This window comes from Callospermophilus lateralis, chromosome 11 (assembly GCF_048772815.1).
Source record: "Callospermophilus lateralis isolate mCalLat2 chromosome 11, mCalLat2.hap1, whole genome shotgun sequence".
NCBI classification, from domain to species: Eukaryota; Metazoa; Chordata; class Mammalia; order Rodentia; family Sciuridae; genus Callospermophilus; species Callospermophilus lateralis.
This window is the reverse complement of record NC_135315.1, coordinates 96834603-97122960: the sequence shown is the minus strand read 5'-3', so window position 1 is coordinate 97122960 and position 288358 is coordinate 96834603. Positions and strand designations below refer to the sequence as shown.

The following is a 288358-nucleotide window of genomic DNA, read 5'->3' as shown; positions in this document are numbered from 1 at the left end:
TCTACTTTTAGAATAAAAAAAAAGCAAGAGTCAGCATCTGAGAGTGTTGTGCTCATATGTCAATGTGCTGTGCAGTGAGATCACCAAAACCAGGCCTTCCCTTCTGAGGAGGGGCACCAGCGTGATCGCAAAACTTGACACTGTCTTTGTGGAATATAGAGCTGCCCCCATTTTAGAGGTGGTCTTTAAGATGGCACAGACCTGTCCTCTTCCACCTTTTCATCTCTGGGTGATATATCACTAACTGTAAAAAAATCTGTTTGCGCAGGTCTCATTTTAGGAGATTCTCTTTACCTCGTTTAATGGACACCACAACTCTTTTGTGGACCTGGTTGTTCTGCTAGTTCCCAACTCACACCTATTGCAACACACTTTCCACTTTACACTCATATTGACTTCTCTCTTTATCTCCATTTTTGTTTCCTATAAGAATATCTAGAATCAGAAAGAATGTAGAAAGTTGTCCAAAGGCAGCTTTTGTCCCAGTTGAGCCTGACTCCCAAACACAGGCTCCCCATCCTAGCACTTGGAGAGTTGCTACATTTAGGAGATTAAACATTTGTCTGTCCAGTCCCCCCTCTGGACTTGGGCCTTGCCACTACCCCCCTGACCTCACTAGTCATTCTGACCTTCCACAGTCTGGGACTCCTGCAGGCCTTTGTCTGAAAGGCACCTTTCCATGGTATTTTTGTAGTCTCTCTGTCCTCCTTTTTGGTTCTCAAATCAAATGGCACTCCCTACAAGTGAGCTGTTAATTTTCTCACATGACCTTCCCCATGTATCCTCTACCACATTACCCTGATGATTTTTTTTAAGGCAATGATTATTGGTTATATTAATGACTAATTTGGTTAGTGATTGACTTATTAAATGTCTGTCCCTCTCATCTACCTCCACTGGAATATGAACTCCATAAGAGCAGAAATCCTGTATAACTTGTTCACCCCTGTCCTCACCAGTGTCCTGATCATACTAGGCCCCAATATCTGTCCTATAAATGAACGAATCCCAGATTGAATAAATGTCCCTGGAAAAACAGAATAGCTAGCAAATAATTCTAATGCTACAAAATGTTTATTAAATGTTCCAACAAAACTTTGAGCATAATGTGTGGCTATGCAGAAAATAATGGGTGAAGAAGGCTGAGCAGACTGCAGGGGGATTAGAGTATCACTGGAGGAATGCAGAGATGAGCTGAGCGGAGGACTTCCCATAGAGACACAGAGCATTCCTGGAGGTGTGATCAGAAATAAACATGGCAGGAGAAACACAGACAGAACCATAAAAAGACCAGAGTCCAGGTCCTGACTTTCCCTTTACATAGCTGTGGATTTGGGACCATGTATTTTATAAACATTATTTTTAAGATGCTTTCTAAATTCCAGGCACATTACCATCATCATTTCTCCCTCTCAGGTTCCTTGGCTGCTGAGTATATTAATCCATGGTTCAGAGGTTTATGAGAAATAATATATGTCAAGGAACCTGAGTTTTAGCAGATACTTTCATTCATAGTGATTATAGCTGAGTTTAGGTGACCTGCTAAATTTGGAAATGGGTTATTTAAAGTCAAGGAGCAGATCCATTACAATACCATAATTAGAATGGATAATCACATTTGCAGAAAATGGACTATACAATGAGTAAATGTAGTTTATTCATAAAGTGTTGGACCTTTGGACAGGGGAGATAAGTTCTAGTCTTCATATAACCTTGGGTTTGGGTACACACTCAAAAGAGAAAAAAAATTATTCCACTTATCTATGTCTCAGGATTCTTGTCCTTAAAATTATTATTATTATAAAGATACCTGAATGCTAACGTAAGCTCTTTGTTAGGTTTCCATAAGGAAAGTAAAGATCTCCTCTATCTAGAACATTATGCTTAAGCAGAAAGGTGCTTTGTGAAGTATTATAATGGAAGTAATATGAAAAGAAGAGCCAGCCACTCAATCATTTCACAAGGCAAAGGTGCTACCGCAAGTCATAATTCTAATACAAAGATCTCTGAGAATTAACTAATGATGCTGGGGTCAGCCAGAACTCCTAATGTCCTATGGCTTGTCACTGTGAATTGTGGTGTCACTTAGCAAATGCCTGCTTAAAGAGAAGAATGAGAGGGGAGGGGGCATTTGAACAGTGAGCCACTAGAAAATGGTGAAGAAAGTCTAGAGGGGAGAACAAAGGGGAAGAGAGAACAAGGAGAAAGAAAGTGCAGAAACAGATCTGCATGGCAAGAAGAAATGGGGGGTGGCTACAAAAGGGAACCCTGGCTTCTCGTTTGTCTAATAATATATTCCACTCCTCTTCCTGGTGGTGTGGCTGCCTCTTTGAAATGAAAACAGTCATGTTGGGGGCCTGTCAATCTTCCTTATATGGACACAGTTCCCTGAATATTGCCTCCTATCTCAAGAAATACTACCTGCAAAATTGAAGGGCTTGGATGATGGTCTTTCTCCATTAAGGGATAAACAGTATATGAACTTGTTCCAGATTCAGGCAGAGGCATCTCGTGGGGGGCAAAAGAACTGAAATTCTAATCTGCTACTACCCACAGCAACACTGGATGTAGCTTTAAACACATGGCCCTTCTATCATGTCCATTTTAGAGATGAAAAACTGAGGCTAAAACTAGCTGTGTTTTTTTTTTACCTGGGGTCACATGACTTGTGAATGATGGAACTGGATTTAAATTTCATGCTTATTTCTTATTTCATACTCCTCATGGCAGATTACTCTGGTCTGGGTGGGGGCATTTTCCAAAGCATTTTTCTTTTATATCATGTAGCGTATATACATAATAAGTAGGATGGGAATATGTAGTATTAAGAAATACAAGATTATCTTAGAGAAAACTTTCCTTCCTTTCAGTTCTTTTTTTTAAGAGAGAGAGAGAGAGAGAGAGAGAGAGAGAATTTTAATATTTATTTTTTAGTTATCGGTGGACACAACATCTTTGTTTGTATGTGGTGCTGAGGATCGAACCCGGGCCGCACCCATGTCAGGCGAGCGCGCTACTGCTTGAGCCACATCCCCCGCCCCCTTTCAATTCTTAATGTTGGCTTGAGGATTTAAGTGAAATAAACCAGTCACAGAAAGATAAATAGCTGTATGACTGATAGAACTTTCTCCGAAGCTCAGAGGTTGTAGTCAAACTCAATTCGGGGTATGATGGCAAGGTGCAAACTAAAAATTTTTAAGAGAATAATTCCTACCTATTTCTTAGTTTTCTTATCAAGTGTGATCAGCTATAAAGAAAAGCTACAAGGCTGTCTACCTCTTTGACATATCTTAAAGTACTCTGTGTTATAAAAAAGTAAGTGCCTTCATCTCAGTAGATAGTAAGTATTCAGTTGACTACTGTATTTCTAGATCTATGTAGGGGAACCCTCAGACACTCTTTAAGGTATGATTTTTGTCCTAAAGGAAATTATGTTTCACTTTGGATACATAAGATTAATAGCTATGAAAAAATTAAAATCCAGGAGTTTAGAGTGACTGATGTGAAGGTCATAAAAGTGCTGAAAATGAAAAGTAAGGATTTGAAGCCATCACTAATGTGATTTTAGACGTAAAAGAAAATGATATAAAATTTGTTCTACTTATTAAAGATAACAACAGGTTGTTATTTTTCTAGGACTATTTATAAATTTTATCCTATAATTTTAGATTCCTAAGAGAATAACATTTGATTTAGATTATTTTGTTGAAGGGTGTTGTAAGAAAAGAATGCTTTATGAAAATGAGATCCATCTCAAAAATGTTTTAATTTTAATTAAACTGAAATGGTTTACTTTTAAAATACAGGTTTTTATTTCTTTTTTTTCCTGGGGATGTATCTTACAGGCAGGGTGCTTCCATAGCATTGTGAAAGCCATGGGTTCAATCCCCAGCATCAGCAAAACCAAAACACTGTGTTTGTGTGTGTATTCTTTACTTTTCTGTGTGTGTGTGTGTGTGTGTGTGTGTGTGTGTGTGTATTCTTTACTTTTCTACCTTTGTGGTATTGTTTAATGTTTGTCCCCTTCAAAATTCATGTTGAAATTTAATTTCCATTTTAACAAGATTAATATGAGACTTTTAAGAGATAATTTAGCCACAGAAGGGATTAATGTCATTATAAATGGGTAAGTTTGGCCTCTTTTGGCCCATTGCCTTCTGTTTTCTGGTACATGAGGATCCAGACAACAGTCTGTAAAATGCTATCTTGGAAGAATTGAATGGTTTCACTAGTCACCAAACCTGTGTCATCTTGACCTCATACTTCCCAGCCTCCAGAACTGTGAGTTAATAAATTAATAGTTTTAGAAGTGACCTAGTGTACAGTATTCTGTTAGAGCAGCACAGGATAGAATGAGACACTTTTTTATGCTGGTATGCTGTTCTTAATATCTTTTTTTGATACCTTGGATTGAGCATTCCCTCAGTTTTCACATATTGCGCTCATTACTGTGGCAGTCAGATAAGTTGCCACCTCATCTGTGAACCACTTTCAGTTATTTTCTGTAAGATTTGTTAACTCTGCCAGTCATGTTTGATTATTTACTCATCTGGCTTTCCTCTTACATTTATGTTTATATTGTTTATATATTTATTTGGAATATCTGGCATAATGCTAAGCACATAGTAGATAGATTGTAGATAAATAAGTTACTTAAATTCCCATACTAAGGAGTAGAGTTTTTTTTTTCACATTTGTGGAAAATTAGGTCTTTCATTTTCAAAGATTAGATCTTAGGCTATAAATCCTTAACTTTCTGTATTTTCAGTAATAAATTCAGCACCGATGGTGACTTAGAACATGAATTTATAAAAGTTGCTTGTTAAAACAGTTTATTGAAATAAGGGAGACTTAACAGAAAAATTATGTTTCAGTAGTCCATTTTATGCTGCTATAACAGAATTACCTGAGTCTTGAAAATTATAAAGAACAGAAATTTATTCTCCCAACTGTTGTTTGCTGGTTCCAAGATGTTGCCTTGCTGAGACAAGGAGGAATGGTTATAACCTCATGTGACATAAGAATAAGAGTGAACCTATCCACTCTAAGCCCTTTTCATAGCAACTTCAATTCATTCATGAAGGTAGGCCTCACCTCCTAACACTGTTGTATTGGGAATTAAGTTTCAAGATGAGTTTTGGAGGGGGGAAAAACATTCAAATCATAGCACTTTATATATTTTTACTGATTCTAAATTTAGATGTGATTTATTAATAAATTCATTTAATAAGTATTTATTGAATATCTGCTAAACTCCAGGGACTGGGGTGGACTTTGGTGGTATATTGGTGAGCAAGATATCTAACAAGGTCTTAAAAAAGGCAACAAATGAATACGCTGAGTTTCAGGTCTATTCAGTTGATATAATTGAATTAATTTTAGACAATCCTATTTTATATCTAATTAATATAGTTTAATAATGTTAAAAACAAGTTTTAGAATCCATGTGCTCTTCTTTTGGGGGGGGATACTGGGGATGAACCCAGGGGTGCTTAATCCTTGAGCCACATCCCAGCCTTTTTTTTTTTTCAAAGTTTCGAGACAAGGTCTCACTAAGGTGTTTAGGGCCTCACTGAATTGCTAAGTTCGACTTAGACTTGGTATCCTCCTGGGCTGGGGCTGGGGCTCAGTGGTACCGCACTTGCCTGGCATGTGTGAATCACTGGGTTTGATTCTCAGCACCATGTATAAATAAAGGTCTATCAACAACTATAAAAAAAATTAAAAAAAGAAAAAAACTTGCTATCCTCCTGTGTCAACCTTCTGAGCAGATGGAATTACAGGCATCTACCACCGTGCTTAGTTTACTTTTTAAAAGTAATAAATTCAAAATTCTCTTGGTTTTGATGGTATTACATGTAATACTGAAGTTTTTCATAAAATCCAATTAGCCTGGGGCTGGGATTGTGGCTCAGCAGTAGAGCACTCGCCTAGCATGGGCGGGACCCGGTTCCATTCTCAGCACCACATAAAAAAAAATAATAAAGGCATTGTGTTGTGTCCATCTACAAAAAAAAAGATATTCTCTCTCTCTCCCCCCCTCTCTCCTTTAAAAAAAATCTAATTAGCTTATTGGATTGGAGCTGATTCACCATGCAATGACTTAATAATTATCTGTTTCATTTACCATTGTAAATTCAATAGCTAGGTTATTCAATTGTCAGACAAATTTGCAAAATTAACTTCAGTAAGTATTAACTATAGTACTGATTTAAAGTTTTAATATATATGGAGAGAGAGAGAGAGAGAGAGAGAGAGAGAGAGAGAGAGAGATTTCATTTCTGTCAAAATCTGTTAGTGATTTTTTCTGTTAGCTTTTTTTGGGTTTTAGGTGGACACAATATCTTTATTTTTATTTTTATGTGGTGCTGAGAATTGAACCCAGTGTGTCACACATAACAGGTGAGTGTGCTACCACTTGAGCCACATCCCCAGCCCCTAAAGTTATATATTTTTTTAAAGAAAAGAGCTATATCTGCAGGTGATTGTATAGAGCATGCTTTATAATGTTTTAAAGAAGATTGTATTCTCTGTAGAAGATAGATTAAATGGAATCTTCTTGACTAGTGATGATTTAAATTGGTTTAATTCAAAACAAATTTTATATCTTCAGTGAAAATAGTTGCTCATCGAATTTAAAAAATAAATGCTAATTGAAAAGTAGATATGTATGTGAATTACTTTTGAGGTAGCTGTTGAAATAGTTGTATGTGGTATGTGTTAGTGTGGGCTTAAAAAGTGCAACAATTCTGCAAATGGTAGGGTGTAGAAAAGTCACATGACTATATGGTAGCTTGGAAGAAATAAAACATTGTTATATAAATGTTGTTATTAGAAAATAGTAGTAGTCTTTATAATACAAGGAATTCTTAAGATTAAAGATTCCTGGCTTGAATCTTTTCTGTGAATCTTGCTATGCTTTAGCCATGTCCTGTTGTCTCTCTTATAGTCAAATAAAGAAATAAAGAATATCATCCAGGTTAAGTCTTTCTTGGCAAAAGAGATTAATAAACATTAAAGAGAGGAATTAAGACATATGGATCTTATTCTGACTACTTTGTCTTTGAGATTAGAACTGATAGAAGGTTACAATGAAGGAAAGTTGTAGAGGGAAAGAAATTACATATACATTAAGAAAATGAAAACAATGAAGATATTACTCCATAGTTCCTTGATTCAAAACCTTGATAATGTATTTGTTTTAGAATTCACAATTTTCTTTTAATTTTAAAAACCTGAATTAATATTATGTACTACATATTATGTAACATTCCCTAGATAACTCTATAGCAGGATCCTATAACCAAATACATCAATATTTCTGAATTGAAACACCAAAATATACACAGAGCAGAATAAAATAGGAGTATGATCACTCTTACTTCCATTCAAGTGAGGTTTTACCACCAAATAACTTATTTAAAACTTTGTTTTTTAAGAACTTTTTGAATTTTAGTTAAGGAGTTATGGACCTCTTTCTGTTTTACTCTTGAGTGTCTGTACAGGCTACTCTTGTGAAGGAAAGAAGATACACTGCTCTGTTTTGATTTTTATGAAATACATGTTTCTGGTGAAGTAATGTGTATGTATATGAACACAGTTTTACATTATGCATCTATACAGACAGATGTATATATATCTATATACAAATTTAGGAAAACTTTGTGCATGTTTTATTTGTGAGTGGGAGAGAGATAGTGAGATAGTCAGGAGTAAATGGATTGTAGGGAGAGAAGTGGTGAACTGGGTCATTAACACTGTTTCCTCCTTGTGCTAGTAGGTCAGGTTTGGTTACTAATGTGTGAAATAAAACCTTGATTTTAGTTTCACAGCTGTGTTAGCACTTAAGCTGATCACTAACAGATTTTCTTGACAGAAATAAAACCTAGACATTCCAGGACTATGTAAAATCACCAGTAAGCAGAATATTTCATATGCCACACAAAACAATGGTAAAAAAAAATTGAAACAGTCACAACAGAATGATTTGAAATACTGCTTTATTAATCTTAAGGAATTGGAAGTGTTTAGTGCAGTACGTAGGTACCCAAAAGCTATTTCAATTTGCCTCTTTAATAGCTAGTACAAGCCTTGAGCTTTAAGACAAAGAAATAAAGAATAAGTGAACCAGTTGAATAGATAGTAGGATTTAGGTAAGCAGAATCTAATGATTCAAATTGGAAAAAGGCCTGGGCACAGGGGATTAACACCCCAACCATTATGAAAAGTCACACAGGATCCTCAAGAGGGTTGCACTTTTGTTTATTCAGAACTTTTGTAAGATTGTGCTAAGATACTATGAAGAATACTTGGACTCTAGTATTAACTATTTAAGTGCCAATACATGTCAATAGAAATTACCATTATTTTTACTCAATTATAGCAACTAAAGGTCAGGCCCTGGATCAAATGAAATGAGTTCATGGGTTGGAATGCATGTATGTATTTCTTTTTAAATATTAAATATTTTTACAATTTAATTTAATGTTCCAGATCCATATAAACATTAAAGTAGGATTATGATCACCCTTATTTCAATTCAAGTGAGGTTTTACCACCAAATGCACAAGAAATGTTTTCATTCCCTTACATTGCTTTTACAATGCTTTTTCTCCAGCCTTCTGTTCTTTGCTGACAACAGCAAGTGTACGTACTTTGTTAGATCAGTTAATGCTGATTCCTGCAAGAAGAAAACTCAGGAAGTGAGCTTAGACATTGTGAAGAGGAAGCACAAAGAATGAGGCAATTGAATGAGGAATATTGGAAGGATTATTTAAAAGTGTGAGTCATGAGCTGTATTAATATTAATTTCCCAGGTTACCAGTCTTCATATATATATCATGGTTTATTTTACTTGGTTCATTTATCCACATATATAGATGGTAGCAAGTGAGTACAAAATGGTGAATACAAAGAAAATTATCAAATTTTCTTTCAGACCAAAAAGCTTAATAAGTATGCCTGTAACCACAGTTCTTGTCCCATAACCATGTACTAATAAACTTGAGCCATGCAATATAAGATTATAAAACAGAAGACATTTAGTGAAGCTAAAGCAGCTTTTACATAAATCTTTATTTACCACATGATGCATACTTGATGAAATATATTTTTAAAGATTCCCTTTAGGACACTAACACTTATTCTGTTATGTTATAATAACCTGTTTAATTCTGAATAATTGTTTTTTTTTCTATTTAAATGAAGAGCTCAATGATGGAAAAAAACATTTCCTGCAGTTTTTATTCCATGCTAGAATTTGGAAATTACATGTGGTAAAGCCAACAGGAACAGCTGTGAGACTGACGGAATTTCAATTATGAGGTTTTTATTTTATTAATTTAAACTGTGTTTTGGGGAGTGGACAGAAAGGGAAGAGGAAGATTTTTAAATCATGCCCAATAGTTTTTGGTTTTCTGTCTTTTCTTTATTAATGGTATAGATGGCTATAACTTCAAATTTATAATATGGGAGATTTGTGTATTATTAGATAATTCACATCTTGTTGGATTTTCTAAATATCTTCAATCCTTTTTAGAAACAGGTTAAAAAATATATAACATGAAAATAAGATCATATTTATTCTGCAGGATTGTAAAACCAGCAGTCTGTATTCCAAAGATGAAAATATGGTTTTGTTCAGCACTATAAATAAATAGACTCTATATTGCTGCTTACATTTCTGTTTTCTTTTGATAAATTATCAATATTAACTAAAATGAACTGAGTGTGTTGACAGACCAGGAAAAAAATTAAAAAGCTTGTGTTGCTTAAAAAAAAGCAGCTTTTAAAAATAAAACTTTACTCCTATAGACTGTTATATATGATCTGTGTTTCCACAAGGAAATGTTGATTAAGTAGTTTCCATTTTGGTATTACAGTATGTCCTGTTGTAAGTTGCTGACTGTATGAAAATCTTTTAAGTCAAAAAAGCAGCTCGGCTTAAACCCCTACTATTCATTATGGCAGAAACCAGAAATAGAAATCCACCAGTTTTATAATCTTTTGAGTTCCTGCATATCTTTTAGAGTAAATTAGTTTTTTATAAAGTTTTAAGAAAGGCTATTAGCTATAGAACTAAGTCACATTATGTGTTCTTATACAAAAGGTCTTTTAAAATGTGATTTACTAAATGCATATCTAGTGGTGGTGGTGGTGTTATTTTAAAGGAAACCTTAGCCTAGAATTAGTGCCCAAATTGTCTGTTAGTGGAACTGTAAAATATATTGTTAAACTATAAAATAGGATAATTAAGCATAACTGACAAAACTTGTTTATATGTAATACTTGTCAGGGTAGACTTATTTTGGATGTAATAAAAAGTCCAGATATCTTTTCTGTTAAATAAGTAACTCATCCCTGGATATATTGAGGATATTTGACTAAGTTTTTGCCAGTAAGGTCAATACTGAATTGTGAATATGTCTGCTTGCAAAAGTGTAGTAGTAATTCAGTATAAAGTGAGATTAAGTTTTTGTCTTTAAATGTTACAAGTTCTGAGGAGTGTGACTTGTGTTTTCTGAATAAATGATTCAGTTTCTATCAGTACCTGGAAGAGGAAGGGAAGGAAACATCCTTATATCTGCTATTTTATAAAAAATTTAAGACTAGTCAGTGTTAAGTTGCTAAGTTATTACTTTGCAGTAGTTTTGATACATGCCATGATCAGTAATTTTTACTTCAAAATTATTTTTATGTTTAATGAGATTTAATTGTTTACAGGTTAATATTATACTATAAAGGAGACAGAAACTTGAGTGGCACTTGGAAAGAAAAACTGTCATTTGTAGTCTGATGTGGCGTTCAAATTTAAATTAGTGATTTGGGAGAATTAAATTAAGATTTTAATATCATTTAGAAGTAAAACTTTTATGCCATTTCAAGATAAACTAAGGAAATAAACCATAAAGCAAAGACTTTCTTTTTTTTGTTCAGATACAGTAAAGATGGGACTTTAAAAATGCTTTCTAATGTTTATAATACACCTTTCATTTGTCAAGTTAGAGTTCAATTTGTCATATAGTATTTTATATATCATTTATATTAGTATGTTGTCTTATACTTTGAAATTTAATGTTCTCAAAATAATAGCTAAATTTTATAGTTAAAGATTATTAAATAAGAAAAATTACTATTCATGAGAACAATCAAAATTGTTTAATTGTACTTTAGTTTATTGGAATGCATTTTAAAAAATAAGTTATTATTATTATTTTTAAAGAGAAAGAGAGAGAGAATTTTTTAATATTTATTTTTTAGTTCTCAGCAGACACAACATCTTTGTTTGTATGTGGTACTGAGGATCGAACCCGGACCGCACGCATGCCAGGTGAGCCTGCTACCACTTGAGCCACTTCCCCAGCCCCAGTTATTATTATTTTTGAGATGTGTCTTGCTATGTTGTCCAGGCTGGCCTCAAACAGTTGAGTTCAAGTGATCTTCCTGCCTTGTCCTCCTGTGTAGCAGGAACTGGACTACAGGCTCAACCCAGTTATGCTGGGCTAAAATAGTAATCTTTTCTATCTGTAAAGATGTTTTTGTTTGAGTTGTTTAGTGACTGTCAACAAGAAATTTTTTGTTCAGTATAACTTTAAATGTTAATTGGTATAGTAGTTATAAAGAGTACATGAAATATACATAGGATGTATTTATTATTTTGTTCATAGCGTATTTTGAAAGAAACATTGAAGCTAATGTGAATATAGTAAACAATATTGGAAATGAACTTCAAATTGTATTAAGTATCTTAAGATATGTCTAAACTGTTAATTTCAAGGAGGTAACCCTGAAAAGTTAGATCAACAACTCTGAGTAAAGGTTTTCAAAATAGAGGGCCTTCTCTTTTTTATGAATGGCAAATGATGTACAAAACAGTTTCATTTTGAGGTAATGGTGAATACAAAATGTAACTGAAGCTATGTAAAGTAACCATGGAACTAAATTCAAGACATTGGTATTTTTGATCTATATAAGTACCCTATAGTTTGTTTACTGATTTTAACAGTGGTTGCTCACTTTAAGATTTGGAAAGTACAGAAAAAATAAAAAGTGATAATAGCATTTGCTAAGAGGTATAAGTACTTAGGAACATTTTGGTGTTGATTTCCTTCCCTTTTTTTCTCTCTGTATATTCTACATATTACACATGCATGTTTATACCAGTGTTTAAATTGGGATCATCCTGTTGCTGTAATAGCATTAGATTTTAACATAAAAAATTGATTGTTTATATGATCACATTCAGATGTTACAATTTGTAGGAACATAGTTTTTGCTTTTGAGAAGAATTCAACAAATTGTTTGAAAAGGCCAGACAGTAAAATATTTGAGCCTTTGCAGTCCAAGAGTCAAAATGAAGATATAATATAGGGTTTTATAACCACTTAAAATGTGAAAAACATTATCAGCTTATGCGCCCCCCCCTCCAAAAAAAAAAAAAAAAAGCAGCTGGTTGGGTATGACCCATGGCTTTAGTTTACTAACCTCTGCTTTGGAAGATTATTTGTTTATATCTTATTTGTATTTCACTCTGTGTGTATGTGTGCATGCACATCTGTCTGACTATCCATCTAAATCTTTTAACACTTCTTGATAGGACTCAAAGGCACTAAGCTAGGCTGTGTGTTTTTAAAAACTAGGGAGTTTGGGCTGTGGCTCAGTGATAGAGTGCTTGCCTAGCATGTGCAAAGTGCTGGGTTCAATCCTCATAAAATAAAAATAAATAAAATACAGCTATTGTGTCCAACTACAACTAAAAAGTAAGTGTTTAAAAACAAAAACAAAAACCAAGAAAACCGAAGAGCTTGTTCGCAATCCCAGTCTTATCGTTGCCAGAATCAGTTTGCTGGCTCCTGGAGAGAGGGGGCTGATCGTGACTTAGTGAATTCTGCTGCTTATAGTCTCCCAAGTAGGTGTACTTGCTGAACTTAGAAGTGAACTTGATTTAGCCTTTATGGGAAACAGGAAACAGATATACTTGGGTCTAATGCTAGGAAATGAGGATACTGTATAGAAGATATTAGACCTAGCTGAATTTGGCCTTGAAATATCATGGGCTTCTTTCCCAAATCTAGTTTTTCTTGACCTCTTGTTATTTTAGTGTCTTTTTTTTACTTTAGAGATGATCTTAAACTATTAATAAATAATTTTATATGTTAATGTAAAAGAGTAAAGCCTAAAATGAGAGCAATAAGTTAGCTTTAAAAAAAGTGTCTTTTTCTTGGGATATGAAGTGTGTCCTACAGTGTATTCAATTGGGAACAACTGCTGTAATTTTGGTATTGCCATGGTACTGTTTTTAAATATGTTTTTTTAGTTGTACATGGACATAATACCTTAATTTTATTTATTTATTTTTATGTGGTGCTGTGGATTGAACCCAATGCCTCATATGTGCAAGGCAAGTGCTCTGCCATGGAGCCACAGTCCCAGCCCGGCTACTGTTTATTTTTAAAAATAGTTTTTATTTTCTTTTTTTGAGAGGTCTATATGTAAATACTATAACTCTCATTTTTAACTTATGTGTGCAAAGCTTTTCTAATTAACCTTTAACCCAATGAGTCTCAAGTTTTCAATTCTGCAAGTACTTCAGTAAAATTACCAGGTACATTAAAGTAGGTTGGAAATTTTAATCTGGAGCTTATATATATTACCATAATTAATATTATAATCTATTATTATAAATTATATATTGTGTACTATATTTATGTTTTTATAGGTGTTCCACGTCTGGAATTATGGAACAAAATGAATTAAACAAAATGTATTTGGAACAATATTAGTAAATAAAATTACATGATGTTACTTTAAGCTGTTATCTTAATAATATGTACAAAAATTACATGGTTTAACTCCCTTTTGGGGGACAATTTACAAGCTTACAGATTTGTAGTTATAGCACAAATTTATACTGAATCTTTGTTCCAAAAAAGTTCTATTTTAAGATGGCTTTCCTTCTTGGCATGTTTATTTCATAGGAACATGAAGAGGAACACAGTCGTTTGTATTATTCTTTGCCCTTCTAGTGAGCAGTTAAAAAAACTAGTAAGCAGTTAAAAAATAGGTGTGAATGGTAAACTAGGATTGCATTTTATAGCTTGGTGTTGCCTTTAGTACCAGAAATACTTATTTAGATAAGGAGTGACAATAAGTTTCTAACTTGAACAGATTTGCTGTTAACACTACTCTGCATGTCTGTTGGCCTGTAGGTTCTTTCCTGCAGAACTTGGAACAGAGGATAATATGTGTTTTAATGGCTAATGTTTTGTTCTTATGGTTTGGTTCTGACATGTTGCTGAACTTTTAAAAACTTCTTAATAATTTTGACCATAACATCTAACTCAAAATTTCCTTTTAATAAAGCTCTTCAGTTTGTTAACTTTTTTTTTTTTTTTTTAGTTTTCGGCGGACACAACATCTTTGTTTGTATGTGGTGTTGAGGATCGAACCCGGGCCACGCTCATGCCGGGCGAGCGCGCTTCCGCTTGAGCCACATCCCCAGCCCTTCAGTTTGTTAACTTATTCTCAGTTGTTTGCTTTAATTTCACAATTCCCTTATATAGGACTATGTTTTAGATTGAAAGATGATTTTCCTGACTTACTACTTCACTTACTGTGTTGTTTTCCACTGATGGTGAAGGATTTGCACTGTTGTATGTTTACATTCTTTGCTGATTTTATTCGCATTTTTTTCTGTCACCAACCCTCATTTTCCATCCAATGCCAGTGTGCCACATTTAACAAGAAAAAATGGTCAACCAAATCTACAGGCATAGAAGAAAGGTTTGAACTTGTGATGTTTTATTATTATATTATGTTATAATGTCTTAATTGATTTATTCAATTCAGACATTTAACTGGTTAACAAGTATGGACTTATTAAATAAAAATTTGGAGGAAATAAGATCTCATCAGTATTCACTACAGAAAATGCGGGTTGTTTTTTTCATTGTGTGGTTGTACAGATATGCCCACTGCCTGAATGAAGATGGTCTAAAGATTTAAAAGGTTTTTAGAGTTAATACTTTTTTATGGCAAAGCATTTAAAATTTTTTGAAGAAATGACAATCAGGGCTTAGGATGTAGCTCAGTAGTTGGCGCTTGCCTAGCATGCATGATTCCCTGGGTTCCATGCCCAGTACAACAACAACAACAACAACAACAACAACAACAACAACAAAAGAAATGAAAACCAGTTACTCATTTTTGAGTATTTGTTGCTTTTTTGTTGGAACTACAAGATTAAATCTCCAATAAACAACTACAGTATAGTACTTTTTTTTTTAACTTAGGGAAACATTTGTCTTTGACCAGTTGTACAATGTATTGCAAACTGTCTTTTAGTAATCAGAATGTAGAAAAAGTATTGATTAAACCACATTAGTAATGTTTTTAGTTTGTAGAGACAAATGCTTCTGTATGTTTTCCTAAATTTCCTTAAAAACTGACCCAAAATTTAAAGGTTTGCCCAAAATCAAGTTTTCTTATTCCAAGATATTTGTTGCCATACTCTTTCTGTTTTTTTGTTTGTTTGTTTAATCTAAATTTTGAAAACTTATTATTTCCCAGATAGGAGCTAGAGGTTTTTTTTTTTTTTTTTTTTTTTTTTTTTTTTTTTTTTTAGTGAGAGAGAGAGAGAATTTTAATATTTATTTTTTAGTTTTTGGCGGACACAACATCTTTGTTTGTATGTGGTGCTGAGGATGGAACCCGGGCCGCATGCATGCCAGGTGAGCATGCTACCGCTTGAGCCACATCCCCAGCCCGGGAGCTAGAGTTTGAAAGAGATTAGGGATCACTCTTTGGAAACAAAAGATGTTCTTAATGATTTTAATTTGGGTCCACAACTGAAAATCATTTTAGTATTGTGTTGAATAAGAATTCTTACCTAGTTACCTATAAAAGGATCATCCACATAGATTCCCATTGCTGTGCCATCATTATGTCATTGCAATTTTCATAGAGTCTAAGGAGTGAGGAAGCATAATTTTTTCTGATAGTGCACTATACAATTCTGAGAACCTTGCTGTTGCAACCTGAAATCATAAAAACTCTTTACTTAAAACATGATTGGATTTTTCTGGCAGTGTGATGGCTGTCTTTCCATGACTTAGTTTTTGTGCAAACTAGGACTCTTGGTGAATGGAAGAACTCATTAGACTTTTCTTATTTGAGATTATTAATATCTTTTGATAAGAATTTTGAGTAGTTAGTGAGAGTTGACTGAGAAGTTAGAAGCTAGTTCCATATCTGTGTATAATGTATTAAAAAACACATACACCTAGTCTCTTCCTCTGAAAATGCATCTATAAAACCAGGCTAAAATGGATGGAAGAGCTATTTGAGGACTCTGCAGAATAAATAATACCAGGTGGATTGAAAAAGAAGAGTAGAATTCAGAGTATCATCAAAATGGCTGTTACTTTACAGTTTTTTTCTTCCAGTGACCCTAGGACCTGAATTCAACTGTCTGAAACCTAGATAGTGGAGAGAGAGAGAGAGAGAGAGAAAGAGAGAGGGGTAAAGATGGAGATAATCTGCAAAAGAAGCCTGATAGCTGTGACTCAGGATTAAAATCCTTTCCCCTTTTCCCCTTCTCCTTTCTCTCTGTAACTCTGTGATAATGTCATCAGAAGCTGTAGTGGAAGCCTGCAGCTGCAACTCTGAGGGATAGGAAAGTTACTGTCCAATTGACAAATCCTATTGCTTCCACCTTCTTTTCTCTGACTTTCTACAGCTTGGTCTCAAAGCAGATACAGTATCAGAAGTGTGTGACTAAGCAGGATGCTGAAAACTCTAGCTTCTGGTAGGAGAAATGAGAAAGGGTGCCCCTTGAGATTGGAAAGTGGTAATTGTGAATGCTCTAGAAATGAAGAGAAAAGTCTTGGCAGACAGAAGATAAAAAGAAGACATGTAAATGTTAGAACTAAAAAATACAGTAGGTGGAAAAAACTCCACTGGATGGCTGACTAGTAGAGTGTGATGACACAGGGAAAATATCAATGTATTTGAAGATAAAGTAGAAAAAAATTTATCTGAACGACAGTTTTAAGATTGAATAGAATCTCAGTGAAGTGTGAAAAAAAAAAAAAAACCATTAGGCATTTTGAGAAAGAATCGGTGCTAAGGAAATACAGAAATAAGTGACTTGAAAACCTCACAGATTTTGTGAAAGCCTAAACACAAATTCAAAAAATCTAACATGGAATAAACCCAAAGAAGCCGATCCACAGAAATGTCATAATGAATCAGGAAAGTAAAAAGAAAGAAAAACGGTCAAAAGCAAGCAGAGAAAAACCATATGTTATTTTTGATAACTGAATTCCTCATCAGAAATTATGTAAATGAGAAGAAAAAGGCAAAATATTTCATAAAATACTGAAAGATAAGCATTGTTTATAAACAGCAAAAATACCCTTTACAAACAAAGGTGACATAAGGGTATTTCCAGGGGAAGGAAAACCTGACAGCATTTGTTTCCAGCAGGCCTGAACTGAAAGAATTCCAAAGGCGGTTCTTAAGACAGAGGGAAATGGTACCAGAATGGAATATGGATATTAGGAATGAAAGATGATAAATGGAAATGCTAGCTATCATAGAAACTGTTCTCTCCATGTCAGTCCTAAAAAAATAAATGGGCTATTGAAAACATAATGTCAATTTATTCAGCAATTTTGTAGTTGAAAGCAAAAATTATGACATGAACTGATGTGGTTTTTTAATGGAGGTAGTAATATATATAAAATCTACAATCGATTTGAAATAGTAATATGCTGATTTTACGTGGATTCTGAAAAGTTAAACATGTTTTATAATGCCTAGAGCTTGTACTTATAAAATAGATGTTAGAATCACAATGGATAAATTAAGATGGAATGTTAAAAAAGTGCTCCAGTAACCTAAAAAAGGGAAGGAAAGGGGAAACAGGAAACAAGCATAAAACAAGTAATAGAATCATAGATGTAGTTCTTACACATCAATAATTACATAAAAATTTTAAATGCTATAAACACAGTAATTAAGACTTTGTCAGAGTACAGTAAAAAATGACCCCACTTTATGTTGTCTCACATCAAATGCAGTAGTGTAAGTAAATTGAAAAGGAAAAGATGAAAATAGATATAACCTGCAAACAGTAATGAAAGGAAAAATATTTGCTATATTAATGACAAAATAAACTTAAAATACCCAGCATTCAGAGTATAAAAGAATTGATAAAAGGATTAGTTTACTAATCATAAGTGTGTGATTACATAACAATAAAATCAAAAGTACACGAAGCAAAACTTTACAGATCCTTAGGGAGAAATAGAGAATGCAGTGTTTATAGTTGAAGATTTTAACATTCTTTCCTTAGGAATAGATAGAACTAGTAGACAGAAATTACCAAGAATATAGAATATTTGGATGACACTGCCAACCAACCAGCTAGATGTAATTGACATTTGTAGGATATTTTATCCAACAAGAACAGAATATTCATTTTTTTACAAGTATACCTGGAATAGTCACCAAAATACACCACATATTACTCTTAATACAAATCTTAACAAATTTAAGACAATTGAATGCATACAAAATATTTTTCTCAGATTATAATGGAAATCTACAAGAAATAAGGAACAGGAAAATTTCCGAGTATTTAAATAATTGATAGGGGATGTCTAAGTAATGTTTTAGTTGGGTAAAAGAGGAAGGGGTCATGGAAAATTAAAAATCATTTTCAACTGACAGTAAATGAAAATATAATGTCAATTTATTCAGCCTAAGCAGTTCTTAGAAAAACAAAAGCAGTTCTAGAAAAACAAAAAGACCTCAGATCAATAATCCGTGGTTCCGTCTCAACACTAGAAGATAAAAATGAAACCAAAATGAGAAATTAACAAATTCAAAAGAAAAGAGTAACAACCAAAGTCAGTGAAATTAAAAGCTGGGTTTCCGGCGGCCGGGGGCGGCAGGCAACGGCTGAGGCGACGGCGGCGTGGGTTGGGTTCCTGCGGGCGGTGGCACTTCAGACTCCCCTGAGCGGGAGCCCACACGGGCGGGCGCCTGAAACAAAGGGGAGCGGGAGTCGGGGCGCCACGGGTGGGCGGTCATTCGGTCAGCGCGGAGCCGGCCAGCGGGTGCCCGCGCTTCCTCGTAGCCCGGCCGGCCGGCAAGGCCTCAGGGCGGGAAGATGCCGCGCGTGGTGCCCGACCAGAGAAGCAAGTTCGAGAATGAAGAATTCTTCAGAAAGCTGAGCCGCGAGTGTGAGATTAAGTACACCGGCTTCAGGGACCGGCCCCACGAGGAGCGCCAGGCGCGCTTCCAGAACGCCTGCCGCGACGGGCGCTCGGAGATCGCTTTTGTGGCCACAGGAACCAATCTGTCTCTCCAGTTTTTTCTGGCCAGCTGGCAGGGAGAACAGCGACAAACACCTAGCCGGGAGTATGTCGACTTAGAAAGAGAAGCAGGCAAGGTGTATTTGAAGGCTCCCATGATTCTGAATGGAGTCTGTGTTATCTGGAAAGGCTGGATTGATCTTCAGAGACTGGATGGTATGGGGTGCCTGGAGTTTGATGAGGAGCGAGCCCAGCATTAGCACAACAGGCCTTTGAAGAGGCTCGGACAAGGACACGTGAATTTGAAGATAGAGACAGGTCACATCGGGAGGAAATGGAGGCAAGAAGACAACAAGACCCTAGTCCTGGTTCCAATTTAGGTGGTGGTGATGATCTCAAACTTCGTTAATAGTAGCACAGCAAATGTGCTGCCCATCTTTACATACACATTGCTTCTAGTTGGCAGAAATAATTCATTATAAGACCAGAAACTGTGATAACTGGAGGTACTACGGTCTATTTCTCAAACCTAAGGCAGTAAAAAACATCACAAACTGCCATGGTTTTGCACTATGATTATAATACCTACATTTCTAATTTTTAAAGCATATAGCCAGTAATATTTTGAAATTTTTTTCTATGCAAGCTTACCTTGTTGGCATTATTTCAGTTGAAACTATCAATTTGTAAAGCTCTTTTTTCCTCCATTCTAATTTAAAGTTCATGTCATTTTAAAACAAATTTAAGTTTTTAATCCAAAGGGCTTTCTTTGATCAGTTGCTTTTTTTTTTTTATACTTTTAGATGTGTTGGTTACAGTTTCTTTTTAAATAGGCAGTCTTGATTTTTTTCCTTCATTTCCTTTTGTTTTTATTGTCTATTGCATTTAAAAACTGTTGATACGTTTGCATTATTTACAAGCTAAAAACCTAGTAGCATAGAACTGTCTGCCACAGCCTTCTGCCACAAAGTTTACAGTTGTTAAAGTTGCAGTATCCTTTTAAATGCTAATAATGAGCACCCTTTCTTTCCTTTTTAAACATAAAAAATTTAAATTTTATTAACTCTGTAATCTGCCCCAGGTGTGTTTTAGATTCTGCTTTGTAATCATGAGTTTGGGTGGAGATATTCTCCTTAGATGATAACATTCTACTGAAATGCCTAAAGAAGTCACAGGCTGGCTTCTGTTTTATTCAGGGATTTTTTTTTAATCAATCAAAAGGGATACTGGAGCTTCTTTATGTATGTAACAACATATTAAACTGGAGACAGTGATGAATCAGCTACAAAGGTAATATTGTATTAAAATCATGTTTAAGATAGCTGCTTTTATGTGTTTTATAGTGCATGCTTTTGTATAAACAATACTGGGTAATGAAAGATTAGTCTTAGAAAATGTTCATCTGTGCAGAGGATACATTTTCTTTATTCTGGGGGAAAACATTCACAATTATATATGGTATTTTGCAAAAGGACTATTATTAGCACCTTTTGAGATGAATAGTTAAGAATATTTTTTAAATAGGCTTACTGTCAAATTGGGTGCAACTTTTTTTTTTTTTTTAAATACAAGACTGAAGAAAGTGCTGAGTCATTTGGCACAAACTTACGAATACTTTTCATGGTCATGTTCATTAAATGTTAATACATTTCTGAATTTTTGCAAAAATGTATTTTATCATAACAAAATGGCATTATTTTGAAGAGTAGAAAAACTGACACACAATTCAGAAAATGAAATCTGAATAATGTCATTGCATTTAAAAAGCATATAAATATACTTGATTGATGAAGGAGGTGTGATTTTCGATGTATGTAGGTCTTTTAATTCATAAAAAGATATCCTGTATCAGAATAAAAAATATTTGTTATATATTTGAAGTCATGCATGGTAAGGAGTGTGTTTAAATTGTTATAAATAATAATACATCATAAAAAACCATGCTGATCTTGTGTAACTAAGTACTATGAATGAATTTGGTTGGTATTTGGTGTTGTGCAGCTCACATGTTTACACACTCAGTGCCCTAATTTCCCCTGAGGGAATCGCCTTTTAAGTGATCCTTACAGTGGTGTTTTAAGGTTACTTTATCACAGAGCTCCTTGGTTTTTGACTTCTGCACTTCGTATTTTTTTAATAACATGATGATGGTACATTTTTCTCTATTGCTTCCAGCTAAGGGCTTTTAGTCCACCAGTATAAGATCAAATATTAATAAATAAATGTTCCTGTTGCCATTCTTCTGTAAATACTGGATTTCCCCGTGTCGTTTAGTACTGTGTTGCTTCTGTCTGTCTTAATGCTGGCATTAAGATTATAAGCCCTTTTTCTCCAGTAGTTCAGGCCTTGAAAACTACTTTTTTTAAGTTATTGATGCAATTTGATATGTTTTCATAATCCATATTTAAGCAAAATTACATCATTGTATCAGCTTTTCTAAATTCATCTCCATCAAAACTTGCCTTAAGCTACCAGATTGCTTATGCCACCATTAGCCATATTGTGTGTTACATGTTTTACTTTCACAATAAACTTATGTGTAGTGAAAAAAAAAAGCTGGGTTTCTTTTTCATAGATCAGTAGAAATTGATTATCTTTAACATTATGATAGAAAAGATAAGACAGGAAGAACCAGTGTTATCAGTGAAAGAAGGAATGTAGTTAGTCTACTGGAATCCAGAGGACAATGAGGAAATGTAGAAAGCCTCTCTGGACATAAATTTAACATTTTAGGTGAAACGGACCAGTTCCTTCCAGCAAACTTCCAAACTTTACCTAAGATGAAACAAATAAGCTTAATTAATTCCTTATTAAAGAAGTTGAATTCAGCTGGCCTTGGTGGTGCATACTTGTAATCCCAGCCACCCAGGAGGCTGAGGCAGGAGGATCTCAAGTTTGAGGCCAGCCTCAACAACATAATGGGACCCCAAGAAACTTAGAGAGGTCCTGTCTCAAAATAAAAAGGATTGAAGATGTGGCTCAGAGGTTAAGTACCCCTGGGTTCAATCCCTGATTTAAAGAAAAAATAGTTGAATTAATAGTTAAAACCTTCCAAAAATATTCAAACCCTGAATAGTTAAAATGGTCAAGCCTATGAAATATTTAATGAAAAAATAATATTGTTTCACTGACGATGTTTTCCAGAACATGAGAAGTGGAAACACTTCCCAACTTTATATGAAGCAGAATTAACTGATACCAAAACCAGACAAAGACAGTAAACAACAAAGGAAGAAGGAGGAAAGAAGGAAAAAAAAATTGTGGACTAGAATACCTCATAAGTATAGTTGTGAAAATTAAAAAAAAAAGGAAAGTGGATCCTACTATTCAAAAACAGAATAATATACCATTACCCACAAAATCTATAGTTAATGCCATAGTTAACGATGAAAGCATGAAGATTATTTTCCTCCATGAATGAGAATAAGACAAGGATTTTATTAAATATTTTTCTAGACATCCTGATCAGTGTTAATATGGTAACAGAAGACATAAAGGCATACAGATAAGAGGCAATGTAGAGAATCCCTCAAAAAACCTGAAGTTTAACAAGGTTCCAGAATGCATTGCATTTACCCTTCCCTGCAGTTTTTTTTTTAACTTTTTTTAATATTTATTTTTTGGTTGTAACTGGACACAATATCTTTATTTTATTTATTTATTTTTATGTGGTGCTGAGTATCTAACCCAGGGCCTTCCATGTGCTAGGCGAGCGCTGTACTACTCAGCCACAAACCCAGCACCCCCTGCAGTTCTATTTCTATGTACTGTTGCCCCTCTGTGTTTGAAGGTTCTGCCTCTACAGGTTTAACCATCTGTGGATGGAAAGTATTTGAAAAAAAAATTGTGTCTGCACTAAACACATAGAGTCTTTTTTCTTGTTACTGTTCTCTAAACAATATAGTATAACAACTGATTATGTAGCATTTATATTGTATTAGGTATTATGAGTAATTCAGTGATGATTTAAAGTATATGGGGGCTGGGGATGTGGCTCAAGCGGTAGCACGCTCGCCTGGCATGCGTGCGGCCCGGGTTCGATCTTCAGCATCACATACAAAGCAAAGATGTTGTGCCCGCCGATAACTAAAAAATAAATATTAAAATTCTCTCTCTCTCTTTCCCTCTCTCACTCTCTCTTTATTTTATTTTATTTTTTTTAAAGTATATGGGAGGTTGTATATCGGTTATATATAAACACTATGCCATTTTGTATGAGGGACTAGGGCAACTATGGATTTGTTATCTGTGGGTGGTTCTGGAACCAAATTGCTCTGAATTGTGAGATAGCTTACTAGCAATGTACAATTAAAAAAAGTAACAAACCCAGTTCACAGTAGATCCAAGGGAATAATATACTTTATACATATAATATACTAAACAATGATGAAGCAAATTAAGAAAGACCTAAATAAATGTAGAAGCACACTGTGTCTAGGGATTGGAAGATTAAAAAAAATTTTAAACTGTCAGTATTTCCCAATTTGATTTACAGATTTTTGAAGAATTCCATTTGCAACTCTAGCAGTATATTTTGTAGACACAGGGAATTAGACATCAGAATTTATGTGGAAAGGTAAAGAAATAAACTATTGAACCTTCAATATAAAACATAGACAACCTTCCTGATCTGGGGTTAGGTAGAGTCCATGACATAAAACAGCATGATTCATTAAAGAAAAAGTTAATAAACCAGAATTCATTAAAACTAAAAATTTTGTAGTATAAAATCCAAAGTTAAGAGAATGAAAAGGTATGTCATGGAGCTAACTATGAAATCAATATAATATTTGGAAATCAACAAAGAACTTGTCTCAAGAATACATAAGTAACTAGGGCTGGGGCTGTAGCTTAGTGGCAGAGCACTTGCCTATCATGTGTGAGGCACTGGGTTCGGCCCTTAGCACCACATAAATGTAAATAAATAATTTGAAAAATATATATGTAACTCAAAAAGCAATAGGGAGAAAAGGAGAAAAGTAATAGCTCAATTATAGTTCACCAAAGAGGATTTAAGGATCTTGAGTAAACATCTGAAGAAAATATTCAACTTCATTAACCTCTGGGAATTTGCAAATTAAAATGATAATGAAACATATACATTGTAACAGCTAAAATTAAAAACAAAAAATTGTACAGTACTGAGCTCATGAGATATGGATCAATGGAACTGTCATACGGTGATGATGGGAATGCAAAATGATAAAACCACTTTGGAAAATAATTTGACAGTTTCTTATAGAGTCAATCAACAATTCACTGTTTGATATTTATGACAGAGAAATTAAAATATATGGCTACACAAAAACCTGGCAACAAGTATTTTAAATGTTGTATTCATAATTGAAAAAAAAACTGGAAACAGCTGTTGACAGGTGAATACAATATAATGCATTAACACAATGAAATAACATTAGTAACTTAAAAGACAAAATATTCATGTATGTAGCAAATTAGTTGAATCTTGAATGCATTATACAGAATCAAGGAAGCCACTTTTAAAGATTCAGTGATCAATGTGATTCTGTTTACTTAGCATAAATTAATATGAAAAGATGAAACTGGTTATAGAGAACATACTAGTCTTTGCCAGATGTTAGCTTTGAAGGGAGTATATGATTTTAAAGGCAAAAGGGAGGATTGTTGTTGATGTCGTGTAACTAGTTTGCTTCCTTATTGGTACCGGCTCAAGAATCTATACTTGTGTTATAATTTATAGACTGGAATACCAAAAAAAAAAAACAACAATTTTATTGTATGATAATTTACCAAGTTTTTATTTTTTAATCTCATGCTAACATGTCTCATTTCCTTTTGTTTAAAGCAAGCAATGAGTTCTGTAGTAAAATTTGAAAGACAAAATGTATTCCTTATATATAAAATGTCTGGCCAATATTCTTTCTGACATTTTATAAATTATTTTAGTTCTTAAAATTTTTTTTTAAAACGTACAAAGTAAGGAATGATAGCATATTTCTAAAAAATAATGGCTTAAAGAGGAAGTTGCAAGAGAAATTAAGATGTTTGGACAAAATAAAAATAAAAGCAGCTCATCATAATTTGTAGAATGCAGTGAAAACAGGGCTGAGGGGAAATTTGTAGCATTAAATGTATTTATAAGAAAAGAAGAAAAATCCAGGGTTCGGGCAGCGGCGGCGGCGGAAGGAGCGGGCGGCGTGAGCGCTTCCGCGGCACCCCTCGCAGCTCCCCTCTGGCGGGCGAGAGGAGCTGGCCCTCGGAGCGGTTGGTGGGGACCTGCGGCCGCTCTCCTCTGCCGCGGCTTCTCGGGACCCTGTATCTACGAGCTGGCCCGCTCTTCTCCGGCTCGGGTGTGAGCAACCAGCTCGTCTGCCCCTCGCCTCTCACGCTCCTCGCCGCCCTTGCCTCCCCCTTCAGGAGGAGTCCGGGCTGGAGCGTGTCTGGAGGAATCCGCCGCCACGGGCCCCCTTGTCCGGTTCCGCTGGTGCCTGAGGGCCGACCCCAGCGCCGCCGGTGGCTGAGCGGGCAGCCGACAGCCAGGCGGGAGATGGTGGGGTGGGCTCCGGCAGGACCGCGCCGCCGCTGCCGCCCGGAGCCTGGGCTTGGCACCCCCCCCCCGCCGGCCCCCACCGAGCGGAGCTCTGCTTCCTCCTCGCCACATCCCTGAGGGAAGCGCCGCCTCTGCTCCCGGCTTCTCCGCCCGCCCGCTTCTTCCTGGCCTGACCGACCCCGCGGCGCTCCACCCTAGTGGCTGGAGGAGCAGCTCTCCAGCCAGCCTTTGCAGCCCCTCTTCCATTTTCCCTTTTCCACCCGGCCTCTCAGGATCTCCCTGGCCGGGCACTGAGGCGAGGGAAGAGGCTGGGGTCGCCACAGCAAAGATTCCTGCTGCCACCCCCCCCTGCGGGGGTGGCCGGGGTTCCCGGCTGGGGGGGCACCATTCTGGGTGAGGCATCCACCATGGTAAGGCCCCTGAGCCGCTGCCCCCCTGCCCCCCCACCCCCCCCCCCCCCCCCCGCCGCTGTCTGCTGCCCCTCGGTGCTGCTGCTACTACCCCGCCTGCTGTTGCTCCTCCATCTCCGGATTGGATCACGGTGAGGGAAAGATGAGCGAGGAGAAGGCGACTTCTGACAACCATAATAGTTATGCATGAGTGCGAGCTGTGGTGATGACCTGAGATGACTCAAGTGGTGGATGGTTACTCCTTGGAGGGAGTGGACTAAGCAGCGTCACTGTCTTCAAAGTCCCTCATCAGGAAGAGAATGGCTGTGCTGACTTTTTTATCCATGGAGAGCGACTCAGGGACAAAATGGTGGTTTTGGAATGTATGCTTAAAAAAGACCTTATTTATAATAAGGTCACTCCAACATTTCACCACTGGAAGATTGATGACAAGAAATTTGGCCTTACCTTTCAAAGTCCTGCTGTTGCTAGGGCTTTTGATAGAGGCATTTGAAGAGCCATCGAGGATATTTCTCAAGGATGCCCAGCATTGAAAAATGAAGCTGAAGGAGCTGATGACTTACAAATAACATTTGGACAGCCAGGCCTAGACATTCAGAACAGAAGTGTGGAATATGTACAGCGGCAAATATCCAAGGAATGTGGAAGCTTAAAGTCCCAAAACAGGGTCCCTTTGAAATCAATCAGACATGTCAGCTTTCAAGATGAGGATGAGATTGTCAGAATAAACCCTCGAGATATCTTAATACGTGGGTATGCAGACTACAGACATCCTGACATGTGGAAAAATGACTTGGAGAGAGATGATACTGACTCCAATATTCACTTTCCTAAACCAGACAGTAAAAAGTCAGACTATCTCTACTCTTGTGGGGATGAGACTAAGTTAAGTTCACTCAAAGACTCTGTGGTATTTAAGACACAGCCTTCTTCCTCATTAAAAATTAAGAAGTGAAAACGAAGAAAAGAGGATGGTGAACGTTCTCGCTGCGTATACTGCCAGGAAAGGTTTAATCATGAAGAAAATGGCAGGGGAAAATGTCAGGATGCTCCAGATCCTATTAAAAGATGCATATATCAAGTTAGTTGTATGCTCTGTGCACAGAGCATGTTGTATCATTGTATGTCAGACTCAGAGGGAGATTTTTCTGATCCCTGTTCATGTGACACTAGTGATGACAAGTTCTGCTTACGATGGTTAGCCCTGGTAGCTTTGTCTTTTATTGTACCATGTATGTGCTGCTATGTCCCTTTGTGAATGTGCCATCGCTGTGGTGAGGCGTGTGGGTGCTGTGGTGGGAAACATAAAGCTGCTGGATGAAATGATCCAGTGCCAAAAGGAGCTTAAAATCTTTGTTTCCAGGAATTAGCTAACTTGGTTTTGTGGAAGCTTTTGGCAAACAATATGGAATCTTGCCTGGTATCACTGGGGCCACACGTGGAAGAAGCAGAACTCATCAGTTCTTGGCATTTCACAGATGCTAGCCATGCATTTTTTTTTCCTTGAGTGCATGGCATGTTTCATTACAGGTTGTAGAGTATTTGCAGAAGAAAATCATTTTTGGCTATTGACTATAAAAAGTCAGCATAAATATGATCCAACAAAAAGGGATTAATTTTTGGCATTTTTGTATATTTATGCATTAGGTGATGGGAATTTAAAGGTTTGAATTCATGAACTAAAAATAAAAATGCACTAGGGGACAGTTGATTTCAATCTAAGAAAAGTTAACACTTGGGAATTATAAGAAGTAAAATAAGTGCAACTAAATCATTTATTAGTTGTTTTTCTGAAAGCAGTTTTATGTATAAATAACAAAATGTTTATATTTAACTAAATGTAAGGTACGAATTATTACATATTAAACCTTTCTTGCCCTTCCTAATTCTGAAGTAGATACACATTTATCTACTGTCACATTCCATATATTTTAAATATTTAACTCATCTAGTTAATAACATTTTTATTCCATGTGAATGATTTGATATTTTCATCCTTGTTTATCTTTGGCTACAATTTATATTGAGTTATATCTGTACATTCTGGTAATCTAAAAACCTTTAAGATATTCTAATAGCCTTGTGTGACCAACATTTTTTAAAGCACAGATGTAATTGTCTAATGTTCTGATGGGAACTTAACCCTTATTTTTATATAAAAAGAGACTGAGTAAACAGAAAATTTAAGGGTTTTGGTTGTTTTGTTTTGTTTTTTGTGGTATTCAACCAGCAAGTTGTTTTCTTTCAGAGTTTCCTCCTTCAAAAAAATAATATTGCAAAAACAAACGTTTTACAAGGCAAAAAGTGTAAATGCATAGTTGGTGTAAAACAGTTTCCTCTTGAATTCTCCATTTATTGTTCTGCTACACCGAAATACGTTCAGCTGCATTACTAATGTTTTAGCTTATTCCTCAGTACTTACTATTCATATAACACTGATCTTTCTCAGCTATATTTTTTTTTATTTAAACTGGCCGAAAACAAAATTATTTTGTTAAAATGTATTCTAATGTACCCCAGGAAAGTATTTAATCCAACATCATTGTGAATGAAATATCTTGTAGATATAAATTTTATTTCTTTTGCAGAACATTGTATTATTGCTGTTTAATTTACAAAGTAGTAGGATATGTGTTCCAACATACCATTTTAAAATACCATGGGGTCATTTTTTTTAAACATCAAAACTAACCAAATGAGGAATTCTTTAAGAACATTCCCTTACAGGAATAAAGTTGACGTGTGACTTTTTTTTTTTTTTTAAATTAATGGCTCGAAGTACTAGAGGTGATAGAAATTAAAATCACACTACCATTTGAAACTCATTTTCTATGCAGGTTTTAAATGTCATTTATATCTCATTTGTTTTACATATCAAACTTAAGCTTGTGTTAGCATTCTTCTTTTGCCCCCTATCAAACTGAACAATGTATATAACACTATCTTGTCTGTAAAATACTTTTTTTAATAAAAAGAAAGCATTTATATTTATATGACAGCTTGAACTGACAACATTGTGTACATAGATCATCTTGAAGTATTATTTCACATTGAAAAGAAGAAAATTATATTGTTAACTGTAGATGTTATGAAGAAGAGGTTATTTCTAGTTTTGTACTAAAAATCAATTGGATGAACTAAATCCAAAACATGACATTGTAGCAGCAGTTTTAAGTCTTATTTTTACTGTTTATATATTTGAATGCTGCTACACCTGGTGATCTTCATCCCTGAAGTTTTCAGCTAAACTTGGTTTCCTAGAATAGACTGTTAACTTTCAAAATTCCTTTTTATGGATGAAATGGAAATAATGGTTCTCTTTTTGAATGAATTTTCATATTTGTAAGTACTGAGTTTTTAATTCAGGTTTGAGCGAGGTGTGAATGACTGAAGAAAATAACTTGCTGGCTATATAGGAAAATGCTGTGGAAATGAACTGTGTATATACTTCTGGGAAGAACAAATTTAATCATTTCTTCTGTTAAGCACTAATCAGTACAGTGCAACTCCTGGTTCTGTACTGTATTTTATATGCAACATATATGCTTTAATATTTTAATGTTTGTGCATTAATATTTCAATTTGTTTAACCACTTTGCTGCTAAGATTTTGCCGTCCCATCCCCGTTTTTTCCTTTACAGTTTTAAACAAGTTCCTTCATTAAAAACTATGGTGATGAAAAAAAAAAAAGAAGAAAAATCCAAAATCATTATTGTAAGCTGCTACTTTAGATTAGAAAAAGAAATGCAACTTAAATCTAAAATAAGCAAAAGAGAAAACACAAAGAGCAGAAATGAATGAAATTAAAAATAAGAAATCAATAAGGAAAATCTGTGAAACCAAAAGTGGGATCTTTTGAAAGATAAGAGAAGATGCTTTTCAAATGTCATTTTCAGAGTCTAGTTTTGTTTTTATTATCTGTGTCTATTAACGAACAAAGTTCTGTATGCCATGCCCTGTTATTCTCCCCTGAGCTATTGTCTAATCATACCTAACATGACTAGGGCTTGGCTTTTATTTCTCCATTATAGTCTTTTACCACTAAATTCTACCTCAGTGCTTTAGTTTGTTATGTCTCTACAGCCATATATTTTCTTTTAGCCACAAATTTTACTTTATTTTTCTACTGCTTTTATTTATATTTTATTGTTCAGAATTAGCATATCTTCTATTGGGTTTTATTGGTTTTATAGTTTAGAGTATCAATGTGCAATATTTCAGTAAGCATTTCCACCAAAAAGAATTTTCCCACTGAAACTCATCTTCCAGTGTCAAGGAAAAGTAACATTATTTGTTTACATTTTTTGAATTGTCCTCCAAATCTTCAATGGATTAAGAAATATCTATTGCATTTTTAGTTTTTTAAAATTTGAAATAGTTACCTTTACAATTGACATTTTAACTAAAGCAGAGCACCTGTCTACTACAACTGTCTCACATTTTGAATTTGAAGTGTCATTTATTTCAGTGTCTCTGATATGCTAAATTATTATTATTTTTTGGTTGGTAAAACTTTGTAATTGATGCTTGTATCTGGAGGGACATGCTATTGAAGGACTGGTTCTTATTTTAACCTTTGGCTCCTGAAGGTTTTTTTTTTTTTTTTTTTTTTTTTTTGGTGAGAGTTCAAGGTAGAGGAACAGTAGAAGAATTGCCCACTGTCCCTAGAAAGACTTAGGAGTAAAAGAGTGAGTCCAGGTTTGGTAGTTTTAACAACCCTAGCAAAACTGTTTGGATTGAAGGAGATACTAAACTTTTTAGGAAGACAAAACCTGTGTCTCCATTTGGGATTATGGGTATTTTGAAGTTGTGCATTTTTCTTTCCTTAGTTCTTCTGTGCAGAGTTTTTATTGTCCATGTTTAGAAGTCATTCCAGGAGCACAGATGATCTGCACTTAATTGCTCTAGAGAGAGATTTGGAGCTGGCTCTGCAGGCAAAGAGCAGTGATCAAAGTTTTCCAAGGCTAACCTGGGCAGCAGCCTAGGCTCAAGCATGGGCTACAGGAACAGTTGTTTTTGTTTTATTTATTTATTTATTTATTTTAAAAAACAAACTTTTGTTGTTGCTATTGTGCTAGGGATAGAACCCAGGGCCTGCTCTAAAACTGAGCTACATCCCTAGTTCTTTTTGTTCTATTTTCTAAAGAGTGAAAGGAGAAGTATGGTCTGGGGTTGTGGCTCTTCAAAGAAATAACATCATTATCTTTTTTTTCTCCCCTCGATAACCGCCTTTAAATCATATTCAGTTACAGTTGAAGTTTGGATTATTTAACTTGTGATATCCCTTAAGACAGAAGCATGATCCCCTAACATTCTCATATTCATAAACCAAAAACCCGAGATTTCTTCCTGTGTAGAGACCTCTATACATGTTGATTGATTATAGTTAAATGACTTTTTCATGTATTTTTGGGTAGAGTACTCCATCAGCAGAAGATAATTGCCAGTTAAGCATGACATTTCTAGAGAGTCATACATAGATATACCCAACCCACAAAGAAAACTGATTTTAAAAAAGTTGCTAAAAGTGTTCCTTTTGATTTACAACCTGTTTCCATTATATCTGTGTAAAGCTTGAAGTTTAAATGGGTAAAATAAAGCAGAAATGGTCTGTGGTGCTTCTCATATTATACTACTTTTGTATAATATTGTAGCACTTTGTGAGTAATAATTAGTTCAAGTTAATCCTTTGCCATATTCATACCTAGAAAACCAGCAGATTACATGAATTCTGCATCTAAGAAAAGTTAAAAAAGCAATGAATTCAATTTGTGGGTGAGATGAGAGAGTTCACCATTAGAATTGTGTTTCCAGAGTGCTTTGCTACTTCATTAATAGCAAATGTAGAATAAGTCGTTCTTCTACATGAGGAATGTAATTATTTCCTAAAGCCTCTTATCAGAGAACTATTGACTAACCTTTATTCATTTCTGAAAACTTTTTCAGCAAATCCCTGTTTTCTGTGGGTTGAAGGAACCCGTAGGCGATGTTGTATAGGGCACTGGTTAACTAAAATGGATCTCTTTCTCACTAGTTATGTTCAATAAAGTCATCATGAACTTAATTGGCACATACTGAACTACTGCTCTGAAGGGAAATACAAGATTAAATCCCTTCCTGCAGCCATTCAATATACAACCTTGCTTTATGTATATTTATGTATGGTTTTGTTTAAAGATACCTTATTTAATAAATCTTATTGATTCATTAATAATAAAAAGTCCACAGCCAGCAACACAATATCTGATGCCTGAATAAAGCTTATCTAACATGTTTTGTCTATAATGCATTTTATTTTTTCGAGCTCAGGAACACTAGACAGTGTTTAAGATGGCTTGGGGGCCATTTTTAAACAGCAGAATTACTAAACAAAAACACAAAAAATTAAATAGTGTGGCACTAAATACACTGCAAAAGAGGACACTTGTTTATAATACCAGCACTGAAACAAGAAGGCCTTGTTCCATCTTGGCTGAGAACATGCCTGGTTGGTGACTCAAATTTTTGCTGTATTGCACATGTCGACAAATGACTGAAAGCCCAGTGACTGTGCAAATAAATTTTAGTACATAAAAATTTTCAAAGACAGATTTGCAAGTGTGGAATCAATGAATAATGAGAACCCATTAATTCCTTGGGTACCTGTACAGACTGAGGACAGAATTTATATAGTCCTTTTATTTCTCTTTTGTGCTTTTCACTTCTTCCTCTCTTTTCTACTTGGTAGGTCCAACGGGCATACTTGGAACCAGATGGAGCATTTTGTTGAAGCTCTATTTGGTAAAGATTTATTGGCTCAAGCTTCTCAGGGTAATGCCTCAGTCTCCCTTCATTTTGAAGTATAGATGGATTATTTTGATTTTTCCTAAGTGATGCAATTCATGACTTTTACTTCAAGTAGTAATAAGTTAAACTTCTTACATTTTTCCTATGAACAGTTAATATAGCTAGATAATTTTCTCTCTTCCTGTCAGAATATTGGTAATTAAGAATCCAACTAATCTAAATAGAGGACTTAACATTTTTTCTTTCTTTTTACTTCATTTCATGAGTTTACCCTAAGTTCTCTAACTTAGGAAAATTTAGAAATTCATTGTGATCCTTAAAGTGATATCTATACTATTAATTTTACAATCAGTAATTTGTACCTAGGAATGAAATCTCAACTAAATCATCTACTGTTGTATGTATTTTTGGGAAGTCTTTCTTTCTTTCTTTTTTTTTTTAAAGAGAGAGTGAGTGAGAGAGAGAGAGTGAGAGAGAATTTTTTTTAATATTTATTTTTTTTTTAGTTTTCCGCGGACACAACGTCTTTGTTTGTATGTGGTGCTGAGTATCAAACCCAGGCTGCACGCATGCCAGGCGAGCACGCTACCACTTGAGCCACATCCCCAGCCCGAAGTCTTTTTTCTGAGATGTATGTTCAGTGCATCATCATTAGAAAAACATTATTGATACTTCACAGTATTTCTAGCTATTTTTGAGTATTAATTAAATAAACAAAGTAGTATAGCAACCATAAAAACTAGTGGTGAAATATTTGGAGAACACCTGATTAAACAAAGTTTAAAGAGGTTTCCTTAGTATAGGACCTTAATGTCATGTACCTTTTTTAATCTTCCAGAGAAATTCTAGTGTCAGATATACTAAATAAGCACTGTTTGTTTCTTGGATTTATATGAATGTGGAATTCTTTGAAGCACTTGAGGAATTACATGCTCTATGGAATAAACCTGGGGAGATGCTGGTTTTTAGTAGCCTCTCTGCAGTTCCTTCCTTTAGATCTCATTTCTACTGCTGAAATAAATGAGTATTTTTCTTCTCTACAGTAGTTCACTGAGTATTTTACTAAATTGGCACTAAGTTTTTCTTCCCAGATAGACTGCCCTTTGTTGGATTACCAAATGCATTTTATTGGACATATGTAGATAGCACCCTTATTAGGCTGTCAGGCCAATTATGGCAAAAGATGTCTTTATATTTTCTGCCTGTTGTGTCTGTCATAGAGCAGTGTAGCACTGTATGCTTAGATAATATTTAGTAAATAAACACAAAACCTTTACTTTTCATTTCAATTCTATTATTTCCTCAAAAAGTACAAGGAACCAGTGATATGTTAGATGTTTGGAATTTTATAATGAAATCATATAAGGTCTTTTTTTGAAAAAGAGAGAGGGGGGGAGGGAGAGAATTTTAATATTTATTTTTTAGTTTTCGGCAGACACAACATATTTGTTTGTATGTGGTGCTGAGGATCGAACCCAGACCACACGCATGCCAGGCGAGTGCGCTACCGCTTGAGCCACATCCCCAGCCCCATATAAGGTTTTTATTGTCACAGAATGTACTCATTTTGTGCCAGAAATTATGACTTTGTCAATGCTAGAATTGTTTTAAGATTGCTGTTAGTTTAAAATGTCTTTCCTTTTAAAAAGAAGAAACAAAAAGAGATATGGAAATTCACAAGTTAGTTAAAGCATATGTGGCATTGTGGTCATTAAAATTTTTTCAGGTAAAAAAATTTAGTAATTAATGCATAGTGGTTGTATTCTTATAAGGTTAATGAAGTGTTTAAAAGATTTTATTTTTTTTAGCCTCTCTATTTTCTACAAGGTATCAGTAGTTATATAAGTATATAACATCACCATCTGAATTTCTAAAGAAAATTTAGTATCCTAATGTATAATTAATTTTTTTTTTCTTGCAAAAACAATACAACCTGTAGGTTAATGGGCTATTTTATAATCTGCTCAGAAAGCTAAGCATAGGTTAATATTTTCTTTCTCCACCAGTATGTTTAGGAAGCCATTCCTAGCAAACCTAATCTGTGTTGTCTCAAGAAAAAGGTGTATGTTTCAATTGATGTGAGTTACTGGTTTCCTGTCATCTTCTGTTCATATGAAGGAAATAATCAGTGTGAAAGATGAAATGAGGGATTTGTTTGCTAGAATTTTCTAAAGTGCATTCAACAGTCTTCACTTTGTTATAAAAGAATGCTTTCTTTATTAAGATCCCTTGGTCTGCCATTAACGATTAATATCAAACACGTCACTTTAACTTTCTGGGCCTAAGTTTTTTCCTTGAAAGATGAGGAAGCAGTATTAGATCATTCCTAAGTTCTTTTCTAGCTTTAAAATAGTTTGGCTGTGTGTGTGTGTGTGTGTGTGTGTGTGTGTGTTGCTGGGGATTGAATCCAAGGTTTCATATATGATAGACAAGTGTGGTACCACTGAGATATATCTTCGATACTAAATCTTGTAGTTTAATGTGTAATGCTAACTTCCTAACATAATATATCCAAGCTACTGAGAAACTGAGAAATATTTTCTGAAAAGTTAGAGAAAATGATATAGTTGAAATATTCTTTTTGATATATTTTATTATGTTTTATTTTTTTTAAACTTTATGGTATATGTGATAACTCTCACATGAACTATTTTTTTCTCAACAATTTTTTCTTCAACCAGTGTTGATTAATAAAAGTTCATTTAAAAAATTTCTGAAGTCCCTTAGAATCCCTTAAATCAGTTTTGTATCAAAATCCTTACTATATAAATATTCATAATCATAAGACTCCACAGAGAGATTGCACAGGGGAGCAAGAGTTAGGTGAATCTACTCAGTGTTGGATCAAAATCTTTATTGATTGCTCTCTGGAGACAGTATAGTATAAACTGAAGTAAAGTAAAATAGAAAATGCAAAACTTGAGTTATTTCATGATGTTCACGAATGAGTCATGAGAAAACAGTTCTAGTCACAGGCAAAACCATGGATAGGAGAGAGACTGACAGAATAGTTAAATTGCTGAGGCTGGCCTGGAACTTGTGATGTGCCACCATGCCCGGCTTCTTTAACTTAAAGTCCATTTTATTTTTTATTGGTTGTTTTTGGTGTTATATCTCAGATTTCTAAATGGAGCTAAGGAAAGAGAGAAATAGTTTCTATGTTGTTTCCTTTTGTGTAGAAGAATTTTTTGAGGTTTTCCTTATAGTGTGTCATAGGTTTAGGTCAGTTGCACATAACTAGCATTTTGGAATTATGTGGTTAGTTCAAATAAGGGGAGAGATCAGTTTTTCCCTGGACAAAGAAGTTAAAAACAACAACGACAACAACAAACTGATCATTTTCTTAAATTAATGGTTGCAAGGTGATAAAATGTAAAGTAATAAACCCAGAGTAATTTGGGAGATGATTTCCTGTACAGATTTAAAAAGGAGTATACGCTGCCTAACTGTAGCATGATGTGGGAGGTAATGGGAAAATTGAGACCCAGTGCAAATGTGTAGAGGCAGAGATAGATAGGCAAGTCCAGGCTGTCATTTCCTTACGGTCATTTTGGATCTTGTTAACAATTTTGGTAGCCTTGGAAAATTGTTCCATTTCTTATGTACATATGCTCCATTTTTATTCTATGATGCTGTAAAAAGTTGCCCTTGTCTTTCAATGGGCAAATTAGTTGAAAGGTAGTATCCATTTTATTACTGAAATTTGTTTTCTTGCTCTATTCTTATGAATATATAGTTGACATTCTTATGAATATGTAGTTGATCTCTCCCTCTCTCCCACCTCCTTCCCCCCCCACCCCATACACACACTTGATTTAGACATAGTAGAAACCAGTATTCTCTTTTTAAAATATTTATTTAATTTAGTTGTAGATGGACACAATGTCTTTATTTTTATGTGGTGCTAAGGATCCAACCAGTGCCTCACATGTGTGAGGGGGCGCTCACCACTGAACTATAGCCCCAACCCGAATAACCAGTATTTTTTATCAAAGAAGAATTTTATCTCTCGTGCTAAATGTGTGTATTGAACTAAATCATGTGGTCTATTGAGAGTCATCACTATAATGTGAAATAAATAATGTTTAAAACCGCTTGATGGGTTTCTAGAAGAAAGGAGTTTTAAGTACAAAATGAAATAGTCTTTAAAATAAACTGATATATTAAGAATTTAAGGAAAAACTAAAGTGAAAATTGTTCTGTTGTAACTTTATTTAGAAAGGGTTCATAACTACAGACTCACAACATCTGATTAAGAAGCTGGTGCAATGGAAGTCATCATCAATAAAAGAAATAATTTGGGTACTTTTTTTTATTGTCACAGATTGAGTTTTTAGGATCTTCTGCTTCAGATTTTTAGAGATGAATCACCTTAAAGTCTGCTATATTCATCTGAACATTCTTGCCAAAGCATGTCCTACATTTAATTCAGAGAGGACAATGAAATATAACTGGTATACAAAAAAGGAAAAAGATACAAAGAAGCCATAGACTTTACATAAATTATTTTGTTGTTCTTTCAGAAATATTTTAGTTATCTTTACTGGTAAACTTCTACTTTGTGAACAGAGACAAGGAAGGTTAAGGAGATCTGTATTTTTCTTTAGCTCTTTTTTACTGTAAAGAAATAAAGGTAGAGATAAAGGTAAAACAGAGTTGTGTTAAAGTATAGTGGTTTCCAAGGTATTTGCAAGTATGTTCATGTCATGTGTATTATAGTTGGCTAATAGCAATTAAGCCTTTCTAGTGTGTTTTTCCTTGAGTGAAAGAGGGAAAGGGAAAAGGTACTTGAGATGCTTTGATTTTTATAGTGGGGTGCCTTGCCTAACTCTTAATTTTCAAATGATCCCCTCTCTTAGTATCCTACATTTCTGACACACAGACCCAGCTTCAGTGTTGGGGCAGTTCTTCCTGACATGCTCTTATCTTCATTCTGTACCATTCGTTCACAAAAGTATACTTAAAAATTTTCTTGTACTTGCGTATTTTTTTGTTTTAATTTGTTAAAGGTATATTGAAGACTCTTCTTGTAGAGCATTAGGTTTGAACAAACACATCCATATTCACATCTCTTTGTATAATTGATTATTTAATCATGGCTCATTATTTGCTGATATCTTGTAAACTGAGCTTGGATAACTTTTTTGTTTTATATTTGACCATATTGAAACTCATTTGATACTTTACCCCATCTCCAAGGCCCTGTGAAATATTCCAACAGTATTTTAAGCATTCTGTTAGCCAGTTACTTCATTGTCATTTGTATACCCAGCTACTTAACTTGGTTTTCTGATATTTTCTGATTAGTTGCGGATATGTTTGCATTTCATTTACTTCAGTAATATTTTCCTGTCCTCATCATACCTTTACCCATGACTAAAATGGTCCTTAATTCCATCATAACTTAGCTTTTCTATTTGTTGTTGCTTTGAATAGTCCATATTGTAGAATATTTTTTATGTCTTTAAAAAGAAAATAAATTATGCCTTTGGGTTACTCTTTGACATTATCTTTACATACCCTCTCATGGAATTCTAATGGAGACCAGTTTTTGCTCTCCTTTCATGACTTTCTCTTTCAAATTGACTACATTCTCAGAGGTTATGCTTGCTTACTGAATCAGTGGAACTTTCTCCTTGTTCCAGGCCAGATTTTCGGGTATCATGAGACAAGTGGATCTGTAAGTTTAGGGTTTCCTCTGTACCTTCTCAAGGACAAATAGTTACTGATCTTTTTGCCCTCTGACACAGTAACTACTAATCACTCAGGTGCCAGGGATCTTTGAGATTTTTCAGAAGTCATAGTTGGCTAGCTTTCTGACCTGGTTCTATCAATAATACTTTATTACTTTTTGATCTAATATTTTAAACATATGCTTCAAAATTTATTTCAAACCACTCTTGATTAGTTTTTCCAGTAAATGCTGAAGCTCAGAATCCACATTATGTCTTTTATCTTTCTTCTCTCAATGAGAACATTTATTATTATTTAAGTTACTTGGAAAACGATTTCAAATGCCTTTTTCAGGATTCTTATTTCTTCTAAGGAAAACTGTCTTCTGTCTGTGAAAGTGACTGTGGATTCTTATTTATCTTCTATCATAGAATGAATTTCTAATGCTACCTCTTAGAAAGGAATTCTGAACCAGTAATTTTTTATTCAGTCTGGATTACTGATTTTTTGTTTATAATGTAGGCTGTAGATTTGATTGTGCAACCTATTTTGACATAATGCATGATGTCTTTTTATACTTTAATGATGTTTGGTTTAAAAAAAAAAGTAAATTGATTTTATTCCATTTGTCTTCACCAGTGGATTCAGAATCCAGTGAAAGCTCTTTGGCAAGTGCATACCTGACTAAAATGTCAGAGAACAGATGGAAAGGAGTTCCCTAAGAATTGGCTGAACAGGAGTTTGACTTTCCAAAAATAGCTCTACTGCCTTTTCTCTTCCCTGAAAGTGATCTGAGGAAGAGCTTAGCCTTCAAATGAAGAAATAGCTGTTTTTAGGCTGATATTCAATAGAGGATAAAAGCTCTTTCAAGTAAGATCTTAACCCTATGATTTCTTTCTTTTTGAAGAGCCATGAGTCTCAGAACATTAAGAATATCTCATGATCAGATATCAATATAAAAAATAGTTCTTAGCCAATATGAACAGTTCTTTTGAATTTTCTTGATGATATTGCTGCCTTGATTGGGCTAAAAATGAATTTAGGGTAATTAACTTATAGTATGAATATTAAAGCAGCTGTGTCTATTCCTGATTATAACTTGGTGTTGGGAAGGTTCTTACAGTCAACATCTCTGTTTATGCTATTCATATACATTTTAACATTTCACTATAGAATGCTAAAGATCCAATTTATTATATAAATCTCTTTGTCATTATTGATACAACTATATGATCTATTTATGTGAATCTGTAATGAGTCTCTGACATTAACTTTTGTAAATTTATCATTTTCACAATTATATGAAGAACTTGAGCCAGGACAGCGGCGTATCTGAAATCATGTACTACTATATTAGATTAAAACCAAAATAACACTGGAAAACAGATACAGTACATTGGAAGATGAAATAGAAAAGTACAATACAGAATAAAAGAAGGATGGGCACTTTGGCAGCCAAACACATTTAACTTTGCTGAAGTCTCGGTTTTCTACTCAGTTTTTAATGCAATAAAATCAGATATAATCTTCATGATGAATCTTTTGTATATATAAAAAATCAAATAGTTTTTTTCCCCCCTTACTTGTTTTTTATGTCATCTTCAGGTGAAAAAATTAGATGATGGTATTTCTCTTTATTTTTCCTTTTGGATCCACCTAAGCATATTTATAAGCTGTTGCCATAGTGGAAATTAATTGTGGTGATGAAAGCTAAAAGTGTTGTTTCATGCTAATTTTATAATGTGTATATACTGCAGAAGTTAGACAAAGGAACTAAGTTAAACAAAGATCTAGAGCTATTGCCAAACCTAAAAACAACAATGGCACCAAGAAGAGAACAGAATGCAGGGTCCAAAGCCAGCAAAATCCAAATGTAAATTTGCTAGTTGACAGGCATCACATGTAAATGGGCTTATTTTGGCAACTCTGAGAGTTAAAAATACTAAAGAAATCACTTATACAAAAGCAAAAGTAATTGAAGGTTGTTTTTTTGGGGGGAGTGGGTGGGTGGTGGGTGGTTGGGATGATGATGGTGGTTTTAAAAAAATGGTCTTTGGAAATTTATGGTAGTCATTTAGTTTGTATGAAGAATGCTGCCTTTTACTTTTGCTAAAACCCATTTATTGTTTACTTAATCCCATTACTAGTGTACTGTCTTTCTTCATATTCATAAAAGTTATTTTGGGTGACATAGAAGAAGACATGACCATTATGCCAAAAGCTTACTGAACACATTTTTTCCCCCAACCTTTGGATTGGGGCCCATAGTTAGAATCTTTTCTTGGTATGTTTGCAGCTTATTTTATATTGTGAATATAAATTGCTATTTTCCAGTTCTTGCTTGTGTGGCCATTTACTTGATATAATTAGAAAAATAATCTTTTGCTTTATTTTAAGGGAAATAATAAGATAAAGTAACTCCTTAGGTACTTCTGGGTCTGGCTTATTTGTGGCTCATCAGGTGACTGTAGGTGAAAGGAAACAAAAATAGACATACTCCTTGGAAAAAAGGGAATTAAAACAGCACTAGTGCAAAAAAAAAAGATAAAATAGGATTCTTAACTATATGTGTGGTATTATATAGCAGAACTCTAAAAGTCTGTCATCTTGTTCCCCATTTTATTCTCCCCCATTTGCCCTGGCAAATGCCATTATATTTTCTGCCTGTGTGAAAAAATAGAGTCATGCAGTATTTGTCCTTCAGTGATTGGCTTATTTCAGTTAGTATTTTGTCTGTCAGGTTCATCCATGTTCTTGTAGATGACAGGATTTCCTTTCTTTTTTCCCCCTAAATAATATTTCATTATATGTATATATCACATTTTCTTTGTCTATTTCCACAAAAATATTGTGAGGATGCTGCAGTGAACAAGGGAGTGCAGACACATCTGTGATATCCTGACTTCAGCTGTTTTGGGCAGATGTCCAGAAGTGAGATTGTGGAATTATATGGTAGTTCTATTTTTAATTGTTCAAGAAACTTCTGTGCTGTTTTCCATAAAGGCTGTACCATTTTTACTTCCGGTTTCTTTACAATTTGCTAACATGTGCTGTTTTCTGGTGTTTTGATACTAGCCTTCCCAACAGGTCAAGATTATACTTCATTGTGGTTTTGATTTTCATTTCACTGGTTATTATTGATGTTTGACATCTTTTCATAAGCTTGTTGGCCATTTGTATGCTTTCTTTGGAGAAATTAGATGTTCTTAGTTCATTTAAAGTAGTAATCTAAATCAGTGAAATAGTAGTGCAGAAAAAGACTGAATTTCTTGAAAATTTTCTGATGCATTTGAATCATACATAAATATTTAGGCGATATAGTGTATGAAGTCTTAAGCTAGCATTAATCCTACATTTGTCCAATAATAGCTTTTTTTATAAGTAATTTTTTTTGGTGGTGGGGGGTGGCAGGGTCTCATGTGTTGCCCAGGGTAGTCTCATACTTCTGGGCTTAAGTGTTCTTCCCACCTCAGTCTCCCAAGGTGACTCTAGATGTGTACCATTGTGTCCAGTTGTTGATTTAAAAGGAAGAAAAATCCAGCTTTTAAGAAATTATAGCAAGTAATATAAATTTATTTCAGGAATTATGAAAAAGATAAAGATAGAACTTTGCATTAAAACTAAAACTAGTTTTTGTAGTTCTCATAACTGTTTTGCCTCATACATTTAAAAAAAACAGTTTTCATTCTAAGCATCTATTTAATATCTTGCTGTTTTATTTAACAATATGATGGAAGGAAAGTTTTTATTTAAAGAAGCTTTATAGATAAAAGAGGAGAAAAGGTAGAAAGAGTTTCTATATTCAGATCGAATACTTTTTAATTGGAAACAAAGAGAAAAGCATTTGGAATTTAATTGAAAATGAAAAAAAAACAGGGATGATGGATGCTATGCATAGTTGATTTATATGATCTTGGAAACATGGAAATGAATTAGTACAACTTAAATCTATATCACAATATGCACATGATTCTACTATCCACTCTACTGTTGTTCTATTGTTTAAGAATTTACTTGTGGATTTTTTAAATGAAATTTAAAATTCTACACTATTGTTTAGTTATTATTAAAATGCAGTTTTTGTTCATTAGAACATCTTCCAGGGCATTAACTGTATTGTTGGATGAGTCATCATGCTCTGAGAGTGTTTCACATTTGTGACTGATTCATCTTAATATTTTTTCTTTGCTAGTAATTATTGTATTTTTTCAGTCTTTTATACATTTTTTTCTGATTTAAATTCTTTGCATTTGTCCTTTGAACTGAAACTTCTGACTTCTAGTCAGTGTGATTTTTAGGTTAGTTTATTAGAGGACTATTTTAGGATGACATCATCATCTTGGAAACAATTCAGTATTTTCAAAAAGTTTTTGAAATTGATATGTTTGGGAACTGGAGTGTTTGATATAATGGATTTTTTTTTTAAATTGTGGAATATCTGCACAGACTGAACTGGTTGAGCATCCCTCACCTGAATATCTAAAATATGCTCATATTCTTAAAGTGTCAGATTTTGTATGTTCAAATTAGGAATGCTTAACCTGTATATATCTTGAGGTTGGACAAAATATGGAAGTGGGAATATTGGGATAAAACTTGGTTTGTTTTATTGACTTTAACTTGCTTAACCATTTGTGCTGCTGATGAATACTATACAAAAGAGATTTACAAAAGAGAAATTTGGTGGAGGAGTAAATGACAAATTATTTTGTCTCAATAGGTGTTTGCTAGATACTTATTGAATAGAAATTGTTAAATTATAGAAAACAGATTTAATTAGATCATTGTGCAAAACAGTGACATAATATTATTTTCTATCATGTGTTACCTTAATCTTTTAAAATGACTCAGTGAAATAGTGCAGTGAAATAGTTTTGCCAGGATAGATGATCGTAAGTATTTAGAAACTACTACTTGCAAGATGCTTTCCAGTCACATTATATGTTGTTATCTGGTTCTCTCAGATGAGGAAACTGAGGCACAAAAGATGTGACATTCAAGACACACAACTTGAACTATGGATTGCTACCTCAGCTTTTTTTATTTCTCATGTTATGAATACCATTTCTTTTTCATATTCTAGCTTTTTATTCTCATAAAAGCAGGGGTGGTGGGAAGGTTGGTTTGGGAAAAATATGTGTGTCTTTGTAGATTATGGGTTCCTTTGAAGAACATGGGTCCAGGATTGTGTCAGTGTTAAGCTCTATGGTCAGACATCGAGGTACGTCATTTTATGTAGCATTTGTTACAAATAAATAAACAAGTTATCATTATTGGGGAATTTGAAACACAGAGGGTACCAATCAATGAAAACAGCAGGCTACTAATAAATATAGTTAGAGAAGAACAATAATTTGAAGAGTCAGTACCACAAATCGAAAATCCAGCTTACACTTGGCCACTTCATTAAGCAACAGATGGCCACCTCCCACAAATTTCTTCAGTGGCACAATTTTCCGAAAAGTTCTGTAACCATGGGATTGAAAAGGCCTTCCATACAGTTTCAGGTAGTTTACACTTACTGGCACGTACTAAGTGCCTTACAAATTCAATTCTCAACTCACTCTGTAAATTGTGTACTATTATGAAACCCCATTTTGTAGACAAAGAAATACACTTAGGATAGTCATCACATAGCTAGTAAATGTCAACACCAGGCATAAATGGACTGTAAAACTTATTTTCCTGAGCCCTCCTTCCAAATGTTGGTAATTATAGAGTTTATTATATTTTGCTTGCTGTGTTGACAAGGAAGAAATCAGAAACTTTGGTGTGAAAGTCAGATTCTTGGTATGGAAGAAAATCATTCAGATCCATTTTTCTGGTAGTCTTTATTGTACTAAATATATTGAACGTCAGAATGTGTCAAATTTTCTTCAAATATCAACAGATAAGTATCTTTCTCTAACTACAAGTACACCAAAGGAGATATGGAGAGGATTTTCTGGGACACCAAGAAATCTGAAAGTCTATCTGATGAAAGAGAGGAATGCTATTTTGAAGAAAGTCTGGAAGAAAATGTAGACCAGGGGTTCACATATAGAGGGCAGGTGGAAAGGGATCCAAATGACTAAGGTATTTGTTACTGCCTGCACGTATAGAATTGGATAAACTAATGACTGAAGCCATTCCATATTGATTCTAACAAGGAGTGGGAGGTGGGAAGCAGTACCTCTTTAAATGGAGATGTACACTTAGAATACAAGTGTGTATTCACTTGCTGAGTTGGTGAAAGATGCATACTTTTCTGTTACTATGGCATAAAGGAACATCATCGAGTTTCCCTTCTTCCTCCCAAAGGAACTCTGAACGGCTTGTTAACTTTATGTATCACTATCTTTTTCCTAGTCTTAGGATTGACATAAATTTGAGGAAATCTGTAAGCCACATCAAGATCCTTGATCTTAAGCAGAAATGCTTGTAAACCATGTCTTTAATCTATACAAGTTCTTTGGGTTGAAGATTTTATGGAGAGGATCATGGCCAGCTCAGCCAAAGGCTATGGAACAAACTTAAAATGAATGGGTTCTACTTGTGATAATATGTTAGCTAAACGTAAATTGCCAGCATTTTGTCATAACCATTTCTTTTTCCAAAGGATTTTTAAAAACTTGAAAAGTATTCTGTGTGATACTTAGAAAAATTTAAAATGATACTCAGAAATACAAACAGGTCATTTTATCATTGTGTTTAGAGAATAAAATTGTGAGATTCTAGCCCTTTTCATGTATTTGAGGGTTAACAAAGAAGTAGGTCTATAAACAGTTCTAGTAAGTAGACTTTCTTCTGTTTTGTCTTGGTTACTATCTTCATTTCAGAGAGAGTACAAGATAATGATTTTATGTACTTAAATCTACTCATGTAATTTAAGTAATTTAATAAAGATTCTTATATAAGAGACTATAATGCAGGTAAATGAGCAAGAAATTGGTTGACTGAAGATCTCAATCTTGAGCAGTAGTTAAAGGCCAACTTGTAGATATTAGACAGTAGAGTGGTATTGCAATATCTCAAAAATATCAGAAAGTAATTCTTGGATTGTGAGGAAAACAGGTATTTCTGAAGATTTTATTAACAAAATAGTAGCTTCAGCTGAAAAAAAACCTTTTTTCCCTCTTGAATAGTGAGTGTAAATCACAATGTTTCAACATGAATTTTATACTTTTTACTTGCATTATGGTTTCAAAAATAACATTGCATTTATCTCTTTTTAAATTCAGTTAATCTTCTAGTTATAATTGGATGGACTTAGTAACCTTAAGCCAGTGCTTATGTTTCTCCACTGCAGTTTTTTAACCATAGTGGAAGACTGAGTTGTCTTTTCTATCTTGAAAAAAAAGCATATATTGTCCACTATTTAGTTTTTTTTTCAAAATATATCAGTTTACATTGGTAGTAAGAATGACTTGTTGCTATTGGCTTAAATGTGCATTTCTTCTTCTCTGAGAACTTAATGTGGATGAAACAGAATATGAAGTAAAATTTACATACAGTGAGATAGATGAATCTTTAGTGTATAATTCATTAAACTTCATACAGGTATGCACCCATAACCAATACTACAATCAAGATATAAAGTTGATGGGCTAGGATTGTGGCTCAGTGCTTGCCTATTATGTGTTAGGCACTGGGTTTGATTTTCAGCACCACCTTAAACAAACAAACAAAAAAAAAAGATATAAAGCTGTTCACTCATGACATGTGGTGGCTTCAGTGCAATGCTTCTCCAGCCTTGAGCACTTATTTCTCAAGCTGCTGGGAGTGTGGTAGATAACTCCCCCCAGTGTTGTTCTTCAAGAATTATCTTCTGCTGAAGAGAGTCATCTCGATCATGGTCTTGTCTACATTCTGGGGGTAACGTATAATCTTTGGGGTATATGTGTGTATTTCTAAGATGAGAGATTCAAAGTTCTTGGTCTGCTTGCTGCAATTTATGGTAATTTCCAAAGGCTCTCAGCCCCAAAACTCCCCTGTTAGGAAGCTGAGGCATTTGTTGATATTGTATCACAATTCAACTTTTCTCTCTATCTCTTTGTACTTCCTTTAGCTCATCAGAGGTATTCAATAACAGCATTTTCCAATGGAATTCTTTCTCATTGGTATCCACCTCAAAATCTACTTCACAGGAGATCCAAATTGCAGCACTCTAGAAAAATCTTTTGGGCTGGGTTTGCAGCTCAGTAGTAGAGCCCTTGCCTAGCATGTATGAGGCCCTCGGTTTGATTCTGAGCATCACATATAAATAAATATAGGTCTATCAACAACTGAAAAATATTAAAAAAGAAAAATCTTTCATGTCCCTTTCCAGCCAGTTCCTACCCATCCCAAGCAACCACTGATTTGATGTTTTTGCTATCTAAATCATATTTAGATTGGTTTTGCCACTTCTACAATGTTATAAAAGTAGAATGATACAGGATATCTTTTGTGTCTGGTTTCTTTTATTGAAAAGACCCACTAAGTTGTGTTTGTTAGTAGTTTTTTCTTTTTGTAGCTAAATGGTAGTATTGCATTGTGCTGATAAACCATTTATTTATCCATTTAGGTGTGTCTAGGCATTAAGATTATTTTATGGATTTGACTATTTTGAATAAAGCTCTATAAATAGTTCTGTGTAATTCTGTTTGTGTTCATTTCTTCTGGGTAAATACTGTGAGTAGAATTTCTAGGTCATATTGTAGAAGTATGTTTAAATTCCTGAAAAAGTGCCAAAGAATTTTCCAAATATATGAGAGTTCTAGTTGCTCTACAGTCTAACATTTTGTACTCATTGGTGTGTTATATTTAGTTCCATCATAGTAATATTTTGGTACCTCTGTTCTTTTTGATTAATCAAATAGTTTTTGTATTCAGTTCTAATCCTTCTAATGGATTTTTAGCTATACTTTCTTTATTTTCAGGGATTTTGATAGGGATTATAATATATACTCTTATCACAGTGTACTCGGTGTTTATATTATGTCATTATTATAAAATTAAGAATCTAAACAGATATTGTTCCATTAACTCTTTTACGTTCTTTGTCCTAAAAATACCATAAAGGTTTCAAAAGGATTTTATGATTTTCAATTTAAACAATCACATGCATTTTAAAGATGAAAGGAAATAGTCTTTTATCCTTACTCACATATTTGCTGTTTGTATTTTTCTTTTCTTTGTGTGAATCCAAATTTCATCTCATATCATTTTCCTTCAGTCTAAAATCTTCAGTTGGTATATTTTGCAGTTTACATTTATGGTCTGTGATTCTGAGATGACTTTTGTTTTTCCTCCTCTCCCTTTAAGGGTGTCTGTCATTCTATTACCTTCTAGCCTTTGTTATTTCTGATGATAAGTAGTGTTTCTTGGTATCATTTTCTCCTTACTGTAAATTGTCTTTTTTCTTTCTGATGAAATTTAGGATTTCTTTCTTTACACAAGTAGTTTAGCATTTTGACAATTGTGCAAATTGGTGAGATTTGCTTTATGGTTCCGCTTAGAGATTGCTCAGCAAATTAGATCTGCAAGTTGATGTTTTTCACTGATTTTGGAGAAAGTTTTGCCAGTTTATTCACTCCCATCTACTTCTGATACTCCATGTTTTGGACCTTTTAGCTGATGGTCTATTCATGTTTTACAGTGTTTTCTACTTTCCTACTGAAAACTTTTTATTGATCTGTGTTCAGTTTCACTTATCATACTTTCTGTTCTAGTCCATTGTTAAGCTTACTCAGTGAAATTTTCAAGTATTGTATTTTTTTATTCTAGAATCCCATTTTTAAATAGTTTGCTGTTAAGTGAGTTTCTGTTCATTTATTTTTTAACCATATTTTGCTTATAGTGTTTGAATATTTATAACTCTTTTAAAATTCTTTTCTTCTTATGTCAACATTGGTGTCATCTCTGTATGTTTGCTCTGTATGTTTGTATGGCATGCTTTATTCCTAATAGTTATATTTTTTTTTCTCCATGTATCTAGTAATTTTTAATTTCATGTTGTAAATGTAGAAAATCTGTTGTAAAGTTTTGCTTTCTGTTAATTTCTGTGGAGTTTACCAAACTATTAATCAAAGCAGAAACTAAATTTATTATTGAGGCTTTATTTACATAGATAATGGCCAAATTTTCCAACTAATTTTAACTTATTCTAAAATAAAATGAATTTTGGGATAGTTTATTGATAAATTATAGACTTCTAAACTGTGAACATTCTTAAAATACTTTACTTTTTTTTAAGGTTTAGACTAAGTTCAAAATTTAGAAATCTGTTCACAGCAGCAATTTTTGCTTAAAAGTTACAGTAATACATATGCTTGAGTGCTTTAATTTATTCCATAGAACACTGTGATAATGTCAGGGGTTCAGCTGAGTGCCTTTTGGTTTCTTTACTTTTGTTCTGATTCTTGGTCATCAGTTGTTTCCTTTAAAAAGGCTGCCTTGCAAAATCATGCTGTTTATCAGGACTGGAATGAATGTAAGTAGGTTAAGTAAAAGTTTAAATCTGCTACTAGGAAACAAGTTTTTATATTGAGTAGCAGTGTCATTGTGTACATCAAAACTTTTTTATTGATGCTTTTATGCATTCAGTATTATAGGTGATAACAGTTTAAGAGCTGAAAGTGTGGTCTTTATTCTTAATTTGAGGCGACATATTATTTGGTGTTGATTTAAGAAACAATGTAAATTCCATTCCGTATGACACAGATTTATAAATACGATACTAGTATTAAGGTGAAGTTAGTAAGGTTAGGGAAGCTGAGCAAGTTGTACAAAAAATATGGAATTGAAGGTGAGCATTGTATTAGTGAGATTTGATTAAATGGACAAAAGATAGAAACACTAAAGAACCATAAAATATTTATGACTGAAACCATGTAGGAGTATTAATCTGCCTTGTGATTACAGTTGGATGTAACCAAGAGTGTTTGAATGGTAAGGCACCAGAGTTCACTCCTTGAATGCAAGGTCTGCGATTCTTGTGCATCTCTGACCCTAGTGCCTATAATCCTTGCTAGATGATGACACTAACATGTGCCATTGTAAGAAAATTAATATATTTTTTTAGGGTTAGAAACACTGTTTACAATAAACACTTGTGGAACAGATTAGAATAAACATTCCTTTTCAGATTGAAGAATTTGAGAGTCTGTTGACAGTGAAGTACTGAAAATGCTCATTTGCCTCTTAAATCTGGGAGTAATGGGTTTTTGGAGAAGTATTTTAGGAAGATTACATTATAAGCAGGTGATGTATTATGAAATTGTGTTTTAGGATGATTAAGAGTGACTCTTGCTCAGGAGTTAAATAGATATGTCACAAAAGCCCAATGTAAAAAGTAACTCGGGAGATATAAGAAAAAAAAATAATTATAAGGATGGTGGAGAAAGAAGTAATGGGGAATCAAAGATGCTGCTAGTTTACAAATCTGGTTGACTTGGATGATTATAGTACTACTTGTGGTGTTAGAAATATTAATAAGGATTGATATTGTCCATAGGCATAGGAGGAATAAATGAAAGTTATTTGATGAATTTGGCTTTAGATATTGTGGATTTTAAGTGATGGCAAATTACTAAAAATGAATGCTTTCAGTAGAAATTTGGAGGCTCAGGATCCAAAATGCAGAACTGAATTTAAAACCGGGAATGTGCATTTTGGAAATTTATTATCCATAGAGGACAAAATCACAAAACTAAATGAGCCATTCAGGGGTTACAACATAAAATCAGAGCACATAATAAAAGGCAGGTGCTTTCAGTTTTTAGGGTTTTTTTGGAAACAGAAGTGAAAGTATATAAAAGAGACCCAAAGTTTAAATCTGAGTGAGGCCAAGTGATTCATAAGGTTTGATGCCTTAGTGCAGGGATGGGGGAAATATAGCCCATGGTTCATTGCCTATTTTCATAAATAAAACTTATTGAACACTGCCACTCCTACTTGTTTACATATTGTCTATGGCTGCTTTTGTGGTATAGTAGTAGAATTGAGGAGTTGATATGGAGAGCAATTGGATTCTGAATGCCTAAAATATTTGCTGTCTGGTCCTTTACAGCAAAAGTTTGCTGACCTCTGCTATAGAAACGTAAGAAATGAAGAACAAGAGTATAGCCTTTATATATATATATATATATATATATATATATATATATATATATATATATATATATATATATATATATATAATGCTTTTGGTAACCGGAAATATTTCAGTTTTATCCTATGGACAAATATCCACTGAGAACCTGCTTTGTGTCTGACACTGGGTTTTGCTGGTATAATCTAGGAAGAGGCTGGGTAGCAGGAAATTAATTAACCAGTATGTAAATGGTCAAAAATGGAAATGGTGAATGTAGAACTTTATTTTATGAATCCAGAAATAAATGATTAGTAATTCAAAGTGTATATAAGGAAGAAATTTTTTAAATACAGGAAAAATATGAAAGGAATATTTTTAAAGAGTTCCTCTGGAGAGGCAGAGTGTGTTGCCATTATAGGAATTAATGGTCTAAGACTGGAACACAGGGAGTACATGGGCCTCATTACAGGAAATGAATAGAATTGTTTGTGGAATTAAGTTAAGAATACTAATTGCTCACACAGCTGTTTTTAAATAGCAAATTGCGTTAGGTAATCAGCAAAAATTCACTAAAATGTACTTGATAGTTATACAGAAACTGCTTTATTGGTACTGACTTATGGTCGTAATGGGTATTATAAAAACAAACAAACAAATAAAAACCCTTTGTATGCAGTTTTCACACTGGTATAGCATTGTATCTTTTTTTGTTTAATGTGTAAGTGCAATTGTAATATTTTCACCTTTTTTTCTAACCACCAAACCCAAATATAATTGCCTTGTTCAAGAAGAGCAGCAGCAAGAACTTTATGAGCTCACAGAGCAATGAGGTGTACTCTTACTGAAAGGAGGAATATGTTTGATTGCTTTTCTGTCTTCCTTCTAGATAAAAATGGAATATTTTATTTGTGTGACTGGATTTAGGTCTTTCTAATTTATTTGTTTTTTGTTTGTTTCATGTAAGTGTATTTTGTTTGACTACATTTCCATCCTTTTTCTGACATTTGGATTTTCTTTGGACTCCATTTTAGGTTTTTTACTGACTTTCTAACAATGCCTCTGTCTTTTGTTTTGGTTAGCTTCTCTAGATTTTAAAATACATCATTAACTTTTCATAGACTATTGAGAGTTAATATTGTACAACTTCACATAAAATGCAGAAATCTTTTGACCTATGTGTCTGTTTACCTTATGGGTCCAGTTGTTCATCTCTATGCTGTTATTGCCTTGTGTATTATATTTAAAAGCATTGTGACTCTTATGAGATAATGTTATTTTCCATTTAAACAGCTGTGTTTTAAAGACATTAAAAGGAGAAAGTCTTTTTACTTATAATATTGATGCTTTTTTTTTTCCTTACTCAAGATCCAGGTTTCCCTCCAATAACATTTTCTTCAGCCTGAAGAACTTCTTTTAGTGTTTTTTGTACTGAAGTTAGTTGGGAATGAATTCTTAAATATTCTTTTACTTGAAATTGTCATTATTTCACCTTTATTCCTGAAGGATACTTTTGCTCTCCCTGTTCTTCTGTCCATGCCCAACTCGATCTCCAAGCACTTTAAGGATGGTTTTGCCACATCTGTTAGTATCCACAGTTTCTGAAGACAAGTCTACAGTAATTTGAATTGTTCCTCTCTATGAAATATATCCCTTCCTAGTAATTTTTGAGGTTTTCTCTTTAATTTTGGTTGTCAGCAATTCTGTGGAACTAGCACAAATCTCAAACTCTCCAAGTCTTGGTTTCCTCATCTATGATATAAAGGGACTGAGTATAAACAGATAACTAACATCCTTTCATCTTTGAAAACTCTATAATACTGTTCTTTTCATTCATTACCTTCATGTGTCCTTTCCTCATTGAGCACATTTATAGTATCTGTTTTTATGTCCTTGTTTAAAAATCTTAACCTATCATTTTGAACTTACCCTCTGTTGACCATCTTTTCCCTTGAGATTGAATCACATTTTTTACCAAGGAATTTTAAATATTATCAATGTTATTTGTGGAAATTTTGGTGTCTTTCAAAGGTTTTTTTCAAGTTTTTTTTTATTTCTTTGTTTTAGTGAGCCTTTAATTTTGTTAAACACAAATTCTAACTTGGCTGAGGATAGCAGCTGCTCAGATCTCTGTTTGTTTGTCTGTCCTCAGCTGCAAACTGGCTTGGGCCTGTCCTTTAATGTGGGCTTAAAGACTGGGGAAAATATATACCAGAAATTTGGCTTTTTTTTGGTGGGGGGTGTCTTTTTCCTTTTGGAATTCTGTCCTGATTTTTTGGTGATTGTGGCTGTCCTGGCTGGGTCCTCTTTTTCTTCAGGCCAGGAAGATAATGGGCTTTCTGTTGTAATAGCTTGAGGTTATGGATGCAGGACAAAGTTTTTGGAATGGGAAACTCACCTGTTCTGGTCTCTAAGACCTATTAAAAAGAGCAACTCACTCATCCTGGTACCCCATATATACTGAGGATTAACTGTGTTCCTCCCTCCCTCCCTCCTTCCCTCCTTCCCTCCCTCTCCCCCCTCCCTGCCCTCCAGCTATTTGTAGGAGCTTTCTGTACCATATTGAAAGCAGAGTTCTTCTCGTCACTTTTAGGATTTCCCCTACATCTTTGTAGTCTGCCCTTAAAGATAATACTCCTTTTAAAAATAATAATTATTATTCCACTCATTCTTAAAAATTTACTTAGATTGCTTGACATCATTGTTTTATTTTAGATTTTTGGGGGGGTGGGTAACAGGGATTGAATTTAGGGGCACCACTGAGCCACATCCCCTGACCGATTTTGTATTTTATTTAAAGACAGGGTCTCACTAAGTTGCTTAGCGCCTTTCTGTTGCTGAGGCTGGCTTTGAACTCCCAATCCTTTTGTCTTCGCTGCCCCAGCCTTTGGGATTACAGGTGTGCGCCACTGTGCCTGGCTGATTTCTTTTTTTTAAGCTTCCTTTTTTGTTTCTATATTTTTATGACAGATTGTCATGTGAATGCACTAATTTTACATTTTCTTTATTATGCAGTAGTCATCTGAATGCAGAGTAGCATATTTCTACTAGGTACCAGAAGAATGTAGAGATGAATAAGTATGTTACATGCTATAAAGTTTTGTTGATGTGATATACATGAAAAGAGTCATTTGTGTTTAAGACAAAATAAATGCAAATTAATTTCTGATTTAGAATTAATTAATATAGAACGCTTTAGGGGAAGGGTATTTAATTTTAGCTTGAATTACAGAAATTCAATAGGTAGGAGAAAGATTAGGGTGGATTTTCTAGTGCAAGGAATTAGTGGAGAATATAAATATATGATCAGTCTTCACATGTTTAGGGAATATTCGGTTAATGTCTTGAGGATGGAGCATTGAGTTTGTGAAGGGGTATAATAAGTACTAAAGCTGAAAAGGTATATTGAGACCATGCTCTGGAGTGTGGATATCATTCCTGGAGTAGCAAAGGATCACAAATGAGGAATGAATGGATTTGACCCAGTGTTCTACTTGCTTCTCAGGTGCAGTGGGAAAGCCCTTTGTTTTTACCAGAAACTCGACTGCTATTTCAAGAAGAGATTCAGAGATAGTTCAGTAATTCTATGTCTCTTTGGATGGAGCAAATCTCTACCAGATCACTAGATGGTTTTCATTAAAAAATCCCCAAATTGGGGGATGGGGTTGTGACTCAGTGGTAGAGTGCTCCCCAAAGCATGAAGCACTGGGTTTGATCCTCAACACCACATCGATGTAAAAATAAACATATTGTGTCCATCTAAAAACAACTAAAAAATAAATATTAAAAAAATCCTCAAGTTGTCTTCTAGGAACTTGTTAATTTCAATTGTTGTCCATCAGATGGTTTCTATTTTTTTCTTAGAGACTCAACATTTCCTTACTGCCCTGCATCTTACCTCTTTTTTTTATTATTAATTAAATCACTAGATTTTCATGTTTAGTTAAATCTTTATGTGGCCTTTATGTCAGAATAATGTGGTTATTAACAATAGCATATCTTTGGAGATTATTTTCAAATTTGGCCATGATGTTGATGAGACATTTGGTATGATATTCCACTGTATATTGTTACTAAAGACTTTACGATGAATCTGTATTTGTAAATCTTTTTTTTTAATTAATTTTTATTGTTGGTTGTTCAAAACATTACAGAGTTCTTGATATATCATATTTCACACTTTGATTCAAGTGGGATATGAATTCCCATTTTTACCCCATATACAGATTGCAGAATCACTTCAGTTGCACAACCATTGATTTACATATTGCCATTCTGGAGTCTGTTGTATTCTGTGCCTTTCCTATCCTCCACTATCCCCCCTCCCCCCTCCCCTCCCCTCTTCTCTCTCTACCCCCTCTACTGTAATTCATTTCTCCCCCTTATATTTTCCCTCCTTTCCCCTCACTTCCTCTTTTATGTAATTTTGTATACCCCTGAGGGTCTCCTTCCATTTACATGCAATTTCCCTTCTCTCTCCCTTTCCCTCCCACCTCTCATCCCTGTTTAATGTTAATCTTCTTCTCATGCTCTTCTTCCCTACTCTGTTCTTAGTTACTCTCCTTATATCAAAGAAGACATTTGGCATTTGTTTTTAAGGGATTGGCTAGCTTCACTTAGCATAATCTGCTCTAATGCCATCCATTTCCCTCCAAATTCTATGATTTTGTCATTTCTTAATGCAGAGTAATACTCCATTGTGTATAAATGCCACATTTTTTTTATCCATTCGTCTATTGAAGGGCATCTAGGTTGGTTCCACAGTCTTGCTATTGTGAATTGTGCTGCTATGAACATGGATGTAGCAGTGTCCCTATAGTGTGCTCTTTTTAGGTCTTTAGGGAATAGACCGAGTAGTGGAATAGCTGGATCAAATGGTGGTTCCATTCCGAGCTTTCCAAGAAATCTCCATACTGCTTTCCAAATTGGCCGCACCAATTTGCAGTCCCACCAGCAATGTACAAGAGTACCCTTTTCCCCACATCCTCGCCAGCACTTGTTGCTGTTTGACTTCCTAATGGCTGCCAATCTTACTGGAGTGAGATGGTATCTTAGGGTGGTTTTGATTTGCATTTCTCTGACTGCTAGAGATGGTGAGCATTTTTTCATATAGTTGTTGATTGATTGTATGTCCTCCTCTGAGAAATTTCTGTTCAGGTCCTTGGCCCATTTGTTGATTGGGTTATTCGTTATCTCATTGTCTAATTTTTTTAGTTCTTTGTATATTCTGGATATTAGGGCTCTGTCTGAAGTGTGAGGAGTAAAGATTTGTTCCCAGGACGTAGGCTCCCTATTTACCTCTCTTATTGTTTCTTTTGCTGAGAAAAAACTTTTTAGTTTGAGTAAGTCCCATTTGTTGATTCTAGTTATTAACTGTTGTGCTATGGGTGTCCTATTGAGGAATTTGGAGCCCGACCCCACAGTATGTAGATCATAGCCAACTTTTTCTTCTATCAGACGCCATGTCTCTGATTTGATATCAAGTTCCTTGATCCACTTTGAGTTAACTTTTGTGCATGGCGAGAGAAAGGGATTCAGTTTCATTTTGTTGCATATGGATTCCCAGTTTTCCCAACACCATTTGTTGAAGATGCTATCCTTCTTCCATTGCATGCTTTTAGCCCCTTTATCGAATATAAGATAGTTGTAGTTTTGTGGATTGGTTTCTGTGTCCTCTATTCTGTACCATTGGTCCACCTTCCTGTTTTGGTACCAGTACCATGCTGTTTTTGTTACTATTGCTCTGTAGTATAGTTTGAAGTCTGGTATAGCTATACCGCCTGATTCACATTTCCTGCTTAGAATTGTTTTTGCTATTCTGGGTCTTTTATTTTTCCATATGAATTTCATGATTGCTTTCTCTATTTCTACAAGAAATGCCGTTGGGATTTTGATTGGCATTGCATTAAACCTATAGAGAACTTTTGGTAATATCGCCATTTTGATGATGTTACTTCTACCTATCCATGAACAGGGTATATTTTTCCATCTTCTAAGATCTTCTTCTATTTCTCTCTTTAGGGTTCTGTAGTTTTCATTGTATAAGTCTTTCACCTCTTTTGTTAGGTTGATTCCCAAGTATTTTATTTTCTTTGAGGATATTGTGAATGGGGTGGTTGTCCTCATTTCCATTTCAGAGGATTTGTTGCTGATATACAGGAATGCCTTTGATTTATGCGTGTTGATTTTATAGCCTGCCACTTTGCTGAATTCATTTATTAGCTCTAATAGTTTCTTTGTAGACCCTTTTGGGTCTGCTAGGTATAGAATCATGTCATCTGCAAATAGTGATAATTTGAGTTCTTCTTTTCCTATTTTTATGCCTTTAATTTCTTTCTTCTGTCTAATTGCTCTGGCCAGTGATTCGAGAACTATGTTGAACAGAAGTGGTGAGAGAGGGCATCCCTGTCTTGTTCCAGATTTTAGAGGGAATGCCTTCAGTTTTTCTCCATTCAGAATGATGCTAGCCTGAGGCTTAGCATAGATTGCTTTTACAATGTTGAGGTATGTTCCTGTTATCCCTAGTTTTTCTAGAGTTTTGAACATAAAGGGATGCTGTACTTTGTCGAATGCTTTTTCCGCATCTATCAAGATGATCATATGGTTCTTATTTTTAAGCCTGTTGATGTGGTGAATAACATTTATTGATTTCCGTATATTGAACCAACCTTGCATCCCAGGGATAAATCCTACCTGATCATGGTGCACAATTTTTTTGATATGTTTTTGTATCCGGTTCGCCAGAAGTTTATTGAGGATTTTTGCATCTAGGTTCATTAGAGATATTGGTCTGTAGTTTTCTTTCTTTGAAGTGTCTTTGTCTGGTTTAGGAATCAGGGTGATGTTGGCCTCATAGAATGAATTTGGAGGTTCTCCCTCTTTTTCTATTTCCTGAAATAGCTTGAAAAGTATTGGTGTTAATTCCTCTTTAAAGGTTTTGAAAAACTCTGCTGTATACCCATCCGGTCCTGGGCTTTTCTTAGTTGGTAGTCTTTTGATGGTATCTTCTATTTCCTCAATTGATATTGGTCTGTTTAGGTTGTCAATATCCTCCTGACTCAATCTGGGCAAATCATATGACTTAAGAAATTTATTGATGCCTTCACTATCTTCTATTTTATTGGAGTATAAGGATTCAAAATAATTTCTGATAATCTTCTGTATTTCTGAAGTGTCTGTTGTGATATTGCCTTTTTCATCCCGTATGCTGGTAATTTGAGTTCTCTCTCTTCTTCTCTTTGTTAGCGTGGCTAAGGGTCTGTCGATTTTATTTATTTTTTCAAAGAACCAACTTTTAGTTTTGTCAATTTTTTCAATTGTTTCTTTCGTTTCGATTTCATTAATTTCAGCTCTGATTTTAATTATTTCTTGTCTTCTACTTCTTTTGCTGTTGTTTTGCTCTTCTTTTTCTAGGATTTTGAGTTGAAGTATTAGATCATTTATTTGTTGATTTTTTCTTTTTTTAAGGAATGAACTCCAAGCAATAAATTTTCCTCTTAGAACTGCTTTCAATGTGTCCCATAGATTCCGATATGTTGTGTCTGTGTTTTCATTTATCTCTAAGAATTTTTTAATTTCCTCCTTGATGTCTTCTATAACCCATTGATCATTCAGTAACCTATTGTTCATTCTTCAAGTGATGCATGATTTTTCCTTACTTCTTTTATCGTTGATTTTCAATTTCATTCCATTATGATCAGATAATATGCATGGTATTATCTCTACTCCTTTATATTGTCTAAGAGTTGCCCTGTGACATAATATATGATCTATTTTTGAGAAGGATCCATGTGCTGCTGAGAAAAAAGTGTAACTGCTTGATGTTGGGTGGTATATTCTATATATGTCAATTAAGTCTAGGTTATTAATTGTGTTATTGAGCTCTATAGTTTCCTTATTCAACTTTTGTTTGGAAGATCTGTCCAGTGGTGAGAGAGGTGTGTTGAAGTCTCCCATGATTATTGTATGGTGGTCTATTAGACTCTTGAACTTGAGAAGAGTTTGTTTGATGAACATAGCTGCACCATTGTTTGGGGCATATATATTTATGATTGTTATGTCTTGTTGGTGTATGGTTCCCTTGAGAAGTATGTAGTGTCCCTCTTCATCCCTTTTGATTAACTTTGGCTTGAAATCTATTTTATTTGAAATGAGTATGGACACTCCTGCTTGTTTCCGAAGTCCATATGAGTGATATGATTTTTCCCAACCTTTCACCTTCAGTCTATGTATGTCTTTTCCTATCAAATGCGTCTCCTGAAGGCAGCATATTGTTGGGTCTTGTTTAGTGATCCATTCTGCTAGCCTGTGTCTCTTAATTGGTGAGTTTAAGCCATTAACATTTAGAGTTATTATTGAGATATGGGTTGTTCTTCCAGCCATATTTGTTTATTTATGTTACTAAACATGGTTTGTTTTCCTCTTTGATTATTCCCCCCCACCTTTACTGTACTACCTCCCGCTGTTGGTTTTCATTGATATTTTCCATTTCCTCTTCCTGTAATATTTTGCCGAGGATGTTTTGAAGAGATGGTTTTCTAGCTGCAAATTCTTTTAACTTTTGTTTATCATGGAAGGTTTTAGTTTCATCTTCCATCCTGAAGCTTAATTTCGCGGGATACACAATTCTTGGTTGGAACCCCTTTTCTTTCAGTGTTTGAAATATGTTATTCCAGGATCTTCTAGCTTTCAGAGTCTGTGTTGAAAGATCAGCTGTTATCCTGATTGGTTTACCCCTAAATGTAATCTGCTTCCTTTCTCTTGTAGCTTTTAAAATTCTCTCCTTATTCTGTATGTTGGGCATCTTCATTATAATGTGTCTAGGTGTGGATCTCTTATGATTTTGCACATTCGGCGTCCTGTAGGCTTCTAGGATTTGGGATTCTGTCTCATTCTTCAAGTCTGGGAAGTTTTCTCATATTATTTCGTTGAATAGATTGCTCATTCCTTTGGTTTGGACCTCAATACCTTCCTGTATCCCCATGACCCTTAAGTTGGGTCTCTTTATGTTATCCCATATTTCTTGAATGTTCTGCTCATGGTTTCTTAACAGCTTTGCTGAGCTGTCTATGTTCTTCTCCAGTTGAAATACTTTGTCTTCATTGTCTGATGTTTTATCTTCTAAGTGTTCTACTCTGCTGGTAGTATTCTCAATTGAGTTTTTAAGTTGGTTTATTGTTTCCTGCATTTGCAGGATTTCTGTTTGTTTGTTTTTTATAACCTCTATCTCCCTGTATAATTGATCTTTTGCTTCTTGGATTTGTTTATGTAATTTATTGTCGAAGTGGTCGAAGTGGTCTTTCATTGTCTGATTTTGCTGTCTAATGTCTTCCTTGAGACTCCAGATCATCTGAAGCATGTATATCCTGAATTCTTTATCTGACATTCCATCTGCTGCAGATATTACCTCTTCTAAAGTTGAGTTGACCTGCATTGCTTGTGGTCCTTTCTTTCCTTGTCTTTTCATACTGATCGCGTTTCTTTCTGCTTGGTGAAACTGTTGTGTTATTGATTTTTCCCCCTATATATTTATATTGCTCTTGTATAGCTGCAAAGTCTCCCTCGCAGGCTTTGGCGGTGGCTCTGCCCCTCCTCCAATTGAGGCAATGTGCCTTCCATGCCAGGAGGCCGCTGTACCTGTACTTTCGATGGGCCTGTTCTTTCGGTGGTCACAGGTCCGCCTACCTTGCAGGCGTGAGCAGCGGCTTTGCCCCTCCGCTGGCCACTAGGCCTGTTCTGTCTGTCGGTTGCAGATCTGTCTACCTAAAAGGCGCTGGTGGCGGCTCTGCCCCTCCCCCGACCGGGGCGATGTATCTGGCGGGCCACTGGGCCTGTTTTGTCGGTGGTCACGGTTCCGCCTACCTTGCACACGCGTGGAGCAGCTGTTTCATTAGTGCCTGGGCACACTCTCCTTGTTTGCCTCCCTCAGGCCCTAAGTTTGTAGAGCTTGGGGCTGAGAACCCCCAGCAAATTTGCTTACCTTCTGGTAGCCATGCCCCCGTATCTGGTGCAAGAGAACTCAGTTGTCAGCACTGGTGGGAGCTGTAGCTGGGAGACCCGCGCCGCGCGGCTCCCGCCGGCTCCTGCGTCAGCGCCGCCTCAGCTCCCGCCGGTTCCCGTGCCGCTGCCGCGGTTCCTGCCAGCTCCGGCCGGCTCCCTCGCCTCTCCTGCTAATTTAGAATCCACTGGGAAGGAATCTCTTTGGCCGATCTTTGGTGACTTCCCCTCTCTGCTATGGCGGGCCCCTGGCTCCTTGCAGGAGTGACCGAAGGGAGAGGTGGAACTGGCTTGTCTCTGGTCTGACAGAATCTCTGGTTTTAGATCCCAGTTCGCTAATTCATAGAGGCTTGGTTAGATTTCCTTCCCATCCTCTCAAGGGGGGGAGCCCTTTCCCAGGTGGGCAGGGCCGTTAGCAGAGCCGGAAGGGCACGTGCCTTCTGTCGGGCCAGGCGGGGACCCTTCTGGCTGCGCTGGGCCGCCGGGGGCGCCCACAGAGCCAGGCAGATGGCACCCGCGTGGCTAAGAGCCGGGCGGGGTGACCCTTCGCAGAGCGGGCGGGCCGCCAGGAGTGCCGGGATGGTGGGAGCTGTCTGCCGACCGGGCAGGGACCCTTCTCGACGAGCAGGGCCGCTGGGGGCGCTTGTAAAGCCGGGCGGCTGCAGCCTCGTGGCTAAGAACCAGGCGGGTGGGGTGGCTGTTTGCAGAGCAAGAGCGGAATGGCGGGAGCTGTCTGCCGGCCGGGCAGGGACCCTTCTCGACGAGCAGGGCCGCCGGGGGCGCTTGTAAAGCCGGGTGGCTGCAGCCGCGTGGCTAAGACCCAGGCGGGTGGGGTGGCTGTTTGCAGGGCAAGAGCGGGACCGCCAGGGTAGCCGGGATGGCGGAAACTGTCTGTTGGCCAGGCAGGGACCCTTCTCACTGAGCAGGGCCGCCGGGGGCGCTTGTAAAGCCGGGCGGCTGCAGCCTCGTGGCTAAGAACCAGGCGGGCGGGGTGGCTGTTTGCGGAGCAAGAGCGGAATGGCGGGAGCTGTCTGCCGGCAGGGCGGGGACCCTTCTCGCCGAGCAGGGCCGCCGGGGGCGCTTGTAAAGCCGGGCGGCTGCAGCCTTGTGGCTAAGAACCAGGCAGGCGGGGTGGCTGTTTGCAGAGCAAGAGCGGGATGGCTGGAGCTGTCTGCCGGCCTGGCGGGAACCCTTCTCGCCGAGCAGGGCTGCCGGGGGGGCTTGTAAAGCCGGGTGGCTGCAGCCTCGTGGCTAAGACCCAGGCGGGTGGGGTGGCTATTTGCAGGGCAAGAGCGGGACCGCCAGGGTAGCCGGGATGGCGGAAGCTGTCTGTCGGCCGGGCAGGGACCCTTCTGGCCGAGCAGGGTCGCCGGGGGCGCTTGTAAAGCCGGGCGGCTGCAGCCTCGTGGATAAGAACCAGGCAGGCGGGGTGGCTGTTTGCAGAACCTGTATTTGTAAATCTTTGTTTTCAACAATGCCAAACAAAAAATGTGCTTGAATTTTAAAAGGTGACCTGAAAGGATGATTCCTTCTAATCTTTTTACAGACTTAATTTCTCATATGTGTTTTGTTTTTAAATTAGATTGTTTTATTTGACAGGCTATTGCACATAATCTCTTGTAAATAAAAACAAAAACTTTATAACCCATTTTATACCTTAGATGAGGCAGCATATCTTTAAATTCCTCTATGACATTAATATTTCCCTAGCCTTTTCCCCTTTTGTTTTTTTTTAATAATTGTAGCATAATAACAAAGAACCTGCTATTCTAATTTATCCTGTGTTTCAGTGAAATTCAGGAAGAACAAATTGATAGATTATTTCAAGTGTATTTAAAATCTGAAAACTACAATGAAAAATGTTGGTGGTAAGTTTTTAAATGCATATTACATAAGTTGATTGCAACCTTTAAATCTTATGTAAAGGAATATCTTACTAAGTGAACAATTGAATAAAGAATCTGTCAAAGACAGACACTTTCATAGCTTTGGTTATCAGATAGTTATCTCCAATCAGTTTTCTTTCATCAAAACATTTATTGAATCTCCCTATAGCAGGTGATAATCCTGCAACGTATATTACTTTTCACTTATTTCTGACAGTGCTGGAGTTTGCAATTTTTCAAATATGTTTTACTTGTTAGAGTAAAAAAACTCAATTTTATTGCTGGAAAAGACAGTGTTTGAGGGGATTGAGTTGTATAGGCACCCCTATGCTCTTCCTTCCAACTCCATATGTATCTCTTCCACGGGGCTGGAGTCTAATGCATGGTGCCTAAGCATTGTGGCCATATTGGCTTGCTATTCTCACTGCCTTTGCTGTAGGGATGTACCACTTTCCTTTCTTTTTTTTTTTATCTCCCTCTTTCTTCCTTTCATTGTTCATCAGCTTGGTAAACTCTCCCAATTCCAGTCTTCCTTCTCTGTTTACCCTAGTGTTTGGTTTTCTAGGGAAAAGTAGTAGAAGAAAATGGGTTGTTGTGTCAACAGCTTTGCACCTTTTTGCAAACCTTTTTACCTCTAGGTGGGTCTTGTCTGAACCTGTTTGCATTTTGAGTGATGTCTCCCTGAAGTGCTTTAAATTCTGTAGTGTTGATAATCTTTGTTTGTAGGGCCTCTGGGGAAAAAGCAGTTGTTTAGGGCATACAAAAATCATTTCCCTTAAAAGGAATCTGTTTCCAGTTTTTGGTGATGGATGTAAACCTAGAAAAGCCTTTAGGAAGGACTCTGTTTTAGCACCATGAGGGGGAAAAATGGTTTTGAAGCTGAGAGATGATTTTATGATTGACTGTAGATAGAGTCCTCATTCAAAAACAAATGGTGGTAGTGGTGGTGGTGGCAGTGAAAGAGAAGCAGGTAGACTGTATCTGAGTTTTTTTAATTGAAAAGAGAGTAATTTAATGCTACATAAAGACTATCTGGTCCTCAAAGAATATTACTTTCTGATATCTTTTTAATATTTTTAGTTATAGGTGGGCAAATACCTTTATTTGTTTATTTATTTATATGTGGTGCTGAAGATTGAATCCAGTGCCTCACACATGATAGGCTAGCACTCTACTGTTGAGCTAGAGTTCTAGCCGACTTTCTGACATCTAGAAAATGCAGTTTCAACTTTTTGTTCCTTCTCCCAACCTCTGAGAGAAATATTGGTATGTTTATAGTTTCTGGATTGCTTTTAATTACTAAAGGAGGCAGATTGCTTTCATTAAATTCAGAAATCATTGTTTTAAAAAATGAAGCCTCAAATCCCATGTTTGTTCTTTATGGAAAATACAAAATAAAAGTAAGCATGGTTTTTTAAAAATGAAGCATGTGAAATAAAACATATTAGATTTTGTTTAAATTGGTTTTATTCAGAAAGGCAGGTACTCAGAGATTCTGTATATAAAAGATTTTAAAAGGAAAGGAATATTTAAATTTGTATATTAATTCTTGATTATCCTTTAGAAAAGAAACAGGACAGATTAACTTACCAGAAAGTTCTAACAATACTCTAATTATGTCTATCACTCAGTTATTTCTAAGCCTTAGCCTTCTCTTAAATCTGTTATTTAAGTCTGTAAAGGAGCTAACTTCTCCAAAATTATTTAATTTACATGTCTGTACTAGACATGACAATGAAATAAAATACATGGGAATGATATATTTTCAGATATATCTTAACAGAAATGTTGCCCCTCCTCATCACTCTTTTGTAATTGTGGTGTATTTACTTGTTTATTGGATTTTGACTGATTTGTATAATATCTGTGCTAAGAAGTTCATTTTCTATGTTCAGTTTCTTTCTTCTACTTACCTTGGTCTTAGGCTAAAGCTTTCAATGCTTTATTATTCCTGTCATATTTCTGTTTTTATAAATCTATTGTCTTCAGTAAAAAAAGAGTCATTGATACAAAAAGATGACTCGCGTCTTTGTCAGTGCCAGCCATGACCATTTACTTGGAGTCTGAATGTTAACAATAAAAGTACAGAGTTCTGACTTTAAAACCTAGCCACATCTTTGTTATTTTATAGCATCCTTTAAGCCCTTTGCCACATCCAAGAGCAGTGCTTTGTAGTGTTCTTTAGCTGTTGGCTCAATTACCTAATTAATAACTATTTTATTTAATTAATGTTTATGTTTCTCTGTGGAAGGAATTAGCGCCACTTAATAAACAGAGTATATGCTTTCAGAGAATTTCATATCTTTTAAATTTGCCTGAGATTTATCTGTCGCTAGCACCCATCTTTTCTGTATTTTCTTTTACAAAATGTATTTAACATAATGTGGAAGTCTCATATATTAATCATGCTATGAGAAAATTCAGTCATACAAAGAATCAGTTTTGTCTGATTGTTTTCATTAGAATGGGACTAATCAAAATAAGTTTTCATTATACAATCAATGAAAGTGTGGTATTTTTGCATATAAATTTTATAAAATTAGTTGCAGTTTCATGTACCATTATAATGTAGGTGAATAGTTTTGTAGGTAAACAGAAGCTTTTGTTTTTTGATTGGATCTTATAGGAATTCTGTCTGCCACTCTGTAGTGTTGTTTGCACAGAAAATGTTTGGTACATAGTTCATAGGTAATCGGTGATACTGGAAAGATGATCACAAAGTGTTTTTTACAGGACACTTTCCAAGTTAGTAGATGCTTTCTTAAAATTTGAAACTTTAATAAGAAAGTTTCTCCCAGAATGAACAGAACATTCTAAATTTTTATACATAATTTCTGTTTTCAACTATACTGGTTCTCTTGAAATTGTACCAGGAATATTATCTATACACAAATCACCTTTATCTACAGAGGATACATTATTCCAAGGCCAAATTCTGTACACACTTATTTTCCATATACATAAAACCTGTGAGAGGGTTGAATTTTTAAGTTGAGCACAGTGAGAGATTACAGTAACCAATAATAAAATAGAGCAATTATAATAGATGTACTTGTAATAAAAGTTATTAAAAGTTAATTAATTGTTTATTGTAGAATTTTCCATTTACTATTTTGAAATTGTAGTTTGCCAGGGTAAGTGAAACCTTGGACATAGAGAACTACTGTATGCAACACTATGTTTTCTCTTTAACTCTTTAACATGTTTTAACAGTTCTTGTTTTTTTTTTAATCACTTGCTACAAGAAGTATAGACATAAAAAAATAGAATTCTAAGAACTGAATTCTTATTAATTAGGATGCTCTTCTTTGGAAACTCTCACTCCCTTTCCCTGTTATTTTTATTTTATTTCATTTTTTAATGTTGTAGTTGGATGCAATATCTTTATTTCTATTCATTCATTTATTCATTTATTTATTTTTATGTGGTACTGAGGATTGAACCCAGCGCCTCACATGTGTTAGGCGCGCGCTCTACCACAGAGCCACAACTTTGTTACCCATCCCTTCATTTGATAATTCTGTCCTATAAAAGAACTTTGGGAACCATGGCAAGTTACCAGAGAGATTGTGGCATTTTATTTACCATACACCACAATTTCACCTAAATTGCAGAGACTTTCCAGGAATGTTCTGAAAGAGAAAGAGGGCCTAAATAAATTTACTAGAGTATTGTCATTGTAACACCTTGATTTTCACATGCACAAATGAAGCAAAGCCAGTGTTTTATATTTATCTTAGTAAAAAGCTCAATTTGGGATTAGGGAATATACCCTCCTAGAAATCAAAGATATGAAAGACTGGATATGAAAGACTAGAATTATCAAAAAAGAAAAGGCAGAAGTGTCAAGTTAGGAGATCTTCAATTCCTCCAACTTCATCTGGGGACTGATGGGGAGGTAAAATAATGGAACCCAAGCTTCAGAAGGTGCATTTAGAAACAAAGAATTGTTTTTTTAGTGATGGTCACTGATCCTTTCTCACAAAGTGGTTCTGCTTATTTGGAATTAGATTGTGTGTAATTTTAGAGAACATTAAAGTGTTACCAACAAAATTACTAGGGTAAGTTGTCATGTTTTGATTAGTTTTGATATAACTAATGTTGATTTGATATGGTTTGATATAGTTTGCCTTAATTTGATATCTCTAGTAAGGAATATCTGATCACTGATCTGATAGAAATCAATTTTATAAAATTGATATTTGTTTGACTTGCTTCGTTCATATTTTGTGGTTTAGGAGATAAAGTTTCATATTTTCATGTAGGCAGTACTAAGCTAGGAGAAGTTTAGAATCTACTCATAGGAGTATGAGTGGATGGGAACAGAAATGGAGAAGTCTAGAATGTTAAAATATCCAAAGAAATATTTTAGTTCTGAAATTCCATAATTACATAGGGTGTTGCTTAGAGAATACTGGAATAGTGATGAAGGAACTCTGAAGTAGCATCTTCTTCAGATTCCTAGGGCAAGAATTGATATTCAGCTAGTTCCATAAAAATGCAAGTATACTTACTGAATGTGAATTATTCTCTGCTATACCATACAAAAAACATCCACCAAAATTTTTTTTTTATTTATATATTTTACTTTTTTCTTTCCTTAGGTATGGATGAACGTGGAGGTACAACATCTTGGGGAACAGGTGGTCAACCAAGCCCCTCCTATGACTCATCTAGAGTAAGTTTTCTTATTGACTCTTTTTTGGGGGCATTACTGGGGTTTGAACACCCAGAGGCTTGTAGGTGCTTAGGCAAGCACTAGTTCACTGAACTGTATCCCTAGTTTTTTTGTTTGTTTGTTTGTTTGTTTTTTGTTTTTTTTAATTTTGAGACGTGGTTTCAGTAAATTGCTGAGGATGACCTTGATCTTGTGGTTCTCCTGCCTCAGCCTCCTTATTATCTGTGATTACAGGCATGCACTACCAGGCTGGCTCTTATTAATTCTTGAATAGAAGGGTAAATATAATTTGAATAAGTAATTTCTTTGCTATGTGAACTCTTAGATAAATGAAGATAATTTATTTTCATGAATATAGACTACTCAGTCACTTCACTATAGACTTAATTCTTATTAAAAACTGTCATATTTTGTGGATTTATTGTATTTTGTGTTATTTCTGTATTTGAACTTGCCTGCAGTACTCCTCATGAAATCTAGAGGAGCTCAGAGTGCCTCATTATATTTATATAGTCATGTTTCTTTGTGCTAATTTGATTTGAGAAATGACATTAGCTTTCAGAGCACAGGCTTTCAGCCTCTCCTCTTTTAGTCTTATTCTACTTGCCACCAGCTATTTCTGTGAGGAACTATACAGCCCCATTTCTTAGAAAGATATCAAAACAGAGACAACATTTTTTGGTTGACAATTAAGAGAAAATAAGACCAAGCTAATACTGTTCTACATACAGAAAGTTCAAAGATTAGAACCTTTTTTACAGAAACAAACAGAAATCTCAAAAAAAAGGAAAATGAAAAATTAGATCAAAGAATTGCAATGAAATTATGCACTATGTTCCCAGACTCACTTGTAAACTGGTGAGTTTAAGAGATAATTTCCCAAAAGGCCATATTTAAATGAATAATGAACTATTTCTTATTTCTCTCAGAATTAACCAAGAGAAGATAAACAGGCATAAAATTTATCAGTTCTTAGCCCTTGAAGTGAATTGGTTAAATAGAAGTAAAACTGAATGTGTGATTTTAGTTCATAGTCTCAGAATGGATTATAGCCTTTTGCATTGAAAATGCTCTGTTAAAGTACTTCTTAAAATAATGAGGTTTTGCTGTTGTATTTGGTCATAGTATGTTTATTTAAATACTTTGTGAAGAACTGGATTAGTTATGTGGAATCTTAGAGACTGCAAAACATAGGATTTTAAGTTTTTCCTTTGGGAATCAGTGGCTGAGAAATCTACACTGCAGTGTAAAGAGTCCTGTGCTGCCTATCTGAAGACTTGGATTTTACTGTTGACATCACTATTAACTAACCAAAATTTAATCTTGGACACATTATTATTATTGGGGATTGTTAACCAGATAGATATACACATTTCTTTCCACCTTTAAAAGTTTATGATACTTTGAATAATATTGTGAATAATATTATTATATTTAGATTTTGGAAATAACAGCTTTATTTGGTGGGGAATTGACAATATGCTATTTATTAATATTAGAATAGTTTTTTTTAAAGGCTTGAGTTACTATGTAATAATAGGTTATTTCTTAGAGTGCTTTAAATGGTGCATTTGTATTTGATATTCATTTCCTTCTCAAAGTTTTTTGTTTTCCTACTGAGCACTATATAGGATTTTTAAAGAACATAATAATGTATCTAAACATTTATGTAACTTGTGATCCTGGAATTAAGTTTGGCTTCAGAGATGGGATCCAGAGAAAACTCTGCCTTTCTTATTGCTATTTGATTTATAGGTTAGATGTGTAATGCTGTCTTATATTCCTACTTTATTTTTTTGAGTATAGGTTATTTGCAGTGCAATGTTAGAATTGATTATATAGTGAAGTAGTTTTCTATAAAAAAAAAAGATTAGTCTCTAGGTATTCCCAGCCTACTGTACAACCTTATTTGTATTTCACCTTGTTTATTTGAGTGATCAAATAGGATGATGACCCAGTGCTATCCTTCTTTATTTTTGTTCCTACTGAAATCCACTTTTCCACCAATTTCCCTCCTTTTATTGTGGTCATAGTCTGACCCTAAAATGATCTAGTGAGCTAAAGAAAAAGCCACGTTGTTTGTTTGCTTGTTTTATTTCTCTCAGAATTAACCAAGAGAAGATAAACAGGCATAAAATTTATCAGTTCTTAGCCCTTGAAGTGAATTGGTTTAAATAGAAGTAAAACTGAATGTGTGATTTAGTGAGCTAATGAAAAAGCCACGTTGTTTGTTTGCTTGTTTTTGTTTTCTGAATCCAATTTTAAACTTTCTTCCCCCTTTAACTCTTCTCCCTCAGAGAGATACTCATGGTTACTTTTGAAGCTTCCCTCAGGACTAATTTTTATAGGAAGATTATCAACTTTTAGTGTTTCATCATTAGATACTGTTTACTGTCTTCACCATGTTTTTCATAATTTTAAGAATAAATGGTTATAATCGTCTTAATAAAACTCTAATTTGTACAAAGTGATTCATTCTTCTGCCTATTTTATCATGTTGAGGTTTTTAAATTCCTGTTTTATATTTTAGTACATTGGGGTTTTTAAATTCAGAAATAAATATTAGATGTTGGCTAAAAACAAATTTTGATATGCTACTAGTAAAATAGTTAACTCAATGTAAACTTTAACAAAATTACAAATACTTTTGTAAAAATCATGTGAAAAAATTAATTTAGATTTCATAATATTGTATTGACTGTACATTCCATTACAGAAAGTTCAAAATTGATTCGATTTTCATTAACATCACTAAATAGAAAATTTTGTTATTTTAGTTTTCATAAAATTTGAAGGGCCTGGTATACAAAAATAATACTGAAAAAACTACAGAGTACTTGGATGGAGTTATGAAACACACGCTTTTGATTTACATGGGTTAAACTATATAAGCTGCTGTTTTCCCCCCTTTTTGGCCCAATTCAATGCTATAAGAGAAAAAGAATGATTTTTTTTTTGCAGTAATGTAAAACTGTATTTGGCACCTGAGCCCTATTAATACTGTATGTCATATACATAGTTGTATAGAAGGGGCTATACAAAATCATGTAGGTTGAATTTAATATTTATTTAACAACTTTTCAAAGGAAATCTTTGTGTGCACCATACATGGGTCCTAAATTTACCATATAGATACTAAATTTAAGTCTGATTCTAAGGTATTTTTCTAGAATAGTAGACTTGTGCACATGAGCTCCAGAAAAGTCAAGTAGTGAAGAGGCACAGATTTTTATTTAGTATATTAGTCTTACATCCCTTCTCTGAGCATGGAAAAGTCACTTAAGCAGCTCTCCAGTTAGCTGTGGCTATCCCTCTTTTTACCAAATGCACCAGAAATAGCCTCACAGTGTAGATGTAGAGGTAGTTAAATTTCTGGCCATTAGAAATATCCACACAGAACCATTTAGTGAAGAGATTTTATGAGGTAGACAAGAAATATAAAGTGTTTTTAGAAGAAATAATAGACATATTCAGCTTTCTTGGGAAATATGGATTTGAAACAGGACATGTTTGAGGCAGTCAGAGGAAAAGAGCACTGCATTTTACCCTTAGATCTTTCTACCCTTGAGTCTTGGTTTCTGTACTTTTAAATGCCTGCTTACTTGTGCAGAATAAAAATACACACATAAAAAGAAGAAAAAAGCATCATAATGTGAAAGATACTTTCAATTTTTAGAAATTTTATAAAAGTCATGATCAAGGTACACTTGATCTTAGCCAAAAGGCCGAGAAGCAATCATGATCAAGGTAAAGCATCAGAGAAAATAAAGGATTTAAGTCTAAGGTAGTATAGACAGGGCAAAAAGAAGTTTATTTGATGAGTTTGTTCCCTCCCTTTCTTTTCCTTTAGTGCAAAGAAATGCTTTCTATATTTGCTATTGTACCAGGTATAAAAGCCAAATATAGCATAATTTTTCTTTCTTTCTTTCTTTCTTTCTTTTTTTTTTACTACAAAGAAATGATGATTTATTCTAGATTTAGATTTTTCTCCCTCTTGATACCAGGGTGATTGTGACAAGTTATTTAAGTCCACTGTACCTTAGTATATTTATCTGTGAAATGACATAATGATACCTACTTCATAGGGTTGTTTTGAGTATTAAATGAAACAATATACATAAAGTGCTTAGATCAGTGTCTGGTACATAGTGCTATGTGAGTGTTGGTTTTAAAACTGTTTCTCAAAATTTGTTAGATCTATATGTAACAATTACATAAATGTAAATGAAATGAGTACATTTGCAGATATACTATATTTTAAGTGTAATGACTGAGAATTATTTGCTCAATTAGTCTTACTTAATATACTTTAATTTCTTTAGATCTATAAAGGACATAAATAAAATCAATTTTTCTTCCCATACAATTGCTCACTTCTTTTTTGGGGGGAAGCAAAAACTTCTTGCTATTCAACTTTGATATAAAAGTTTTTGTATCTGCCTGATATGATGTTTTATACATAATGTGAGCTGTATATGTGTTTGCTGAATATAATCAAATTGGGGAATAATGATTATATTTACTAGGGTAATTGGATTTGGAGATTAAGGAAGGAAAACTTTAAAATTGACTTAAGATGATGAAGTTTGATGTAGATGATAGTAATATTGATGGTAGTAAGACATTTGTCCGAGTTTATGCATTGTTGTCCCTATGGTGATTCTACTTAGAAAAGAATTTCATTTAAGATCAAAGGTAATGAATACTTTTATGTGATCTTAGAGAAGTTACTTTACCTCTCTGGGTTTCAATTTTTTATCTCTAAAATTATGATAATTTTACACATATCTTGTACAGTTTTAGTGAAGGTGAAATATAATAATAGCTATTAAATATTTCACTTATTGATACTAAATGGAAGCTGCTTATTATTAATATTACCACTGTTATCAACAAATATCTAATAATTTAATGTACATTTTTATGGCTATATTTCCTGATATGTTTGATCTTTTAAGTCAATGGACATTTCAAGGGACTGTGTTGCCTTAGTTTCTCTGCCCTCTTAGCAATGTTACCATTAATCTAGATCAAGCTCTAAAGAAAGAGGAGTTTTCTGTTGTTATTCTTTTCTAAAATATCAAGTTTTTCATTCCTTCATTTAAAAGGTAACCTTCAGTTTGCTGGTAGTAAAGTACTCAGGGATTATATTTATAGGTGCCATCAGGGATCAGGAATTGGCATTCATTTTCTTTTTGTGATAAGGTTTGCAGATTAAAAGTCATTTATATTTTTGCTCTTTCTTCCCTGTGCATTTTGCAGTATTATAGAGTTTTCAAAGATGAAAGGATGTTAGTTATCTGTTTATACTCAGTCCCTTTATATCATAGATGAGGAAACCAAGACTTGGAGAGTTTGAGATTTGTGCTAGTTCCACAGAATACATGAGATCTGGATAGCTGTATGACTATTTAATGACATCCTCTGACTTAGAAGTCAGACACTGAATATTATGCTAGTGTATTTTAATCTTTTTACCTTAGTAGCTCCCAAGTCAAAGAACTGGCCTAAATATTCTGCCATATTCTGAAGGAGTGGGAGAGGAGAAAGGTGAAAAAAAGAAGAGGATCTGCTGCTGGTGAAAGAGGATATGGGGAATGATATGATAGAAAAATTTTCCTAACAAGTATAGTGTATTGTGGGGTAAAATAAAATTTAAAGACTAAGCGTTAAAATTGACCCAGCTGATTGATGGAGAATCAATGTCTATTTCTGGTATTCCTAATTCTTCCCTTTTTGGCTCTGACCAAGTTATTTCTGTTTAGCCAAATGCCCCACCCCCACCCCATGCCTATCCATTGATAGAAATGTCATGGATACTAATTATTTCACTACAATTCTGGACTTATGCCTGTTAGCGAAGAAGGAGAAACTGCCAGTGACATGGTAATGAATTGGCTTTAAAATACTTCATTTAGCTGATGTATATGACTCAGCACAAAAGGATTTTAAATAAGTAGATATATTTTGAGGCCTTTCATTTTAATACTTGCTGTGACTTCTGCTACCTTCAGAAATGAAAGGATGCCAGGGTTCAGCTTATTTAGACAGCACCAGCCACGTTCGCTTCACAGAACATTTATCAGGAACACACATGGACGGCAACCTGATAGACCAGATCAGGTAGAAAATGAAAATGTGAGGTTAGAAAGACTTTGGAGTTGATCCAGTATTCTAAATTTTGTATATAAAGCCATGCATTGGGAACTTGGGATGAAGAAAACTATATTCTTACTTTAGTTTTTATTTTTTGTTTTCAGATTCTGTGGAAACTAAAATTAAGTGTGTAAGGTTATCTGGATGAGATGAATGTTGTTTGTCTTGCAGTTCCTGGACATTTCTGCCACATGTGGCTAAAGGGAACTTTAATTTTGCTTAGTGCTCCTTCCTTTCTTAGCAGTTATTCAATATCTTTTCATCATGTGCAAGAGCTTTGCCAAGAGCCACTCCATAGTTTGTAGATAGAGAGCTAGATATGGGATAATAGAGCCTTGGCTTCCTTCATATGCTATCTATAAAACATACAGAGGTCATTCTGACCTCAGAAGGATTATACTGGCTGGAATTTTGGATTGACCAGTTGAGTAGTTCATTTACATTTGACAGCAGAGGCCATCGGAATTTCTAGGGCAGAAGGAATATGTTTTCATCTCCCATTGGAGCACAGTAGTATGAGAATCTCCCTTACAAATAAGGATATTAATAAGTGTCTGCTTTAAAGAAATTTTTGCTTCCCCAATTTTAAGATTCTGAGATTATTAAATGTATTCAGTTTTTGAAATATTAAAGGTAAAGAAATACATACATATTTTGGAATTCAGGAAATATGCTTAGAAAAAAAGTCATATTTACCTAAGGAGTTACACTTTAAAGCTTAAATTCTTCTAAGACAGCAATGGAAGAGCTATTATATGTAGCGAATAATGAATTACCAAAATAATGTCATTGGTATTTGAGGCGGGGGAGAGAGTACTTTGAGTTGTCAGAAAAGAGTTACTAGATAAGACAGTGGACATTTGGGTGAATAGAGGGGAAAGAAAGACAACTTTCTGAAAAGGTACAATAAGAGGGACTCAAAGACAAAGGCCTCCAGTGACTAACCTCAGTATAGAGTAAGTCAACTCATTCTGTCCATCAATGTTATGAGATTGGTAGCCTTTCTCTAAAAGAAATTGGCCTATCCTTCAGGGAGTAGGTAGCTAATTAAAAATAGACTTTTATTCAGGGAATGAATGAATGAAGCATGGATGCAAAATAAAAGAATGACAAATTATAGGACAATGCAGAAAGGTTAATTACATAAATCCATTTGTGTTGAACTAAACTTAGATTAGGATGATGGGAGCCAGATTATAAAGGAATAGAAAGCAGAAAAATTTCACAAAGTAGGAAAATGAAAGTTGCCCCCCACACACACACATACTAGGTGACTGGGAAAGATATAAAATCATTTAGATTCACTACTCCCACAGAAAGAGGATACCTGAATTAAACTTCCATTTTTTTTAAGACTGTGGCAAGTTAGTTATGGTAATTTAAACAAATATCAGATTATTTGATTTTGATAAATAAAATTTATTTACAAGTGGGAAAATCTAATCATATGAATAAAAATTGCTTTTATTGTCCCTTATTTGTCAGTATTCACAGGTAATTAAGCTTAGGATACCTTTAATATACCATAGGTATTTTCTCCAGATTGTTTATTTGCTAATGTTTTATTTTTGAAGGGGAATAAGGTATAGTTTTTGTAGCTACTAGGAGTTCAAATGGAATAAATAGAAAGGACACACAAATTTTGAAATAGTATTTTATGCCTCTTGATCTCAGGTACAAAACACGAGATGAAGCAGTTAAATAGCAAAGCAAGACAGAAGGGACAGAGACTTAAAGTAAGTGTTTTCTATGTTCCCATTAATCTCTGTTTTGTTACGTAACTGCTCCTTCAGAATGTTCTGAATGTGAAGAAAACTATGGGTAATAAAAGGGTGTATTTTAAAGTTAGGTTTAAATAAACCCATGAGAGTACGTATTTGTTACTCTTGGTGGTATTCAAAACAGCACCTACCTGTAAACTGTAATCTCTGTAATCTGTATGTTAGCATTTCCATCTCCTTGAATATTACCATATCTATGTGTTGAGAACCTTCAAACTTTTCTCCTCTAGTTATCTTGAGATATGTTAATTGACTATACTTGTCTTATTATTCTACAGACCATTATTTTGGTACCAGTTGCCACAATCTCATGTTTAACACAGTTCTCTTTTGAGGCCAGGGCCTTCTATATGTCATTTTCTTCTCAACCTCTTTCCAACAAAGTATTAAGACTTGTAGTTTCAACTAGTTTAAAATATGAGAGAATTATAAAATTCTGAGGTATCTTTCAGTATGTAGAAACCAAATAAAAAATGTTTTAAAAATTCTTGTCATTGGCAAGTACATGCATAGGGCTTTACCCCTCAAATTAAGCAAATTATACAAGTTTTGGGCAAATTTAATTAATTATACAGATCAATGTGCCAAGCAAAGCGGTTAAAGGAAAATGGATAAATGACTGAATACATCTTATTCAAATGACTAAAAATTAAAGATAAAAGGATAGTTTAAAGACTGCCAGTTGTAAAAACACATGTTATATACAACAATAAAAATTAGACTATTCGTCAGAAATTATCCAAGCTAGAAACAATAGAATGAAATATTTAAAGTGCTGAAAGAAAAAAAAAACTTTGTCAGACCAGAATTTTATATTTCATGGAACTATATGAAGAAGAAATAAAGGCTTTCAGACGAAATTAAACAAAGATAATTCATTATCTCCAGATCTGACATTTCTTCAAAAAGAAGGAACCAGTGTCAAAAATCTGGATCCACACAAAGAAATGAAACATAAAAGAAATTTTCCCCTTATTTTAATTCTTCTAAAAGATCATTGGTTGTTTAAAACAAAAATAGGTGTTGTGTTTTGGGTTTACAATACATGTAATGGTGAAATATATAAAAAATAGAACAACAGATTGGAGGGAAGAATTGGGAGGATACAGTTATAAAGTTCTAATATTGCATCTACTGGGAAGGCTAAGGCAGGAGCCTAAAAGTTTAAGGCCTGTGTGGGCAACACAGTGAGATTCTTTCTAAAAAACAAACAAAAAACCCCTTGGCTGTTGTGATACAGGTATGCAATGCATACATAATTTAAAGGAAAGGGGAAAAACTGAAGGAAAAATCATTTAAGTTATTTCAAATTAAATAAACAGTTAGTGGAAAAACTTTTATTCATCATTAGATGTGAGGCTGGTATATGCATATATCACTCATTAAGATAAGAAAATTTCTCTGTAATTCTGTTGAACTAAAATGGTTTGCTTTCTACTTAAAAATGCTAGTGTCACCACAGGTGGTGGTAAGTGCCTTTAATCCCAGGAACTCTGCAGGCTGAGGCAAGAAGATCAAGTTTGAGGCCAGCCTGGGCAACTTAGCAAGTCACACCTCAAGTTTTTAAAAAATAAAAATAAAAAGGGCTGTTGTTTACTGGTACAGTACCCCTGGATTTTCCCCAGTGCTGTAAAAATAAAACAAAACTAATATTATATAACATAAAAATACGAGTGTCCAATTGCATCAAATATTTTTTTGCTCTCCTTAAGATAATTATACTTTCTTTAATTTGAATATAATGATTTACATTTATATATGCTGAATTTCAAATCAGCCTTGGATACCTGAGATAAATCCTACTTGTATTTTAAGAATGTATTCTGAGAAGTCAAAAGTCTAATGTTTTCTCTAATATGCAGAAGTTATGGCAAAACAAGAGAATTTAGAAAAGGGGGGACACCAGAAAATGGAAGGGATATCATTGTAATAGAGAAGAGACGTTTAGGGGAAGTGTAGAGAGATGGGAAAGGGGAAGAACAGAAGAATGAGGTTGACCAAATTATGCTGAATGCATGTTTATTTTTCTGCTTAATGGACTCAAGAGCAATTTCATTTGGAATTGAATATATTTAGATATTATTTGATGGTACCTTTTGCTCTTCTGTGAATTCAGAATTGTTGTGTTGAGCTTGGGCCTCTTTTTTTAGATGTCTTGCTAATCTGTAAGAAGAAAACTTTTTTTTTAGAACTGAAAGCAAACTATCTCAACTGCAACAAAGTAAAACAAATTAAGTCTCTTAAAAACAATAAAGTGCATAATACTTTGCTATGTTTTTGAAATAATTCCACATTTTCAAGGCGAATCTACATTACCCTGAGAATCAAACTTTTTACAAAAAAAAAGTTTGTACAAAATAATGATGAAATAAGATACTTTTTATACCATTTCACTGGGACAAATTTCAGAATCTTAGAGCTGCAAAGAATCTCAAAAAGCACATAATTCAACTTTCTTTACTATGCACTAATTTCTTCTATAAACAACCAACAAATAGTTGTCCAGATTCTACTTTAACACTTCCAGTGAGCACCAATAATAGTATCAACCATAGATACATTATCATTCTATCATTATTAACTTCCCAATAAGATTTGCCCAAATCCAAATTACAGCCATGACAATAACTCCATCAAAATATGCTTTTGAAACATTTTTTAATGGAAAATAAAGAAAAGCCGTCTACCAATCAAAAACAGAAAATACTGCTTGCCCAGTTATCATCAAATCTAAAAATGGCAGGTAGGCCTTGAGTGAGTTTTCCAGGATGAATTTATGATGCTAGTCCAAGCTCAATGGTGAAGATCCAAAGCTATTTCTGAGACAGCAAAAGGCAAAGACTTACTCTTATGAAGAAAGAGAGGGAAAAAAGACCAATTTTAGACACAGTATTTGATTAGACATGTTTCTAAACAAGTTATAAAAATGGTCAATAAACACATGAAAAGATATTTAGTATCATTAGACATCAGGGAAATGCATATCAGAATCATAAAATAATTACTTAGCACCCATGCAGATGGATATAATTTAAAGAGATGAAGAAAATAATAGGCGTAGGGAGAGTACGAAAAAAAACTGGAACCCCCAAGCATTGCTGATAGGAATGTAAATTGGTGCCAGCCGTTGTGGAAAAGTTTAATATAGTTAAATACAGAGGAACTGTATGCTCCATCAAACTCCTAGATGGATATATCCAAAAGAACTAAAAATAAATGTTCACACAAAGCACATGTACACAAATGTTTACAGCAGCATTATTTGTAATAATCAATAAGTCATAAAACCAAAATGTCCATCAACAAAACGTGGTACATATATTCAGTAGAATATTATTCAGTCATAAATAGGAATGAAACTCAGATAATATGCTAGCTACAGTTATGAATGAACTTCAAAAGATTATGCTATATAAAAAGAAGTCAGATGTAAATGGTCATGTTATATGATTCCATTTACATGAAATGTCCAGGAAAGGTAAATTCATAGAGAAAGAAAGCAGATGAGTGGTTTCCAGGATATGGAGAAATTTAGAATGACTGATAACAGGTATGAAGTTTCTTCTTGGAGTGGGAGAAATTTTTAGGAATTACAATAGTGATGGTTATAACACGTTGTGAATACATTAAAGACCACTTCACTGTACACGTTAAAATAGTGAGTTTTATGGTATGTGCTAAAAAAATGCAAAAAAAAAAAAAGCTAGCAAAAGATTTTGAAAATAAGATTGCTATTCTGGTTGAGGTCTGGGAGTAGGAATGACAGCAAGTGCTAGGTAGAAAAGGCAATTAAAGAAGAAGTTCATCACAGTTCCAAAAAAAACAAGTACTAGATAGGAGTTCTATTCTATGCAATCATATCCTTAAAGATCAAGTAGTATTCTCAATGGCCTCTATCCTCTTTATGAAAAGTCTGCATCCTTTATCATTAAGCAAGAAATTCTTACAAGAAATCTTAACATTTGCTAAGATAGCTCCACCATGTTACTCAGTCAAATTTTCATCCATTTACTTACTTGCTTCCAAAGCTGGAAACCACACAATATATTTTCCTAAAATGTCATTCATTGACTCATAGTCTCACATTTTATGAATTCTTATGCAGGAGAAGGTACAAATAAATATGGCCCATTGTCCTTTTTCTGTATTTGCTTTCTTTTTTTTAACTCTTGCTGACCTATGTGGACTCTTACAGGAATTCATGGTCTATACACCCTTAGCAATGTCAACTATATATCCCTGAGTTCAGGGAAGTTATAGTGTAATAGTTTCTTTATTTGAATATTTCTACATATAATTTGCTAAGAGTGGCTATCAACCTAAGCAGGATTCTTTTTTTTTTCTTTAAATAGTTTTTGTTTTGTTATTTTTTTAGTTATAGTTGGAACCAATACCTTTTGTTTTATGTATTTATTTTATGTGGTGCTGAGGATGGAACCCAGTGCCTTGCATGTGCTAGGCAAGCACTCTACCAATAAGCCCAAGCTCCAGCCCCAGCCCCTAAGCAGGATTCTTGTCAGGAAAAAAAAGTATAGCTTTCAACTCCGGTTTAAATACTAATAATCAGGGCTGGAGTTGTGGCTCAGTGGTAGAGTGCTCGCCTAGCATGCACAAGGCACTGGGTTCGATCCTCAGCACCACATAAATGTAAAATAAAGATATTGTGTTCATCTAAAACTTAAGAATAAATATTTTAAAATAAATAAATAAATACTAATAATCAGAATAAAGGAGACTAAATTAAAATAATCCTGTTTTCAAAAATTAGGCAACAGATTGGGAGGAAATATTGTAAAAATAAAGAACTTTTATCTGTAGTACATAAAGAACACCTACAACTCAATAGGTAAGAGATGATTCAATTTAAAAATAGGTAAAAGATTTGAACAGACATTTCACAAACAAGATTTACAAAGGGAAAAATAAGCATATGAAAAGACATTCAACATTATTAGTCATTAGAAAAATGTAAATTAAACCTATAGTTAAGTATACTGATAATGGCTACAATCAAAAAGACAATAATAAATGCTGCTATACAGAGAAACAGAAAACTCCTTCATACTGCTGGTAGAGATATAAAATGGTACACCCAATTTGGAAAATTTGACAGCTACTGTAAAAAGTTACCTACTTAACATATGACTCAGCAATTCTACTTATAGGTATCTATTCAAGAGAAATGAAGAATATGTCCACATAAAATATCACACATGATTGTTCAGTGCAGTTTTATTAATAATAGCCAAAATTCAAATATCAACCAACTAATGAGTGAATAGGCACATAAAACATGAGACAGCCATACAATGTAATACTGTAAATTCACCAATAAAAAGGAATAAAATCATAATACATGCTATGACATGGAAATATGCTAACTGAAAGAAACTATATGCACAAGATCACTTATTAGATGCTTCAAATCATATGAAATGTCTAGAAAAAACAAATCTATAGAGAGAAAATATAGATAGTGGGAGTGGTTGCAAATGGGCACAAGGAATATTTTGAATGTGATGAAAATGTTCTAAAATTTGATTGTGGTGATGACTGCATGACTTTTACTTTTAAAAATCAACAAATTATACATGTAAAACTAATGAACTTCATGGTATATAAAGCATACCTGAGTTGTTTAAAGAAAAAACTTTTTAAAGCCTCAGCAAAACGCCCCCCAACCTTCAAAATCTAAATCCACAAAAGATTGTATCATTTTAAGACAAAGTGAGACCTGATTTTGTCTACTGTGAGAAAATCTACATGTTCTGGATTTTAGATGAGCAAATATAAGAGTCAACATTCTACTGGTAAAGGTGGGAAACTTATCAAACATTCTTCTCTAGAGACTCCTCTCACAAGTAAAAGAGTATTATTCTCAAGGGGGAGTTTTAAATATACTTTAAATACATAAACCAGTGACTGATGGAAATTTCACATGATTCCAGACACAGAAATTAGAGCTTTTCAACCTACAGCAAAGGATAGTTTTTCCTCTCAATTTGTCCCAAGCTAATATTTTTGTAAAACACAAAAATATGGTCAAGATGTCAAGTTGCTTTAAAGTTCCTAAATGTTTACTCTTTATTTCTTTCTTTATTTTGATGCAGACCAGCAGGTTTGTGGTCCGGCCCCAATGCATGGACCACACTGTAAGCAGCAGAGACAAAGCTTTCTAAAGATGATGAAATCCAGGTATTAAATTCTAATTTTAGATGACTAAAACCAGGTATTAAACCAGGTCTTTAAATTCATCTACTCATTTAACAGATATTTATTGAGCATCCATGTGTTAGAAAAATATCTCAGGAGTAATTCTGTGGAACCTCTTATTCTGGACAAGCTTCTATTCCACTACACACAAGTTAAGAGTCATGTATGCCCAGGTAGCTGAAAGAGGTAGCCTGCTGAATGGAGATATTGTTTTTAACTGGCCATGTGTATTCTGAATAACAATTTTAATTTGACATTATTTCTTTAAATCTTCTAATAGTATTTTGGCATCAGCTCATTAATGCTACAGTGTACTCCTGAATCCATACATTCAATAGAATGTGATAATTATATAATATATAAATTAAAAATTATGTCTTAGTAGTACTCTGGAACACTAAGTTTACAGAAGAGAACAAAACAGATACTGCCCCCAACCCTCAAAGAATTTATAGTCCCTTGGGTAAACAATAAGCAAAACAAATACATAAAATATATTTTAGATGAAGTTTAGATTGTAATAAGTCCTGTAGGAAAAAATTAAGCAGGAGGGAGGGAGGAATGGTAGGAAAGCGAAGGGTCAGTGGAAAGAAACAGACTAAATCAGAAGAAAGGGGGAAAAAAAGCAGGAGTGGGGAGAGGTGCCAGAGGGGATGTACCAGAGGATGGAGTGGGGATGGACAGGAGGCTTTGCACTTTTAGAAAGTGTGGCCAGAAAGGACCTTGCTGAAAGAACAATATTTGAACATAGATCTGAAGAGGAAAAGCCCTAAGGCAGAAGTGTTCTTCAGGAAACAGGAAAAGTATGGGAACATTCACTTTTGTTTTTCACTGACTGAAGTACCTTATTGGTCTAAAATGTTCCTGTAAACTCAGTGCTTTGGGGTCAGATACCAAATTTTATTCATCTTTCTCCTCCCAATCCTCACTGTTCAATGATGAAATTGTTTAAGTTATAGTATCCTCACATTATGGCAGTAAAAACATTCTCTTCCCACCCCTAAATCATGTTGACTATAAAGACATTACTGCCTACTTAATTAGGAGTCACATTTATCCTAGACTTTTCCTCCTTCACTCTAGATATCCAGTGACTAAATCCTGTCAATGATCATTCACATCATCATTGCAGTCCTCATTTGTCTCTTTTGCTGTAGCCTTTCTATCCAAATAGTTCTTTCAAATGCAAAATATAATTTGCCTTTATTTCTGAATATATTCGAAAATTTAAACAAACACATTTTACACGTGGCCTGTATGTCTACAAAACTGAAGTCAATCATGACATATTTCTATTGAAATTTTCACTGCAGATTTTATAAATGGAAGACTACTCCAAATCCTGGAGTTCAAAGGACAGGGCTGAGATCCAACAATAGCTTTGTATGTGCCTATTACCTTCATTCAGAAGTTTCTAGAAATTCCAACTAAACAGCTTGCATATTCGATTTTCCTTTGTAATTTCAATTAGACATGGTATTCTTCACTTTCCATTGGGAGGTCTGCTGCTCAGTGCCCACAGCTGCTAAGTCCCACAGTATCACAAGTAAGAGGCAGCTTTACATTTCAGGCTATGCAATTTTTCATTATCATATAGGATAAGTATACATAGATGCTAACTGGTTAGCATATGGAAGGGTATGTTCACCAATGAAAGAAATCCTGAAATTTGTCCAATTCACTTACAGAATAACTCTATCAATGCTTTATCAAACAAGCACCTTAAGCATTTATATATTAAAGAATACCAGATTTGGAGTGAAAAAAAACTTCCAGACTTCAGTGATATCATTTTGTGATTGTGAGTAATCTGTTAGCTTGAATTTCAGTTTCATTATTTTGTAAAATGAAAAATAATTATATTCACTGGACAGTTGTAAAAGCAAATGAAATAAAGTGGAAGTGAAAAATAAATTCCAAAAGTTGTTAGGCACAACCAGATAGCCCAGAGCATAGTTGTTTCCAGGTACTTTTTGAAACTACAGGCAATTCAAAGTCAGAAAAATGGGGTAGAAAACATATACACATCTAAATTATGTGGTGGTCAGATAAAAACAACTATTGTTCAGGAGAACAGAAGTTTGGATTTTCCAAGTACCAATTTTGTATTCTTTCCAAAAGGTGTGTGTGGGGCAGGTGGTGGTGGTGAATTTTACTCGTGCATGATTTCATATTCCATGAAACCTCAAACAGTAATTTGTTTTAAACCAATAAGCAAGTAATGGCAAGTTTGGAAACAATAGCATTTTAGTAGGCAGTTCTTAAGTTCAGTAATATGTTCAAGAAATTAAACAAGGTTTTTATACATACATAAATCTTGTCTTTTCATTTTAAAACCATCTTTATGTCAGGGCGCGCGCTACCACTTGAGCCACATCCCCAGCCCAAGGTTTTATTTATTAATACCTGGGATTAAATACAAGGACTTTTTATCCATGGGGCCTTTTTTTTTGTATTTTCTTTAGAGAGAAGACCTCACTGAAATGCTTAGGGCCTTGTTAAGTTCTTGAAGCTGTCTTTCTACTTATAATCCTTCTGCAAGTCACTGTGATTATTAGCTCCACTTACGTATTCAGAAATGAAATATCACTGAAAGCCAAATACACTGATATTTTAATGTGACTACTGTGAGATGTTTTCAGCAGACAGACCTAAAAATATATCTTTTCATCTTATTTTATTCATATATAACCCTTGAAATCTTTATTATTTTATGCCAGGATTGACCCATTTTGGATCCATGTTAGTGGGCTAAAATCAGTTTTTTATGATTGGTAGCCTCCAAAATGCAAGTCTTTTGCTTTGGAAAACAATAGCTACATATAAAAAAAGTTTTCCTTCAGAGGGGGATTGTTTACATTGTCTGAGAATGGAAGAAGTAATTTTCTTTTTCTTTGAGAACATTCTTTCTAACTCGGGCAATAGAGGTATTTTCAGACTTGAGATGGAACACCAAGATTACCAGTCTACTGAGAGATAAGCAAAAGCTGTCTCTCTCATATAAACTCATTTTGGAAGCCCCAGCTCCGGATCTGAGTTAAAGTGGAGACAGAGGAGTTTCTTCATAGGCCCTAAGAAGAACTTTGAAATCTGACCTTACTCCCTCATAACCAGCAAATAGGTATGCTTTGAATTGTTATTTATCTGAATTTTTAAAATATTTATTTTGTTGCAGTTGGACACAATATTTATTTTTGTGTGGTGCTGAGGATTAAACCGAGCTCTTTGCACATGCTAGGCAAGCACTGCCACTTAGCAACAAATTTTATAGAATTACTTTTGAAATTTTATAGAATTACTTTTATCTTATATTATTAGTATAATTTATAATATTAAAATTAGTATTGTAAATGGAAAAAAAATTTCAATATAAATATGCACAAGGAATAAGAATTTATGCACAAGAAAAAAGAATTAAATACTGACAATTCTAGCTTTAAACTACTTTGTAGTACTTAACATATTTTCTCTCTTCTTACAGCAGTTCATAAACTCAGGGACACACATACTAAAAATCCTAGCTAACATATTATCAGCAGTAGTAGTCATCTCAAATAAAATGTGTAGTTTGTGTTTACAAAAATTAATAAAACTTTGTTCATTGAAATGTTTACACTTTTATTACATGTAATGACTAAATTATGCTTTTCACTACGACATAGATAATATACTAAATTTGAACAATCTCAATGCCTTTTGAAACTATCATTACAAAAGGAGAGGAAAATCAATCAAAACTGAGAAAAAGACCAGAAGAGTAGATGAAATGTATTGAAGGGAAAGGAGAGACAGGAAAAGAGAATAACACTTGAATGAATCTGCCCAAATTTTGTATATGTTAATATACCACAATGAATCAAAACATCAAGTGCATTCACCATGCAATAAATTTCAAATAAAATTACTCCATATATATTGGGACAGTGCATGAAATACTGCATACATGGAATATATTAAGAGCATCTGAATGGCAGGCCACTCCCCTCATGCAGGGTGTGTGAGTGGCAGATGTTTTACTCCATAGGCACATCCCTGGGCGTGAGGCCATGTGTTTCAGACACTACAGTTTCTTTATTGTCTACTTCTTAATTAGTCACAGCAAGGACAATTAGCCAGAAATTGTATTGGTGGCTGCCTATAATCTGCTTGGCTACTGCCCGATTACATATACATCATATCTGTGCAGTAAAATCAGACCTACTTCTAGATTGGTCTCTGGAGTACTTGATTATTGACTCTGCAGCCACACTCTGTTCCATGGACCACCTCACTGGAGAAGATAGCCCACGCAGCTGGCACATGAGTAGGGAACTGGTAAGCTTATAAGACAGGGTGTGGTCCCTCAGAGATTGGTGAGGAAGGGGAAATGGGAAACCTACCAAGTTCCACCAAAGACTCACAGCTACAAGTGTTTATACTCTCATAGATACCAGAGGTATGTTCCTGAATAATAGAGAAATCCAAAAGTTCTGGGATTTAATAACCCGTGCATGAATGCTGCTGATATTTTTGATCCTATGTTATAGGACAAAATATTGGTGAATGCAAGCTGTAGTGAGACAGGGGTATACTTTACCAATGTATATTTTTTGTATTGTGACCTTAGAGTTTTAGATAGTACTACCTATAGCCATAGACTATTGACAAAAAACAGTAGATTAAAGAAATGGGAAGATGGAGGGAGGAGGAAAGTGCTGGGGAATAATATTTGTCAAATTATATTGTTGTACTGTGGGCATATAAGAATATATAACAACAAATTCCACCATTATATACAACTATATGCACCAAACAACAACAGCAAAAATAGGAAAAAAAGGACTCTATTGCAATAAAGAGTTATTGTCTGGTTTGATCAGTTTTATAGTTGAGGAATACAAACACAAGAGGGGGGAAGTGGATATCTGGGAACTTATTTACAGTTCAAAATAAATTTTTAAAAACTGCATTTTTACAGGGATATTAACAAAACGTTATATGAGGAAGGCATGGTGGTTCCTGCCTGTAATCTAGCTGTTTGAGAGGTTTAGACAGGAGGATGGTGAGTTCAAAGCCAGTCACAGCAAAAGTGAAGTGCTAAGCAACTCAGTGAGACCCTCTGTCTAAACAAAATACAAAGCAGGGATGCAGATGTGGCTCAGTCGTTGAGTGCTCCTGAGTTCAATCTCCTGTACCAACTTATAGAACCTATAAGTTCTAGGTTCTCCTATGATGAGGCAGTATCTTCAATGTGGACTTGGAACTCATGTTGTGAACCATGCAGCTTATGTGACATGATTTTAGATTTTCTGGATATTTCTCCTATTAAGCAGGGACATACACATCTCTGAGTCCTACTATTGTATGCAGTGATATGTAGTGATTAGCTGGCATATGACAAAGGTATCAATGCATTGTTTACTATCACTTGTTCATTACCATAGTAGAGCAGAGTATAGTAATTAGGACACTTGTACTAGAAATGGATTATCATGGATCTGATTCTATTTCTGTCATTTAGTAGCTGTAAAACCTTGAGTGAATTATATTACCTGCCTGGATCTCAAATGTTTTGTTCATAAAATTATGATCATAATTCTACCACTTAATAAGGATAAATGGAGAAAATGAGAATTAAATTAGTTACCAAAAAATGTCTGGCATATAAACAGTTAATAAGTATTAGCTGCTATAATAAACATCACTACAAGCAATACAAAAGGAAAAGGAAAAAAGAAGGAAGGCGTATATACAGACAACAAGTAAACACAGGAATAGATGCTTTACATTATATGTCATAGAATGTGAAGCTGCACAGTTCAAACCATGAGGACCAAGGCCACATTGAAGATCCTACTACATCATGGGGAACCTAGGACTCAGATAATGCTTTTTCTTTGTTCAGGAGATTGAACTCAGGAGCCCTTCATCACAAGGCCATATCCTCATCTGTGTTTTGTATTTTGTTTAGAGACATGGTCTCACTGAGTTGCTTAGCACCTCACTTTTGCTGGGACTGGCTTTGAACTTGCTATCCTCTTGTCTCACCATCTTGAGCAGCTGGATTACTAGATCTAGAAATTACATCTATAAGCATGGATAAATCCAAAAATCTGACAATATCAACTGCTTTTTGTAAGTGGAGGTTTAACAGAAACTTTCATTCATTGCTAGTAGGATAACAAAATTGTACAGCCACTTTGGAGGAGTTGGACTTTTTCTTACAAAACTAAATCAAGTCTTAACCACAATTGTAGAAAACCACATTTATGTTAACTATCTAATGGAGTTGAGATCTAATGCCTACATGAAAACCTGCATGCACATTTATATAAGGTCTTAAATTGTGGATACAACTAGGTGGTACTGCACTTGCCTGGTGTGCATGAGTTCCTGAGTTCCATTCAATGATTACACAAAAATAAAAGTATTCATACTTTATTTATTCATAGCTTCCCAGAACAGGAAGCAAACAAGATATCCTTCAGTAAGCACCCATCACAACTCTGTCTTTATTTCCCTGTATTTCCATGTGAGGTTTTGGTTATCTTTGTGTGAAAAATAGAAAGTCTACTGATCCATTTTCAAAATACAGTAGTTTAGTTTTAATTGTGAACTCAATGAAGATACACAAATATCAGAAAAGAGGAAACAGAACAAAGGGTCACCAGCAGGTAACACCTGAGTGGAAGTGAGTGGAAATGGTCTTGCCTGACCAACACTGATCACCAGTGAAGACTTTCCATCCACAGCACAATAAGGGAGGGAGGACAACTAAGAAGACATTTATTTAAACAATTCAATAGAGACAGTTAAAGTTAGGCAATGTTCAGAAAGACTGTACATCCCACATACTCACTAATGAGGAAAAAGGGGAATGACCTTGTGAACTAGAGAATGAAATTCTGATTGTTTCTGCTCAGGGTGTGCCTGTTTACCTACACACTGGATCTTACAATATTATCAGTAAAAGCCTCATTTAATGGTATACATTTTGTCTCTTATGAGTACTTGAGCTTGTTTCTCACACTCTCCTACCAAAAACACTGTCAAAAATTTCAATCTCTTTATAGAGAATGGAAAACAAAAGACCTTATAGGGGAAACCAGTATCTTTCCTACTCAAAAAAAAAAAATTATTCAACTTTAACTCAAACATGAGTGACAAGTTATCTTCCTGTATAATAGCCAGTACTTCCTTAAAGACTTAGAACTTTTGTTCCAATGTAATTTTACTACATTCATACTGAACAGAAAATGATCTGAAATTGCTTTTTTAGAAAGTCCATACCAAAGCCAGGCACAGTGAAGCATGTCTGTAATTCTGGTGTCTTGAGAGGCTGAGACTGGAGAATCATGATATTAAAGCCAGTTAGCAAATTAGTCAAACATTCTGTCTATATTAAAACTGGATGACGATGTTACTTAGTGGTTAATACCTCTGGGTCCAATTGCTGAAACCCCCCTAAAATTCCACCATGTAGCTTATAAAATGATAATGCTGGGCTAGGGTTGTAGCTCAGTGGTAGAGTGTCACATCTTATGAATAAACACTCAAAATCACTCCAAAAAAAACTGGACTGCATGAAATAACCACACAGAGACAGATAAATACCTTCTTCGGGGGGGGGGGTCCTATGTTGACTCTTCAGACCTAAGGTTGTCTGTGGAAATAAAGAAAGGAGCATGTAGTGAACCCTTTTATTGGGCAGAAATCTTTCTAATGAGGAAAGGGTAGGATTACCAAGGAACAGGTAAGTGTAACTCAAACTGTTATGTCTACACATGTAGACCTTCCTTGCTATCTGAGCTGGGAGAACTCCCAAGTTACCAAGAGATGTAGTGACTTGTCAGAGCCTTGTGGTTCAGAAATGGAAAGTGTGGTCATTCAGAGCGGCTTCTCACTTACTCCCCCTTTCTTAATATAAATTCAAAAGTCAACTAACCAATTATATATTTCAGTCACTGGATTCTTGATCCAAGGTCATCATGATCTACTATTGAAACAGAAAATGAATTAGTAGCAAACATATAATTTCAAGACCACAATCAACTTGGAAGATCCAGGTTATTATTATCACTCTGCCAAACATATATCAGAAGATTTTAAATATTTTTCCCAATTTTATTGTGAAGGATGGTATTTGACTATAGTAAAAGGGACATTTTTATTTAGCATGCAATTTAATGCTTTCCACAAGCCATGAAGCACAGAGCTCATTCACATTATTTATCACAGTGGCTTCAAGAGCATTAACTTAATTTCAATGCTTCCATCAGCACTATCTGACTATGAAGAATCTTGGAAGTAATTTGAATCAAATATTAAGAAAATTCGCTTTTTCTAATTTTTAAAACATAGCCACAAAAGCTGTATTGTAGTGGCAAGGAATAGTACTTACAAATGGTCACTTCAAGGATTATGAGATCATATTCAGAGTTTGCCTACATCTTGTTTATTGGCATGCACCTCTTTCAAAGCCTGAACATTAATTTCAGCACATTATAGCTCTGAAATATTGGCTGGCAATAACTGGTAGTAAAATAAGAAAAGTTGTATTCTTACATGCTACAGGATATCCATTCTCCTTTCTCTTAATTCTCACAGGAATTTATTCGGTCTGTCAGTAATGTAAATGTTCTGATGGTAAAAGTCAAACAATAAAACATCTTTTTGGTGTCTTCTTGCTGAGGGTTAGGGTATTACCAATAAACCTCTGGCATCATGGCATCCTTGTACAGTCATCTTTTTCAATTCTACGAGACCAGTGTAAAATATACTCAGTATTTCTAGATACCTTATGTCAAACTGGCAAGACATTTGCAAAATCTGTTCACTTAGGAATGGTGACAATTTCTATTGTAGAATGATTCACACAACAATACATTGATGGATAATTTATGAAAATAATTGGTCTGTATAAGAAAGTTCTATTTCAATAATCTTTCTATTTGACAATTTTTTTTTCAGATTCTTAGTCTTAATTTCTAAGAACCAGCATAATTGGCTATCTCAGATTTCTTATATGTTGTCTTTATCTCAAAAGATACTCCTAGATATCCTGTTTACCATAGGATCAATATATAAAAATAACTGATCATTATAGTCAGTACAATTAATCTAGTTATGTGAGTGAGCTTTTGAGTCAACTCTGCAATGCACATTAAAGGTGAACCTTAGAAATAAGTCCTTAGAACTTGTTCATAATTTTTACATTCCTGACCAGCCCATGAAGCTGCATATCTATAAACTCTGTATTTGGGAGACTCAATTTTCTGTGTCAGGTTTTTCAATAATTTTCATAATTACTGGGTAAAACTGTACCTTTTGAAATCTGATTAATTTACTGATTCATGTTCAGTACAGTAAGACTCTCCATATCACAATTAAGAATTTTTTTTTAATATTTGTAAAGTTTAGTATGTACCTATGGGGTTCTGTTTTCTCCCTTTTGCTCACTTAATAAAATTAAGTAAAGGCCTAGTGTCAGCACAGTATCATTAGTTTAAGTTATAGATAATAGTACACATATTTGAATAATAAGAAATAAATTACTATCTGTAATTATCCTGGATTTTGTCAAAAGTTATTTAAAGGGACCATGACAAATAGATATTTAGGTTTCACTAAATGTATAACTTGATTTTGACTTTAACAGAATTATCAAAAGTAAAGAATACAATAAATTGTATATAAAGTGTGTATTTTGAAGTTAGCTCTAGATTAACTTAAATAATTATCTTAAAATGGAATGTTGATTGTAACACAGTTTTTAACTTAGAAGCAGTGGTCTTTATTAGGGGCATGAGGAATTATATAAACATCTATCCAAAATAGGAAGTACATATGTTAAATAATACTAGAGAAGATATGTGTGTGTGTGTGTGTGTGTGTGTGTGTGTGTGTATGATATGTACATGTATATAAGGTATATATATATATATATATTTACTATTATATATAAATAATATATATTATTATAATAAATTAATACAATAATTTTAAAAATTATTTAGAAAAATGAATAATCTTTTGTCTAATAGTCCATAAAAACTGTCATTATTATTATGAAACATAGTAAATAGGGGGGTGTTAGTATCTCAAATATCAATGGGTAAAAATAAGGCAATAGTATTGTTTTAGACAGTAATTTAATTAGAATTTAATGGCATTAAATATAGCAATTACCTTGAGGGATCCTTGTTAAAGCAATTTTGGTTATAAATAAACAGTTATATAAGCATGTTATATAAGTATACTTAATATAGCAAAATTAGCTTCAATTATTGTGTATAATTTGTGGCCTTATCAATTTTAAAAATATCAAGCATTCAGCATATTATATCATACTATTAAGATTGAGAAAATATTCACCATATTAGATTTCTTATTGAGATAAGCTATTGGCTGTTAAGCTCGTTTATTATTGTCTGTCTCTTTAATATTTTAGAGTATCCATTTTTAGACTTTTTTTTTTTCAGTAAAAAACTTTTGGCAAGGTTTTGAAATAAGGCTCTGTTTTAATGTTCAGAGGTCTCTAAAAAGTTTTTTCTACCTTAGAAGAGGAGTAAAATTTTTAACTAGGAAATCTGTTTTCTTTGCATAAGACTAGCATTTTAATTCTTTTGTCTTTAAGTTTGCCTTGCTTTTTCTTTGTTTAGACTTCATTTAATTATAGTTTAATATTGAAATTTGACTAGAATTGTGTTAACCTGTGTAAATGTCTTGAAGTATCTAGGGCTAACTGGGTGGTAAATTCATTTTTTTGAAAATGGGTGGCCACTTGTAAGTTAAAGGTGCTGTATTGTCTCTTTAGTTCTCTCTGTGAAAACAGTAAAATTTTTCTAAAGGGTTAATAAATTATTTTTCTAAGGCATTTTCTTTTTCTATTTAATACCAATATTTCCCAGGGAACTGTCTGTTCACCAGACCATCTGACTTGTCCCTATTGTGTGTTACTGGAACATAGTTAAGATAAATGTTTTTTTTAACTGTTTTTTTTTTGAGATAACCATATATTTTAATGTTTAGCTAAGTAATATTTTAATGTTTAGCTAATGTTAGACGTCTGACATAAATTTTGAAAGATCCAATATAAGAGTTTGCATTTTTGAAAGTCTCTTTTAATTTCTTTTGGTTTATGTTAAGTTTGAGAGGTTTCCTTCAATTTTAATTTCAAGTAGGCAATTTTCTAAGGCCACCTCTGTTAATAGTAATTGAGGCTAGTTATGAAAATGAGACATCTTTTATTAATCTATAATTTTTAGTATATAAAATAGTTAATTTATTTTGATATTATTTGTAATTTGACAATTTTAAACAAACCCTCAATCTCTTTTTGAGAGAAGGTTTCAAAATATCTTTATCTCTTAGAATATTATCCTTTGAAAAGGTGTCTCTTGTCTCCTAGAAAATATGATTACAGTTACTCTCCAGTGTAGGAAGTAGTATATACATATTACCATACTTTTATGGATAATAGGTCTTGTTAGAGAACTTATATAATATTAATATATTTCCAACAAAGTTTGTAATTTTTATTGATTAAAACTAACATAGGACTTTAATTTGGAGAGCATCAGTCCTAATAAAATGTTCTCCCATATCTTACAATATCCAACAAACAGAGGTAATTTGCAAGAAACAGCAGTGACTTTGAATTAATCGAATTTATTCTTCAAGGAGAATTGTCAAAGTTGGATTTAAGTCAGTCATTTTCTATATTTAGTGTTTAATCAAGAACACGAAATTATTTATTAAAATTAACCCCAGTTATAGAAAGTAAAAGTCATTAGGCAATAAAGACCTTTCTTAAATAAAATAAACTTAACATTTTAATTGGTCTTTGTCATATCAAAATATGGAAAAAATCTTAGCTAATACCATCATAATAAAATCAGGGAAATAACCTGAAATATCCTTGAATTAATCAGTTTATATTTTTATAATCAGTCCAGTTACATGCAAATCTATTTCTCAATTGTTTTAATTTTCCATATAATCTGCAGAAATAATGATATAGATTTTTCTAATTAGGAAAGTAATTTTATTATTAAAATTTAGAATATGAAGATCTTGTTTTCATCAAAGATGATATCTTTCTTCTTCTTAAGACCTCCAATGTTTTTCTCATCTCTGTGGAAGTATCTTATTTTTCTTTTAGAATTCTTACTGGTTATACTCTGGAATGATTTCTCAAAATCTTAGAATCTAAACAAATTATAGTACACTGATTAAAACAAATAAAATATAGTTAAATTTTAATTAAAATATAGTTAAAGCCCTTAGACATTTTTGTAGGCATAAATATATTTTTTTCATCTTATAAAGTTTGTACAATAATTTGAGAATTAAAAATCACTTGATTATCTCTTGAAAGTAAGTTTATAGTAAAATATGTTTATCTTAAATATTTCTAGTTATAGAAAGACAACATTATATATATATATATATATATATATATATATAATGTCAGATATATACATAGTATATATACATATCTGTATATATATATATGTCTATATATGCATATATAAATATATTTATATATTTATATGTTCTCTATTGAGAAAAAATGATTAGATACATATATATTAACTGAATAATTAGGCATGTATGCAAATTATTTTGTGGATTAGCAACTATGGGTTTTCCAAATACCTAGAAAAATTTGCATTGAGAATAAGGGCATAATTTATAATTGTATTAACTTTTCTTAACCATGCATTTCTTGAGACATTTGAGTCCATTTTAATTTTACTTGGATTAGTTGTGCACTTTTTATATTTGTGAGGTCACATAATAAGATCTTTGTGTATACATTTATGTATTTCTTGTAATTATATAGTCAGTGATGAGAACAGAATTTTTTGCTCATCACAGGGCCATTGCTGTCTTTGTTTCTTGTGGTGAACAAATGCATTCTTTTAACCTCAAAAATTGAAAGTAAAATACAAAGAAGCAAATGTTTGATACCTTTCATCAATATAAAATTATTAAGTAATACAAACATGGAGATGAAAAATATCCTAAAAGAAGCTTTTGAGGAATAATAAAAAATCAAGTTATTTAGTCTTGAGTGCATGTCAGGCTTAGGGCTGCAATGTAGAAACCTGTGGAATTAGATTTTTGCCTAAAAAATCTTTTGTTCCTATTTACAGGTGGGAATTCATAAAAATGTAGGCTCTATGTAGTTTCAGTAGCAGGTCTGTGTAAATCTGAATGTACAGGTTAGTGACTGTAGGCAAGGTCAGATGTCCTCATTGAGTGACAAGGGAAGGACCAATGGGAAGCCCCCAAAAATATGGAAGGAGGGATCAGGAAGATTAATTGGCTAGCCATGCTTCCTGCTGTTGCCCTGGGGATGGAAACAGCTTGGAGCTGGTTGTCTGTTGTCTGGGAAAAAGGCTCCATGTGCTGGTTTCATTCCATTTGATTTGTTTGTATTTATCTGCCAAGTGTGCAGTGGCTTGCTTTGTCTTTACTACCTGTGCTTGAAGTGTGTGTTCTCTTGATCTTTGTATTTTTGCTTGCAGCACATGGGTACTTTAAAAGTGAGTTTTAATGGCAGATGCCAGGGTTACTATCAGATTTAGGGCAGTTTTCATTTGGAATCTACACCAGGTTTTTTAATGGTTAAAAGCACTGCTGGTGTTGGGTCTAGTTACAGACCCCATAAGAAAAGCAGCTAAAGTCTTGTACACAGAGGCTGAGTTATAGCCATTCTTATAGGGTAGGACAAGAATGTGGCAAAAAAGTTTTAATATAAATTGTTAGAGCACGTTTATAAAATAGCAAAAAATAACTAAAAAAACAAAAATTTCCTCTCTAGAAGTAGAAAATATTTCTTATCAAGTCTCACCATAAATAATAATGACAATAATAAAAATATAATTTTTATATTTTTGTTTTACATTCTCCAAGCATAAATTTCTAGCATATACACCCCACAAAAACTTTACCTATTTTTTAAGTATATATATTCACAAAAACAATCAAAAAAATTCCATAAAAGTGATTTTCTAATGGGAGAGGACTGAACTTAAAAACATATCCCATTAATAATCTTAAGAATTCTTTAAATTTATTTAGAGTCTCTAAAATTGCAATTTTTTATCTTTCAAAAGATAAAATATTCCCAGATATTTGAAAAAGTTTAACATTACAGATTTTTCATCTAATTCACTTACTTTCTTACAATTCTGTCCAAAATACTTTGAAATCTTAAGTGCACTTAACTTCTGAAGAGATTCCAAATTCATTAAATTTCTAAAATTTACCCTGAAGACCCAGTATGAGCCAACAATTGTCAGATCTAAGGATTAAACACTCAAGGTGACTCCAAGAGAACTGGGCTGCATGAAATAACCACACAGAGCCAGAGAAATACATTTTTCTTTGTGTCCTGTTTTAGCTCCTCTGACCTATGTGGGTCCAAAGATAGAGAGAGAGGAGTATGTGCTGAATCCTTTTATTGGGAAGAGCCATTCAAATGAGGGAAGGGGTAGGTTACAAAGGAATAGGTGATGCCCTTGGTTATGACTACACCTGAATACCAGTCTTGCTATCAGAGCTAGGAGAATGCCCAAGTCAACAAGAAATGTACTGACAAGTCAGCCTTTTGCTTCAGTAATGAAAGGCATGGTCATTCAGAGAACTTTCTCACAGTAGAATGCTTGTGTCACCTGTGTGGGAAACTGGGTTTGATCCTCAGCACCACAAAAACATAAATAAACAAAATATAAGTATTGTGCATTTACAGATAAAAAATATTTACTTTTTTCTTCTAGATACCTGATAAGGCTTGATGGGTATTCAGCAGGATAATTCATGCAAGTAAGAATGCTGGAACACATTCAGTACAGCTGTGTCTGAAAATATAAACAGAGCTTTTAATGAAAAGAATAATTGATATTTGGCATTGGGGCATCCCGACATATTTTTCTCCATTTTTTAAATAACATAACCCTTCCACCTGCGGGTGATCAATTTCTGGACTTTAGTACTAACTGACACTATCAAAAAGAAGCATGGACCAGGGCCAGTGAATCAATTCTGGCCAGCTCAGTTCCACTGTATTCTCCCTAAGGTGGACACAACCACAACTAGTTATGAGCTTCCCCTACATTAGTTAGCCAAAGTTAACATAAAGATGTTTCCTTTAACAGAGACTAAAGTGAGAAGGAGAGAGCACTCTTGGACTGAAATCCAAGGTTCTCACATTACCTGCTCTTGGCTAAGCTACAATCTATAGAAGCTGCAGAACAGAAATTACCTCCAAGAAAATCAATGACATATGTAGATTTTGTGATGGATTTGTGTACAATAAAGAGGACAAATCTGAAAATTCAAGCCTTACTTGAATGACAGAAGTGAAGAAATGGACTAAAATGGGAGAGTAACTGAGGACACACAGTTATTGACGAAGGTTACAATCACCTCAATGCAGAGAAACCTGGCTCCCTCACACGCAGGAAGCCTCTTTACCCTGTCTTCATGCCCAAGTATCAGAATCCCATTGGTCATAAATTTCTTCCTTTCTTCTTAGGTTTTTTTTTCCTCTGTCTTGTCTCCTATCTATTAACTCCCTTCATTTCATTCTAGAAGTAGTTGTCCCAATTCAGTCTCCATGTTTTTTTTTTTTTTTTTTTTTTTTGCACAACCAAAACATTTAGAATTTAAACCTCACTGTGAGGTATATAATGGGTGTCTTACACTAAGTTGTTTTCAGGAGATACATGAGATGTCATCAATTAGTTTGTTATAATTAGTACCCACATAAAAACCTGGGGTCACTTACCTTGGAAAAAGAGAAGTACAATCAAAATTTTTATCCAGATGGTGCTTGTTTATAATTGAGAATGAAAAAAAGGAGTTTTCTTTTTTCCATTGGGGACTCCCTCTCTGTCTACAGTAAGACAGGTACTCTTAAACTTCAACTGTAACACCAAGATTACCAGTTTACAGAAATGAGCTAAAGCTATTGGTCCCATATAACCTCATCCTGGAAGCCTCAGCTCCAAATCTGGGCAGAGAGAAAGCAGAGAAGGCTCCTGGGTAGGTGTTGGAGGAAGGCATTTTCAAGTTTATTGCTACATCATATCCAGGACACAGGTATTTATTCTCAACATGCAACAAAATGTATTTGAATTAAAGCTTATTCAAAGTTTTATAATATTACTTTTGCTATTATATGATTTATAATATGAACATATTATCTTACACAATTAAATTATTTTACAGAATTGTTTCATCCTAACGACTCACAAGCAATAGTAATTCAAATGGTCAGTATATCTAGACTTACATAATTGTCTAGAACTTGAGAAGTTCAGGGCTGTGGTTGTAGCTCAGTGGCAGAGTGCTTGCCTAGCAACTGTGAGCCACAGGGTTTTATCCTCAGCACCACATAAAAAAATAAACAAAATAAAGGTATGCTGTCCATCAAAAAATGTTCAAAGTACTTATTCATATTGAAATAATAAATTCAATAAGAAAACGTATAAGGGCAAATTTATAAAATATTTTTATTTTAAAAACTGAATTGCACAGAAATGCTTTGTAGAAAAATAGTGTGGTCCATATGAAGTGTGTTGTGTATAGAAAAGAAAATTACATACATCCACTAAAGATTCAGTGAACTAGCAGCACATTGTACCATCAAATCAAGACAAAATCCAGTATGTACTATGTTTTAGCAAATAAAATACTTCTGTTATTTTGTTTTGCAGTGCTGATATTTGACCTCAGGCTTTATATATGCTGGGCAAGTATTCTACCAATAGGTTACACTCCTTTCCCCTGAAAAATATAGTTTTATTGGAATACCATCATAAATTAAGTTAGTATATATTGCAGATTTTAGGCTGTGACCACAGCAAAATTCTGGTCCACAAAGCTGAAAGTCTTCATGATGTGGTCCTCTGAAGAAATACTTTGGAAAATCCATTGATATAATTTTAATACCACCAAATACATTGACAGGTTTTTGGAACATGGATTCCTATGTGCAATCTCCCAGCAGTATTCTGGTTAATTTGAGGATCAAATATTTGAGCATTTATCTACTGGAAATAAAAATAAAAATCTAATTATGAGTAAAATTGAGGTAACCAGGTAGAATGTGAGTGTGGCAGGCAGCTTCTTTCTGTATCTTGGCAAGGTTTTAGAAGTATTAGAACAAAATAAACTTAAGATGTGTTATCACACTAAGTGTTTTAAATATGCTTTATATTTGAAATAGTACATACTCTATAAATTTCTCTTCATTTAAAAATTGATTGCATACTACATTATTTTACAGATATAAAAACAGAATTCTTAAAGAGTATTTGGATTATTTTTAATTCACAAGAAAATTCTATAATATGTATATGTAAAATATCAGTATAAATATGTATATGTAATATATCAGTATAAATAATTTTATATATGAATATATACATGCAAAATATGATGTATACAAAAGATTCTTCATGCATGTTTTCTATATAAAATATGCACATTTGGGACTGGGGTTGTGGCTCAGTGGAAGAGTACTTACCTAGCATGTGTGAAGCACTGGGTTTGAATCTCAGTACTATACATCAATAAAGAAAAAAAAGGGCCATTGGCAACTAAAAAGTATTAAAAAGAAAAAAAATATACACATTTTTGTTATATATATGATAATTTTTCTTACGATGTAAACCTCAAATGCAATAATGACAACCATCACAAATACTGGACAGACATTTCTCCTGTAACAGAGAACAGAGCTTCTAGGATACATGGCTAATTAAAGGTCTGGAACAAGAAAGTAAATGATGTGCTTGAAACATCTTGTTTTGTGAGAAAGTAAAAAGTATTCCAGGATGAATCAGAACATATCAAAAAGATGTGTAATTGGCTTTAAATGGCAGCTGCTGTTTACATTGGGGCATGTGAGTAATAAAATGATAAACTTCATCTTTTTGCCCACTTATGGTTGGTTTTGCTATATTTGTTTTTGTAGAATCAATAAAAAAGTCATCATTTCGCCAGAACATAGTAATAATTTGACACAAGGAGAAATCATCTATAATATATTAATTCCAGTGAGTGAAAATTTAAGGACCAACTAGATATTTATAAAGTCACAAAGTATCACCACCCCAAATATTTATGAAATCCAAAGGTAAATAAGTACAAGGATTATCATGGACCAAGCTGGCAGACACTTCTTAACCAAATAATTATCCAACACTAACCTGTGATGGAACAAAGTGACACTACATACTGCCAGTTTCTTGTGCTTTTGTTATTCAGGCTCCAGATATTTGCTTACTCATAAGTAGAGGCTAAATCTAGATTCTAGAAATTGTCCACCATCACCAGAGGATGACCATAGTGTGTGACCATGTTTGTCAGTGCTGCCAGAATATGCTCTAGTGTAATAACTAGGCATCATATGCATGATGGTCTTTCTCTAATGGCATAACCTAAATCCACTCATGAGAACACATCATGTGATTCTAAACTGAAAGAAAATTTACAAAACCATTACTGATATACACCATTCAAAGTCATAGATATCATAAATAGCCCAGAAAAACTCAGGAATTGTCCCAGATTAAAAGGGAGACAAAAAAAAACAAGACCACTGGACACAGTGAATAATTGATATTAAAATTTCCCAAAATTGGATTTATTTTGGTTCAAAAACAATTGTTGAAATAACGGGCAAATTTTGAATAAGGTTTGTAGAATAGATATTCATAATTTAATTTTTTTTATTATGTGACTTTTTTTTTGAAATGGAGAAAAAGAGATAAAACAAGTTAACAAAATAATAACATTTGAGAAATATATCCTAAGGATTCTTTGCACTACTATTGAAAAATCTTCTATAAATCTGAAACTGTCAAAAGAGAATATTTCTGAAAGAAAAATATTTCTTAAAAATATTAACAAGTAACAGCATACTCAATTAAATAAACCATGGATCTGTATAGGTATAATTAAATAAAAAATTCAGAGGTGGATGACTACAAAGATATTTACAGTCTCAAACTTTCTCCCTACAAAAAAATTAATCGCAAAGTAAAATACTGTGAATACCACCTTAATAGTCAATATTAACATCAGCAGTAATGAGGATATTATAAGTCACATAATGTGACTCAAAGAGAAAATCAGGGAATTGATTCTGTGATACTCTTGCCAAAAAACATGTAATCTAGTTCCAATCATAAAGAAACCAGAAAATCCATCTTAAGCACATTCTACATGCTTTCTCCCTGAAAAGATTCAAGGTCATGAAGGTAAAGAAGAGACTGAGGAATATTTGAATCTGAAAGCATCAATAAAATACAACGATTTATTTAATTTCATGGATCTGAATGAAATATTTTCCTATAAAGAAAAATATGAGGCTACTAGCAAAAAATGAGAATAATTTGAGCATTAAGTGGTTGAAGGCACTATGATACAATGTATTAGTATTGATTTGAGATAAAGCAATTGCTTAAAGTTTTTCTTGCCTTTTCTCTTCATACAATCTTGAAAAATAATAGTAAAGTTTCAGGTTCTAATATAAAGTACTTTTGTATACTGAAGCATTTTAAAGTGAATTGCTGACATATGCCATCATTCATGATACATTTAGTTTTTACTATAAGTCAGAACATATATAAGAATATAGCCTTTAAAATAAAACTGATATGATTAACAAATATTCTGTTACTTTTTCAAATATTTTGATATTTGAAAAACTCATTCATGATGAATGAAGGTTGTATTTTAGTTATGTAGCCAGTTCTGACCTGTAGAAAATACTAAAACTATCATGAATGACAGTGTATGTCAGCAATTCACTTTAAAAATTTTCAGTGAAATAAAGTACCTTATATTGGAACTTGAAACTTCACTTTTATTTTCCAAGCTTATATAAACAAAGAGAAAAGGCAAAAATAAAACCCAAAAAACAAAACAAACAAACAAAAAAACAACCTATTAAGCAAATTCTGTTTTCTATTAGAAAGAAGTCTTAAGGCAATGCTTCAAATTAAAATTATAAAAATTTAAATGTTGTATGTTTGATGGAAGTATAAAAATTAAAATACATTAACCCATTAGTCAATATAATAACTTGCATACAAAAAAATGTTGCCTAAATCTCTGGGTCCATATTCAGGGATACATTTTTATAATACAAATAATTCATCATTAATGTGATATTTAGATTCACCAAATTAGTGTTGACCATTTGCTTGTTGAATGAAGTTTAAATGTTAGCATTATATGGTTTAAAAACATCTCAATAAGAACTGGTTTGCACTTGCACTTCAAATTTTCTTAAAGATGTAAATGAATCTTTATATTTTGAGATTTTCATCATATATATGATACACACTTCCATTTCAATAAAGTTTTTATATCATACATTTCAGCAAACAATACAAATATTATAACAATAGTCTGAAAAAAACACAATATTATTTTTTATATGATTTTTCTTAATATCTCTGTATATCTTTAAGGTTTTTTCAAAAGTTGATCTTGTCTTGGCTTATTAGTAATTGTTCAGGCAGAAGCTCACATAGTCATGATTCAAATTCTGTAGCAAGTGGAGAGAAAAAAATATAGTTTGTTTCAAAGATTTTGTAAGCATGAATGAGTAAAAAAAGTTGAGAACTTTTCATTGCTCATAAGAATGCAAAATAGATATAAATGTCTACAATTCAAAATTACTATAAAATGCAATGTGCCTATATTTTCATACACAGTTATCATTATGACTGTTTCAGAGCTTTTGATATTCCACCCCTTATGCTTAAATTTGACAACCATAAACTAGGGTATTCTGGCAAGCACTGGAATGACAACATGAAGATGATAATGGACACCCATCAACAGCCATATTTCAGAGCTTGAAATGCAGGCAAGCAGACAATTTCAATACAGATTCATTGGCATTATGACAGGGATAAAAGAGGATACTACTGGAAAACTTCTAAGGCACATCTTTCGCAAATTTCTTTCAGTGTTTGAGGTCCTCCATGAAGAAGATATGTAGAAATTGTGATGGAGAAAGAAGAGGTGCATGAAGACAGTGAGATAAGAAAAACACTTGTGGAATCACCTTGGGTTCAATGTCACTAGAATCTAGAGCAAAGTGAAAGTGAAGCAAGTGAGGGGAGAGAAAGGTGAATAACCTTAAAACAACCCAGCTGATTTGGTGTTTCAACTTTTTCCTAAAAAAAATTATACTTTTCTTGAGGGCAAAATGTAAACTAATGACAGAGTCATTTAAATGCTTGACTGTTACTAGGTCAGTCTAGGCTTTTGGCCATAAACCACAGAAAATGGGTGATGCTGTTTTTTTTTTTTTTTTTCCACAGAAGACTTCCAGCATACAGGCTGAGAGTTTTATAGTGGGGCAGAAGCCATAAAAGAGGCAGTTTCAAACTTAAGATTTTTTATAAGTAGACTTGGAAGAAATTTATAGCTCTTTAATTGTAATTGATTTCTTCTCAGTAGTTATGATGAAAATTTTTGAAGCATTGGGCTCATTATTGTTGTGAACTTGATGAGAAATGTGTGAAAATACAACTAACTTTTTGTACATGGTCATCCAATTTCACGACTCTCAACACTTCAAATCTGATTCTCTCATTTTTTTCTGAAAGATATTTATGTAAGCTAAGAACCTGAAATACATATATGTATGTATGTTATTAAATTACATTGTAATTTATGTATTAAAACCTATTTCTTTGTGTCAAAATTATTTAACTGCACCATTGTTTTTAAATCTTAGATTTGTTCCCCTGTGATATTTTTAGGTCAAAATTCCAAATAAAAGATTAAGTTTGAGGCAAATTTAAATTAAACATGCACAGCTTTACTGTTTTTTAAGAAGATCATTAAAAGTTCATGGAAGCAGGGCGTGCTGTTGCACACCTGAAATCCTAGTGGCACAAGAGGCTGATACAGGAGGATCTGGAGTTCAAGTCAGCATTAGGAGCTGTGAGGCTCTAAGTAACTCAGAGAGACTCTGTCTCTAAATAAAATACAAAATAAGTCTGGGCATGTGGCTTAGAAGTTGAGTGTCCCGTAATTCCTGGTTAAAAAAAAAAAAAAAACATGGAAACTGTAAACCAAATGCCATAAAATGGGTATTCTAACAATAATAACACACAATGAAAGCAAGAGGCTATATATTATCGTTTTCATTTTCAAACAGATATTTCATTGTTGTAATATTTGTCCTGATTAAAAAAAATGATTAGATAATATAGAAGTATCTTCAAATGGGTTCAACATAATTGAATGTTGTTTTTTTGGCATTTCTTAAAAAATATAGCCTATCATTGTTGGAATAAGATTTGAAATTCCCAAATGAAGTCGTAATATGGAGTAAATCACATAGATATACTGAAACTGCAACCCTAACCCTAACCTTTACCCCCAACCAACCCAGGGAGTTAGGGAAAGCACTCAATGTGGAATAGTGAAATGAATCTGATCAAATTTTTATCTGTATGCATATAAACGTACAACACTGAATTTCATCTTCATGTATACTCATAATCCACTAAAAAAATACAAATAACTATAAGATCAGAAGAAGAAAGAGATAGATAAAGAAGAAGAAAGATAAAACAAAGAGAAAGCAGGGGAGATAATGTGGAAGAACTGGTAACTAAATTAGAACACTTTTTATTTCATTCTTTTTCAATTATGTTGAAGTTAACCTCAACATTATGTATATCTAAGTGCACTATATTTTTTATCAAATAAAAAAATAATTTACAAGTTGCCATAATAGTTAGTGGAGGGATTGTGGTGAAGTGGTAGTGTACTTGCCTACACATGTGAGGAACTGGATTCAATTCTAGCACCACATAAAATAAGTGATGATTCTAGGATCTGGTGGTGATTCTAAGATCTGATAAGATAAATTTAAAAATAAGCCTTAACATATGAAGGAGGAAGAGAATGAAGCATAGAAGGAGACTCACCCAAGGTGTCCCACATGTGGATTCTTGACAAATGACATAAGAACTAAAGTAAAAGATCCTGAAAGAGTGAAAGCTGAGCAATAAAAAAAAACCTTTACAGTAAATTATAAGTGTAAGCAATAAATGAATATATATTTACTGATAAAACATAAATTACTTCATTGATAAAAAGTGATGGGAACAGACACATCTTTCATATAGAAGAGTTCAAAACAATGAAGGAGAATAGCATCCCCTCTTGCATGTGGAGGTTAGTATCCTTGTCATTTTATGGGTGGGCAGATTCAGTGACTTGATTGCAATAAATAGTGAATGAATAAGGCAAAAGTATTACATTACCAAAGGATGAACCTGATACAAACTACCTTGAAAATAAATGGACTGTAGTACTTTAAATATTTCAGTGACCATCAGATAACCTCATCATGCTCTGACAACAAGGCATTTGAAATCCATACTATTCCTTCCAAGATTATTTAATCAGTTCTTTTTATAGGTGACTAACAATGACCATTTTCACAAACAGGAAACAAACCATAAGGATACTCTTTCCCTCAGTGTTGAGTGAATACCTTTCAGTGATCAAATAGAATATTAGTTTCAATTTGTTTTTAATTAACACAGTGATCATATCTAATCATCTGTCTTCTATTTTCATCCCTTGCCCTGCCCCAGCACCCTTCCTACTCTCCATAAATTACTATTGTGCTCCTTTATTACTTCTAAAAAATTAACTCTAGTGTGTACGTGGCAAATATAGTAATAGAAAAGAAGATTTCTGCAGCCACAGAAAAACATTTGCAGAAATGAACTCTCCCCACATCTCAGAGATCATAAATGTTAACACCTGGCTGTCTCCCTTTATCTCATTGTACACAATCATAAAAAACAATCTCCAGCTATTGCCTTCACTATGCTGACCTTAATTTTTCCATAAATCTTCCATTTGGCTTCTGTTCCCACCATCTGAGGACAGGGGTTCCACTGAGATCATCAGAAAGCACTATGGCACCAAATATCAAGGTCTCTCATTTGCCACCCTGTAGTTGACTTTTTGTGGTTTTTAGAACACAAAGTTCTGCCTTTTTAAAAAAAAATCATCTCTTCCAGAAATCCATGTCATTACATTTCCTTGGTTTTCTATCTCCTTAACTGGGTGCCCTCATTCTCTGTCTCCTTCATATAATTTCCTTCTCCATTGCTATATATAGGTGTGTCTCCATCTCAGAAAAATGCTCCCTGCACTTCTATATCTTCAACCACACCCAGTATCATTCTGTGTCTCATTGCAATATTTTCCACATTACCTGCCTTTCAAATATTAATTATCTTCCCAGTTCTCTCCACTCACCTTCAGACATGTTCATGTGGATATCAAGGAGAAATCACAAACATCAACACAGAAGTGTTCTTCAAGACTAGCACCCTTTTCCCTGCCTCATGTGTTTTTTCTGCTCCATACAGGATTGGGTATCAACAACTATCCTAGTGTTCTCAAGTGAAAAATTCAGCAATTTTCCTTGATCTTTTCACCATTACACTCACACCAATCCATTCCCAAACCTGCTTATCCTAAAGACAATATTATAAACATATATGTGTGAAAGAGAGACACAGAGAGATACACGTATTCAAAATTATTGTTTTATAAGTATATAATTATATGTACATTAAATGTTTATAAAATATATGATTTTAAATAAATAAATCAGGTTAAAGCACTTTTATTTCTGTTACCAAGTCATGCCATCATGTTATATAATACATATTCTATTGATAATCATATCATGGGGACAAGTTCTGCTAAATAGCCACAAATCTTCCTCATATTGAGGGACTTAAAAGATGCTTTTGCCAAAAAGCACTGAATTTTTACTTAGGCCTACAGATGCCCCATGGACAACGACAAGTGAGATAACACTTGGCATCTCTGAGATATATTTATTCTATTTAATGGCTTATAATTATTACAGCATAGAAAAGAGAAAGAAATACCTGCAATATTCGTAAGGACTCCTGAAGCATCCCAGGAACAACAGATGTAGAAAGAGGCCATGACTGAATTGAAACCCTTATCTCACTTCTGAATAAATTTAGGAAAAAAAAAAAAAAAAAAAATATATATATATATATATATATATATATATATATATATATATATATATATATACACACACACACACAAACACACACACACACACACACACACACACATACACTGGATAGTTAGTGTAATACACCCTTTCATAGATGTAGCATTAATTTCATACATACAATTAATGAATATTTCTATGAAAAAAAAATTTAAAAGCTGCTTGTAAAACAAATACTGAAGGGCTTTCTAAAATGTTTCTTAACCATGCTAGCCAATACGTAGGCAGATATTCTGGTGGACTCTAGAAAAAAGTCAAAAGTACAGTTCTGGCGCCATCTAGTGTCTAATTAGGAGTTAGCACTTCTAACAATGGGAAAGTACCCACATTAAGCTGAGCAGTAAGTACAAGTAGGGATGAGACAAGAATTCTTGAAACCTCAGAGAGAGGTGGGGAGATGCAACTGGAGAAGCCAGAAAAGGAGGGATTCTTAAAAAAGGCCTTTATCTCACAGGTAGCAAAGGATTAGGGCAGCTAAGTGACATGGTGAGGGGTGTGTTTTAGAATAATTGAGAAGGTAAAACATTGCCATGGATGGTAACATTAGATAAGATGCCTAAAGGGGGTCAGTACTCCATGTACCTTTAGTGCCTGAATTCTTGCTCCAGACCAGGGGAATGGTAGCCCCCACGAGAATGAGAGCAGAGATTCCTTGCTGTTTTGTACATGTCTCTGTCCTCTTTGCCTAGAACAGAGCCTGGCACTATAGTTTTATTATAAAATTCAAGGGGTTATGTTTCCATATATAAAACTAAATGAAGGCTGTGGTTTTTCATAGATGTAGAGTGTTCCCCTATTACCCATGAGACATTGGGTTCAAGACTCACCATCACATAAAAATAAAATAAATGTATTGTGTCCACCTACAACTAAAAATAAATGTTTAAAAGAAAAAAAACCTAAATGATAATACTGTCAGAATAGATCCCCTGCCCCATGCATGCCAAACTGCCTTTCAGGGAATTATGAAGCTGGATCATCCTTAGAGGCAGGCATCACATTATGTTCTACTTTACAGATTTAGAAAGTTTCCCTTTCCTGAAAAGGGGTAAGGACTCCTCCCCATCTATGTCTTTTTCACTGCCTAGGTGCTAGAAAACACTTCCTAGCATGAGTGAGTGAGTGAAGTGGGCCGTGCTATCCAAACTAGACTGCAGTAAATTATGGCTGCATCACAGGGTTACCCTCTCTGGACCTCCAAGTCTCAGTATGTACACAGCAGGCACCAAGAGAAGTCTCTCTGAACATGCCAGAAAAATTTTGTTCCCTAAAAACAAAGTGTCTCACGTGATATCCCCAGGACCTCTTCCAGAAACCCCATGGAACCCAATCAACCTGAAAATATGGAAAGAGCACAGCATCCCATGGGAGGGAGAAACAAGAATGGCTGTGCTGTGACATCTTCAGCCTCCTTCCATTGCCTCAGTGTGTAAGAGGGGAAAGTGAGATCCCCAATGGAGCAGACCCTGAGGTCACATTTCTATCTCAGAGCCCAAAGATCCTATTTTCCCACTGGGTCCACAGTGTCTCCTGACAGAATTTTCAGATGCCTCACTTGACTCCATTTGCCTCCTGTTGACATGCCCATCATGCCCTCTACTCCTGCACCACTCCACCTCCTGGTTCCTAGGCTGTGCTTACCTAATGATTCCTGGATGGGGTGCTGCCTCCCACATGCTTCCCCTGTCTCCTCCCCACCCACTGATCTTATGTCTTGGGCTCCACTCACTCAGCCTGACTCTGCCTCACCAGCTCTGCCCAACATTCAAGCCCCATTAGGTCCTCTCCACTTTCATTCAATGGGTTCCATCCAATAGCTTCCCTTTTACCTTCTCTCTTATGCAGAGCCATGTCCACTTCATCCACTTGATCCTCTGCATTCTGTCCACATGGCTCATCCTCCACTGACATATTTAACACTCTGGGATTGCAGGTCTTTCCCTCTAGCTCTGGAACATTTGCAGTCTGGCTTGGCCCAATTCCACCAACATCCACTAACATACCAAATGGCTCTGCTCTTCTTCATTAGCCATGCTTTCCCATCAAGTTCACTCCTACGCCAGCCTCCCTGTGTCACCTAGCTGCTCCACTGCTCCTTGAAAACTTTACCTGAAAAGAAAAAAAGGCATCTCTCAGAGATGCCCATGGTTGTTACATCACTGAGTCAAAGGGACAATTACCTTTGGGCTCTGGTCACGGTTGCACCCCACATCTTTAATGTTAGACCTTGAACAACTCTGCTAACTTAAGTCAGAGTATCTCCATTTACAAAATTCGGCTGATGATAATACTTTATTTGCATAAAGGTGAGCATGTTCTCAGCACTATGTGTGTATTATGGATGCAGAAGAGGTACTGGCAAGCAACTATCAAGGTCCATGCCCTATATGTAAAAGAGCCCAGCCAGAATTTAAAAAGCATGTTTGCAAAGAATATGGCCTTCTGCTTTTTTTTTAAATCTATGTGGCCTTCAGCACCTTCTTTTACCCTTTCAGCAAAGGATGGGCACAGCTACTTGGCAAAAAAGAGTCATTGTGATCTCTTCTCCAGCCAGCCTGGGGCATCGCAGAATGAGGGAGTATATGTGCCTGATCATGGCCATCTTTCTCAAGGTTCAGTCTCAGAAGAAAAGCCTCTTTATAATGACTTATGTATAACTATAGTTTATTCTGACAGCCTGACTCAATGCTGTAGAGATAAAGCAGCAGTTGGGGACTTGGGTTACAAGCTGCAGAAACTGAACTGGGTGCTTTTGAAAAAATTCTCTAGATTACACTGGAGAGGTCAAGGGAACCTGATGGCAAAATTCAATAAAACCAGTGCCGCAGTCTGGCTGGGCACAAAATAACCGAGCCACCACAAAAACCTTGTAGATTCAAAGAAATATTCCCGAACTCTCACTGACACTCTACACACACTACCTGGGAAATACTGCCTCTACCTGGCTCTGCACACCAATTCTCTCATAACCCCATGAGAACTCAATGGGAACTCCAAAGGAGTGGGGCCCTGAGGCAACAGGATACACCCTAATCCCAGCAGGATCCGCCCTAATCTTGGAGCCGCCCTATTCCCAGCAGGATCCACCCTAAGCCTGGAGCCGCCCTATTCCAAGCAGGATCCACCCTAAACCTGGAGCCACCCTAATCCCTGAGCAGGGTCACCTTTCAACCCAAAATGCCATGTGTCATTCCTACTTGGCTATGACTCTCAGCATCTCCCCCCTTCTGATTAATTAAACAACAAGCAATGTGGCTTAGGGACTGTGCCTGTTAGGATGTCCAATTCAACATATGGTTCTTACCCATCATCGGATGAGCTGACCTCTAGGCGTCAGCCTCCTGTCTTAGGTTGGTACCACTGCAATTGTAGTTAATGCTATAGTATCTCTTGAAGATGCTGGTAGAATTTCCCCCTTCTTCTACTGTTTTTTCTTTGTTTTCCACTATACAAAGTCTAATCTGGGACAGAAAAGATCCATTCTTTATAGGACATATAGGGTACATACAGGATTGCCTGGAGCCCTTAGTTTGGGCAATGATTTAGCAGATAAAACTACACATGACATACATATTTTCTCTACACTAGAAGAAGCTACGAATTTTCATACAAGATTCCATGTTAATGCTAATACTTTACAAAAGCATTTAAAAATAACTAAGGAACAAGCCAGACATATCATAAAACAATGTCAAAATTGTGTGACCTTTTTACCACAAGTTAATCTTGGAGTCAATCCTAGAGGACTGATACCTAACCATATTTGGCAGATGGACATCACACACTTGCCAGAATTTGGAAAATTAAAATATTTACATGTTACAGTTGATACCTCTTCCAGATTTTGATGGGCTCCCTTCATGCCGGAGAAAAAACTAAAGATGTTATAGCTCATTGCTTACAAAATTTTGCCACTGTGGGCGTTCCTAAACAGTTAAAAACCGACAATGGTCCTGGTTATACTTCTACCTCTTATAAACAATTTTGCTCATCATTTGGTATTACTCATATAACAGGAATCCCATACAATCCACAGAGACAAGGCATAGTTGAAAGAGCTCATGAAACTATGAAAACGTACTTATTAAAGCAAAAAGAGGGAATTGGAAGGGGGTATATATCCCCCAAAAATAAACTTTAAAAAATGCTTTTTACTCTAAACTTATTAAATTTGGATTCATCAGGACTTAGTGTTGCGGAAAGGCATATGTATCCAAAAAATGTTCATAAGCCTAAAGTACTTTGGAAAGATATTCTAACAGGACAATGGAAAGGTCCTGACCCAGTGATTGTCTGGAGTCGGGGCTCTGTTTGTGTGTTTCCACAGGGAGAACAGCAACCAATTTGGATTTCAGAGAGATTAACTAAAACAATTTCTACAGATCGAAAAGAAGATGATTTGACTCAAATCTATAACAGCTGATATCCAGAACTCCAGCTTGGCCATTCTTACATCTGCGACAGTGATTAACCAGGATGCTTTTTTCAATATCTATTTTATTATTGCATTTTTCCACATCATAAGGTTCTATTTTTATTTTTGAGCTCATACAAACCTAGGTTAATGTTTTTCTGATCAGTTTTATTTTTTGAGTGTGGAGTTTTTAAACATTGCAATGGAGATTTCACCTAGGTAAAGCTACAAGGCCTTTATTATTGTCTTATGTGTTGTACTCTTGTGTTTTGTGTTGTATGTCTGTGTGTGCGTATGTCCATATTTCATATATGAGGAGCGCTCATGAAAAAATGGATCCGGATTATTTAATTTTTATTCACGTGATTTAAATGGCTTAATTTAAATTAGGTAAACAGCTGTTAAGGATTGTTTTTAAAGGTGGTTAACAGATCTGTTTGTTTACTAATTTAAATCAGGTAAACAGCTGTTAAGGATTGTTTTTAAAGGAAGTTAACAGATCTGTTTGTTTACTTTCACCTTTCCTTTTCATTATATTTAATAATTCTTTTCAGGATAATGAATTTTTAACAACATTGCCAGAATTTCTGTCTTTATCCCAGTGCCAGTGAAGACAAAGATAAAACCAAACTACAGCTTCTATGATAGCTATCACAGTAAACTGTATAAACTGATGCATCAATGAATATAACTCAACAAGTAATGCTCAATCAAGGAGTCAACTTACTTTGGGAGGAAACGGACTTTGGGAGGAGACGGACATATTGATAGATTCCTCCACTTTGAACTGCTTGCAGAACTTGCCTGGGCTATGTAACTATCGTTTGGTGCAGCGAATTGTGGTAACGCTGGCATATCTTTGCTGATGGTGTCACCAGTGATGCAATTTTTATTTCCTTGTCAGCACACCCCATGTTAATTGTGGTATTGCTGGCATATCTTTGCTGATGGTGTCACCAGTGATGCAATTTTTCCAAAGGAGCCGTCAATTGGCTTGGTGTCGTGGCATTTCTGTATCCTCCTCCCTTCTGCTAGTAATGGTCTAAAATTTGGGGGCCAATGGCTATATGGTGGACTGGTAGTCAGTGACGGGTATGATCCAATTGCAGTTGTATCAACCTAAGACAGGAGGCCGATGCCTAAAGTTCAGTTTTCCAATGACGGGTAAGAACCATATGTTGAATTGGACAACCTACCAGGCATGGTCCTTAAGCCACATTAACCTCACTCCCCCACTGGCACCAAGGTCAAATTTGGGGGCCAACAGAGGTGAGGCAAAGAACCTCACCCCCCTACTGGTGCATAGACCTATCCACAAGTATGGCTGTATGCTGGACCGGTAGTCAGTGACAGGTATGGTCCAGTTGCAGTGGTATCAACCTAAGACAGGAGGCTGACGCCTAAAGGTCAGTTTTCCAATGACGGGTAAGAACTATATGTTGAACTGGACAACCTACCAGGCATGGTCCTTAAGCCACATTACTTGTTGTTTAATTAATCAGAAGGGGGGAGATGCTGGGAGCCATTAGCCAAGTAGGTATGACAATTTCCTTGCCAGCGTACCCCATGTTGCTTAGTGGAAGGACTCCTGTAAGGTGACCTTGCTCAAGGACCAGGGCGGATCCGTGTTTAGGGCGTTCCCGGTTTAGGACAACCTGGGTTTAGGGCATTCCCGGTTTAGGAAGGTTATTCCTGCTGGGAATAGGGTGTATCCTGCTGCCTGAGTTCCCCTTGAGTTCTCAAGGGATTCAGACAGTATTTTTGGGAGACAGTGGATTTGGGCAGAGAATGTGGATTTCCCCAGAATGTGTTTGTAGATGGCTGGTGTGATATCGGGAATAAATAATTGCTGTTTGAATCTACAAAGCTGTGAGTGGCTCGTGATTTGTGCCCAGCCAGACTGCGGCAAACCAGGAGCTGGGTTTTGCCAAGTGATCCCAGTGCCCAAAACCCCTTTATAGTCTTTCCTGGCTGGAAGCCTTTCTGCTCTTGCTTTGTTGCTGTTCAGAGAAAGGGTCTGATTGGCTGGGTATAGGTATTGGCTGTGAGTACTAATTCTTCACATTAAACTAGGTATTGAAGGATGAATTGAAGTATGCTAAAGGACATAGGGAAGAACATTACAGGTAAGAAAACCATTTGTGACCTAACAATGAAATTTGTGTCTTCTCAGAATCACACAACCACACTATGCCAGGTGCTTTTCTAATCATGTCATTCAATGTCCACAAAACTTTCAAAAATAGTGGCATATTTTGGGCAACTGTTTGCATTGTTCTACAAAAATGCTAAAGGCTCCTATAAAGAATTCAAAATAAGAATTCAAACTATAGTATACCACAGAATACTGCAAAATGGGCGAAAGGGTGGGAATCTTGCCAAAACCCAGTGCCCCAAACACCAGAATTAACATTAGGTAGTATCATTTCTCAGGCCTTTTTAGTCACATAGATTGGAGGGTGAATTAAAAAGCAAGGGTGGGTAGAAAAAATGAAAAAAAATTGATTAAAATGGGGTTAAATGTGGGCTGGGTTTGTGGCTCACTGGGAGAGTGCTTGCCCAGTGCACACGAGGTGCTGGGTTATATCATCAACACCACATAAAAATAAATCATAAAATAATGGCGAAAGTTATAAAAAAGTTATTAAATATAAAAATAAACCATTTTCACTTTAATTTAAGGAAAAAAAAGAAAATCAGTAAAAGAGAAGTAATTGATACCATGACATATTTACTTTGTGACCAAAGTGCTTGTTAGATATAAGAATACGCTAATATTGTGATTAACAATGTGTCTCAAAAGTTAAAAAATAACATTAAATAAATCTCAGAAGGAGGCTCAGTGCTATGTGCCCCTAAGTTCAAATCCTTGTACAAAAACAAAGAAAGAAAAAGAAAAAATGTGGTTCCTTTTTCTTATGTTACATATTGCAATTTTAGCATTCATTTTTACCTATTGTGGAGGCTGTGAAAAGTCAGTCTCTCACACATATGTTCATGCCCACACCTGACATTTTGCTGTCAGGCTATTGTTTTATGTCAAGGTCTATACTTTACCTGCCACCTCACTTTAATTGGATTTTTTTTTTAAATCCTAGGTTTCTCTGGAGGCAGTGTTCATCTTCAGTCCTTGGACCCTGGCTTCTTCCTTCTATGTTCATTTAGATTCAAGGCTTTTTTGGAGAAGACCCACTTCAAAATTGAGAACAGTAAGGCGTGCTTAAAATCACTTTCCCAATGGTCCATCAGTGCAGGAACTGATATTGGGACCAGTGTTAGCCTGTTGTGGAACAGTTTTCAGGAGAGTCATGAGAGCCCTAAGATTTTGGACTTGAGTGTTAGCATCAAAAGAAAAGATACTAACTCTCTGAGAACATTCTGTCCCAAGTGAGAGATCCTGGAGATGACTCAGGCCTAACTCTGCCCCAAGGGCTCAGATTTGGTAAAGTCGAGGTTTTGTGTTGTACTTTCTTTTCATCCCAGAGACCTGAATAATAATTGGTGACAAAGATGGCTGGTTCTCTTATCTTACATTATTCCTGTACCTGAGGACAATGAACAGAAAGTAAAATAAGGGAGAAAAATCAATGCATCTGTCTTTTGACTACTAGAAAAATATACCCATCAAATACTGAAAAAGATTTCCTTTTACTTGAAAATCAAAAAAGCCCAGTGGTTGGTATTTTGGGTTGCTATGGTTATCCAGCTATGCCATCATGCCCCAGAACACTTTCTGGTTTTCATTCTGCCATCCATTCAATACAGCAATCAGGGGAAAGGGAAGAAGAAAAAACAAAGATCTAAGAGGCCCAGTGGCTTCCACTGATATCTCACTGGCCATGGCCAGCACAGAATCATAGAGACCGCTACCTGCAAAGAATATTGGGGGATACATTTGTTTTTCACTTTTAGTTTGGGTTTGGTTCTGTTTTTGTTTGTGGGGACTGAATCTAAGATTCCTTAAACACTCAACAACCATCCCCAACCCTTTTTGTAGTTTAGAGAGAGTGTCTCTAAGATTTTTAGGGCCTCACTACATTGCTGAAGCTGTCCTTAGACTTGTGAGCCTCCTGCCTCAGCCTCTATAGTCACTGGGATTATAGGCATGTGCCACCAGGCCTGCCTGGCTTTTTTTTTTTACATGCTGAAGTTGGATCCTGTGGGAGGCCATCCTTACATGTGATTTGAGTTACCTCCCTGGCTGGGTGAAAGGCACTTAAAAACAGCCTGTGTTCAAAACCCTTCCCTATGCTTTCCCAGGTCCGAGGGCTTGTCCCTGTAGAGGTATGCCTGGCCACTGACCTGAGGACCCAATTCCCGGCCATGACCTTGGGATGCCACCCACCCTTATCCTTTATTGGATGAAAATTTTCCCTTGAATTTTTTGTTCCCCAATAAAAGCTCACTCCCTGGCATGCTTTCCCTCTCTTGCTAGTCTCTTTTATAAACCTCGCCACCACATTAGGTGGCTGAAGGTGAGAGCTAGAAGAAGCTATCTTGGAGCTGTGTTAAAGTAATGAGAGCCTGTTTCTTTAATTTAAAACTCACTAGCAATTTCTTATGCACCAAATCTTCTTTCATGACGCTTGCGCTGGTCGCGTGGCAGAGGAACCCAGAGCCAGGCACATGTGAAACACTCGTTTTACTACTGAACTGTACTTTCAGCACTAAACCTGTCATTTTGAATTATTAGAAATCCATTTTATAAAATATAAGGTCCCAGTAGAATGAATTAGAGATACCTGCACCTGGACCTTAACAGCCAGTTGTGCTTGGGTGACTTAGTGAAGGCCCAGTGCATAGTCACACGGTGGCATGAAAGGACTGGCATCAAGTGAGGAATGGGTCCTCATGGGCTGTTAAAGGAGAAGTGCTGGATAGTTGGTCAGGCTGAGATATTGTTTTTTCATATGTGTTAGGATGGGTATCCCAGGTGCAGAAGGTACACAGCGTGAGTGCATTTGGGTGGTTACCCACTGAGATACATCACCCGTTTTTTACATATTTTTTTCTTTGTTGATAGACCTTTATTTTGTTTATTTATATGTGGTTTTGAGAATCAAACACAGTGCCTCACACATGCCATACAATTCAATTGTGCTACCACTGAACCACAGGCCCAGCCTCATCCACAGCTCCTCTTATTTATTTATTTATTTGATTTGGCCCTTCTGGGATTGAATTCTTGGATATTCCACCACTGAGCAACAGCACCAGCCTCATTTTGTATTTTATTTAGAGTCTCACTAATTTTATTAGTTCATCACCATTGTTGAGGCTGAGTATGAAATCATGATCCTTCTGCCTCAGTCTCCTGAGCCACTGGGATTACAGGTGTGTGCCACTGTGTCTGGATCCCTTTTTCTTTCTTGTTTCTTTTTTTTTGTTGTTGTTGTTATTTTGATACAGGGTTAAATTGTTTCTCAGGACCTCAACAAGTTAATGAGGCTGGCTTTGAACTCTTAATAATCCTGAGAATGATAGGACTGTACCACTGAGCCAACTCTAATACAATTTTTAAAGTTATTTATTCCATGGTAATAAGGATCTATTTAAACTTACAATACAAAAACATACATAAAATATATTCACTTCTTATAAATAAATTTAGAAGAATTAGCATATGCCATTTTTATAAAAATAGATGTCCCAAAACTTACTCCCATTGACCAATTGTGACCCATAAAATCTTGAAAACATATAGATATTTGATTTATATATTTTATTCTTTTTCCAGGTTTATTATTGTAGACAAGTTCAAAACACTGAATGAGTGAATGCAGAGAATTATGCCAATTTCCCAAATTATTAATTGAGGATAATATTTTATTTTTCCTAGTAATGACATTTATTTTCCCACAAATATTGCATGTGGCATCTATGTGTTGAAGCTAAAAAGTTGATGATACAGAAACTGAAAACAGAAATGCTTCCCAGATTTATGATAAGAATGAGAAAGAGACTGATTGTGTGTAAGGAGTGCCAAAAACAGTTAAGACCAGAAAGCAACTCTTAGGTTTTAAAACACAATAAGGCGATTGCATTCTATAATATGTTCTTAAATCAAAATAGCCAGAGATATGCAGGTTTCAAAGAATAATAATTTTAATGAGATGAAAATTACCCTGATCTAATAATTACACACTATATACACATGTTCATTTACAATAATGGCTCTCATATCCAAGTACAAATAATAGATTCCAGTTAAAAATTAAAATAAACAGAAATCAACTCTTTGATATTTTAACCAATATCTACATCACCTCAGATTTTAAAATGGTATCCTATGTTCATAAATGTTTCACTATTTTGGGTTCTCTTACTGTCATGTCTTTTATATCTAAAAGGTCTAAAGAGTCATGGAACGATTTAGCCTCATCCACATGGTTTTCTGATAACTGCTATTTTTTTCAAACCTTGTTTACACTTTCTTATATTATTTTATTTTTTATGTGGTGTTGAGTATTGAACACAGTTTCTCACATGTGCTAGGCAAGCACTCTACCACTGAGCCACAATCTTAGCCCTGATGACTGGTATTTTTTAATATGTGGCTTGAAACAATTTAAAATACATACCTACTATATCAGACACTTGACTTAAAACACAACATGCCTTGTATAGAAAATATTTCATCAGATTAACATCAAATTTTCTGTATCAATTTTATGTGTGGTTTCTTTACTGAAGAAATACAGTGCTTCCTTCAAGCAGATGAATATTGGGATTTTATGGAATTTCATCATTTAGGCTTGGGTCAAATTCCTGTTGTTTAATCAAAATCCTTACAATGGAATGACTTTGAGTTTATCTGAACTGTAACTTTAATTACCACCTTTATTCCAGATGACTTAGGAGAAGAAAATAATGATATATTTCTACTGATATTCAATAGCTGGACTTTGGTCACTTAAGATATTTTTTTCTGGTCATGATAATAACATATATGCAAGGTTGATAGCTACATTGGGGATTCAAAGACAGGCCTAAAATACAGCCAAAGAGCTTTCTACACATATTGCTAGAATATTTTAACATTATGAAAACAATTTGAAGGAACAGCATATGTAGCCATGATTAAAAGAAAAGATTTAAATCTATTAAATCACATATATGAGGAACTGCATATTTAAAATATAATGGCCATTATTAACCCACTTGAATCTAATGTATGAAATATGATATGTCAAGAGCTTTGTAATTTTTGAACAACCAATTAAAAAATAAAAAATATAACGGCCAGCATTTCTACTGAGGACTTTTTATATCAGAAATCCATTCATATTTGATACTTGTTCTTCTTTCATTCACAATAGCTCTATAATATATGTAATATGACTCCTTATATGTCATAAAAGATGATCAGATTTAGCATCAAGGTAACATTTTAACTCAATAATAAGATCATAAATATAAATTTAAAAAAAATCATCTTAGAGGGCATGCTTTTCAGTGTCATATTAGATGATATATTAAAGGCATTAGGTATGGTAATAAATGTTAAAAGACAGCACTAAAAAATACATCTATGTGCACACCTACTACATTAAGATGCACTTTTGAGAAGGTTGCAATTCTTTACTTTTGTGCAACACTTCCATTTCCATTCACTGAAAATTGTAGAGTTTTCAATATATTCCTACTGCTTAATCAAGAAGAGAAAGATGAAATCAAAGTAACACACTACCCCAGAAAACTTCAAGATGAGATTATGCCAAGAACTATTTTGATAACATATGGTAATTCTGAATCTATGTAAAGTGGGAGCACTGCTACCATTACATGATCCAGACATAATTTGGTAATAATATTGGAATTGCACCTGGAGGATATTAGAGGGACTTGATAACTGAAGTGAGAAAAATGTGCGTTGGGTGAATCCACATATATTCCTGGTAATAGGATAGGAAGATGACACTATTTGAAACAAAGGCTTCTGCTTCATTTTCTCCTAAGATATATACTATTAATATGGAATATGAAAAAAAATATTAAAAAGATCAACAAACTATATTATTTTATTAGTTAAGAAAACATTTTCCTCTGAAGTTTATCTTGAGATTTCAGCTAACACCATAATTTTCTTCTGCAACTTCACATTCCTTTTCTAGCACAAGATCTAGCCCAAGAACTTTACCATTGGTATCTTGGCCCTAAAACCTCTAGGGAAGCTGATAATTATAAGGTTCATAGTTATAGATGTTTTTGTCTCAGAATTTTGGAGATGACATCAAGTAAAAATTAATAATCTACTTTGACAGGTTTTTGGGGGGTGCTTCTCCATTTATACCACCTGCAAACTGAGTGTTCTCTATGATATCACCTTCAGCCCCAGAAGCTCCTGCTTGGCAAAGTTCAACCATCAATTCTCACATCAGAGCCTGTAATTCCTTGTTCCCTGTGGGTTTTCTACATGTTCTTGAATGCTTGATTCTCATTCTCTTCTACTGCCATCATCAATGTGACCTAACATGATCTTATATATATTACTGTATGCTGAAAAATTGTATGAATGTATTACATTCTAAGGCATTTATTTTCAATATTGGGGGTGTTCCTGGAAGTCTTTTTTTCTAAATCTCATGTCTTCAGGTCTTTCTAAAAGTTAATAAATAGATAAAACTCTAACTAAAAAATAAATGATTCTATCACTATTAATACATGAACATTAAAATAAATAAACAATATTTAAAACTCTCATCCCATAGGTATAAGGACTTAGATTACATAGATCAATTTGTTGGAAGACACAAACCACCAAAATGTATTGTATCCTTGGTGATTTTTTACTGGGATGAAATTATTGGTTTTAGCATTGGACTCTTACCAAGCCATGGGTTCATTTAGGGTAGGACACTGCTGTTTTCTTCTGTAACCATGACATGGTATCAATCATATGTAAAAAGAAAAAATATCAGAAATAGGAAATGGTTCTCTCAGGGAAAAAAAAAGAAATTACAAGCACATTGTGATAGTGCAGAGAATATCCAAAATGTGGCCTCTGTATACAGGGCATCTACAGAAAGCATGAACTTGTATACCTGCTGGGAGAAAGAAAAATGTTGCAACCCTCCAGCGAATTGGGCTTTATAATTTGAAAGTATAAAAAAAATAGCAATTGATAAAGCACTATTTCTTGCAGGACTGAACATTGAATGTACATTTGCAATAATGTAAAATAGATTCCCAGAGCTATTCAATACAGAAATATTGTTAAGAAATGCCATTCAGAAATAGCCCTAATTCATTTGTTTAGTTCCAATTTTGGTCTATCTATACCATGGAAAGTTAAGATTTTTGCATATGTGGAGTGTTTTTCAGGTTACTTCATTGAGTGAAAAATAAGGGGCAGACAGGATATACAGGAGCACTCCCTTTTGGGTAAGAAAGAAATTTACATAATAACATATCATTGTTATTGCATCCTACCAGAACAAGAAACAGTAAGAATATATACTAGAAACAATTAAATCAGTTGTTCATGAAAGGTAATGGTTAAAGTTTAGTGGGCACAGAATATAGGTGAGTCTTCAGTGTATTTTAACATGGGTTTATATTTGAACCACATAAACAAAAAAACATGTTCAAAACATAGAATTAAATCAAAAGACAAAAATCAAGCCCAACAGACAAAGAGTTTTGTAAGAACTGGCATGGGGGCTGCCAAGCCCCCAGGAGGAAGAGGAGGAGGCGTAGAAGCAGGGCAGGGTGGGGGGACACTTGGACCCTCCTCACACCTCAGACACTCACCGGGGACTCTCCCAGCACTCGGGGCCCATCACCCACATGCAGGGCACCCTTACGGCCGTTTCTCTCCACCAAGACCCTAATCCAAGAGCCCAGGGCTATGGATTCCTTGCTCCTGTGAGGAAGAGGCTGAGTGAGCAGGCTGTGGGCTCTGCCTACCCATTGAGTGACAATGTCAGGAGCCCCAATCTTTCCCCTGTCCAGTCCCAGGCTTCCAGGCCCTCCCTGTGGGCAGCCCAGGACAGAGCCCCCAGCCCTCATGCTTGCCCACCTGATGACTGCTGCCCCTTTGCCCAGGTCATAGCGGAATTCCAGGTGCTGGTCATGCAGGGCCAGTGACACGAAGTCCCCTTTGCCATCTGTCTTTTGCCCATTGTACAGGAGCAAACCACTGGGTCCTCGGGCCAAGAACACCACCTCGAGGGCCATCTTCTCCCTGGGTCACGTGGGTCAGGGTGTCTCACTGCCCCTTCCCTACAGGCTGCCTCCCCTCCTCTGCCTCACCTACCCTACTGACCCCAGATCTCTTTCAAAGGTGTGCAAGCCTCTCAGCTCCAGGTAGGAAAAGCCATGGAAGTCCGCCAGGAAGGGCTGGGCACTACCATCCATCTCAGACACTGCAGAGGGAGGACAGGGCTCACTCAGGCCGTGTACCCCACTGTTCTGCCTAACTCGACAGAAACCCACAGGACCCAAATCCCAACTCTTCCTGGACCCGAAGACTGGGCCACAATTCAAACTGAACATTTGACCCTGACTTCTTGTCCCCTCCCGACAGCCTGGTGCCCCTACCTGTCTGGCAGAGCGTGCCTCTACGTCCTGCGGGGCACTCGCACTTGGCCCTGCCCTTGGGTAGCACGTGGCAGGGGGCTGCACCGTGGCAGGGGTTCGGCTGGCAGGGGCTCTTCTCTTCTGTACAGGTTGGGCCTGGAGGGAGATGGAGATGAGTTCCAAGAAGGCAGGCCCCCTGACACCTGGTTCCTAGCCCTCACCCAGATCCCAACCTGCCCTCACCAAAGCGGCCAGGTGGACACTGGCAGTGAAACATGTCGTCTCCCAGGGCCTGGCATGGTGCCCCACCATGGCAGGGGCTGGGCATGCAGGGGTGCTCTCCACACTCTCCCACACTGGAGCTGCGGGACACAACCCCTTGCCAGGGGCCCAGCTCCAGGCGCTGATTGTTGACATCCAGCAGGCGGATGCAGCCCTTCAGGCCCATGCCAATGAAGGTCCACTCATGGGCCCTGCCACAGGAAGGGGTCAGAGTAAGCTCAGGCAGAGGCCTCCTTCTCACGGCCAGAGTCACAGGGGTACAGTTAGGGTCAGAAGTCAGAGCTGCTCCATCCCATCACCCTTTAGACAAAGCGGCCAGTCCCACAAAGAGGACCAACCAGAGGGTGGGGCCGAGGTTAAGGGTTAGGACTGGAGGTAAGGGTCAGCCCAGGCCCGCCTCACTCTGGCACCAAAGGAAAGCCACCCAGATGAGATAGGGAAGGACCAGGAGCCCCAGCTGAGCTCAGGGTCCTAGCCACACTCACACCATTCTTCTGATCCTATTTGCTATCCAATGGAGGTTGCTCTGGTGGAGTCCCAGGCAAGATCAAGGTCAGAGACCCAGTTTGATGCACGCTCCACCCTCTTGCTTACACATCAGCCTGGTCCTCTGGGACTCCGCCCACAAAGAGGTCGGTATCTAGGTTGAGGCCATCTGTGCCACTGGGGCTCTCGCCCAGAACTGGGGTCTCGCCATCCACAGACAGTGTGCCTTGGCGCCAATGCCGTGATAGTTCTAGGCGGTGCCACCGGCCTGGTTCCACAGGTACTGATCTGGTCAGTATTGCTGGTCCAGAACCTGTGTCAAACCTGGAGACCCAAGCAGGTGCTTACAGCACTGGCCTGGCTCCATCCACAGTCTGGTCAGGAACCACCCACAAATTCCTCCCTGGAAGGTCCTGGCCCCACCCACTGAGCATTAGCCCTGCCCACCCACCAGACAGGCAGGAGGCCCCGCCCTCTCTGCACCTGAGCTGCACGCGCCCACCGAGCAGCAGCGCCAGTGCCAGAAAGTCCTTGCCACGTGCGTTGCCATTGTATAGCAGCAGTCCCTGAGGCTACAGGGATCAGAATTCCAGCGCCAGGCGCAGCGTGTGATATGCACAGAGGGTGGGGAAGGCCAGAAAGGAGGTACCCCCAAAGGCAGGAAAAGAGACAGAGGGGCGTAGCACTGCAGGGGATAGGGAGGGTGAGCTGGAAGAGTACCCAGGACCCTGCCCCTACCACCTCCTCCTGGTGGCTTATCTCTGCCCTCCCTCCTTGCCCCCATCAGCCTCCCTGTCCTTCCAGAGAGGTGGACAGAAGCGCCTACCGTCCTCACAGAAGGTGCCTCCCCTGCCTGCCGGGCAGCTGCAGGTGAAGCCCCTGCCAGAGTCCTGGTCCTGGCAGGTATCCCCATGCAGGCAGGGTTGAGAATCACAGGACCTTGGGTGCTGCTTGGGACTGGGGAGCAAAGGCCGGTGTCCAGCCACATGGCTGGGAGCTGTGGTGGGGGGCCGGTGTGTGTGTTTGGGGGCCGTGGTCCTTCCAATGGGCCTGCTGGTGTGACTGGGGTGGACCTGAGGGGTCACGGAGGAAGGTGGTTGGCCCACAGTGGTAGCTCTGGCTGTGGCCACTGCAATGGTGGCTCCTATGGTGGCTCCCATGAAGAATGCAGGAAACCAGTCTGTGGGGCAGGGAGTGGTTAGGGTCTGCAAGGAGCAGGGGGCGGGGCAGTGGAGGATGGGAACAGACAAGGAGGCCCGGCCTGGTGCTCACCAAAGTCCATGAACCGCACGTGCTCTTGCAGAGGCCTCCTCACCACCAGGGCCTGGCGCCTGGAGGCCTGGATCTGCCGAAGCAGGGCCCGGCCCATGTCAGGTGCCCTGAAGGCTGTGGCTGGGGAAGAGGGGGTACTGAGCATGGCCTGGCGCTGTGCGGCCCCTACCCATCACCTCCTGGGAGAGACTTAGCGCGGGGATCTCACTGGGGTCAAAGTGCACATCCACAGTGGCACGGACTGATCTGCCAGGCCCCAGGTCCCGCAGGTGGACACCCCGGAAGTCCTTTTTGACGTCTGAGTTCCGGAAAAGGTTGTCCAGCTGTGGGCAGGGAGTGAGTGAGGATACTGGGCACCGCTCAACGCACTGAAATCAGTCCCCTTACACTGTGGGGTTCCTGCCCTGGCCCCCTCTGGGTCTGACCTGGGGGGACGCCCCCACTTACAGTGCTCTCGATGCTCCTGGCTGTCTCCCCAAACAGCTCTGACTTGGGGTCGGCCATTTTGGGTGTGTAGAACAGCTCTTGCCCCTCAACCCCCTCCAGCTCCAGCACGCCCTGGTACGCCTTGGTGGCTGTGGGAGAAGGGGCGGTGAGGCCCTGCCTGGTACCGGCCTGGTGCAGGCCCCTGGAGCAAGCCACATAGGGTACAGGGGCAGGTGGATGTTAGTCAGATGGTCATGAGGTTAGTGACCAGGGCTGGCGTCAGTTACCAGGCAGACTCCTCAGAGCAGTTGCCCCAGGCTTGCTTGCAAGGAGAGAGACGGGTTAGGTACACGGTCCTGGGCACGCACAAGTGTTAGGGCTGAGACCACACGTGTGCACATGGGTGCTGGATCCCCAAGATCTCATACACATTTGAGACCAAAGACCATAAAACCTGGACCCACCTGCTGCCAGCGGGTAGGAGCAGCACCCATGGCTGCCCAGGCTGCTCCTCAAGCTCCACCTGCCCTGCCACCCACTCACCAGGACAGTTGGAGCCCTCTGCGTCCAGTGAAGGTGTCTTGCCATCCGAATAGCAGCCCAAAGGTGAGTTGTAGCAGGAGGCTCTCTCAATGGGTGGTCCAGGTGTCACCACGCTGCTGTCCATGGAGAGTTCCAGTCCTAGGGATGCGCAGTCTGAGTCCAGCCACAGGTGGGAGCCTCTCTGGGCCCTGCCCCAACAAGCCCCTGCTCACTCCCCAGGCCTGTCCCATGTCCCAGAGCACCTGCTCACTCCCCAGGCCTGTCCCATGTCCCTGAGCTCCTGCTCACCTTCCAGGCCTGCCCCACACCCCAGAGCCCTGCTCACCCCAGGCCCACCCACATCCCCGAGCCCCTGCTCACCCCAGGCCCACCCACGTCCCCGAGCCCCTGCTCACCCCCAGAGCCCCCCCACTGGCCTCCTGGTCCCCACTTAGTTCCTCATCGCCACTCCCATCAGTGCTGCCAGATTCTCCAAAGGCAGACGCGGAGAGACTGGTTGCAGTGGAGGTTTCTATGAGGGGCATGGTCAGCGCGGGCCGACCTTTGGTCTTGGGGAGGCTGGCTGTGGTCCGAGGTCGTAAGGTGGGTGGAGGGGTGGGCCGGCTCTGGGGGTACTGCTGAGAGCCAGGGGGAGGGCACTGGGTGGAGGCAGCAGAGGCTCACTTGGCAAGTGCCCCAGGGCTGTCATGGCCCTGGGGGTTGGGTGAGCGCCAGGAACAGCAGCCTCTGTAAGGAGAGGGAAGCTGGGCTGGAGTCGGGGAGGGCAAGGCCCTCCTGTCAGTGCTGGGTGGTGGCTCCCAGACCCTACCCTGGCACGGGCCGAGGCTCTGGGTGAAGATGTCCAAGCCCTGGCAGCAGGTGATGGTCTTCAGTTGGCACTCGCTGCCGTAGGTGATGCCATCTGATCCACAGACCTGAGGCGCAAGCCAAGGGCACTCAGGCGGTTCCCCCACCCACTGCCTTTCACACTCTCCACCCTCACCTTGCTCACCTTGGTGGCACTGGCCTCTGGGCAGGAGAGGGCTTGGCAGATGCAGTGGGCAGAACCTGCCTCTTCCACACAGGAAGCGCCAAACTCACAGTGCATCTCCGCACAGGTCACCAGTGCTGAGGGATCTGGGGTGGACAAAGAATCTCCACCAGCTCAGGCTGTCCCTCTGCACAGCAAACCCCAGGCCAGCCCAGATCTTGTCCTCACCTGCCTCACAGCCGGTGGGGCCCAGGGTGTGGCCATCAGGACACTGCCCACACTTGGGACCAGCAACGCCTGGCTTACAGGAGCACAGCCCAATCATCTGCTCACAGTCATCCCGCACAGCGCCCCGGGGGTCACAGCTGCAGGCTGCGGGGAGGGGAGCCTGAGTCTGTACCTAGACAGTCTTCTCCACCTGCTGCAGAGCCTGCCAGGTGCAGTGCAGGCCAGGGCCTGAGCACAGGGATGGGGGTGGACAGGCAGGAGGACTTGACTGACAGCCAGCCCTGGGGCCCTGTCACTCACGAGTACAGCCGCTCCGGCTGTCAGTGACAATGCCACGGAAGTTCCAGAAACCAAGCTCACATCGGTCGCACTTGAGGCCGCCCACGCCTGGCCGGCAAGAGCACTGGCCTGTGGCTGGGTCACAGGAGCCGTGCGGGTTGCACTGGCAAGTTCCTGCAAGGGAAGGGGAGGGACAGGGTCAGCACAGTCACACAGCTGTGCCAGGCCAGGGGTGAGGGTACTCAGATACTCACTGGGGCAACCGGCCAGGCCCACACCCCGGGCAGCAGTGACATTATCCTGGCAGCATCCGTAGGGGGTCTGGGCACAGTGAGCAGGGGCTGCAGGCAGCAGTGGGGCCAAGGTGAGGCCTGCAGAGAGGGGTGTGGGGTCAGACTTGAGGCAGTGCTTATGCCCACCCCTCTGCCTCAACCTCCTCCACACCACCACTCAGCCTGACACCATGCCCCTCAGGTCTGGAATCTGAGGCTAAGGCCCTGGGTGAGGCCACCACAATCATACAAGGACATGCAAGTGCCACATGTAGGACCCAGCACACAGGAAACATACAGGGCCACATACACACAGAATACCCAAAGTCACGGACACAGCCTGTGTGTACACAGAGCTATGGACACACAGATAAGTGTAAAGGCAGCACACACACATGAAGACGGACATGCACTCACATTCCTCCAAACCATGCACATTTATATACAACTGTACAGACACATCTGTGAACGTGCATGAGCATACCGTGAGCACTCGTGTGTGACATGTGGCATTTACAGACCACTGTCAGTTCCTGCCCAGAAGAGCAAAAGGGCCCAGAAGGTGCCCTGTGGTTTCCTGCTGCCTCCTGCATAGAAGCCTGGCCTGACCTGCAGTAGGTAGTTGGCATACACTTGCTTTTATGAGGCAGGATCTCACTGCATGGCTCAGGCTGGGCTCAAACTCACAATCCTCCTGCCCACCCTCCTGAGTGTGGTGCATACTTTGACAGACGGGCTTGTGTCCACAGTGCACGTATCAGTGCTTTATACTCAGAAGAACACACAAGACCACAAGCCTACCACAGCACACATGGATGCCCATGTGCCCACACCAGTGCAGGCATACACCTTTGAATATGCACACACAGAAGTGCAGAGGCTGCTGCACAAGCCTACAAGAATGTGCCCCGGCCCACTCACCACGGCAGGGTCCCTGAGCTGCGACGTACAACTCTCCTTGAGACTCGCACCTGGCCCTCTTCAGGTCACACTCACTGCCATAGGTGACCCCATCTGAGCCGCACACCTGGAGGGTGGGGTCAGCATGGGCAGCCTTGGCCCCTTCCTCACTGCCCCCCTACAGCTGGGGGAGGTGGGGGCTCACGGGTCTCCTGAGAACACCCTGGCAGCTGAAATCGCAGGCGCATGGTCCATCCTCTGAGTCCTCATCCCACACCCCGCCACGCTACCAGCAGAGTTCCTGCTCACACTCGCTGTCCTCCCCAGAGCCGGAGCCTCCTGAGCCACATTCAGCTGTGGGGAAGAAGGGCAGTTCACCCACAGGTTCTCCCCTGAGGCTGGTGCCCCACAGCTCAGGCAGCTGCCCAAGCCTACCCTGCTCACAGGGCCCTGCCCGGGCTTCCTCAAGCTGTATCTGCTACTGGCAGGCAGCCTCCCGTAGCTCACATGCACTGCGGTAGGTGACACCATCGCTGCCACACACGGGGCCAGGCGGGGGGCACTCACAACGAGGACACACACACACTGCCCAGCTGAGCACACAGCCCCAAAGGCACACACTGTGTCTCCACAGGTCTCTGAAACATATGGAGCCAGCAGGGGTCAGCAGACCCAGCCGGAGAGTGGTGGGACCCTAGCCCGCTGGCCCCCATGGCCCCACTCACGACAGTGTCCAGCTGATGCCACATGCAGGCTTATCTGGTGCGTGCAGGTGTGGACATGCAGCTCACACTCGCTGGCATACGTGTACCCATCAGAACCGCACACGGGTTGGGCTGAGGCCACACACACAGAGGGGCACACACAGCGCCCGGTCTCGGCCTCACACAGGGCTCCAAAACGGCACTGCCCGCATCGGTCTGGGAAGGGGGCTCTGTCACCACTGTGTCAGGAAGGCCATACCCCCGAGGCCTGCTTGTCCACTACTGACCACAGGGTCCTCTGCGGGCCACCCAGATATCCCGCCCAAGGGCACAGGCCATGGCCTCCAGCTCGCAGGTGCTGCCATAGGTGACGCCGTCACTGCCGCACACGGGGTCGTAGGCGCCTGCACACGCCTGCTGGCACTCGCACGCAGCCTCCCCGTTCTTCACCGCGCACGTCGCCTCGAATGCACACTGCACCCCACGGCACGGGGACGGAGCCTGGTCTGGGAAGGACAGGGCACTCAGCCCACCTGCTACCCCCCATACTGGGCAGAGCCCCCAGCCCCACGCAGCAGGCCCTCTCCCAGGGTGGGGTGGTCAAGGAAGAGCTAGATGTGCAGGACATAGCAAAGAAAGGGACAGACACACGACAGAGGCAGATGGGGACACAGGAGCCTCCTGACTGCCCACAACAGGCCACTGACCCCGACCACCAGCAGCCCTGGGACACCCATGCATGTCGGGGCTCTCTCCAGGCTAAGAGGAGTCTGCACCCCAGAGTCACACCCAGGGCTGCACAGGGAGGAGGTGTCTGTCCACTTGCTCTGAGAACCACAAGGCCAGGCAGTAGCGAGCCACGCCCCCCAGCCGCACAAGGGGCAGACCTCGGGCTGTGGGCTCCTGGTGGGCAGGCGCGGCACCTCATCCTGCCAGCAGGTCAGGCTGGAAGACACAAGAGGAGGAGCCGAGAGGGAAGGACTGAGGAGAAGACAGACGCAGAAAGACAGACCAGAGAGATGGACAGAGGATTGACCCAGATGGTCACAGGGTCACTGCAGCCCTGGTCCCCATGGGACATGCTGGCCACTTCCCAGCTGCCTCCACCCTCCAATGGCTCCTTGAAATCAGCTGAGATCCTGCCTCTGAAGGGGCTGGTGACAGTCATGTCCCAAGAGTGAGGGACCCCGCCGCTGTATCCACTTCCTGCCCACCAAAGCTATCTGTACCCTCAGGCAGAACAGAGACGGGTGGGCAGACAGACTAGAGGACCTGCAGCCTGGACTTGCACAGCCAAGTGCAGGCCCATCTCTGACCGCCTCCCCACATATCCAGGCACCCTCTCGCAGCCTCTACCGTCCACACCCTGCACCCTCCCAGGGGACCCACCCTGGCCCAAGACCCTGGGAGGTGGGTGCCAAGGAATGAAGATGGCATGTGATGGTGGGCAAGGACTGATGGCGGGGACCACAGGGTGCTCACCACACAAGCCCTGGTGCCTGGGAGGGATGGCTCACTGCTGCCGGCACTCAGCCTGCTGGCGCCAATAGTCGTTGTCATACGTGTGCCCATCCTGGGCACACACCGGTCTGTAGGCCCCATCACAGGTGACACGGTCATAGGAACAGCGGGGTCGGCCACAGCGGGACAGGCAAATGGCACTGAACTGGCAGGTCCCGGAGCACTGGTCTGGGGGTGGGCAAGGAGATCAGAGAGGCCAGAACCACACCAGCACCTCCACAGCAGGGACCCGACGGACATGAAGGCAGGGGACACACTGTGTGCAGGGGAAGCAGCCCACCTCCAGGCTGGCACTGGCCAGAGCGCACTTTCTGGAGGAGCAGACCGCAGATAGCCCCTGAGTGGCCCATGACGCAGTCGTTTGCATAGGTGACCCCATCATCCCCACACACAGGCAAATGCCAGGGAGGGCAGGTCTCTGGGCGCAGGAGCATCTCTGGACGGCGAGTGCGTGGGTTCACATGGCAGACGCGGTTCGTGTCAGCATGGGCTCCCTGGCAGGGGTCTGGGGGTGGACAGGCAAGAGTCAGGGTTATTGCCTGCACGCCCAAAGAGAGGAGCCCCACATGGGGTGGACACTCACCACAGGGACCGTCGAACTTCCTAAAGATGTTCTCCTGGCATGCACATGCCTGGCACAGCAGCTGGCATTCACCGGGGTAGTCCATACCATCACTGCCACACACGGTGCCCTCCGGGGCCCTGCGGCAGGTCGTGGGACACAGGCAGGAGGCGGTCTGCCCATTGGCGGAGGGTACACAGGTACTGCCAAAGCTGCAGGTCACATTGGAGCAGGGGTCCCGGGAACCTGTGGATAGCAGGGTGGGGTCACCCTGGCTGTCTGTCCACCTCCAACACCTGGCCCACCCCCCCGCCCACGCTGGGCACACTCCCTTACCACAGGGTCCGCGGCGGAGCAGGCGGATTCGCCACTGCAGGCGGCACTGTGCACGCTGCAGCTCGCACTCGTTGCTATAGGTGGAGGCATCTGAGCCGCACACTGGCGCCACGACAGCAGGACAGGCGCTCTTCTTGCACACGCAGGAGGCCTGGCCTGGATCCTCTGCACTGGGCTCACAGACCGCGCCAAAGCCACACAGCATTCCCCTGCAAACTGAGGTCGGGCACAGGAAGGGGTTGTTGAAGCCAGGTCCCAGGGCTGGGCACTGCTGCAACCCTCACAGGCACATCCACACCCGGGTGTGCAAGCATGTTCAAGCCCACGCATGGCCACAAGTGTCACGGACACTCTATTGTGCATGTTCACCGGGCCTGGCCCCCTGGATGGCTCCCCTGCCAACCCAGGGACCTTTCCTCATTGGAGAACACTCTCTATACCCTCTACCAGGGGAGAGGGGCCTCCTGTCCCCATAACAGGACAAGCCACCCACTCCCATCCCACCTCAGCAGATTCCCCAACACACAACAGGAGAGGACCCCAGGCCAAGTCCGAAGCAAGCAGTTGAGGGCCCACTCTGCCCAAAGCCCTCTCCCACATCAGCCCCAGAGTCCATCTGGTTACCCCCATGCAGGCCAGGCTCATCCCAACTCAGGCCGTAAGTTTCTGGGGCCTCATCTGGGAATGCCTGGGTGTTCCCCATGCCTGACCCGGCCTCTTGGCAGCTCCTAGCCTTCTCCCACAGCCCCTCCCAGGGCAGCTGCTCTGCAGAGCCTCACACAGCTGTTGGCACAGCTGGGCCTGTCATCGGAGTCTGCCACTTCAGCCCTTAGTTCTGCAGACAGCAGGGTGCAGCACACGCCCCATCACCATTAGGCCTCCACTGCGTCCCACTGTGTGGGCACAGGGAAAGGCTGGCCCTCTGTCACAGTGTACAAACGAAGAGAGCACGGGGAAACTGAAACCCAGAGTCATTAGGGATAGCCCCAAGTAGCCACCCTGAGCCCAGCACTGGGACTGGGGATAGGTTGGCTCCTTAGGTCAGTGTACCCATGGGGGAGGTGGGTCCATTAGGGATTGCAGCTGCCTGGATCTAATAAATGTTTAATCTGGCTCAATTATCATTAATAAGTCATGGTGTCAGGGCTCCCATCAACTCCCGCAGGTGGTGGAAATGTAGCAGAAGACCCCTCCCCATCTCCTAGGAGAGGTGCATAGCCCAGGAGCTAGAGCCAGCTGTTGCCATTCCAACAGCCCACCCCAGGCTTCCACCTGCCTGACCCAACCCTGGAAAGCTGAAAAAACAGAGGCCACAGCCTGCCTCCCCTGCCCCCACCCATGTTCCCATTTCCCCCACCTCACTATGCCTCAGTGTCCCTTTCTGTGAATGGGACAGTAGGACCTGCTTCCAAATGACTGCAAAGCTCAAGAGGCACCGGGCACAAGCACCAAGTGGAGGATGAGCTACACCTACAATAATGGATGGTCACCACTGGCCTCCTCTCTGTCCTGGCTCAATCTGGCTCAATCTATGTCTGCCAGTGTCCCCTCTTCATGCCAGGATGTAAGCTCCCTCCATTTCCCCTTCTCTCTCCTAGTGACACATCCCTCTTTCTTGCCCAGGTTCCTTGTGACTCCCAAGCCAAGTCCAATAGGCCCATGCTAATGCCCAGCGGTGCTCTTAGGCTTCAGCTGGACCTGCTGATCAAGGTCTCCAGGGTTGAACCCCAGGGTCAAGGGCCCAGTCACCTCCCTGCCCCTGGGCTCCTTAGCTTCTGCTATCTGTGCCCTGGGCTTTCCCTCTCTCTGCACAGGGTCACCTGAGCCACCAGCTCTCTCCCAAGGTCCTGACCCCACAGCAGGGAAGAGCTGTTCTTGGGGAGCAGCACACTCCTCCCCACCACAACCTGGTTCTCACTCCACAGTCCATCAATGTTTCCACTATAAAGCCACAGTTAAGAGCACACCATGCTGGTCCCTACTTCTGTCCCCTGCCAGGACAAAGTAACTTCTCTTTTTCCTTGGTTTAAGGTACTGGGGATGGAACCCAGAGATACTTAGGCATTTTCACATTTCTTATTTTTGAGACAGTCTTGGTGAGCTGCCCAGGCTAGCCTTGAACTTGTGACCCTACCAAACTCCCCATAGCAGCTGGATCACATGTGTGACCAGCAGCTGGTCAGAGCAAAGTAACTTCTCAAGTTAATTCAGGAATCCCCACTTTCAGGATGGGCCCCACTTTGTCCCATGCTTAGGCTGGGAGAGGGGCTACTCCCTGGTTCCCTGTTGGTACCTATAGCATGACTGCCCCTTTATGTGTCTCCCTGGCCCATGGGACCAGGAGATCGGGAGGGCTGAAGATAAGTTTCTTGATTAAACTTTCTTGAATCATAAACACAAAGACGACCCACCCCCCCCCACAGGGCCACCAGCAAGCACACACACAGGCACACCTGCGCACAGGTGCAGGCAGGGCCTGCCACAGCAGCCAGGCCCTCCTAGATGACCCACCGCCACACAGGCCCACCAGCAAGCACACACACAGCAGCCAGGCCCTCCTAGACGACCCACCCCTCCACAGGCTCACCAGCAAGCACACACACAGACACACCTGCGCACAGGTGCAGGCAGGGCCTGCCACAGCAGCCAGGCCCTCCTAGATGACCAACCCCCCCACAGGCACACCAGCAAGCACACACACAGGCACACATGCGCACAGGTGCAGACAAGGCCTGCCACAGCAGCCAGGCCCTCCTAGATGACCCACCCCTCCACAGGCTCACCAGCAAGCACACACACAGCAGCCAGGCCCTCCTAGACGACCCACCCTCCACAGGCTCACCAGCAAGCACACACACAGGCACACCTGCGCACAGGTGCAGGCAGGGCCTGCCACAGCAGCCAGGCCCTCCTAGATGACCCACCCCTCCACAGGCTCACCAGCAAGCACACACACAGCAGCCAGGCCCCTTTAGACGACCCACCCTCCACAGGCTCACCAGCAAGCACACACACAGGCACACCTGCTCACAGGTGCAGGCAGGGCCTGCCACAGCAGCCAGGCCCTCCTAGACGACCCACCCCCCCACAGGCCCACCAGCAAGCACACACACAGGCACACCTGCGCACAGGTGCAGGCAGGGCCTGCCACAGCAGCCAGGCCCTCCTAGGCATACTCCTTCACACACATAATGCCCCTCCTCAAGCCCACTCAGCAGAAGAGGAAACTGAGGGCAGAGGTCTCCTGAAAGTCACTACTAAGGAATGGAAGAGCTGGACTCAAGACACACCTGCTGCCCGTGACCCCTCATAAATTCAGGTGACATGGTTCCCTAGTGGGTCACCTCTGGGGACCCCACCATGCATGCCCTGCTCAGTCCCCAGTGGAAGCCTCTCCCTGGCCACTGAGCGTCCCACCGGAGCCCCCTCTCGCTGCAGTGCGGAGGTGGAAGGACTTTTTATAGCCACAGATGCCACTGATATATTTAAATCTCCTCCTGGTCTAGGGTGGGCTGGGGGATGGAACCACTGCCCAGAGCCCTGCTTGTGGCCACATGTGTGTCCTGATGGCTAGGGTGTGCACAGGGACTCAAGTGGGCAGCTTCGGGGAGGGTGGGTTAAATCGAGGGACTCAGGAGAGAGGCTGTAGACACTCAGGGCTCAGCCCCAGCCCAGTGCAGATTGGCTTCCTCCTTAGTCACCCCACTGGAGGACATGGAACCTTCCTGGAAGATGTGGGACCTGTCTGGGTCACAGCCTCCTGCCCCAGGCCAGAAGGGGGACAGTGGTCTGAGACAAATGGGATGTACCCACATCCACTTACCCCCTCAGCCACTGGTCCCCTCATTACATGCAAATACCAAGGGTCACATACCATGAAGGGGTGCTGCATTGCTCTGACCCCAAGGCTCCTGTGTCTCAGGAGAAGGACTGCAATCCCCCAGAAAGAGATACCTCAGAGGCCACAGACTCCCCTCCCACAGCCCAGGTGGGGCTCGGACCTCTGAGGGGCCTTCAGGTCTGGTGGGAGCAGTGTGAGGAGGGGCATTGCTGTCAGAGACATGGGTTGCCCAGCAGAGCCCAGGATGTGTGTCCCCACAGCCACTATCACCCATTCCTACTGCCCCACCCTAAATGCTGTCCAGCCCTGGGACTCTGGTACATTTAAAAATACGCCTGTGATACCAGCTACTTGGGAGGCTGAGGCAGGAGGATTACAAGTTCAAAGCCAGTCTCAGAAATTTAGTGAGACCCTGTCTCAAAATAAAAAGTAAAAAGAGGGTGGAGCAAGGGCTGGGACTCAGTGGTAGGGCCTTGGGTTTGATCCCCAGCATCACAAGGGAAAAAAAAAAGAAAGCAGTCAATAACCCTGCAGCTTCCAGGAATAAAGAACAGCGGGTCACAGGTCACTCTGTTTTCTCTCTTTTTATTGAGAGAAACCCGCGGGCCGGGGTTCACGGGGCCGGGAGAGGGGGTGCTGTGCCGAGGTCGCGGTGTGGAGTCGGGGGAAGCGGGGAGAAGCCCCGCGTCCAGGGCCTGGCCACGGGTCGTGGTCCGGGGAGGGGGCACGGGCGCGTGCAGGCTCCGCGGAGGTCTTCTTTGGGGCCGCGCTGCTCCATCCCGGCGCGGACCCCGGCGGGCGCGAGGCCCCGGCCCAGCTCGCAGGCCTGCGCTCACAGGTGCGTGTCCTCCTCGAACACGTCCGAGTCCTCGGGGTCCCGCTTGCCCCCCATAAGCGCGCTGCAGCTCCCCGGGCCTTCAGGCTCGGCTGCTTCTGCATCTCCGACTGGCTGTCGCTGGCCACGTCCAGCGTGGGGTTGTCGTGGCAGCCGTTCTCTATGAAGCCCAGCTCCTCGCCGTGCGACTGCAGCGGTGGGAGAGGGCGCTGGGCGAGGGCGCTGGGCGCGGGCTTCGCTCCCCGGCCCGCCCAACTGCCCCGGGGCTTAGTAAGACCCAACGGGGCACCCCCAGGGGACCCCCTGAAGCTGGCATGCTCCCACTTTTCTGGTCCCACCCTGAGCTCCTGAATGACCCTTCGCACTAGGACACCCTGTCGCCCCCTGGGCTCGTGCGATCCCTTCCAACAGCCTTTGCAAGTCAAAGTCAAAACGCGCGCTTCGGTGGGCTTGGAGCCGGGCCTTGCTCTTGGGAAACCTCCGCTTGGCGCCTGCGCAGGGCCGGCCCAGGGCCTGGCTCTGCCACGGACCCTGCAGAGGCCCAGGTGGGACCCCGAGGATGAGGACACATCCCCTTCCCGCAGTGCCCGTGCGGTCCTCGGCACAGCCCTGTGCACCTGGGACACCACCACACCATGCCTAAGGCGCGGGCACTGCGTCTGGTCCTTCTCCACCGGCTCCGGGGCCCAGCCCCGTCCCGTCCCTGTCCCCGGGGCTCACCACGTGCTTGAGCTTGGGCAGCCGGCGCTGCCAGCAGTTGTAGAGCAGGCCGAGCACGATGATGACGAAGCAGATGACCCCGATGATCACCAGCACCACAAAGAGCGTCCCGTAGTCACTGCGCACCTGGGTGGCCCGGGCCTGGCAGCTACTTGTCGTGGAGTAGTTCTGAATGCCAATCTAGGGGGGGAGGGGCCGGGTCCGTGGCTCAGGACCTGGGGGGGCTGCTGGAGCTTGGGACTGGGCTGGGGGCAGGCACCTGGGCTCGGTGGGGACTGGGGGCTACAGGCTCCCACCTTGCAGCGGGCGCGGGGGATTCTGGTATGTTCTGGTCATTATGGGCCAGCTTCACTTCCCTGGGACAGTGCTGGGTGCTCTGGGTAGTTCCTGCTGCTGGAGTGTCACTGATGACACGGTGACAAGCACGCAGCTGGTGGTTTGTCCCGGGCCTGTCCTGTCTGCCAAGAGGCTGCTGTGCCCTGGGGCTGAGCCCCGAGGGCAGTGACGCCAGGTGGCTGTGTGGCAGGCCTGGGTGCACCACCGGGTCTTTAGTTCTTTGCTGGGAGCCATCAGCCAAGTAGGTATGACAAATTCCTTGCCAGCTTACTCCCATGCTGTCTAGTGGAAGGACTTCTGAAAGGTAACCTTGCTCAAGGACCAGGGCAGGATCCGTGTTTAGGGTGTTCCCCCTTTAGAATAGGGCAGTTTAGCATAATAGAAGAGTAGGGTGTTTCCCCTTTAGAATAGGGCAGTTTAGCATAATAGGAGAGTAGGGTGTTTCCCCTTTAGAATAGGGCGGTTTAGTATAATAGGAGATTAGGGTGTTCCTCTTTTGGAATAGGGCGTATCCTGCTGCTGAGTTCCTCTTGAGTGCTTAGGGTCAGACAGTATATTTTGGGAGACAGAAGCCCATGCGGAGTGGATTTGGGAGAGAGTGGATCAGGGCAGAGTGTGGATTTGGGAAGAGAACGTGGATTCCCCCAGAACGTGTTTGTAGACGGCCGGTGTGAGTTCGGGAATAAAGAATTGCTGTTTGAATCTACAAGCTGTGTGGAGACTCGTGATTTGTGCCCAGCCGAGAGACTGCGGCATCTGGTGGCTCGTACGCGGAACGCCTGAAGCTTGGGGGTAAGTGAAATTGCTCGCCCCTGAAGGAGAGCAAAAGAATGGGTGACCATTTCAAAAAACAATGTGTTCTTCTTCTGATTTATTTTGTTTTTCTTTCAAGCTGCCTATCCCTAGAAATTTCTCAGGCAAACTGGAAAAAATGGTTGACTAAAGGTTTGAAGTTTGTCGGCCCTGAGGAAGAGAAAATTGATACAACGATTTTTTATTCCGTTTTTGCTTCATTCAATTTCAGTTTTGTTTTGTGTTACCTTATTGGGTTGTGTTATCTTTATAGTAGATTAAAACAAACTGAAAAGATGTTAAGTAAATTGTTAGAGGTTCAGAACATGGAGAAAGACGTTTTAGATCAAGCAAAAGAGAAGGTCTCTCGAGCTAGTCAGACAGAGGAAGAAAATTTAAAGGAAAAGGGGTTGTTAGGAAAAAGGCCACAACAGGAGGCTGTTACTAACTCCGTTTTATCACAAGAGGGTTTAATTCAACCAACAGCCCCACCGATAGAGACAGCTGAGTGGCCCTCAAACCCCGTAGTTGATAAATGGGATCCTGAGACAGGACCTCAAAGATTAGCATGCCCTGTACTTGAACAGGTAGGAGGGCAGCGAATTCACTGTGCTTTAGATTTTAAAACAGTGAAGCAGTTAAAGGAGGCTGTAACAACCTATGGTCCCCAAGCTCCCTTCACGGTGAGCATGGTCGAGTCCATTACTAACTTGGACATGACGCCAGCAGATTGGGCTAGCATGTGTAAATCTGTGCTAAATGGAGGACAATATTTGTTATGGAAGGTTGCCAATGAGGAATTTTGTGCAGAGACAGCTAGGAGAAATGCAGCAGCCGGTTACCCTCAAAGAAATCTAGAAATGTTGCTAGGAAAAGGACCTTATGAGGGTCAGCGGCAACAAATTGAATATGATCCTGCTATATATGCACATTTGCTGCAGACGCAGTTAGGGCATGGAAGACTTTACAAGGACATGGAGATTTACAAGGTCAGCTATCTAAGGTAATACAGAGAGCTAATGAACCTTACGCTGACTTTGTAGATAGGCTAATTCAAACGGCTGCCAAAATTTTTGGGGATACGGAACAAGCAATGCCATTAATAAAACAACTGGCTTATGACCAAGCTAATCGTTGCTGCAGATTCAGGACTGGCTCCTATCTTATCTAATAGGATTTTGATCTTGAGATCTATTCCTTGAAGCAGTTTTGCCACTTGACAAAAATCTCAAGGGCTGGAAGGACCAATTCTGTTCCTAGAACTTCCTTAGGATTCATTCAACACTGGGAAAAAGTTAATTAAAAAAGCATTTCCTTTCTAATTGCACTAAGATCTGCAGAATTGATTGTAGCTCTACTACAAGGTCTGACCTAAAGAGAACTTGTAAATGGTGTAGAGTGATGGGTGTGGCTCATGGTGTAGAGTGATGGGTGTGGCTCAGTATCAGAGTGTATAGGAAAGGAAGCTTTGACATCATCCGGTCAGCTAGGCCCACAAACTGTGTTTAAAAGGTGTTCAGTCTCTCCTGTACCTAGCACTATAAACTGAGGACTCATGAACATCTGAGCAGTTCTGTGCTTGGAGCCACCATTTGACAAAAATGGCTCCATTTTTCCATTCCGTGGTTTTCTTAAAATAGTTTAGTGTTTTATAGTCTCTTAATAGTAAAGTAGTGTTGCTTTCTAAGCTATAACAGCTGACTTTATTCTTCTACTCTGAACAATCTTGCCTTGTTTGAGTGTATATAATATATATAAAGGGAGCCTTAATGGATTTGTTTTCATAATTTAATATTTTTTGTATTTGCTCTTGTATAATTGTTTTTAATGGAAAGTATTACAGAATTGAGGGTGGAAATCATAGAACCAAAGTTATTCTTAATAAAAATCACCACGTGCTTGGACCATGCAGCTGTGTTTGTCTGATCTGTTTAAGGTGAATGTCCAGAACGGGATGCGGCTATATTCAATTCAGAGATCAGAAGGTAGTTCCAGGGTCTCCCTTGGTGACCATGGTCTTTGACAGCCTTCCCTGCAAATGTCCTGTCATCTGCATTTATACAGGCTGGGAATTTGTATGTCAAATAAGTTCATGCTAAGTCCTGCAAGGAAAGATTGAGCATTTTAGGTAGCTTGACAGGACCAATGGAGAAGCATTTTGAGAAGGGCCAGTTTTTAGTGCTTGTGAGCTAGTATAATTGTGATTCTGAAAATTTTTTTTTCTTACACAGATTAATGTTTTCATCAAAGAAGTTATTTTGGAAAACTATTTCATGATTGCATTATCCTCTTGTTTAAAATAGTTTGGAGGCTCAGGTCCCTTTATTTGATAATTGTGCTTTTATGATTTTATTTTTCAACCATAAATTAATTATTCAAGTGTTCAGTTACCCAACTTCTAGTGTCTCTGGACTAATTTTTCATTCGTTTGTTTGGTTTCTTTGTTTTTTCAAAGCCTACTTAGCAGAGTAGATCTGCTATCTCTAAGGTATATCATGAGCCCTAAAACCCATGCAGAATATGGATTCCAGAAATGATTTGAACAGTAGCTTCAAGGTTTTACATGGTGACAGTTTTGAAACCGTTTTGCTGGACTAATGTATGTGTGTTTTACAATAGTAATATATTTGAAAGAAGACGGGCCAATAAAGTGTTAAGTGAGTTTTAACATACTACATGCTGTAGTATATCTAAAAGAAGCATTAAAACATTAGTCTTACATTTACTTTAAGAAATGAACTTATTTTATTTCTAGGGTCTTGAGAGTAAATAAAAGCTTTATGTGCTATCCTTTTAAATCATAATTTCTATTTTCTTTTTTCCACCTGAGCAAATTAGTCTGATTATCAACTGGAAGTGTTTTGAGGGTCTCCCTATTTTGCCCCTTGATTTTCTGGAATGATAGTAATTCCCAGTGAAAGTAGTAAAAAGGGCTGTTAGATTTTTATTGAAGATATGTTCATTGCTCCTGGGGTTTGTGCACCCAGGTTCCCAATGTATATATGCATTAATATTTATTTTTATCTGTACTTATTGAATCATGAGCAATATCCTTAATGCCAACCCAGTTCTTCTCCCTCTCCTTCTTTCCATATTTATAGCTCTTTTCTCCAGCAGTGAAAACCTGGTTGCCAGCCTCCTCCTCATAGCTAATGATTTTTCCTCAGTCCCCTGTGTGTGACTTTTCCTCAGACACCTTGCTCACTCTGGCCTTGCCTAGTGGTTTTTCAACTGAATTAAGGAAAAAGAATGGAAACAACAATTTTTCTTGAGCTTTTAAACATGTGTTATAAATTTAATTAACTGAGTTGCCTCAAACAACCTCAACTACAACTACAGGTTTAGTATGGCTGATTGGGACCTTTCAAACTCCTTAAACAGTATACAACCCATGCTTAAATACAATTAGCACATTTTAAACTTACGTAAATTTGTTTCTAAAGCCAAGTCTATGTCAATTATTTTTGCATATTAAAAAATGACTTTTATACTACTATGGCCATTTTACTTTCATGTCTTCCTAGGAACATAGTTAAACACAACTTCCTGGACTTGTACAAATCTTATCAAGCCTAAAGGGAAAGGGATGCCTGCTTAGACCACATGAAGGAGCAAGATCTGGGTTGTTGACTGATTCTTACTTAGACCTGGATCCTGGCTGGACAGTCCAAGTTCATTGAACCATAAGTTAAGGCCTTGGACCAAGTCTTTTATATAATTAGCTCTTATTTGCTTTGTCATGGGAATTTTACTACCTCCCCATTTATTTTACTTTAAATTTTCAAAACTTGGTGTTCTTCCCAGAAATGGTGTGTGTTTTCACTTAACATGACCAATATTACCTACTCATCGTCAGCCTTTATGATATATAGGCCTTTTTTGTTACCATTATTGAAAACTTATGTATGGCCTTATTGATGTTCCATATAATTAGTAGGATCACTTTGAGATTTTGTGTATGAAAATATGTGTGGAGAATTATTTTCTTCAAGATATTTGGCTGTTTATTACCTTGGACATGCTGTTGGATTTTCTTCATCATTGTATATGATCTACTGGATTCCTTTTCTACTTAGTTATTATGTGTCTCCACTCTTGGTAATCAGTCGTCTTCTTGTACTATATATTTCTGGTTTCTTTATCTTGACTGTAAACTTTCCATATTCATAAATAGAAACAAACACATTCTTCCACTTTTAAAGAAAAGATATATTTTTCATAGAATGAACAAAATACATATACCTGTGAATATTCCCTTAAATTCCCTTTAATCGTCCTCGTTTTGTATTATTACCACCTTTTCTCCTGTGAGTATTAGTACAAATCTGTGACTCTTTGTAGGCTGGCTCAACTTCTTACTTTAATTTCCCTCTCCTTTTGTAGATTTTCAGAATATTTCAATTTAGCCAGAGAAAGTGCTTGAAGCTTATTATGTCTTTGTTTTCTGTTTATTTATAAAACATTGCTTTTAACATTTCTAGCAACATCCTTGCTTTTTGTTATATAGGATGTTTTGAACCATCCTCATTTTTCTTTTCTCTGACATGTTACATAGGACCTGTGCCCATCAAAGAGTCCTGGTTCCTTTCAGTGGAGAACAGAAATACACCTCAAAGTCTGTCATGAGGGGTGCACAAAAGAATTTATAGTGGACAAGTATCCCTGCAATTTTAATAGTGACAGAATGAGAGAACATGAAATTACCCTGGCTTTTCCCATTTTAAACCTTTGTTTTTCTTTGTTATTTTTCTTTACATGAACCAGAAGATTTTTCTTTACATTAATGAAGATTAGCCAAGATGTTCTCTTTGAAAATAAGAATCAGGAAAGGGGACCTGCTTGCCCAGATACCCAAATGCACTTTCCAAGCAATAGTGACTTAACTGGCCCTAGACTGACCCAGGTTGGTCAATGGAGCAGAGTTTATAGTCCCCCCCCCAAAACATTGATTTGCCCATTGAAATTACTATGATTGAGGTAAAATTTTACTTCAAATTAGGAAAGAATAAATTTAATGAAAAGTTTGGGGGCAATTGGAACCATATATTCTTCTACTTAACACCATATTGAAGAATAATTCTCAAATTTATTAGTGTTCAACACAAAAATAACACTATAGACATATTCAAAGAAATATAAAAATACTTTTATAATCTTGGGAGTGGGAGAAACTTACTAAGCAAGACATCTAACCCCAAATTTATAATGAAGAAAACTATGAAAATTTAAATTTATAAAAATAGAAAATGGACCAGGTATAATGGTGCACAAGTGTGATCCCACCTATCAGCAAACTAAGGCAAGAGGATCACAAGTTCAAAGCCAGTCTCCACAACTTAGTGAGACTGCCTCAAAATAAAAAAGGGCTGAGGATGCAGCTCAGTGGTAAAGCACTCCTGGGTTCAATCCCCAGAACCTGAAAAAAATTACATAACAGACTAAGATATATTTCATATATGTTAGCAAGTGAATTACAAATGGATTACACACAGATTATCTATTAATGTCAATAAATGAACAGAATTTATGCACAGGAAGTTTACAAATGAATAAAATGGTCCAGTGGCATTTGAAGAGATGCTCAGTGTCACCAGCATTAGTGAATGCAAATTAAAATAACAGTGAGTAATTTTGTACAAATACTCACAAGGCAAAAAATAAACACACAGTTGTGTAGGGTTTTTGTTTAGTGTGCTACTAAAGATTGAACACAGGGGTGTTCTACCACTGAGCTACACAGACAAGGTCTGCCCAGGCTGGTCTCAAATTTGTGATCCTCCTGCCTTAGCCTCCCAAATAACTGGGATTACAGGTATACATCACCGCTCCCAGAAATACATAGTTTGATAATAGCTATTAGTGATGTTATGGAGATATGGGTATTATTTTTCATATATATTATAAATATATATTTATATCTTCAGCAAGAGTACAAATTAGTAAAGCCAATTTGAAAGTGCAAATGTCTTAGTATCCCTTAAGATGGACATAATAAAAAAGACAGTCAAAAACAGGTATTGATGAGAGTGTGAAGAAATTCAAGCATTGTTGCATTACTGGTGACAATGTAAAAGGGGCAGCTACTCTGGAAAAGTTTAGCCGTTTTTTTAAAAGTTAAATATAGATTTACCACAAAACCCAGCACTTCTAAGTATATACTCAAGAGAAATGAAAACACACAGATTTGTGCATACAAATGGTCATAATAGGAATATTCATAATAGCTAAGATGTGGAAACAACCCAAATGTCTATCAATTGATAAATGGAAAAGCAAACTATGGTATATCCATATAGTAGAATATTACTCAGTTACAAAAAGGAATGGAATGCTGATAGATTCTAAAATAAGGGTAAATCTCCAAATCTGCAAGTAAGAGGAGGCAAACAAAGGACCACATGATATATAGTTACATTTTCTTTGTAACATCTGGAATGTGAAGACAAACCATTTGATGGCCTAGTTGGCTGTAATGGATGATTGCAAGGTTTCTTTTTCAGGGTGATGGAAATGATTTAAAATTGTGATGGTTGTAAGACTCTTTAAACATATGAGTAATCTGCCTGGGCATAGTGCCACACACCTGTTATCCCAGTGGCTTAGGAGACTGAGGCAGGAGGATTGCAAGCTTAAAGACAGCCTCAGAAACTTGGCAAGGTCCTAAGCAACTTAGCAAGACCTATCTCAAAATAAATATAAATAAGTAAAAATAAAGTGCTGAGAATGTAGCTTAGTGGTTAAGTGGCACTGGCTTCAATCTGTGGTACAAAAGCAAAAACAATCATATGAACAATAGTATTAATATGAACAATATTAATATCTACTTAATGGGTAATTTTATTGTGAGTTATACCTCAGTAAAACATTTAAACGTATGGATATATTTGACACAATTACAGTTCTAGCAATTTGTCCTTCAGAATGATGTATGTTTATATACCTTGTTGTTCAAAGATATTTGTAGCAGCTCTCATAATTTCTGTTATGAGACAATCCCCATCCAGTAGTATTTTACTAAATTAAATATAATACCTATCCCCTTTAACAAACTATAATACATGTCTTTCAATATATTATTCTTTATATAGAAATTTGGATTTGAAGTTCTACTGTTCTATAAAAAAGGCTATAGAACAATACATGTAGTATAATCCCATTTACATGAAAAAGTCTGAAAGTATATTTGGCCACACATCTATTAAAAGTGTTTAGAAATCGGCCTGAAACCTTACCTATCCAGTTAGTAGTAGTTACTTTCTGGGAAAGGAAACTGTTTGGGCTCAGAAACAAAGGAGGCTTCCATGTTTAATCTGCTATTTTTATATTTTGAGGCTTTGTGCAATGAGAATGAGCCACTAGTGTTCAAAAAGACAGACACAAAGAAGAACCTAACTGTAAGTATGCTTAATACAAAAGTATCTCTTAAAATTTAAATGTATTCATTTTATAGTATTTGCTCACAAAGTGCATATGTAAGTTCACTATGGAGATAGAATTTTACTACAATAGAATGCTTCAGTGTTCAGAAACCCCAGACACCATAACTGATGAAGTCAAAGGGGGAAAGGGACCCAGTGAAAGAATAAAGAGAAGTTCAGTCTTCAGAATGGCAGTAAGGAAGGTTTTGACCCTTCGTCACCCCCAGTTGACGGTTACCTTGATTGTGAATTGACTGGATCAAGACACTTAGAAAGTTGGTAAAGACACTTCTGCATGCATCTGTGAGTGTTTCCAGACACGATTGCATGTGCATCGCTGGACTGAGGGAGACCCATGCTGAATGTGGACAGCACCGTCCATTTGGCTGGAGACTCAGAAGGAAGAAAAAGCAGAAGCGGGAAGCAGGCTCACGCAGGCCCAGTAGGCTCTCCGTTTCTTCATTGCTGTTATTGCCTGTGGATATCAGACTCTGGCTCCTTCAACCGTTAAATGTGGACTCTCACCAGCGACCCTTCAGCCTCAGACTGGGCTGCACCATTGGTCCCTCTTGTTCTGCAGCTCCAGCTATTTGGGACTAAACAGCTACTGGTTTCCTGGGATCTCCGGCTTGCAGACAGCCATTGTGGGACTATCCAGCCTCTGATCGCATGAGCCAAGACAATAAATTCCTTTTTATAATTACGTACAAGTTGTGTTGGTTCTGTTCCATAGATCCCTAAGACTCCCTTCAGAGTGGAGCAGAGAGTGAGTGAGCCAAGGTTTCTTGAGAGAGATCCAAGGGACATAGGTTTTGCTTGAAGACAGCTTTGTCCTTTACATTTTTCTACTGCTACTGGAATTTCAGGTAATGTGCTTACAGTCCTCTGGGTCTTCTGCTGCTGTTTTTATTGGCTGGAGTCAAGGTGATTGAGAATGTGAGGAAACTGGTACTTGGTGTACAGGGCTTTCGGGGAGCTCCTGATTGGCCAATCAAGGTCTTGCTGGAAGATGTGCTTCCTGGTAGGTGGTTAAATTTCTGTTTGCCTTTTTCCTTGATTCCAGGTGGAGTCTTCGTTATATTACTGAGTACATTTCTTCTGCCCTGTCTGGCTGCATACTTGAGACTTAAGCTTGGAAAAGGAGCTAGCCAAGAATTTGGAAACTGCTGACTCTAGGCCCTTTCTGAAGCCTAGAAGAAGCTATCCCTCAATAGAATTAGCAGCAATGAATCTTAAGTAGCCACCTCCCCTATTCTGACTCCTATGTGGAAGCTTGACATATGTTCCCACTCATGTCTCTTAGGTCACTTGTTCATAGTTATTTTTTGTTCAAGAGGTTTCAGGGAGTCATTGCACCTGTACCGGATAGGTGTCAACAAAAAAGAAAGCAGCAGGATTAAAACCATCTACAGCCAGGCGCAGTGGTGCATGCCTGTGATCCCAGTGGCTGGGGGTGGGTACTAAGGCAGGAGGATGGCAAGTTCAAAGACAGCCTCAGCAAATTAGCAAGACTCTAAACAACCCAGCGAGACCCTGTTTATAAAAAAATATGTAAAAGGAATGGGGGTGTGGTCAGCAATTAAGTACCCCTGGGTTCAATCCCCAGTACCAAAACAAAACAAAACAAAACCTACAACCTTGCAGGAGGGGACTGTCTTACTTAATGAACCATGAAGCAGAATTGGGGTTCAGAGCTAGTTCCTGGAGAGCCAACAGACAACCCAGGATGTGAACCAGAAAAACATTCACTGTGTAACCTCAAATGAGCCAAGAGGATTCTCTGGCAATGGCAAGTTGCCTTGAATTTGCTCAGGTGGTACTCTGCTATCTGGAAGGAGGGTCTGTATATTTTCTCAATTTTTTTCTCAAAGATAAGCAGCCCAGTCAATTAATTACAAGTACTTGCTACATATGTTAACAAGATATCTTGCGAGGAGCTGGTTCTAGTCCTTGTGGTATTCATAATCTTGTTCAGAGGTAAGGTGTTGCATGTGGTGTAATAAAAATAATAAGCGTTAAATAAAATGCCATATGAACACTTAGAAGATAGTACCTATAGGAGCAAATTAAGAAAAGAAAACGCACACAGTAAATCAAATGGTTTTATTGCTGAATAGATGCTCTCATAAATGCTCTATGAGAGAAGTGTAGAAATTAATGGTTCAAATATTTTAGGTTAAATGTGAATTTTATTTCACCTTGATCTATCTAACTCTTCTCTCTCTCTCTCTCTCTCTCTCTCTCTCTCTCTCTCTCTCTCTCTCTGATTTCCCTGGTTTTCAAAAGTTAAGACTAGACACTTTCAAAACCCAGGATCTTATGAGTACCAAGAAGAGGAGACTGGGTAGTGGAGAGAGGGGAGATGGCAGAGAAGCCTTACAAGGCAGCTTGAAGTGTTGCTAGGTAACATCTGTCATTTATTTTCAAAGAACCTTCCTGAAGTGCTTGAGGCTTTGGGCAAGTTTAGATTTGTTTCCTAGCAGTGAAATCTGCAGAACTGTGTGGTTTGCTCTGGTGCAGTCAGTGATAACCAAATGGCAGGCTGTCTTTAGACACCTGTCAAAGGGTACATGTCACAAGAAAGAATGAGGCTCAGGGGAAGCAGGTATCTCATGTCCAAGCTGTTTGTCCTCTTTTGTCACAATGCTTTGTGTTGAGACTCCAGTGCTGAGCAAAATCATATGCAGTTTCTGTCTTTTGGGAGCTTCAAGTCAAGAGAGGAGACAAACATCGTTCAAAGAATCACACTGATGGTTAGGCACAGTGGTGCATGCCTGTAATCCCAGCAGTTCAGGAAGCTGAGGCAGGAGGATGACAAGTACAAAACCTGCTTCAGCACCTTAGTGAGGTCCTGAGCAACTCAGCAAGACCCTCTCTCAAAAATAAAAAATAAAAAGGGCTGGGGACGTGGCTCAGTGATTGAGACCTGTGGGTTCAATTCTCGGTACCAAAAAAAAAAAGAAAAGAAAGAATTATAAAATGAGAAAATGAGAGTGGTACAAAATGTGAAGGGCAAGATGGTATGAGGACAGGGGCCTGTGTCTCCCACTCAGATGATTGATAATGATGATCAGAGAAACAACCACCCCCCTTGCACAAGCTCCATGTGCCAGGCCCTGGGCTCAGTGTTCACTCAGGATCTAATTCACCTCTCCGCCCTCCTCAGGGACTACTTACATTTCTGGGGGAGAAGATCTTGGCTTGAATAATTTACGTTGGTGGGCTACAATTCCCTCTTCTACAGGAGAATCATGCCCTCATCCACCCAGAGGGTCTTCATCCACCCATACAGTCTTTCTATAAGTTGGAAAGATGGGAATCACTGTTGACCCAGCCTCCCCCATATCAGCTAATCACCCTGCTCTGTGCGCTTTACCTCCTAAATATCTACTGAATTTCTGTGCCCCCTGCCTGATCCAATTACCATCTCAAGAGTGAGACTCTTCATGGCCTCCTGCTCCCTTTTGTCTCCATCAGATCTGTATTCTTCAGAGAAGCCAAAGTGATCTTTGGCAAAGGATTTGACCATGTCTCTTCCTTCTTTGAAGACTTCACATTGATTTAAGGGTAAAAACCAAACTCCTAGGCCCTGCACTCTTGGGCCCCTGCCTCTGTCTCCCAACTCCTCTCATACCTCTGCTCCTTGCTTTCCTTGTTCTAGACCCACTGGCCTCCTTTGTGCCTCAGGGCCTTTGCACCTACCCATTGCCTTTCCTGAAAAGCTCTTATTCTCCCTTCTATGCTTAACTCATATTGGGCCCTTAGGGCCTAACTTCTCCTTTCATAATTGTGAAAAACAGATCAAATTACTCTCATGACAGTTTCATTTCTTTCCAACATTAGGTAAATTGATCCATTTCATAATTAATCTATCACATACATGCTGTATGTCTGTCTTGTTTGCTGCATGATTCTCAATTCAGGATTTGGCACATAGTAGGCACTCAAAAAGTCTTTGTTGAATTAAGAGAAATTTTCAGAGCTCACATTGTGAACATCTGGCAGAACTAATGTGAACCCATTTTGACTATTATCAAAGCTTATGCTTAATCTCTGCACCCTACTATTGTGACCCATGCCACCACCATGTTAATGTCTTAACATGTCAGAGCTGAAGCATGCTTCAGAGTGAATGTGTACAGATGGAGCTTCCTCCTTCTCTTTCACAGAACATTGTGCAGCAGCCATGTCTCCATGTAACTTGGTTACTTGCTCCCTGTCCTCACGTGTGCTACTTCTGAACTGAGTTGAAAAAAGCTCTAGTGTTAAAAATCAAAAGATATTCAAGAAAATTATTTTTAGAAAAAAAGATTAAAAAGAATGGAATATAGAGGCTGGCTGAGTTTTCATTTATTTGACATGGAAAGAACAGAAAGCAATTTGTGAAACAGTTTCAGCAAATCATTCAGCCAGAACATGACATCCATCATCAAGTATGAGATAGGACTGGAAGGAAAATACAAAAGATGATTTACTGTGGTGTCAAGTTAGGTGAGGAAAGCACACAATGCTAAGTTCATGAGGTTAGGGAGGTTTGTCTTTGCTCACAGCCATGTCCCCAGTCCTGGAACATTGCTAGTCATTTAACAGATGCGCAGAAAAGACATGACAAATAAATGGATGAAAATGTGATTTCAAAAGTCTATAAACTAGTGAGGATGTGCCAGGTTGTGCTACAGTAACAAATAAGTCCAGAATAAAAGTGGATTAACACAACTTATGTTCATGTCCTGCTCTGCAAGTCCACCAAGGGCTGAGGAAACTTCCTAGACAGCTGCCCTCTGCATGCACTCTGACACCACCACAATGTAACAGGTGTAGAGAGGGCTGGGGAGTCAACCACTGGAAGTGATCCCCATCACTGGGTAAAGTAAGTCATAGGGCCATGCCTACTTCCAAGGGCCAGGGAAGTAAAACATTCTCACTCTCTCAGCAAGGAATAAACCTGACATTAGTGAACACAGTAATACTCACCACAACAGATATACAGATATTGGAGTGCATTGGGCTATTTGCTTCTCCAAAACCGCATCTTTTCGCCATTATTTTAACGACCTCACTTGTGACTTTGAGATTTTTCTTAAACATGTGGACTTCTATATTTTTCTGTGCAGAAGATTGTTTTTAACTCAAAGTCCAGCAATTCATTTCTTACATATCAAAATTTTTCTCTAAGACAATTTTAGTGATGTAAATTTTAGAAGGATATTTACAGAGATTTCTCTGAATGAGCATTCACTGTACAACTGTCTCTCCATATCTGCAGTTCTGTGTCCTTGGACTCAGCCCACCATAGATGGCAAATATTTGAGGAAAAAATTGTATCTGTACTGAACATGTACAGACTTTTCCCTCATTCCCTTAATAACACAGCAGAACAACTCAGCATTTGTATTATATTAGGCATTATGGTTAATCCAGACATGCTTTAAAGCATACAGGAGGCTGTGTGTAGGTTAAGTGCAAATGCTGCACCATTTTACCTAAGGAATTTGGGCTTCTACAGATTTTTCTGGGAACCAATCCTCTATGGATACCAAGGGACAACTCTATACCCTCCCTTTCTACCCCGGTATCTCTTTTGTTGCCTTCCCCTCCCCCAGGCCCCCTTTTATTCTTTTTTTTCAACTGAAGCCTGAGAAACTAGTGGCTGGCTGGGCTGGATGGGCAGCACTCCAGGTAATCTGGGGTTTGGGATTGACACTTGGTCTTCCAGTGGCAGCATCATCATCTTCTCTTAGAGGATCATCTAGGGCAGTTTTTTGCCAAGTGGCTTCAATAAAAGTATAGGATGTGATCAACAAATGTATTTCCCACCAAAAAAGCAGGAAGAGGAACTTATTAAAGGTAGTTTATTGTTGATCATCTACAGTCCACCCTGCTTTCCTTTAGATTGTGTGGCTTACAAAAATCAATTTTTACAAAAGCTATATATTTTTCAAAGCACACTGCAGGATCTTTAATATTGGGAAATCAGAGTCAAGAGGAAAGACAATTCTGTATTGAACCTGATGTTTTACCTTCACATACTCTCCAAAAATTGTTTTTACTGTGAACAAATTTTTAAAATGTAGTTTTCTCCATCTTGGTTAGACTGCAGCTGGCTGAGTTCACTGGATCATGATTTGCCATGATCAATGAATTGACTTAAAGTATTGAGGAGGTGAATTTGTAGTATTGAGTTCTAGCTGGAAAAAAAATCTTTTTTTTCCTTTGTTGTGCTATATTGTTCCCTCAAAGAAAGTGAATCTCAGTCCTGGGAATTGACTTCTTTTGAAAAGGATGGGGTGGGGTGAGGGCGGGGGCTTCTTTCTGCAGTGCAAAATATCTATAGTCTTTAATTGTCTCAGCAAAGCCAAAGCAATTCAGGGGGACACATCAGGTATTAAGGGCACACATAATCCTTAAAAGTAAATTGTGGAGGCCCTGGCAATACCCATTTTTGCATTGTGAAATTACCCCAAAGCTTGCCACCTACTTACTGTGTTTTGGGAGACACCAGCCTGAGATCTCAGAACTCTCCCCAAGTTCTCTGTGGGTGCCATGGGCTGGGCTGTGCTCACTGCCCCTCACTCTTCTTCCCTTAGGACCATGAGGCCCCTGAGTACCCTCAAAGAAGCCAAAACCCAGGCAGCAAGGGTGGACCCAAAGGCAAGTCAGGCCAACAAACCCAGCCAACTAGAAGCGACTGGACAGAAAGCTCATGGGCAGGACTGAATAGCACAAAACCAAGTGCACATGGTTTCCCTTTCTAGTCCACAATTTCCTTCTTAGGCACAGAGTTTAATTCACAGTAAAGCCCAGGAGTCTCTCAATTCAGGCTCTTTATTCTCTCTCAGCTGTAAGTCCCAGGGTGAGTCCCCTCTCCCCTCATTCTCAGCACGATTCATGAATTTTCCTCCCTCTCTTCCTCACTCTTCCTGTCTCTCCTTCTTACATAGTGGGGACAAAAGACATGTATGTGTCCTAAGGGCTGATCTGACATTGGCACTCACCAGGCAAGCTCTGTTTTTGGCATACAGCAGAGAGAGACTGAGCAGACACAGAGACCCCGGCGAAGCCCACAAGGAGCAGTGAAGAGCCGTGGGTACAGGGATCAATAGGTGACCCACCCCTTCCCCTCCCTAGGGTGGGCTCCCATTTTATTTTACATGAACCAACATTTATTGAGCATCCGCTGTGTGCTGGGCAGCATGAGGACGAAAACTGTGGGACAGAAGCCCCATCCTCGGAGGCCCACAGGTGAACAAGGTCCTTGGTGGCTAAGAGCTTCCTTGTATTTTGACCTTGACAAAAATGGGTATGAAAAAGTGTTGTGGGGTCCACGCAAGTGTGGCTGATATTTTTATAAGAGAATATGAAGGGAATTCATATTCTCCAATTGTGAGAAATTACCATAATGCTGTCGGTCACAGCTCCATATGGACAAATCTGGACACTGCTCTTGGGATTACATGCACACACACACACACACGCACACACAGAAACACACAGTGAATTATTTTGTTCAAGAGCAAAACACAGTAAGGCAAAGGCAACACTCAACTCCAGGTTGTCTGTGGCTTCCTTTCTCTGGTCACTGCCTTGGGAGGTATTTGTTGCTGCTCTCCTTCAACAATGAATGACTGTGTGTGTGTGTGTGTGTGTGTGTGTGTGTGTGTGTGTGTGAGAGAGAGAGAGAGAGAGAGAGAGAGAGAGAGAGAAGGGGCTACTTTCTATAACAAAGGTCAATGGACTTCACATTGGATTTTAGTGGAAAATTGAGTGGACGGTGGAGTGAGTTCAGGAGCTCAGGCTCTAGAATCAGAGAACTTGGATTCAATCTTATACCACCAGGGTCTGCCTTTATGATCATGGAAAAGTGAATTCTTTGACCTCAGTTTCTTCATCTGCAAAATGGCTATAATGGTACATCTGCCCCACTGTGTGGTAAGAGTTAAAGGAGTTAATCCACGTAAAACACTTAATGAACAGTCGTGGTTATTGTTGTTTTTTATACTCGTCTGTATGTTGTTTCTGTCGTGCTCAAGCCAGTCAAGGCTCCAGTCACTGGAACTTTGTGTGGGCAGAACGGCCACAGAGCTATGCTGCTCAGGGGAGCCACACACAGAGTGAGGGAGATTCTGGGCATGGACACTGCCACTTGGTGTGATCTGAAGCCATAACGTCTGCCTATCCCCAAGTTCCTCTTCTGAAAGCCTCTAACATTCATTTTTTAAATCCCAACCACCATTTCTCTATGTTAAAGTTCCATGATGCCATTGCCTGGGGAGAGAAGACACATGTCCCTGTCACCACGTGACAGAGACACCTTGATGCATTCCTGAGCCGTGGGTGCAGCCGGAAAAAGCCCTTTTGGTGTGAGAAGGGAGGAGACCAGGCTGGGAAGTCAATATGGAGACACGAGGAGCCTGGCACAGGAGCGTGGACACTGGCGGGTAGTTTGGAAGTGAAGCATGTGGGTGCTGGAGGTTGGTGTTTGGAGCAGGACACCTGGTACATACTGGGTCCCCAATAAGCATTAGCTATTCAGTGAGGTCCTGGAAAGAGGGAGCCTGGGAGCATGTGTGGCCTGCCACCAGTGTGCCTAGGACAGGGAGTCAGAGGGCCAGGAAGGAGGGCCTAGTGGATGTGCTAGTAGATGTACCCATCACAGAGGCCCAGAGGAAGCCAGTGTCTCTGCCACACCTTAATTGGGAAGAACCAAGCCCTGGCTCAGAGGCTTCTAGAAATCCAGGCTTCCCCAGAGGGACTTCTTCAGTGACACAGAGAGGCAGCCAAAGCCAGCCTCTGAGAGGACAAGGGAGCACATTTCCCTTTCCTGTTTCCCAGCCTGCTGTGACAGGAGGAAAGTTGGTGACACAAGGACCCTGCAATTTGGGATTTGATCCTTCTCTCGGATGTTTAAATCCTACATGATTTAAGTATTAAATAATTTTGATGCTTAAGTAATGCAATCCAGCCCTGTTGTGGCCTAGACAGAATCTCAGTGAAGGGCTGTGACAGCTGCTCCCAGCAGAGTCCCTAAAAATGATGCTCAGTGCTGCCATCTAGTGTGCATCATGGACCTTTAAACTTTTAAATTAGAATTGTATCCATTTATTAATTTATTGTTGTTTATGCTGTTTTTATTATTGGCTCTATTAGTCTTAGACTTTCCCTCCATGACCTCAGTCTTCTGTTGTTAATTTGAGTCGTTAATAGTAAATACTATGTTTAAACCTGTCAGTTTGGCATGACAGGTTTCTGCACCCAGAGTAGAAAGTCCCCTTTTCCAGTCCCAGTGCTGCTTCTCATTGTGGGGCAGTGGGGAAGTCACTGAGTCTCCTGGTGTCCAGTTTCCCTCATCTGTAAAATAGCCTACTATCTTCTTCCTGTCCACATCCGGGTACTGTTGTGAGAATTCCAGGGCCTCCATCCATCCATCCATCCATGCATGCATCCATCCATCCAGCAAATGAGCAGGCCCTGAGTTCCAGCAAGTGAGGAGGTCAAGGCTTCTGGCATCAGAGGCATTCTGTAGAGGAAATCAATCTCTCTCTCTCTCTCTCTCTCTCTCTCTCTCTCTCTCTCTCTCTCTCTTTCACACACACACACACACACACACACACACACACACACACACACACACAGCGCAGGGCAAAGCATTGACTAATGAATGGAAGGCTCCTTTCCTGTCTTTCTCCTTTCATCAGATGACAGTTCTTTCCTGAATCACAGATCTGAGCATATCACCATCTTGCTCAGAAACCTCCCACATCCCTATAATAAAACCCAACTATCCTATCATGGAAGCTGTGGTCCCAGACTGGCCAGCTTCCTCCAGCTGCTGAGGGTCTTCTGCAGAAGCAGCTGGTAAGCTTTGCCATGCACCCAGTATTATACTAAGTGCTTACCTGTTAATTTTCACAACCACCTTACGAACTGTTCCTGTTATTACTCTATGGGGAAACCAAGGCAGAGAGAAGTAAAGGAACATATCACCAAAGGCCACATGGCTAGTAAATGGTGGCCCTAGACCTCAGACTGAGGCCCACTGTCCATGGCACCCACCCCTCCCCAGAGCCCAGCGCCATGCTGCTCCACCCCTGGGCTCCACAGCTGTCCTGATGGGATCTCGCCAATTGCCCATGGCCAGCTCAAACATCCTCCACACTGCTGTCACCTGTCACCACGTGACAGAGACAATATGCTGCTCTCCTGTTCCCCACCCTAGAAGACCCCCTCACGTGTGCCATCCCTGTCTCATACGTGTGCTCCCGTTGACACACAGCGAGGGTCTCGCAAACCTCCGCAGCAGTCGCACTAGATAAGGGTCTGCTGAATGGAGTGAATCAACAGCGTTGGAGGAAATGCTCCGAAACCTCGAGGCATCAGAGAATCAGAAGCCAGCAGAAGCTTTGAAAGGTTCTTTTAAAATGAAGACAGATTTAGAACATGAAGCACTCATTGTGACCAAGCAATTTCTTCTTGTTGATTTTAGGCCACTTTCCACATGAACTCACTACGTGAGGAAATATACATTTCTGCCTTTTAACCGGGGGTTATTACACGGGGAAAAGTTCCCATTATCTTCCTGAGAAAGAGATTTAAAACTGTCTTTGCACAATCTTTGCACAAAGGCAAGTTTGTCACATTGTAAAGAGTTTTGGAAAGCATCAATCAAGTGACTGCAGCCTGGGACAATCTTTCCAGGTAATGGAACCTGGCTTAGGAGTCAGGACCTTGGTTTGGGCTGGGACTCTGGCCCTTGCCAGCTGTGTGACCTTCTCAGCATACAAAAGGATTTCTGAAGTCCCTTCTAATCCCAGAGTCCTTAAATTCAGATCTTGGCTCTGCAGCCTCATTTTTTAGAGGTATTTAATCGATATAATAAATCCATGCCTATAAATTGGAACTAGTCTGAATTTTCAGAAAATTATGGCCATCACAGAGAAATATTAACATCAGTTGCTCAGGCAATTTAAAATCTAATAAATGCAGAGAAGAACAAAGGAGGCTAGTGTTGCCCAGTTAAACAAGATGGTTCCCTAGCATAGTGGTGGCCAGTGCTCTTTTTAGAAGATGAGTTCTGTAAGTGAGGTCTGAAACCGTCTTCTTCTTGGGATGGTAAACTGAGACTTATGCAGTCTACAACCTTAGAAACTGCATTTCTTGTTCTCTAAGGAAGGCTGCTTCCGTTTCTCTGGTGCTCACTTGCTCTTATTTCTGGGCAGATCTATCTCACCAGCCCTGTGACCTTCCAGAACAAGAGGTCCAGACTCCACAATTAATAAAAAATTGCTTCATATGAAATCATTTGTAGTCAGGAAGGAAGTATAACATAAAAACCAACATTTTCTTAAATAACATTACATACTTCAAATAAATGGAACAGTGGTCAAAATAACTTAAATGTTCAGAAATAGTTTCAATGGTAAGTTCTACCATTGGTCAAGAGAAAACAATTCCAGTTTCACACAAATGATTCTTAAGAATAGCAAGAAAGGGAATGTTCTCCAAACTCAAGTTACAAAGCTTTCAACATCGTGATTCCAGAACCTACTAAAGATAGTAAGAGACAAGAAAATTTTGGCCAATAGTTCTATAGTTATGGATATAAAAAATCTGTACAATATATGGGCAGGCCAAATCCAGCAGCATAGCCAAGGGACAGTACATCAGAATCAAGTTTATTTCTTCCATTAATGCAAAGCTGACTTAAGCACTAATTAATGTAAATTTTAAACATTAACTAATGTAATTTTCTTAATTATAAGATTAAGGGGAAATATGTGATTACTTTAATGAATACAGAAAATGGTAAAATTGAATATCATTTATAATTTTAAAAATTCTTCTAAAGCTAGAATTCCTTAACATGGTAAAGTAAAACAAAACAAAAATCCTGCCATGGACATTCTCAATGGTGAAAAAGTGAAAATGTTTCTTTTGCAATGAATAATAATGTAAGGGCTATCTCAATTTTTATTCATCATTGAACTAAAGGTTCTAATACAGTAAAGCAAGAAAAATAAAAGAATTTTAAAATTATATATTATTACTTTAAATCATATATTGTTAACAAATATTATTGGTTAATTTACTTTTATTTTTATTGTGATATAATATTTGTTCATCTTTATGGGGCACATTGATACATGTGTATAATGTGGGATAAACAAGTTAGGGTAATAAGCACTTTCATCTCTTCAAACATTATCATTTTTACATGTTGGGAATTTTAAATGTAGAAACAAGATTGCTATTATTTGCAGATGCCATGATTGAATATATGAGAAATCCAAAAGAATCTGTAGAAAACTTATTAGATTGAATGAAAAATTTATCAAGATTATGTATGTAATATCAACATATAAAAACTTTTTGTGGCTGGGGATGTGGCTCAAGCGGTAGCGCGCTCGCCTAGCATGCACAGGGAGCTGGGTTCGATCCTCAGCACCACATAAAAATAAAATAAAGATGTTGTGTCCACCGAAAACTGAAAAATAAATATTAAAAAATTCTCTCTCTCTCTCTAAAACAAAACCTTTTGTCTTTTTTATATACTTTATGAAGATTTAGAAAATGAAATTGAGATGGCTTTTTGTTGTGAACCTAAAACTGCTGTAAAAATAAAGTTCATAAACTTTTTAAAACATGCCATTTAGAATAGCATAAACTAAATGTTGAATAATGTTAATAATGTTGAATAAATGGAAACAGAGTTGAGCAATGTTTTCCAGAAGTGGTGAGGAGGAGTAAATGGGAGAAGTAGGTCAAGGTATACAGATTATAGGTAGGTAGCATCAAGAATAGACACCTCATGTACAGAGTGAAGACTGGAATTAATAATAGTGTGTTATGTACCAAATATTTGCTAAGAGAGTAGAATTTAGATGTTCTTATTATAACCACAGGAAAGGGGATAGGCATGTAAATTTGTTTGTAGTAATCATTTCTCTATGCATGATATATATCAAAACCTCATTCTGTACACCTTGAATACATACAGTTCAAATAAATAAAACATATGGAATGAGTAACAATGTTAAATGAAGTAGCCTCATAAAGACATTATAAAGGTTGTATAAATGCTAAGATTCTGCATTCTGTAATTGCTTCTCCCTGCATTTCAAAGCATTTGATTAAGTTCATGTGCAAAATTTTCCAGGCAATAAAGCATAATGAAAAGTTAAAAAGGAGCATAACACAAACATTCTAAAAGTTCTATTATTCTCTATCCTTATTGAAAATAGGGGAAAAAATCCTAAATAAATGGAGAAATATATTATGCTCATGGGGTAGAAAATATTCTTCAAATTGACTAATTTATTCAAAGGAATCCCAAGAGGGTGTGTGTGTGTGTGTGTGTGTGTGTGTGTGTGTGTGTGTGTATGACTTGATAAGCAGAGTTTAATTTATATGTAAGGACAAAGGGCTAAGTACAATCAAGAAGATGCCTAGGAAGGCTAGCTCCACCAGATATTAAGATGTGGCATAAAATTATAGCTAATATGTATGTATATCAAAATATACTCTATCATATATACAAATTTTCCTGAGAAAGTTTTCATATATATGTATATATCTTTTATGTATACACACATATATCTTTTTATGTGTGTGTATATATATATGAAAAAAGTTCATAAAATTTTTAAAAGATACCATTTAGAATAGCATAAAAATTCTTAAAAGTATTATTAATGTTGAATAAATGGAAACAGAGTTGAGCAATTGCAAATAATAGTAATCTTGTTTCTCCCTTTAAATTTTCCAACATGTAAAAATGATAATGTTTGAAGAGATGGAAGTGCTTATTAACCTAATTTGTTTAACCCACATTACATACATGTGTTAAATTATCATAATGTGCCCCATAAAGATGAACAAATATTATATCACAATAAAAAATAAAAGTAAATTAACCAATATATATTGGTTAATAATATATTATTTAAATTATATATATATATATATATATATATATATATATATATATATATATATATATATATATGAAAAAATCTGTCTCAGGAGAAAATATTATAATAAAGATTATAATAAAGATGACATTTTAATAAATGATGCTAAAATGATCCTTATCCAGATAGGAAAAATAAAGCAGGATCCTACCTCAAATCATATATAGAAATCAATTCCAGGAGGATTAAAGAAACTAAATAGCAAAGCAAAAGTATAAAGCATCTTGAAAGCATATTTTTTGTGACTTTGGAATAAGGAAGCCTGCTTAAGACATTTCCTGTGACCCTTACAAAGGGGAAAGAGTGACTCCTACTGGGCTCAGGATGCAGTCACTGTCCTGGGGTTAGGAAGGAGGGGCCTCAGGGAGAGGGACACAAGAGATTTGTGAGTCACTCTAATGCTCTCTCTACCTGGGTGGTGGTTGCCTAAGTGTTTGCTTTAGTATCATTTACGGTGTTGACAGATGTTGTAAACACTCTTCAGTAGTCTGAATTATTTCACATTACTATTTTTTTAAAATGGACAACTTCCAGTGCAACCCTATGATTTGTGTTTGGAGTAGCAAGAAAAACCTTGGTCATCTGGGAAGTAGACAGTGACATGTACTGCGAGGAGAGGAAGCCAGGCTGGGTCAAAGAAGCCAACCATGAGTGTTCTTGGAGGAAGGACATCTGCTGTTACTGAGGACAGTGCTCTCTCCTATGGCTCTGCTGGAAGATCCTGCCTGTAGGCCTGTGCTCTCAAGGGGGACCAACAACTGCACCAAGGGACAAGGGTGAGACAATTAGTGTTCATTAATATCACAGAAATAGGTTTAGATTAGATTTTCCTTACCTATTTATTATTAAAATCTCTAGCATTGGCTGTAGTTAATCAGCAGGATGGAGAATGCCTTTTACCATGTTTAGCATGATAAATCCAAGCCCCCTCATCTTTTTTCACTGGTCCCATAGCATGAGGCCAAAAGAGTATAATCAACTCCTTCTGGAAAACTTCATTTGCAATTGCCTTAGAAATCAGATTTTTGTAAAAGCTACACAAGTGGAGAAAAGAGAGAGGAGAGCTTTAGGCAGTCACAATTTCTTTTGGCTCTCTCTCTCTCTCTCTCTCTCTCTCTCTCTCTCTCTCTCTCTCTCGTACTGGGGATTGAAACCAGCGTGCTTTACCACTGAGCCACATACCCACCTATTTTTTATTTTTTATTTGAGACAGGGTGTCACTAAGTTGCTTAAGACCTCCTTAAATTACTGAGGTTGACCTTGAACTTGCCTTACTCCTGCCTCAGCCTTCAGAACCACCGGGATCACAGGCATTTACCACCATTCCCAGCCCTAAACTCTCATGTCTGATTGCCACAGTCTGGCTGGGCACAATTCAGGAGCCACTTGTCAAAAGAAACGAACTTTATTTTTAGAACCACACACCAAACCACGCAGCTCCTCAGGAAAAACCTTCAGAGCCCAACTGCCACCACCGGCTTCCCATAAGCCTCTCCACCTCCCACATTCCTCCTCCTCTTGAGGCTGATTGGCTGGGTCGTGTGGGTGGAGCCAAAAAAGTCCCCCAATGAGAAGCTCTGTGGTCTGAAAGGGCGGGAAAACAGCCCAATGAGCATCACCGCAGAGGAGCCAATCAATTGGCAGCTAGAAGTTTGCTGGGGCTGCTGTGAGCCAATCATCAGCTGGCAGCTGGAAGTTTGCTGGCAGCTGGAAGTTTGCTGGCAGCTGGAAGTTTGCTGGGGCCCCTTCGCCTGTGGCTCTCAACATCTGATTAACATGTTTAAAACATTTTTCTGCCTTTGAGTGCAATGAGGCACTGGAAGGTACAGTCTGGCAGTTGAAAGCTTCTTTGCTCTTTGAGGAAGGACTTTGGGATGCACCTGCTAGAAATGTGGAAGCAAAGCCTTCACTGACCATTGCATAAGAGGAAAACCCATCTCGGGGGATCCTAGATCTCCGTCAATCAAGAGTTGAGGTTCAATCACACTCTCCATAAGTGATTATACCATTCTTTTAATAGAAAGAATGGGTTTCTTTGAAAAGAGTATCAAGTGAGACAGATAATAAATGTTAAATAAAAATTAAATTCATTCCAATAACAGAGTCTATAATTTAAGTTCCCCCAGACACTGCTCATGCCTCCTGAATTTTACAGCCCTAGGACCTGGCACAGTGCCCAGCAGCAGCTCCTAGCAGGGGCCCACTTCATCATGTTAAATGAGATGAATGCTAGGCTGGGTGTCTGGGTTTTGATTACTGGTATGCCCCAAGCACACTTTCAGGATCTCTGAAAGATACTTTTCTTTAGCTTGCTATTCTGTGAATTTTGAATGGGAAAGACTAACCACTGTACAAAGCACTGAAGTGATCAATGAACTTTGGTTGGGTGTGTGATATTAAGATCCTAAAGTGTGAAGATCCTGTTGATACGTGAAATGAAAAGTTGAGTTGTGCTAATTAAGGTAAAAGAGCACAACAGATATTTTTTCCCCACAGGATTTATTTAAAGGAAATGTACGTATAACGGATGAGTTTGGATGGGCCATCAAGGTAACTAAATAGAGATCCTGTAACATGAGGCTCCAAAAGCTTGCACTGGATCTGCAGGGGTAAGAGAAACACCCGCCTGAGGGTTGTAAGAATAAATTCCTATGGCAGGAGCATAAAGGAAAACCAGCATCTCTCCATAGAGACAGCATTTCTCAACTACTAACATCCATTATATTAAACCACAGAAATTGGAATTTAAGACAACACACAGCCAGTAAGAAATGGTTTGTAAGGTAAATGATTCTGGAGCTTTCTGCCCACATTCCAATCTACTGGGTGAAGCCGTCAGGCACAGATACCTGCTCAGAGGTACATGAAGTTAAGGGCCAGGGTCCTTTCCTGCTGAAGTTGTAGCTCTTCCTGGGTTGCCTGGGAACTTCCTTGGCTTCTGAAATGTCCAAGTGCCCCGAAGTGACATCTTTGCTGCCCCACAATACCCATCAGAGCAAGATCCAAGTACATCAGTGAGTGAAGTTCTCCTGTATAAGAAGTGAGCTTACTTCCTTCCTTTCTTCTGCTCTTGTTTTGATTTATAAATTATGTTTGACAGAATCTTCTGGGACATTCATGCTTGAATCTACAAGCATTTGATAAAAAACCCTAGCAACCTAGAAAATCATCAGTCATCTTTCGGATGACATGTGCCAATCAGCTCTTCCCCTTTTACTAGAAATCAGTCTTCCAGCCAGAGAAAGTGTCAGGGAGCAAACCAGAGGGAGCATGACCATGGGATTACTTTCCAAGCTTGAGTGAAGTGCTGCAGAGAGTGGAGGCTGTGGGAGATAATGACTTTTCCAAGCAAGCAGATGGGGAGTCAAGTTCTAGGTCACTCATGCCATCATTTAAGGCACACTTGAGTGCACATTATGGGCCAGATTCTTTTATAGGCATTGGTGATCTACCCATAGAAAGACAAACTTCAATGTCTTCTTTGAACTTGCAAATAGAGAGACATAGTCATGGACAAAGTGAATGAATCACCATATTTTGTTGATTCTGGGAAGCACAGTATTTTACTTTAGCAACTCTGGGATTGGGATGCTTTCTCTAATCAGGGCCTTCTATCTTTAGGTAGTTATTGTTTTGACTTAGCAGATGTGATAAAAGTTGTTCACTTCAATCCAGTTATATTTACTGTTGGTTATATATTATAGGATTTAATCTGCTATTTAAAATGTCTTCAAAAAGATTCCCTAATGATCCAGCATTTAAAAACATGTTATTGTGGACACAGCAAGGCATGGAAATGAAGTAGATATTCATTACTGGGACATTATTGACCACAATTTCATATTTTCCTGTAAACCAGCAATGTTTAGGCACCATAATAAAGGAAGACACCCCAAGTGGATGAATCTGTGTCATGTCTTATGACTGAGCAAAGTTTGCACAAGTATTGCTTATCATACCAAGGATTTCCACAGAAAGCAGGAAAAGTCTCTGGAAATCTCCCCTGTTAGTAAAAGAAACATTTAAGGTGTGACTCAACATTAAGGCCATGACTCAGATTGGCAGCATTTCTCTTTGCAACAGTGTGCCCTAAAACACACTTCTGGCACAAAATGTGGCATATTAAATGTTGGAAGAATTGTGGAGGAAATGAAACAGGGGGGGCTGTAGGGAGCAGGGTGAAATATTCAATGGTGTGGTCCTGGAGAGGCTCCCCCAGCAGGTGACATATGAGCAAATACCAGGAAGAAGTCAAACTTCCTTCCAGGGGGATTGTTCCAGGAAGAGTGACTTTTAAAGAATTACTTAAAGGTGTACTCCAACCAAACCAAACAATTTAGAGCTTTCACGTAGATGTAAATTCCATGAGGACAAAGGTGACAAAGCTTGTTATTGTAGATCTCCACATGGGCACATCCTAGCACTCAGTCAATATTGGGGTAATAAATGAATGAACTTAAAAAGGGAAAGAAATACTGTGTTTTGTAGTAAGCCATGAAACTACCAACACTGAATGTTAAGCTTAATGAAATTTGTGATGTTTAATACATGTTTGAAGGATTTTAAAAAATAAGCATCATACGTCATTAAGGAATTACAAATTGCAACAATGACATACCACTATGCACCTATTAGAATCACCCAAATCAAAACATTGATGACATTAAATGTTGGTACGGGTGAGAAGCAATGGGAACTCTGGTTTGCTGCTGGAGGGAATAGAAAATGGTTTAGTCACTTTGAAGCATGGCTTGATAGTTTCCCTCAAAACTAAGCAAACTCTTACCATGTGACTCAGCATTCATGCTTATTATGGTTTAGATCTAAAATGTCTCCCAAAGGCCATGTGCTAAAGACAGTCCCCACTGGTGGTGCTATTGGCAGGCGGTGGAAGCTTTGGGGAGGGGGGGTTACTTGAAGGAAGCAGGTCCCTGGGAGCATGCTCATGAAGGGTATTGGGACTCTGGTCCCTTTACCAATCCCTTTTGCCTGCCTCTCTTAGATTCCTGGATGCTGAGAGGTAAGCAGCTTTGCTTCACCATGTGCTCCACACCATGTTGTTTAGCCTTACCACTGGCCCAGAGACACCAGAGCCAAGTGATCCTGGATTGAGACTATGAACCAAAATAAACATTCCCTCCTTTAAAGTCATTTTTCTCAACTATTTTGTAACAGCATCAGAAAGCCAATTAACACAACACAGTACTCTTTGGCATTTACTCAAATGAATTAAAAACTTAAGCTCACTCAAAAACCTGCACATTGATGTTTATAGATGCTTTATTTATAATTGCTACAACTTGAAAGCAATTCAGATGTCATTCAGTAGGTGAGTGAAAGACATATACTATATAAATAAACGGTGGCACATCCTGATGATGGAATAAAAAGAAATAGCAGGGGAGTGAAGTGGGGGGGTATGGGAGCAGGAAGGATAGAAGAATGAATCAGACATGATTACCCTGTGTACATATATGATTACATGACTGGTGTGATTCTACATCGTGTAAAACCAGAAGAATGAAAAGTTATACTCCCTTTATGTATGATGTATCAAAAGGCATTCTACTGTCATATATCACTAATTAGAACAAATTTTTTTAAAAAAGAAATGAGATATTAGGTCCTAAGAAGACATGGAGGAATAGAGTTACTTTGGATTAGGTAGAGGGGAGTAAAGGGATGGGGCATGGGGGTAGGAAGGATAATAGAATGAAGTGGACATTTTTACCCTATGTATGTATAAGACTACATGACTGGTGTGATCCTACATCATGTGCAACCAGAAGAATGAGAGATTACACTCCATTTATGTATGATGTGTCAAAGTGCATTCTACTGTCATGTATGACTAATTAGAAAAACAAATAAAGACATGGAGGAACCTTAAATGCCTGTTGCTAAGTAAAAGAAGCCAGTCTAGAAAGGCTACATACTGCATGATTCCAACCATATGACATTTTGCAAAAGACAAAGTTATGGAGATGGCAAAATACCAGCGGCTGTCAGGATTTAGAGAGGGGGAGGGATGAATATGTGGAATTTAGAGGATTTTAGGGTGGTGGAGCTATTCTAAAAGATACTATAATGGCACAAGTTAAGACACACAGAATATACTACTCTAAGAGTGAACTCTAGGGTGAACTTTGAGTGATAGTAACATGTAAGCGCAGGTTTGTGGATTATAATAAATGTATTGCTTTGGTGGGGGATGTTGGCAGGGAAGGCTGTGCATGTGGGGACCTGGGGTGGAGAGGAAATCTTGGTACTTTCTGCTTTGTTTGCTATGAACCTACACTGCTGTAACATGTAAAGCCTATTAAGAAAATGAAAACTATACACTGGAAAAAGCCCCACAATAATAATTATAATCTTGAAACTAAATTTACCATTAATTTAACAAAGCTTTCAGAGTAGAGCGACTATTAACAGGAGGGGGTATAAAAGTATCTCATCCTGCTTGACTTGGGGAAGAGGGAGGTTAGAAGTGCTATTCAATTATTGATGTTGCAAAAAATATGGTGTTTAATTAAACTTCGTTAAAATTTTAAGTAAAATTCTGGTAGAATAGGAGTAGGATATATAATTCCAAAAAGAGTATAAAAAAGAAGAAAGAAAATTTAATGAACCCCATATATGTTTGGAAAGGAAAGGGAAAACACTGAGAAAATCTACATAGAAAATAAAGAGGTATTGGAAACATGGAAAGTACCAGGGCAAACGTGGATTTCCCTATGAAGGGACAGGGTGGCTCTGGGTGAGGTGAGGAAGCAGGAGAGGGCTGAAGGGAGCTCCCCTTGGGGCTCTGTGGTCTGGGACAGGCTGGCAGGAAAGTCTCCTTGAGTGAGGAGGGAGCTTACAGATAGGGTCTTTTGGTGACCTGAGCCCTCCTCACAAGGGCAGCCCCATGGGCAACCAGCTGCTCAGGAAGTGACAAAATTTGCTTCGTTCACATCCCACTCACTTTTCTGCTTGTGTGACCTTCCGGATGCGGTTTAGAGATAGGATGTGACTAGTATCAGTTACTGTTCTCCTTTCTATTTGATGTGGCACATGCAGGGCACCTGGAGTACCTATACCCTCTAGGCCCTCTGGACCACATGAGGGACTCTGAAGGTAAATGTCCCCTTTGCTGGCCAGCATGCACCCTGCATGGAGCTGAGAGGAGGACCAGGCCCCGGGGCATTTATGGAAGTTTTCCGAGTATCCCTTGCTAATTGCATCTTTGACTCATTCTTGCTTCCAATTGTTCTCCTTCCCAAGGAGGCTCTCTTGCTCAGGATGAATCATCAGCCAATCAGCCCTAATCAAATTTTCCATCACTAATCCCATTTATTTCAGACCAACCAGAAATTTCTCAAAGTTTCAGAATTTTGCTATTTCTTAGCACCATTTTCTTTGCTTACTCTTATGTTCTTGAGTAATTTTGGTGGAAGATTGCGAGGAAGGGCATGTATGTGGCAATCTGAAGGTGATTCTAGAAGGAAAATTCCAAAATAGTAGCCTTATCATAATAAGTTCATTCTGATCACTTTGAGAATGGAAACACTTCTCTTGGTATATCGAGTCTATTTTGATGCATTTGCTAAGAAATGAAGCCCGTCCTTTAAGCATAACAAACTTCCTTTCCCAGGACCTTCGAATGACTCTGGTCACACTCTGATAGAGTGTGATCTACTATGCTGAATAACAATAACAGAAGATGATTCTGAGGCCAAACTGGAACTAAAACTTGAATGGTGGTATTTCCACCCCCTTTTCCAATGATGACATCCATCATAATCGTATATGATAATAATTCATCAGGTGTTCCCCAGAACACGCAAACCCCTCTCTCATCTTCCCTCCCGGGTGCATCTCTACTCCACCGTTGCAGGGCTGGAAGAACACAATAATCACACAGCTCACACCTGCTATTCCCTCAGGTCTCTGCGCAGATGTTCCTTCCTCGGAGGACCATTCCTGAGCCCTGTCTGCCCACTCGTTTCTCTCTTCCTCTTTCCTGGTTTTGTCTGCATTTCTCAGTGCTTACCACTCCCTGATATTGTATTAGGTATTTGTTAGTCTTTCCCCTCAAAAGGGATAAACTCCAAAAGGGCAGGGCCTTGGATCACTAATTTCTCTCACCATAGCCCCTAGAGCAGCGTCTGGTGACACTCTGTGAGTGTGCAGACCTGGTTCACTTACAATTCTCTGTGAGAGCACAGAACAGGGACCAGTCAAGCTGGGTTCGCTTAGCCACTTCCACACCACTTCTTGTGGTGCCAGGCTCACAAAGCAACGTCCTTATAAATCCTAGTAGTTTTTCATTACTGAATCCATTGCATAGTGATAAATCAACATTCTGGTTAACAAATCGGCCCTCTATGATATTGAATTACAAAACCTGGAGATGTCCCCATGTTAGAAGTCTAATCCTGCCATCAGTCTTCTCCGTGTCTGGGGTATCTCTCTGCGTATAACCCTTTGTTTGTGAGCACAGAGCCCTGATCTACCAGCTGGACAATCATTCAGAGGTAATAAGGCAATACAGCAGTTCCCAGTGGCTGTGTTTGCTGGGCTCTGTGCTCAGCTGACATGTTTTATTAATCACAGCAATCCTTCTCTGCCGTTCTGTTATTTTCCAGTGTGATTAATGGTAAGCGTATGGATGAAGGGAGCTTTACAATAGTAAATGATCACTTAAGTTATGCTTTGACTACCTCCAGCTGCCTATCCAAGCAGAAACGAACTGCTCAAGGTGGAAAGTAATTGCTGCATGTAGAATTTAAGTCCAAGAACTGTCAAAGGCTTTGAGGAGGCGTGAGGACCCCTGACCTGCAGACCTTCCACAGAGTCTGGGAGTGGTCAGGGCCAGAGATCTCATCAGCCTTTTTGGTGACCAGCGTGTAGGTGCTGCTGTCATGGAAAGTCGTCCAGGGAAGGTGTGTGGGCCAAAGAAAATAAAAGGTGAGAATGAAAAAGGAGAGAAGAGAAAAGGCAGAGAGGAGAAAAAGAAATGAAGTTAAATTCGTTGGGAAGGAAAGGAACATCCCAATCATAGATTTTTTGCCCTCTGACTGCCAGCCAAGGCCTTCTACCTGGAACACTTAGTAATGAAGGTGAGAGTCTATTCTTACTCTGTCTCACTTCTGGAGACAACCCTATAGAGACCAATAGAGGATAGCCAGTAAGTGGTTTGATGCTGGCCAAATTGCCCAGAGGAACAGGAATTCACTGTGTTGATACCAGTCTTTTTGAGGCTTCTGAGTGTACAGCAAAGGTGGTACCAACAGGCAGATGGAATAAAACACTGGTTGCTGCTCCCACATCTCTTGTTTTTCAAGAGAAATTCAGAGTTCTGACGTTGTTGAGAAGCCAGAGTCTTCCCTGGCTTCCAGAATGACTACTGGGGTATTTTACAGACCTCATAATGCCAGCTGCCACATTGGCATAGAACATGAGTATAGATTAACACTAGTTCAAAGCCAACGTTTTGATAAAAACTATATTAAAAGAAAAATCCCTTCTCTCTTTGGAGCATTTCATGATTCCCTCTTGGATTTGTGTTTCCTGTTGGCACCCCAACTGCATGCAATGATAACTGATGGGGTATTATCATATATGATCATGATGGATGTCGTCATCAGAGAAGAGGGTGGGAATACCACAATTCAAGTTTTAGCTCCAGTTTGGCCTTAGAATTGTCTGCCGTCGTTGTGTTATTCAGCATATTAGATCATACTCTACCATCAGCAGCGAAAGCTTTGCAAGCTTCATTTTATATGTTGGCATCAAAGATAACATTTGCATGCTCCCCTGGCCCCTTAGCCAACAGTAATGACTCAGACAAATAACAATGAGATCAGATTTAAAAAGAGGACAACAAGGGGACCTGATTAGAGGCAAGAAAAGAGGAGATTGTATAGAGGAAAAAATGTGAGCTTAGGGATCCAAAAGCCAAGATCCCTACTCGGTAGCTATATGAACTTGGGCTAGTTACCTACCTTCTAGAAACCTCAATTTTTTAAGTCAAGAGCCTCTCTCATAGGTGTACTCATGAAATCTCTTAAAATCTCAGAATCTGACCTTGCATATTCTAAATGCACAATAACTAATTGTAATTTGGTGGCTATTACTATTTCCCCTAGTTCAGGGATTAATGGGAAAAAAATTGTAACTCAAACAAAATTGACTCCATATCTACTCTGGTTGGTAGGATTCTCACAAAATGTAGCTTATTCCTTCTAGAGCCTGTGACTGTAATCAGTGCAGTGGCCCTCCCTGCCCCTCAATGCATCTTGCTTGCCGTCACTTGTTAGTATTTGAAAATGATCATCTCCCCCATGTTACTTCCTGTCCCCTCTTCCTAACAAAGGTCTCTAAATCTGTGTTACTGAGCTCTTCATTGATGTGACCAAAATACCTGCCATGAACAACTTAAAGAAGAAAGGCTTTCTCTTGGCTCCCAGTTTCAGAGGTTCCAGTCCATGGTCAGCTGGCTCCATTGCTTTAGGACAGAACATCCTCTACCAGAGGTGGTAGAGGACAGCTGTTTATCTCATGACAGTGAGAGAGAGAGAGAGAGAGAGAGAGAGAGAGAGAGAGAGAGAGAGAGAGAAATTTTGAGATTGAAAGGGGGAAAGGCTCAGAACAAGGTGAAGTCGCACACCCAGTGACTTACTTCCTCCAATCATGCCCCACTGCCTACACCCAGGGTGGTCCATTCAGCTATCAACGGATTAATCAGAGCCCTCATGACCAATCACTTCCCCAAAGCCCCACTTCTGAACCTTACTGCACTGGCGATCATGACACAGCACGTGAGTTTTGGGGGGAACATTCCAAACCATTATAAGATCTTCTCATCAGGGCCCCTGAAGTCACCTGTTTTGGTTCCCTGTAATTTCATAGTTCTCAGCTTCAGGAGAGACTCCAGTCAGATGGAGTCGCGTTCAGTAGGGCTCATAGAGCCTTTCACCCCCATTGCACTACTAGTCTTGCTCTTGCTCTCTCGACTCAGGCACTACTATTTATTTTTGAATGCTCAACCCTGCAGCTGTTCTGTGAATCCTTGGATCAGATACAGCTGCTCAGCCCTTCCACGGTGGTCAAATCCTGGGCATAGCTCTCTGGTTGCACATATTTTGTGGTCCCCTGGGTGGCTGTTTATATATCTCTGTGTCTGACTAGATGGTGAGGTTTCTGAGGGGTTTAGACCACATCTTTCTCATCTTGGTGGCTGCTGTAATTTAAACCCCAAGTGTCTCCTAAAGGACTAGGTAGCAAGGGCTTGGTCCCCAGCAGGGTGCCATTGGGAGGTGGTAAAACCTTAAGAGATAGGGTCTAGGGAAAGGTCTACAGGTTATTGGAGGTGTGCCCTTGAAGGGGTCAGTAGGACCCCAGCCCCTTTCCCTTTCTCCCTGCTTGGCTACGAGGTGAATACTTTGGCTCTACTAGATGCTCCTGCCATCAGGTGCTGCCTTGCTACAGGCCCCAAAGCAACGGGGCCAACAAATCATGGACTGAAACCTCCAAAACTGTGAGCTAAAATTAACCATTTCTCTTTATAATTTGATTATCTCAGACCAGGCCTGGAGGCACACTCCTGTAATCCCAGTGACTTGAGAGGCTGAAGAGGGAGAGTCATATGTTTAAGGCCAGCCTCATCTCCTTAGGGAGACCCTGTCTCAAAATGAAAAAAAAAAAAAAGAAAAAATGAAAAAGGCTGGGTGTGTAACTCAGTGGTAAAGCGTCTCTGAGTTCAACCCCACTACCCACCTCCAAAGAAGTGGATTATCTCAGTTATTTGTTATGGTCAGGGAAGATGATTAATGCTGTGGCCTCTGTGCCAGGACCAAGGATCCAATAACAGAAGGTACTTGACAAATTAGCTGAATGAATCAAGAAATGATAATCAACATCACAGAGCAGAAATTGCTGCAGCTTTATGTGCTAACCTCTGTCCCATCTATGCCCTATAGGAAACATGACTTCAGCAAGGCTGAGCAGGACCAGTGCTTTCTGGGCCCCTTCTTGCTCAGAGTTTTCCCCTCCCTTTCGCCTGTCTATATCCTTCTTCTCTGTAGTTTGGAGCCTAGTCAAGTGCCTGTAATATGAGATTTTTCTCCATCAATGTTTGTGGGATCCTACAAATGAAAGATAGATATGAAATCTCCTCATTACTCATCAGGGATCTAATTACTACTGGTATTTACTTATCTTTTCCTATCTTTGACTTCCTGGAATTAATTTTAGTACCTATTCAAGGGCCAAACATTTCATAGGTGTCTAATAAATATTTTTGGGGCTGCATAAGATTTTCCTTCAGTCTTCTTTAATTTTGTGTGTTATGGTCTATATTTTGCCATTCTCAAAAATATTCAAACTTATCCCAGAAGTAAAAAATACAATGAAATAAAATAAACTGCTCACTTTACAATGTAAATAGAGTTTTTCTCACAGAAACAGTGTTCTAATAATCATAGGCAAATGATAAACGTGTAAGAAAAGAGTGGTGGTGGATGGCAGAAGAAGTAGCTCAACACTAGAGGACCCTCTCTCCATGTGATCAGGTGGCCCTGCCAGGGATCCTTGCCAGTTTCCGTGGCTTCTGACTTGGAACAAAAAGTGAGGAGCAAAGGAAATTTGAACCAGCACATTCTTTGTGGCAGTGCAAATTAGATCTTATATATCAGGCCTGTGTCGCTGAGGCCCTGGCTCAGCCCCAAATGGAATACTATTTTCTCTCTCAAATCCTAGTCCTAGTTTCATTTTGTTCTATTTCTATCTGGCTTTTGAATAAACCATGTGACTGCATTCAAATCCTTTTATCTCATCCCCATCTGGGTGGCAATCTGGGTTGGTACCGAAATATCTCTGTGGGATAAGAGCAAGCAATGGAGTCCCCACTACCCCTCAGAGGGACACGAGAGATTCGGAAATAACTCAAGGATCACAAGGTTCTGCAGCTCAGCCTGAGCTTTCCTCAAAGGTCAGGGCTCCCTGCAGCCACAGAACACTTCTCATTATTCACACGTGGCCAGCAGGTGCCAAAGAGGGACCTAGGTAGGCTCCATCCCTTTCCCACCAAGACTCAAAGACTTGAAGGCAAAGAAGTTTGTAGAGGGACCCCTGAAAGGGACAAAGTTTGTTTTTAAAATGAGAAAATTTCTCTTATGGAAGGAAACAAAGAATAATAGAAAGATGAAACAGGAAGGCAAAATTCCCTTCTGTCTTGGTGGTGATGGAGGAGGGAAGAAGGAGACAGAGGGCGACAGGTTCTTCAATGGCCTCCCTGTTCCTGATGGCTTAATCCTCTGTGAGCCCCTGGAAGTAGCACTGCACCTGACTCCCTCTCTATTTATGCCATGGGGACTTCCATCCCCTTACCCTGAAGGCACCTATCCTTTGGCACCCTTTGTGACCCAGATGGCGCTTGTAGGCAACGCGGGCCACTCAGCAGGGTTCAGAGTGCAAGAGGCTGGTGGTGGCCTTGGAAGGAGGCCCAGGTGATTTAAGAATTCAGGGGTCTAGAAGCAGGGGCATGAGCTACGGGGGTTGGGGTTCCCCTCTGACATTGGGTGCTTCTCTCTCCATGATGAAATCAGCTGGAGAAGGACCAGCTCAGAGCCCAGGGCAGGGGCTGGTGGCCTAGGTGGAAGTGAGGTGATAAGCGTTCCCAAGGAGTCCACTCCCATTTCCTTTGTCTTCTGATTCCATGTCCGTTGCTCCTTGGGTTACAGCCTTTCTAGCTCAGGCCAAGAATCTCCTGTGGCAACCTAACCAAAGTTGCTTTATCTCACATCCAGTGGCTGTGTTCTTAAGGATTTTTGCCAAATCCAATTGCACTGGACTTGACACAAACTATTTAGCAAAGATTTGAACTGGAGAATTCTTGGTCAATCAGAGTCAACTTCTGATGGAGAATCTGGACTAGTTTGGAAGTGGCAGAAAACTATCCCCAAATTATCAGTGCAGTCTGACATTTATCACTTGGGCCTTGACAAGTGGTTTACCCCCACAGCTGAGGTCACACACATTTGGGGGTCCTGACAGAAGCCTTTGCATGGGGTTGTACAATCAAAAGTCATATGACAACTTGGCCCTTTGGCTGGGAGAGCGGAGAGTCCCAGGAACAGAGGGGTGGGGGTACTGGGACATTTCCTTGTGTTGGGAACAGCATTCTAGAAATTTCTGACACATTCGTGTCAGAAGCTATAGGTCAGAATATGGATGATGTTCATTTGCCACTCTAGAATTTGGCTAAAAGTTTTGGCAGATTTTTAGCTGGCCACAAATTGGGAGGAGGTAAATGCATTTATCATGTTATTGGAAAACCTGGGCCCACCCAGAGAAGTGAAAGAAGTTGGTGAAATTCCTTAGCTGACTCTTACTGCCTTTATTTTCTCTACAGGGACACATCTCAGAGGCCGGCATGATCTCCAGATCAGTGAGCAGGAACACCTGTTAGTTGCTAGTGGCTTGAAACTTTGGGGAGTAAAAGCTCAAAACCTGACAAGATCATTCTTGTAAATTTAGGGATAGGCAATGTGCCCCCTCAGACCCTGAGTGTCATTTGACTTGTTTTGTTATGAAAACCCACAACCTCCTATGAGGGGCACAGAGTTTGAAGTGGAATCCAATTAACCTTTAGCAGTGTTTCAGCTGGGAAATGGAAAGCACATTTGTCCACCTAATTCTGCCATTGTCACTATACTAATAGATGATAGCACATTGAGGGACCTAGTAGTCGTTGCATTTTTATAGGTTGGCAATTAACTTCATTTTTATAGCAGACAGGAAGGCTGGGATGTAGAAGGAGGTTCTCCATCACAGCTTCTCTTCCTTCTGAGTTGGAGTGTGTTTGTTCTGCAGGTACCTGCAAAGCCCCCCTTGTTCTCTGTTGGAGTGAATACAGCAAAACAGCAATCAGACTCAAGGGACAATGTAGGTTTCACAAAGCTGCAATCACTTTTCTATAGGAAATGCATTTCCATGGGGAAGGTGTAAACCCTCTCTTGTGCCAGTAATTTAGAAACACAGATTTCGTGGGGCTGGAGATGTGGCTCAAGCGGTAGCGTGCTCGCCTGGCATGCGTGCGGCCCGGGTTCGATCCTCAGCACCACATACAGACAAAGATGTTGTGTCCGCCAAATACTAAAGGATGAATATTGAAATTCTCTCTCCCTCTCTCTCCTTTCTCTCACTCTTTCTTTAAAAAAAACAACCCACAGATTTCTTGAAGGTTAGGATGTTCTGATTATAAATTGCTCTATAGAAAATTAACCCTAAACTTTGGTAGCTTAAAATAATAATAATCATTTATGGTCATTGTATAATTTGCAAGGGCTATCATAATAAGCTACCATAGCCTGAGTGGCTTAAATAAGAGAGATTATTTTCCCTCACAGTTCCAAAAGTTGGAAGTCTGAGATCATGGTGTCAAGAGAGTTGATTTCTCCTGCAGACATTCCTCTAAACAAATGGTCATCTTCTCCTGTGTCTTTAATCTCCCTCCTTTTCTGATGAGGACATGGGTCATTGGGGGTAAGGGCTTTTTTTGGTACTTGGGATTGAACTCAGTGTCATTCAACCACTGAGCCACATCCCCAGTCCTATTTTGTGTTTTATTTAGAGACAGAGTCTCACTGAGTTGCTTATCACCTTGGTTTTGCTAAAGCTGGCTTTGTACAAGAGATCCTCCTGCCTCAGCTTCCTGAGCCACTGGGATTACAGGCGTATGCCACGACGCCCTGCTAAGGGCTTTGATATATGAATTTTCAGGGGGACACAATCCTTAATAATTAGGACTCTACAGTTTGGATGGAGGTCAGCAGGGAAGGCTCATTTGTGCTCCACAATATTTGGGAGCTCGGCTGAGGTATAGAGCAGGGAGGCTAGAGGAGCTGAGAGTCTCCAGTATCTCTCTCTGTGTGTCTAGCTCTGGCTCCAAAGTGCTCCTGGTCTTTCCTGGTGCTGTCTCCAGCATTGACTGCTCCAAGGTAGCAGGACTTCTACCATGCTGGGTCAGAGACTCAAGAAACTTAGGTAGAAGCTGCCAGGCCCTTTGAGATCCAGCCTCAGAAGCCATCATTGCCAATCCCCCATTTCTCTATGGGCACACAGGGCCAGCCATAGTCAGCAGAGTGCAGCTCTAGCAAGGGTGTGAACACAGGGGGTCTGGATAACCGGGGTCCATCTTGCAGGCTGACTACCACAGGGGAGAACGTGGGCCTGACTCCCAGGGCTGACGGGACACATCTGTGCATGGTGCTGATTCCAAGCCATTCTGTGATAATGCTGTGGCTTCCTCACCTCACTTTTCACCTCAGGCCATCTCTCCACCTCCAAAGATGACCTTGTTACTATCAGATGTCCTTGGTTCTGAAAGGCAATATGCTTAAAGTGAGACCTACACCAAAGTGACTGGGACCCAGGAACAGAGAATTCAGAGCCATGGCACGCATGCGGGACTCTGCAACCATTCCGTGCTAGTCCAGGGTGAGAGGAGTACAGAAGCTGAGACTAGGAGTTAAGAAATGTCCATTGCAATTGGACAACCATTTAAGGCTGTCAAATGTGACATTTAAATATGTGTTTTTTGTATGCATTTGTTATTTTGTTTTGCTCAGTGATTCATTTTTATTGTCTTTCACAGAAGCGTCTATCTATAATTGATAGCAAATAGAAACTGTGGGTCTATCACAATAGACAGCTTGGGAAGCCCTAATTTAGGGGGCTCAATGGCCAGGGGCACAACAATATGATTGTATTTACTGTCATTGACTATGCATTCAAAACAGGTAAGAGGATAAATTTTATGTTACATATAGTTTACCATTCTCAAAAAAAAAAAAAAAAAAAAAAGACACCTGCAAAAAAGTCACGGAATCTGTGCTTCCTCCTTTTTGTCTTTCTCACTGCCCCAGCAGCCTCCCTCGTATTCTCTTGCTTGGTTTACTGAGTCGTTTCTGCTCCAGCCTCCACCCCTGCCTTCTCCACTGGCTTCTGGCCTTTGCCGTCTTATCTGGGCTCTTTCTGCTACACACCTCAAGTCTCACTTGCTGTGAGTGGCTCAGACACATGCTGCTCTCCAGCTACTGTAACTGTTTCAGTCAGTTTGGCCAAAATTTCTAGAACAACCATGGCATGCTGGGCACAGTGCTAGTCCAGGGTTGCAGAGACGGTTTCTTCTGTCTTGAGGCTCTGGGTCTACAACATAGACCTGTAAATGGAGAATTTCAACATGATTAGTGAAGAACTGAGGAGGGGAGGAGGAGAATCAAGACAGAGTTCTAAGATGGGACCTTCACAGCCTCGTGGAGTTAGCCAGGCAAGCAACTAGGGAAGAACCTGCTGGCACGGGGCTGGTGCTGAGTGAAGGCAAGGTGTGGCCACACGGTGCTGATAGGCTGTTTGGATGCTGGAGTGAAAGGGTTGGTCCACCTTGGTTGGTGGACCAACAGGTTGATCCGGAGCAGCTAGGGCTGTTTGAGGACAAGTAGCCCATGAAGGGTTTCTGGAAGGGATAGGAATCAGTTTTGCTTTTCTACCTATTGCTCTGGGGTTGAGTGCAGGGGCAGGTGGTCTTGGAGGGAGGCCCAGGAGCAGGGGAATCTGTTGAGAGATTCTGCAAGGGCCCAGGGATTCTAAAGGGCTGAATTAGGGCAGTGGTCACAGCAACAGGGAAAAGGGGAGGATCCGAGGAGTGGTTCAGAGTTGAAGTCGGCAGGGCTTGTCTGCTGGTTGCAGGGGAAGTGTAGTTGGTATGTGTGTGGGGGACGCGGGGCCAGTTCTAATTGGGTGCCATTTTACCCATGTCCAGCCCAGTGGTCCTCTGTTGGTTTGTCCCACCATACTGCTGTCTTCTCAAGCCCCATCCTTTTCCTGGCAGGGTCCCTTTGGTCCAGGCTGCTTCATTCTGTCTTAGTCTGCCCTTTCTGCCCCTCCGCCAGCACCTCCCCTCTGCATGACACATGTCCTAATGCAACAGCAAAGTGAGGCTAATAAAAATCTCCCATAACATACACTCTTCACCCAAGGTCCCAGTAATTTACCCATCTGGAGATTTTTAATGTATAATTATGTGTGCCTGTACATGTAAATAAGATTTTTTTTTTTTGAGAGGAAAATTCATTCAAGTTTTTTGGTTTGGGTTCGGGTCACATTGTGAGTGGGGGAGTTCATTGATCCTTTTTAAAGTCATCATTTTATTCTGTAATAACTTTAGATTTACAGCAAAGTTGCAAAGCTAGTGCAGAGAGTTCCTGTATATCCATGACCCATTTCAGTTTCCTCTAATGCTATTTATGTTACTGTGGGACACTTTTCCAAACCACAGAATCAATCTTGGTGCATCACTGTTAACCAAACTCCAGGCTTTCCTTTTACTTTTACTGTCCTTTTCTGGTCCAGGAACTAATCCAGGGTCCCACAGTGTGCTCTGTCACTATGATTGGTTCTTAGTTTCCTCTTGTCTGTGACTGGTCCCTATTCTTCTGATTTCTCATGACCTTGACAGTTTTAAAGACTAGGACTTCTGCGCCTAGCTTGATGACAGTTGTCACTTAAGCAGTCACCTGTGAAAGTCTTAGGTACCAAGAGAATTGAGGACAATTATAGCATCGGTTGAACTCAAGATCATGACGAAGCTCGGGTACGCGTGGCTGTGTTCCCCGTGGTCACATGACCACACAGAGTGTGAGGCATTCAGTCAGACTGGCTTCCAGCTCCGGCTTCTCCATGAGCCACTCTGTAATTTAGAACAATTTAAAAAATCTTTCGGGTCCATTTTCTTCTCTCTAAAATAGGACTGGTATAACCTTTGAGTGCCTGTGAACTGGGGGAATCACTATCTGAATTGGGAGAACGTTTTTCATTCTCCATCCCTGCAGTATGGGAAGGATCTCTAGGGCAGAGATTTCCTTAATATTCCTTCCTATTGCTGCCCAGATATTTGCCTTTTCTTATCTTTAAAACAGATGCCCCTCATGTAATCTATATAACACAGTCTCTCTGAGTATTTTGCCTTCACATCCCCACTAAGTGACATAAAGAATCTCCGTGGTTTTTAGTATCTTCAGATGACTTGGGATGTAAAGGAGAATCCCAAGAACCAAGTGTCTATTGGACTGTGACAAGATGACAGGATCTCTCAAGAGGAAATCAAAAGTATCCCCCAGGACCAATATTTCTGAATAGAGTGAAGGTTCTGGAGGAAAGCTAATGTACCTTGAATCTTCCCCGATCATTTTCTCCCAGTCTTGCTATACCCAGGATAGGGGCTGCAGTGGTGGACCTGAGATGAATGCATGAGGAGAAATGCATGTTCTTGGGGACGTCTTGGTCAGAAGTCCATAAGGATATGGACATCCAAGGCACAGTTTCCACCATGTCCAGCTGACACCCATCCACAAAGTCTCCTTGGAAGACTGGAACCAGATCAGTTTCAATCTGTAAATCACCTCAGGATTCCAGAGGTCTCCAGATCTGGGGGCATCCTGGCATGGAAACCCCACTTGGCAGGGTTTTCAGGAGGTTTTAAATGAGCCTTGCTATGTTTATAGAAAGACCTGGAACCTCATAAGTAATAAACCAAAGTTCTTTCCTCTCCCTTTATGCTTTTTTGTTTGTGGTTTTAAAATCATTCCTTTAAAAAGTAGAGATTTTTTAAAATAGTCTTTTCCCTGCCCTAGCTATTTCAGAGAGTTTATTTTAGGTTTAGGCACAGTTTACAGCTCTATATAATAGAAGAACCAATGAACTACAGTTTAAAGGAGGTTAAGGCAACAATGTTCACCCCAGAGGTACCTGAAAATCCACATGTGAAAGTCCTTTCCCTGGTTACAGCAGCTGCTTTCTTTTAGTTGCATGAAAACAAGTCACAAGCAGGTGAGTAAAGCGGTTCCTGGAGAAACGATAAAGTCCACAAGGAAAGATGTCACCGGGTCATTCTTCTGACTGCCAACCCAAAAGAATAAACCCTGCAGTGTGCCCCGAATTCAAAGCCTGGCTTTGGGGAAATAAAGATTTATGATCTGGGTATAAATGGTGATGAATCGCTTGGAAGTACGCGTTTTCTGGCACAGCCTGTCAAAAGTAACGAGCCATCGTCCGTTCCAGAGTTCATCTGGTTGTAAGTGTTCTCTATAAAAATGGAATACAGTGGAACACAATTTGTCTGAGTATTTGTACAACTCTCCTCCAATTACTGTGCTTCTGTCCCTGTCACCACTGGAAAATAAATGGGCTGATAATTACAGCCTCGGATACACTCTTGTGGCCTGCATTTCCCTGAGCTTCACCAGCTTGTGTGTCTAATGGGGTCACATTATGAGTCATGACTCAATTTTATTGTCTCTTACCAATGCTCCCTGGCCCCTCTGCTCCCCTCGGTGACCTCCATTTCAGTGCAGAGTTCTCCCTGTGAATCTAAGGGTCTCCCTGGGGGAGGCCTTAGGTGCCCTTGAGTATGTCAGCTCCTTGGAGTACTGTCCCTGCTGTGGGTATGCAGGGTCTCCCTGGCCATATTGGATGTCCCGCCATTTTTGCTGGGCCTTCTTGTCTTCAATTGATATCACATCTTTCTCTGGGCACGGAGCCTAATTCACTGAGGTCCTCCTGGTGACTAAGTCACATGGTGGTCTGTGGCAAGATGAGGGGAAACCAGCCCCTCTCACTGTGTCCCTCTGTGTTGTGTGTGCATGCAGTGTGTGTTTGTGTGTGTGGTCGGGGACACTTGCACCATGAAGTTCTGTGCATATTTCACAGAGCGACCTTCTTGTTTTTACTCATAACTTTCTTTCTCTCTTGGGCACAAGTAGGAGTTTGTGTGCCTTCCCAACCTCTCCTGTTTGCCAGGCACGGCTCCTCCTTCCCTAGTGGACTCTCTCCCAGGAAATGATTCAGTTCCCAGTGCACATCGTGTCTGTCCCACCCACGCATCAGACAACTTCAACAAACATAAATCCCAGATGAGCTCCAGCTGGGACTTGCATTACGTGTTCCTCTTAATAAAATATCTGCAGACCTTTTGCAGAGGTTTTCACAATTACCCATGAATCCCTTCTTGGAAGGTGGAGGAATGAGTTGTGTGGAAACTGGGGCATTGTGGCACTTCTCCTGGGCTCATTTTTGGGCATGCTTAACTATTCACACCAGCCCATTACCCCGACTGTATTTTCAGTCTGTACACTAGACAGCTGACCCTCATCTGTCTTTTTATTTTTATTATTGTTCTAATTAGATATATATAAGAATGGAATGCACTTTGAGACTTCATACATACATGGACTATAACTTCTCATTCTTCTGGTTGTACATGATGTAGAGTTATACAGGTCATGTGATCATATACACACATAGGGTAATAATGTCCAATTCATTCTACTATCATTCCTACCCCATGGTTCCCTCCCCCCCTTTCACTCCCCTCTGTCTAATCCAAAGCATCTCTTTTCTTCCCTAGCCCATCCCCACTTATTGTTAATTAACAATCCTCATATCAGAGAAAACATTTGGCCTTTGGTTCTATATACTAAGTATAATATTCTCCAGTTCCATCCATTTACTGGAAAATGCCATAATTTCATTCTTCTTTAAGGTTGAGTAATATTTCATTGTGTGTGTGTGTGTGTGTGTGTGTGTGTGTGTGTGTAATTGTGAGATACTCTTTATCCATTCATTTGAATTTCTTTATTCATTCATCTGTTGAAGGGCACCAAAGTTAGTTCCATAATTTAGCTATTGTCAATTGTGCTGCTATAAATATTGATGTGGCTTTGTCACTGTAGTAGGCTGATTTTAAGTCCTTTGGATATACACTGAGGAGTGGGATAGCTGGGTCAAATGGTGGTTCCATTCCAAGTTTTCTGAGGAATCTCCATACTGCCTTCCATAATGGTTGCACCAATTTGCAGTCCTATTAGGCATGTGTGAGTGCCCCATTTGTTTTTAAATTCAAGTGGCTCTATTAGGAGTGGTATCTCTTAAGGAAGCCACTATGAGTTGTCACAGATGTCATGTTCTAGAGGGAGTTCTGAGAAAATGTAAGAATGGAATACCTATTTGACATCCTCTGATTTACATTGTTTTTTTTCAACTTTATTATTTATGTAACTTCAAAAGAAGGCCTTGTTTTTTTTTTAAAAAAAAATGATGGATTAGGGAAGTTGAGTGGGGGAAATTCATGAAGTTTAAACACTGAAACCAGAATATCTTTCTTGTAATCTTCAGTAGCCTTTCCTGGAAATAAACTTGAAGCAGACTAAAGATGGAGAAGGCATTAGCACGAGTAGAAACTGATACCTGTTTCCTTCTAGAGTTTGGGCACCATTCCAGGGTTTTGATTCTCACTGTCTGTCTTCCTCCATGATGACTTCATATCACACCACTGGTTTTCACGAGCCATGAAGGACACAAGTCCAGGTCACAGATGGCTGGTTACAGTGAGTAATGCTTCCAAGTTCCAAGATCTCATTCTGGGAGTATGATTGATAGATGGGTAGGGAAGACTGCATTTAACCTTTCCAGTGGTTACTGTGGAACCAGATAACCCAAGCCAAGACTGAAAAAAAAAAAAGGGCGGCGAGTGAAGCATGTTGTACTAATAGCAACGAGGATTTGGGGGAAAAAATCCCAATATCCCATGAAATTTTTCCAGCGTTCTCTTAAAGCATATAAAACAAAAAAAAAAGTAGAAAGAAAAGGAGCATGAGACTTTGAGTGAATAAATATTATAAATTGACTAGCTAAACAACATTTAAATAGAGGTACTTGGGTAAGAAGCTATTGTTAATGTTGGATGTCCCTAATTTATTCATAGGCATTTAAAAAACCAACATGAGAAAAATCTATGTTTTCACATACTTTGAGTTTCTTTTGTTGAATAGGAAGAGGTATCTTCACTCTTTTTTAAAAAAGGAATCTGTTTATTGCTTTTTAAAGACTTTTTTTTCTAATTTTAAGATAATATACACTTATGACAGAAAATAGAAGAAAATAAACATTGCTTGTAATTTTATCACCACCTCACAATTACGTTTTGTTTTTTTATAGTGTCTTTTCTCTTCATGTATAGTTTAAAGGTTATATTCCACTGTCAATGCAGTGGTAGAGCACTCAGGTTCAATCCCCAGTGAGATACACACACACACACACACACACACACACACACACACACACCACAGAGAGATTATAAGTTGTCTTTTTTCTTTGAATTCTTTTTACTATCATTTCAATGATTAAATTTTTAACTTACTCTCTGACTTCTCAAAGTCTAATTTGAAGGGGTACTGCTATGATTCAAATGTGTCCTTGAAAAGTTCATATGTTAGAAACTTAATCCCAAATGTATATATGAATGGTTTTTGGAGGTAGGACCTATGGGAGGTAATTAGGATTAGAGGAAGTCATGAGGGTGGCTCCCAGATGGCTTAGTGGCTTTGTAAGAAGAGGAAGAAAACCTGAGCAAGCATGTGCTTGCTCTGTCTCACCATGGTTGTCCTCTGCCATGTAATGATACTGCAATAAGTTTCTCCCAAGATGGTAGGCAGACACTGGCCCCATGGTCTTGGACCTCCCATCCTCCAGAACCACGAGCCAGATAAGCTATTTTTTATAAATTGTCTGGTCTCAGGTATTTTGCTATAGCAGAAAATGGACTAAGATGGGTACTTTCAAGTCTTTTGGAATAATACAAGGTCATTACAATATTTTTTTCTGAATTTGACTCCTTTTCCAAATCCCATACGATCATTGCTGAGTATTTTAATTCTCTCTATATTTTATATCTCATTTTTTTAAATAGCCAGAAGTTATTCATATTCACTCACATAATTACCCTTTTCAAATGCTTCCTTCTTCCCACAATTGTGAAATCTAACTGGGAAAAAGAAGAATTCTTAATATTTCTTATAGTCCCAATCAGTTAATGATAAATTCTCTGCTCTCATTTGCTTGAAATATTTTTATCTTCCCTTAATTCTTAATGGCTACTTTCACTGGATATAGTTCGAAGTTATTGTGTTTTCTTGATTTCAAATTCTCTGTTAAAATCTTGATCTTGTGGGCTGGGGATGTGGCTCAAGCGGTAGCGCGCTCGCCTGGCATGCGTGCAGCCCGGGTTCGATCCTCAGCACCACATACAAACAAAGATGTTGTGTCTGCCAATAACTAAAAAATAAATATTAAAAAATTCTCTCTCTCTCTAAAAAAAAAAAAAATCTTGATCTTGTGTTCATCTCCTTGAACATTCTTACCATAAAGTCTGTGTCTGATAATGACAATATCTAGAATCCTGTAGGTAGATTCTCTGTTATTTCTGCTTTTTTCCCCATTTATGTTGCCTTATATATTCACATACTAGGTTATTTTTGTTTGTGAATTTGTAAAATCGTTTTTAGAATATGAGGCCTAGGATTTTGATCTTCCTCTGCTAGTGCCTGGGTGGCACTAACCATGTGAAGTTTTCTTGATACCGTTTCAGGGATGGAGATAATTCAGTTGGGCTGCCGTCCCTAGAAGGTTACTATACCTACCAGTTACTTTACTTCTCAGATGAAGCACTTTAAACTCTTAATCCACAGAAAGAGACATGAGCCCGATGTCTCAGCCAAGAGCAGCATCCATCATCTGGCTATGACTTTAGAAAATGGCAAACACTTGTAAAGGGAATCAGTCCTCAGTATCAGTTGGTTTCCTTGGACCTCTGTCCTCCCCCACATCCTGGTCCTTGTCCCCAGCATCTTGTTATCTCTTAGAAGCCTCCATGCAAATGTTTCATATTTTATTAAAATTTCTAGGTGTCCTTAGTGAGAAAGGTGCTATTGGATTTCTTAGTCTGCCGTGACTCTACATATTAGCAACGTTTCGAGGTGGGTGTCCTTACCTGTCTTCATCCATCTTTCCCTGCCTCTGCTAAGACCTTTCTCTGTTCATCTTTCCCCCTCATACACCTTTACAACTTCTTCTTACACTAGTGCTACTTCTGTTCTCACCTTATGCGTTTTTTCTTTGAGCTAGACACAAACCAATTATAGTACATGAGTTATTTAAATTAAATCATGCCTCATAATAACCCTGAGAGGTAGTTACTCTCACTACCATTCCCATTTTAAGGTGATAAAACAGATCAACATAGTTGCAGTTGTAGCCCTGCAAGGGGCTACATAGAAAGTAATTTATCAGAGCAGAGATTCAAGCCTGTCTCACTCAAACCCCACAGATCCCAGCTATGATGTTGTTCTTTACTGCTTTGGTATTTCTTCTATTACTTTTTTCTTCTTATCTGTTTGTAAACACATTCTATATTTACCCTGCCTTTGAATCTTTAAAAATTATTTCCTTTAGATAAACTCTGTTTTTAAAAAGTTTCCTGTCAATGACAAAATTTTAAAATGACTAATATTTGCTTCCTTTTATTTGTCATTGATTTTCAGCAGTTGGCCTGTAATGTGCCTTAGTATGTATTGCTCAGCTAGTAAGAACTCAACCTGCGTCAAACGTTACTTCCTTTAGACTTCATATCTGTAGAAATTCAGAATTTGGTCAACAACGCCTTTCATTAGTTTTGGAAATTTCCAAACCATTATCTCTTCAGATGTTCATTAGGTCCTAATGTGAGTCATACAGATCTTAGACTTTTGATGTTGTTCCTTCTATCTCTCACAGTCCTCTCTCTTTTTCTTTTTTGTCTTCTGTGTTTCAGTTTGGATAAGCTCTGTGGACTTGTTTTTGGGTTTATTATCCTTTCTTCTGTTATTCCTAACCTATTGAACCCACTCGGTAATTGAGCTGGGCCAGGGCGGGGTTGGTTTCTGATGGCAGTATATCTTGTGTTATAAGATATCCTTCTTCCATCAGGATCTGAGCCCAGGCCCTGGGAAGTTGTGGCCATCTCTGTCACTTTTTCTAGCCTAGTCCCCAGCCTGATACACAGTTGTGGCAGCTGCTGTTGCTATGTGCACACACACTCACACTCACCATGAGAAAAAATAGTGAGAGGAGACAATTAGCTTTGCCCTTGGGAATCCTACAGATTGCCTCTATCATGCCAGTTCCTGCAATTCTTCATAGGCTGATGGTTTCTCCATATGCCAAAGTGTCTCACTGTGGCCAGCCAGATTCTCTACCTGCCCATTCCAAGCCTTAGCAGCTGTCCCAAGGAGGAAAGTGGCTACAGGCCTCTGCTCAACTATTAAGAACTCAACCTGCTTCAAACGTTACCTCCTTCCGACTTCATATCTGTAGAAATTTAAAAAAAAATAAGTGATTTTAATTTATCCATGTTTCCTTTTAGCCTCTCTAGTAGTCATATAAGTTTAATGGGACCTTTCACATCCTATCTAGAGGCAAGAAACCTATGCGTACTCTTCTCGATTCCCAAATACCCAATTCCCCCTACACTGCACTCGGCAACTATTTCTACCATAGATATAGTTTCCTTGAAGCTATACAGTTTCACCACCGATATGTTCCCTTGAAACTGTGGTTACCACTGGTCTAACTGTCCAGAGGGTTGTTCCAGGTGGGCATCTTATATATTTGACATCCTTAGCTACTCCCTTCTATAATCTCTTTTCTAATTTGCTTTAAGGAGAAAAAACTCTGTGCTGATTGGTCTGGCTGCTTCGCTAGTCACTCACAGGCTTTAATATTTTGTTTGTTTTACCATTGCCCTGTCTTTGACCATCTCAATTTCTTGCTTAAATCTGTGTTTAAAAATCCTTTCTGTTTGGGTGGTGGGGGGATAGTCATAGAGTCTAATGAAGGTTATGGATCCTCTTCCTGGAGACACACAGACACACACAGACACACAGACACACACACACACACACACACACACACACACACACACAGTTTTGTACATTGTTTAAAAGGGCTCAGTGCTGTCTTGAATTCCTCACTGCTAAAGTTTGAGTATGGTTCGTCCACCTGAACTCCTGCAGGAGTTTAATCCCCAGAGTTTTATGTTAACAGTATTGAGAGGGCAGAAACTCAACTACAGTGTTTAGAAATTGGCATTAGAAAATGTGTAGGTTTGATTAGGCCATTAAGGTGGCATGCTGGTGACTTTGTAAGAATAGGGACAGAGACTAGACACACAGATAGGCCTGCTGTCCTGCCATGATGTGAGGTAGCCAAGGCTGCTCCCCCAGAGCCTGCACCATGCTTTTTTGATCCAGCCTCCAAAACTAAGCCCATTTTATTGCTTTACTCCAAATAATTTATCATCTTATATCTTGGATTTCAAGTTTTTCTCTTGCCTTAAAATCAATCCTAGTGAAATCCTGTGCTTTCTTTGAGGAGAGGGTACTGGAGATGGAACCCAGGAATACTCTACCACTGAACTATATCCCCAGCCCTTTTTATTTTGAGACAGTGCCTCGCTAAGTTGCTGAGCCTGGCTGTGACCTTGCAGTCCTCCTGCCTTCACCTCCTGAGTCACTGGCATCACTGGGGTCACTGGGATTACAGGTGTGGACCACCATGCTAGGCTGAAATAACTGTTCATGATGGCTTATGTCTTGGTCAGGTCTGCTCCAAGTGGTGGGGGAAATTTCTGGCAGGGCTGGCATGTTGCAGTCTCTGGTTTATTTAGGAGAAAACATCAAGCAACAACACAGATTAACCAAAGCAGAAAAATGTGGGACCAAAGCCACAGCTGCATTATCAAAGCCAGTGCTGGCTGGTTTCAGTTCCTGTGCGCTCCAGATCCTTAACATCCCTCTGCCTTGCTTTCCTGCGCCCACAGCCACATTTGACCTTCAGTCTGATGGGAAAGGATCCTGACCTCTGGAAGGAGGCATGTCAGCTCAAGTCTGCATTGCTTTCTATCCTCGGGGGCAGCACGGGACATTTCTTAGAAAACCACACTGGTGGTATCTGAGCCATGATTTCAGAAACTTCACAAATGTTAGGGCCCTTGAGTTCAGAACAGCCCTTGAATTTAATGTAGGCCAGCCTGACTTCGACCTGGTGGAATAGCAGGTGGACAAAATGCCAACAGAAATGGAGAGATAAAAGTTAAAGGGACTGGGTCTTTTCTCCTGCTCACTTTTATTTAACCACAGGTGTCTAGCTGCAAATGACCAAACAGAAGCTGAGGCTTAGGAGGGTGGACAGAGAAGCCCAGCCATGCCTGGAAAGTCCAGTGGGACAATGTTCCTATGTTCAGTGGTCATGCCAGCCATACTTTGCTGTCCATGGGGACTGAGGTGTGTTCCTGGCCTCTGGCAAGTGCTTACTTGCCTGCAGCAAGATTGGAGGTTGTTGGGGCATGCTGTGCAGGTGGGGCCTATGCAGTTCTGCCCTGTGAGTCTGTCCCTCCTGTCCAGGACAGGCACCTTGGAATCTTCTCTATGTCCTGCTTTCTGACTTGTTCTCCACTAGTCCCTTACTAATTGTTAGCTGACTTGTTTAATCTGTGTTAGGGACAGGTCTACAGACAATGTCATCATTTGTCTAGTTCTCAACTTCTGCTCTTGTCCCATAGCCAAGCACAGAATTCTACCAGGCCTGAGGATTGATTCCCCCTGCTTCCTCCTTCCCTACCCGCTCCCTTCTTTCCTCCTCAAAATCCATGGAACTCCTAAGACATATCAGGCACAGTGCTCCATGCTAGGGAAGAAGTAAGCGAATACTTCTTACTACTTGGAATTTACATTCTAAGGGGAGAGGCTGGTCACAAAATGGGGGGAAATGGAGGCATCGGTGTAGGGTGGTCAGGAGAGGGCCCTTTAATAAGGCCCCAGGAGTGAGCTAAGGGGTGGGGCAGTGAGGGAGACAGCTGGGGTTCATCCTCAGGGAGAATGCTCTAGATGGAGGCCTGAGGCAGAGCATTCTGGGAGGAGTGAGGCCCTGCAAAACAGCTGTGGATCAAGAGGAGGGGGCAGTGGGAGAAGCTCAGGAGGTCAGAGGAGCAGCATTGGAGCCCCTGAAGAAGTTTGAATTGTACTGCTCCAGGAAGAAACACACTGGAGAAGATGCAGACAAGACCGAGACAGGACCCAGTTGTGTTTAATGGCTCTTCATGGCTGCTGGATGGAGAAGAACCAGCCCGGCAAGGACTGCAGCAGGGAGGTCAGCTTCTCAGTCTGGCAGCTCCCATCACTCTGGAGATCGGCGTCCAGGGCCCCTGGCTCATCCTCATGATTATAAGTGTTTTCATCCAAACCCTGATTCTCCTTTATTCTCCAGGTCGTGGGGACTGTCCCAGCCCCACTGCCTTGAGACCTGTGCCTGTACACCCTAGTTTGCCAAACTGCCTAAAGCCCCAGTGCTTCCTTTTCCTGCCCAGGGAGGGACTGTGTGATCTCAGGTGCCAGCGTCCTCCCTGCTTTCCAGATAAACTCTGTGCAGGGAGCTGGGAATCAGAGCTGGATAGGACAGACACAGTTCCTGTCCTTGGGGAGCTGGCAATCTGGTAGGGACAGACAGAACATCAAAACAGCAAGGAGACTAACGTGCACACAGCAGAAACCAATAAATGCTTCAATGACATACTATGTACGTTCTGGGAAGGACCAAAGTATACAGCATTATATATATATATATATATATATATATATATATATATATATATATATGTGTGTGTGTGTGTGTGTGTGTGTGTGTTTGTGTATATATATATATATATATATATATATATATATATATATATATATATATAGAGAGAGAGAGAGAGAGAGAGAGAGAGAGAGAGAATTTAGAATCCCATTTGTGGGAGCTGGCAAGTCCGAGATTTGCAGGGCATACCAGAAGGCTGAAGTGTCAGGCAGGATTTGATGCTGCAGTCTTGAGGGGGAATTCCTTTTTCAGAAAACCTCAGTCTTTGCATTTAAGCACTCGAAATGGTTGAATGAGGCTCACCCACATTATGGAGGTCATCTAGCTGCTTTACTCAAAGTCAACTGATTATAAATGCAAATCACATCTAAAAAGTATCTTCACAGAAACATCTAGACTGTTTGACTAAAAACTGAATACTAACCTGCTGGGAGCCATCAGCCAAGTAGGTATGACAAATTCCTTGCCAGCTTACTCCCATGCTGTCTAGTGGAAGGACTTCTGAAAGGTGACCTTGCTCAAGGACCAGGGCAGGATCCGTGTTTAGGGTGTTCCCCCTTTAGAATAGGGCAGTTTAGCATAATAGGAGAGTAGGGTGTTTCCCCTTTAGAATAGGGTGGTTTAGTATAATAGGAGATTAGGGTGTTCCTCTTTTGGAATAGGGCGTATCCTGCTGCTGAGTTCCTCTTGAGTGCTTAGGGTCAGACAGTATATTTTGGGAGACAGAAGCCCATGCGGAGTGGATTTGGGAGAGAGTGGATTAGGGCAGAGTGTGGATTTGGGAAGAGAACGTGGATTCCCCCAGAACGTGTTTGTAGACGGCCGGTGTGAGTTCGGGAATAAAGAATTGCTGTTTGAATCTACAAGCTGTGTGGAGACTCGTGATTTGTGCCCAGCCAGAGACTGCGGCATTTGGTGGCTCGTACGCGGAACGTCTGAAACTTGGGGGTAAGTGAAATTGCTCGCCCCTGAGGGAAGGCGAGAGAATGGGTGACCATTTCAAAAAACAATGTGTTCTCCTTTTGATTTATTTTGTTTTTCTTTCAAGCTGCCTATCCCTAGAAATTTCTCAGGCAAACTGGAAAAAATGGTTGACTAAAGGTTTGAAGTTTGTCGGCCCTGAGGAAGAGAAAATTGATACAACGATTTTTTATTCTGTTTTTGCTTCATTCAGTTTCGGTTTTGTTTTGTGTTATCTTATTGGGTTGCGTTATCTTTATAGTAGATTAAAACAAACTGAAAAGATGTTAAGTAAATTGTTAGAGGTTCAGAACATGGTGAAAGACATTTTAGATCAAGCAAAAGAGAAGGTCTCTCCAGCTAGTCAGAGAGAAGGAAGAAAATTTAAAGGAAAAGGGGTTGTTAGGAAAAAGGCCACACCAAGAGGCTGCTACTAACTCCGTTTTATCACAAGAGGGTTTAATTCAACCAACAGCCCCACCGATAGAGACAGCTGAGTGGCCCTCAAACCCTGTAGTTGATAAATGGGATCCTGAGACAGGACCTCAAAGATTAGCATGCCCTGTACTTGAACAGGCAGGAGGGCAGCGAATTCACCGTGCTTTAGATTTTAAAACAGTGAAGCAGTTAAAGGAGGCTGTAACAACCTATGGTCCCCAAGCTCCCTTCACGGTGAGCATGGTCGAGTCCATTACTAACTTGGACATGACGCCAGCAGATTGGGCTAGCATGTGTAAATCTGTGCTAAATGGAGGACAATATTTGTTATGGAAGGTTGCCAATGAGGAATTTTGTGCAGAGACAGCTAGGCGAAATGCAGCAGCCGGTTACCCTCAAAGAAATCTAGAAATGCTGCTAGGGAAAGGACCTTATGAGGGTCAGCGGCAACAAATTGAATATGATCCTGCTATATATGCACAAATTGCTGCAGACGCAGTTAGGGCATGGAAGACTTTACAAGGACATGGAGATTTACAAGGTCAGCTATCTAAGGTAATACAGAGAGCTAATGAACCTTACGCTGACTTTGTAGATAGGCTAATTCAAACGGCTGCCAAAATATTTGGGGATACGGAACAAGCAATGCCATTAATAAAACAACTGGCTTATGACCAAGCAAATCGTTGCTGCAGAGAGGTCCTTAGACCATGGAGACATGAAGATTTAAACACATATATTAAATTATGTAGAGATATTAATGAACAAGGGCAAGTCTTGGCAGCTGCAGTACAACAGGTTTTAGATGCCAGGCCAAAAACATGCTATGATTGTGAACAAACAGGACATTTTAAAAGGAGTTGCCCCATAGGAGGAGGGTTTAACAAAACTAGGTATCAAAGAAATAGAATACCGGGTATTTGCCCACGATGCCGTAGAGGGAGACATTGGGCTAATGAATGCCGTTCTCAAACTACCATAGAGGGTACTCCCTTATCAAAAAACGGACAAGGACCAGGTATTTACCCACGATATCATGGAGAAAGGCATCAGGCTCCATTGCCAAAAAACGGACAGCCGGGCCCAATGCTCCGGGGCCCACAACCACAAATATACGGGGCAGTGGAGGAACCCAGCAACACCCTCAGAGTAGTGCCCAGGACACATTGTCCATTAAATCCCTCATCAGACAAACCCGAGGGAGCGCAGGGTTGGACATCTGCGCCTCTGCCAGAGCAGTACTAACTCCAGAGATGGGAGTTCAAATCATTCCCACAGGAATAAAAGGACCTCTTCCCCAAGGGACAGTAGGCTTATTATTGGGACGTAGTTCATCTACATTAAAAGGACTTATGATAAGTCCTGGGGTAATTGATCCCGATTATGTAGGTGAAATAAAAATTATAGCTAGTTCTCCAAGAGGTATATCAGTAATTTCACCTGGAGACAGAATAGCACAGTTGTTAATAATACCCAGCCTACATAATAAATTTCCTAGTCATAGTGTAAAAAGAGGTTCCAGGGGATTAGGCTCCACAGGTGTAGATTGGGCTATGTTGTCTTTAAATTTAGATTCTCGCCCAATGTTAAAACTAAATATTCAAGGACACGACTTTAATGGGCTACTGGACACAGGTGCAGACCTTAGCATCATATCTAGTAAGGAATGGCCAAAACATTGGCCATTACAACATGCCACTCAAATGCTTCGAGGCCTAGGAGTGGCGACTAATCCCCATAGAAGTGCAATGATATTAGATTGGAAGGATCCTGAAGGTTGTGAGGGAACTATACAGCCCTATGTATTGGATCATCTTCCTATAAATTTATGGGGACGAGATGTCCTAGATCAATTAGGTTTGACGTTAACAAATAACATCAATCCTAATGCGCCCACTACTAGGGCTAGACAAGGTTTTAGGAAAGAAAAAAGATTAGGAAAACAAGGACAAGGTATAGTAGCACCAATTCAAATAGATCAAGGAACAGACAGACATGGGTCGGATTTTCAGAAAGGGCCACTGAGACAATCAAAATTACTTGGAAATCAGAAAGACCAGTGTGGGTTCCTCAGTGGCCCCTGACTAAAGAAAAGATACAAGTAGCCCATGATCTGGTCAAACAACAATTAGCGGAAGGACATATACAACCTTCCATATCTCCCCATAATACTCCCATCTTTGTCATTAAAAAGAAATCTGGTAAATGGAGATTATTGCAGGATTTAAGAGCCATTAATAATGAGATGGTTATTATGGGACCTGCTCAATCAGGGATTCCTCAATTGTCTGCTTTGCCAAAAACCTGGCATGTTTTAGCCATAGATATTAAAGATTGTTTTTTTTCAATTCCAATTCATCCCGAGGATAGTCCACATTTTGCATTTACTATCCCTGCATTAAATCATGAAGGTCCTGATCAGAGATATGAATGGAAAGTACTCCCTCAAGGGATGGCTAACAGTCCAACTATGTGTCAAATATATGTTAATAAAGCAATCCAGCCACTTAGAAATCAAAATCCTGAACTACAAATATTTCACTATATGAATGATGTATTATTGGCACATAAAGATAAAAACATATTGCTGGAATGTTATGCCACACTTACAAACTTATTAAAAAATTATAATCTAGAGATAGCAATAGATAAAGTACAATTAAATTTTCCAATTAATTATTTAGGAGTTCTATTATCCTCAACCATGGTCCGTCCACCAAAAGTTCAAATACGAGTAGATCAACTCAAGTCACTTAACGACTTTCAAAAGTTATTGGGAGACATAAATTGGATAAGGCCTTATCTAGGCATACCAACAGGAGAGTTGGGACGTTTATTTGATATTCTAAAAGGTCCATCAGATCCAAACTCACCCCGCATGTTAACGCCTGAAGCAAGAAAGGCATTGAAAATTATTGAAACATATATGGAAAATATACATTTGGATAGAATTGATATAAGTTTGCCTTTATTATTTATTGTACTACCAACAAAAAATATTCCTACAGGAGTATTTTGGCAAGAAGGTCCATTATTGTGGATACATTTATCTTATTCTCCTAACACTATTCTTACTAGATATCCTGAGGCTGTAGGACAATTAATACTCAAAGGAATAAAAGCAGCGAAGGGAGTGTTTGGAATTTCTCCCAATAAAATTATTACTCCATACACTATGGATCAAATTGATGAGTTAGCTAATGAGTTAAATACTTGGGCAATAATCATGTGTAAATCTAATGTTTTATTTGATAATCACTTACCATCTAATCCTTTGTTGTCTTTTTGGTCTAAGCATCCTGTAGTTTTTCCAAAAATGACAAGAAAAACCCCTATCATGAATGCTCCAAATATATTCACTGATGGGTCAAATAATGGTACAGCAGCAGTAGTTACCCCTGATCAAACTTTTACATTTTTAGTACCCAAACAATCAGCTCAAAAGGTAGAGCTTAATGCAGTATTACAAGCCTTTTTAATGTTTAAAGATTCTGTATTTAATTTATTTTCTGATAGTCAGTATGTAGTTAATGCTATAGTATCTCTTGAAGATGCTGGTAGGATTTCCCCTTCTTCTACTGTTTTCTCTTTGGTTTCCACTATACAAAGTCTAATCTGGGACAGAAAAGATCCATTCTTTATAGGACATATTAGAGCACATACAGGATTGCCTGGAGCCCTTAGTTTGGGCAATGATTTAGCAGATAAAACTACACATGACATACATATTTTCTCTACACTAGAAGAAGCTACGAATTTTCATAAAAAATTCCATGTTAATGCTAATACTTTACAAAAGCGTTTTAAAATAACTAAGGAACAAGCCAGACATATAATAAAACAATGTCAAAATTGTGTGACCTTTTTACCACAAGTTAATCTTGGAGTCAATCCTAGAGGACTGATACCTAACCATATTTGGCAGATGGACGTCACACACTTCTCTGGGTGTGAGGTCACTTGCCTATCGAGTGTGTGTCACCCAGAGGGTGCCCTGTTTAATCCTGACAGCCTGGGGGTGGGGAGCACCAAGGACTAAGTGACAGCACCCAGGTCTGGCCCCGAGTGAGCACTGTGTTTACCGAGATAAAACACCAGCACAGAAACAGGGTCCCCTTGCATGTGACAGATAAGGATGTGGCCCAGGGTCACGCGTTCATATCTACTGTCACACATTGCAGAGCTCAAGAATGAAGGGGACTGACAACACGTCATTGGGTTCCACGAGAGCGGGGTGAGGAATGCAGGGTGCTGCCCTTCGGGGAAGTAGGTAAGGAGACCAGGGACCTCGGCTTCCCGGGGCTGGTCCAGCAACTGCGGAGAGGCTGCCGTCTGTCCTTCCACCCAGGTCTCCCCAGGAGGCCCCAGGCATTCGGCACCCAAGATGGCAGTCCATGTCTGGCACCCCAGGTCCCCAGCAGGAGGAGCAATGGCGGCTGGCCATTTGGAGGTACTGGGCTGGTGGCTCCTGAGGCATACCCAGGTTTCCAGAACATTCTTGAGGTTTCTAGAACCTGTCATGCTCCCTCCTCCAGGTGCTACGGGGGTCCTGCTGTTTCCTGTTTGACCCCCACCTCCTCTTCTCCAGGCCCTCCCCTGACTCCCCCTCTCTCCAGGACCCCAGGCCCCTTGCCAAGGGCCTGGTTGGGAAGGGCCCACAGGCTCACCCCGCCCAGAGCCCCATCTGTTTGGGCTTCCTTGACCCACGGGCTGTGGGGCCCCCCAGGGAAGTCTGCATGTCCCCAGAGCTTGAGGGACAGATGGGAGCGAGCTCAGGAGCAGCTCGGGGATCCAAGTCCCTGTACCCTTACCTCCTCCAGGCTCCTGCGGATGTCACCCAGCATGGAGAGGACATCTTGAGTGGGCACCACCCTGGGAGGAGAAAGGCCCCCATCAGCATGGCCATGACCCCTGCGGCCCCTCCGGGGGTCGCGAGACCTACACCCCCTCTGGGACCACTGGCCTGAGCCCCTTCAGCCCCACTTTTGGGCTCTAATGACACCCAGATCCTCGGGGCGCACAGGCGCAAGCACGCACCACCAGCTCCTGCAGAAAGGGGCGCCCCCTGTCTGCGTCCTGGGCTCCCTGTCGGCCCAGCTGACCCAGTGGGTGACCAGGTAACAGGTGTGGCCGGACGTCACCTCTGCAGCCCCTCCTTCCCCTCCCTCCCGCCACACCTGGGAGTCCCCACCTGGGCTGGAACGGGTGTCCTTGCGCCCTGCCCCTGCGCCCTCCACCTTTGCCCCCAAACCCAAGCTTATGGGGTGGCCTGGAGCCTGCGACCAGGAGGGGTGCTGTCCTGGGGACCCAGGGCCCAGGCCGCCCGCCCGCCATCCTCACCCTGCTCTCCCACCAGCGCCATGAGCAGGTGCTGCTGCTTGTCGCTGGGCTTGCTCAGGGAGATGTGCCAGTCCCCGTGACGGCCGCTGCGGTGGCGAAGCAGCACCTCCTCCACCAGGGCCACCAGCTGGAGCCCTCGGTGGCGCCGAAACACCTCCTGCAAGGTCAGAGGCTCGCTCAGGGAGGGACAGACCCATGTCACCCTGCGCTCCGTGGCCAAAGGCTGAGAAAGACACTCGGGCTCCTCTGGGGACCACCTGTGAGCCAGAGCCGGGCTGCGGGGTGGGACAGGAGGACGCTGTCCCTTCTGCTCTGGCCGCTCTAGGTGAGGAAGGGGTGGGGCCGCCTCTCTAGCCCCCAGTGGAGCTGGGAGAACAGGGGACAGGTGGCTACTCCTCGGGCCTGGGGTCAAAGCATAATGGGGTCTGGCATGGGGTACAGAGAGGGTTGGGGACCGTAAGGACGCACATCAGTACAGCCACTGGAGGAGCGGTGACAGGGCTCGTCTCCTGCCCACCACAGCAGCAATGCGGCCCCCAGGATCTGGGGAGAGGTGGCCTGTCTCCCCTCTGCCACCAGAGATCTGGCCCGCGGTGGTAATGAAAAGAGCCACCACATGCTCTTATGCTGGTGTCTTCAAGAGAGAGGGCCCAGTGGCCCCTGGAACTGGGGACAGGGCGGAGATGCTGGAGGTTGGAGTTCTGCCCACTGGGCGCTCTGCACAGCTGTCCCTGTCCTTGACCAGGCCCAGGCACGGTCACGCCATGTGAAATGAAAACTAGGGTCTGGTCCTAAAGAGGAACCCGGTGGCAGGGGCCCAGGCTGGGGCTGGAGGCCTCTTGGCACACAGATCACCAAGTCACATCGGGGAAGAGACCCTTCTTTGGTCCCAGGGCCACTAGGCCCTCCAGCTCCTCTTCTTTCTGGATGTGCAAAGTAGCTACATCCACGTTCCCAACCTCTAAAGTCGGCCGCCCCCCTCGGGTCGCTCAGCTCGCCCTTGGGTGCCCTGCCACGGACAGGTCAGCCAGGGCTGCTGGCGAGGCAGAGCCACTCCCCCGGCCACCCAAAGGGAGCCCCGGTCAGCCCTCGACTCTAAGCCACCAAAGGTGACAGAAGTGCTGCCTTTCAAGAGTGGGACAACTCCCTTCTCAATATGGGTGCCCAGAGCCAATGGTAAGGAAGCCTTTGGGTGCAGTAGCTGTCATTCCAGCGACTCAGGAGGCTGAGGCAGGAGGATCGCAAGTTGGAGGCCAGCCTCTACAAATTAGCAAGGCCCTGAGCAACTCAGCGAGACCCTGTCTCTAAATAAGATATAAAAAGGGGCTGGGGACAGGGCTCAGGGGTCGAGGGCCCCTAAATTCAATCCCTGATATGTTTAAAAAAGGGAGAAAATGAAAGACCCCTTAGAAACCTTAAAATGCAAAAAGCATTCTGTCTCCCTCCCTCCCAGTCTGTTTTGTCCTTGTTTGTGGGTTTGTAGCATTGACGGGGCTGATGGTCCTGGGGTCAGGCTGGCCCTGGGACCCCGGCCTGCTCTGTGCATGCGCTGGCCGGCCACTCACACAGTCCACGTTCTCGGTCATGTTCAGGATGATGTAGTTCTTCCCCGCCAGGTTGCTCCAGTCCTTGCAGATGACCTGGACCAGGAGACGGAAAGAGGGTGGCCGCAGTAAGAAGGTGTCCTGGGGGACAGAGACCTGACACCCTGTGGGAAGCCGGAAGACACCGGCTGCTGCGGGTCTGCGGAGCCAAGTGGAACGGGCGACCTCTACAAGGTGACAGGCCACTGGTTCTGCCCAGGAGCCACAAACCCAGGTGGCTTCAGAGACCCACTGAGGGCACCTCAGAGAAAAGGGGAACTGTCCCTGGGGCCAGGCTGCGGGGCCCTGTTCAGAGACTGGGGGCAGGTAGCTGGGTCTGTGGGTCACAGGCAGACCCTATCCTGGTGTGGCTGTGACATGTCCCCAGAGCCCCCTTGGGACGATGTAGGAAGGTCCAGAGGAGGAGTGAGGGGTGTGAGGCCTGAACCCCAGCACTGAATGGCTCCCTGGGGGTCCCCTGGTGGCCCCTGGTGGGGTGTGGGGAGGAGGTGGCCCTGGGGCCGTGGCTTGGGGTCTCTATTTGTCCCTGGAGCGTAGAGTCCCTGCTCCCTGGTCCCCATGGGAGCTGCTCCCTCCCCACACTCCTCCTCCATGATGTCCTGCCTCCCCTCGGCCCAGGAGTGGGGCCGCCATCTGTGGACTAGGACCTGGGACATCCTGGGCCCCACGTCCACTGTCCTGCTCTGCAGTTGTGCTGGAGGGATCTTAAGTCACAGCAGCAAAAAAGCTGCCTACAACAGACCCATGCTGGGCACGCCTGTCATCCCAGTGACTCAGGAGGCTGAGGCAGGAGGATCACAGTTAGAGGCCAGCCTCAGCCAAAGTGGGGCTCTAAGCAACTCAGGTAACCCTGTCTCTAAATAAAATGCAAAACAGGGTTGGAGAGGGGCTCAGGGGTCCTGGCCCTGGGTTCAATCCCTGGTCCCCCCACCACAAACCTGGCCCCTTCCTTCCCTTCTGGAAACTGTGGGTGTGTGTTGGAGGCCGGGGGTGGAGGGGCGCAGGCCAGCCACCTGCTGCGCTTCTCCTAGGAGCAACACCAGAGGCCACGGCGCAGCAGTAGCCTCCTGAACAGTGGAAACCAGGAGGGGCCACCAAGCCTCTCCCAAGGTCTTTGCGCTCGAGTGTGGCACACGCCCCAGGTTGGGCCGTGAGGAGTGGCGATGTCCCAGGCTTCCCTGGGGCTCTGGGGACAGCCCCACCTGACAGGCTCTGCCCCACTGCACCAGCCGGGGTGACGGGGAGGCCCACAGGGTGCGGCCGAGGCCCATGCGCCCCTCACCTGTGTGGAGTCCCAGGGGGTCCTGGAGGGCGCTGCGGCCACCGGGCCCTCCTGTGGCTGCTGGCTGGGAGTGTCTGGCCCCAGGGTGGCAGGGGAAGGGGTCGGCTCCGAGTCTTGGGGGGCTGGTGGGAAAGAGGCTGAGGTCCTAGGGTCGTGGTGACCCTCGCCTGGGGCTCTGGTTGCAGGGGACGGAGCCAGGGGCGGCAGGTCCCCGGGCCGGCCAGCCAAGTCGGGGGCCCCCACAGTGGCGTCTTCACAGGGTCCTGGAGGGACCTCGAACTCTACTCCGAGTCCCGCCACTGGCAGCATGGTGGCTGTGTCCTCCTGGCTGGGCAAGTCCTGGTCCCCCAGGGTCACCGTGCGTGGGGTGACAGAGGGTGGCGACAGGCTGGGCTCCGCACTGCTCTCCGCGTCCACGCCCGATGACGCCTGGTCCCCAGAGTCCTCCTGCCGGGGTCTGGTGGCCCCCGGAGCCTGGCTGCTGCTGCCCCTGGGAGGAGAGTCTGGCGCCTGCGTGGTGGCCTCCGCCTGGGGTCCGCTCACAGGAAGCAGCTGTTCTTCCTCCTCCTTCTCCTCCTCCTCCTTCTCCCTCTCCTCCTCCTCTTCCTCCTCTTCCTCCTCCTCCTCCTCCTCCTCCTTCTCTTCCTCCTCCAGGGGCATGTGCCAGGAAGGCTCCACCAGGTTCATCTTGGGCAAGGACGAGGGGAGTCCCAGAAGGTCCTGGGGCTGGTCAGCGTCCTCCAGGGAACCCGACTTCCCCGTTAAGTCCGGGAAGACGTAGTCTAGAGACAGGAAAAGTGCGTTGGCTTCTTCAAACCCGGACTTACTGGGATCCACTGGGCAGGGCTGAGCGACAGGAAAGAGCTATCACCTGCCTACAGGGACAGGGACGCATCAGTCTTGGTCATGTGGGGCGAGAGTGGGAAATGAGGCTGGGGAGGAGGGCAGGGTGAACACAGAACACAGGGGTCTGGCTCTTGGTTTTTTTAGTCCCAGGGATTGAATCCAGGGGCCCTCGACCCCTGAGCCATGTCCCCAGCCATTTTTACATTTTATTGAGAGACAGGGTCTCCCTGAGTTGCTCGGGGTCTTGCTAAGCTGCTGAGGCTGGCCTCCACCTTGTGATCCTCCTGCCCCAGCCTCCCAAGCAGCTAAGTGATATCCTGACTCTTAATAAAACATAAAAAAGGTATGGAGACGTGGCTCAGTGGTTAAGTACCCCTGAGTTCAATCTCTGGTACCAAAAAAAAAAAAAAAGAAAAAAAAGGAAAACATCTTAATATTTTCAGATTCAATATGAAATTATACCCATAAAACAAATACATAAAAGGATAAAAATTCTTTACTTCAATATAAGTAAGAACTTTATAATAGATCGATTCAAAAATAAAATTCAGTGCATAGCTGGGTGCTGTGGTGCACACCTGTGACTTGGGAGGCTGAGGCAGGAGGATCACAAGGTGGAGGCCAGCCTCAGCCACTTAGCAAGGCCCTGAGCAACTCAGTGAGACCCTGTCTCTAAGTAAAATATAACAAGGGCTGGGGACAGGGCTCAGGGGTAGGGTGGTGGCCAGGCATGTGGAAGGCCCTAGGATCCATCCTTAGCACTGGGGGAGAGACAGACAGCCAGCCAGCCAGCCACACAGACTGACATGAAGGGAGGGATGAAGGGAGGGAGGAGGAAGGAAGGGTCCGTTACACTGTGAGATCTCATGTCTGAAGGTCCCTGGGACAGCAATGTAGGTGACAGCAATCGCGATGACCAGAAAAACCTCAGGAGAGGCCCCTGCGGGAGAATCGGGGCCCCTGTTGGGGGCTGGTGACAGAAGCAGCCAGCCCTGGCTCATGGGGGGCACGTGGGCACTGACAGAGTTGGGGACCTTCCAGAAGAGCCCGGCTCAGTCGACAGACTGGACCAGGCGTGTGGAGGGTGCGCTCCCCGCTGACCCCACGAAGCTGGGGAGATCCTGGAGGCCAGCACCCCCCACAGCTCAGTTGGAGGCCGAGTTTTCCGAAGCTGGACGCCCCCACCCCCGGCCACCTTCCAGTGTCTGGCTCCTCCTCTAACCTCGTTGGTGGCACTGGTCATGCTATTGACATCAGTACCTGGCCATGGGGGGACTCAGCCACTAACTGACCTGTCCACACTTCTGTAAGCCCCTTAACCCCTCTGGCTTGGGGTTTGGGGCAAATCACATGGGAATGTCGCGATCCATGATTCCTAAGGTCCTAACGCCTGTATCTTAAGTGTTGGAGGGTCCTGGTAAGTGTGTTCTCTCCATTGGTGACACTAAACCCCTAGCTCTGCAGCTGGGAGGCTGAGGCAGGAGGATCGCAAGTTGGAGGCCAGCCTCAGCCATTTAGCAAGACCCTGTCTCAAAACACAAAATGAAAGAGCTAAGGACGTGGGCTGGTGGCAAAGTGCCCCTTGGTTCAGTTCACGTCACCATAAGAAGAAAAGGCCAGAATTGTCCTGGATGTGGAACAGAGAGTCCCACTACTATGATGCACTGATAAAGAAGACAAATATACACCCCAAAGGTGCTGCCTCCAGGAACCCACTTCCTCCAGCCACAGCCCGCCTCCAGCTGCTGAGGCTGGCCTCCAACCTACGATCCTCCTGCCTCAGCCCCCAGATTGCTGGGATGAGAGGCGTGCCCTGTGCTGGCGAGGCGGGATGCAGAGCGGGCTCCCGGCCTCCAGGATGGCCACCCTCTCACAGATGACCTTTGGCACCAGCTGAAGGCCTATTTTATAGACACGTTTGCCACAAGGGACAGAAACCCTCAGAGAGACGCCAACATGCAGCATTCATGACTCTGCGAGATGGGATTATGGGTAAATTTATTTTCTTCTTTTATTTGCACTTAATTTTTGGGGGGGCACCAGGGATTGAACCCAGGGGTGCTTAACCCCTGAGGCCCGTCCCCAGCCCTTTTTATATTCTATTTGGAGACAGGGTCTCACTGAGTTGCTTAGGGCCTCGCTAAGTGGCTGAGGCTGGCCTCCACCTTGCGATCCTCCTGCCTCAGCCTCCCGAGCTACTGGGATCACAGGGGTGCACCACCCCATGCCTGGCTGCATTTAATTTTTTTTAATCTGCTCTGTATTACCAGCATAAAATAAAAATTGTAGGGCTTGCTTTTTCTCCAGTGTAGGGTAAAAGGGATTCCTTGGATGCTCCTGTCACTTGGCTCTACAGGTATCTGCCCATCGCTCCTGGTGATCGTCCCCAGTAAGTGTGCGATGGCCCAGAGCTGGGGACCATCCCTCACAGACACAGTCCAAAGAGGGTCTGCTGTGCCCAGAGCATCTCCAGGTCTGGCAGACGGCCGTCCTGATGATCTGGTGCCTCCAGACTTCACTACAGAGGGGGAGGACTGAAGCCCTCTGAAGCCAATGACTTCACACAGAAGAAAGGGCAGCCGACCTTGAAGCGGAAACCTCAGGCTTGGGACTTCGCTCTGCCTCTGTGTGATTCAGTGTCACTTTAAAATCTCTGTAACCCAGTGTCCTTAGCTACAACCAAGATATTAATCACGCCTGCTTTTACAGCTTTTGTAGATCTGCTCTGACATTTAAAAAAAGAAAAATTCACTCCCAAATGATGTGCCAAGCAGGGCGCAGGGGCACATGCCTGTTTATCCCGGCAGCTCAGGAGGCTGAGGCAGGAGGATCGCTAGGTGGAGGCCAGCCTCAGCAACTCAGTGAGGCTGTAAGCAACTGAGCGAGACCCTGTCTCTAAATAAAATCCAAAATAGGGCTGGGGATGGGGGTCAGGGGTTCAGCACCCCTGGAACCAAAAAAATAATTTAAAAAAGGGGGGCTCTGTCAGTTTTTCTGCAGGGTCGCATGGGGCTGGCGTGGAGGAGTGTGCAGACCTGAGATGAGGAACAGACCAGCCACGGGGAGGCCTCCAGATGGCGACATGGCTCAGATTCAAGGAATGACAGTGACTCTCCTCAGGAGACCTGGGGCAGCCCACGGAGATCAGCAGACCCAGGGAGGTAGCGGGGCTCCCGAGCGCCCCCCTGCGGCCTCATGAGGAAGGACGAGGCGCAGCGGCCTCTCCCACCGGGACTCCCAGACCCGGGAGGGAAACTGCTTAATAGTCCTTCCACACGGGTCCACGTGGTGACAGGTCTCAGTGGGAGAGGGCAATGAGATCCCACCTTACACCATGCGCCATAATCAATTACGGTAGATTAGAGGAAGAAGGAAGGGAGTAGTGCATATTTCAGTGATGCAAAGACTCGTCATAAAGCAAAGAAAAACAGGCAAAAATGTTTAGAAACATCTAGAAAGAAAGACACTGTCAAGCTTAAAAGATGAGTGTGTCAAATATTACCCATAATGCAAATGAAAGTAGTTGGCCGGCGCAGTGGTGCACGCCTGTCATCCCAGCAGCCCGGGAGGATGAGGCAGGAGGATCGCCAGGTGGAGGGCAGCCTCAGCAACTTAGCAAGGCCCTGAGCAACTCAGTGAGACCCTCTCTCTAAATAAAATCCAAAATAGGCCTGGGGATGGGGGTCAGGGGTTAAGCACCCCTGGGTTCAATCCCTGGTACCAGAAAAAAAAAAGTAGGGAACACAATATAGGGCCTCACTAAATAAAGAGTGGTTAGTATTAAAGAAGCACAGACTCCTGCGGACTTGGCTTTGGTGTCCCGCGGACGGCACTGTGGTGAACCTCGGTGGGGGTCACAGGGGGTGCTGGCAGGGGCCCGTGGAAGTGCTACCTGCGGTGGGCCCCAGGTCGAGGCTGGAGGCGTTGAGCTCCTCCTCCTCCCAGAAGTACTGAGGCGGCTGCAGGATCCGGGACTCCTCGCTCTCGTAGCTGGGGAAGCCCGAGCCGGGGGCCCCCAGGCCGGCTCCCAGGCCCATGGACTCACTGGGCTCCTCCCCGTCCAGCGGCTCCAGGCCGGTGGGCAGCAGCAGGTCCAGCAGAGAGGTGGACGTGAGGCCCTCGGGGCCAGGCTCATCGGTCCCGGCTGCATGGGAACCCAGGGACACTCCTGTGCGGACACAAAGGCCGGACGTTAGGAGAGGCCAAGGGCGGCCCTGGGGCGCTTGACCCCTCAGCCACCGCGCAGCCCTTTTTGTTTTTTATTTAAAGTCAGGGTCTCGCTGAGTTGCTCGGGGCCTCGCTAAGCTGCTGAGGCTGGCCTCCACTCGCGATCCTCCTGCCTCAGCCTCCCAGGCCACTGGGATTAGATTTTTGTCTCTAACCATCACCTGTCACAAAGAAGATGCCAGAGGCCGGGGATTTCGATGACATCTCTGAATACCCAAGGGCTGCCCGAGGATTCTAAGATGCCATCTTCATTTCAAAAAAGGACCAATTGCTCAGACCTCCATGTGACAGTGGCTAAGGGGGGATAGAGGGAAATGGTAGGGGACAGAGGACTCAGTTGACTTGGCCCCCTCTGGGCTGGGCACGGTGGCACACGCCTGTATACCCAGCTGATCTGGAGGCTGAGGCAGGAGGATTGCAAGTTGGAGGCCAGCCTCAGCCAGTCAGCAAGACCCTGTCTCAAAATAATAATTAAAATGGTCGGGGATGTGGCTTAGTGGTAAAGTGCCTCTGGGTTCAATCCTCAGTACAAGAAAAAAAAATCTAATATTATTGGGATCATGTGCTAAATGCTTTGCAAACAGTGTCTGAATTTTGACCTCCACCGCCACCTTATGGGGTGGTAGATCCTGAGACCGCGACTGGCCCCGAAAGAAACAGGACCATTCAGACTGTTCTACCAGAAACTAGGGATCCCGGGGGTTGAGGGGTCTCTGCACCCTGCAGACCCATCACAGCACCAAGAAGGACCCCCCCCCAAGGGCAGCGCCTGGCCCCGCGGTGGGAGAGATGCCAGGGGAGGAGTCAGGAGCAGAGTTTCCAAGACAGAAAACGACAGGTTGACTGAGTAAAGAAGGTCACTGAGAGCCCACGTGGCTTCAGAGCAAGCGCCGGGGTGACAGGTAGAAACGTGGGACAGAGGCCACATGCAGTGGTGCACACCTGTCATCCTGGTGGCTCAGGAGGCTGAGGCAGGAGGATCCCAAGGTGGAGGCCAGCCTCAGCAACTAAGTGAGGCCCTAAGCACCTCAGTGAGACCCTGTCTTTAAGTGAATAATAAAAAGGGCTGGGGACGGGGCTCAGGGGTTAAAGGCCCCTGGGTTCCATCCCTGGGACCAAATCATCATCATCGTCATCGTCATCCACGGGCCTTGAGCTCCAGGAGGCCAAGTCACAGCTGCAGGGAGGCCCTGGGTCGAGGCTGGGAGTTGGGGAGGCAGTGACCTTGCTCCCCCAGTGCCTGCTCTGTGGCCGTTCCCTGCCCAGAAGGCTTCCGGTGCTCGGGGACACCACGGTCAAGGTCTACGGTGCCACTTCCAGGTGGGCTTGGCTCCGAGCACCGGACCCCGCGTCCACACCAGGGACTCAGATGCAGAGCCAGGCGCCTGGGTGGGGTGGTTCTCAGAGCCGAGGTCCTCAGAGCCCCAGAGCTACAGCCACCGATGTGGGTCCACCTTCCTTGGACAGTCCTCTGTCCCTAGGTATGGGTGGCACTGTGGCTGAGACCGGAGGTGCCCCCAGGGGTCCATGTGTGAGATGGTGCAGGAAGGCTGAGAGGTGACTGGGTTCCGTGGCCAGAGGTGGGGACGAGTCAGTGGGTTCATCTGGGGATGAGCCAGGAACAGCTGCAGGCTGGGGGGAAGCTGGGGAAGGAGGCCAGGCCGGGGCGAGGCTGGGGAAGGAGGCCCCCAGGAACGTGCGTCTGAGGTCTGTTTTCTCCCTGGGGAGCAGGGCTCTCTCTGCCTCCTGGTGGCCATGTCCTGAGCTGCTGTCCTCCTCCACCCCCTTCTGCCATGATGTCCTGCGTCACCTGAGGCCCAGGGCTGTGGAGTCCGCCGACCACAAACTGAACCTCTAAAACCAGACTCCAAGTAAGCTCTCCTCCCCGCAGTGGGTCTGGCCAGGGCTTTTGGTGACGTGAGGATGGAGCAGCCTGACGCACGTGGACTTCGGTCCTCCGATCCTTTCTACCCAGGCCTCTCAGGACCTTCCCTTCCGACCCCCTCTGCCATCGCTGGGGGGCCTGGCTGCTGTCGTGGGGCTCCCCAGCCCTGGAAAGACCACAACAGGCAGACGGGAGAGGGACAGGGTGTCACCTGCCGCCACAAAACCTGCCTCATTAGAGTCCCCCCATTCCTGTGGTAGACACAGTGCCCAGCCCTGGACCCCCGATGACCTCTGGGGACACGGCTCCCCAGCACGACCTGAAGCCCCCCTTGAACTTGACCTGCGGCCTCTCTGAGCCCCTGGCCGAGGGGAGGGAGGTGGCCTTTCCAAGGGCAGACTCAGAGGGTTCTGTGACACTCCATGGTCCCAGGGCTTTGGGCCGGGCTAGCGGGGCTGGCCCTGCAGAGTGACCTCCCACGGAAAACACGGCCACTGGTCCCAGCGTCCCAGCTAAGGCAAGGACGAGCCACTGCCCAACTCAAACTGGAAGGAGTCCCCCAAATCCCAAGAACCCCTGGCTGAGGGCCACCTGCACTGCCCTCCTGCAGATGCAAGGGTGGACACAGGTGTTGTCCTGCGCCGGGGCCTTTGGAACCACAGGGCACGGGGGCACCTGGGGGGCTTGTTAAACAGAAGGGCGAGACCCCACCCTGGAGCCGGAGTCCAGGGGTCACACCTAGGAACAGCTGCGCTGAGCCACTAAATTTGGGGGTGATTTGTTACGCAGAACTAGCTGACGGATACAGCCAGAGAATCATAACGGAGTTCTCCTTGCAGATCCGAGTGAGGCCTGAGTGGTGACTGCCTTCTGTCATCCACCCACCCACCTATCTGTCCCCCACCCATCCATGCACCCACTCGTCCATTGACAGAGACCTCACAGCAACAGGGTCGCAGCAGGTGCTGACGTGCCCTGGACACTAGGGATGGAGCAAAGTTCAAAGGCACCTAGTGGATGTTTGATGATGGTCTCTTGAGCTCAGACAGGCATCCTCTGGCTTTGCCCCACCTGAACGCAAAAGCCAAGCCGTCCAGAGGACCACGGCAGCAGGGCATAGTGGCACATGCTGTCATCCCAGCAGCTTGGGAGGCTGAGGCAGGAGGATCGCAAAGTGGAGGCCAGCCTCAACCAAACCGAGGCCCTGAGCAACTCAGTGAGACCCTCTGTCTAAATAAAATAGAAAACAGGGCTGAGGACAGGGCTCCGGGGTCAAGGGCCCCTGGTAGGAAAAGAGGAAGAAGGAAGAGGAGGAGTAGGAGAGGCTTTGGACACATTTCCGGCCTCCTGGCCTCTACAGGAGTTCTTTTAGCACCTCCCCAAAAAACTCACGGCTCCTCCAACCCCCCTCGGCTTTGGTGGTGTGTATGAATCACCTGCCACTCTGGGCTTGGGCTCTGGGCTGTGGATGGGGTCTGCAGGCCTCGCCTGTCCCTAGACCGCACTTTGAGTAACAAAGCTCAGAGAAATCTGAAATGCAAATGAGGCTCCAAGACCACGACAACGCAGGCCAGACTCTTTAAAGTGGCAGGGACTCCTCACCCTGGGTCTCCCTCCCTCTCTCTGCTCTCCGCAGCCCCTCTCTGAGCTGCAGATGAGCCGAGCTTCTAGCAATTTCCTGGACCCCACAGTCTGGGAGCCTCCTGGATCTTGATACACGCTGCCCGCCACCTTTCTCCTGGCGAATCCGGCCTTCTGCCTGCAGCCTCAGCGCCTGACAGCCTTCGCTGGAGGCTCCCCTGGGTGGGTGGCCCGCCTCTGTCCACACACCACCCTGAACAAGGTCCTGTCCTCCAGGTGTCCCTTGGCACTTGGAATTCCAGGGCCTGCCACAGTTCCTGGCACAGGATAGGGCTGGGTCCAGAGATAAGGACCAGACCCAACCTCTGGGTTCACAGTCGAAACCACTAAGGCCTCCTGGGGTCCAGGTCAAATGGCAAGTGAACAGGAGACCTGTTATTAGCACGTTTTCCCCACAAAAATGTCTTACAGGAGCTGGGCCTGGTGGCACTTGCCTGTAATCTTGGAGGCTCAGGAGGCTGAGGCCAGAGGATCACAAGTTGGGGAGGCTGAGGCTGGAGGATCGCAAGTTGGGGAGGCTGAGGCCGGAGGATCGCAAGTTGGGGAGGCTGAGGCCGGAGGATCACAAGTTGGAGGCCAGCCAATTTGTATTAGACGGTCAGCTACACAGAGCCACCTGTCATTCTGAGCTTCTATGATTCCGGGCCAAGCAGCGTGCGAGGCCCTCTCAGGAGACAAAAGATGACAACGATCTCTGTCCTCAGTTAAATTACCAGATTTTTTTGTTTTTGGTATCGGGGATTGAATCCAGGGGCCCTCGACCCCTGAGCCCCGTCCCCAGCCCTATTTTGTATTTTATTTAGAGACAGGGTCTCCCTGAGTGGCTTGAGCCTCGCTTTTGCTGAGACTGGCCTCTAACTCACGATCCTCCTGCCTCAGCCTCCGGAGCTGCTGGGATGACAGGGTGGGTCACAAGTCACCAGCTGTGATAATAACCCTCTTTTGCAGGGGATACATCTCCACGGTTGAGTAACATGGATGGCAAGGAACGAAACTATAAGAGACAGATCAGGAAAATCTCATTAGTGCATTTGGGGAACAACAAAAAAAGTCATTTAATGAGAAATGTTGGTGATGATTAAACAATGCACATTTTGCATGTTCCCGGTGGCCCTGAGCGACCAAAGGTGGAGAGGCTGCAGTTCATCTTTAGCTACGCACTCCAGCATGTCGGAAAAGCTCACTTCAGCCTTGTTTAAATAAAAGGTAACTTCTTCTTTTTTAAATGTTTTTTTTTTTTTCAAATATTGTTTAGTTGTGGTTGGACACAATACCTTTATTTATCTTCATGTGATGCTGAGGATCAAACCCAGGGCCTCCCACATGCTAGGCAAACGCTCTACCCCTGAGCCCCCGCCCCAACCCCAACTTATTCTTCTCAAGCATCCTGGAATTCACCCGCTAAAACAACCTCTGAGTTCAGGTTCAGTGGCACACACCTGTCATCCCCAGCAACGAGGGAGACCAAGGCAGGAGGATCACAATTGGAGGCCAGCCTCAGCCACTTAGCGAGGCCCTGAGCAATTCAGGGAGACCCTGTCTCTAAATAAAATGCAAAATAGGGCTGGGGATGGGGCTCAGGGGTCGAGGATCCCCCAGATCAATCCCCAGTACCCCCCAATTATTAATTTAAAATATTAAAAAACCACGGAAGGTTGGGATATGAGTTGCCTCCTGAAATCTCCAAGTGTCTCTGTCACATCTCAATGAAGTGTGGTGGAGAGGATGCTGATCCCATTTAGGCTGTGGTCCGGCTGCGCAGAAGCACCTACAACTCCCCCAAACTCCTCCTGTCCTGAGCAGAGGAACCCTGTTTACCACCTCTCAGGTGACAGCCTCCATTCTCTGACCCTCTTTCAGCCAGTCAAGCCCCAAGTTCCTCTCCTGATGGTCTGATAGGAATTATTATTATTTAGTTTTTTGCAGTATTATCAATTGAACCCAGGTGTCCTCGACCACTGAGCTTCATCCCCAGCCCTATTTTTTTTTTTAAATTTTGAGACAGGGTCTTGCTAAGTGGCTGAGGCTGGCCTCCAATTTGCGATCCTCCTGCCTCAGCCTCCCGAGTCACTGGGATTGCAGATATGTGACACCACACCCAGGTGGCACTGTGAAATCCTGTTGAAAAAAGGAACCTGGTATTCTCCTGGTCTTTCATCCCTTTTTCAGTAAACAGTTCCATTTTCTTTTTTTTATTATTATTATTTTTTAGTTGTAGTTGGACACAATACCTTTATTTTATATATTTATTTTTGTGTGATGCTGAGGATCAAACCCAGGGCCTTGCACATGCCAGGCGAGCGCTCTACAGCTGAGCCACAACCCCAGCCCAGTTTCATTTTCTTGAACTTATTTTTCCTTACAATGACTGTTTCATCTTTATATAGACCTTGATATTTTCAAAAGCTTTGGCAATCCGTAATTATTTAGGTAATTACTAGAGGCTCCTCCTTTTTCAAACTCGCCTACCATGAGATGACACCAAAATAGGGGCAGAGAACACCATTCTGCTGTTCATTTTGTGCCTAATAATTAATCTGCCTTGTTGGGTACACGGGCACACATCTGTAATCCCCGCAACTTAGTTGGGAGGCTGAGGCAGGAGGATTGCAAATTGGAGGCCAGCCTCAGCTACTTAGCAAGACCCTAAGCAGCTCAGTGAGACCCTGTCTCTAAACAAAACATAAAAAAGGCTGAGGACGGGGCTCAGGGGTTAAGGACGCCCTGGGTTCAATCCCTGGTACTAAAATAATAATAATAATAACAATAGTCATAATAATATAATACCTGCTTTAGTTGAGATCGCACCTGACTTAAAATTGCAGAATCACACTCTTTGCGTGACTGATTAGTATTTCCCTCTAGCACCTGCGATGTGTCACTTCATCATTCCGGGGACAGAAGGTGAGAGAAGAAGGAAGACAGGGGTGGAGAATGGGGGTATTAACCCAAACTCAGAAACAAAAAAAAAGGCCCATAAGAGAGGCTGAGGAATTAGAGGCTGAAAACACAAAGACACCCACACCCCAGGGCCCAGGCTGCACAGTGGGGTCTCCCCTGTCCACCTCGGTGCCTGCAACCTTGCAGCCGGGCCCTGTGGGACTTCCACCGTCAGGGACACGCCCACCTCCCCGTGATTGGCAGCTTTGAAATCCAGATCCTCCCCAAGGCCTGGGCTCGCGCCAGCCTGGAAGGTGGCCAGCGGCATCTGTCACGCAGCCCTCACAGCCTGGCGTCAGCCACAACAGAGACGGTCGGGTACTATCACCCAGCCTCACTCACACACCTCCACGACTGCCTGCAGGACCCACCACGGTGCCTGTCGGGCCCGGAGGACAGGGAGCATGCGACAGGGAGCAGGCGACAGGGGAGGAGGGGACAGGCTTTTTTTTTTCTTTTGGTCCCAAGGACTGAGCCCAGAGGCACCAGACCCCTGAGCCTTGTCCCCAGCCCTTTTTTAGACTTTATTGAGAGACAGGGTCTCGCTGAGTGGCTCAGGGCCTCGCTAAGGGGGCTGAGGCTGGCCTCCACCTGGCGATCCTCCTGCCTCAGCCTCCAGAGCCGCTGGGGGTCACAGGCGGCAGTGCCCACTGGAAGGAAGGCCCCCGGGGCCATCGAGGGAGCCCTGCCACCGTGCACACCCCCTGCCAGCACCTTCGCCTGGCCGCAGAGCAAGGAAGGTCCCCCCCTCTGGGGCTGACCACGTGGCCTTTCAGACACGTCCTGATGTGACCCAGCTCTGCAGACCGGCTCCTGTCCCTTGCTGAACCGCTGGCCCCCGCCAGCTGCCAGCGCCCGGGCGTCCCTTCCTCACACCGCGCATCCGTGGTGTCCCGCCCCGCTGTCACCCGCCCACCCCGTCGTGCCCTGGGAGGCTATGGATGGGGACCCCCGGCCGTGGCCATGTCAGTGTCACCCCTGCCCGTGGGCTGGAGGACAGCGCTCGTGGGGCCTGCAGCCCCCCCACGCCCGCCCCGGGGATCCTCGCGAGTGGCCCCCCGCGTCCCGGCGTGAATGTCGCCGCGCGCTCCTGCAGCCCGTGCACGCGCACACACGCCCCTCGGCCGCAACAGGCGCACCTGTCACCTCCCGGGCGGGCGGCGCTCGGAGCGCTAGGGGGGGGGGGTCGCCGGAGGGGCGGGGACCCGGGGACACCGGCGTGTGTCACCGCACGCCCACCCCGCGCCGGCCACGGCAGCCGCTGGGGGGGGGGTCGCCGTGGCCGCCCACGCCCTGTCCCCGGCGCGGGGAGGGCGGCCCGGGGGAACACAAGCGGCCTCGGCCCCGCGGCGCCTTTGTTGGCTGCCCGCGTCGCCGTCCCGCCCCGCCGGCGCCCGCGCTCACCCTTGGCCAACAGCAGCAGCAGCGGCGGCAGCAACAGTGGCGGCAGCCGGGCGACCCGCAGCAGCCGGCCCACGGTGCAGCCGTAGCCGCCAGCAGCCGTAGCGGCGCAGCGCGCGGGCCCGCGTCAGGGAACCGCGCTGGCGCGGGCCCGCGTCAGGGAACCGCGCTGGCGCGGGCCCGCGTCAGGGAACCGCGCTGGCGCGGGCCCGCGTCAGGGAACCGCGCTGGCGGCGGCGGCGGCAGCGGCGCGCGCTCTCCTCATTGGCCCGCGCGGCTGTCACTCACGCCTGGCCCCACCCGGCCGCGTGCCGCGGGCGCCCCCCGCCAAGACGAGGTGGGTGCACGGGCGGCCGCCCCCCTTCCGCAGCGCCCCCGCGTCGGAGCGGCCAATCAGCGCCCGAGGAGGCTTCGGGGGGCGGGGCCTCGACGGCTGGATCCCGGGCCTCGCACCTCGCCTGGCAGCTGAGTGTGCGCTGCTGCTGCTTCTGCTGCTGCTGCTGCTGCTGCTGCGCTGGGTGCTCTGGGCAGGGGGACCTGGGGGGGTCCGGTCAGCACTAAAGAGAAGCTGGCACTGATGACAACGTGCAGGTGACCACCCATCCCGGGCTCTTGGATTGGAAGGACTCTGGGCCAAGGCCACAGCCAAGGACCAGACTTAGAGCCCAGAGGTTGAGTTTGCTTCTATTTTGGGGGGGGGGAGTGAGTGGGTTCCAGGAATGGAACCCAGGGGTGCTCACCCTCTGAGCCCTGTCCCCAGCCCCTTTTTCTATTTTATTTAGAGACAGGGTCTCCCTGAGTTGCTTAGGGCCTTGCTAAGTGGCTGAGGCTGGCCTCCACCTTGCGATCCTCCTGTCTCGGCCTCCTGAGTCGCTGGGATGACAGGCGTGCGCCACCTTGTGTCAAATAGGCTTGTGAAATGTGTCCTCAGCCCTCCCCGCGGTGTGTATCACGGGAGATGATCTCACACGAGTCTTGCAGGATAAATCCTGGGGAGAAATAGGATTGGCAGGAGCAGAGGTATAGAGGAGAGTGGGTTTCAGTCAAAGGAAGGGATGTGGGCATAAGGTGGCATCACATGACAGTGGAGGACACCTGTGTTGTGAGTATCAGGAGGCTCAAGGGACAGAAGGGAAAGAGAAACGACATTCTTGGTTATTCTGGACCAAGTAAGTAGACCCTTCTCCAGTTTCATCCATTTATCATCAAATGCCATTGTTTCATTCTTCTTGATGGCTGAGTAATATTCCACTGTGTATATGGACCACATTTTCTTTATCCATCCACCTATTGAAGGGCATCTAGGTTGGTTCCACAGTTTAGGTAGAAAAAAGTGGCAATGGATGGCAAGATGAAAACAGAGACCGTAAAATGAGAATTTACGCAGTAAAAAAGACATTCTTATAATTTAATTCATAGAACTCTATGTCTTCTTTTACCCTGGGGTCGACTTCAAACTCCGTGGCCCAGATGATTTGGTGGATCCTAGGCAGGTAGGCGAAGATCAGATAGTACAGGATCTCCAATGTCAGCATGACAAGTTTGGACGGGACCCAGAAGCAATTCATGTTTCCACTGGGGCATGATGGTGCACGCCTGTCATCCCAGTGGCTCAGGAGGCTGAGGCGGGAGGATCACAAGGTGGAGGCCAGCCTCAGCAACTTAGCAGAGCCTTAAAAAACTTCGCAAGACCCTGTCTCAAAATACAAAAGGAGAAGGGCTGGGGACGGGGCTCGGTGGTTAAGCACCCCTGGGTTCAATCCCTGGTACCAAAAAAAAAAGAAAAAAAAAAGGGGTCATCTTCCACTCCTGTGGCTGGACCTGCTGTGGGGTGTCCCTGGTTGTGGGTTCCTATGTGAACATGGGAAAGGGACGACCATTCATTCCCCTGTCTCTCCCAGTCCCCTCCCCTCCCATGTGTCTCATCCAGTGAATTGCTATTCTCTGCCCCCCTATTGTCAGTGTCCCCATATCAGAGGGGACACTCAGCCTTTGTTTTTGGGGGACTGGCTTATTTCACTCAGCGTGATCGTCCCCAGCTCCATCCATTGACCAGCAAATGCCGTCATTTCATTCTTTTTGATGGCTGAGTAATATTCCACTGTGTATATGGACCCCAGTTTCTTTACCCATCCACCTGTTGAAGGGCACCTAGGTTGGCTCCACAGCTTAGCTATTGTGAACTGAGCTGCTATAAACACTGATGTGGCTGTGTCCCTGTCGTGTGCGGATTTCAAGTCCTTTGGGTATAAACTGAGGAGTGGGGAGGCTGGGTCCCATTCCCAGTTTTCTGAGGAATCTCTACCCTGCTGTCCAGTTCCTGGGAATGACAGGAACACCCCCCCCCCCAAACAAAACAAAACAAAAAAAAAAACAGTACAGCCAGATTAGCCTGTGGATCTGAAATGGTGATTGCTTGAAAAATAAAAAGCAAAAGAGATTGAATTGATGGAAGAGGAAATCATGATCCAAAATGCATGTTTCTAAACAACTCCAGGGTTAAAGAGCACATCATAATTTAAATTCAGTTGTGTTGAGAAATTCATGAAAAGAACATTGCTCACAAGGAACCATGAAATACGGCCAGGCGTGCGCCCTGTCATCCCAGTGGCTTGGGAGGCTGAGACAGGAGGATCGCAAGGTAGAGGCCAGCCTCAACAACTCAGCAGAGAGACCCTGTCTCTAAATAAAATATAAAAAGGGCTAGGGACAGGGCTCAGGGATGAAGCTCCCCGAGTTCCATCCCTGGGAACAAAAAAAGTAGGAAAAAATAAAAGAGCAGAGGCCAATAGATACCAAGGTTTCGATTTTATTCAACTTTATTAAAAATCTGAACTACAGAAAGAAAAAATTATGTACAAAGCATTGTGGGAACATAACCCGGGACAAGAATCCTATTAATTAATACAGGAGTAAAAGTGGTGAACAATCCATGTGCCCTGTGGCAGATTCCTCATGTCCCGCTGGGGGACAGAAGCCACACTATCACAGGAATCATAAGCACTCAAGTAGGAGCTGTGAGTCCTTCTACAACAGGACAGAATTCCAGGAAAATATCTGCAGACAGGAGGTACCACGGGTAGGAACCTAAGCAGTCAAAGGCGCCCACTTAAAAAGTCTAACGGGCGCTGTGGCACATGCCCAGTATCTCAGCGACTCGGGAGGCTGAGGCAGGAGGATCTCAAGGTGGAGGCCAGCCTCAGCAAAAGGCACTAAGCGACTGTGACCACCTCTAAATAAAATACCCAATCGGGCTGGGGATGCCACTGAGTGGTCGAGGGCTCCCCGAGTCCCATCCCTGGTACCCCCACCCCCTAAAAAGTGTTCCTGAAGCAAAAAAGCGAGGCCAGAAAAATAAATACCACCGGGGACGCTAGACATCCCGCCGCCAACCCCAACCCTAACCCCCTGAGTCTCCCAGGAGTTTGGGTTTCACGTGCACAAAGTGACTGAGCGCTTGGTCTGATTTCCCCTGAATACGGTGTGTCATCGGGGAGTCCCTCTCCGGGTGGGCCCCAGGGGGCGGCCCTCAGAACTGCTGCAAGATCAATTTCCGCTTCACGTCGAGGCTGAACTTGTTCATCCTGAAAAGGTCACTGTCGTAGAAGGCAGAGAGGTTGTGGATGTTGATCTGCCGAGCCTAACAGGGGGGACAAAGGACAAGTGTGCGAGTCAGTGGACTTAACGGGCCCCGGAGGAGGCGATGTCCAGAATCCTCGCAGCCCGGGAGGCTGAGGCAGGAGGATCGTGAGTTGGAGGCCAGCCTCAACCAACTTCCGGCTGTCGCTCGAGGCCCATCCGCCAAGCCCCTGAGGATGACGGACGGCTCCCCAGGGAGCCAAGCCCCGGCCCCGACCTCCCACGGGAGCCCATACCTTGTCCACCAAGTCCTTCTCAGGCACTTCGATGGTGTCCTGCTGGGCTCCAAAGCGGTTATGCTGATAGGTCACCTGCTCGGCCACCAACTGCTTCAATATGAAGAGCAGCAGCTCGTTGTTGTCGCGCTGGAAGGAAAGATAGTGGGCAAAGGTCTGCAGGAGGAAGGACAGGTCAGACACCACCCAGCGGGGACCATTTTGGGTCCGCCCCACCTCGGCTCCCAACAGCCAGGTGAGGGGCAGGGCCACACCCAGGTGGGACACCCACCCCCGCCAGTCCCCGGCTCTGCTCTTTTGAGACAGTCTTGCTCAGTTTCTTAGGGTCTCGCTAAATTGTAGAGGCTGGCCTCCACCTTGGGATCCTCCTGCCTCAGCCTCCTAAGCATGTGGGAGGCAGACCAGAGCCCCCAGGCCTGCTTCCCAGAGCTGGCCCTCCCGGCCACGCTGCACGGGGGGTCCCCCGGGTGGGACGGCACCCACCTTCCTCATGCTGCACATCACGCTGAACTTCTGCGTGTCGATGAAGCTCTCCAGCATCACGCGGATGGCCATGTTGACGTCGTCCTCGATCACGTAGTTCCGCAGGTGGATGCGCGCGTGGGCCTCGGCCATGCGGATCATGGACTCAATGTGCCGCACGGTGATGGGGATGCTGCCCGTGGCCTGCAGGGGGGGGAGGACAGGGCAGGCTCAGCGAGGGCGGAAGGAGCTGCCCAGTGAGCTCAGGGCCTCTTCCAACCGCAAACCGGTCCACTCCAGGGGCCGCTGTGCCTCCTGCTTGGTGCTAACGTTGGGCACCCGGGGGGACAGACCCCAGGATGCTGCCACCCCAGAGCCCCGTCCCCAGCCCCTTTTATTTTTTTATTTAGAGGCAGGCTCTTGCTGAGGGGCTGAGGCCGGCCTCCACCTTGCGATCCTCCTGCCTCAGCCTCCCGAGCCGGCGCGCACACAGCGGCGGCCCAAGTGCTCACCATGGACTTCTTCCTCAGGTTGCTGTACATCTTGGCCACCTTGTCCTGGTCCATCTGGTTGAGCTTGGGGTGCACCTTCTCCTTGGCGTAGATGATGTATTTCTTGAGTACTTCTTGGGGCAGCGGCTTCACACCGTACGTGTTGGGCATGGCGGGCTCTGGAGTGCTGCCGTTGACCAGGCCCCCGTCCTCCTTGTTGCTGGGGTGATGACGCACGTGGCTGCCCACCACGAAGTGGGCCAGCATCTCGTCCTACGGCAGCGGGGACAGGCCCTGAGCCTGGTGGGTCACACACATCCTGCCCACCGTGTTTAATTTATTGGTCCCAGGGATGGAACCCAGGGGCGCCTACCCCCTGAGTCCCGTCCCCAGCTCCTTCTGTATTTTATTTAGAGACAGGGTCTCGCCGAGTTACTCAGGGTTTTGCTCAGTGGCTGAGGCTGGCCTCCACTTTGCGATCCTCCTGCCTCAGCCTCCTGAACCACTGGGATGTGACGGCGTGGGCCATCTGCTCTTATATTGTCTCCAGGCCATTTTCAGAGCCCAGAACACGATGCTAAACCTGACAAAGTCTTCCCAGAGCTCACTGCCTGGTGAGAGAGAAGCTATCAACACATTCCAAGTGGGACACAGTGCCACACCCCTATAGGGCCAGCTGCACAAAAGTGCTATGGCCCAGGAGTGTGGGGTCAGCCTGGCCAGCACAGCAAGTCCCCGTTTCAGAACAAAAGATGACACGGCACCAGCCTGTCATCTAGCAATTTGGGAGGCTGAGGCAGGAGGATCGCAAGGTGGAGGAAAGCCTCAGCCACTTAGCGAGGCCCTGAGCAACTCAGCGAGACCCTGTCTCTCAATAAAATAGAAAAAGGGCTGGGGACGAGGCTCCATGGTCAAGGGCCCCTGGTATTGAGGTGGCTAGGGAGGCAGATGATCAGGGAGGGACCAGGGTGGAAAGCCAGATGACCAACCCCAGGGACAGCAGCCCCTGGACGAGGGGGACAGGAGCAGAGAGGAGCAGGGGACACAGGAACAGGCAGAGGACCGTGAAGGGCACTGGGGAGGGGGAGGAGATGCGAAGGAAGGAGACTTCAGGACAACTTGGGGACAAGGGGACAAGGCTGGGCCTCAGGCCGTGCCCGTAAGGTGCGGCGGTCCTGACCCAAGAGACCTCCTCTGCACTCTCTGCCCAGCGCAGCGCTGTCCCATGGCACCCAGGAAACCTGCTCTACACTCCCTGCCAAGCAAAGTGCCCTCGCATGGCCCCGGGAGACCTCCGCTGCACTCCCTGCCCAGCCCAGTGCTGTCCCAAGGCCACAGGTGACCTCCTCTGCACTATCTGCCCTGCCCAGTGCTGCCCCATGGCCCCCAGGAGACCTCCTCTGTACTCTCTGCCGATCCCAGTGCTGTCCCATGGCCCACGGAGACCTCCTCTATACTCTCTGCCCAGCCCAGTGCTGTCCCATGGCCCCCAGGAGACCTGCTCTGCACACCATAACCAGCCCAGGGCTGTCCCATGCCCCCAGAGACCTCCTCTGAACTCCCTGACCAGCCCAGCTTGTCCCATGGATCCCAGGAGACCTGCCTTGTACTACCTGCCCAGCCCATGGCCCCGAGGAGACCTCCTCTGCACTCCCTGCCCAGCCCAGTGCTGTCCCATGGCCCACAGGAGACCTCCTCTGCACTCCCTGCGCAGCCCAGTGCTGTCCCATGGCACCCAGGAGACCTTCACTGCACTCCCTGCCCAGCCCAGTGCTGTTCCATGACCACAAAGACCTACTCTGCACTCCGTGCCCATCCCAGCGCTGCCCGTGGAACGCAGGAGACATACCTTGTACTCCCTGGCCAGCCCAGTGCTATCCCATGGCCCCCAGGAGACCTCGTCTGCACTCCCTGCACAGCCCAGTGCTGTCCCATGGCCCCCAGACAACCTCCTCTGCACTCCCTGCCCAGCATAGTGCTGTGCCATGGCCCTCAGGAGACCTCCTCTGTACTCTCTGCCCAGCCCAGTGCTGTCCAAGGCCCCCAGAAGATCTCCTCTACACTCTCTGCCCAGCCCAGTGCTGTACCATGGCCCCCAGGAGACCTCTGCACTCCCTGCCCAGCCCAGTTCTGTCCCATGGCCCCCAGAAGACCTCCTCTGCACTCCCTGCCCAGCCCAGTGCTGTCCCATGGCCCCCAGACAACCTCCTCTGCACTCCCTGCCCAGCATAGTGCTGTCCCATGGCCCCCAGGAGACCTCCTCTACAATCCCTGCCCAGCCCAGTGCTGTCCCGTGGCCCCCAAGAGACCTCCTCTGTACTCTCTGCCCAGCCCAGTGCTATCCACGGCCACTAGGAGACCTCCTCTGCTCTCCCTGCCCATCAAGTGCTGTCCCATGGCTCATTTGGAGACGTCCTCTGCACTCCCTGCCCATCCCAGCGCTGTCCCATGGCACCCAAGAGACCTGCCTTGTACTCCCTGGCCAGCCGAGTGCTGTCCCATGGCTGCCAGGAGACCTCCTCTGCACTACCTGCCCAGCCCAGTGCTGTCCCATGGCCCTGAGGAGACCTCCTCCGTACTCTCTGCCCAGCCCAGTGCTGTCCCATGGCCCCATGAGACCTCCTCTGAACTCCCTGCCCAGCCCAGTGCTATCCCATGGCGCCCAGGTGACCTTAACTGCACTCCCTGCGCAGGCCAGTGCTGTCCCGTGGCCCCCAGGAGATTTCCTCTGCACTCCCTGCCCAGCCAGGTCCTTTCCCATGGTTTATTTGGAGACCTCCTCTGTACTCTCTGCCAAGCCCAGTGCTGTCCCATGGCCCCCAGGAGACCTCCTAAGCACTCCCTGCCCATCCCAGTGCTGTCCCATGGCTCATGTGGAGAACTCGTCTGCACTCCCTGCCCATCCCAGCGCTGTCCCATGGCACCCAGGAGACCTACCTTGTACACCCTGGCCACCCCAGTGCAGTCCCATGGTCGCCAGGAGACCTCCTCTGCATTCCTTGTCCTGCCCAGTGCTGTCCCATAACCCCCAGGAGACCTTCTCTGTAATCTCTGCCCAGCCCAGTTCTGGCCCATGGCCGCCAGGAGGCCTCCTCTGCATTCCGTGCCCAGCCCAGTGCTGTACCATGGCCCCCAGAAGACCACCTCTGCACTCCCTTCCCAGCCCAGTGCTGTCCCATGGACCCCAGGAGACATCCTCTGTACTTTCTGCTCAGCCCAGTGCTGTCACATGGCGCCCAGGAGACCTTCACTGCACTCCCTGCCCAGCCCAGTGCTGTCCTGTGGCCCCCAGGTGATTTCCTCTGCACTCCCTGCCCAGCCCAGTCCTTTCCCAAGGCTTATTTGGAGACCTCCTCTGCACTCCCTGCCCAGCCCAGTGCTGTCCCATGGCCCCCAGACAACCTCCTCTGTACTCTCTGTAGAGCCCAGTGCTGTCCCATGGACCCCAGGAGACCTCCTCTGCACTCCCTGCCAGCCCAGTGCTGTGCCATGTCGCCCAGCAGACCTTCACTGCACTCCCTGCCGAGCCCAGTGCTGTGCCATGGCACCCAGGAGATCTGCCTTTTACTCCGTGGCCACCACAGTGCTGACCCATGGCCGCCAGGAGACCTCTTCTGTACTCGCTGCCCAGCCGAGTGCTGTCCCATGGCCCGCAGGAGACCTCCTCTGTACTCTCTGCGCAGCCCAGTGCTGTCCCATGGCCGCCAGGAGACCTCCTCAGAACTCCCTGCCCAGCCAAGAGCTGTCCCGTGGCCCCCAGAAGACCTCCTCTGCACTCCCTGCCCAGCCCAGTGCTGTCCCATGGACCCCAGGAGACCTCCTCAGTACTCGCTGCTCAGCCCAGTGCTGTCCCATGGCCCCAGGGAGACCTCCTCTGTATTCTCTGCCCAGCCCAGTGCTGTCCCTTGGCGCCCAGGTGACCTTCACTGCACTCCCTGCCCAACCCAGTGCTGTCCCGTGGTCCCCGGGAGATTTCCTCTGAACTCCCTGCCCAGCAAGGTCCTTTCCCATGGCTTATTTGGAGACCTCCTCTGCACTCCCTGCCCAGCCCATGGCTGTCCCATAGCCCCCAAGAGACCTCCTCTGTACTCTCTGCCCAGCCCAGTGCTGTCCCATGGCCCCCAGGAGACCTCCTCTGCACTCCCTGCCCATCCCAGTGCTGTCCCATGGCTCATGTGGAGAACTCCTCTGCACTCCCTGCCCATCCCAGTGCTGTACCATGGCACCCAGGCGACCTGCCTTGTACTCCCTGGCCACCCCAGTGCAGTCCCATGGCCGCCAGGAGACCTCCTCAGCACTCCCTGCCCTGCCCAGAGCTGTCCCATGGCCCCCAGGAGATCTCCTCTGTACTCTCTGCCCAGCCCAGTGCTGTCCCATGGCTGCCAGGAGGCCTCCTCTTCATTCCGTGCCCAGCCCAATGCTGTCCCGTGGCCCCCAGAAGACCTCCTCTGCACTCACTTCCCAGCCCAGTGCTGTCCCATGGACCCCAGGAGACATCCTCTGTACTCTCTGCTGAGCCCAGTGCTGTCCCATGGCGCCCAGGAGACCTTCACTGCACTGCACTCCCTGCCCAGCCCAGTGCTGTCCCATGGACCCCAGGAGACCTCCTCTGTACTCTCTGCTCAGCCCAGTGCTGTACCATGGCCCCCGGAAGATCTGCCTTGTACTCCCTGCCCAGTCCAGTGCTATCCCATGGACCCCAGGAGACCTCCTCTGCACTCCCTGCCCAGCCCAGTGCTGTCCCATGGCTCATTTGGAGACCTCCTCTGAACTCCCTGCCCAGCCCCGTGCTATCCCTTGGCTCATTTGGAGACCTCCTCTGCACTCCCTCCCCAGCCCAGTGCTGTCCCATGGCCACCAGGAGACCTCCTCAGAACTCCCTGCCCAGCCAAGTGCTGTCCCGTGGCCCCCAGAAGACTTCCTCTGCAATCCATGCCCAGCCCAGTGCTGTCCCATGGACCCCAGGAGACCTCCTCTGTACTCGCTGCTCAGCCCAGTGCAGTCCCATGGCCACCAGGAGACCTCCTCAGAACTCCCTGCCCAGGCCAATACTGTCCCGGGGCCCTCAAAAGACCTCCTCTGTATTCTCTGCCCAGGCCAGTGCTGTCCCTTGGCACCCAGGCGACCTGCCTTGTACTCCCTGGCCACCCCAGTGCAGTCCCATGGCTGCCAGGAGACCTCCTTTGCACTCCCTGCCCTGCCCAGAGCTGTCCCATGGCCCCCAGGAGACGTCCTCTGTAATCTCTGCCAAGCCCAGTGCTGTCCCATGGCTGCAAGGAAGCCTCCTCTTCACTCCGTGCCCAGTCCACTGCTGTCGAGTGGCCCCCAGAAGACCTCCTCTGCACTCCCTTCCCAGCCCAGTGCTGTCCAATGGCCCCAAGAAGATCTCCTCTGCACTCTCTGCCCAGCCCAGTGCTGTACCATGGCCCCCAGGAGTCCTCGTCTGCACTCCCTGCCCAGCCCAGTGCTGTCCCATGGCCCACAGACAACCTCCTCTGCACTCCCTGCCCAGCCCAGTGCTGTCCCATGGCCCCCAGGAGACCTCTTCTGCACTCCCTGCGCAGACCAGTGCTGCCCCATGGCCCCTAGGAGACCTCCTCTGAACTCCCTGCCCTGCCAAGTGCTGTCCCATGGCCGCCAGGAGACCTGCTCTGAACTCACTGCCCAGCCCAGTGCTGTCCCATGGCCCCCAAGAGACCTCCTCTGCACTCCCTGCGCAGCCCAGTGCTGTCCCATGGCCCCAAGGAGACCTCCTCTGCACTCCCTGCCCATCCCAGTGCTGTCCCATGGCTCATGTGGAGAACTCCTCTGCACTCCCTGCCCATGCCAGCGCTGTCCCATGGCACCCAGGCGACCTGCCTTGTACTCCCTGGCCACCCGAGTGCAGTCCCATGGCTTCCAGGAGACCTCCTTTGCACTCCGTGCTTTGCCCAGAGCTGTCCCATGTCCCCCAGGAGACGTCCTCTGTAATCTCTGCCAAGTCTAGTGCTGTACCATGGCCTCCAGGAGACCACCTCTGCACTCCGTACCCAGCCAACTGCTTTCGCGTGGCCCCCAGAAGACCTCCTCTGCACTCCCTTCCCAACCAGGTGCTGTCCAATGGCCCCCAGAAGTTCTCCTCTGCACTCTCTGCCCAGCCCAGTGCTGTACCATGCCCCCAGGAGACCACCTCTGCACTCACTGCCCAGCCAAGTGCTGTCCCATGGCCCCAATAAGACCTCCTCTGCACTCCCTGCCGAGCCCAGTGCTGTCCCGTGGCCCGCAGACAACCTCCTCTGCACTCCATGCCCAGCCCAGTGCTGTCCCATGGCTGCCAGGAGACCTCTTCTGCACTCCCTTCCCAGCCCAGAGCTGTCCCGTGGCCCCCAGAAGACCTCCTCTGCACTCCCTTCCCAGCCCAGTGTTGTCGCATGGACCCCAGGAGACCTCCTCTGTACTCTCTGCTCAGACCAGTGGTGTCCCATGGCCCCCTGGAGATCTCCTCTGCACTTCCAGCCCAGCCCAGTGCTGTACCATGGCTCCAAGGAGACCTGCCTGGTACTCCCTACCCAGCCCAGTGCTGTCCCATGGCTCCCAGGAGACCTCCTCTGCACTCCCTGCCCAGCCCAGTGCTGTCCCATGGCTCATTTAGAGACCTCCTCTACACTCCCTGGCCAGCCTTGTGCTGTCCCTTGGCTCATTTGGAGACCTCCTCTGTACTCCCTGCCCAGCCCAGTGCTGTCCCATGGCCCACAGGAGACTTCCTCTCAACACTCTGCCCAGCCCAGTGCAGTCCCTTGGCCCCCAGGAGACCTCCTCTGCACTCCCTGCCCAGCCCAGTGCTGTCCCAAGGACCCCAGGAGACCTTCTCTGCACTCTCTGCCCAGCCCAGTGGTGACCCATGACCCCAGGTGACCTACTGTGCACTCTCTGCCCAGCCCAGTGGTGACCCGTGACCCCAGGAGAACTCTGCACTCTCTACCGATCCCAGCGGTGACCCATGACCCCAGGTGACCTTCTGTGCACTCCCTGCCCAGCCCAGTGCTGTAACATGGCCCTAAGGAGACCTCCTCTGTACTCTCTACCCAGCCCAGGGCTGTCCCATGGCCCCCAGGAGACCTCATCTGCACTCTCTGCCCAGCGCAGTGCTGTCCATGGCACCCAGGAGACCTGCTCTGCATTCGCTGCCAAGCAATGTGCCGTCCCATGGGCCCGGAAGACCTCCGCTGCACTCCCTGCCCAGCCCAGTGCTGTCCCATGGCCCCCAGGAGACATCCTCTGCACTCCCTGCGCAGCCCAGTGCTGTCCCATGGCCACAGGTGACCTACTCTGCACTCCCTGCCCTGGCCAGTGCTGCCCCCATGGCCCCCAGGAGACCTCCACTGTACTCTCTGCCGAGCCCAGTGTTGTCCCATGGCCCCCAGGAGACCTCCCCTATACTCTCTACCCAGCCCAGTGCTGTCCCATGGCCCCCAGGAGATCTCCTCTACACTCCCTGACCAGCCCAGTGCTGTCCCATGCCCCCAGAAACCTTCTCTGCACTCCCTGCCAATCCCAGCTTGTCCCATGGATCCCAGGAGACCAGCCTTGTACTACCTGCCCAGCCCAGTGCTGTCCCATGGCCCCCAGGAGACCTCCTCTACACTCCCTGCCCAGCCCAGTGCTGTCCCATGGCCCCCAGGAGACCTCCTCTGCTCTCTCTGCCCAGCCCAGTGCTGTCCCATGGTGCCCAGGAGACCTGCACTGCACTCCCTGCCCAGCCCAGGGCTGTTCCATGGCCCCCAAAAACCTACTCTGCACTCCGTGCCCATCCCAGCGCTGCCCGTGGCACGCAGGAGACGTACCTTGTACTCCCTGGCCAGCCCAGTGCTGTCTCATGGCCCCCAGGAGACCTCGTCTGCATTCCCTGCACAGCCCAGTGCTTTCCCATGGCCCCCAGGAGACCTCCTCTGCACTCCCGGCCCACCCTAGAGGTGACCCATGACCCCAGGTGACCTTCTGTGCACTCCCTGCCCAGCCCAGTGCTGTCCCAAGGCCCCCAGGAAACCTTCTCTGCACTCTCTACCCAGCCCACGGGTGACCCATGACCCCAGGTGACCTTCTGTGTACTCTCTGCAAAGCCCAGTGGTGACCAATGACCCCCAGGAAACTTTCTCTGCACATTCTTCGCAGCGCAGCAGTGACCCATGACCCCAGGGGACTTTCTGTGCATTCCCTGCCCAGCCCAGTGCTGTGCCATGGCCCTCAGGAGACCTCCTCTATACTCTCTGCCCAGCCCAGTGCTGTCCCATGGCTGCCAGGAGACCTCTTCTGCACTCCCTGCCCAGCCCAGTGCTGTCCCGTGGCCCCCAGAAGACCTCCTCTGCACTCCCTTCCCAGCCCAGTGCTGTCCCATGGACCACAGGAGACCTCCTCTGTACTCTCTGCTCAGACCAGTGCTGTTCCATGGCCCCCAGGAGACCTCTTCTGCACTCCCAGCCCAGCCCAGTGTTGTACCATGGCCCCAAGGAGACCTGCCTGGTACTCCCTACCCAGCCCAGTGCTGTCCCATGGCTCCCAGGAGACCTCCTCTGCACTCCCTGCCCAGCCCAGTGCTGTCCCATGGCTCATTTGGAGACCTCCTCTACACTCCCTGCCCAGCCCCGTGCTGTCCCTTGGCTCATTTGGAGACCTCCTCTGTACTCCCTGCCCAGCCCAGTGTTGTCCCATGGCCCACAGGAGACCTCCTCTCAACACTCTGCCCAGCCCAGTGCAGTCCCATGGCCCACAGGAGACCTCCTCTGCACTCCCTGCCCAGCCCAGTGCTGTCCCAAGGCCACCAGGAGACCTTCTCTGCACTGTCTACCCAGCCCAGTGGTGACCCATGACCCCAGGTGACCTTCTGTGCACTCTCTGCCCAGCCCAGTGGTGACCAGTGACCCCAGGTGACCTTCTGTGCACTCTCTGCCTAGCCCAGTGGTGACCCATGACCCCCAGGAGAACTTCTCTGCACTCTCTACCTATCCCAGTGGTGACCCATGACCCCAGGTGACCTTCTGTGCACTCCCTGCCCAGGCCAGTGCTGTAACATGGTCCTCAGGAGACCTCCTCTGTACTCTCTACCCAGCCCAGTGCTGTCCCATGGCCCGCAGGAGACCTCATCTGCACACTCTTCCCAGCGCAGTGCTGTTCCATGGCACCCAGGAGACCTGCTCTGCCCTCCCTGCCAAGCAAAGTGCCGTCCCATGGCCCTGGGAGACCTCCGCTGCACTCCATGCCCAGCCCACTGCTGTCCCATGGCCCCCAGGAGACCTCCTCTGCACTCCCTGCGCAGCCCAGTGCTGCCCCGTGGCCCCCAGGAGACCTAATCTGTACTCTCTGCCGAGCCCAGTGCTGTCTCCGTGGCCCCCAGGAGACCTCCCCTATACTCTCTGCCAAGCCCAGTGCTATCCCATGGCCCCCAGGAGACCTCCTCTGCACTCCCTGACCAGCATAATGCTGTCACATGCCGCAGAGACCTCCTCTGCACTCCCTGCCCATCCCAGCTTGTCCCATGGATCCCAGGAGACCTGCCTTGTACTACCTGCCCAGGCCAGTGCTGTCCCATGGCCACCAGGAGACCTCCTCTGCACTCCCTGCCCAGCCCAGTGCTGTCCCATGGCCCCCAGGAGACCTCCTCTGTACTCTCTGCCCAGCCCAGTGCTGTCCCGTGGCCCCTAGGAGATTTCCGCTGCACTCCCTGCCCAGCCAGGTCCTTTCCCATGGCTTATTTGGAGACCTCCTCTGCACTCACTGCCCAGCCCATTGCTGTCCCATAGCCCCAAACACCTCCTCTGTACACTCTGCCCAGGCCAGTGCTGTCCCATGGCCCCCAGGAGACCTCCTCTGCACTCCCTGCCCATCCCAGTGCTGTTCCATGGCTCATGTGGAGAACTCCTCTGCACTCCCTGCCCATCCCAGCGCTGTCCCATGGCACCCAGGCAACCGGTCTTGTACTCCCTGGCCGCCCCAGTGCAGTCCCATGGCCCCCCGGAGACCGCCTCTGTAATCTCTGCCAAGCCCAGTGCTGTCCCATGGCTGCCAGGAGGCCTCGTCTTCACTCCGTGCCCAGTCTACTGCTGTCGCGTGGCCCCAGAGGACCTCATCTGCACTCCCTTCCCAGCCCAGTGCTGTCCAATGGCCCCAAGAAGATCTCCTCTGCACTCTCTGCCCAGCCCAGTGCTGTACCATTGCCCCCAGGAGACCACTTCTGCACTCGCTGCCCAGCCAAGTGCTGTCCAATGGCCCCCAGAAGACCTCCTCTGCACTCCCTGCCCAGCCCAGTGCTGTCCCATGGCCCGCACACAACCTCCTCTGCACTCCCTGCCCAGCCCAGTGCTGTCCCATGGCCCCAAGGAGAATGCCTCTGCATTCCCTGCCCATCCCAGTGCTGTCCCATGGCTCATGTGGAGAACACCTCTGCACTCCCTGCCCATCCCAGCGCTGTCCCATTGCACCCAGGCGACCTGCCTTGTACTCCCTGGCCACCCCAGTGCAGTCCCATGGCTGCCAGGAGACCTCCTTTGCACTCCCTGCCCTGCCAAGAGCTGTCCCATGGCCCCCAGAAGATCTCCTCTGCACTCTCTGCCCAGCCCAGTGCTGTACCATGGCGTCCAGGAGACCACCTCTGCACTCCCTGCCCAACCAAGTGCTGTCCCATGGTCCCAAAAAGACCTCCTCTGCACTCCCTGCCGAGCCCAGTGCTGTCCCATGGCCCGCAGACAACCTCCTCTGCACTCCATGCCCAGCCCAGTGCTGTCCCATGGCCCCCAGGAGACCTCCTCTGCACTCCCTGCGCAGACCAGTGCTGTCCCATGGCCCCTAGGAGACCTCCTCTGCACTCCCTGCCCTGCCCAGTGCTGTCCCATGGCCGCCAGGAGACCTCCTCTGAACTCCCTGCCCAGCCCAGTGTTGTCCCATGGCCCCGAGGAGACCTCCTCTGCACTCCCTGCGCAGCCCAGTGCTGTCCCATGGCCACCAAGTGACCTCCTCTGCACTCCCTGCCCTGCCCAGTGCTGTCCCATGGCCCCAGGAAACCTCCTCTGAACTCTCTGCGGAGCCCAGTGCTGTCCCATGGCCCCCAGGTGACTTCCCTTGTACTCTCTGCCCAGCCCAGTGCTGTCCCATGGCCCCCAAGAGACCTCATCTGCACTCCCTGCCCAGCCCAGTGCTGTCCCATGGTGCCCAGGAGACCTTCACTGCACTCCCTGCCCACCCCAGTGCTGTGCCATGGCCTCCAGAGACCTCCTCTGCACTCCGTTCCCATTCCAGCGCTGTCCCATCGCATCCAGAAGATCTGCCTTGTACTCCGTGGCCACCACAGTGCTGTCCCATGGCCTCCAGGAGACCTCCTCTGTACTCGCTGCCCAGCCCAGTGCTGTCCCATGGCGGCCAAAAGACCTCCTCAGAACTCCCTGCCCAGCCCAGTACTGTCCCGTGGCCCCAAAAAGACCTCCTCTGTATTCTCTGCCCACCCCAGTGCTGTCACATGGCGCCCAGGTGACCTTCACTGCACTCCCTGCACAGCCCAGTGCTGTCCCGTGGCCCCCAGGAGATTTCCTCTGCACTCCCGGACCAGCCAGGTCCTTTCCCATGACTTATCTGGAGACCTCCTCTGCACTCCCTGCCCAGCCCATTGCTGTACCATGGCCCCCAAGAGACCTCCTCTGTACTCTCTGCCCACATCAGTGCTGTCCCATGGCCCCAAGGAGACTTCCTCTACACTCCCTACCCATCCCAGTGCTGTCCCATGGCTCATTTGGAGACCTCCTCTGCACTCCCTGCCCATCCCAGCGCTGTCCTATGGCACCCAGGCAACCTGCCTTGTACTTCCAAGCCACCCCAGTGCAGTCCCTTGTCTGCCAGGAGACCTCCTCTGCACTCCCTGCCCTTCACAGTGCTGTCCCATGGCCCCCAGGAGACCTCCTCTGCACTCCCTGCCCATCCCAGTGTTGTCCCATGGCTCATTTGGAGACCTCCTCTGCACTCCCTGCCCATCCCAGCGCTGTCCCATGGCACCCAGGAGACCTGCCTTGTACTCCCTGGCCAGCCCAGTGCTGTCCCATGATCGCCAGGAGACCTCCTCTGCACTCCCTGCCCAGCCCAGTGCTGTCCCATGGCCCTCAGGAGACCTCCTCTGTACACTATGCCCAGCCCAGTGCTGTCCCATGGCCCCCAGGAGACGTCCTTTGCTCTCCCTTCGCAGCTGAGTGCTGTCCCATGGCCCTCAGGAGACCATCTCTGCACTCCAGGCCCAGCCCAGTGCTGTCCCCTTGCCCCCAGGAGATCTCCTCTGCACTCCCTGCCCAGCCCAGTGCATTCCCATGGCTTATTTGGAGACCTCCTCTGCACTCCCTGCCCAGCCTAGTGCTGTCCCATGGCGCCAAGAGACCTCCTCTGTACTCTCTGCCCAGCCCAGTGCTGTCCCATGGTCCGCCGGAGACCTCCTCTGCACTACCTGCCCATCCCAATGCTGTCGAATGACTCTTGTGGAGACCTCCTCTGAACTCCCTGCCCAGCCCAGTGCTGTCCCATGGCCCCCAGGAGACGTCCTCTGCACTCCCTGCCCAGCCCAGTGTGTCCCATGGCTCATTTGGAAACATTCTCTGTACTCCGTGCCCAGCCCAGTGCTGTCCCATGGCTCATTTGGAACCTTCCTCTGCACTCCCTGCCCAGCCCAGTGCTGTCCCATGACGCCCAAGAGACCACCTCTGTACACTCTAGCCAGCTCAGTGCAGTCCGATGACCTCCAGGAGACCTCCTCTGCACTCTCTGCCAGCCCAGTGGTGACCAATGACACCAGGTGACCTTCTGTGCACACTCTGCCCAGTCCAGTGGTGACCCATGACACCCAGGAGACCTTCTCTGCACTCTCTACCAATCCCAGTGTTGACCCATGACCCCAGGTGACCTTCTGTGCAATCCCTGCCCAGCCCAGTGCTGTCATATGGCCCTCAGGAGACCTCCTCTACACTCTCTGCCCAGCCCAGTGCTGTCCCATGGCCCCAAGGAGACCTCCTCTACACTCTCTGCCCAGCCCAGTGCTGTCCCATGGCACCCAGGAGACCTGCTCTGCACTCCCTGCCCAGCCCAGTGCTGTCCCATGGAACCAGGAGACCTCCTCTGCACTTCCTGCCCAGGCCAGTGCTGTCCCATGGCTCCCAGAAGACCTCCTCTGCACTCCCTGCCCAGCCCAGTGCTGTCCCATGGCCCCCAAGGAGACCTCCTCTGCACTCCCTGTGCAGCCCAGTGCTGTCCCATGGCCACAGATGACCTCCTCAGCACTCCCTGCCCTGCCCAGTGCTGTTCCATGGCCCCGAGGAGACCTCCTCTGTACTCTCTGCCGAGCCCAGTGCTGTCCCATGGACCCCGGAGACCTCCGCTGTACTCTCTGCCAAGTCGAGTGCTGTCCCATGTCCCCCAGGAGACTTCCTCTGCCTCCATGCCCAGCCCAGTTCTGTTCCATGGCGCCCAGGAGACCTTCACTGCACTCCCTGCCCAGACCAGTGCTGTGCCATGGCCCCCAGAGACCTCCTCTGCACTCCGTGCCCATCCCAGCGCTGTCCCATGGCCCCCAGGAGACCTCCTGTGTACACTCTGCAGAGCCCAGCGCCGTCCAATGGCCGCCAGGAGACCTCCTCTGTACTCCCTGCCCAGCCCAGTGCTGTCCCGTGGGCCCCAGAAGACCACCTCTGCACTCCCTGCCCAGCCCAGTGCTGTCCCATGGACCCCAGGCGACCTCCGCTGTACTCTCTGCTCAGCCCAGTGCTTTCCCATGGCCCCCAGGAGACCTCCTCTTAACTCCCTGCCAGCCCAGTGCTGTCCCATGGCCCCCAAGAGACCTCCTCTGTACTCTCTGCCCCGCCCAGTGCTGTCCATGGCCCCCAGGAGACCTCATCAGCACTCCCTGCCCATCCCAGTGCTGTCTCATGGTTCATTTGGAACGTGATCTGCACTTCCTGCCCATCCCAGCGCTGTCCCATGGCACCCAAGAAACCAGCCTTGTACTCCCTGGCCAGACGAGTGCTGTCCTATGGCCGCCAGGAGACCTCCTCTGCACTCCCTGCCCAGCCCAGTGCTGTCCCATGGCACTGAGGAGACCTCCTCTGTACTATCTGCCCAGCCCAGTGCTATCCCATAGCGCCCAGGTGACCTTCACTGCACTCCCTGCCCAGCCCAGTGCTGTCCAGTGGCCCCAGGAGATTTCCTCTGCACTCCCTCCCCAGCCCAGTCCTTTCCCAAGGCTTATTTGGAGACCTCCTCTGCACTCCCTGCCCAGCCCAGTGCTGTCCCATGGCCCCCAGACAACCTCCTCTGTACTCTCTACCGAGCCCAGTGCTGTCACATGGCCCCCAGGAGACCTCCTCTGAACTCCCTGCCCAGCCCAGTGCTGTGCCATGGCCACCAGAGACATCCTCTGCACTCCGTGCCCATCCCGCGCTGTCCCATGGCACCCAGGAGATCTGCCTTGTACCCCGTGGCCACCACAGTGCTGTCCCATGGCCGCGAGGAGACCTCCTCTGCACTCGCTGCCCAGCCGAGTGCTGTCCCATGGCCCCCAGGAGACATCCTCTGTACTCTATGCCCAGCCCAGTGCTGTCCCATGGCCGCCAGGAGACCTCCTGAGAAATCCCTGCCCAGCCAAGTGCTGTCCCGTGGCCCCCAGAAGACCTCCTCTGCACTCCCTGCCCAGCCTAGTGCTGTCCCATGGACCCCAGGAGACTTCCTCTGTACAAGCTGCTTAGCCCAGTGCTGTCCCATCGCCCCCAGGAGACCTCCTCTGTACTCGCTGCCCAGCCCAGTGCTGTCCCATGGCTGCCGAGAGACCTCCTCAGAACTCCCTGCCCAGGCCAGTACTGTCCCGTGGCCCCCAAATGACCTCCTCTGTATTCTCTGCCCAGCCCAGTGCTGACCCATGGCCCCCAGGAGACCTCATGTGTACTCTCTGCCCAGACCAGCGCCGTCCAATGGCCGCCAGGAGACCTCCTCTGTACTCCCTGTCCAGCCCAGTGCTGACCCGTGGCCTCCAGAAGACCTCCTCTGCACTCCCTGCCCAGCCCAGTGCTGTCCCATGGCCCCCAGTAGACATCCTCTGAACTCCCTGCCAGCCCAGTGCTGTCCCATGGCCCCCAAGGGACCTCCTCGGTACTCTCTGCCCCGCCCAGTGCTGTCCATGGCACCCAGAAGACCTCCTCAGGACTCCCTGCCCATCCCAGTGCTGTCCCAGGGCTCATTTGGAGACTTGCTCTGCACTCTCTGCCCATCCCAGCGCTGTCCCAGGGCACCCAAGAGACCTGCCTTGTACTCCCTGGCCAGCCGAGTGCTGTCCCATGGCCGCCAGGAGACCTCCTCTGCACTCCCTGCCCAGCCCAGTGCTGTCCCATGGCCCTGAGGAGACCTCCTCTGTACTCTCTGCCCAGCCCAGTGCTGTCCCATGGCCCCATGAGACCTCCTGTGCACTCCCTGCCCAGCCCAGTGCTATCCCATAGCGCCCAGGTGACCTTCACTGCACTCCCTGCCCAGCCCAGTGATGTCCCGTGGCCCCAGGAGATTTCCTCTGCACTCCCTGCCGAGCCCAGTCCTTTCCCAAGGCTTATTTGGAGACTTCCTCTGCACTCCCTGCCCAGCCCAGTGCTGTCCCATGGCCCCCAGGAGACATCCTCTGTCCTCTATGCCCAGCCCAGTGCTGTCCCATGGCCGCCAGGAGACCTCCTCAGAACTCCCTGCCCAGCCAAGTGCTGCCACGTGGCCCCCAGAAGACCTCCTCTGCACTCCCTGCCCAGCCTAGTGCTGTACCATGGACCCCAGGAGACCTCCTCTGTACTCGCTGCTTAGCCCAGTCCTGTCCCATGGCCCCCAGGAGACCTCCTCTGTACTCTCTGCCCAGCCCTGTGCTGTCCCATGGCCGCCAGGAGACCTCCTCAGAACTCCCTGCCAAGCCCAATACTGTCCCGGGGCCCCCAAAAGACATCCTCTGTCCTCTCTGCCCAGCCCAGTGCTGTCCCTTGGCGCCCATGTGACCTTCACTGCACTCCCTGCCCAGCCCAGTGGTGTCCCGTGGTCCCCAGGAGATTTCCTCTGCACTCCCTGCCCAGCCAGGTCCTTTCCCATGGCTTATTTGGAGACCTCCTCTGCACTCCGTGCCCAGCCCAGTGAAGTCCCATGGCCTCAAGAGACCTCCTCTGTACTCTCTGCCCAGCCCAGTGCTGTCCCATGGCCCCCAGGAGACCTCCTCTGCACTCCCTGCCCATCCCAGTGCTGTCCCATGGCTCATGTGGAGAACTCCTCTGCACTCCCTTCCCATCCCAGCGCTGTCCCATGGCACCCAGGCGACCTGCCTTGTACTCCCTGGCCACCCCAGTGCAGTCCCATGGCCGCCAGGAGACCTCCTCTGTACTCTCTGCCCATCCCAGTGCTGTCCCATGGCTGCCAGGAGGCCTCCTCTTCACTCCGTGCCCAGCCCACTGCTGTCCCGTGGCCCCCAGAAGACCTCCTCTGCACTCCCTGCCCAGACCAGTGCTGTCCCATGGACCCCAGGAGACCTCCTCTGTACTCTCTGCTCAGCCCAGTGCTGTCCCATGGCCCCCAGGAGACCTCCTCTGTACTCCCTGCCCAGCCCAGTGCTGTCCCATGGCCCCCAGAAGACCTGCCTTGTACTCCCTGCCCAGTCCAGTGCTGTCCCATGGACCCCAGGAGACCTCCTCTGCACTCCCTGCCCAGCCCAGTGCTGTCCCATGGCTCATTGGAGACCTCCTCTGAACTCCCTGCCCAGCCCCGAGCTGTCCCTTGGCTCATTTGGAGACCTCCTCTGCACTCCCTGCCCAGCCCAGTGCTGTCCCATGGCCCCCAGAAGACCTCCCTTCTACTCCCTGCCAGCCCAGTGCTGTTCCATGGCAACCAGGACACCGCCTCTGTACTCCCTTCTCAGCCCAGTGCTGTCCCATGGCCCCCAGAAAACCTCCTCTGCACTCCCTGCCCAGCCCAGTGCTGTCCCATGGCGCCCAGGTGACCTTCACTGCACTCCCTGCCCAGCCCAGTGCTGTCCCGTGGCCCCCAGGAGATTTCCTCTGCACTCCCTGCCCAGCCCAGTCCTTTCCCATGGCTTATTTGGAGACCTCCTCTGCACTCCCTGCCCAGCCCAGTGCTATCCCCTGGCACCCAGGTGACCTTCACTGCAATCCCTGCCCAGCCCAGTGATGTCCCGTGGCCCCCAGGAGATTTCCTCTGCTCTCCCTTCCAGCCAGGTCCTTTCCCATGGCTTATTTGGAGACCTCCTCTACACTCCCTGCCCAGCCCATTGCTGTCCCATGGCCCGCAAGAAACCTCCTCTGTACTCTCTGCCAAGCCCAGTGCTGTCCCATGGCCCCCAGGAGACCTCCTCTGCACTCCCTGCGCATCCCAGTGCTGTCCCATGGCTCATGTGGAGAACTCCTCTGCACTCCCAGCCCATCTCAGCACTGTCCCATGGCACCCAGGAGACCTACCTTGTACTCCCTGGCCACATCAGTGCAGTCCCATGTTCGCCAGGAGACCTCCTCTGCACTCCCTGACCTGCGCAGTGCTGTCCCATGGACCCCAGGAGAACTCCTCTGTACTCTCTGCCCAGCCCAGTGCTGTCCCATGGCCGCCAGGAGGCCTCCTCTGCACTCCGTGCCCAGCCCAGTGCTGTACCGTGGCCCCCAGAAGACCTCCTCTGCACTCCCTTCCCAGCCCATTGCTGTCCCATGGACCCCAGGAGACATCCTCTGTACTTTCTGCTGAGCCCAGTGCTGTCCCATGGCGCCCAGGTGACCTTCACTGCACTCCCTGCCCAGCCCAGTGCTGTCCTGTGGCCCCCAGGTGATTTCCTCTGCACTCCCTGCCCAGCACAGTCCTTTCCCATGGCTTATTATTATATGGCCCCCAGAGACCTCCTCTGCACTCCGTGCCCATCCCAGCTCTGTCCCATGGCCCCCAGGAGACCTCCTCTGTACTCTCTGCCCAGCTCAGCATCGTCCAATAGCCGCCAGGAGACCTCGTCTGAACTCCCTGCCCAGCCCAGTTCTGTCCCTTGGCCCCCAGAAACTTCCTGTGCACTCCCTGCCCAGCCCAGTGCTGTCCCATGGACCCTAGGAGACCTCCGCTGTACTCTCTGCTCATCCCAGTGCTGTCCCATGGCCCCCAGGAGACCTCCTCTGCACTCCCTGCCAGCCCAGTGCTGTCCCATGGCCCCCAGAAGACCTGCCTTGCACTCCCTGCCCAGCCCAGTGCTGTCCCGTGGCCCCCAGGAGATTTCCTCTGCTCTCCCTGCCCAGCACAGTCCTTTCCCATGGCTTATTTGGAGACCTCCTCTGCACTCCCTGCCCAGCCCAGTGCTGTCCCATGGCCCCCAAGAGACGTCCTCGGTACTCTCTGCCCAGCCCAGTGCTGTCCATGGCCCCCAGGAGACCTCCTCTGCACTCCATGCCCATCTCATTGCTGTCCCATGGCTCATTTGGAGACCTCCTCTGCACTCCCTGCCCGTACCAGCTTGTTCCATGGCCCCCAGGAGACCTGCCTTGTACTCCCTGGCTAGCCGAGTGCTTTCCTATGGCCGCCAGGAGACCTCCTCTGCACTCCCTGCCCAGCCCAGTGCTGTCCCATGGCCCCCAAGAGACCTCCTCTGTACTCTCTGCTCAGCCCAGTGCTGTCCATGGCCCCAGGAGACCTCCTCTGCACTCCCTGCCCATCCCAGTGGCCTAGATCCCAAATAGTCTTGGGGACATGGAACCAAGACTGGGGTTTAGGAGCAGAGGCTGTTAAGGATGAGATGAGATGAAGAGTCCAAGGCAAAGACCTGGGTAGAGCCAGGAGATGGGAATAGGGTTGGGGGTGCCCAGGCGACAGATCACAGGGTGGGCATGGGTCAGAAGCTGGGAATGAGGCCTGGGGAACAAAGAGCAAGGGGTGAAGGAGGGTGCTGGGGTGGGAAGGAGCAGGGTGTGGGTTGGGCCCTGTGGGCAGGTTACCTGCTTCAGCGGCAACAGCATGAACTCCTAGGTCTTGGCCACGTCCACAAAGTGCTGCAGCACATACCTGTGTGCTGCCTTGAGCAGGTCACTGCAGGAGTGCGTATAGGCAAAGCCCTGGATGCCCAGGCAGTTGGAGGGGTCCAGCTGACTCAGCAGGAACTTGCAGCAGGCATCCCGGACGCCGTTCAGCTGCAGCAGGCTGGCAGCTGGGAGCAACGTCTGTGGAACATGGAGATGGGGTCTGGTGGGAGGTGCCCAGGCTGTGAAAGTAACTGGAGAGTTTGGGGAGAGGCCTGTGAGGGGCCAGGGCATGGGGAGACCTGGCAGGAGGCATACTGCCTCACCTGTACGTTGCCCTCGCCTACTACAATCTCAGCTGTATATGCAAACTGCACCAGTTGGTCCAAGGCCTGAGGGTCAATGTCATGCAGTGTCACATGAGTCTGGTGCCTCTCACTCATCTCATCTGTGGGGACAGTAGTCAGGCTGGTACCTGTCCCGGGAGAGCTGCAGAGAGCCCCCAAGTGCCACCCAGACTGTGGTACTTGCTTGTGAACATGGCATGGAAGTAGGGGCTACAGGAGGCCAGCACCACCTTGTGTGCACGGATCTCCTTGGCGGCCACATGCAGGATGATGTCACATAGGAGGCCACGCTGCCGCATTGGGCTCATGGCTACGAAGGCATCATGGTAGTGCCGCTTGGAGTTGTGGGCCACACTGTGGCCCTCGCGGCTCAGTAGCTGCATGGCACCTTCCATGGGGGCCTGCCTGGGCCACGCTCGCTCTGCCTCTGGGCTGCAGGTGGGCAGGGCCAGGTCAGGGTTAGCCCTGTAGGGGGCTGCTCACCCACCTCCTCTGTACCACCAGACTTCTGGGTATGGCCAGGGCAGCCAAGTCAGCCATCTGTCCAGCAGTCCAGTGGCCATAACGTCTGCATCAAGGCCCACCTAGTAATGCTGCCCGCCTGGAGCAAGACCTCCCCTCCTGTACAGGGAGCTACCCTGGAGCCAGACCAGACTCTCTTCTAAGCCTACTCCCACTGGGGGATCATCCAGACACTGCTGCCCTTGACTGTCCAGCTTCCTCTGCCCACCTCCCTTCTCAGCTACTAAGTTCACCCATCTCTTGTTCCCCTTGAGAGACAGGTATCCTCGACCCTTCTAAGGATAGGGCTCCTGCCTTGCCAGCCACCCTTCCCATCCCTCAGCAGTACTGGGAATGTGGGAGGTGTACGCAGGGAACCGGCCAATGCCTGCTTTAAAGCAGACCCCTGGCCCCCGGTACAGCAGGTGGACCTCCCGTTGTGGAGGAATTCAAGGGCAGGCAAGGGGCTTAGGGCCTCTCTTTCCTGGCCCCCCCGCAGCACTCAGGACTTCCCAGAACCGCTGCCGTGGCCGAAGGACCGAGGGGCTCGGACTTCACACGACCCAGGCCTGTGGCAGCCTCTCGGGCAACGCCATTCTCCCGAGTCCCCCGGTCCCTCCGTCGGTCCTCGGCGCCGCCCGCTCTCCGCCCTACTCACGCCGGCGGCTGCGGCGGCGGCGCCTCGGGCCCGGGCCCCAGGCTGCCGTTCTCCGGGCTCTGCGTCCTGCCGGCTGGGTGCTCGCCGCGGCAGCATCAGCTCAACCACTGAACTGCCGCCGCGAAGGGCGCAGGACAAAAGAGAGCGACTGCTGGAAGGAGGCTCAGCAGCGGTGGCCCCTCAGCGTCGCGCGCCTCCCCGGCTGCAGACAAGGTTTCTCGGCGCCGCCCGCCCCATTTCTCGCGCTCCCACCTGAAGCCATGAGGGTGCGAACGGCGCCCTCCCGCCTGGAAGCCACCAGCTACGCAGCGGAGAATCGCAGAGCCAGCCACAGGGCGGGGCTCGGCCGGGGGCGGGGCCGACCCGGAGGTAGTGCTGTAGCGCAAGGCTTTCTGGGGCCGGAAGTGTGGCGCACGCGGCGGGCTCGGCGTCATGGCGGAGGCGAGGAGCCGCAGGAGGTAAGTCTGCCGTGTTCCTTGCGGGAGCCTGTGCTCTGGCCTGTCCTCACCTCTTTCGAAGGCTGGGGCTAGTGGGCTGGTGCCTTGTGACCCTCCATGACCCGCAGGCGCCTGGCGGAGCTGACTGTGGACGAATTCCTGGCCTCAGGCTTGGACTCTGAGTCCGAGTCCGAGGGCTCCCCGGAGGCGGCGACGCGGGAGCGGGAGTCACGCGGATGTGGAGCTGTGCGGCGTCTGGAGCCCGTCAGGGGCCCCGCGGCACGGTAAGCCGGCGCGCCTGGGTGGCTTGCTGTGCCAGCCTTCCTCCGGGTGGGGCAGGCGTTGGCGGTTGACGCAGAGTTGCGTTTCTGACCCGGTAGAGTTCGGTGTGGGGCGGACCCTTCTGTAGCGCGCAGGGGGCGGTTAGGAACCACGCGAGGGGCCGGAGGGAGCGTTGAGCGGAGAGTTATGTTTTCTGAAAACTTAACATTGTGGGAAACCTCCTGTTTGTTGTTGATGGCTGCTGTGCAGGTAGCAGAATAACCTTGTGGTCTCTCTGAGGAGGCCCACAAGTGGCTATGTGGACAAGAAGCCAACCTCCTGCTGGTTTTTCACTGGCTTACTGACTCCTGCCTTCTCAGTAGGCATAAAGGCAGTGCCTCTGAGCACAAGGACCAGCTCTCTCCGCTGAAGGAAAAAGATCCAGAATTCTACAAGTTCTTGCAAGACAATGACCAGAGCCTGCTAAATTTAGTGACGCAGACAGCTCTAAGGAGGAAGAGGAGCAGTTTCACTCCTTGCCAGGTGCACTGGAGGTGAGGACAGCACAGGCCTGTCCATCAGGGCACCTGTGGCTTCTACACCCTCCCCCAGCATGACTCTTCTGTATCTGGTGTAGGAAGCAAGCAAAGATGATGGAGGAGAGGATGGGGACAGAGTCCCTGGAGGACCTCAGCGGAAGAAGAATGAGTCTGTTCCTGTGACCCTGGCCATGATGGAGAAATGGAAGCAGTCTGCAAAGGTGAGAAGAAGGAGTGTGGTCTGAGCAGCTGGACCCCGCCATGTGACAGCACTGGACTGGGAAGGGAGAACACAGGAGGTCTCCTGAGGGCCATGGGACAACACTGGGCTGGGCAGGGAGTACAGAGGAGGTCTCCTGGGGGCCATGGGACAGCACTGGGCTGGGCAGGGAGTGCACAGGATGTCTCCTGGGGGCCATGGGACAGCACTGGGCTGGGCAGGGAGTGCACAGGAGGTCTCCTGGGGGCCATGGGACAGGACTGGGCTGGGTAGGGAGTGCAGAGGAGGTCTCCTGCAGGCCATGGGTAAGCACTGGGCTGGGCAGAGAGTACAGAGGAGGTCTCCTGAAGGCCATGGGACAGCACTGGGCTGGGCAGGGGGTGCACAGAAGGTCACCTGGGTTCATGGGTCACCACTGGGCTGGGTAGAGAGTACAGGGAAGGTCTCCTGGGGGTCATGGGTCAACACTGGGCTGGACAGAGAGTGCAAAGAAGGTAACCTGGGGTCATGGGTCACCACTGGGCAGGGTAGAGAGTGCAGAGAAGGTCTTCTGGGGGCCATGGGACAGCACTGGGCTGGGCAGGGAGTGCACAGAAGGTCACCTGGGGTCATGGGTCATTACTGGGCTGGGCAGGGAGTGCAGAGGAGGTCTCCTGGGGGCCATGGAACAGCACTGGGCTGGGCAGGGAGTGCAGAGGAGGTCTCCTGGGGGCCATGGAAGAGCACTGGGCTGGGCAGGGAGTACAAGGCAGGTCTCCTGGGGGCCATGGGACAGCGCTGGAATGCGCAGGAAGTGCAGAGGAGGTCTCCAGGGGACCATGGGACAGCACTGGTCTGGGCAGAGAGTACAGAGGAGGTCTCCTGGGAGCCATGGGGAAGCACTGGGCTGGGCAGGGAGTGCAGAGGAGGTTGTCTGGGGGCCATGGGACAGCACTGGGCTGGGCAGGGAATGCACACAAGGTCACCTGGGGTCATGGGTCACGACTGGGCTGGGCAGGGAGTGCAGAGGTCTCCTGGGGGCCATGGGACAAAACTAGGCTCAGCAGGCAGTGCAGAGGAGGTCTCCAAATGAGCCATGGGACAGCACTGGGCTGTGCAGGGAGTACAAGGCAGGTCCCATGGGGGCCATGGGACAGCGCTGGGCTGGGCAGGGAGTGCAGAGGAGGTCTCCTGGGGGCCATGGGACTGCACTGGGCTGGGCAGGGAGTGTACAGAAGGTCACCTGGGGTCATGGGTCACCACTGGGCTAGGTAGAGAGTGCAGAGAAGGTCTCCTGGGGGTCATGGGTCACCACTGGGCTGGGCTGAGAGTGCATAGAAGGTCATTGGTGTCATGGGTCACTACTGAGCTGGGTAGAGAGTGCAGAGAAGGTCTCCTGGGGGCCATGGGACAGCACTGGGCTGGGCAGGGAGTGCAGAGGAGGTCTCCTGGGGGGCATGGGACAGCACTGGGCTGGGCAGGGAGTACAAGGCAGGTCTCCTGGGGGCGATGGGACAGCTCTGTGTTGGGCAGGGAGGACAGAGGAGGTCTACTGGAGGGCATGGTACTGCACTGGGCTGGGCAGAGTGTACAGAGGTGGTCTCCTGGGGGCCATGGGAGAGCACTGGTCTGGGCAGGGAGTGCAGAGGAGGTTTCCAAATGAGCCATGGGAGAGCACTGGGCTGGGTAGAGAGTGCAGAGGAGATCTCCTGGGGGCCATGGGACAGCACTGGGCTGGACAGGGAGTAGAAGGCAGGTCTCCTGGGGGCCATGGGACAGCGCTGGGATGGGCAGGGAGTGCAGAGGAGGTCTCCTGGGGGCCATGGGACTGAACTGGGCTGGGCAGAGTGTAGAGAGGAGGTCTTCTGTGGGCAATGGGACAGCACTGGGCTTGGCAGGGAGTGCAGAGCAGGTCTCCAAATGAGCCAAGGGACACCACTGGACTGGGCAGGGAGTGAACAGAAGGTCACCTGGGGTTATGGGTAACCACTGGGCTGAGCAGGGAGTGCAGAGGAGGTCTCCTGGGGGCCATGGGACAGAACTGGGCTGGGTAGGGAGTGCAGAGGAGGTCTCCAAATGAGCCAAGGGACAACACGGGGCTGGGCAGGGAGTGTAGAGGAGGTCTCCAAATGAGGCATGGGACAGCACTGGGCTCGGCAGGGAGTGCAGAGGAGGTCTCCTTGGGGCCATGTGATAGCACTGGGCTGGGCATGGAGTACAAGGCAGATCTCCTGGGGGCCATGGTACAGCACTGGGCTGGGCAGGGAGTGCAGAGGAGGTCTCCTGGGGGCCATGGGACAGCACTGGTCTAAGCAGACAGTACAGAGGAGGTCTCCTGGGGTCCGTGGGACAGCACTGGGTTGGGCAGGGAGTGCAGAGGAGGTCTTCTGGGGGCCATGGGACAGCACTGGGCTGAGCAGGGAGTGCAGAGGAGGTCTCCTGGCGGCCATGGGATAGCACTGGGGTGGCCAGGGAGTACAAGGCAGGTCTCCTGGGGGCCATGGGACAGAACTGGGCTGGGGAGGGAGTGCAGAGGAGGTCTCCAAATGAGCCAAGGGACAACACGGGGCTGGGCAGGGAGTGTAGAGGAGGTCACCAAATGAGCCATGGGACAGCACTGGGCTCGGCAGGGAGTGCAGAGGAGGTCTCCTTGGGGCCATGGGATAGCACTGGGCTGGGCATGGAGTACAAGGCAGATCTCCTGGGGGCCATGGTACAGCACTGGGCTGGGCAGGGAGTACAGAGGTCTCCTGGGGGCCATGGGACAGCACTGGTCTAAGCAGATAATACAGAGGAGGTCTCCTAGGGTCCCTGGGACAGCACTGGGCTGGGCAGGGAGTGCAGAGGAGGTTTTCTGGGGGCCACGGTACAGCACTGGGCTGGGCACGGAGTGCAGAGGAGGCCTCCTGGCGGCCATGGGACAGCACTGGGCTTGGCAGAGAGTACAGAGGAGGTCTCTTGTGGGCCATGGGACAGCAATGGGCTGGCCAGGGAGTGTAGAGGAGGTCTCCAAATAAGCCATGGGAAAGGACCTGGCTGGGCAGGGAGTACAGAGGAAATCTCCTGGGGGCCACGGGACAGCACTGGGCTGGGCAGCGAGTGCAGTGAAGGTCACCTGGGCGCCATGGGATAGCACTGGGCTGGGCAGGGAGTGCAGAGGAGGTCTCATGGGGCCATGTGACAGCACTGGGCTGGGCAGACAGTACCGAGGAGGTCTCCTCAGGGCCATGGGACAGCACTGGGCTAGGCAGGGAGTGCAGAGGAGGTCTCTTGGCAGCCATGGGACAGCACTTGGCTGGCCAGGGAGTACAAGGCAGGTCTCTTGGGTGCCATGGGACAGCGCTGGGATGGGCAGGAAGTGCAGAGGAAATCTCCAAATGAGCCATGGGACAGCACTGGGATGGGCAGGGAGTGCAGAGGAGGTCTCCTGGGGGCCATGGACAGCACTGGGTTGAGCAGAGAGTACACAGGAGGTCTCTTGGGGGCCATGACACAGCACTGGGCTGGGCAGGGAGTGCAGAGGAGGTCTCCAAATAAGCCATGGGAAAGGACTGGGCTGGGCAGGGAGTGCAGAGGAAATCTCCTGGGGGCCACGGGACAGCACTGGGCTGGGCAGGGAGTGCAGTGAAAGTCACCTGGGTGCCATGGGACAGCACTGGGCTGGGCAGGGAGTGCAGAGGAGGTTTCCTGGGGGCCATGGCACAGCACTGGGCTGAGCAGGGAGTACAGATGCGGTGTCCTGGTTGCCATGGGACAGCACTGGGCTGGCAGGGAGTAGAAGGTAGGTCTCCTGGGGGCCATGGGGCAGCACTGGGCTGGGCAGGGAGTGCAGAGAAGGTCTCCAAATGAACCAAGGGACAGCTCGGGTTGGGCAGGGAGTTCAGAGGAGGTCTCCAAATGAGCCATGTGACAGCACTAGGCTGGGCAGGGAGTGCAGAGGAGTTCTCCTGGGGTCTATGGGACAGCACTGGACTGGGCAGGGAGTACAAGGCAGGTCTTCTGGGGCCATGGGACAGCACTGGGCTGGGCAGGGAGTGCAGAGGAGGTCTCCTGGGGGCTATGGGACAGCACTGGGCTGAGCAGAGAGTACAGAGGAGGTCTCTTGGGGTCCATGGGACAGCACTGGGGTGGGCAGGTAGTGCAGTGAAGGTCACCTGGGCGCCATGGGACAGCACTGGGCTGAGCAGAGAGTACAGAGGAGGTCTCCTGGGGTCCATGGGACAGCACTGGGCTGGGAAGGGAGTGCAGAGGAGGTCTTCTGGGGGCCACGGGACAGCAGTGGGCTGGGCACGGAGTCAAGAGGAGGCCTCCTGGCAGCCATGGGACAGCACTGGGCTGGCCAGAGAGTACAGAGGAGGTCTCCTGGGGGCCATGGGACAGCTCTGGGCAGGGCAGGGAGTGCAAAGGAGGTCTCCTGGCGGCCATGGGACTCCACTGGGGTGGCCAGAGAGTACAAGGCAGGTTGCCTGGGTGCCATGGGACAGCGCTGGGATGGGCAGGGAGTGCAGAGGAGGTGTCCTGGGGGCCATGGACAGCACTGGGTTGAGCAGACAGTACAGAGGAGGTCTCTTGGGGGCCATGGGACAGCACTGGACTGAGCAGGGAGTGCAGAGGAGGTCTCCAAATAAGCCATGGGAAAGGACTGGGCTGGGCAGGGAGTGCAGAGGAATCTCCTGGGGGCCACGGACAGCACTGGGCTTGGCAGAGAGTACAGAGGAGTCTCTTGCGGGCCATAGGACAGCACTGGGCTGGGCAGGGAGTGCAGAGGAGGTCTCCTGGGGTCCATGGGACAGCACTGGACTGGGCAGGGAGTACAAGGCAGGTCTTCTGGGGGCCATGGGACAGCACTGGGCTTGGCAGGGAGTGCAGAGGAGGTTTCCTGGGGGCCATGGGACAGCACTGGGCTGAGCAGGGAGTACAGAGGCGGTGTCCTGGTTGCCATGGGACAGCACTGGGCTGGCAGGGAGTAGAAGGTAGGTCTCCTGGGGGCCATGGGACAGCACTGGGCTGGGCAGGGAGTGCAGAGGAGGTCTCCAAATGAACCAAGGGACAGCTTGGGTTGGGCAGAGAGTTCAGAGGAGGTCTCCAAATGAGCCATGTGACAGCACTGGGCTGGGCAGGGAGTGCAGAGGAGGTCTCCTGTGGTCCATGGGACAGCACTGGACTGGGCAGGGAGTACAAGGCAGGTCTTCTGGGGGCCAAGGGACAGCACTGGGCTGGGCAGGGAGTGCAGAGCAGGTCTCCGGGGTGCCATGGGACAGCACTGGGCTTGGAGGAGAGTGCAGAGGACGTCTCCTGGGGCTATGGGACCGCACTGGGCTGGGTCAAGAATACAGAGGAGGTCTCCTGAGGGCCATGTGACAGCACTGGGCTGGGCAGGGAGTGAACAGAAGGTCACCTAGGGTCATGGGTCACCACTGGGATGGGTAGAGAGTGAAGATAAGGTCCCCTGGGGGTCATGGTTCACCACTGGGCTGTGCAGAGAGTGCACAGAAGGTCACCTGGGGTCATGGGTCACCATTGGGCTGGGTAGAGAGTGCAGGGAAGGTCTCCTGGGGGCCTTTGGACAGCACTGGGCTGGACAGGGAGTGCACAGAATGTCACCTGAGTTCATGGGTCACCACTGGGCTGGGCAGAGAGTGCGGAGCAGGTCTCCACATGAGCCATGGGAGAGCAGTGGGATGGGCAGGGAGTGCAGAGGAGGTCTTCTGGGGCCATGGGACAGCACTGGGCTGGGCTGAGAGTGCACAGAAGGTCTTGGTGTCATGGGTCACTACTGAGCCGGGTAGAGAGTGCAGAGAAGGTCACATGGGGGCCATGGGACAGCCCTGGGCTAGGGAGGGAGTGCAGAGGAGGTCTCCTGGGGGGCATGGGACAGCACTTGGCTGGGCAGGGAGTTCAGAGGACGTCTCATGGGGTCCATGGGACAGCACTGGACTGGGCAGGGAGTACAAGGCAGGTCTTCTGGGGGCCATGGGACAGCACTGGGCTGGGCAGGGAGTGCAGAGGAGGTCTCCTGGCAGCCATGGGACAGCACTGGGCTTGGCAGAGATTACAGAGGAGGTCTCCTGGGTGCCATGGGACAGCGCTGGGATGGGCAGGGAGTGCAGAGGAGTTTTGCTGAGGGCCATGGGACAGCACCGGGCTGGGCAGAGAGTACAGAGGAGGTCTGTTGGAGGCCATGGGACAGCACTAGGCTGGGCAGGGAGTGCAGAGGAGGTATCCAAATGAGCCATGGGAAAGCACTGGGCTGGGCAAGGAGTGCAGAGGAGATCTCCTGGGGGCAACGGGACAGCACTGGGCTGGGCCTGGAGTGCAGAGAAGGTCTCCTGAGGGCCATGGGACAGCACTGGGCTGCGCAGAGAGAGCAAAGGAGGTCTCCTGGGGGCCATGGGACAGCACTGGGCTGGGCATAGAGTACAGAGGAGGTCTCCTGAGGGCCATGGGACAGCACTGGGCTGGGCTGGGATTGCAGAGGAGGTCTCCTGGCGGACATGGGACAGCACTGGGCTGGCCAGGGAGTACAAGGCAGGTTGCCTGGTTGCCATGGGACAGCGCTGGGATGGGCAGGGAGTGCAGAGGAGGTCTCCTGGTGGCCATGGACAGCACTGGGTTGAGCAGAGTTTACAGAGGAGGTCTCTTGGGGGCCATGGGACAGCACTGGGCTGGGCAGGGAGTGCAGAGGAGGTCTCCAAATAAGCCATGGGAAAGGACTGGGCTGGGCAGGGAGTGCAGAGGAAATCTCCTGGGGGCCACGGGACAGCACTGGGCTGGGCAGGGAGTGCAGTGAAGGTCACCTGGGTGCCATGGGACAGCCCTGGGCTGGGCAGGGTGTGCAGAGGAGGTTTCCTGGGGGCCATGGGACAGCACTGGGCTGAGCAGGGAGTACAGAGGCGGTGTCCTGGTTGCCATGCGACAGCACTGGGCTGGCAGGGAGTAGAAGGTAGGTCTCCTGGGGGCCATGGGACAGCACTGGGCTGGGCAGGGAGTGCAGAGGAGGTCTCCAAATGAACCAAGGGACAGCTCGGGTTGGGCAGAGAGTTCAGAGGAGGTCTCCAAATGAGCCATGTGACAGCACTGGGCTGGGCAGGGAGTGCAGAGGAGGTCTCCTGGGGTCCATGGGACAGCACTGGACTGGGCAGGGAGTACAAGGCAGGTCGTCAGGGGGCCATGGGACAGCACTGGGCTGGGCAGGGAGTGCAGAGGAGGTGTCCTGGGGGCCATGGGACAGCACTGGGCTGAGCAGAGAGTACAGAGGAAGTCTCCTGGGGTCCATGGGACAGCACTGGGCTGGGCAGGGAGTGCAGTGAAGGTCACCTGCGTGCCATGGGACAGCACTGGGCTGAGCAGAGAGTACAGAGGAGGTCTCCTGGGGTCCATGGGACAGCACTGGGCTGGGAAGGGAGTGCAGAGGTGGTCTTCTGGGGGCCACGGGACAGCAGTGGGCTGGGCACGGAGTGAAGAGGAGTCCTCCTGGCAGCCATGGGACAGCACTGGGCTGGGCAGGGGGTACACAGGAGGTCTCATGGGGCCATGGGACAGCTCTGGGCAGGGCAGGGAGTGCAGAGTTCTCCTGGCGGCCATGGGACTCCACTGAGGTGGCCAGGGAGTACAAGGCAGGTTGCCTGGGTGCCATGGGACAGCGCTGGGATGGGCAGGGAGTGCAGACGAGTTCTCCACATGAGCCATGGGACAGCATTGGGATGGGCAGGGTGTGCAGAGGAGGTCTCCTGGGGGCCATGGGACAGCACTGGGCTGGGCAGAGAGTACAGAGGAGGTCTTTTGGGGGCCCCGGGACAGTATTGGGTTTGGCAGGGAGTTCTGAGGAGGTCTCCTGGCGGCCATGGGACAGCACAGGTCTGGGCAGACAGTACAGAGGAGGTCTCCTGGGGGCTATGGGACAGCACTGGGCTGGGCAGGGAGTGCAGAGGAGGTCTCCTGGGCGCCATGGGACAGCACTGGGCTCGGCAGGGAGTGCAGAGGAGGTCTCCTGGGGGCCATGGGACAGCACTGGGCTGGGCAGGGAGTGCAGAGGAGGTTGTCTGGGGGCCATGGGACAGCACTGGGCTGGGCAGGGAGTGCAGAGGAGGTCTCCTGGGGGCCATGGCACCGCACTGGGCTGGACAGAGAGTGCAGAGGAGATCTTCTGGGGGCCATTGGACAGCACTGGGCTGGGCAGAGAGTACAGAGGAGGTCTCCTGAGGGCCAAGGAACAGCACTAGGCTGGGCAGGGAGTGCACAGAAGATCCCCTGGGGTCATGGGTCACTACTGGGGTGGGTAGGGAGTGCAGAGGAGGTCTCCTGGGGGACTTGGGCAGCACTGGGCTGGGCATTGACTGCACAGAAGGTCACCTGGGGTCATGGGTCACCACTGGGGTGGGTGGGGAGTGCAGAGGAGGTCTCCTGGGCGCCATGGGACAGCACTGGGCTGGGCAGGGAGTGCAGAGGAGGTCTCCTGGGGGCCATGGGACAGCACTGGGCAGGACAGGGAGTGCAGAGGAGGTAACCTGTGGCCATGGGGCAACACTGTGCTGCGCAGGGAGTGCAGTGGAGGTCTCCTGAGGGCCATGGGACAGCACTGGGCTGGGTAGGGAGTGCAGAGGAGGTCTCCTGGGGGCCTTGGGACAGCACTGGGCTCTGCAGGAAGTGCAGCGGAGGTCTCCTGGGGGCCATGGGACAGCACTGGGCTGGGCAGAGAGTACAAGGGAGGTCTCCTGGGGGCCATGGGACAGCACTGGGCTCGGCAGAGTGTACAGAGGAGGTTTCCTGGGACATGGGACAGCACTGGGGTGGTCACGGGGTACAAGGCAGTTCTCCTTGATGCCATTTGACAGCGCTGGAATCGACACGGAGTGCAGAGGAGGTTTCTGGGGGCCATGGCACAGCACCGGGCTGTGCAGGGTGTGCAGTGAAGGTCTCCTGGGCACCATCTGACAGCACTGGGCTGGGCAGGGAGTGCAGAGGAGGTCTCCTGGGGACATGGGACAGCACTGGGCTCGGCAGAGAGTACAGAGGAGGTTTCTTGGGGCCATGAGACAGCACTGGGCAGGGCAGGGAGTGCAGAGGAGGTCACCTAGTGGCCATGGGAGAGCACTGGGCTGCGCAGGGAGTGCAGAGGAGGTCTCCTGGGGGCCGTGGGACAGCACTGGGCTGGGCAGGGAGTTCAGAGGAGGTCTCCTGGCGGCCATGGGACAGCACAGGGCAGGGCAGGGAGTGCAGAAGTGGTCTGCTAGGGACCATGGGACAGCACTGGTCTGCGCAGGGAGTGCAGAGGAGGTCACCTGGGGGCCATGGGCCAGCACTGGGCTGGGCTGGGAGTGCAGAGGAGGTCTCCTGGGGGGCATGGGACAGCACTTGGCTGGGCAGGGAGTTCAGAGGACGTCTCATGGGGTCCATGGGACAGCACTGGACTGGGCAGGGAGTACAAGGCAGGTCTTCTGGGGGCCATGGGACAGCACTGGGCTGGGCAGGGAGTGCAGAGGAGGTCTCCTGGCAGCCATGGGACAGCACTGGGCTTGGCAGGGATTACAGAGGAGGTCTCCTGGGGGCCATGGGACAGCTCTGGGCAGGGCAGGGAGTGCAGAGGAGGTCTCCTGGCGGCCATGGGACTGCACTGGGGTTGCCAGGGAGTACAAGGCAGGTCTCCTGGGTGCCATGGGACAGCGCTGGGATGGGCAGGGAGTTCAGAGGAGGTCTCCTGGCGGCCATGGGACAGCACAGGGCAGGGCAGGGAGTGCAGAATTGGTCTGCTAGGGACCATGGGACAGCACTGGTCTGCACAGGGAGTGCAGAGGAGGTCACCTGGGGGCCATGGGCCAGCACTGGGCTGGGCTGGGAGTGCAGAGGAGGTCTCCTGGGGGGCATGGGACAGCACTGGGCTGGGCAGGGAGTGCAGAGGAGGTCTCCTGGGAGCCATGGGACAGCACTGGGCTGGCCAGGGAGTACAAGGTACGTCTCCTGCGTGCCACGGGTAGCGCTGGGATGGGCACGGAGTGCAGAGTAGGTCTTTGGGTGCCATGGAACAGCACTGGGCTGGGCAGGGATTGCAGTTTAGGTCTCCTGGGCACCAAGGGACAGCACTGGGCTGGGCAGGGAGTGCAGAGGAGGTCTCCTGGGGGCCATGGGACAGCACTGGGCTTGGCAGAGAGTACAGAGGAGGTCGCCTGGGGGCCATTGGACAGCACTGGGCAGGGCAGGGAGGCAGAGCAGGTAACCTGTGGCCATAGGGCAACACTGGGCTGCGCAGGGAGTGCAGAGGAGGTCTCCTGAGGGCCATGGGACAGCACTGGGCTGGGCAGGGAGTGCAGAGGAGGTCTCCTGGGGGTCTTGGGACAGCACTGGGCTCTGCCGGAAGAGAAGAGGAGGTCTTCTGGGGCCATGGGAAACCACTGGGCTTGGCAGGGAGTGCAGAGCAGGTCTCCGGGGTGCCATGGGACAGCACTGGGCTTGGAGGAGAGTGCAGAGGACGTCTCCTGGGGCCATGGGACCGCACTGGGCTGGGTCAAGAATACAGAGGAGGTCTCCTGAGGGCCATGTGACAGCACTGGGCTGGGCAGGGAGTGCACAGAAGGTCACCTAGGGTCATGGGTCTCCACTGGGATGGGTAGAGAGTGAAGATAAGGTCTCCTGGGGGTCATGGTTCACCACTGGGCTGTGCAGAGAGTGCACAGAAGGTCACCTGGGGTCATGGGTCACCATTGGGCTGGGTAGAGAGTGCAGAGAAGGTCTCCTGGGGGCCTTGGGACAGCACTGGGCTGGGCAGGGAGTGCACAGAATGTCACCTGAGTTCATGGGTCACCACTGGGCTGGGCAGAGATTGCAGAGCAGGTCTCCACATGAGCCATGGGACAGCACTGGGATGGGCAGGGAGTGCAGAGGAGGTCTTCTGGGGCCATGGGACAGCACTGGGCTGGGCTGAGAGTGCACAGAAGGTCTTGGTGTCATGGGTCACTACTGGGCTGGGTAGAGAGTGCAGAGAAGGTGAACTGGGGGCCATGGGACAGCACTGGGCTGGGCAGGGAGTGCAGAGGAGGTCTCCTGGGGGGCATGGGACAGCACTTGGCTGGGCAGGAAGTTCAGAGGACGTCTCATGGGGTCCATGGGACAGCACTGGACTGGGCAGGGAGTACAAGGCAGGTCTTCTGGGGGCCATGGGACAGCACTGGGCTGGGCAGGGAGTGCAGAGGAGGTCTCCTGGGGGCTATGGGACAGCACTGGGCTGAGCAGAGAGTACAGAGGAGGTCTCTTGGGGTCCATGGGACAGCACTGGGCTGGGCAGGGAGTGCAGTGAAGGTCACCTGGGCGCCATGGGACAGCACTGGGCTGAGCAGAGAGTACTGAGGAGGTCTCCTGGGGTCCATGGGACAGCACTGGGCTGGGAAGGGAGTGCAGAGGAGGTCTTCTTAGGGCCACGGGACAGCAGTGGGCTTGGCACGGAGTGAAGAGGAGGCCTCCTGGCAGCCATGAGACAGCACTGGGCTGGCCAGAGAGTACAGAGGAGGTCTCCTGGGGGCCATGGGACAGCTCTGGGCAGGGCAGGGAGTGCAGAGGAGGTCTCCTGGCGACCATGGGACTCCACTGGGGTGGCCAGGGAGTACAAGGCAGGTTGCCTGGGTGCCATGGGATAGCGCTGGGATGGGCAGGGAGTGCAGAGGAGGTCTCCTGGGGGCCATGGACAGCACTGGGTTGAGCAGAGAGTACAGAGGAGGTCTCTTGGGGGCCATGGGACAGCACTGGGCTGGGCAGGGAGTGCAGAGGAGGTCTCCAAATAAGCCATGGAAAAGGACTGGGCTGGGCAGGGAGTGCAGAGGAAATCTCCTGGGGGCCACGGGACAGCACTGGGCTTGGCAGAGAGTACAGAGGAGTCTCTTACGTGCCATGGGACAGCACTAGGCTGGGCAGGGTGTGCAGAGGAGGTTTCCTGGGGGCCATGGGACAGCACTGGGCTGAGCAGGGAGTACAGAGGCGGTGTCCTGGTTGCCATGGGACAGCACTGGGTTGGCAGGGAGTAGAAGGTAGGTCTCCTGGGGGCCATGGGACAGCACTGGGCTGGGCAGGGAGTGCAGAGGAGGTCTCCAAATGAACCAAGGGACAGCTCGGGTTGGGCAGGGAGTTCAGAGGAGGTCTCCAAATGAGCCATGTGACAGCACTGGGCTGGGCAGGGAGTGCAGAGGAGGTCTCCTGGGGTCCATGGGACAGCACTGGACTGGGCAGGGAGTACAAGGCAGGTCTTCTGGGGGCCATGGGACAGCACTGGGCTGGGCAGGGAGTGCAGAGGAGGTGTCCTGGGGACATGGGACAGCACTGGGCTGAGCAGAGAGTACAGAGGAGGTCTCCTGGTGTCCATGGGACAGCACTGGGCTGGGCAGGGAGTGCAGTGAAGGTCACCTGCGCGCCATGGGACAGCACTGGGCTGAGCAGAGAGTACAGAGGAGGTCTCTTGGGGTCTATGGGACAGCACTGGGCTGGGCAGGGAGTGCAGAGGAGGTCTCCTGGCAGCCATGGGACAGCACTGGGCTTGGCAGAGATTACAGAGGAGGTCTCCTGGGGGCCATGGTACAGCACCTGGCTGGACAGAGAGTGCAGAGGAGATCTTCTGGGGGCCATGGGACAGCACTGGGCTGGCCAGGGAGTACAAGGTACATCTCCTGCGTGCCACGGGTAGCGCTGGGATGGGCTCAGAGTGCAGAGTAGGTCTTTGGTGGCCATGGAACAGCACTGGGCTGGGCAGGGAGTCCAGAGGAGGTCTCCTGGGCGCCATAGGAGAGCACTGGGCTCGGCAGGGAGTGCAGAGGAGGTCTCCTGGGGGCCATGGGACAGCACTGGGCTGGGCAGGGAGTGCAGAGGAGGTTGTCTGGGGGCCATGGGACAGCACTGGGCTGGGCAGAGAGTACAGAGGAGGTCTCCTGAGGGCCAAGGCACAGCACTAGGCTGGGCAGGGAGTGCACAGAAGGTCCCCTGGGGTCATGGGTCACTACTGGGGTGGGTAGGGAGTGCAGAGGAGGTCTCCTGGGGGACTTGGGCAGCACTGGGCTGGGCATTGACTGCACAGAAGGTCACCTGGGGTCATGGGTCACCACTGGGGTGGGTAGGGAGTGCAGAGGAGGTCTCCTGGGGGCCATGGGACAGCATGGGCTGTGCAGGGAGTGCAGAGGAGGTCTCCTGGGGGCCATGGGACAGCACTGGGCTGGCCAGGGAGTACAAGGTACGTCTCCTGCGTGCCACGGGTAGCGCTGGTAGGGCACGGAGTGCAGAGTAGGTCTTTGGGGGCCATGGAACAGCACTGGGCTGGGCAGGGATTGCAGTTTAGGTCTCCTGGGCACCATGGGACAGCACTGGGCTGGCCAGGGAGTGCAGAGGAGGTATACTGGGGGCCATGGGGCAGCACTGGGCTGGGCAGAGAGTACAGGGGAGGTCTCCTGGGGGCCATGGGACAGCTCTGGGCTTGGCAGAGAGTACAGAGGAGGTCAACTGGGGGACATGGGACAGCACTGGGCAGGGCAGGGAGTGCAGAGCAGGTAACCTGTGGTAATGGGGCAACACTGGGCTGCTCTGGGAGTGCAGAGGAGGTCTCCTGAGGGCCATGGGACAGCACTGCGCTGGGCAGGAAGTGCAGAGGAAGTCTCCTGGGGGGCCTTGGGACAGCACTGGGCTCTGCAGGAAGAGAAGAGAAGGTCTTCTGGGGCCATGGGAAAGCACTGGGTTTGGCAGGGAGTGCAGAGCAGGTCTCCGGGGTGCCATGGGACAGCACTGGGCTTGGAGGAGAGTGCAGAGGACGTCTCCTGGGGCCATGGGACCACACTGGGCTTGGTCAAGAATACAGAGGAGGTCTCCTGAGGGCCATGTGACAGCACTGGGCTGGGCAGGGAGTGCACAGAAGGTCACCTAGGGTCATGGGTCACCACTGGGTTGGGTAGAGAGTGAAGATAAGGTCTCCTGGGGGTCATGGGTCACCACTGGGCTGTGCAGAGAGTGCATAGAAGGTCACCTGGGGTCATGGGTCACCATTGGGCTGGGTAGAGAGTGCAGAGAAGGTTTCCTGTGGGCCTTGGGACAGCACTGGGCTGGGCAGGGAGTGCACAGAATGTCACCTGAGTTCATGGGTCACCACTGGGCTGGGCAGAGAGTGCAGAGCAGGTCTCCACATGAGCCATGGGACAGCACTGGGATGGGCAGGGAGTGCAGAGGAGTTCTTCTGGGGCCATGGGACAGCACTGGGCTGGGCTGAGAGTGCACAGAAGGTCTTGGTGTCATGGGTCACTACTGGGCTTGGTAGAGAGTGCAGAGAAGGTCACCTGGGGGCCATGGGACAGCACTGGGCTGGGCAGGGAGTTCAGAGGACGTCTCATGGGGTCCATGGGACAGCACTGGACTGGGCAGGGAGTACAAGGCAGGTGTTCTGGGGTCCATGGGACAGCACTGGGCTGGGCAGGGAGTGCAGAGGAGGTCTCCTGGCAGCCATGGGACAGCACTGGGCTTGGCAGAGATTACAGATGAGGTCTCCTGGGGGCCATGGTACAGGACCTGGCTGAACAGAGAGTGCAGAGGAGATGTTCTTGGGGCCATGGGACAGCACTGGGCTGGCCAGGGAGTACAAGGTACATCTCCTGCGTGCCACGGGTAGCGCTGGGATGGGCTCAGAGTGCAGAGTAGGTCTTTGGTGGCCATGGAACAGCACTGGGCTGGGCAGGGAGTGCAGAGGAGGTCTCCTGGGCGCCATAGGACAGCACTGGGCTCGGCAGGGAGTGCAGAGGAGGTCTCCTGGGGGCCATGGGACAGCACTGGGCTCGGCAGAGTGTACAGAGGAGGTTTCCTGGGACATGGGACAGCACTGGGGTGGTCACGGGGTACAAGGCAGATCTCCTTGATGCCATTTGACAGCGCTGGAATCGACACGGAGTGCAGAGGAGGTTTCTGGGGGCCATGGCACAGCACTGGGCTGTGCAGGGTGTGCAGTGAAGGTCTCCTGGGCACCATGGGACAGCACTGGGCTGGGCAGGGAGTGCAGAGGAGGTCTCCTGGGGACATGGGACAGCACTGGGCTGGGCAGAGAGTACAAGGGAGGTCTCCTGGGGGCCATGGGACAGCACTGGGCTCGGCAGAGAGTACAGAGGAGGTTTCTTGGGGCCATGAGACAGCACTGGGCAGGGCAGGGAGTGCAGAGCAGGTCACCTGGTGGCCATGGGAGAGCACTGGGCTGCGCAGGGAGTGCAGAGGAGGTCTCCTGGGGGCCGTGGGACAGCACTGGGCTGGGCAGGGAGTTCAGAGGAGGTCTCCTGGCGGCCATGGGACAGCACAGGTCAGGGCAGGGAGTGCAGAAGTGGTCTGCTAGGGACCATGGGACAGCACTGGTCTGCGCAGGGAGTGCAGAGGAGGTCACCTGGGGGCCATGGGCCAGCACTGGGCTGGGCTGGGAGTGCAGAGGAGGTCTCCTGGGGGGCATGGGACAGCACTTGGCTGGGCAGGGAGTTCAGAGGACGTCTCATGGGGTCCATGGGACAGCACTGGACTGGGCAGGGAGTACAAGGCAGGTCTTCTGGGGGCCATGGGACAGCACTGGGCTGGGCAGGGAGTGCAGAGGAGGTCTCCTGGCAGCCATGGGACAGCACTGGGCTTGGCAGAGATTACAGAGGAGGTCTCCTGGGGGCCATGGGACAGCTCTGGGCAGGGCAGGGAGTTCAGAGGAGGTCTCCTGGCGGCCATGGGACTGCACTGGGGTTGCCAGGGAGTACAAGGCAGGTCTCCTGGGTGCCATGGGACAGCGCTGGGATGGGCAGGGAGTGCAGAGGAGTTCTGCTGAGGGCCATGGGACAGCACCGGGCTTGGCAGAGAGTACAGAGGAGGTCTGTTGGAGGCCATGGGACAGCACTAGGCTGGGCAGGGAGTGCAGAGGAGGTCTCCAAATGAGCCATGGGAAAGCACTGGGCTGGGCATGGAGTGCAGCGGAGATCTCCTGGGGGCAACGGGACAGCACTGGGCTGGGCCTGGAGTGCAGAGAAGGTCTCCTGAGGGCCATGGGACAGCACTGGGCTGCGCAGGGAGAGCAAAGGAGGTCTCCTGGGGGCCATGGGACAGCACTGGGCTGGGCATAGAGTACAGAGGAGGTCTCCTGAGGGCCATGGGACAGCACTGGGCTGGGCTGGGATTGCAGAGGAGGTCTCCTGGCGGACATGGGACAGCACTGGGCTGGCCAGGGAGTACAAGGCAGGTTGCCTGGTTGCCATGGGACAGCGCTGGGATGGGCAGGGAGTGCAGAGGAGGTCTCCTGGGGGCCATGGACAGCACTGGGTTGAGCAGAGTTTACAGAGGAGGTCTCTTGGGGGCCATGGGACAGCACTGGGCTGGGCAGGGAGTGCAGAGGAGGTCTCCAAATAAGCCATGGGAAAGGACTGGGCTGGGCAGGGAGTGCAGAGGAAATCTCCTGGGGGCCACGGGACAGCACTGGGCTTGGCAGGGAGTGCAGTGAAGGTCACCTGGGCGCCATGGGGCAGCACTGGGCTGGGCAGGGTGTGCAGAGGAGGTTTCCTGGGGGCCATGGGACCGCACTGGGCTGAGCAGGGAGTACAGAGGCGGTGTCCTGGTTGGCATAGGACAGCACTGGGCTGGCAGGGAGTAGAAGGTAGGTCTCCTGGGGGCCATGGGACAGCACTGGGCTGGGCAGGGAGTGCAGAGGAGGTCTCCAAATGAACCAAGGAACAGCTCGGGTTGGGCAGGGAGTTCAGAGGAGTTCTCCAAATGAGCCATGTGACAGCACTGGGCTGGGCAGGGAGTGCAGAGGAGGTCTCCTGGGGTCCATGGGACAGCACTGGACTGGGCAGGGAGTACAAGGCAGGTCTTCTGGGGGCCATGGGACAGCACTGGGCTTGGCAGGGAGTGCAGAGGAGGTGTCCTGGGGGCCATTGGACAGCACTGGGCAGGGCAGGGAGTGCAGAGCAGGTAACCTGTGGCAATGGGGCAACACTGGGCTGCGCAGGGAGTGCAGAGGAGGTCTCCTGAGGGCCATGGGACAGCACTGGGCTGGCCAGGGAGTGCAGAGGAGGTCTCCTGGGGGGCCTTGGGACAGCACTGGGCTCTGCAGGAAGAGAAGAGGAGGTCTTCTGGGGCCATGGGAAAGCACTGGGCTTGGCAGGGAGTGCAGAGCAGGTCTCCGGGGTGCCATGGGACAGCACTGGGCTTGGAGGAGAGTGCAGAGGACGTCTCCTGGGGCCATGGGACCGCACTGGGCTGGGTCAAGAACACAGAGGAGGTCTCCTGAGGGCCATGTGACAGCACTGGGCTGGGCAGGGAGTGCACAGAAGGTCACCTAGTGTCATGGGTCACCACTGGGATGGGTAGAGAGTGAAGATAAGGTCTCCTGGGGGTCATGGGTCACCACTGGGCTGTGCAGAGAGTGCACAGAAGGTCACCTGGGGTCATGGGTCACCATTGGGCTGGGTAGAGAGTGCAGAGAAGGTCTCCTGGGGGCCTTGGGACAGCACTGGGCTGGGCAGGGAGTGCACAGAATGTCACCTGAGTTCATGGGTCACCACTGGGCTGGGCAGAGAGTGCAGAGCAGGTCTCCACATGAGCCATGGGACAGCACTGGGATGGGCAGGGAGTGGAGAGGAGGTCTTCTGGGGCCATGGGACAGCACTGGGCTGGGCTGAGAGTGCACAGAAGGTCTTGGTGTCATGGGTCACTACTGGGCTGGGTAGAGAGTGCAGAGAAGGTCACCTGGGGGCCATGGGACAGCACTGGGCTGGGCAGGGAGTGCAGAGGAGGTCTCCTTGGGGGCATGGGACAGCACTTGGCTGGGCAGGGAGTTCAGAGGACGTCTCATGGGGTCCATGGGACACCACTGGACTGGCCAGGGAGTACAAGGCAGGTCTTCTGGGGTCCATGGGACAGCACTGGCCTGGGCAGGGAGTGCAGAGGAGGTCTCCTGGCAGCCATGGGACAGCACTGGGCTTGGCAGAGATTACAGATGAGGTCTCCTGGGGGCCATGGTACAGCACCTGGCTGGACAGAGAGTGCAGAGGAGATCTTCTTGGGGCCATGGGACAGCACTGGGCTGGCCAGGGAGTACAAGGTACATCTCCTGCATGCCACGGGTAGCGCTGGGATTGGCTCAGAGTGCAGAGTAGGTCTTTGGTGGCCATGGAACAGAACTGGGCTGGGCAGGGAGTGCAGAGGAGGTCTCCTGGGCGCCATAGGACAGCACTGGGCTCGGCAGGGAGTGCAGAGGAGGTCTCCTGGGGGCCATGGGACAGCACCTGGCTCGGCAGGGAGTGCAGAGGAGGTTGTCTGGGGGCCATGGGACAGCACTGGGCTGGGCAGGGAGTGCAGAGGAGGTCTTCTGGGGGCCATGGGACAGCACTGGGCTGGGCAGGGAGTGCAGAGGAGGTCTCCTGGGGGCCATGGCACAGAACTGGGCTGGACAGAGAGTGCAGAGGAGATCTTCTGGGGGCCATTCGACAGCACTGGGCTGGGCAGAGAGTACAGAGGAGGTCTCCTGAGGGCCAAGGCACAGCACTAGGCTGGGCAGGGAGTGCACAGAAGGTCCCCTGGGGTCATGGGTCACTACTGGGGTGGGTAGGGAGTGCAGAGGAGGTCTCCTGGGGGACTTGGGCAGCACTGGGCTGGGCATTGACTGCACAGAAGGTCACCTGGGGTCATGGGTCACCACTGGGGTGGGTAGGGAGTGCAGAGGAGGTCTCCTGGGGGCCATGGGACAGCATGGGCTGTGCAGGGAGTGCAGAGGAGGTCTCCTGGGGGCCATGGGACAGCACTGGGCTTGGCAGAGAGTACAGAGGAGGTCGCCTGGGGGCCATGGGACAGCACTGGGCAGGGCAGGGAGGCAGAGCAGGTAACCTGTGGCCATAGGGCAACACTGGGCTGCGCAGGGAGTGCAGAGGAGGTCTCCTGAGGGCCATGGGACAACACTGGGCTGGGCAGGGAGTGCAGAGGAGGTCTCCTGGGGGTCTTGGGACAGCAATGGGCTCTGCTGGAAGAGAAGAGGAGGTCTTCTGGGGCCATGGGAAAGCACTGGGCTTGGCAGGGAGTGCAGAGCAGGTCTCCGGGGTGCCATGGGACAGCACTGGGCTTGGAGGAGAGTGCAGAGGACGTCTCCTGGGGCCATGGGACCGCACTGGGCTGGGTCAAGAATACAGAGGAGGTCTCCTGACGGCCATGTGACAGCACTGGGCTGGGCAGGGAGTGCACAGAAGGTCACCTAGTGTCATGGGTCACCACTGGGATGGGTAGAGAGTGAAGATAAGGTCTCCTGGGGGTCATGGTTCACCACTGGGCTGTGCAGAGAGTGCACAGAAGGTCACCTGGGGTCATGGGTCACCATTGGGCTGGGTAGAGAGTGCAGAGAAGGTCTCCTGGGGGCCTTGGGACAGCACTGGGCTGGGCAGGGAGTGCACAGAATGTCACCTGAGTTCATGGGTCACCACTGGGCTGGGCAGAGATTGCAGAGCAGGTCTCCACATGAGCCATGGGACAGCACTGGGATGGGCAGGGAGTGCAGAGGAGGTCTTCTGGGGCCATGGGACAGCACTGGGCTGGGCTGAGAGTGCACAGAAGGTCTTGGTGTCATGGGTCACTACTGGGCTGGGTAGAGAGTGCAGAGAAGGTGAACTGGGGGCCATGGGACAGCACTGGGCTGGGCAGGGAGTGCAGAGGAGGTCTCCTGGGGGGCATGGGACAGCACTTGGCTGGGCAGGGAGTTCAGAGGACGTCTCATGGGGTCCATGGGACAGCACTGGACTGGGCAGGGAGTACAAGGCAGGTCTTCTGGGGGCCATGGGACAGCACTGGGCTGGGCAGGGAGTGCAGAGGAGGTCTCCTGGGGGCTATGGGACAGCACTCGGCTGAGCAGAGAGTACAGAGGAGGTCTCTTGGGGTCCATGGGACAGCACTGGGCTGGGCAGGGAGTGCAGTGAAGGTCACCTGGGCGCCATGGGACAGCACTGGGCTGAGCAGAGAGTACTGAGGAGGTCTCCTGGGGTCCATGGGACAGCACTGGGCTGGGAAGGGAGTGCAGAGGAGGTCTTCTGAGGGCCACGGGACAGCAGTGGGCTTGGCACGGAGTGAAGAGGAGGCCTCCTGGCAGCCATGGGACAGCACTGGGCTGGCCAGAGAGTACAGAGGAGGTCTCCTGGGGGCCATGGGACAGCTCTGGGCAGGGCAGGGAGTGCAGAGGAGGTCTCCTGGCGACCATGGGACTCCACTGGGGTGGCCAGGGAGTACAAGGCAGGTTGCCTGGGTGCCATGGGATAGCGCTGGGATGGGCAGGGAGTGCAGAGGAGGTCTCCTGGGGGCCATGGACAGCACTGGGTTGAGCAGAGAGTACAGAGGAGGTCTCTTGGTGGCGATGGGACAGCACTGGGCTGGGCAGGGAGTGCAGAGGAGGTCTCCAAATAAGCCATGGGAAAGGACTGGGCTGGGCAGGGAGTGCAGAGGAAATCTCCTGGGGGCCACGGGACAGCACTGGGCTTGGCAGAGAGTACAGAGGAGTCTCTTGCGTGCCATGGGACAGCACTAGGCTGGGCAGGGTGTGCAGAGGAGGTTTCCTGGGGGCCATGGGACAGCACTGGGCTGAGCAGGGAGTACAGAGGCGGTGTCCTGGTTGCCATGGGACAGCACTGGGTTGGCAGGGAGTAGAAGGTAGGTCTCCTGGGGGCCATGGGACAGCACTGGGCTGGGCAGGGAGTGCAGAGGAGGTCTCCAAATGAACCAAGGGACAGCTCGGGTTGGGCAGGGAGTTCAGAGGAGGTCTCCAAATGAGCCATGGGACAGCACTGGGCTGGGCAGGGAGTGCAGAGGAGGTCTCCTGGGGTCCATGGGACAGCACTGGACTGGGCAGGGAGTACAAGGCAGGTCTTCTGGGGGCCATGGGACAGCACTGGGCTGGGCAGGGAGTGCAGAGGAGGTGTCCTGGGGGCCATGGGACAGCACTGGGCTGAGCAGAGAGTACAGAGGAGGTCTCCTGTTGTCCATGTGACAGCACTGGGCTGGGCAGGGAGTGCAGTGAAGGTCACCTGCGCGCCATGGGACAGCACTGGGCTGAGCAGAGAGTACAGAGGAGGTCTCCTGGGGTCTATGGGACAGCACTGGGCTGGGCAGGGAGTGCAGAGGAGGTCTCCTGGCAGCCATGGGACAGCACTGGGCTTGGCAGAGATTACAGAGGAGGTCTCCTGGGGGCCATGGTACAGCACCTGGCTGGACAGAGAGTGCAGAGGAGATCTTCTGGGGGCCATGGGACAGCACTGGGCTGGCCAGGGAGTACAAGGTACATCTCCTGCGTGCCACGGGTAGCGCTGGGATGGGCTCAGAGTGCAGAGTAGGTCTTTGGTGGCCATGGAACAGCACTGGGCTGGGCAGGGAGTGCAGAGGAGGTCTCCTGGGCGCCATAGGACAGCACTGGGCTCGGCAGGGAGTGCAGAGGAGGTCTCCTGGGGGCCATGGGACAGCACTGGGCTGTGCAGGGAGTGCAGAGGAGGTCTCCTGGGGGCCATGGGACAGCACTGGGCTGGCCAGGGAGTACAAGGTACGTCTCCTGCGTGCCACGGGTAGCGCTGGGATGGGCACGGAGTGCAGAGTAGGTCTTTGGGTGCCATGGAACAGCACTGGGCTGGGCAGGTATTGCAGTTTAGGTCTCCTGGGCACCAAGGGACAGCACTGGGCTGGGCAGGGAGTGCAGAGGAGGTCTCCTGGGGGCCATGGGACAGCACTGGGCTTGGCAGAGAGTACAGGGGAGGTCTCCTGGGGGCCATGGGACAGCACTGGGCTTGGCAGAGAGTACAGAGGAGGTCGCCTGGGGGCCATGGGACAGCACTGGGCAGGGCAGGGAGGCAGAGCAGGTAACCTGTGGCCATAGGGCAACACTAGGCTGCGCAGGGAGTGCAGAGGAGGTCTCCTGAGGGCCATGGGACAACACTGGGCTGGGCAGGGAGTGCAGAGGAGGTCTCCTGGGGGTCTTGGGACAGCAATGGGCTCTGCCGGAAGAGAAGAGGAGGTCTTCTGGGGCCATGGGAAAGCACTGGGCTTGGCAGGGAGTGCAGAGCAGGTCTCCGGGGTGCCATGGGACAGCACTGGGCTTGGAGGAGAGTGCAGAGGACGTCTCCTGGGGCCATGGGACCGCACTGGGCTGGGTCAAGAATACAGAGGAGGTCTCCTGAGGGCCATGTGACAGCACTGGGCTGGGCAGGGAGTGCACAGAAGGTCACCTAGGGTCATGGGTCTCCACTGGGATGGGTAGAGAGTGAAGATAAGGTCTCCTGGGGGTCATGGTTCACCACTGGGCTGTGCAGAGAGTGCACAGAAGGTCACCTGGGGTCATGGGTCACCATTGGGCTGGGTAGAGAGTGCAGAGAAGGTCTCCTGGGGGCCTTGGGACAGCACTGGGCTGGGCAGGGAGTGCACAGAATGTCACCTGAGTTCATGGGTCACCACTGGGCTGGGCAGAGATTGCAGAGCAGGTCTCCACATGAGCCATGGGACAGCACTGGGATGGGCAGGGAGTGCAGAGGAGGTCTTCTGGGGCCATGGGACAGCACTGGGCTGGGCTGAGAGTGCACAGAAGGTCTTGGTGTCATGGGTCACTACTGGGCTGGGTAGAGAGTGCAGAGAAGGTGAACTGGGGGCCATGGGACAGCACTGGGCTGGGCAGGGAGTGCAGAGGAGGTCTCCTGGGGGGCATGGGACAGCACTTGGCTGGGCAGGGAGTTCAGAGGACGTCTCATGGGGTCCATGGGACAGCACTGGACTGGGCAGGGAGTACAAGGCAGGTCTTCTGGGGGCCATGGGACAGCACTGGGCTGGGCAGGGAGTGCAGAGGAGGTCTCCTGGGGGCTATGGGACAGCACTCGGCTGAGCAGAGAGTACAGAGGAGGTCTCTTGGGGTCCATGGGACAGCACTGGGCTGGGCAGGGAGTGCAGTGAAGGTCACCTGGGCGCCATGGGACAGCACTGGGCTGAGCAGAGAGTACTGAGGAGGTCTCCTGGGGTCCATGGGACAGCACTGGGCTGGGAAGGGAGTGCAGAGGAGGTCTTCTGAGGGCCACGGGACAGCAGTGGGCTTGGCACGGAGTGAAGAGGAGGCCTCCTGGCAGCCATGAGACAGCACTGGGCTGGCCAGAGAGTACAGAGGAGGTCTCCTGGGGGCCATGGGACAGCTCTGGGCAGGGCAGGGAGTGCAGAGGAGGTCTCCTGGCGACCATGGGACTCCACTGGGGTGGCCAGGGAGTACAAGGCAGGTTGCCTGGGTGCCATGGGATAGCGCTGGGATGGGCAGGGAGTGCAGAGGAGGTCTCCTGGGGGCCATGGACAGCACTGGGTTGAGCAGAGAGTACAGAGGAGGTCTCTTGGGGGCCATGGGACAGCACTGGGCTGGGCAGGGAGTGCAGAGGAGGTCTCCAAATAAGCCATGGGAAAGGACTGGGCTGGGCTGGGAGTGCAGAGGAAATCTCCTGGGGGCCACGGGACAGCACTGGGCTTGGCAGAGAGTACAGAGGAGTCTCTTACGTTCCATGGGACAGCACTAGGCTGGGCAGGGTGTGCAGAGGAGGTTTCCTGGGGGCCATGGGACAGCACTGGGCTGAGCAGGGAGTACAGAGGCGGTGGCCTGGTTGCCATGGGACAGCACTGGGTTGGCAGGGAGTAGAAGGTAGGTCTCCTGGGGGCCATGGGACAGCACTGGGCTGGGCAGGGAGTGCAGAGGAGGTCTCCAAATGAACCAAGGGACAGCTCGGGTTGGGCAGGGAGTTCAGAGGAGGTCTCCAAATGAGCCATGTGACAGCACTGGGCTGGGCAGGGAATGCAGAGGAGGTCTCCTGGGGTCCATGGGACAGCACTGGACTGGGCAGGGAGTACAAGGCAGGTCTTCGGGGGGCCATGGGACAGCACTGGGCTGGGCAGGGAGTGCAGAGAAGGTGTCCTGGGGACATGGGACAGCACTGGGCTGAGCAGAGAGTACAGAGGAGGTCTCCTGGTGTCCATAGGACAGCACTGGGCTGGGCAGGGAGTGCAGTGAAGGTCACCTGCGCGCCATGGGACAGCACTGGGCTGAGCAGAGAGTACAGAGGAGGTCTCTTGGGGTCTATGGGACAGCACTGGGCTGGGCAGGGAGTGCAGAGGAGGTCTCCTGGCAGCCATGGGACAGCACTGGGCTTGGCAGAGATTACAGAGGAGGTCTCCTGGGGGCCATGGTACAGCACCTGGCTGGACAGAGAGTGCAGAGGAGATCTTCTGGGGGCCATGGGACAGCACTGGGCTGGCCAGGGAGTACAAGGTACATCTCCTGCGTGCCACGGGTAGCGCTGGGATGGGCTCAGAGTGCAGAGTAAGTCTTTGGTGGCCATGGAACAGCACTGGGCTGGGCAGGGAGTCCAGAGGAGGTCTCCTGGGCGCCATAGGACAGCACTGGGCTCGGCAGGGAGTGCAGAGGAGGTCTCCTGGGGGCCATGGGACAGCACTGGGCAGGGCAGGGAGTGCAGAGGAGGTTGTCTGGGGGCCATGGGACAGCACTGGGCTGGGCAGAGAGTACAGAGGAGGTCTCCTGAGGGCCAAGGCACAGCACTAGGCTGGGCAGGGAGTGCACAGAAGGTCCCCTGGGGTCATGGGTAACTACTGGGGTGGGTAGGGAGTGCAGAGGAGGTCTCCTGGGGGACTTGGGCAGCACTGGGCTGGGCATTGACTGCACAGAAGGTCACCTGGGGTCATGGGTCACCACTGGGGTGGGTAGGGAGTGCAGAGGAGGTCTCCTGGGGGCCATGGGACAGCACTGGGCTGTGCAGGGAGTGCAGAGGAGGTCTCCTGGGGGCCATGGGACAGCACTGGGCTGGCCAGGGAGTACAAGGTACGTCTCCTGCGTGCCACGGGTAGCGCTGGGATGGGCACGGAGTGCAGAGTAGGTCTTTGGGGGCCATGGAACAGCACTGGGCTGGGCAGGGATTGCAGTTTAGGTCTCCTGGGCACCATGGGACAGCACTGGGCTGGCCAGGGAGTGCAGAGGAGGTATACTGGGGGCCATGGGGCAGCACTGGGCTGGGCAGAGAGTACAGGGGAGGTCTCCTGGGGGCCATGGGACAGCTCTGGGCTTGGCAGAGAGTACAGAGGAGGTCAACTGGGGGACATGGGACAGCACTGGGCAGGGCAGGGAGTGCAGAGCAGGTAACCTGTGGTAATGGGGCAACACTGGGCTGCTCTGGGAGTGCAGAGGAGGTCTCCTGAGGGCCATGGGACAGCACTGCGCTGGGCAGGAAGTGCAGAGGAAGTCTCCTGGGGGGCCTTGGGACAGCACTGGGCTCTGCAGGAAGAGAAGAGAAGGTCTTCTGGGGCCATGGGAAAGCACTGGGTTTGGCAGGGAGTGCAGAGCAGGTCTCCGGGGTGCCATGGGACAGCACTGGGCTTGGAGGAGAGTGAAGAGGACGTCTCCTGGGGCCATGGGACCACACTGGGCTTGGTCAAGAATACAGAGGAGGTCTCCTGAGGGCCATGTGACAGCACTGGGCTGGGCAGGGAGTGCACAGAAGGTCACCTAGGGTCATGGGTCACCACTGGGTTGGGTAGAGAGTGAAGATAAGGTCTCCTGGGGGTCATGGGTCACCACTGGGCTGTGCAGAGAGTGCATAGAAGGTCACCTGGGGTCATGGGTCACCATTGGGCTGGGTAGAGAGTGCAGAGAAGGTCTCCTGGGGGCCTTGGGACAGCACTGGGCTGGGCAGGGAGTGCACAGAATGTCACCTGAGTTCATGGGTCACCACTGGGCTGGGCAGAGAGTGCAGAGCAGGTCTCCACATGAGCCATGGGACAGCACTGGGATGGGCAGGGAGTGCAGAGGAGGTCTTCTGGGGCCATGGGACAGCACTGGGCTGGGCTGAGAGTGCACAGAAGGTCTTGGTGTCATGGGTCACTACTGGGCTTGGTAGAGAGTGCAGAGAAGGTCACCTGGGGGCCATGGGACAGCACTGGGCTGGGCAGGGAGTTCAGAGGACGTCTCATGGGGTCCATGGGACAGCACTGGACTGGGCAGGGAGTACAAGGCAGGTGTTCTGGGGTCCATGGGACAGCACTGGGCTGGGCAGGGAGTGCAGAGGAGGTCTCCTGGCAGCCATGGGACAGCACTGGGCTTGGCAGAGATTACAGATGAGGTCTCCTGGGGGCCATGGTACAGGACCTGGCTGAACAGAGAGTGCAGAGGAGATGTTCTTGGGGCCATGGGACAGCACTGGGCTGGCCAGGGAGTACAAGGTACATCTCCTGCGTGCCACGGGTAGCGCTGGGATGGGCTCAGAGTGCAGAGTAGGTCTTTGGTGGCCATGGAACAGCACTGGGCTGGGCAGGGAGTGCAGAGGAGGTCTCCTGGGCGCCATAGGACAGCACTGGGCTCGGCAGGGAGTGCAGAGGAGGTCTCCTGGGGGCCATGGGACAGCACTGGGCTCGGCAGAGTGTACAGAGGAGGTTTCCTGGGACATGGGACAGCACTGGGGTGGTCACGGGGTACAAGGCAGATCTCCTTGATGCCATTTGACAGCGCTGGAATCGACACGGAGTGCAGAGGAGGTTTCTGGGGGCCATGGCACAGCACTGGGCTGTGCAGGGTGTGCAGTGAAGGTCTCCTGGGCACCATGGGACAGCACTGGGCTGGGCAGGGAGTGCAGAGGAGGTCTCCTGGGGACATGGGACAGCACTGGGCTGGGCAGAGAGTACAAGGGAGGTCTCCTGGGGGCCATGGGACAGCACTGGGCTCGGCAGAGAGTACAGAGGAGGTTTCTTGGGGCCATGAGACAGCACTGGGCAGGGCAGGGAGTGCAGAGCAGGTCACCTGGTGGCCATGGGAGAGCACTGGGCTGCGCAGGGAGTGCAGAGGAGGTCTCCTGGGGGCCGTGGGACAGCACTGGGCTGGGCAGGGAGTTCAGAGGAGGTCTCCTGGCGGCCATGGGACAGCACAGGGCAGGGCAGGGAGTGCAGAAGTGGTCTGCTAGGGACCATGGGACAGCACTGGTCTGCGCAGGGAGTGCAGAGGAGGTCACCTGGGGGCCATGGGCCAGCACTGGGCTGGGCTGGGAGTGCAGAGGAGGTCTCCTGGGGGGCATGGGACAGCACTTGGCTGGGCAGGGAGTTCAGAGGACGTCGCATGGGGTCCATGGGACAGCACTGGACTGGGCAGGGAGTACAAGGCAGGTCTTCTGGGGGCCATGGGACAGCACTGGGCTGGGCAGGGAGTGCAGAGGAGGTCTCCTGGCAGCCATGGGACAGCACTGGGCTTGGCAGAGATTACAGAGGAGGTCTCCTGGGGGCCATGGGACAGCTCTGGGCAGGGCAGGGAGTGCAGAGGAGGTCTCCTGGCGGCCATGGGACTGCACTGGGGTTGCCAGGGAGTACAAGGCAGGTCTCCTGGGTGCCATGGGACAGCGCTGGGATGGGCAGGGAGTGCAGAGGAGTTCTGCTGAGGGCCATGGGACAGCACCGGGCTGGGCAGAGAGTACAGAGGAGGTCTGTTGGAGGCCATGGGACAGCACTAGGCTGGGCAGGGAGTGCAGAGGAGGTCTCCAAATGAGCCATGGGAAAGCACTGGGCTGGGCATGGAGTGCAGCGGAGATCTCCTGGGGGCAACGGGACAGCACTGGGCTGGGCCTGGAGTGCAGAGAAGGTCTCCTGAGGGCCATGGGACAGCACTGGGCTGCGCAGGGAGAGCAAAGGAGGTCTCCTGGGGGCCATGGGACAGCACTGGGCTGGGCATAGAGTACAGAGGAGGTCTCCTGAGGGCCATGGGACAGCACTGGGCTGGGCTGGGATTGCAGAGGAGGTCTCCTGGCGGACATGGGACAGCACTGGGCTGGCCAGGGAGTACAAGGCAGGTTGCCTGGTTGCCATGGGACAGCGCTGGGATGGGCAGGGAGTGCAGAGGAGGTCTCCTGGGGGCCATGGACAGCACTGGGTTGAGCAGAGTTTACAGAGGAGGTCTCTTGGGGGCCATGGGACAGCACTGGGCTGGGCAGGGAGTGCAGAGGAGGTCTCCAAATAAGCCATGGGAAAGGACTGGGCTGGGCAGGGAGTGCAGAGGAAATCTCCTGGGGGCCACGGGACAGCACTGGGCTTGGCAGGGAGTGCAGTGAAGGTCACCTGGGCGCCATGGGGCAGCACTGGGCTGGGCAGGGTGTGCAGAGGAGGTTTCCTGGGGGCCATGGGACCGCACTGGGCTGAGCAGGGAGTACAGAGGCGGTGTCCTGGTTGCCATGGGACAGCACTGGGCTGGCAGGGAGTAGAAGGTAGGTCTCCTGGGGGCCATGGGACAGCACTGGGCTGGGCAGGGAGTGCAGAGGAGGTCTCCAAATGAACCAAGGAACAGCTCGGGTTGGGCAGGGAGTTCAGAGGAGTTCTCCAAATGAGCCATGTGACAGCACTGGACTGGGCAGGGAGTGCAGAGGAGGTCTCCTGGGGTCCATGGGACAGCACTGGACTGGGCAGGGAGTACAAGGCAGGTCTTCTGGGGGCCATGGGACAGCACTGGGCTTGGCAGGGAGTGCAGAGGAGGTGTCCTGGGGGCCATGGGACAGCACTGGGCAGGGCAGGGAGTGCAGAGCAGGTAACCTGTGGCAATGGGGCAACACTGGGCTGCGCAGGGAGTGCAGAGGAGGTCTCCTGAGGGCCATGGGACAGCACTGGGCTGGCCAGGGAGTGCAGAGGAGGTCTCCTGGGGGGCCTTGGGACAGCACTGGGCTCTGCAGGAAGAGAAGAGGAGGTCTTCTGGGGCCATGGGAAAGCACTGGGCTTGGCAGGGAGTGCAGAGCAGGTCTCCGGGGTGCCATGGGACAGCACTGGGCTTGGAGGAGAGTGCAGAGGACGTCTCCTGGGGCCATGGGACCGCACTGGGCTGGGTCAAGAACACAGAGGAGGTCTCCTGAGGGCCATGTGACAGCACTGGGCTGGGCAGGGAGTGCACAGAAGGTCACCTAGTGTCATGGGTCACCACTGGGATGGGTAGAGAGTGAAGATAAGGTCTCCTGGGGGTCATGGGTCACCACTGGGCTGTGCAGAGAGTGCACAGAAGGTCACCTGGGGTCATGGGTCACCATTAGGCTGGGTAGAGAGTGCAGAGAAGGTCTCCTGGGGGCCTTGGGACAGCACTGGGCTGGGCAGGGAGTGCACAGAATGTCACCTGAGTTCATGGGTCACCACTGGGCTGGGCAGAGAGTGCAGAGCAGGTCTCCACATGAGCCATGGGACAGCACTGGGATGGGCAGGGAGTGGAGAGGAGGTCTTCTGGGGCCATGGGACAGCACTGGGCTGGGCTGAGAGTGCACAGAAGGTCTTGGTGTCATGGGTCACTACTGGGCTGGGTAGAGAGTGCAGAGAAGGTCACCTGGGGGCCATGGGACAGCACTGGGCTGGGCAGGGAGTGCAGAGGAGGTCTCCTTGGGGGCATGGGACAGCACTTGGCTGGGCAGGGAGTTCAGAGGACGTCTCATGGGGTCCATGGGACACCACTGGACTGGCCAGGGAGTACAAGGCAGGTCTTCTGGGGTCCATGGGACAGCACTGGCCTGGGCAGGGAGTGCAGAGGAGGTCTCCTGGCAGCCATGGGACAGCACTGGGCTTGGCAGAGATTACAGATGAGGTCTCCTGGGGGCCATGGTACAGCACCTGGCTGGACAGAGAGTGCAGAGGAGATCTTCTTGGGGCCATGGGACAGCACTGGGCTGGCCAGGGAGTACAAGGTACATCTCCTGCATGCCACGGGTAGCGCTGGGATTGGCTCAGAGTGCAGAGTAGGTCTTTGGTGGCCATGGAACAGCACTGGGCTGGGCAGGGAGTGCAGAGGAGGTCTCCTGGGCGCCATAGGACAGCACTGGGCTCGGCAGGGAGTGCAGAGGAGGTCTCCTGGGGGCCATGGGACAGCACTGGGCTCGGCAGGGAGTGCAGAGGAGGTTGTCTGGGGGCCATGGGACAGCACTGGGCTGGGCAGGGAGTGCAGAGGAGGTCTTCTGGGGGCCATGGGACAGCACTGGGCTGGGCAGGGAGTGCAGAGGAGGTCTCCTGGGGGCCATGGCACAGAACTGGGCTGGACAGAGAGTGCAGAGGAGATCTTCTGGGGGCCATTCGACAGCACTGGGCTGGGCAGAGAGTACAGAGGAGGTCTCCTGAGGGCCAAGGCACAGCACTAGGCTGGGCAGGGAGTGCACAGAAGGTCCCCTGGGGTCATGGGTCACTACTGGGGTGGGTAGGGAGTGCAGAGGAGGTCTCCTGGGGGACTTGGGCAGCACTGGGCTGGGCATTGACTGCACAGAAGGTCACCTGGGGTCATGGGTCACCACTGGGGTGGGTAGGGAGTGCAGAGGAGGTCTCCTGGGGGCCATGGGACAGCACTGGGCTGTGCAGGGAGTGCAGAGGAGGTCTCCTGGGGGCCATGGGACAGCACTGGGCTGGCCAGGGAGTACAAGGTACGTCTCCTGCGTGCCACGGGTAGCGCTGGGATGGGCACGGAGTGCAGAGTAGGTCTTTGGGTGCCAAGGAACAGCACTGGGCTGGGCAGGTATTGCAGTTTAGGTCTCCTGGGCACCAAGGGACAGCACTGGGCTGGGCAGGGAGTGCAGAGGAGGTCTCCTGGGGGCCATGGGACAGCACTGGGCTTGGCAGAGAGTACAGGGGAGGTCTCCTGGGGGCCATGGGACAGCACTGGGCTTGGCAGAGAGTACAGAGGAGGTCGCCTGGGGGCCATGGGACAGCACTGGGCAGGGCAGGGAGGCAGAGCAGGTAACCTGTGGCCATAGGGCAACACTGGGCTGCGCAGGGAGTGCAGAGGAGGTCTCCTGAGGGCCATGGGACAACACTGGGCTGGGCAGGGAGTGCAGAGGAGGTCTCCTGGGGGTCTTGGGACAGCAATGGGCTCTGCCGGAAGAGAAGAGGAGGTCTTCTGGGGCCATGGGAAAGCACTGGGCTTGGCAGGGAGTGCAGAGCAGGTCTCCGGGGTGCCATGGGACAGCACTGGGCTTGGAGGAGAGTGCAGAGGACGTCTCCTGGGGCCATGGGACCGCACTGGGCTGGGTCAAGAATACAGAGGAGGTCTCCTGACGGCCATGTGACAGCACTGGGCTGGGCAGGGAGTGCACAGAAGGTCACCTAGTGTCATGGGTCACCACTGGGATGGGTAGAGAGTGAAGATAAGGTCTCCTGGGGGTCATGGTTCACCACTGGGCTGTGCAGAGAGTGCACAGAAGGTCACCTGGGGTCATGGGTCACCATTGGGCTGGGTAGAGAGTGCAGAGAAGGTCTCCTGGGGGCCTTGGGACAGCACTGGGCTGGGCAGGGAGTGCACAGAATGTCACCTGAGTTCATGGGTCACCACTGGGCTGGGCAGAGAGTGCAGAGCAGGTCTCCACATGAGCCATGGGACAGCACTGGGATGGGCAGGGAGTGCAGAGGAGGTCTTCTGGGGCCATGGGACAGCACTGGGCTGGGCTGAGAGTGCACAGAAGGTCTTGGTGTCATGGGTCACTACTGGGCTTGGTAGAGAGTGCAGAGAAGGTCACCTGTGGGCCATGGGACAGCACTGGGCTGGGCAGGGAGTTCAGAGGACGTCTCATGGGGTCCATGGGACAGCACTGGACTGGGCAGGGAGTACAAGGCAGGTGTTCTGGGGTCCATGGGACAGCACTGGGCTGGGCAGGGAGTGCAGAGGAGGTCTCCTGGGCGCCATAGGACAGCACTGGGCTCGGCAGGGAGTGCAGAGGAGGTCTCCTGGGGGCCATGGGACAGCACTGGGCTCGGCAGGGAGTGCAGAGGAGGTTGTCTGGGGGCCATGGGACAGCACTGGGCTGGGCAGGGAGTGCAGAGGAGGTCTTCTGGGGGCCATGGGACAGCACTGGGCTGGGCAGGGAGTGCAGAGGAGGTCTCCTGGGGGCCATGGCACAGAACTGGGCTGGACAGAGAGTGCAGAGGAGATCTTCTGGGGGCCATTCGACAGCACTGGGCTGGGCAGAGAGTACAGAGGAGGTCTCCTGAGGGCCAAGGCACAGCACTAGGCTGGGCAGGGAGTGCACAGAAGGTCCCCTGGGGTCATGGGTCACTACTGGGGTGGGTAGGGAGTGCAGAGGAGGTCTCCTGGGGGACTTGGGCAGCACTGGGCTGGGCATTGACTGCACAGAAGGTCACCTGGGGTCATGGGTCACCACTGGGGTGGGTAGGGAGTGCAGAGGAGGTCTCCTGGGGGCCATGGGACAGCACTGGGCTGTGCAGGGAGTGCAGAGGAGGTCTCCTGGGGGCCATGGGACAGCACTGGGCTGGCCAGGGAGTACAAGGTACGTCTCCTGCGTGCCACGGGTAGCGCTGGGATGGGCACGGAGTGCAGAGTAGGTCTTTGGGTGCCATGGAACAGCACTGGGCTGGGCAGGTATTGCAGTTTAGGTCTCCTGGGCACCAAGGGACAGCACTGGGCTGGGCAGGGAGTGCAGAGGAGGTCTCCTGGGGGCCATGGGACAGCACTGGGCTTGGCAGAGAGTACAGGGGAGGTCTCCTGGGGGCCATGGGACAGCACTGGGCTTGGCAGAGAGTACAGAGGAGGTCGCCTGGGGGCCATGGGACAGCACTGGGCAGGGCAGGGAGGCAGAGCAGGTAACCTGTGGCCATAGGGCAACACTAGGCTGCGCAGGGAGTGCAGAGGAGGTCTCCTGAGGGCCATGGGACAACACTGGGCTGGGCAGGGAGTGCAGAGGAGGTCTCCTGGGGGTCTTGGGACAGCAATGGGCTCTGCCGGAAGAGAAGAGGAGGTCTTCTGGGGCCATGGGAAAGCACTGGGCTTGGCAGGGAGTGCAGAGCAGGTCTCCGGGGTGCCATGGGACAGCACTGGGCTTGGAGGAGAGTGCAGAGGACGTCTCCTGGGGCCATGGGACCGCACTGGGCTGGGTCAAGAATACAGAGGAGGTCTCCTGACGGCCATGTGACAGCACTGGGCTGGGCAGGGAGTGCACAGAAGGTCACCTAGTGTCATGGGTCACCACTGGGATGGGTAGAGAGTGAAGATAAGGTCTCCTGGGGGTCATGGTTCACCACTGGGCTGTGCAGAGAGTGCACAGAAGGTCACCTGGGGTCATGGGTCACCATTGGGCTGGGTAGAGAGTGCAGAGAAGGTCTCCTGGGGGCCTTGGGACAGCACTGGGCTGGGCAGGGAGTGCACAGAATGTCACCTGAGTTCATGGGTCACCACTGGGCTGGGCAGAGAGTGCAGAGCAGGTCTCCACATGAGCCATGGGACAGCACTGGGATGGGCAGGGAGTGCAGAGGAGGTCTTCTGGGGCCATGGGACAGCACTGGGCTGGGCTGAGAGTGCACAGAAGGTCTTGGTGTCATGGGTCACTACTGGGCTTGGTAGAGAGTGCAGAGAAGGTCACCTGGGGGCCATGGGACAGCACTGGGCTGGGCAGGGAGTTCAGAGGACGTCTCATGGGGTCCATGGGACAGCACTGGACTGGGCAGGGAGTACAAGGCAGGTCTTCTGGGGTCCATGGGACAGCACTGGGCTGGGCAGGGAGTGCAGAGGAGGTCTCCTGGCAGCCATGGGACAGCACTGGGCTTGGCAGAGATTACAGATGAGGTCTCCTGGGGGCCATGGTACAGGACCTGGCTGAACAGAGAGTGCAGAGGAGATGTTCTTGGGGCCATGGGACAGCACTGGGCTGGCCAGGGAGTACAAGGTACATCTCCTGCGTGCCACGGGTAGCGCTGGGATGGGCTCAGAGTGCAGAGTAGGTCTTTGGTGGCCATGGAACAGCACTGGGCTGGGCAGGGAGTGCAGAGGAGGTCTCCTGGGCGCCATAGGACAGCACTGGGCTCGGCAGGGAGTGCAGAGGAGGTCTCCTGGGGGCCATGGGACAGCACTGGGCTCGGCAGAGTGTACAGAGGAGGTTTCCTGGGACATGGGACAGCACTGGGGTGGTCACGGGGTACAAGGCAGATCTCCTTGATGCCATTTGACAGCGCTGGAATCGACACGGAGTGCAGAGGAGGTTTCTGGGGGCCATGGCACAGCACTGGGCTGTGCAGGGTGTGCAGTGAAGGTCTCCTGGGCACCATGGGACAGCACTGGGCTGGGCAGGGAGTGCAGAGGAGGTCTCCTGGGGACATGGGACAGCACTGGGCTGGGCAGAGAGTACAAGGGAGGTCTCCTGGGGGCCATGGGACAGCACTGGGCTCGGCAGAGAGTACAGAGGAGGTTTCTTGGGGCCATGAGACAGCACTGGGCAGGGCAGGGAGTGCAGAGCAGGTCACCTGGTGGCCATGGGAGAGCACTGGGCTGCGCAGGGAGTGCAGAGGAGGTCTCCTGGGGGCCGTGGGACAGCACTGGGCTGGGCAGGGAGTTCAGAGGAGGTCTCCTGGCGGCCATGGGACAGCACAGGGCAGGGCAGGGAGTGCAGAAGTGGTCTGCTAGGGACCATGGGACAGCACTGGTCTGCGCAGGGAGTGCAGAGGAGGTCACCTGGGGGCCATGGGCCAGCACTGGGCTGGGCTGGGAGTGCAGAGGAGGTCTCCTGGGGGGCATGGGACAGCACTTGGCTGGGCAGGGAGTTCAGAGGACGTCGCATGGGGTCCATGGGACAGCACTGGACTGGGCAGGGAGTACAAGGCAGGTCTTCTGGGGGCCATGGGACAGCACTGGGCTGGGCAGGGAGTGCAGAGGAGGTCTCCTGGCAGCCATGGGACAGCACTGGGCTTGGCAGAGATTACAGAGGAGGTCTCCTGGGGGCCATGGGACAGCTCTGGGCAGGGCAGGGAGTGCAGAGGAGGTCTCCTGGCGGCCATGGGACTGCACTGGGGTTGCCAGGGAGTACAAGGCAGGTCTCCTGGGTGCCATGGGACAGCGCTGGGATGGGCAGGGAGTGCAGAGGAGTTCTGCTGAGGGCCATGGGACAGCACCGGGCTGGGAAGAGAGTACAGAGGAGGTCTGTTGGAGGCCATGGGACAGCACTAGGCTGGGCAGGGAGTGCAGAGGAGGTCTCCAAATGAGCCATGGGAAAGCACTGGGCTGGGCAGGGAGTGCAGCGGAGATCTCCTGGGGGCAACGGGACAGCACTGGGCTGGGCCTGGAGTGCAGAGAAGGTCTCCTGAGGGCCATGGGACAGCACTGGGCTGCGCAGGGAGAGCAAAGGAGGTCTCCTGGGGGCCATGGGACAGCACTGGGCTGGGCATAGAGTACAGAGGAGGTCTCCTGAGGGCCATGGGACAGCACTGGGCTGGGCTGGGATTGCAGAGGAGGTCTCCTGGCGGACATGGGACAGCACTGGGCTGGCCAGGGAGTACAAGGCAGGTTGCCTGGTTGCCATGGGACAGCGCTGGGATGGGCAGGGAGTGCAGAGGAGGTCTCCTGGGGGCCATGGACAGCACTGGGTTGAGCAGAGTTTACAGAGGAGGTCTCTTGGGGGCCATGGGACAGCACTGGGCTGGGCAGGGAGTGCAGAGGAGGTCTCCAAATAAGCCATGGGAAAGGACTGGGCTGGGCAGGGAGTGCAGAGGAAATCTCCTGGGGGCCACGGGACAGCACTGGGCTTGGCAGGGAGTGCAGTGAAGGTCACCTGGGCGCCATGGGGCAGCACTGGGCTGGGCAGGGTGTGCAGAGGAGGTTTCCTGGGGGCCATGGGACCGCACTGGGCTGAGCAGGGAGTACAGAGGCGGTGTCCTGGTTGCCATGGGACAGCACTGGGCTGGCAGGGAGTAGAAGGTAGGTCTCCTGGGGGCCATGGGACAGCACTGGGCTGGGCAGGGAGTGCAGAGGAGGTCTCCAAATGAACCAAGGAACAGCTCGGGTTGGGCAGGGAGTTCAGAGGAGTTCTCCAAATGAGCCATGTGACAGCACTGGGCTGTGCAGGGAGTGCAGAGGAGGTCTCCTGGGGTCCATGGGACAGCACTGGACTGGGCAGGGAGTACAAGGCAGGTCTTCTGGGGGCCATGGGACAGCACTGGGCTTGGCAGGGAGTGCAGAGGAGGTGTCCTGGGGGCCATGGGACAGCACTGGGCAGGGCAGGGAGTGCAGAGCAGGTAACCTGTGGCAATGGGGCAACACTGGGCTGCGCAGTGAGTGCAGAGGAGGTCTCCTGAGGGCCATGGGACAGCACTGGGCTGGCCAGGGAGTGCAGAGGAGGTCTCCTGGGGGGCCTTGGGACAGCACTGGGCTCTGCAGGAAGAGAAGAGGAGGTCTTCTGGGGCCATGGGAAAGCACTGGGCTTGGCAGGGAGTGCAGAGCAGGTCTCCGGGGTGCCATGGGACAGCACTGGGCTTGGAGGAGAGTGCAGAGGACGTCTCCTGGGGCCATGGGACCGCACTGGGCTGGGTCAAGAACACAGAGGAGGTCTCCTGAGGGCCATGTGACAGCACTGGGCTGGGCAGGGAGTGCACAGAAGGTCACCTAGTGTCATGGGTCACCACTGGGATGGGTAGAGAGTGAAGATAAGGTCTCCTGGGGGTCATGGGTCACCACTGGGCTGTGCAGAGAGTGCACAGAAGGTCACCTGGGGTCATGGGTCACCATTAGGCTGGGTAGAGAGTGCAGAGAAGGTCTCCTGGGGGCCTTGGGACAGCACTGGGCTGGGCAGGGAGTGCACAGAATGTCACCTGAGTTCATGGGTCACCACTGGGCTGGGCAGAGAGTGCAGAGCAGGTCTCCACATGAGCCATGGGACAGCACTGGGATGGGCAGGGAGTGGAGAGGAGGTCTTCTGGGGCCATGGGACAGCACTGGGCTGGGCTGAGAGTGCACAGAAGGTCTTGGTGTCATGGGTCACTACTGGGCTGGGTAGAGAGTGCAGAGAAGGTCACCTGGGGGCCATGGGACAGCACTGGGCTGGGCAGGGAGTGCAGAGGAGGTCTCCTTGGGGGCATGGGACAGCACTTGGCTTTGCAGGGAGTTCAGAGGACGTCTCATGGGGTCCATGGGACACCACTGGACTGGCCAGGGAGTACAAGGCAGGTCTTCTGGGGTCCATGGGACAGCACTGGCCTGGGCAGGGAGTGCAGAGGAGGTCTCCTGGCAGCCATGGGACAGCACTGGGCTTGGCAGAGATTACAGATGAGGTCTCCTGGGGGCCATGGTACAGCACCTGGCTGGACAGAGAGTGCAGAGGAGATCTTCTTGGGGCCATGGGACAGCACTGGGCTGGCCAGGGAGTACAAGGTACATCTCCTGCATGCCACGGGTAGCGCTGGGATTGGCTCAGAGTGCAGAGTAGGTCTTTGGTGGCCATGGAACAGCACTGGGCTGGGCAGGGAGTGCAGAGGAGGTCTCCTGGGCGCCATAGGACAGCACTGGGCTCGGCAGGGAGTGCAGAGGAGGTCTCCTGGGGGCCATGGGACAGCACTGGGCTCGGCAGGGAGTGCAGAGGAGGTTGTCTGGGGGCCATGGGACAGCACTGGGCTGGGCAGGGAGTGCAGAGGAGGTCTTCTGGGGGCCATGGGACAGCACTGGGCTGGGCAGGGAGTGCAGAGGAGGTCTCCTGGGGGCCATGGCACAGAACTGGGCTGGACAGAGAGTGCAGAGGAGATCTTCTGGGGGCCATTCGACAGCACTGGGCTGGGCAGAGAGTACAGAGGAGGTCTCCTGAGGGCCAAGGCACAGCACTAGGCTGGGCAGGGAGTGCACAGAAGGTCCCCTGGGGTCATGGGTCACTACTGGGGTGGGTAGGGAGTGCAGAGGAGGTCTCCTGGGGGACTTGGGCAGCACTGGGCTGGGCATTGACTGCACAGAAGGTCACCTGGGGTCATGGGTCACCACTGGGGTGGGTAGGGAGTGCAGAGGAGGTCTCCTGGGGGCCATGGGACAGCACTGGGCTGTGCAGGGAGTGCAGAGGAGGTCTCCTGGGGGCCATGGGACAGCACTGGGCTGGCCAGGGAGTACAAGGTACGTCTCCTGCGTGCCACGGGTAGCGCTGGGATGGGCACGGAGTGCAGAGTAGGTCTTTGGGTGCAATGGAACAGCACTGGGCTGGGCAGGTATTGCAGTTTAGGTCTCCTGGGCACCAAGGGACAGCACTGGGCTGGGCAGGGAGTGCAGAGGAGGTCTCCTGGGGGCCATGGGACAGCACTGGGCTTGGCAGAGAGTACAGGGGAGGTCTCCTGGGGGCCATGGGACAGCACTGGGCTTGGCAGAGAGTACAGAGGAGGTCGCCTGGGGGCCATGGGACAGCACTGGGCAGGGCAGGGAGGCAGAGCAGGTAACCTGTGGCCATAGGGCAACACTGGGCTGCGCAGGGAGTGCAGAGGAGGTCTCCTGAGGGCCATGGGACAACACTGGGCTGGGCAGGGAGTGCAGAGGAGGTCTCCTGGGGGTCTTGGGACAGCAATGGGCTCTGCCGGAAGAGAAGAGGAGGTCTTCTGGGGCCATGGGAAAGCACTGGGCTTGGCAGGGAGTGCAGAGCAGGTCTCCGGGGTGCCATGGGACAGCACTGGGCTTGGAGGAGAGTGCAGAGGACGTCTCCTGGGGCCATGGGACCGCACTGGGCTGGGTCAAGAATACAGAGGAGGTCTCCTGACGGCCATGTGACAGCACTGGGCTGGGCAGGGAGTGCACAGAAGGTCACCTAGTGTCATGGGTCACCACTGGGATGGGTAGAGAGTGAAGATAAGGTCTCCTGGGGGTCATGGTTCACCACTGGGCTGTGCAGAGAGTGCACAGAAGGTCACCTGGGGTCATGGGTCACCATTGGGCTGGGTAGAGAGTGCAGAGAAGGTCTCCTGGGGGCCTTGGGACAGCACTGGGCTGGGCAGGGAGTGCACAGAATGTCACCTGAGTTCATGGGTCACCACTGGGCTGGGCAGAGAGTGCAGAGCAGGTCTCCACATGAGCCATGGGACAGCACTGGGATGGGCAGGGAGTGCAGAGGAGGTCTTCTGGGGCCATGGGACAGCACTGGGCTGGGCTGAGAGTGCACAGAAGGTCTTGGTGTCATGGGTCACTACTGGGCTTGGTAGAGAGTGCAGAGAAGGTCACCTGTGGGCCATGGGACAGCACTGGGCTGGGCAGGGAGTTCAGAGGACGTCTCATGGGGTCCATGGGACAGCACTGGACTGGGCAGGGAGTACAAGGCAGGTGTTCTGGGGTCCATGGGACAGCACTGGGCTGGGCAGGGAGTGCAGAGGAGGTCTCCTGGGCGCCATAGGACAGCACTGGGCTCGGCAGGGAGTGCAGAGGAGGTCTCCTGGGGGCCATGGGACAGCACTGGGCTCGGCAGGGAGTGCAGAGGAGGTTGTCTGGGGGCCATGGGACAGCACTGGGCTGGGCAGGGAGTGCAGAGGAGGTCTTCTGGGGGCCATGGGACAGCACTGGGCTGGGCAGGGAGTGCAGAGGAGGTCTCCTGGGGGCCATGGCACAGAACTGGGCTGGACAGAGAGTGCAGAGGAGATCTTCTGGGGGCCATTCGACAGCACTGGGCTGGGCAGAGAGTACAGAGGAGGTCTCCTGAGGGCCAAGGCACAGCACTAGGCTGGGCAGGGAGTGCACAGAAGGTCCCCTGGGGTCATGGGTCACTACTGGGGTGGGTAGGGAGTGCAGAGGAGGTCTCCTGGGGGACTTGGGCAGCACTGGGCTGGGCATTGACTGCACAGAAGGTCACCTGGGGTCATGGGTCACCACTGGGGTGGGTAGGGAGTGCAGAGGAGGTCTCCTGGGGGCCATGGGACAGCACTGGGCTGTGCAGGGAGTGCAGAGGAGGTCTCCTGGGGGCCATGGGACAGCACTGGGCTGGCCAGGGAGTACAAGGTACGTCTCCTGCGTGCCACGGGTAGCGCTGGGATGGGCACGGAGTGCAGAGTAGGTCTTTGGGTGCCATGGAACAGCACTGGGCTGGGCAGGTATTGCAGTTTAGGTCTCCTGGGCACCAAGGGACAGCACTGGGCTGGGCAGGGAGTGCAGAGGAGGTCTCCTGGGGGCCATGGGACAGCACTGGGCTTGGCAGAGAGTACAGGGGAGGTCTCCTGGGGGCCATGGGACAGCACTGGGCTTGGCAGAGAGTACAGAGGAGGTCGCCTGGGGGCCATGGGACAGCACTGGGCAGGGCAGGGAGGCAGAGCAGGTAACCTGTGGCCATAGGGCAACACTAGGCTGCGCAGGGAGTGCAGAGGAGGTCTCCTGAGGGCCATGGGACAACACTGGGCTGGGCAGGGAGTGCAGAGGAGGTCTCCTGGGGGTCTTGGGACAGCAATGGGCTCTGCCGGAAGAGAAGAGGAGGTCTTCTGGGGCCATGGGAAAGCACTGGGCTTGGCAGGGAGTGCAGAGCAGGTCTCCGGGGTGCCATGGGACAGCACTGGGCTTGGAGGAGAGTGCAGAGGACGTCTCCTGGGGCCATGGGACCGCACTGGGCTGGGTCAAGAATACAGAGGAGGTCTCCTGACGGCCATGTGACAGCACTGGGCTGGGCAGGGAGTGCACAGAAGGTCACCTAGTGTCATGGGTCACCACTGGGATGGGTAGAGAGTGAAGATAAGGTCTCCTGGGGGTCATGGTTCACCACTGGGCTGTGCAGAGAGTGCACAGAAGGTCACCTGGGGTCATGGGTCACCATTGGGCTGGGTAGAGAGTGCAGAGAAGGTCTCCTGGGGGCCTTGGGACAGCACTGGGCTGGGCAGGGAGTGCACAGAATGTCACCTGAGTTCATGGGTCACCACTGGGCTGGGCAGAGAGTGCAGAGCAGGTCTCCACATGAGCCATGGGACAGCACTGGGATGGGCAGGGAGTGCAGAGGAGGTCTTCTGGGGCCATGGGACAGCACTGGGCTGGGCTGAGAGTGCACAGAAGGTCTTGGTGTCATGGGTCACTACTGGGCTTGGTAGAGAGTGCAGAGAAGGTCACCTGGGGGCCATGGGACAGCACTGGGCTGGGCAGGGAGTTCAGAGGACGTCTCATGGGGTCCATGGGACAGCACTGGACTGGGCAGGGAGTACAAGGCAGGTCTTCTGGGGTCCATGGGACAGCACTGGGCTGGGCAGGGAGTGCAGAGGAGGTCTCCTGGCAGCCATGGGACAGCACTGGGCTTGGCAGAGATTACAGATGAGGTCTCCTGGGGGCCATGGTACAGGACCTGGCTGAACAGAGAGTGCAGAGGAGATGTTCTTGGGGCCATGGGACAGCACTGGGCTGGCCAGGGAGTACAAGGTACATCTCCTGCGTGCCACGGGTAGCGCTGGGATGGGCTCAGAGTGCAGAGTAGGTCTTTGGTGGCCATGGAACAGCACTGGGCTGGGCAGGGAGTGCAGAGGAGGTCTCCTGGGCGCCATAGGACAGCACTGGGCTCGGCAGGGAGTGCAGAGGAGGTCTCCTGGGGGCCATGGGACAGCACTGGGCTCGGCAGAGTGTACAGAGGAGGTTTCCTGGGACATGGGACAGCACTGGGGTGGTCACGGGGTACAAGGCAGATCTCCTTGATGCCATTTGACAGCGCTGGAATCGACACGGAGTGCAGAGGAGGTTTCTGGGGGCCATGGCACAGCACTGGGCTGTGCAGGGTGTGCAGTGAAGGTCTCCTGGGCACCATGGGACAGCACTGGGCTGGGCAGGGAGTGCAGAGGAGGTCTCCTGGGGACATGGGACAGCACTGGGCTGGGCAGAGAGTACAAGGGAGGTCTCCTGGGGGCCATGGGACAGCACTGGGCTCGGCAGAGAGTACAGAGGAGGTTTCTTGGGGCCATGAGACAGCACTGGGCAGGGCAGGGAGTGCAGAGCAGGTCACCTGGTGGCCATGGGAGAGCACTGGGCTGCGCAGGGAGTGCAGAGGAGGTCTCCTGGGGGCCGTGGGACAGCACTGGGCTGGGCAGGGAGTTCAGAGGAGGTCTCCTGGCGGCCATGGGACAGCACAGGGCAGGGCAGGGAGTGCAGAAGTGGTCTGCTAGGGACCATGGGACAGCACTGGTCTGCGCAGGGAGTGCAGAGGAGGTCACCTGGGGGCCATGGGCCAGCACTGGGCTGGGCTGGGAGTGCAGAGGAGGTCTCCTGGGGGGCATGGGACAGCACTTGGCTGGGCAGGGAGTTCAGAGGACGTCTCATGGGGTCCATGGGACAGCACTGGACTGGGCAGGGAGTACAAGGCAGGTCTTCTGGGGGCCATGGGACAGCACTGGGCTGGGCAGGGAGTGCAGAGGAGGTCTCCTGGCAGCCATGGGACAGCACTGGGCTTGGCAGAGATTACAGAGGAGGTCTCCTGGGGGCCATGGGACAGCTCTGGGCAGGGCAGGGAGTGCAGAGGAGGTCTCCTGGCGGCCATGGGACTGCACTGGGGTTGCCAGGGAGTACAAGGCAGGTCTCCTGGGTGCCATGGGACAGCGCTGGGATGGGCAGGGAGTGCAGAGGAGTTCTGCTGAGGGCCATGGGACAGCACCGGGCTGGGAAGAGAGTACAGAGGAGGTCTGTTGGAGGCCATGGGACAGCACTAGGCTGGGCAGGGAGTGCAGAGGAGGTCTCCAAATGAGCCATGGGAAAGCACTGGGCTGGGCAGGGAGTGCAGCGGAGATCTCCTGGGGGCAACGGGACAGCACTGGGCTGGGCCTGGAGTGCAGAGAAGGTCTCCTGAGGGCCATGGGACAGCACTGGGCTGCGCAGGGAGAGCAAAGGAGGTCTCCTGGGGGCCATGGGACAGCACTGGGCTGGGCATAGAGTACAGAGGAGGTCTCCTGAGGGCCATGGGACAGCACTGGGCTGGGCTGGGATTGCAGAGGAGGTCTCCTGGCGGACATGGGACAGCACTGGGCTGGCCAGGGAGTACAAGGCAGGTTGCCTGGTTGCCATGGGACAGCGCTGGGATGGGCAGGGAGTGCAGAGGAGGTCTCCTGGGGGCCATGGACAGCACTGGGTTGAGCAGAGTTTACAGAGGAGGTCTCTTGGGGGCCATGGGACAGCACTGGGCTGGGCAGGGAGTGCAGAGGAGGTCTCCAAATAAGCCATGGGAAAGGACTGGGCTGGGCAGGGAGTGCAGAGGAAATCTCCTGGGGGCCACGGGACAGCACTGGGCTTGGCAGGGAGTGCAGTGAAGGTCACCTGGGCGCCATGGGGCAGCACTGGGCTGGGCAGGGTGTGCAGAGGAGGTTTCCTGGGGGCCATGGGACCGCACTGGGCTGAGCAGGGAGTACAGAGGCGGTGTCCTGGTTGCCATGGGACAGCACTGGGCTGGCAGGGAGTAGAAGGTAGGTCTCCTGGGGGCCATGGGACAGCACTGGGCTGGGCAGGGAGTGCAGAGGAGGTCTCCAAATGAACCAAGGAACAGCTCGGGTTGGGCAGGGAGTTCAGAGGAGTTCTCCAAATGAGCCATGTGACAGCACTGGGCTGGGCAGGGAGTGCAGAGGAGGTCTCCTGGGGTCCATGGGACAGCACTGGACTGGGCAGGGAGTACAAGGCAGGTCTTCTGGGGGCCATGGGACAGCACTGGGCTTGGCAGGGAGTGCAGAGGAGGTGTCCTGGGGGCCATGGGACAGCACTGGGCAGGGCAGGGAGTGCAGAGCAGGTAACCTGTGGCAATGGGGCAACACTGGGCTGCGCAGGGAGTGCAGAGGAGGTCTCCTGAGGGCCATGGGACAGCACTGGGCTGGCCAGGGAGTGCAGAGGAGGTCTCCTGGGGGGCCTTGGGACAGCACTGGGCTCTGCAGGAAGAGAAGAGGAGGTCTTCTGGGGCCATGGGAAAGCACTGGGCTTGGCAGGGAGTGCAGAGCAGGTCTCCGGGGTGCCATGGGACAGCACTGGGCTTGGAGGAGAGTGCAGAGGACGTCTCCTGGGGCCATGGGACCGCACTGGGCTGGGTCAAGAACACAGAGGAGGTCTCCTGAGGGCCATGTGACAGCACTGGGCTGGGCAGGGAGTGCACAGAAGGTCACCTAGTGTCATGGGTCACCACTGGGATGGGTAGAGAGTGAAGATAAGGTCTCCTGGGGGTCATGGGTCACCACTGGGCTGTGCAGAGAGTGCACAGAAGGTCACCTGGGGTCATGGGTCACCATTAGGCTGGGTAGAGAGTGCAGAGAAGGTCTCCTGGGGGCCTTGGGACAGCACTGGGCTGGGCAGGGAGTGCACAGAATGTCACCTGAGTTCATGGGTCACCACTGGGCTGGGCAGAGAGTGCAGAGCAGGTCTCCACATGAGCCATGGGACAGCACTGGGATGGGCAGGGAGTGGAGAGGAGGTCTTCTGGGGCCATGGGACAGCACTGGGCTGGGCTGAGAGTGCACAGAAGGTCTTGGTGTCATGGGTCACTACTGGGCTGGGTAGAGAGTGCAGAGAAGGTCACCTGGGGGCCATGGGACAGCACTGGGCTGGGCAGGGAGTGCAGAGGAGGTCTCCTTGGGGGCATGGGACAGCACTTGGCTGGGCAGGGAGTTCAGAGGACGTCTCATGGGGTCCATGGGACACCACTGGACTGGCCAGGGAGTACAAGGCAGGTCTTCTGGGGTCCATGGGACAGCACTGGCCTGGGCAGGGAGTGCAGAGGAGGTCTCCTGGCAGCCATGGGACAGCACTGGGCTTGGCAGAGATTACAGATGAGGTCTCCTGGGGGCCATGGTACAGCACCTGGCTGGACAGAGAGTGCAGAGGAGATCTTCTTGGGGCCATGGGACAGCACTGGGCTGGCCAGGGAGTACAAGGTACATCTCCTGCATGCCACGGGTAGCGCTGGGATTGGCTCAGAGTGCAGAGTAGGTCTTTGGTGGCCATGGAACAGCACTGGGCTGGGCAGGGAGTGCAGAGGAGGTCTCCTGGGCGCCATAGGACAGCACTGGGCTCGGCAGGGAGTGCAGAGGAGGTCTCCTGGGGGCCATGGGACAGCACTGGGCTCGGCAGGGAGTGCAGAGGAGGTTGTCTGGGGGCCATGGGACAGCACTGGGCTGGGCAGGGAGTGCAGAGGAGGTCTTCTGGGGGCCATGGGACAGCACTGGGCTGGGCAGGGAGTGCAGAGGAGGTCTCCTGGGGGCCATGGCACAGAACTGGGCTGGACAGAGAGTGCAGAGGAGATCTTCTGGGGGCCATTCGACAGCACTGGGCTGGGCAGAGAGTACAGAGGAGGTCTCCTGAGGGCCAAGGCACAGCACTAGGCTGGGCAGGGAGTGCACAGAAGGTCCCCTGGGGTCATGGGTCACTACTGGGGTGGGTAGGGAGTGCAGAGGAGGTCTCCTGGGGGACTTGGGCAGCACTGGGCTGGGCATTGACTGCACAGAAGGTCACCTGGGGTCATGGGTCACCACTGGGGTGGGTAGGGAGTGCAGAGGAGGTCTCCTGGGGGCCATGGGACAGCACTGGGCTGTGCAGGGAGTGCAGAGGAGGTCTCCTGGGGGCCATGGGACAGCACTGGGCTGGCCAGGGAGTACAAGGTACGTCTCCTGCGTGCCACGGGTAGCGCTGGGATGGGCACGGAGTGCAGAGTAGGTCTTTGGGTGCAATGGAACAGCACTGGGCTGGGCAGGTATTGCAGTTTAGGTCTCCTGGGCACCAAGGGACAGCACTGGGCTGGGCAGGGAGTGCAGAGGAGGTCTCCTGGGGGCCATGGGACAGCACTGGGCTTGGCAGAGAGTACAGGGGAGGTCTCCTGGGGGCCATGGGACAGCACTGGGCTTGGCAGAGAGTACAGAGGAGGTCGCCTGGGGGCCATGGGACAGCACTGGGCAGGGCAGGGAGGCAGAGCAGGTAACCTGTGGCCATAGGGCAACACTGGGCTGCGCAGGGAGTGCAGAGGAGGTCTCCTGAGGGCCATGGGACAACACTGGGCTGGGCAGGGAGTGCAGAGGAGGTCTCCTGGGGGTCTTGGGACAGCAATGGGCTCTGCCGGAAGAGAAGAGGAGGTCTTCTGGGGCCATGGGAAAGCACTGGGCTTGGCAGGGAGTGCAGAGCAGGTCTCCGGGGTGCCATGGGACAGCACTGGGCTTGGAGGAGAGTGCAGAGGACGTCTCCTGGGGCCATGGGACCGCACTGGGCTGGGTCAAGAATACAGAGGAGGTCTCCTGACGGCCATGTGACAGCACTGGGCTGGGCAGGGAGTGCACAGAAGGTCACCTAGTGTCATGGGTCACCACTGGGATGGGTAGAGAGTGAAGATAAGGTCTCCTGGGGGTCATGGTTCACCACTGGGCTGTGCAGAGAGTGCACAGAAGGTCACCTGGGGTCATGGGTCACCATTGGGCTGGGTAGAGAGTGCAGAGAAGGTCTCCTGGGGGCCTTGGGACAGCACTGGGCTGGGCAGGGAGTGCACAGAATGTCACCTGAGTTCATGGGTCACCACTGGGCTGGGCAGAGATTGCAGAGCAGGTCTCCACATGAGCCATGGGACAGCACTGGGATGGGCAGGGAGTGCAGAGGAGGTCTTCTGGGGCCATGGGACAGCACTGGGCTGGGCTGAGAGTGCACAGAAGGTCTTGGTGTCATGGGTCACTACTGGGCTGGGTAGAGAGTGCAGAGAAGGTGAACTGGGGGCCATGGGACAGCACTGGGCTGGGCAGGGAGTGCAGAGGAGGTCTCCTGGGGGGCATGGGACAGCACTTGGCTGGGCAGGGAGTTCAGAGGACGTCTCATGGAGTCCATGGGACAGCACTGGACTGGGCAGGGAGTACAAGGCAGGTCTTCTGGGGGCCATGGGACAGCACTGGGCTGGGCAGGGAGTGCAGAGGAGGTCTCCTGGGGGCTATGGGACAGCACTGGGCTGAGCAGAGAGTACAGAGGAGGTCTCTTGGGGTCCATGGGACAGCACTGGGCTGGGCAGGGAGTGCAGTGAAGGTCACCTGGGCGCCATGGGACAGCACTGGGCTGAGCAGAGAGTACTGAGGAGGTCTCCTGGGGTCCATGGGACAGCACTGGGCTGGGAAGGGAGTGCAGAGGAGGTCTTCTGAGGGCCACGGGACAGCAGTGTGCTTGGCAGGGAGTGAAGAGGAGGCCTCCTGGCAGCCATGGGACAGCACTGGGCTGGCCAGAGAGTACAGAGGAGGTCTCCTGGGGGCCATGGGACAGCTCTGGGCAGGGCAGGGAGTGCAGAGGAGGTCTCCTGGCGACCATGGGACTCCACTGGGGTGGCCAGGGAGTACAAGGCAGGTTGCCTGGGTGCCATGGGATAGCGCTGGGATGGGCAGGGAGTGCAGAGGAGGTCTCCTGGGGGCCATGGACAGCACTGGGTTGAGCAGAGAGTACAGAGGAGGTCTCTTGGTGGCGATGGGACAGCACTGGGCTGGGCAGGGAGTGCAGAGGAGGTCTCCAAATAAGCCATGGGAAAGGACTGGGCTGGGCAGGGAGTGCAGAGGAAATCTCCTGGGGGCCACGGGACAGCACTGGGCTTGGCAGAGAGTACAGAGGAGTCTCTTGCGTGCCATGGGACAGCACTAGGCTGGGCAGGGTGTGCAGAGGAGGTTTCCTGGGGGCCATGGGACAGCACTGGGCTGAGCAGGGAGTACAGAGGCGGTGTCCTGGTTGCCATGGGACAGCACTGGGTTGCCAGGGAGTAGAAGGTAGGTCTCCTGGGGGCCATGGGACAGCACTGGGCTGGGCAGGGAGTGCAGAGGAGGTCTCCAAATGAACCAAGGGACAGCTCGGGTTGGGCAGGGAGTTCAGAGGAGGTCTCCAAATGAGCCATGGGACAGCACTGGGCTGGGCAGGGAGTGCAGAGGAGGTCTCCTGGGGTCCATGGGACAGCACTGGACTGGGCAGGGAGTACAAGGCAGGTCTTCTGGGGGCCATGGGACAGCACTGGGCTGGGCAGGGAGTGCAGAGGTTGTGTCCTGGGGGCCATGGGACAGCACTGGGCTGAGCAGAGAGTACAGAGGAGGTCTCCTGTTGTCCATGGGACAGCACTGGGCTGGGCAGGGAGTGCAGTGAAGGTCACCTGCGCGCCATGGGACAGCACTGGGCTGAGCAGAGAGTACAGAGGAGGTCTCCTGGGATCTATGGGACAGCACTGGGCTGGGCAGGGAGTGCAGAGGAGGTCTCCTGGCAGCCATGGGACAGCACTGGGCTTGGCAGAGATTACAGAGGAGGTCTCCTGGGGGCCATGGTACAGCACCTGGCTGGACAGAGAGTGCAGAGGAGATCTTCTGGGGGCCATGGGACAGCACTGGGCTGGCCAGGGAGTACAAGGTACATCTCCTGCGTGCCACGGGTAGCGCTGGGATGGGCTCAGAGTGCAGAGTAGGTCTTTGGTGGCCATGGAACAGCACTGGGCTGGGCAGGGAGTGCAGAGGAGGTCTCCTTGGCGCCATAGGACAGCACTGGGCTCGGCAGGGAGTGCAGAGGAGGTCTCCTGGGGGCCATGGGACAGCACTGGGCTGGGCAGGGAGTGCAGAGGAGGTTGTCTGGGGTCCATGGGACAGCACTGGGCTGGGCAGGGAGTGCAGAGGAGGTCTTCTGGGGGCCATGGGACAGCACTGGGCTGGGCATGGAGTGCAGAGGATGTCTCCTGGGGGCCATGGCACAGCACTGGGCTGGGCAGAGAGTGCAGAGGAGATCTTCTGGGGGCCATTGGACAGCACTGGGCTGGGCAGAGAGTACAGAGGAGGTCTCCTGAGGGCCAAGGCACAGCACTAGGCTGGGCAGGGAGTGCACAGAAGGTCCCCTGGGGTCATGGGTCACTACTGGGGTGGGTAGGGAGTGCAGAGGAGGTCTCCTGGGGGACTTGGGCAGCACTGGGCTGGGCATTGACTGCACAGAAGGTCACCTGGGGTCATGGGTCACCACTGGGGTGGGTAGGGAGTGCAGAGGAGGTCTCCTGGGGGCCATGGGACAGCACTGGGCTGTGCAGGGAGTGCAGAGGAGGTCTCCTGGGGGCCATGGGACAGCACTGGGCTGGCCAGGGAGTACAAGGTACGTCTCCTGCGTGCCACGGGTAGCGCTGGGATGGGCACGGAGTGCAGAGTAGGTCTTTGGGGGCCATGGAACAGCACTGGGCTGGGCAGGGATTGCAGTTTAGGTCTCCTGGGCACCATGGGACAGCACTGGGCTGGCCAGGGAGTGCAGAGGAGGTATCCTGGGGGCCATGGGACAGCACTGGGCTGGGCAGAGAGTACAGGGGAGGTCTCCTGGGGGCCATGGGACAGCACTGGGCTTGGCAGAGAGTACAGAGGAGGTCGCCTGGGGGCCATGGGACAGCACTGGGCAGGGCAGGGAGTGCAGAGCAGGTAACCTGTGGTAATGGGGCAAAACTGGGCTGCTCTGGGAGTGCAGAGGAGGTCTCCTGAGGGCCATGGGACAGCACTGGGCTGGGCAGGAAGTGCAGAGGAAGTCTCCTGGGGGGCCTTGGGACAGCACTGGGCTCTGCAGGAAGAGAAGAGAAGGTCTTCTGGGGCCATGGGAAAGCACTGGGTTTGGCAGGGAGTGCAGAGCAGGTCTCCGGGGTGCCATGGGACAGCACTGGGCTTGGAGGAGAGTGCAGAGGACGTCTCCTGGGGCCATGGGACCACACTGGGCTTGGTGAAGAATACAGAGGAGGTCTCCTGAGGGCCATGTGACAGCACTGGGCTGGGCAGGGAGTGCACAGAAGGTCACCTAGGGTCATGGGTCACCACTGGGTTGGGTAGAGAGTGAAGATAAGGTGGGGGTCATGGGTCACCCACTGGGCTGTGCAGAGAGTGCACAGAAGGTCACCTGGGGTTCATGGGGTCACCATTGGGCTGGGTAGAGAGTGCAGAGAAGGTCTCCTGGGGGCCTTGGGACAGCACTGGGCTGGGCAGGGAGTGCACAGAATGTCACCTGAGTTCATGGGTCACCACTGGGCTGGGCAGAGAGTGCAGAGCAGGTCTCCACATGAGCCATGGGACAGCACTGGGATGGGCAGGGAGTGCAGAGGAGGTCTTCTGGGGCCATGGGACAGCACTGGGCTGGGCTGAGAGTGCACAGAAGGTCTTGGTGTCATGGGTCACTACTGGGCTTGGTAGAGAGTGCAGAGAAGGTCACCTGGGGGCCATGGGACAGCACTGGGCTGGGCAGGGAGTTCAGAGGACGTCTCATGGGGTCCATGGGACAGCACTGGACTGGGCAGGGAGTACAAGGCAGGTCTTCTGGGGTCCATGGGACAGCACTGGGCTGGGCAGGGAGTGCAGAGGAGGTCTCCTGGCAGCCATGGGACAGCACTGGGCTTGGCAGAGATTACAGATGAGGTCTCCTGGGGGCCATGGTACAGGACCTGGCTGGACAGAGAGTGCAGAGGAGATCTTCTTGGGGCCATGGGACAGCACTGGGCTGGCCAGGGAGTACAAGGTACATCTCCTGCGTGCCACGGGTAGCGCTGGGATGGGCTCAGAGTGCAGAGTAGGTCTTTGGTGGCCATGGAACAGCACTGGGCTGGGCAGGGAGTGCAGAGGAGGTCTCCTGGGCGCCATAGGACAGCACTGGGCTCGGCAGGGAGTGCAGAGGAGGTCTCCTGGGGGCCATGGGACAGCACTGGGCTGGGCAGGGAGTGTAGAGGAGGTTGTCTGGGGGCCATGGGACAGCACTGGGCTGGGCAGGGAGTGCAGAGGAGGTCTTCTGGGCGCCATGGGACAGCACTGGGCTGGGCAGGGAGTGCAGAGGAGGTCTCCTGGGGGCCATGGCACAGCACTGGGCTGGACAGAGAGTGCAGAGGAGATCTTCTGGGGGCCATTGGACAGCACTGGGCTGGGCAGAGAGTACAGAGGAGGTCTCCTGAGGGCCAAGGCACAGCACTAGGCTGGGCAGGGAGTGCACAGAAGGTCCCCTGGGGTCATGGGTCACTACTGGGGTGGGTAGGGAGTGCAGAGGAGGTCTCCTGGGGGACTTGGGCAGCACTGGGCTGGGCATTGACTGCCACAGAAGGTCACCTGGGGTCATGGGTCACCACTGGGGTGGGTAGGGAGTGCAGAGGAGGTCTTCTGGGGGCCATGCAACAGCACTGGGCTGTGCAGGGAGTGCAGAGGCGGTCTCCTGGGCGCCATGGGACAGCACTGGGCTGGCCAGGGAGTACAAGGTTACATCTCCTACGTGCCACGGGTAGCGCTGGGATGGGCACGTAGTGCAGAGTAGGTCTTTGGGGGCCATGGAACAGCACTGGGCTTTGCAGGGATTGCAGTTTAGGTCTCCTGCGCACCATGGGACAGCACTGGGCTGGGCAGGGAGTGCAGAGGAGGTCTCCTGGTGGCCATGGGACAGCACTGGGCTTGGCAGAGAGTACAGGGGAGGTCTCCTGGGGGCCATGGGACAGCACTGGGCTTGGCAGAGAGTACAGAGGAGGTCGCCTGGGGGCCATGGGACAGCACTGGGCAGGGCAGGGAGTGCAGAGCAGGTAACCTGTGGCCATAGGGCAACACTGGGCTGCGCAGGGAGTGCAG

General features: G+C 46.5%; 2 protein-coding genes and 4 pseudogenes across 2 annotated transcripts; 2 read left to right on the top strand and 4 right to left on the bottom strand.

Moving 5' to 3' along the window:
- Positions 1–19165: 19165 nt before the first annotated feature.
- On the top strand, positions 19166–20039 carry LOC143410170 (core-binding factor subunit beta pseudogene; annotated as a pseudogene).
- Positions 20040–26400: 6361 nt separating this feature from the next.
- On the top strand, positions 26401–27638 carry LOC143642291 (sprouty-related, EVH1 domain-containing protein 1 pseudogene; annotated as a pseudogene).
- A 43278-nt stretch (positions 27639–70916) lies between these two features.
- On the bottom strand, positions 70917–71066 carry LOC143642357 (U2 spliceosomal RNA; annotated as a pseudogene).
- A 49682-nt stretch (positions 71067–120748) lies between these two features.
- Positions 120749–131012, bottom strand: LOC143410711 (agrin-like). Its single transcript, XM_077110655.1, is given in 30 exon segments — positions 120749–120872; positions 121029–121193; positions 121275–121374; positions 121550–121684; positions 121772–122001; positions 122405–122620; positions 122780–122981; positions 123123–123476; positions 123569–123688; positions 123777–123891; positions 124016–124143; positions 124538–124675; positions 124923–125147; positions 125150–125263; positions 125346–125451; positions 125529–125653; positions 125736–125879; positions 126036–126188; positions 126269–126385; positions 127208–127313; positions 127392–127540; positions 127622–127769; positions 127772–127824; positions 127912–128106; positions 128178–128396; positions 129373–129579; positions 129692–129916; positions 129995–130219; positions 130310–130525; positions 130886–131012. Coding segments are annotated over 30 exon segments (4881 nt in total).
- Positions 131013–134982: 3970 nt separating this feature from the next.
- LOC143410313 (podocalyxin-like protein 2) lies at positions 134983–202272 on the bottom strand (annotated as a pseudogene).
- An 11586-nt stretch (positions 202273–213858) lies between these two features.
- LOC143410710 (DNA replication licensing factor MCM2-like) lies at positions 213859–234161 on the bottom strand. Its single transcript, XM_076871482.1, has 5 exons — positions 234141–234161; positions 215179–215430; positions 214688–214870; positions 214205–214360; positions 213859–213969 (listed from the first exon to the last, which is right to left on the bottom strand). Exons 1-5 carry the CDS (start codon positions 234159–234161, stop codon positions 213859–213861), a joined length of 723 nt encoding a protein of 240 aa, XP_076727597.1.
- Positions 234162–288358: the final 54197 nt, after the last annotated feature.

What these genes read in the sequence shown, in the direction of transcription:
- LOC143410710 (XM_076871482.1), bottom strand. Translation starts at nt 234,161, where the DNA reads ATGCTGTTGCCGCTGAAGCAG. An exon ending in TGCTGTTGCCGCTGAAGCAG is followed by an intron (nt 215,431 to 234,140) that starts GTAACCTGCCCA and finishes CCGCTGCCGTAG; the next exon opens with GACGAGATGCTGGCCCACTT. An exon ending in AGAAGGACTTGGTGGACAAG is followed by an intron (nt 213,970 to 214,204) that starts GTATGGGCTCCC and finishes CCCCCCTGTTAG; the next exon opens with GCTCGGCAGATCAACATCCA.